We start from the raw sequence: 243,054 nt of genomic DNA on the forward strand, positions 1-243,054 counted from the left end.
GGTGAGGTCACCATGGGCTCCTAGCACCCCAAAATATAAACAGTAACCTGATTATAATAATATCCCCATCCACTCATACACGCACGCACGCACGCACGCACGCACGCACGTGCACGCACGTGCACGCACGCGCGCGCACACACACACACACACACACACACACACACACACACACACACACACACACACACACACACACACACACACACACACACAGCAATAACTGCTGTTGCATGGCTACTACAGGAGAGAGTAGTAAAGAAGAGGCAATAATATAACACCATATCAAGTTGCATCAAAGTCATCATTATTAGGTGGTATTGTTTTTCGTTTCATTCCCAGTGAGACTGCTGGTTACTAACTGCTGGTATACTGGTATAGAGCTTGAAAGTCCCGCCCCTTAGTTCCGCGTTTCACGGGACCTAAGCTGACCATCTAACAACATGGTGGCGAGTAAATATCTTCTGATCACAGTCATGATATGCGCTGGGCTACAAATATGCTATTTAAGAGGCTAGATAAAGATTATTCATGCAGACGTATCAATGTTTAGTTCCGAGGACGTCGGCATGAAAAATGTGAAGAAACACAGCTTTCTAAAAAGTTTGGGGATTCATACGAAAAATTAAGCAAAAATATCAGAAACAACATATATGGAGCTCGTGGCACAACTCGAAGGGGATCGAAATGCCATTTTAATACCGCCATTGGATTACATGCTACGATTTTCGGCTAAAAACGCCGTTGAGGTCCCATGAAATCGGGGGAAGTGACGTCACTTTCGAGCTCTATACTAACAGGTTCCTAACTGATATAGGCCTAGCTTGTTTAAAAAAAAACGACATTCTGGAAATTAGTCGCAAGCTTATGTGCTCAGTGTAAGTGTTAACTGTCTCGTTGTATTAAACCCAAAGAAACTGTACACCTGACTCCGTACTTCTTTGGGTAACGTATATATATATAGTTTTGTTAAACACATGGCTTTCTTAACCCTTAGCGCAGAGCCTGTGTTATAACCTGTCACCAAAATTGTAATGGCTATGTCTTAATCTGTTACTAATGGCTCTCAGTAACGTCATAGCAAGGTTGTTATAATGTAGTTAAGTATTTTCAGCAAATAATAAATAGGCCTGCTGGCGACCCCATCTGCAGTAAGAGGGTCTATTACACTCACAGTTTATCTCAAATCACTGTCAAATGTTCCATGTCTGTTTATCAACCATACTTTCCTGGTGAACCAGAAGCTATGTGTTGACGCCCAGTGGGCTGTTACTTACAGGCTACTGGTTCACCAGGAAACAACCATACCCCTTCAGAGTAGTAACTGATCATAATTATATAATCAGCCACGGCACACTCACAGGTTAATTTAATTCCTTGTTGTCAGCAAGATGCAGGCAATCACTCAGCAAAATGGCCATTGCATTCAAGGACAGTACTTATGATTGGGCTGCATGGGCGAGCAATGCCAGTGACCTTCCCTAATGAGTGGAATCTAGCAGGTGTGCGCAGGCAGGGCCGAATTAATACACATGCTAGATCTGGCTGCAGCCTAGGGGCCCCCACCTGTCATGGGAGTGAAAAAGTGAAAATTTGCTGAATTGTGTTAGAATGCAATACTGAAAAATTGAAAATACAGTAGGTAGGTGTGGTAGCCTTTACTAGTGTGTAATTATGACCCTGTCTATGTCAGTTTGTCTCGACATTTGCCTTCCAGGGGGTCCCGCAGCAAACCTGTAGCCTAAGGGCCCCATGCAGACCATCTTAATCTGGCCCTGGGTACAGGTACATATATATACAGTAGGTGGATTGTGAGAGTCCTTCTACCAAGGCTGTTGTTGCCACACGCTGTGAGTACTGATTGCACTGTCTGTGGCCTCTCAAGAGAATGAAGGAGCTTTTGCAGGAGAACAACAAACTCCGTTGTCAATCAGCGGTTTAACTCTGTCGTCTGGCAATGCTCACATATTGTTATATTTCCTCTCCTTTGGAATGTCTTTGGATCTGTGTTTTAAAAATTACTGAATGTTTGCATCAACTCCTTATAAAATGTGAATTATCTCTAAAATTCTCTGGTTAATCTGTTAACAAATTGACGACCAATTGGGAAAGTACTGGAGCACAAGTACATTGGCTCCTCCAGGTTGATCTCACTGTGTGCCATCTATTACATTCCAGCCAAGCTTTTTGTCAGTAGAATTACGTACGCTAGCCTACAAGCTTCATCTGTTGACCGATGTGTAAGAGTCGGTGGAGAACAGAGCTGGATTGGTAATCTGGCATACAGGGCCAGTGGGCCGTCAGTCATCAGGAGCAGAAGCTTTTGTTTGTTTTCAGTTTCCCCTCAGAGACCGGTCCACAGTTTAGATGGGACGACCCATCGGTGTGTGCATCCACAGCCCATCATAATTGTTGTATGGGGGTGGGGGGTGGGGAGCTGGTCTATGCCAAAAATGCCCGTGCTTGGCCCTACTGTGGCTTAATGGTATAGGGCACTGATCTACTATGCGGGTTTGAGTCCGGCTCGGATTCTTTGCCGTCCCTTCCCCATCTCTCTCTCCCAACTTGCTTCCTTTCATTACTACACTGTCCTATTGAAATAAAGGCAAAAGCCCCCCTCAAAAAAAAAATAAAAAAAATGCCCGGGCTTGTTCGTGGTCGGTGTCCAGCCCTGGTGGAGAAAAAAATGTAAGTGCAGTGCAGCAGTGTCTGTCTGGAGCTCTGTGGCGACAAATTCCCCTGATGGATGGGCTCTCGTGACCCAGGCAGACGCAGTGTGGCAACACTCGCCTTTATGGATGAACCCTGCCACGACCGCGTACCGTATAAGAGCCAACACAACATCTGAGCATTCAAGCGTGAAGAGAGAAATCCCTGCTTGTCAACGGAGGAGTGAGCTGGGCTGGCCATGCTGAGAAGGGTGTCACGGTGTCTTTTCTTCCTGTTGTCAGGACAGGCACAAATCAGTATTCAACAAGGGAGGTTTCAAATGTAATGAGTAACTGCTTCAATAATGTGTTTATATCAATTATATTTGCAGGATCTTTTTTTTGTTCAATCAAAAAAAAAAAAAAAAAATCCATGCAAGAGCGGCTACAGTACACTTGTCCTAAATGTAATGTAATGCCTCTCTGAAAACCCACCTTCTCAAAACAGCATGACACTTGACATTCCCTTCCTGCTCTCTTCATCTACTGTGTGTGTGTGTGTGTGTGTGTGTGTGTGTGTGTGTGTGTGTGTGTGTGTGTGTGTGTGTGTGTGTGTGTGTGTGTGTGTGTGTGTGTGTGTGTGTGTGTGTGCATACGTGAACGAGAGAGAACTTCATGTAAAGCACCTTTGAAAAGCGCTATAAATGTATAATTATTCTCTCTCTCTCTCTCTCTCTCTCTCTCTCTCTCTCTCTCTCTCTCTCTCTTTCGCTCTCTCTCTCTCTCTCGAAATTGAATGAGTTGCAATGTGAAATATCTCTGAAAACACTGTGGTACCCTGAGGACTCAGAGAGGTCTCGATCTCCATTGCACATACAATTTTGTAGGCTAGCGCCTTTGTTGTCAGGTAATACCTAATACCTAATACTTTTGAATGAGCAGAGACGCACTGCATGGCCATCAGGAAATGGGGAACTGGACCTCTTTTAAATGACATGACCAGCCATGCGTGACACTGAAATTCCTGCTGAGATGTGTAAGTGTAGGCCTAATGCAATAATAAAGCAATGTTGAAATGTTGTCGCATAGGAGCTGGTCCAACCCAGGGTGTCCCAAAACACAAGTGAAGTGCATGTAATTTTTAAATTGACACATTATTTTATTGTTTTAACACCATTGGTTGTCAAAACTAGTATCCGCTCTGGTTCATCCATTGCTGTCTACCTACCGGTGTGAATCACACATAATTCTCTTGGTTCTTTTGTGCATTCACAATCAGTGGCTGCATTCACCTTCAGTGAGGTCTCATACTTCAGACAGATTGAGAGTAGCCTATTGAAAATTATACCTGTAGACCTATGAAATTGAATGAACACATATCCTACATTGCACAATTTAAAGTGCATAACATATTTTGGGGACACCTTGTAAGCCACCAACGAGCAAATATTATGTAGGCCTAGCCATGCCTTCTGCTAGGCTTAGGCTACTGAATGGCAGATTGTTTTTTTTCTTCCAGTTTTTTTTTTAAATTGTATTTATTTGTTTATTGCAATAAAAGACAAAGACATAACAATAGGTCAAACAAGGTTAGGTGAATACAGCACTGTATGAATGGCAGATTGTTTTGAAGGACCACTGTTTATGTGCCTACGTCATGATGACGTCCGCGTCGACGAAGGCGGAAGAGGATCTCCGTATCCTGAACTCAACACACATCGCACGTCAACAGTAGCCAAAGAGATGCGCAGAAGACGTCGCGTTTGGAAACATATTAAGTGAAATTGCAAGTTTTGATGTGAAGAGTTGGGCCTATCGACACCGAATAATCGTAGCGAAATGGAGGTAAATGCGCCGTTCTCTTTTAAGTCGGCTTTAAGTTATAAACCTAGCAAAGAAGCTAGCCAGCTAACTTGGTATAGCCAAGCCTACAGTCCGTAGTGGCTTATGCTATCTCTCTTGCAAGAAATATTGACAACCTTACATGTTTTGCACATGGTCAGAACAGTGTTCATTAATGTGTCCTCACTCGTTTCGTGGTATTTGTGATTCTTTTAATCAAGGAAGACATCGTCGGGTAGTTCCTAGTTGTCATAGTCCAGGCTAACTGGTTTTGAAGGGAGTGCTCTGCATATTTTTGTTGTTGTTGTGCTTTGTTCTGGAATTCCACCTCTTTGAAGTATTGTATGCAAAACAGCTGAGTTGCTCAACTACACAAGTACTTTCATTCTTTTTCAGCAAGAACCGAGTCCCGAGTCGGTGACTTCCCCCTCTGGTCAAGGACCTGGGAAGTCAAAGGTGAGTAAAATAAAATCAGCCCAGTCTGCGCACTATCTACCCTATATTTAGGGTCATGTCATCATAGCAACCAAAACAATACTAACAGGAGGTAGTGAGGCACGCTAAGCCATTACCAATGAAATAAGCAAAGACTCTGTGGAGTTGACCGGTCATAATCAGACTCTGAAATTCATATCAATAAAAAACCCTCTGCTTTATGTTGTCATTTCCTGGTCGAGTGCAAGCCAGTACTCTGTGCATTGTAGGCTACTAGTATGGTGTGACAAGTCCCTCCTGTGATGGCATTGGCCAGCATCTATCACATGCTAATAACATAACTAATGACAAATATTGGTCACTCATGATACTGCCCAACTTAATAGTGAGGGAGTAGTTCCTTGGATTGGAGAGTTCATTCATGCCTATAAGAAAAAATGTGGGTGGGGTAATGAAAAACAGTAGGCCTACTCTGAAGTGTACCAGAACAACGTGTAAGCTTACCACACCTAGCTTCAGGGCACTGTCATGCAAGCCTCAACCAAACAATAAATCACTGTAGAGAAGACGACTAAATGCCACTGCCCTTACCACTCCCTATACCTCCATCCATGGCTGAAGTGCCCTTGAGCAAGGCACCTAACCCCACATTGCTCCATTGTAACCAATAGCCTCTATGTAGGTCGCTTTTGACAAAAAAGTGAATGTAATGTAATGCTGCAATTGCATTTAACTGTTGTAGGTTCTGTAAATGTGTTGATGGTCATTGATGAAGACCCTTGCAATTCAGTCTTAACCAATTTTCTTGTTAGATCGACACACTACCAAAAGAAGATCTAATCAAGTATGCAAAGAAACAGATGGTTGTTATGCAGAAGATGAAATCTAAATGCTCAGGTAAAAAAAAACCTTCTCTTTACTGGATTGATACTTGGTGATTGCCCTGCAAAGCAATGGTTGGGTAGTTAATGCTGTCCCACATATTCCTTGTTAAAGATTTGGAAAAAGAAGTTGGCGCACTGAAAGCCCAGCAGAAGAACAATCCGGATGATTCCATTATTCAGGTAAGTCAGTAATCCTCCTTGTGCCCTGCATTTCCTCAGCATCTACATTTGATTGGTGGCTGGTGCTTGTGAAAGGAAGAGAAAGTATTGGGTGGATTCCAATCTGCAGACTTCCGTCCTCCCGTGCTCACTTGCCTGCTTGTGACCTCATGAAGATGTCACTCACGACAGAAAATTAATTTCAATATCTTGCAAAATCACAATTCTTATGTAATTTTCTCATTTGCAATTGGGAAAAGTTGTTGTGGCTAGGCTGACAGCTGGGAAACTTAATTGTTTTTTCCACAAGCACTGGGGGACGGGAGTGTGCATATTGGAATGCACCCATTGTGTGAAGCCTCACACATAGCGCTATCTTACGATTTGCCAGCTATTTCTCCACACCTTTGCTTTTAAAAGGACCTTCTGCTATTACTTGCAGAGCTTTATGACATCCAAAGTAATTGTAGAGTGCTAAGCACATCATAAAGAATTGATACAGCCGGTAAATAAACGCAGATGACGGTGTACAGAAGGATGGTCTGCACACTGCCGATGAGCTCCAAAAATAAACTTTATTATTTAAAATGCAACGTTTCGATCACACTGGATCTTCATCAGGCATATATGCCTGATGAAGATCCAGTGTGATCGAAACGTTGCATTTTAAATAATAAAGTTTATTTTTGGAGCTCATCGGCAGTGTGCAGACCTACCTTTTTCAACTATCTGATTTTTTTTGTCTGGCACCTGCGACAAGTATTTTTGGATGTGCGCACCCTACCCAAAACTACTGGTGTACAGAAGGAAACACACTCCCTTTGTATGACGTTGGAAAGCTGAATGGCCCTGAACACAAATAACCTTTGTTTATCTTAAGCTTATCTTTTCTTTTTCAAGTGTTTTTTCTTCTTAAATAAACTTTTAGACCTTTATTGAATAGGAAAGTGGAGAGTAGGCAGGAAGCTAGTGGGAGAGAGACATGAGGTTCTTCTTTCCGATATGCAGACTCCTGTCCACTACCTGTGTTTGTGGCCTCACGTTTTGCTGATCCCCCGACCTCTGTGGGGAAAACAATAATGTTTCCCAGCTGTCAGCTTAGCCACAACAACTTTTGCGGCACTGTTCTTCATTCACCATCCTGATTGCAAATGAGAAATTGACAATAGAATTGCGCTGTTGTGAGATATTTGAAATACACTTTTGCTGTCAGTGACATCATCACAAGGCCACAAGCAGGCAAGGGAGCAAGGAGGGACCAGGGTTGCCAGATGAAGCTGATGATTTCCAGCCCAAAAAACGCTCAAAACCCGCCTAGAAGCACAAAATCCCGCCCAATTCTATTGATTTCTATGGCAAAAATTGGGCGGGTTTTTCTGCTAAATGCCATTTTTACCCGCACACGGCCATCCTAAGCAGCCCAATTGGGCGGGAAACAGCCCAATCTGGCAACACTGGGAGGGACGGTAGCTAGGATATTAGAAGAACCCATGGAGTGGGGTTGGGAAAGGACAGAGGCCGCACTCAAATAAGATCTGCTTTACTTGTCAAGGGTCTTGCGCAGGGGATTAGAGAGATTAAGCATTTCCTGGCCCTGCCGTGGCTAAGCGGTAGGGCACTCGTCTACCACACGGCTGACCCGGGTTCGATTCCCGGCCCAGGTCCTTTGCTGGCCCTTCCCCATCTCTCTCTCCCCACTTGCTTCCTGTCACCACCTTCACCTTCAAGAGAGAGAGAGAGAGATTAGGCGTTTCCACCTGATAATTTCTTCCTTGCACAATGATGTGGTGAGTTGTCATGTCCAAATGGATTTGTACCCTTTATCAACAGTGATGCAACATTGTTTGTGCTCTGCTTATACAGGAATTGACCAAGAGGATGGACATGGTCCTGCTAGAGAAAGCCGAGTCACAGCAGAATCTGGTTCTTCTGCGCAAAGAAAATGAAAATGCCAAGCAGCAAGCACAGGTAGGTAGACTTGCTATACACTTGGTTATTTTTATAATTCGTGCAATACTTTAATACCGAGCGCAGTCACATGTGAGGGATATTCTGGTGTCAAACGAAATGGTGGCAGTATTCGGTTTGCGCAGAAGTCATGTACAACTCCGAATGAACCTGTGTTTCGGGCATATTCCGGTTGCAGAACCCTGTTTCACACATGTAAACAAAATATTTCAGAACTGGTTCTAAACCAAATACTTACAATATTCCACTTGAAACTGGTATGCTCTATGCATGTAACAGTAGTCACTGTTTCAAAGGGGTTTGGAAATAGAATGTGATGGGGTGGGGTTGTAGCATTCTATTTGCAACCCAAGTGTTGCTTCTAGTTTCAGTCAATGCAACCAAGCAAGCTGCTTTTAGATTTAAAAAAAAGTTAAACTGAATAATACATTAATAATGAGAAAATGAAAAAGAAAAGTCATGTTGCTTGTTTTTATAGGAGCATCTTTGCAAAATGACTTCACTTCAGGAGAAGCTAGATGAAATGCAGAATGAGCACTTGAGGACAATCGAGGGGTTGCACAAATCCTTTGAAAAAGCAGAAGATAAACACAGGGAAGAGCTTGAACATTTAAAGGGGCTAATGGGAAAGAAAGCCGAAGATTCCCAGGCAGTTGAGAAGCAAGAAGGGGAAATTCGTGAGTTGAAAACAACTCTAGATGAAATTCAAAAACGCTATGAGACAGCGCTGTCTGAGTTGCAGAGAGAGCAGACAGAGCACCAGGAAGTGGTAAAGGAGAGGCTTGCCGAGACCGAAGCGCTCAAAGAGGAACACCAAAAGGACGTCTCCGAATTACACCGCGAACTGGAACGAGTTCGGGAGGAATTGGCAAACGTCCTTCAGCTCCACGAAGAAGAGGTCAGAGACCTGATGATGCAGATGGAGGAGAATGCAGCAGACTTTGAGGTGGAAAGAGACAGACTCTTGTTTCTTCAGGATGAGCTTTCCGAGCAGCTCGCGATGAAGGAAAGCTATCTACAGGATGTGCAAGAGGAGGAGGAGGATCCCAATAGGTCAGGAGCGCATAAAGACCCGTTAGTTTGCAAGATGTTGAACTTCTCAGGTGCGGGGGACGAGGAGGATGAGATGAGTCAGTTGAAGGCAAAGGTGGAGGACCTGCAGGCCCAAAACACCATGTTTCAGGATGAGCTGACATTCCTACGTAATGTGAAAACCGAGCTGGAGTCTGACCTGCAACACAAAGAACATGAATTCCAAGTGGAGAAAGAGGAACTTGAATTCAAGATCGATGAACTTCGTATGACCAAAGATGACACTGCGCATTCTTCAGAACCAAAAACACAGAACTCTCAACCCTCTGATGAAGACACGAGTCAGCATGACCGAGTGGTGAAAGACTTGAAAGACCTTCACGAAACAGAGTTGCATGAACTAGAAAAAAGACTGCGTTCAGAATTCGAGGCCAACAATGAAGTGCAAGCCCAGGAAGTTGAATCGCTGAAAAACTTGTGTGAACAGTTGTCTGCCGAGAAGACTTGTGCTGTTGAAGAATGCACGCACACCCAAGGGGTTCTTCAGACTTTCGAGGCAGAGTTAGGAGAAAAAACAGGTGACTTTATAAAGCAATACAATGCCATGAAGGAGCAAAATGCACATGCTGTTAAGGATCTGGAGGAAAGGTTGAGAGTGGCGTGCAGCGAGAGAGACAACTTGATGGGCCGCATTGAGAGCCTTGAGCAAGAGGTCGTGTCATTGCAGGACCTTAAAGTCTCAGCAGCTGCACAAAAGGAGGAAATTCTGTCACAGCTTCAAAATAGAGAGGCTACGGTGACGGAGCTAAATGAGATGCTGGATGTGGAGAGTTCAGCCAAGAAAGATCTCCAGAAGAGTTTGGAGAACACGCATGCAGAATTGGCGAAACTTAGAGTAGATTTGGATTTAGAGAAGTCAGAGAAATGTTCAGTCTCTGACAGTTTGGCAAGTGTATCCAAGGATAAAACAGAAATGCAGTGCAAGCTTGATGAACTTGAAAGTGCCTTAGCTGAGAAGAAAAGCATTGAGACTCTTGTCAACGAATTTAAGGGCAAACTTTCCCTGGTCACCTCTGAGAAGGACGAACTCTGCAGCCGCCTTAATGCTGTGGAGGCAGAGCACACAGCCCTTCAGGAAAAGGAAAGGGAAGCCCAGGAGCTAATTTCTGGTTTGAAATCAGAATCAATCAACACGTCTAATGAAGAAACTGAGAAGCTTAAGCAGTGCCTTCGGGACATGTCAGACGAGCAGCATATGCTAAAATCAGACAAGAACGCCATGGAGACAAAGCTCTCTGAAGCTTATGGTCATATCATCAACTTGTGTGAGCGAAATAACTGGGATGTGTGCGCAGATGGCAAGGATATTCCTGCTCTTTTAGATGCCCTCGTAGCATTGGTAGCACAGGAAAAGCTCGACTTGACTGGCAGAACAGCAGAATTAGCGGAAGAGTTGGAAAGGCTTGAACAGCACAGCACACAGACTCAGGTTGAACTCCAGGCTCATGTCGAGGACCTCAGTCGTGAAAAGAGCTTGTTAAAGGGCAACCTTGATGAGGTCGTGTCCGACGTGGAGGCCTTGCAGAAGGATCTTACGGAAATGAAGACCGTGAATGAGAAAATGAGAGCGGAAAACCAAGAGCTACTCGCTCAAATTGCTGAGGCGTCAGAGAAGTTGTCAGCCGTGGAACATGATGGAAAGTCAGGGGAAAATGAGCCAAGCCTGGTCGAAATAAAACATGATGGAAAGTCAGGGGAAAATGAGACGAGCCTGGTCGAAATTGATAATGAGAGAAAGGAGCTCAAGCAGCAGCTGGCAGAGAAGGAATCCCTTCTGGAGCAGCTCAGGCAGGACATCGCTTCACTACAGGTCAGTGATTCAATGTTAATTTGGTAACACTTATGCCGGTGTCATAAGCATGTCATTACAGTGTTTTAATAGTGTCATAATAGTGTTATGCACGTGTCATTAACATTATGTCCATGTCATAAACACTGTTTATGTGTGAGATTTTTAGTTATTTATTTCCAGAATTCATGCTGCCCATTCACTAATGTTACCTTTTTCATGAATACTGACCACCACCATCAAATTCTAAGTATTCATTATGACTGGAAAAATTGCACTTTTCATACATGAAAAGGGGGATCTTCTCCATGGTCCGCCATTTTGAATTTCCAAAAATAGCCATTTTTAGCAGCAAAAATGACTGTACTTGGATCTTACTAGAAAATATTTGTTTATTACTTAGTAAACTTTCATGTAAAGATCAAATTTGGCAATAGGCAGCCCAGTTTCAATGAGCAGCATAGTTGCAGTACCTTTTGACCATTTCCTGCACAGTGCACCTTTAAGTCCAACAGTCATAAAATATTTGACATGGACATAATGTTAATGACACGTGCATAGCACTATTATGACACTGTAATGACATGCTTATGACACCGGTGTCAAGTAAAGTGTTACCGTTCATTTGTATGCGTAATTCCCTGTTTATTTATAGCCCCTCTTGGTTTCTTGTGTTTTTCTCTTAGCTATGTGTATTTGTGTTGTTAAACTTTTTAGCAAACCAAAAGACATTCCTAGCAACTGTATGTTATGCTGTTGATTTGGCTATAATAAACTTGAATTTGAACTTGTGGCTCTGACAACATGTAAGATGCAAGAAAGCAGAGAATGGTCACACATCACATCAGTGGCACATGTGCTGGACAAAACAAAATAACTGAAGTAAATAATAAATGTCCGCAACACTGTTAATGTAATGCTCCTAGTTGTTTTATGGCACTGTGTTGTTCCTGCCCTTAGCCACATTTAAGAAGCACATACGTGTGTATTGTTACATCTGACTACTTAGATTGATGAATACAGTTATGATCGTTTGTTTTCTGAACTGCTCATTTTACAATCTCATTTGTTTACTTTTTAGGAGTCCACTCACAATGATGCTTCTATCAGTGAAAAAAACACGAACCAGCATATTGAGAGAATTGGTTGGTATTTTTTTTCAGTGTTTCACTAACACAATAGCATTCTGTTTTCAGTGAATGTATTTTGTACATTATGTTGATATTTTAAATATTTTTCATTGAAAATGTTGTTTCTAGAAAATCTGGAAAAGCAGAGCAAAGAAAAGGATGAAAGAATGAACAAAATTAAAGCTGTGGCAGTAAAGGCCAAAAAAGAGCTGGACCTCAGCAGGAAGGAGGTGAGGCCCCTATTTTATCATTTCACATTAGATATCAAATATGTTTTACCAAACAGGTTTTACCTGACGGACCATAACACGTTTTTCTTGTTTATTATGAACAGGCTGCTGCATTGAAACAAGAAGTGGAAGCTTTAAAACTAGAACGAGACAGAGTATCAACGTCAATGAAAGACATTATTCATGGGGCTGAGGATTATAAGGTATTCATTTGTTTTGCCATGGGGGACATGATTTGTAGATTCAAGATTCAAGATTAGTTTTTTACGTCTTATTATAGGTTTTCAAGCCTATAAAGAGTAAAAATTTGTGTCCTCAAAAAGATTAAAAAATACAAAAAAAGGGGCGGGGGGGATGGAAAAAAGTGCAAAGAAAGTGCCTTGTTGACTTCAGCATGAATTCAGTAATCTAACTGCTTGGTGGAAGAAAATACTTTGGAGTCTGGTAGTATGAGATTTCAGGCTTCTGTACCGTTTCCCAGATGGTAATATAGAAATCAGTTCATAGTTGGTGTGACTAGGATCAGCCAAGATTTTTTTGCCTTCCTGATGCTCCTTCCTTCGAATAGATCCAGTATGGAGGGTAAGTCACAGCCGCATATGTTCTGAGCTGTACGCACAACCCTCTGAAGAGCTCTCCCGCTGGATTGAGAGCAGTTCCCATACCATGCAATAATGGTCCCTGTCAGAATGCTCTCAATGGTGCCTCTGTAAAAAGACCTCAGGATCTTGGGTCTCATCCCAAACTTTCTCAATCAAAATCAAAAAGTATACGGTATTGTATATGATTGTAGCGAAAGGGAGTAGGGTTGCCCAGCCGGGACTCGAACCCCAACCTTCTGGGGCAGTAATCTGGGACTCTGACCGCTACACCAAAGAGCCAGGCTCATTGTCGTGACAGTCAGAACACACACACAACCCTAGTGATGGTCACTCCCTCACAATGATATAGTATATTTTGTGAAACAGTCCTCAATGGAGGATAGAATAATGGACAGGAAAACAAACAGGGGACAAACAAGAGTACTCACTAGGTCAGTTTTAAAATAGCCAAAATCCACTGTCACATCACCACCACTTTAAGAAGTCTGTAATAGTGTGTTTGTGTGTGTGTGTGTGTGTGTGTGTGTGTGTGTGTGTGTGTGTGTGTGTGTGTGTGTGTGTGTGTGTGTGTGTGTGTGTGTGTGTGTGTGTGTGTGTGTGTGTGTGTGTGTGTGTGTGTGTTTATTCCTCACCTAGTTTCAGGACATTTTTGGAGTGTGCAAACATTCAAAACAACAACAACAAAAAAACACCCATTTTTCAGCAACACCACATCGTGCCCAACCTAAGCCTTGTTCATATGGAATATCCCCATATAATTAAAGGAGTCTTGTACATGTGCAATGCCTTCATTTACAGAACCTCATGATGGATTATGACAGACAGACAGAAATGCTGGACAAGGAACGGGAAAAGCTTGACAACGCAGAGAAACAAATTGGAGATTTGACCAAGCGCTTACAAACTGCTATCCAGCAGGTATTTTGATTCATGCTGATGCATAACCCACAACACCCCATAAGAATGAAAACATTAAATATGCTCTTACCTTTCTTTTGCAGAAATGACACCATAATTTACACTAGGGGTGGGCGATATGGCAAAAAAAGTTGTATCACGATTTTTAGAAATGAAATCTTGATTTCAGTTTTTTATCACGATCTTCCATCGGAAAAATAAAAAAAATAAAATCAACTTTGATATGCTTGCAATTTGTATTTTGCAGTTAATAGGCCTATAATGTTAACACACTGATGGCACTTGTATATAGTGCACAATTTGAATACAATAATGTAAAGAATAAAAGTGAAGACAACACCACAAGTAAGTTACATCACTCTGATACTGATAGTAAAAATCCTCATTGCAAGACGATCTATACGATTTCCCAACTTTGGCAGATTCGAGACGATCTTGTACTCAATATCAATTTCAATACTCAATTTCGCCCACCCCTAATTTACAATATCATTGACAAATAGCTTTTTTACATTATCTTGTGGACTGTTCTTGCAGACAATAGATAAACACAAATAGTACTTTATATCAAGTATTTATAGATAACATTTCGAATCACAGCAATCATGAACACCGTGCATGGTTTTATGTCATTGTACATAACATGTAGATATATTTAACATGTATATACAAACTTCTGATAATGAACATCTAAAATGTCCTCCATGTAGTTTATTGTACAGTTAAGTAATGTTAACTTCTTTGTGTTTTTGTCTTATTTGGCAACTACAGCATGAGCAGGTTGCCTCAGAGAAAGAGGACCTGATTGCTCGTCTGGAAACCCTTCAGATGAACGTTAGACAGCTGGAGGCCCAAGCTTTGGAAATGCACAAAGTCAAATGTGCTCTGGAAAATGACCTGGAGGGAGAAAGGGTCTTGAAAGAGCAGAAGACAAAGGTACGGTACTGCAATAACAGCTTGGCTGAAGGGAAATAATTTGGATGGATTTTCGTTACAAGAAAAAATATCAAGCATTAACTTCTGTACTCATTGAAGTTATCATACAAAATGTTGGCAAGACAGAACTAAACAAACAAGGTGGAAAATGTACTCGGATTTAGAAGAGCTTTTATCAATCAATGAATTGGTGAGATTCATACATTGATGTCTTGTAAACTTTTATGCTTTTGTAAATACTTTGAGGAAAACACTGATTTAATTTTGGAAGAACTCATTGTAGTATTTACTTACCTTGTAATGTCATTAGCTTCAGAGGGAGACAATTTCATGATGAATCAAAAGGCAAATGTCCTCCCATCAAGAACAGTTGTCATTTGCAATTTTGTCTTACATTTTCCTCCAGGAGCACATATCTGCTGCTAAAGAGGTGGAGGAGCTTCAGGCTCAGCTACAGAAACAACATCAGCAGCTTCAGCAAGCTGGCCAGGAGCTGGAGCAGCTCCGCAAGGCAAGTGGCTGTCTATTTAACAGGGTCTCCCACAGCACTGTAGAGTTAAAGGTGCACTCTGTAGGATGGTGGCCAGAGTAGGTATTGCCACTATGCTGTGCATTGAAACTGCTGCCTACTGCCAAATTTGATCTTTTCATGAATATTTACTTAATAATGAACCAATGTTTACTAGTATGAGCAACTTACACTTAATTTTGCAGGTTCACTGTGTAACAGTTTAGTAGTTTATTTCCAGAATTCATGCTGCCCTTTCACAAATTTACAAATCTTTTCATATGTGAAAAGACGGATCGTTTGTCTCCATTCGGTCAGTTTGAATGTCCAGAAATAGACATTTCAGCTCAAAGTAAACTGTGCTTTGGTCATACTAGTAATTATTCCCCATAAATAATGGAGAGAAACGAGCGAATCACGAAAGCCTTTCTGTGTTGCGTCACATCGAAAGAAGGCGTTGCCCACATTTTTCTAAAAACATGTTGAGTAATTTTCTGCTTGTTTTCAAAACAAGCAACGTCTGGTGGCCCGAAACCTAGCTTAGCTTAGCTATGAGCTGGTTGCTACTCTCAGATACACACAGAGCACAAAGCCTCATACATACAGCATGCCCACTCTGGTTGCTCCGTGCCTGCAGCTCGCCTAGGGATCGCTGTCGAAAGAGCACAGCCCTGAATGGAGCCTGCACGCCTCCGTTGGCGCCCCTATACTGCCCTACAATTTAAGAACGCAGTAACTCTGAAAACTGCAAACTGAGAAAAAAGGCTTCAAAGTTTCCTATATGGCGTGACAACTGTGTTGTCGGTAAAGTGGTGGTGACACTTCCTGGTAATGCTTTTTTAGGATAGAAATTAAATGCACACAAAAAAACTCCCGACAAAACAACATTTATGTGTCTTTTTGCCACAAAAACAGAGTTACTGCGTTCTTGGCTGGTATTACTGCCACAAAATGGAGTTACTGCAGGAGTTACTGCGTTCTTGGCTAGTATTACTGTCTACTCCCAAACCAATTCCCATTGGAAAGTGCAGCAGTAACTCAACAACACCGCCGTAACTTTTGCGTCATTTTTGCACTTTCAAAATGATTTTTCTCTAAAACGGGACGGTGTTGGACCACCATTTTTTGACACAAGACAAATTAGGTAGTGTAGAGCCCATTTCCGAAATTTTTTCGACCATTTTGAGTTACTGCGTTCTTGTTTTGCACGGCAGTATAGTGCAGTACCACCCGGGGAAGTGGTGACTCTGTTTCCCATTACAATCTCTCCAAGCACAGGAGGACTGAGCCAATCAGAGACGCATTTCCACCAGAGCAGGAGGAGTGAGCCAATCAGAGACGCTTTTCCACGAGAGACCCGGAACACCCTCTCGTTTCTCCACAAGCCACCATGCTAGCTTGCAAAAACGGCTTGAAACAAAGCACAGGATGTTTTTTAAAACGGGACCAACGCGTAACACATTCAATAACAATGGGGAACATGGCAATATTACTGAAATGACGTTGAGAGGACATCTTTAAAGGCCAACTTCCGATAAAAAACAGTTACTTGCTCCTTTTGAAAATCGGACGGTCACCCCAAGTTAAACTCACATGCAAGGCTTCATAGTTGTGTGTCACCTCGTCTGGCTGTGTTTCCTGGTGTTTTCCAATTGACATAAACAACGCAGAGCCACGAGCGAATCACAAAAGCCTGTCTGTGTTTAGTCACATCAAAAGAAGGCATTGCCCACATGGGTTTATGTGGACCCATTTTTCTAAAAACATGTCGTAATTTTTTCTGCTTGTTTTCTTGTTTTCCCAGGATGCCCAGCAGAGCAGTCTGATGGACATGGAGATGGCTGACTATGAGCGGCTGGTGAAGGAGCTGAACAGCAGACTGGTTGAGAAAGACGGCCATATTGAAGAGCAGGACGCACAGCTGCAACGCCAGAAAAAGAAAGAGGAGAACCTGACCGAAGAGATTGGTACGACTTCCTTGAAACTCATTTTCACTCTTCTCATAAACTTCTTGAAACCCCCCCTTCTCTTTGTAAAATACCAATTGACCTAATAACGTATTATATTATATTATATATTATTTTATATAATATAATGATGTATAAAATAATAACTAAGATCTATCCAACATATGCACTCGTGACTTGTCTACCTGCAATTACTATGGGAACCTCTTTTTGTACCCTATTGTACTTCATTGTATGTTCACTGCATGTGATGAGTTTCGGAAATGGGTAAGAAAAAGAAAGGCAAAATAATCTGTGTTGCGCAATGAGGTCGGTGGACTTGAGTGATAATTTTTAAATGGCATTTCTGTGAATGTCTCTGCTAGAATCACTGAAATCCCAATTGGATCAAGGCGAAGAGAAGTCGTCCAAGATGAAACAGCTGCTGGTGAAAACAAAGAAGGATCTGGCTGATGCCAAGAAAACGGTATGTCAATCTGCTGAGCTCTCTCCTCTGAACATCCTTATGCTTTCCAATAACGCAGTTGATCTGTGTCATGTCCCAGTGGCCATGTTGTTTAGCATGTATGTACGTGTATGTTCTGCTGCTGCAGGAAGCTTCTCAGATGCTATCCCACGCGGCTTTGAAAGGAGAGCTGGAGGCACATCAACAACAACTAGAAGACTATAAGGTACACACACACACACACACACACACACACACACACACACACACACACACACACACACACACACACACACACACACACACACACACACACACACACACACACACACACACACAATTAATATTTATTTCCTCATTACGTTGAGCTATATTAATACAGTTATTACTGTAAGGTTGACACACACACACACACACACACACACACACACACACATACACACACACACACACACACACACACACACACACACACACACACACACACACACACACACACACACACACACTAAATAAATGTTTTATTTCCTCATTACGTTGAGTTATATGCAAAGCTGCAATTATTTCATGGGAAGTATAACTACTGTTTACTTTACATGCTTGCATTTAGGTGAAACGCTGGAGGTAAATCCTAATTTGTGGAAGAGTTTCAGAAACGGGATATTTTTCTAATATACACACAGCTACTTGTAGATGATATTTTAGTGGTACAGGCTAGAGACACTTGTAGCACCTATGTTTTGATCTCCAAACATATATATTCATCTTTCAAATGTGTTACAGATAGATTACACCATTGAGAGTAAATAGGTCTAATATGCAATCAATGGATTACCCAGACAAATTGCAGTGAGGCGGTCGGACTATATTCAGAAGATTATCTGGCGGGGCATACGGCAGTTATTGCACTAAATGGTTTGCCGATGTACACCTGTGCATTCTGGCCATTTGACACATTTGATGTCATGAATAGGAAATTGAGTTGATGATTGGAGGTGCAAATCGCAAAGCAGAAAAGAAGGTGCTGGCAACCCGTAAAACACTTGCAAGAGGAGAGAAGTGCCGCACACTCCCGAGTTGCATAAATACGTTTTTTTAAGTGTGCGGCACACTCTTCTTGCATGAATAGGAAATGTAACATTTGGTATTAAATGGGAAAACGGCACAAGGAAATATATAGTACATCCTGTGTGTGCTCATTTGAATGATGAAACAGAACTCAAACATGTTTGCCATCAAGGCCTTCATTGCCTACCATGTAACCACTCAAGTAGTACAATAAAAAGATTAAACGGATGCACCTTGGCCACACCTTGAATATCGTGTTCTTTATTGCATAAACATGCCAAAACACCTTCATTCATTCATTCATTCATTCATTCATTCATTCATTCATTCATTCATTCATTCATTCATTCATTCATTCATTCATTCATTCATTCATTCATTCATTCATACATTCATTCATTCATTCATTCATTGTGTGCCTGATCCTTGTGTGTAGATCCAGTGTAGCGAGGTGACTGCGGAGCGCCACCGTCTGCAGGAGCAGCTGAAGGGGTCTGCAGAGCAGCACCAGAGGACTGTGACCTCCCTACAGCACCGACTCGCCTCCCTGCAGGAGGAGCACAGCACGGCCAAGGTAGCATTGCTTCCAACTCTCTACTGGAAAAAACATATGTGGCTGCTTAGTAGCATCTCTGCTGGAAATTGTTAACACCTGCTTTATGGTATGGACCTTAGTCCACTGAGCCAAAGTCCCTTAATTATTTTATTGTTTTATTATGTTATTTGATTTGATAGTGAAGCTTACCTTGACATGTCCTTGTCATAACTGGTTCTATTGTTGGTGTTCACAGAGTTGGATATAAAACCAAGGCTGAGTGTTGACATCGGCTCTTTATCAAGACATTTAGTTCCTAGAGCTATCCCCTATCTTTCATTTTGTTGTTTGTTTTTACCAAAGAAATTAGATTGGATAAGAACAATCACTCCATGGAAAATGCATTGGCCACGGTGTAGTACAGAGGAGTAGCCTGTGGACACGATGTGCACGGGCAGTGGGTGCTACGCCATGATAGATAAAAAAATGTGACTCCCATGTTGACTCTTGATGTTCGGAATTCGAATTGCATTGTGGGGGCGAGCGGCTGCGGCGAGTTCCGGCTCCTGTCGAAAGAGGATGTCCGGTTGCTAATGCAGAGTTTGTGGCCAAATTAACCAGAGCTGTCGGTCAGCGTTAATTTTGGGGGATAACTAATGACACCTTGCACTTAACCACGCCGCCAGTATTGTCAGAAGAAGAAAGTGACACCAAGGGGCAGCCGTGCCGTACTACTCTCTTATGTCTTCAGTGAACTGTCCTCTCTCTGCCTTGTTGTGCTCCTCCTAATATAGCATCCAATTGGCGAAATCAAATTGTGCAGGAAATTAACCCTGAGACGGCATTTTGAAATTGGAAATATATGTTTCCGTTGATTTTTTTACCCTCCTAGCTTAGAGTGGGACATTGAAAGACATGTGTAAATGGAAGATGGGAAATCATCAATCTTTCCAGCAAGTAGCAGCACTTTCAGCTCATTCGACATCACTCTCATTCACTGGGAAGTGGTGCGCTAAAGGAATGGTGTGCTCTTCCGCTCTCAATCCTCTTCTTATGGATTTTTATTTCCCAGGAAAAAAAAACCCCTTGGTGCCCAGAAGAGCAACCGTCCAGCCCATTTCGTGTGTGACACAGGTCCTCTCTCCCCCTCTGAGTGCTCTGGCCAGGGCTGGATTAATGCACAGGCTAGATATGGCTGCAGCCCAGGGGCCCCCACCTGCCAGGAGGCCCTCGACTGGCCAATAGTCAAAAAAAGCAGAATGATGACAAGATGCAATAAAAAATGAATCTGTAATGCGGAGTCACTTGTCTTGTCTAGTCACTCATCTTGTCACTCCTCTTCACAGCTGGCAGACATTTTATCCTTAATTCCTAGCTTGTTAATTATGTGTGAAATTTGCTTTCCAGTGGGGACCACAGCAACCTGTTAGCCTAGGGGCCCCTTGCCATCATAATTCTAGCCCTGGCTCTGTCCCACTCCTCCCCTCCTCCACAGGCTTCAGCTCTGCCACTGTACTGGAGGAGCCCCTCCCCTCCCCATGTCTTCCCAAATAGCTGTATAGATTTTCCATTTCAGCGGTCTGCAAGTCGGCACCACCGCTAAATAGCTTAAGCAAAACTTAATTATACAGTGACACTCCTGAGTGATTTTACCCACTGGCCTAATGCCTGCTGATGAATAGCATGCCTCAGCCCAGTGGGAGACGAACAAAAAAGACAAGACAAGTGGTGTATCATGACTCTGCATGGCTGCTGCTCAATGTGTTTCTTTCTATTAATTGTCGAGGGACGGGGAAGGAAAATGTATAACCGTCTAGATATGGTGGTATATGAAATTTTTAGACATGTGTGTGATGGTCACATGCACCTTCCCAGTTATTATGCCATTATGTTTTCTCCTGTGTCGATTAACAGGGAAAATGTAAAACCATCTAGATATGGTATACAGGTATGACATTTTTCGACGTGTGCACATGCACTTTCCAAGTTGCCATTATGTTTTCTGCTGGAGTGGTGGCAGTGGTGAAATGTCACAAATGTCTCATTTGGCGGTGCTGTGTGTGTTGTGTGCTTTGTGTGACGTGACCCCCAGGCTGAGCTGGCGGCTACCGCGTCAGAGTTTGAGAGCTACAAAGTGCGGGTCCATAACGTTCTCAAGCAGCAGAAAAACAAGAGCTCCAGCCAGAATGACAGTGATGTCACCAAGCAGGAAAGGTCAGTCCTGTTAACTATTTGCTGTGTGTGCGTGTGTGCGTGTGTGTGTGTGTGTGCGTGCGCGCACACGTTTGAGTGTGTGCCCTTTGTACGCATGCACGTCTGGTTTCGTGGCCATATTAATTTATTTGTATGTGTTTTAACCTGAGCGTAAAAGAAAGTTGCTCGTTTTAGAATCTGAATCGCTGAATGACTTTTTATTGTGTATATGCCACTGCCTTGGCTGTGGTTTGGGTTTCATCATGATCATATGAATTTATTTGTATCTGTTTTCACCTGAATGTTAAAGTTTAGAATACTGAATAGAATATAGAAATAGAAAATACAATACAGGAAATAGAATATTTAGAATTGAAATCACTGAATAGAATTTAAATCACTGAATTTGCTTTTTGTTGTGTCTGCCCCTGCCATGGGTTTGGCTTTGTGTTTTGTGTTTGGTGTAGGGAGCACATGGAGGGCATGCTGGAGCAGCTCAAGTCTCGTCTGCAGGACACTCAGCAGCACCTGCAGAGCAGCAGCGCGGAGCTGACGCAGCTGCAGGGCGAACATGACACACTGCTGGAGCGCCACAACAAGATCCTGCAGGAGACCATCGTCAAAGAGGCCGAACTCAGAGAGAGGTATTGTGATCTACAGTAATGTAAGGTTTGATATTTTTCCCGAAAAGGACATGAATCAAATCCCGGGAAAAGACGAGCCATCTTGGGAAGTATGTGACTCAAAGTTGCAGAAATGCAGTATTGGAATTCGTCCTTCAGATTGCATATTATAGCAAATCTGGGTGGTAATCCCTAGCCTGGGCGAATAGCCGTGGCAAAAGCCATGAGGAATGAAGTTCCAAACTCAAATTAAAACCCATATTGTGCTTTATTAGCATGCCTGTTACGTTATAGCGTCACAAAAGCATACAAATAACAAAACGAAAGTGTGAATATAGTTACCTTAACCAATCAGTAACGGAGCTTGCGGGTGAGTTCTACGTCACCACTCTCAACTGTTTGCTGATTGGCGAAACACTGAGAGAACCGAGCTCGAGGCTTTTGCCAGATGATGTGCAGAGCCAAAATCTTTGGGTGGAGTACATGGATCGTTGCCAGGCTAGGTAATCCCCTCCTATTATATGGAATATGTGTTGTACTTCAGCTTCCACAGTACAAAGGCAAAGTGCAGTAGCTGATGTATTTAGTCTAAATTGAGTTCAGACTGAACATGGTCTTTAGTACACCTGCTTTATCTTGTAACAAAGCCTTATGTTCCAAATGTGTCCCATTTCAGAGATGTGTCTAATTTGCAGTGACTACAATATCCAATATCCAATCAAGGCTTTTAAAGGTGCACTGTGTAATATTTTTCACCGTTTATTTCCAGAATTCATGCTGGCCATTCACAAATGTTACCATTTGCTGGTACACTGGACACTGCTAATGTAAATGTATCTTTTTTTAATTTGCAACCTGTAGCCTAAGGGTCCGGGTCACTTTTGGCTTAAAGGGGCCCCTCGTAATTAGCTGTGCAGAACTGGCTCACCTGTGTTTTTTGTTTTTTTTTTTTTTTTATTATTACATTTCTGAAAATAGAGGCCCACAAGGGTGCAAGGAAATGCTTGCTATGCCAGATGGCCAGTCCAGCCCTGATTGTATGCAGGGCTTGACACTGGCACCATCCAACCGGCCAAATGCTGGTAAAACTTGTCTGTGGCTAGTAATACTTTCAGTGTCACTAGCCAATTTGGCTGGCTCTGACAGTATGTATCATAGTACCCTATACCATGCTGTTTGCCCCTTGTGTATCAATTGTTTTTTATCGAAGAACAACACAAAACTCGATAACTCAGTTTATATTTGCTTAATATAGGCTACTTCCATGTTGAAAGCTATACACCCATCTTGCTTTAACACCTAATCTTCTAAGGATAGATGTACAACATCACAATAAAAAAACAATATCAAATTTATGGCTAGTAGAAAGGCTGAATGGCTAGTGACTTGGGAAAATCACTAGCCACATTGGCCGGTGGGTGACAAAGTTAATGTCAAGCCCTGATTGTATGCCCCATACTGCCCAGTTGTGACATGTTGTGGCCTACTGTATTGTATGCCCCGTAGGCCACTGCTCAGTCATGACACGTTGTGATCTATTCTACTGTATTGCCTCCCATTGCAGGCTGCTGTCGCTGCAGTCTGAGAACATGGCCCTGAAGGCGGAGCACGGCCAGACGGTCGCTCAGCTGAGCTCCCAGGCCGAGGTGGTGCGCAGCAGCTTCCGGGAGCAGCTCCGGCACGTGCAGGACGAGCACCGCGGCACCGTGGACACCCTGCAGCTGCAGATCCACCGGCTGGAGAACCAGCTCTTCCAGCTGCAGAAGGAGCCCAGCGCCAGTAAGGACCACCCCTTTGTAGAAAGTAGACGTACAGTAGAAGTACTCTTACAGATGTAATTACAGCACACTAGTAGTATGATATTACAAAGTTGTAACCATGTAATATCAAACAAAGGTCATGTATATTACCACGGTTCTATGAGTTCCGGATGACTGCCAGAGCTTGGCGGTCACTCAGAGTGTACACGAGAAGATTGCCAAGAGGTCACTTCCTGGGTTCACTGGTGTCTTAACCCCTGACACGGGGTCACAGGGTGACGTCACCCAGGTCAAGAGTGACTTTGTTGATACTAATTCTCGACTTGCATGATTCGTGTGATAAACATCCATGTGCTGAAAGCACCGCCTCTGGTGGTCAGAAGGAACGGAATGGAACCACTAGTGATGTAATAACATCTGCAGGAGAACTTCTACTTCATATCACTCTGCTCAGCACAGCACCAATATACAAGCATTGCTATTCCATTGGTCACGATGAATGAGATTGCTTGTCACACATTCTAATTTAAAAACAACACTGGCCTTTTGTCACTGGCCTTTGTGACACAAAATCTGTTTTGCGCAGTGCGTTTTAAGTTCATTATTATTTAAAAATACTGTTACCATTGGAAGGTTTGTTCAAAAACATTTGAGTTGCTCTCTAACTGTTGTTGGCTTATATTGACTATTTATGGAAACCAGTTAGCATTTCAAATTCATTTGCATAGTAATATGCAACAATTTGGAATATTTTGTTTGGCCACCAAGAATGAGCATACTTTCACTTCTGAAAAAACAGTCATTTTTCTGGAGTAAGTAGCAGTAGTAGTAACATATACAGCACACCAATGAAATGTAGAAAATACATGTGTGAAATGCAAATCAGCTCACACATCATTAGCTTGATATGCTTCACTGGGCAACATGTATGTCAGTTTTTCTGTTCCTGAAAAGCAAAAAAACAGCTACTGCTTCTTTAGGCATCTGAATTCCTTAGAGGAAGGAGAATCTGTCTGAAGGTGTTCTGTGTCACTGCCTGTGTCACCATTCAACAGTCAGAAACGCATCATACCATTGGATACAGTATATGTCACAGCTGCTGCCATGTTGAATTGATAATTCGACAGCCAGGAAACCCTGTGTGCAAAAGGAGTTCAGTGCTTCGATAATAATATGAGTGTTATCTAATATCTGCTCATTGCAACAGGATGTTGAACTGTGAGCTCAGTGTGTGTGCTTGCGTGTATGTGCTGGCGTGCGTGCGTGTGTATGTGTGTGTGTGTGGTTGTGGTTGTGGTTGTGAATGAGCGTGTGTGTGTGTGTGTGTGTGTGTGTGTGTGTGGTTGTGGTTGTGAATGAGCGTCCGTGTGTATGTACACATGTGCGTGCGTGCGTGCCTGTGTATGCTTGTGAGTCAGTATTTGGGGATCCCCTATGAAGCATGTCCACTGCTGTCTTGAGAGGAGACGAGACGAGATGGCTTCCTCCCTCCCTCCCTCCCTCTCCTCCTTCATGTGTGTATCTGTCTGTGGAGAGGCACAGCTGTGCAGGCGTGTGTCGAAGCATCGCGCCCAGCTGCCATGCTGGTTAATGACGCTAGCTGGCTTGGCTGGCTGTGTGCAGTCTCAGCCCTGTATGTCCTCCACAGCGATGCCATGTGCTCATGTCACTACTGATAGAAGCACAGCCAGCCCAGTGTCAAGTCATTATGAGCTGAGACCCGTCGAGTTGAACTACCAAGCCATTCCAGTGCACTACAGAAGCACCCCTAGGGGTTTAGGGTTTAGGTTTTTGGGTTTGGGCTTTGATAACTCTGCCCTACAAAGGCGAAGTGCAGTAACTATAGTAAGCAAGCCTGTTGTCATTTCATTATCAGCTCAATTACATCTAGTTGAACCACCCAGCGCACTACAGAAGCACCACTTGGGGTTAGGTTTAAGGTCTGGGGTTTGGGTTTGGGATAAGATAACTCTGCCCTACACAGGCAAAGTGCAGTAACTAGGCCAACATTGAAACTGAGGAAAATGCCTTCAAAGTGTTGGTACTAGGTTCGATATTGTAGTTTTTTTTCAAATTTGACACATTTTTTTTTTTTTTTTTTACAAATTTGACATCAGATGTCTAAAATGGGCCATAAAGCTTAGTCACAAGATAAAGGAGACCATTTTCAGACAATTTTCAGTCGGAGCTCAATTTTGACCAAATACGGTATGTAGTTGCTGCACCTTGCCTTTGTAGGAAAGAACTAACAATCAATTGATAGCTTCCTTATCTTCATAAAGCAGTCCATCTGGACAGAGCACCCTGTCCTGTCCCCTCTCCCAGTCCCAAAAGAGTGATATGGTAGTAGTCCAAGGTTGGGGCACGTGGCCGTGGGTGTTATGTTTATGCACAGACAGACACAGTGAATCCCAGTCTGATTTCATGCACATCCGATTATTTTTTTTCCGGGTGCAGGGTCAAAATGTAAACTTCATGTAAGGCAAGGAAGACCTGCACACTGATGAACTCCATTTTAATCCTTTTTTTAATTTTGTGACGTCGCGAAAATAAAAAAAGGTTTGAAAGGGAGCTTATCGGTGTGCGGGTCTTCCTTGCCTTACATGCACAGACAACACATCCTTAACAAGAAAGACACACGCTTGTCACTTAGCCATCTCCCATCATTCAACTCAAGAGCCTGTCTGTCCTATTGATTGTCAGTCCTTGACAAATGATTTGTCGTCTTAATGTCTTCATGCTTGTTTGTTTTTCTCAATGTCAGCTGCTAAACAAAACAAGCAATATTTTGGGTTGGAAGGTAAATGGCTGATTTTGAGTCTGGCAAATGGGTACCATAGAAGTGGGAGTTTATTGAGTGGCCCAGGAGGAGGATGCGATGCGAATGCTGGTGCTTTGAGCTGTGAATGACGACGGTCTATTGACTGGCCAGCCCATGTGTGACGGCAATTTTGGCAAGTCGCAGCAGATGTTACAATTCTTCTTTTTTCTACCCACGTTTCTAGCACTGAACACATCAGTCACATGTCCACCCACCTCCTCCAATCTTGGTACAGATTTTTCCAGAGCTGATCTGTCACAACACAACACTGGGCGGACTCCCTTGTTATTTTGCTCCTTTTGTAGCTATAAAGCAACTGACATCTTCGTATTTACTGTTCAAAAATACAATGAATTAAAAATCACCACATTTTAGGGTGAAGAACATTGGTCAGTATTATCAAGAAATTGTCTGACGGGCTCAAAAGCAAGTGCACAACAAAAAGCAAGAGGTCTGAAATTTTTGACTTCTCAGTTGCACGTGACTGCCCCCTTCTGGTAGTTGAAGACGAATCTCCAATCTACACCTCAGCCCAGTACAGAGCCGGTCTTGCATTGCATTGTGTGGTAGCAACACTGTGTAACAACAGCTCTGCTTGTGGCTCAATGACGTTTTAATAGTAGCACACGTCAGCGTGGTGTAACCACAGCCAATGCCAATATTGTACGTTTTTTTTTATTTGCTTTTTTTTTGTCACAAGAGAAAACATCTACAAACATTCATTCATACCTAACACAATTTCCATGGTTAACAGGCAATGGAGAAGCTAGACTGTAGTAACAAAAACAAGGGACTGGATCTGGTACCTGACTTGTACTGTGTATGATGTGTATGCTGGGAAGGGTGGCTAGAGGGATGGGATGTATGGATTTATGTATGTATTTATGTTTTTGAGCAATGGAATGAACTTCAATTTATGTTTTTATATGGTGAGAGCAAAGTCAAATGTCAAGAAAGAATATTACCACACACTTGTTTGACTTTTTAGCTTGTTTATTCAGAGCGAACAACGCGTCATCAGGTTCGCTCAGTATTGAACACTCTCCATCTAGAATCTGTGCATGGATCTTTGAACTGTTGAATTCTATTCTATTCTAGTCTAAGTTCCTCTATGTCTTGTCTTCCAGGCTCGGCGCAGCTCCAGCAGGGGAAGAAGCAGATGTCGGAGCGCAAGTCTACTGACCTGCCCCTGTTTGAGCTGCTGTCCATGGCGCGGGAGGAAGGGGAGGGCATGGAAACCACAGAGACGGAGTCCGTGTCCTCCACGGGAACGCCGCTGCCCTCCCTGGAGCATCTCCTCACCAATCCGGACCCCAAACACGGTAAAAGCCATGTGCACCTCCCCCTCCCCATCCCTTCACCTCTCCAGACCCTAATCTCATGGTGCATTCTTTTGAAACTCGGTTGTCTGAAACCCTGACCTCCGCCTCGGGAAAGTGCAAAAGAACGGGTATTCAACTCGGGGTTCCGGAACACAAACTCGGCGCACTTTAGTGTACTCAGAGATTGTTAAACATTAGTGTTTTTCAGACATTTGTACTGTCTCCAGCTGTTGCAATAGAACACATTTACAACGGATGTCGGGAGAACAAACTTGGTTCCACCAACAACCGAGGTTCAAAAGAATGAGCCATAAACACGGGTGCCCTTCACCCCTCCCAGTCCCCCCCTCCTCATCCCCCTCCTCATCCCCCCTCCTCGTCCCCTCTGCCCTCCTCCTCGCCCACTTGCATTGACCCCGATGACACCCGTCACAGTTCTGACAGTGATGACATATTTCAGCTGATTTTCTGACAGCATGACAGTAAGCAAGGCTGCATGCATCTCATTCATGGCTTATTTTGATTTACCACAGTGTAATCTTCTTCCATTGTAATTTTTGAATCGACTTGTCTGTGTGTTAAAGGGTTAAATTAATTAATACCAAATATAAAATTGTAATGATTACAAAGAGCTTAACAGAGACGACTAGATTGAACAAATGATATACATACAATGTACAGACAATGAAAAGGTTGGGAGATGTTTGAAATTGCTGTTTTCACAACTGACCGTATCTGCATAATTACAAGGTTCACAGACCCCTGATGTGTTTGGGATAGGGCTGTTCTGAATGGCTATATTGATAATAATCTGTAATAACATGTAATGATGATTATAAGGGGTGCACCAGAGTTAATGCATACAGTATGCCCTGACAGCAGGGGCACATTTCTCGAAACCCATAGTTGCTAACTACAAGTTACTTTGTTGTTTGCAATGCAATTTCCCATTGGCAACTACCCAAGTTGCTAACTGGCTAACAGCTATGCTTTCGAGAAACCCACCCCAGAGTTGTAAAAACTAGTAAAGTTGTAAAGTAGAAGTACTCTCTCAAAGTAGAAGCACTCTCTCAAAGTTGAAATGTCGTCATACCACTAGTGTCGTAATTACATCTGTAAGACAACGTCTACTTTATACAACTGTACCTGACAGTTCTAATATTGTTCCTGGTACACAACTTAAAAACAGTAATATAGTCCCTTCAGACTTTCACAATGTTACGATTTGCAACTTTTTTGCAACTTTAGAGAATTCTCGCGAATTCTGCACAATATTGCAACTTCCACCAATCACTGCGATTTCCCCGCAACTTTAGGCACACTTTTGGCCAACGTTTAGTTGCGTGGCTTAATGCAGCTGAAAAATAGACTATATTACTATTAATGCAGCTGAAAAATAGACTATATTACTAATACGTTTCAATGTTGTTGGTGTTGTGTGTGCGTGCGTGCGTGCGTGTGCGTGCGTGCGTGCGTGCGTGTTACAGAGCCGTTTGTGTGGCAGGTGGAGCCCACCAAAGAGGAGTTGAGCCAGAAGCTTAGCACGGCCACCCGCAGCATGGAGCACATGAACGGCCTGCTGCACGAGACCGAGGCCACCAACGCCATGCTCATGGAGCAGATCACGGTAACTTACTGTACACACACACATACACACACACACACACACACACACACACACACACACACACCAACGGCATGCTCATGGAGCAGATCACGGTAACTTACTGTACACACACACATACACACACACACATCAACGCCATGCTCATGGAGCAGATCACGGTAACTTACTGTATACATACACACACACATACACACACACACACACACACCAACGCCATGCTCATGGAGCAGATCACGGTAACTTACTGTATACACACACACACACACACACACACACCAACGCCATGCTCATGGAGCAGATCACGGTAACTTACTGTATACACACACACACACACACACACACACACACACACACACACACACACACACACACCAACGCCATGCTCATGGAGCAGATTACAGTAACTTACTACACACACACACACACACACACACACACACACACACACACACACACACACACACACACACACACATAGTCTCGGTCTGTGCCCCACTGAGGTATTTAAAATAATAGTAATGTTCAGAGATTCAATACATTATTATATTCCTTTTATTTACTCATGGGAATATCGTTTAGTTTCTTTTGGAATGCATTAATTATTCAATTACTAATTTTGCTCTGCTGTACTTTTCCTGCCAACATGCCACGGTCCCCCTAGCAACTTCTCGCAGCCCCCTAGGGGTCTCCGCTCCACACGCGCACACACACACACACACACACACACACACACACACACACACACACACACACACACACACACACACACACACACACACACACACACCCAGACCAAACATTACTATCCAGTCCATCCATACTGCTGTCACCTCCCCATAATGCACCCAGCATGACCCCTGCTGCCTCCCTCCCCTGACCACTCTCAATGAGGCAGCGCTGAGTGATGGCCTATCAGACAGCAGGTCCAACCCCCCTCTCACATCTACCTCCCTCTCTCTCTCTTCCTCTCTCTTCCTCCATCCTCTCACATCTCCCTTCCTCCCCCTCTCACATCTACCTCCCCTCTCTCTTCCTCCTCTCCCTCTCTTCCTCCCCCTCTCTCTTGCTCCCTCCTCTTCCTCCTCTCTTCCAACCCCCTTTCTCTTCCTCTCCCTCTCACATCTCCCCCCCCCCCCCCCCTCTCTCTCTTCCTCCCCCATCCACCTCTCTTCCTCCCCGTCTCTCTTCTGGTTCTACTCCTCCCCTCTCACATCTCTCCTCTCCACCCCTCCTCCCTCCCTCTCTTCCTCCCATCCTTCTCTTCCTCCCCCCTCTCTCCCTCTCTTCCTCCCCTTCCTCCTCTCTTCCTCCTCACACCTCCTCCTCTCTTCCTCCCATCTCCCACCCCCTCCTCCTCTCTCCCTCTCTTCCTCCCCTTCCTCCTCTCTCCCTCTCTTCCTCCTCCTCCTCCTCTCTTCCTCCCGTCTCCCACCCCCTTCTCCTCTCTCCCTCTCTTCCTACTTCTCTTTTCCTCCTCCCCCAGCTGCTGAAGAGTGAGGTGCGTCGGCTGGAGAGGAACCAGGAGCGTGAGAAGTCCCTGGCCAACCTTGAGTACATGAAGAACGTGCTGCTGCAGTTCATCTTCCTGCGCTCGGGCAGCGAGAGGCAGGCCCTGCTCCCCGTCATCCACACCATGCTGCAGCTCAGCCCCGAGGAGAAGAGCAAGCTGGCCGCCATCGCTCACGGTAAACACACCTCATATGTTACACTGGCTCTCAATGGGGGGCGTTAGGGGGCTTATGCAGGCTTATGATGAGGTCATAGGGGCGAGAGTCAGGCAGGCCCTGCTCCCCGTCATCCACACCATGCTGCAGCTCAGCCCCGAGGAGAAGAGCAAGCTGGCCGCCATCGCTCACGGTAAACACGCCGCATATGTTACACTGGCTCTCAATGGGGGGCGTTAGGGGGCTTATGCAGGCTTATGATGAGGTCATAGGGGCGAGAGGCAGGCAGGCCCTGCTCCCCGTCATCCACACCATGCTGCAGCTCAGCCCCGAGGAGAAGAGCAAGCTGGCCGCCATCGCTCACGGTAAACACCTGACCCAGTGGTTCTCAACCATAAGCCTGCCAACGCCCCCCTTAGTATTGAAAAATGAAATAGACTAATGCCCCCCAATGGGAGCCAAGCCCCACCCCCACTCAGCTGCATCCTTCTCAATGCCCCCCTAGGGCTCCCCAACACCCCCTGGGGGGCTGTACCGCAGCCATTGCTCACGGTAACCATCTGACCAGACCAAACACGCCTCATATATTACAGTGGCTCTCAACAGGGGGCGTTAGAGAGCCCTAGGAAGGCACTGAGAAGGATATAGCTCAGATGGGGCGGTGCCTAGTTACTATTACGTTGCATTAGTCCATTTTATTTTTTAATATTATTAGGGGGGGTCATTGGCACTGCAGGCTTATGATGAGGTCCAGGGGGCGTTTATTCAAAAAAGGTTGCGAACCACTGATTTATTACAACCATAGAGAGTCTTTGGTGTGACCACGCCTCTGCTCAACTGTTAGTCACATTAGCTGCTGACGTCACGATACAATTGAACAAAAGCCTCCTCTTAGAAGCACAGCAGGCGGCGCCACTGTTACTGAACCTGATTTCTGCCCTGTTTACTAACAAAGGTTGTCATTGAATTTAATTTATCTTTATTAATGTCCCATTGATCAAATGTTCACTCTAAATAAGACTTCCATAAGCACAATGTAGAGGTTAATAGGTTATTTTGGTAAATAGGTTTCATAGCAATATCATCCTAATAGATATCTTAGGTCTTCAGAATCTCCTCTAATGGTTGTGCCTAGAGTCAGGTCTAGACAGGGTGAAATGGCAATGGAAATTAGTCTGCAAAATGCTGGAACCCACATCCTGTCCAAATTAGAACTGCCCCAACAGTATCTTGTTTTAAAAGGAAATTAAAAACAGCTTTATTCTCATCTGTCTTTGGTAATTAGTTAATTATCTTCTATTTATAACACAACATGGATTCTTATTCTTCTCTTTGGGTCATTTCACGTGAAATCAGACACTTTGGGACCCGACCGACCCGGATTTCAATCATACTTGGTGTGCCTTTTTAGTAGCAAGGTAGCACCTCAGAACTGCATTGGTTTGAATCTGACACTAATATTAAGGGAGAAACAGACTAGGAAAGGTTCACATGTGAGGGTAGGACACTATACATTCAGCCTTGAATATATCAGTCAGTGTTAGTCACAAAAAGATGCCTGTGGTGTTATTTGAAAGCTCTTTTCTGGCTCTACATATACACAATCAGCTTGGAATACAACAACTCTCAGAATATGAATTATGATAAATTGAAAAATTAAAAATTGAATATCTAAAAAAAACTATATTTTAAAATGGCCAGTTCCTTGTCCAAACGTAGCCGGCAATGTCATTAGCAACACCTCAAATGCTGGTGTTCGGTTTTTTATTCATTTCAGAGAGATTTTTACTCACAAATATGGCATCATACAGACCACTTACTAATAATATGGTAATACCATAGTAGCATCACATGACAAAACAAAAACAAAACAAAAATGGTCAGTTTCCATGGTCCCAGGTTTCAAAAACTAAGGCAGATGTCCATTTATACACACCAAATTATGATATGTGAATGTTTGAACATTCCTTCTCTGTGTACCTGTGTCATCTTCCCTTTACCGTACTTTAAAGAGATAATCAATGGCTACACTCTCATTTTGTACTCTACCAGTGCATTTGAAGCAGCAGCTGTGTCTTTTGTAGATAATGTATAAGTATAAGTACGTCCCGTTGCAGTTACAGGTTCCACTACCAGAAGCACATCCTGATGATCCATGACAAGTCTATCTGGTCTGAAGGGAAAAGTGAAGGATGGAGATGGTCCATGAGGATGCAGGAAGTTCAGTTTCACCTCTCCAGTGCTCGGCATACATGCATCAACACATGCTAGCCACCAGTTGCCACTCTTTCAACGCTGCCTTCTCTGAATGCTGAAAATGGCCTATTACTATTCCAGGTACTCAAAAACTACACAGCTTCTGCCCATTGTCAATGGACATTAGGCCATTTTCCGCATTCAGAGAAGGAGTTGAAAGAGTGAGCTCAGTAAAGGAATGGGGTACATTTTCAAGCATCAAAGGGTATGTTGTAGCTGTATATGATGGCAACTGGTGGCTAGCATGTGTTGAGGAATGTATGCTGAGCACTGGAGAGGTGAAACTGAACTTCCTGCATCCTCATGGACCATCTCCATCCTTCACTTTTCCCTTCAGACCAGATAGACTTGTCATGGATCATCAGGATGTGCTTCTGGTAGTGGAACCTGTAACTGCAGCGGGACGTACTTATACATTATCTACAAAAGACACAGCTGCTGCTTCAAATGCACTGGTAGAGTACAAAATGAGAGTGTAGCCATTGATTATCTCTTTAAAGTACGGTAAAGGGAAGATGACACAGGTACACAGAGAAGGGATGTTCAAACATTCACATATCATCATTTGGTGTGTATAAATGGACATCTGCCTTAGTTTCTGAAACCTGGGACCATGGAAACTGACCATTTTTGTTGTGTTTTTGTTTTGTCATGTAATGCTACTATGGTATTACCATATTATTAGTAAGTGGTCTGTATGATGCCATATTTGTGAGTCAAATTCTCTTTGAAATGAATAAAGAACCGAACACCAGCATTTGAGGTGTTGCTAATGACATTGCCGGCTACGTTTGGACAAGGAACTGGCCATTTTAAAATATAGTTTTTTCAGATATTCAATTTTTAATTTTTCAATTTATCATAATTCATATTCTGAGAGTTGTTGTATTACAAGCTGATTGTGTAATATGTAGAGCCAGAAAAGAGCTTTCAAACAATACCACAGGCATCTTTTTGTGACTAACACTGACTGATATATTCAAGGCTGAATGTATAGTGTCCTACCCTAAAATGTGAACCTTTCCTAGTCTGTTTCTCCCTTAATATTAGTGTCAGATTCAAACCAATGCAGTTCTGGGGTGCTACCTTGCTACTAAAATGGCACACCAAGTATGATTGAAATCCGGATCGGTCGGGTCCCAAAGCGTCTGATTTCACGTGAAATGACCCCTTTTCTTCTTCTTTACTCTTTAGCACATTGAATGACAATTGTGTATGGGAATGTGCTATACAAGTCATTTTGATTGATTGATTGATTGATTGATTGATAGGATAGTCAGAAAAGAGAACAGACTCAAAATGTTTGCAAAAAAATACTGATATCTTTATATGGAATCATATAGTCATATGATTATACTATATGCCACTTCTGAAGGGAGCTTCCTGCAATAATAGCCAAAATAACCAGATTCTGTTTTCTCTTCAGGTGAGGAGGAAGGGGATCGCTCCAGAGGCTCAGGGTGGTCGTCCTACCTGCACAGCTGGTCTGGCATCCGATAAGAAGAAAGGCAGCTGACAGCTTCATGGCTATCAGATGGGTTCCTACAGGACTGTGCATTAGTTACTTAATCATCATCTTTTATGTGTATTTAAAATATACCAAACATGCCTTTTTTGGGGGGTGGGGGGAGGGGGAGGGTGGATCACTTTGTATATTTAAAATAATAATAATTATTGACATCATTGTAGTTCTGTCCGTTTGTAAAGTACTTGAAAATTGTATAGGCCTTCCTTGCAGCAAGTCTGTGAGGTCTGTTGTTACTCATGGCTTATGGCTCACATTTTCCAAGGTCAGTTCCTTTGTTAATGATATCGTTCAACGTCTCCTGGTGCATTACACGACTTGCCATTTAACAAATTGCAGCTGTGACCTAAAACTGTTTTATGAACACTATACCATTACAACCTTTGGTTGTTGTCAACATCTCTTAACTTCAACTGGAAGTGATGTGAAATCATGTATTGGGGTACGTTTCTTGAAAGCATAGTTGTTAGCCAGTTAGCAACTTGGATAGTTGCCAATGGGAAATTGCATTGCAAACAACAAAGTAGCTAACATAGTTAGCAACTATGTTTATTACAAATATAGCTACAGCCATTGTAGACAGTGCAGGATATCAGATGTGATAGAGATACGCAGCGTAGAGATACACAGCTTTGCACATTATTTTTAGGCCAGTGGTTCATGTCACCACAGTGAGTCATGTAATGTCATTATTGTGAAGTGAAGTAGACGGTGAACAGAAGGCTCATCAAATGATATGATGCAGTGAAAGCTAGACACTGTCAAGAGAGGACCAAATTGATTTGTGTGTGTGTGTGTGTGCGTGTGCGTGTGTGTGTGCGCGTGCGTGTCTGTTTCACATCGTCGGGGAAGCTTATAGAAATTATTGACAAATGAATGAAATCTCTTCACTGAATGTATTGCTATATGTTTTAAATTATTTACAGACGTTCATCTAAATAATGAGCTTTTTTTCACCTTTTAAGACGTTGAGAGAGATTAAACTGTCATGTGCAATTTCATCACTGAAAAATCTTGCTTTAACTGACAAATACATTGCTGTTCCAAAATAAAACTGTAATCTGTCCAACTGCCATCAGTCTAACTGTTGAGTCCTTGTAGGTTTAGCTGATGCGTGTGCAATACTTTTGTAAGATTAGGAATACTTCAGTTGCATTGTTTTAAAAAAAAAGTATAGTAGCCATGAACATGTGTGCAATAACGTACACAAGATTTCGAGAGATCCTTTTCATTTTTCAATGCTGCCTTCCAGTCATAAGCATTAAATAATATAAGAGAAAGCCTTCGTTGTTAATACTCAGTACAGAGATATAGCCCACATACACATAAGTATAGGCTAAATTAAAATGGTGTACCATCATACAAACCACAACACTACTATGCTACTGTTTAAAAGACACTTTTACTAGTCCAGGTATGCAAACACAGGCGGACGCATGATGACACAGACTTCAAAGACTGAATAGACTGTATAAGCCAGCAGGCTACTGTGGAGCTGACCAGGGTTGCCAGATGAGACTGATGATTTCCAGCCCAAAAAAAAGCTCAAAACCCGCCTGAAAGCACCAAATCCCACCCAATTTGAACTAATTTCTGTTGATTTCTATGGCCATAAATCGGCAGGAAAACCTGCAGATGGTCATCCTAAGCAGCCCAATTTGGCGGGAAACCGCCCAATCTGGGAACACTGTAGCTGCGGGTCAGTGGTGGAGATGTATTGATGTCCAGGTGGCAACTGACTTGCAGAGGTAGTCAGTGCAGCGTCCAATGAATGAATGGCCTACAAGATGAACGGAATACTGGATGGTACAGGAAAGTGTCAATGCCAAAAATGAATAAATAATACCAAAATGAAGCAAGCAGACTGGTTTTATGCTAGTGGGGCAACAGGGCCACATTGGTAGCCTGGGAACTCCCATACTGCCTTTAGTTCTACACAATCGTTTTGATCTGAAAGACAGTCTGGCGAGGATGACTCATAACGGCCAAGATCATGGTCCCTGTGTCATAATGGCCAATACATATACATTGCTGGTGTTTCCAGACGCGCGGTGCCACATGTGTCACTTCAGCGCGTAATGCTTGCAACTTTTTTGTGTGTAATTTATGAACGTGCGTGCCTTGGCGCATTGATACACTGGAGTTATGCGGTCAGAAAAGTGACCTAATAGTGGGACTACTTCAGGTGTGCATATATAGACAGTTAATCAATACCCAATTTAGCGCGTCACAATGGGAGATTCCAGACTGCCGTGGTATAAGTAAGGGATAATTGACGACACGGTGTGCGTATAACAGGAAAAATAATGCACACCTAGGTGGTGATGCGGCCACGACGCGAAGCGGAGTGGCCGTTACACCTCGGTGTGCATTATTTTTCCTGTTATACGCACACCGTGAAGTCAATTATCCCGCTTATACCACGGTTGCCACACTGTCTGAAATTTATTTGAGGCATTATTTCGATGCTATAATGGCTAAAACAAAGGTTTTCTGTAGAACTAATTCCTTCCGCCACAAGAAGCTTCTTTTCATAACTTTCTGGCGAACTGCCGTTGCTAATTCTAAATTGAAGGTTGCTACGGCCAAGACACCGTTGATAGTTCTATCGCATTCGGTTGTCAAGTCAAGAGCCAGTCGTTAATTCTATCGCATTTGGTTGTCAAGTCAGTCGCCTCAATGTTCTACCCATTCGATATATGGGCGCGTCTGACTTGCCCACTAGACCATGCTACAGTTGGCATGATTCCTACACATGTACATATCTCAATAGATTAAAAAAATACCCCGCGCATCTTGGCGACATTCTAACTGCCTCACCTCGCCATTAACTTCATCAAAACAGGCACCTCGTCAATGTGCTCTCCTCCCATAGGAAACTCCCCTTGATTTATTTTCCTGCGTTCCCATAGTTAAGCCTATTGATCCGAAAATATCCCATACTTTTCACAAGTTACGCTACTCTCTCAACTGATAAACGCTACAACCGCAGGAAACATCTCCTCTCGTGGGGAAGAAACGCCCACGTGAAACGGGCGTCCCTTTGCGCAAGGAATCTCTCTCTCTCTCTCTCTCTCTCTCTCTCTCTCTCTCTCTCTCTCTCTCTCTCTCTCTCTCTCTCTCTCTCTCTCTCTCTCTCACAAAGTTGACAGTGATGGTCAGTTGGGAGAAATAACAATGTTTCAAATTTGATTAGGCCTACTAAGATTTGCTCCAGATTCACTATACATTGCTGGTGTCTCCAGACGCGCGGTGCCACATGTGTCACTTCAGCGCGTAATGCTTGCAACTTTTTTGTGTGTAATTTATGAACGTGCGTGCCTTGGCGCATTGATACACTGGAGTTATGCGGTCAGAAAAGTGACCTAATAGTGGAACTACTTCAGGTGTGCATATATAGACAGTTAATCAATACCCAATTTTGTGCGTCACAATGGGAGATTCCAGACTGCCGTGGTATAAGTATGGAATAGCGGACGACGAGGTGTCCCGATATCAAGGGAAATAATGGACGAGGCGGAGCGTTCTAAACAGCCCGACGGCGCAGCCGAAGGGCTGTTCGCTTCGCCAAGTCCATTTTCCCTTGATATCGGGACACCTCGAAGGCCGCTATTCCGCTCATCACCCGGTTACCAGCATTTAAGTATTAATTTATTATTATGTTGATCTAAGGCTTCTTGAAAAAGTAGATTCACCACTGCGCTTGGTAGGCCTACGTTGCCATGGGCACCACTTCCTAATCTAGTGAGACGCGCCTCTATCGGAGGCATGTAAGGACGCGCGCAGAATGTTGGTGACTTGACAACCAAATGCGATAGAATTGACGACTGGGTTTTTGACTTGACAACCAGATGCGATAGAATTAGTAACGGGGTCTTGACTAGACAACCAGATGCGATAGAACTAACGACGCGGTCTTGACTAGACAACCAGATGCGATAGAACTAGTAACGGCACTTCGCCAGAAAGTTAGAGAAGAAGCAACTTGGACGCCCGCACGCCCGCATGACATCATAGGTGTCCTGCTACCGGGGAATAAAGGACACCTGCTCAGCCAATCAGAAGACGTTGCGTCTGCTCACTGGGTGATAATAGCCAAGTATTCTGCCCCCTACGGAATTAACAATAGGCAACTCCCCAGACCTAATCTCACTTGTGATTAGGTCTGGTGTTAACCAGGCAACCATATTGGTGCTCATAGATGAATAGCGATGCAGTCTTCATCCTACTACTCCCTCTACCCGTAGCCTACGGCGAATGACCCCTGCCATAACTCCAGACTAAAAAAGTAGCAGCTTCAGAAATAGCTTATTTCTGACCCACCACACTGAAACCCATTAAAATCCATGTTACAGTAAAACGTATTGTAACTTGGGTTACTAACATTGTAATTAGTATATTTTAGCTTTTCCGATGTAAATGCTTTACATTACTTAGTTACGGCAAAAATCAATACATTACAGTAATATATTTTGTAATGCGTTACTCCGAACACAGTTGGTAAGAAGGCAGTGCCACAGCCAACTACAGGATTCGGATGTAGCCGTGGTATTTTCTGCCCTTGAGGTGTGGTTATTTGGTTTGGTTATATTGGGGGAGTAATTAACCTCTGCTTTCCCTCATCCTCCTCCATGACTGAGGTATCCTGAATATGGTACCGTCCCGCCGCACTGCTCCCTTGGGGACCCATTGGGGGCTACCCCCTTGCACGGGTGAGGCATATGCAATTTTGTTGTGTGCAGTATGCACTTGTCTGCTGTGTCACAATTACAATGGGGGTTGGAGTTTCCCAGGTGGGCTTTCACAGCTTTCACAAGAGTGGATTTGCTCCAGCAGAGAAGATTGTCAACAGCAATGGAGAGCTCTACCATCAGGGCTGTTTTGTTTGGGCCCAGTGCTTCCAGCAGTTCCCATCGAAGTTTTTCTATGAGGTAGGCCTCTTTTAACAACAATTGAGGAGCTTTGTTGCAAAATGCAAAACGTTAATTACAAGAAGTAATGGGACTCTTGCCTTATGTACACATAGGCCTACTGTAAGCATTATGTCTAAGTGTAGGATCACAATAACAGTCATATGGCCATGGTTAACTGGGTGGAGAGGAGATGTAGAATTACTGAGGTACCCTGAGCGTGTTACCATCCCGCTGTACTGCTCCCTTTCGGGTGCCATTGGGGGCTGCCCCCTTGCACGGCCGGGTGAGGCATGAATGCAATTCTGCTTTGTGCAGTGTGCACTTGTGTGCTGTGGAGTGCTGTGTCACATGGACAATGGGAGTTGGAGTTTCCCAGTTGGGCTTTCACTCAAGTTTCATACATCATTGCTTCACCTTAGCCTGACATTATTATGTAGTTATGGACAATTAATTGTGCAAATCTAATGAAGTGCATTTGCAGGAGGCTAATCCATTATGTATATTGTTTGTGTATACCTGTATGTATTCTTGGTGTAATGTCTATGCGGCTGACAAGGCCCTCTTGCTCTGCTTGGCAGCTGGTCCCCCACAATGCGTGCACTCCAATATGCACGCTACCGTCCTCCACTTGTGCTTGTGGCCTCGCCCCGCCCCCGCCTCTGTGGAGAAAAGCTGTCAGCCTAGCCACAAGGACTTTTGGGCGACTGTTTTTCATTTACCATCCCAATTGCAAATGAGAAAATGACATTAGAATTGTGCTTTTGCAAGATATTGAATTAATTTTCTGTCGTCAGTGTCAGTGGCAGGCAAGTGAGCAAGAGAGGACGGAAGTCCGCAGACTGGAATTCACCCATTGAGTCCTATATAAATAAAAACAAGAATAGAAAGTTAGCCAGCAGCCAACCGTAGCAGAGCCATGGGAGCGCCGTTTCCTGTCTTGTCTCTAATATCAAAGGAATAGCCCAAGGAGCAGTTGAATGCACTTCCGCTCATCAGTGGAAATAAAGTTAGTGTCTTTGAAGTATGCAAGAGTGTGTGTTTTTTTTTTCTGTAACTCAAGGGATCAAATCTCGCCTTCGTTCAGCCCAAAGCAGTGTATTTATGCGAGGGTGGTGAATACAAATAGCATATCAACAACTTGCAATAAGAATACTAATGTGGCATTATGGTATTACAGAGGAATGTAAATTTTCAGGTGAATTACTTCTGTGTCTCATTTGATCAATATATTTATAAACTAGCCTCTGTTTTTCTCTCCTCATCCCAACCCCAATGCAGTTTGAAGGCCGTGAATAGGCCTACTGTGAACATCATTTCCAAATCCTGTTTGCACAGGGCTGCCAGTGTCAGTGTGGTGGGTATCATAGTGTAGGGACACTGGGAAACTGGGGGAACTTGTATATAACTTTGGGACATACGATTGTAAATGGAGATGTCCCCAAATATTTAAGTCACTTTTTCAGGAGAGTGTGGGACATTCATAGTTATATTGCATATTTTATATCCTTGATGAGCAGAAGTTGTATGTTTCCTTGCTTTTGTGTATTCTTCCTCTTATCATTTTGTTGTTGTTATTGTTAAAAATCACAACAATGACAACAATAACAACAGCAATAATAATCTTTCTAATTAAGCAATTTTCTAGTCTTCATATTGTATTTGGACATGACAGGGTGGGAAATGTTTTGGGCTGGGACTGTATTTTCAGCGTGTTAGAAACCCTTCACTGAGCACTGATCTGGCTTATCGTGAGACACACTACAGTCAGGTAAACTAATGTACTGGGCAGCAATACCATCTCAGGGATATCCACAATGAAGAAAACTAGGCTACCGTAGTCTGAAGGTTATTGGTACCCATGCCTGTAAGATTTCCCACCATTATTTTAATACATGCTGGTAAAGAGCATGAGGTATGTTTCATCATGCATTTTTAAAATGGTTTTAAAATTGTTTTTTATTGGATGTTCAAGCTTTCAATGAGGGAGCGCCATCTGTTGGTAAATATATGGTAGCTCTTGTATGTTTTTTTCATGCGTGTAATCAGAGATTCATGTAATCAGAGATTTGGAACTTGTACTGACAAAAAAGGTTGTTAACTAGCTATGTTAATCATTCTTGATTATTGTTTTCTTTTTTTAATTGGACAGTTGTTTGGTGATGTGTGCTACCTCTGGAATCATGTGATTGAAGGAGATGGTAAGTTCTGCTATTGTTTGTCAGAAGTCAGGAGTATATCTTCTGCAACATACTTTATGTTCATTTTTTAAATACCAGTAGTCACACATCCATACTACGCGTTTGCAACTAATATATGGGTTGCAGTTATTCTGAAAATGAAATAAAATATGTGCCTATTTCTTCCAGATTTATCAAAAGTGTATACATTAGGATGAACTAGACATTGACATACTTCCATTAAATATAAGTACTTAGAATTACTGACTGACAATGTGAAATTTAGATTCACAGAATAGCAAAATTCACAGAATAGCAGTGAAGGGAAAAGGCATAAACTGCATATTTTATTTTGTTACTTTATCTGTCTAGCCAAGAGCTACATCTACAACTTGTTGATGGGCCTTTTTATACAAGATGACCGGCTGTGGTCCCATTTCAGAAGACATTTTAAAATCAAGTTGATTTTAGCAATTTATTAGAAATTAGGGAATGTCAGTGTGTTACATGTACAGTGCATCAATGATTTACATTAGGGTGGATGAAAAAATAAAACTTTGAAAAATAAAACCAAATACAAACCCTTGAAAAATAAAACTTTGCAAAAAATCCCATTGTACCACCTTTTAACATTGATCACATTTGCTTTTTACAAGGAAGTAGGCATGATATTAGTACAAAGGAACAACACTGCAAAAGCAGAGTGTGATTTTCAAAAGTTGGGGCATAGATAGACTGTGTAGTTACTGGAAAACACTAAACACCTAAAAAGAAGGACCCGCCACAAACTTCATCCGACCTGTGACCTTGAAGTTGACTGTAGATGAAGGATCAGTCAGTAAGGGGTCAGAGCGGGATTTTCAAAAGTTGGGGCGTTTGATGCACCCCAATTTACATATGTATACCGTATATTATATATGTACACATGACCAAGCCGTATTTTGAGTTTGGGAACACTGATGATGGGCTAGACCCGAAACGGTTGCATCCCACTTTTTGTTTTGGCTTCTCTTTATTTTCTGCTTTTAATACGGTTTCACTGAACAGCATCAAGCTCCTGTGTGCGATTTCTTTTTCTTCACACATGACCAAGCCTCTCACAGTCCTGGCAGAGGAATCTCCTCATAGGTGATTTCAACATACGGCGGCTTCATTGGCAGGTGCCAGTACTGAAAATTGTAATACAAATAGAAGCTTTTCTCCAAGATCAATCTCTCATAGGCCTCAATGATGCTCATGATGGTATCCACAACCGAATGATGAGGCTGAAACGTACGATAAAAGTTCCTGATGTCCGAAGCCAGGGCTTTCATTGAGGCTTGACCAAAGATGGTATCGTCGTCTCCCAAGAAGGTAGGCTCTGCACTATACAAGTATATCTTGGTGTAGTTGGTCTGGCTTTTGCTGCTGAATGTGGCACCTAAATCCGACAGCTTTCTAAATACGCGATGAACAAACTGCGAACAATCATAGGATTCAAACCATTCAGTCCCATTCGCACTTGGGTCAGAACGCACTGTCCAGGTTTCGTAGTAAATCCCAGTTTCATTGTCTTCTTGGACCCATCGAGCCATGTCATTAAACTGCCCACCTGATGGTATGAAAGAAATAAAAAGGTGTTACATGACAGCAGAATAGAAACTTCGATGCCACTGAAGACCTTTGAAGACCTTCTTCTTTGTATGACCAGCGCATGTAAAGAAATTGACAATAAAACCGACTTGACTTGACCTGAAGCTTGTGGGTGGAACCAACAATTGGTGTTCAACCTCCTTGACTGCACGATATAGGCCAGTGCAGCATTGTCATAATGGTGCAATGCCCGCTCCAAAGACTTAGGAACTAGGCTACTGGAAACAGGTTCCATTCATTAATTTAGCACTTTTATGGTATATTTTTACATGTATATTAAATTGGATTAACTAACACCCCCTTGGCAGAACGTTTCACAATAATAGTATTTAATAATAATAATAATAGTTTAATAATTCTAGGACACTGAGGCGACCAATTTCATGTATTACAGCGAATTATTACACGACACGGAAATATGTTTTAAAATGTCTTCATGGTCATGGTTAATTAGTACGCAGTATGCATTCATGCCATTTTTAAAATGTTCACACCTGTGATTTCTGCCACTTTCTCCAACGTTCCGTTCTGTTTCCAGTGGAGGTCATCGATGCCTTCAAAGAAGCATGCAGCACCTTGATTACACCAGGAGGGGGCGTTCATGTCTGGCCTCAGGTGGGGGAAAGTGCAGTTTCCCAGCTGAAACAGCTCATACCACTCCATGGTGAAGTTGGAGCCAGTCTGCAAACTCTGGAATCCTATTGCATCATGCATGATGTGCTGTGGAGCAATGCGGGGATTAAGATTATCCAACAATGCAAAAATTGTTAATTTTGAGAAAGCAAACCAGCTACTCACAATATTTGTCATTCAAACTTATTTAAAGAAGCAGTCAACCTTATCCAACAATGCAAAAATTGTTCATTTTAAGAACGCAAACCAGCTACTCACAATATTTGTCATTCAAACTGGTTTAAAAGAACAGTCCACCTTATTTCATGAAATTGCTTATCAGCCAAAGATGTCTATAACTGGAAAGTTTTATACCTTTTCATGTATAAAAGTGTAACATTCCTAATCAAAATGAATAGGCCTACTTAGTCATTGATGGTGGTGGTTGAAAGGATAACTTTAGAAAAAAAAAATCGCAAACCAATAAAGTCTTTCTTGAGGTGCTGGCGGGTAACGGTGGTTGAAAGGATAACAATTGTGAATGGACAGCATATGTTCAGAAAACAAACCACTCAAAATGACGTTTTATCCAATAATTTGTCAACATTTTATCAATTACATGTGAATATGGACATGGCCAAAGGAACATGCGTTTAAATTAAGTCTACTTCTCCTTTTACAACCATGTGTGCCTACCACTTCATCACACCAATGGTTTATGTATTAACTGCAGTCACCAGATCATGTGCACAGCACATTTTAATAGAATGGCCCAAAAATGATAATAAAAGAAAGGCAATTTCCCTTGACTATGTGTTAGTCCAGGGGTGGGGAACCTTCTTCATTCGGGGGGGGGGGCACTTCAAATTCATCCTAGGGCCATAAAAGTCCTAAGAGGGCCGTACTATTAACACAAACCAGGATTTCCACCTGCACTTTAGGCCTATATTGAAGGCAGACACCTTTAAAACAGACCCCACGTTCTCTAGGTCCCCTGAATATAACCTTATTGTATTGCAAATTTTCTAAGATTCCTTTACAAAATATGCCATACTTCATGTGAAGCTGCGTAACATTAAAATTACATCAGGGTCCGGATAAAACGGCCTCATGGGCCGCAAACGGCCCTCGAGAGACATAGGTTCCCCACCCCTGTGTTACCATTACTTACAAATTTCCCCAACAGGTCGCCATACTTGAACTCCCACACAGGGGCCTGGAGTCGGAACACTGAGATGACATCAGAATCTCTCATGTAAGGTATCCGCCCATCACGGTCACCGGTGGGGCAAAAGGGATAGAGTGCCTCACAAAAGGGATCCACTTCTGGACGCCGATCAAACCGCCTTAGGGGGAAAAAATGTCCAATCATAGAGATACATTTGTTTTAGATGGTACCGATGTGTGGTATGAGTACAAACAAAAGTGTCCCCCACTTAAAATCAAGCATGGTAGTGGGACTGGGGTTTGTGGCGGCATGAATGGACAACATTGGGAAGTTCAACATTGGACATTCCACAAAATTTCACCCCTGGGGATCAATAAAGTTATTCTACTCTAAGCATGCATGTCAACATACTCTGAAGCAGATAATGATCCCTTAAAGGTGAGGTCTAGTGGTCCTTTTGACATATTTTGAGTTAGCAATACATTGAGGTGATTAAATAAGATGTACACTGACTACTTTTCATTGTCAAAGACAAATGTCTTTGATGTTGGCCTGTAAAAAGATACAAACTCATACACTGTAGTTCAGGACCATTTTGTAACTCACTGGAAGCCATGCAAGGACCCGTACTGGATTGATATAGTCTCTGTACTTCAATTAATTGTTTTAGTTAGAATTAAAAGGTGTAGCATTTTTTAGTTAGTTGCACCTGCAAGTGACTTTTGAGGAAGTCTTAGAACACTGCATTATTTATTCTATTCGTGCACACTTCAAAAGGTAGGTAGAAGAACATGGGCTGCTGAAGTTGACTCACTTCCCGTTTTTAGTCTTGTTTTATTTTACTTGTTTTACTAGGGTGAAAATTTAAACTTTTGGCATCTAGAGCTGCAATCTGAATGCGTCCTAACGTAAAAGCACATTTTAAAGCGCACTGATGGAACCAGAGACTTGTTATGCATCACACAACCATCACGCCAACTAGTCACAAGTTATCTATTTGGTAGCGAATGTCAGTTCAAGCGCAAAAAATCCCTACCTGTACGGGACGGGCCATGTTCTTTTCCCATTTGACTCAGTCAGTTGGACATATGCCACAAAAGTGAGAATACAACAATAAACTATTGCGTGTTTCATATCAAATAAGAATTTGGACTGACTGAGACAAGTTCTCTACCCTTCCTTATCGAGCCACCAAAACCAGAACGTCACGGCAGTCACGAGAAAATCGTAAACAAGCATGTGAACGAGCAGTCCTGATGAACGGTCGGTGCCTATCTGTATTGATAACTGAATATCCACGGTCTATTTTAGTATCCACCTTCCTAAAACATGAACTAAAATACTGGTATGATTCCGCTGTGTGCGTTAAGTCCCAATCCAGTTTGAGTTCTTGCGACAAACTAAGAACACGGTAGTAGTGGCAGCTTTTATTTTGACGACAGATTTCGCACCTTAGGTTGTCGGAAGTACTTGCCATCAGTTTGGCTAGCTTCACGCCGCTATATTTCTGTTGTTACTGTCTGTCGGCGTGCTACTGCTAGCAACATATGGGCACAGGAGAAAGTGAAGTCATTTTTGTTTCATGAAAATGGATGGTCAACGTTGGTTACCACTGGAGGCGAATCCTGATGTAGGGACCTCTTTGTTATTTACTCATCAAATTTTAATTTTCACAGTTGAGTTCGTGCCCTAAAACATCCTTGTAAAGGGTGGTCCCAAGTGTAGTTAGACATTGATTCGATTTTTGATATGATGGGTAACTATCTGCAGCGTTGTGACAGTTCAGTTTGATCATTGACGCTAATCAGCTTGTTTTATCACTTTCAGGTGATGAACCAGGTAAAATAACCCATCTGGTGTTGGTAAGACGCACGTACAGAATTGACAAATGGGCAATGCTTTGGTTTACTGAACGTTATCTCGATATCATTGCTCGGTCTTTCTCCTTCATCACAATGCAAATCACGCTATCATTGCTAACAGCCATTAGCCCCTTCCAGTAACGAAAGTTAACATATTGTTTTGTTGGTCACACTTATGTGGCAGTGTGGCATGAATTTCATCAGAAATTTACGCTGGACCATAATGTTTAGTCATGGAATTGATAGTGCCATAGCTGTTAGTTAGCTGTGGAACATGATTCCTCAGGGAGCTGTCAGGTTCCTTGATGCACAGTCATCCATCCCATGTGATTTTGTTTCCAATTAGAAGTATAACGAATACTATCTGTCAGACATGATTTCTACCTAATATGTAGTTATAGCTACGAGTTAAGGTGATGGGATGAGTGCTGCTAGGACCGAATTACTATTTTTTTTGCTTCGTTTTCAAGTTTCTTCGGCAGTTGGGTTTGCTACCAACATGGCAGTTTGGGGATGTCTATGGGTTGGACCCAGAACTTCTCTGCATGGTCCCGAAACCAGTCTGCGCTGTGCTGCTTCTGTTTCCTGTCACAGAAAAGGTAATGTTGCCTACTGATGGCCGTGGAAAAAATATGGCATACAAACTGTAGCCTACACCTGCCTTTTCAAGAAAACGGTACTGTTTAATGTTATGCAGACATATCACTGACCTAGCTTCAATTGAGGACAAAATGATTACCCCCCCCCCCCCTTTAGAAAATTACACAACTCTTGTTTTCTCCATTTAACAACTAAGCTAAATGTCTATGAACAACACGTTTTTGTTACTCTGGAAAATACACTATGAAAGCAATCACTATGAAGGCAATAAATCACTATGAAGGCACTATTAAATTGATATGGGTAGATATAAACTTTATTTATCTCCTAGGGGAAATGTATGTTCCAGGTTGCTCTGTAGGCCTATTAGACCTAGATCAAATTATAATTAATTCACACTACACAGAGAAGTCCAATGTCTTTGGGACAAATTATTTTACCATCCGTCAGTTCTGCATTTCAATGCCCTCAGCCTCCAGCGTCAGATTCTGTATCTGCAGCCACAAGACTATTATGCAAAAAAAGTGCATCCATACCCCACTTTGTACTCTAATCTTGAGGTTCATCTAAACTATATAAGACTGCAGGTGGTTTCCTGTGTGGAGAGATTGACTAGGTGGATTGTATACAGAGCAGTGATAGTGATTTTTTTGTTTTGTTAACAAAAATGATCAACCTTTTGTTTTGTTATTTTCATGTTTTTTACCTTCTTTTTTTTACAAAAAAGTATTCAGTCTTGTGTTATGAAGTCCTGAGATCAACACACATGTATGCCTTTTATTTTTGTCTGTACAGTACGAGTCTTTCAGACTGGACGAGGAGAAGAAAATTCTATCTGAGGGCCAGCAAGTCTCCCCAGATGTTTACTTCATGCGACAGACTATTGGTAATGCTTGTGGGACAATTGGATTGATCCATGCTGTGGCAAACAACCAGGAACGTCTAGAATTTGGTAAGTGTGAAAAAAAGTGAAAGCCCAACTGGGAAACTCCAACTCCCATTGTCATTGTGACACAGCACTCCACAGCACACAAGTGAACACTGCACACTACTTTATTGTGTTTATGCCTCACCCGTGCAAGGGGGCAGCCCCCAATGGCGCACCAAGGGAGCAGTGCGGCAGGAAGGTACCATGCTCAGGGTACCTCAGTCATGGAGCAGGATGGGGGATAGCACTGGTAAATTACTACCCCCCACGAACCTGGCGGGTCGGTAGTCGAACCGGCAACCTTTGGGATACAAGTCTGACGCTCTAACCGCTTACCCATGACTGCCCTGTGGGTGTGTGGGTACGGCTGGGATGGCCATTATGGCAAACATGTTATAATTTTTATACCCCTATCGAATGATTTCTTTTTCTTTCCTCATAGAATTTAGTTGTTAGCAATCAGTCTTCTTGAAGGTTGAAATAAGTTCCTCAAATGAGAAGCTTACAAGTGACTAACAACAGGGAACACAATCAACATCAAAAAAAACATGTGGGAGGAACTATAGTCTAGTCATGAACCCAGAGATGTTGGGTACTCTAAAGCAGTGTTTCTCAACCAGGGTGCCGTGGCAACGTGACTGATGGTATATGAAATTGACCTAAATAAATAAATAAATAATGTAATATAATACATATTTCTCAAAATTAATAATGTAATGCTTAGTCAGTGGAATCATTCATCTAGGCCCTACCATTTCTGCACAATAAAGTAAATTTAGGTCACCCCAGTATGGATTTCACATAGCCTGTCTGAGATAAAGCTGCAACTTTGAACGTCTCCAAATGTGTTAGTTTTCTAAGCACATGGTATCGCATGTAATGCCATGTTAGTGCTTGTTGGTTTTATTTGGGGTGCCTTGAGATTTTGTATGAATTGAAAGGGTGCCTCGCCTAAAAAAAGGTTGAGAAACGCTGCTCTAAAGTTTTATTGCAAATGTAACTCATTTTCAACTTTTATGAGTGGGATGTGTTTTCGCCACAGTCTCAAGAATCAGTAATACATGTATTGTTAATGGTCAAACCTCCAAAATCAGCAAGGGATGAAATACTTATTATCAACACTGTACTTGCTCACTGCATGATGATTTATGGCCATGTTGGTGAAATACAAGCAGGCTTGTACAAGTACAGTTATGCTGAACAGTTGTGAAAAATTGTGCGTAAAATTCTACAGCTTAAGATGAGCCTCCTAACATTTGATTTGACCTTCATAGCATTGATTGCATAGTTAACAGTCCTACAACTTTCAACTACTAGTACTAGCACTGTTAACATAGTTTCAATGCTTTTGTATATTGCAGGGCTCCATGAAAAGGGAACGCTATTGCTGTAAACAGTCTTGCAGGCGAAATTGATGCTATTAAAGGCGACAAATGCCTGACAAAAATGTTTGATTTGAAATGTCTGTACAGCCTACATAGTTTATTCACAAATTGTCTGTGTGTGACATGTTTTCCCTAGAATCAGACTCACCTCTGAAGAAATTCTTACTTCAGTCATCCAAGTTGAACCCAAATGAAAAAGCAGTTTTCTTGGAGAAAGATGAGGTATTGGTGATTCAAAATGCTTAATACCACATGTTTATTAAAACCTCATATTTATTAATACCACATTTATTTATTTAAAATTCAAGCAGTAACATTTTTTGTGTCCTTTTTGTATTTACAGAGCATTCGTGTAACTCACGAGTCAAGTGCCCAGGAAGGACAGACAGAGGTAAGATCAGCATGTACCTGAATGCAACTCTTACACATTCAAGTGATTCTTCAACCTCCCTATATGGATAGGGTTCAAATGAATATAGGAATGTGTGAAACAAATTCCCTACACACACACACACACACACACACACACACACACACACACACACACACACACACACACACACACACACACACACACGCAGAGAGAAATGCAATGTGTTGTCAACAAGCCATTTATTAGGTTAATCCATCTTAATCTAAAAACAGATGAAATAAACAAGCAGAAACACAATGACTCAAAATCGATCAAAGTTGGTGCAACATTTCTCTATCATGCTAAATAAAAGCCATGGTCCTGTAGTGACGCCCACACACAGCTCAGACTTGACCATCTGATGGGCGTCCAAAGTGAATGTCCGCACTGAAAGTGAAACCATGTGATTTGGACCCACAGAAAGAATTGCAGTGGAAGAATTAACCAGAATCCCTCATTAACTAGTCTGTCAGCCGAGTGAGTCAACACAATAAAACTCAATCTTAAAAGAAGAGTAGGTTATGTATTTTCTATTAGCTCACTGCCAGAGTTATGCTGCCCATTCATATATGTGATCTTCTCCCTGAGGATGTTCCACCACCATCAATTTCCAAGTACCAGTATTCATAATGACTTTCACTTTTCATACATACAAACGTGGATCTTCTCTGTGTGTATTTCCAGTAATAGACATACTGTACTTTAGTCAACCCAGTAAATATTAGTTTATTACTTAGTTAATATTTATGAAGATCAAATAGGGAACGGGCAGCATAGTTGCAATGCCTGCTCTGGCCACAATTTTACATGCGCTACCTTTTAATTATTACCTCCGCCAAGCAGGTTATGTTTTCGGTCGAGTTGGTTTGTCTGTTTGTTTGTCTGTCTGTCTGTCTGTCTGTCAGTAGGATAACTCAAAAACTAATCAACGGATTTGGACGAAACTTTGTGGAGTTGTTGGTACTGAAGGAACAAGTGATTAAATTCTGTTGGTGATCCGGATCACAAACCGGAACCAGGACATTTGAAAAGATTATTCACTATTGCTGGCCTTTAAATATAGGCACCCCTAGTGACCGCAAATTGAATTGCGGGCAGGGCAAATGTTCTTGATATTCCATTTTCTAACTCCACAAAAAGAAGGCAGAAAGACTTATAGTAATAATAAAAAAAATAGGATGTAACATTGTGCATTTGACTATCAAACAGCTTCCTTGGTGGAGGTCTGCACTCTGAGTGCATTCTAGTTTTGTTATCAAATACACTTTATATATGATGATCATGATCAATAACTAGAGCAGTTCTTTTTGCATTTTTTGCCTTTTTCTTGTTTGATCTGTGATATTTTTCAGGCTCCAAGTGCAGATGAGAAAGTGGACTTACATTTTATAGCCTTCGTAAATGTTGGAGGACATCTATATGAACTGGGTGAGTGTGTGTGTATGTACACATCCATATTCAAATGTGAAAATATAGTAAATTACATCATAGTTGTATTAATCATGTGAAAACATTATTTTGCATCTTTTTTTGGTAGATGGACGTAAGCCTTTCCCAATAGTCCATGGTAAAACCACAGAAGACAGCTTTCTGGAGGTAAGGACACTTCATTTAAACAAGATTGAATGTATTATTTACAGTGGTGTGATTTTGTGGCAAGTTAAAAGGACTGGGAAGTTCATTTTTTTATATGCGAAAGTTCTAAGATCCCTGCACAGCTTCTAGGTGCTGGTAAACGTAGTATTAACGGAGCTGGTAAACAGAGTATTCAATACTTAAAAAGGAACACAGGAACAAGTTCGCTCTGAATAAAAGAGCCAAAAGTCCAACAAGTGAATGGTAAACTGTTTTTGTTTTGTGCGTTGTTTACTGGTTGTTTTTTATATGTTTTCTGCTTTGTTTACTAGGATGCCACAGAAGTCTGTAAACAGTTCATGGCCCGGGATCCCCAGGAGCTTCGTTTCACAGTTGTGGCTCTCTCCAAAGCATAAGCTGTACAGCTGAATGTCTAAAACTCAGGAGAGAAGGCATAACAAGGCTGCCTTTCATTCCAATGTGTGCATTCTGAAAAGAGATGTAACTGTGTGAATAATAATCACATGAATGAGTTTGTTAATGATAAATCAATCATAAAAAGATGCTGTGGGACAGACAGACGTATTGCTACTGTGGCTAATGGCAGTCTTGACACTTGAGAAGTGGATCTGCCTACGTTTTCATTACTTGTTCGGGTAATGTGAATGTCATTTGATGGTGAACTGCTGTGTTCTGAAACCTGTTCCTCTCCAGTTAGCACTCGGTTATGGTGCAAGATCATAAAATCGTACTTTTTTCTGAACATGTAACCGTGACTGAACTAATCTTTTTTTTTTTTACTTAGCATGACATTAATGCTTTAGGAATGAAACAACTGTATGATACAAAATTGTCATCTTTATTACCACTCTCTTCCCATTTGCGCAACTTTGTAATGGCACACAGTGATTAAGTACTGCCTCTCAACAGAAATAAACAGTTCAGAACAAAAAGCCATGGTGTGTCACTCATTTCACGCTTGAGGTTAATGCTATGTCACAAATAATGCCGTAGCTCAAAACTTTATTGGAATAACTTTCATAATGCACTTCGTAACATTTCCTTTCCTTTCTCCATACTTGGCATAGCAGAGTAGTAACAATATGTTATGGAGGCAGCAATGGTGAGGGAGGTGGTCTTAAAGTGATACTGTCCCATTTTTGGAAATAAGCTTATTTTACACCTCCCCTTGAGTTAAATAATAGGGTTTTACCGTCCTCCTGTACTTTCAACCATTCTCGGGGTATGGCAGTGCAAATTTTACCTCCATGCTAGCAGTTAACATTGAGTCCTATGAGACCAGCTCGCGGCTAACTGGTCTCATAGGACTCAATGTTAACTGTTAGCTTGGAGGTAAAATTTGCACTGTCATAACTAGAAAACTGTTGAAAGTACAGGAGAAAGGTAAAACCCTATTATTTAACTGAAGGGAAGATGTAAAATAAGCTTATTTCCAAAAATGGGACGGTATCACTTTAAGGGCTGCATGTTCGAATCCCACCTATACCTCTCCCTACGCCGCCATCCATGTCTGAAGTGCCCTTGAACAAGGCACCTTACCCCACATTGCTCCAGAGACCGCAACCAATACCCTGTAAATAACTAAGTCGCTCTGGATAAAAGCGTCGGCTAAGTGTTATGTAATATGTAACTGTTGGGCATTATGGAAAATGAGGACTTTGGAACAGTGTGGTTATACATCCTATCATAAACCATTCCATAATTCCACCATGAATGATATATTGGTAAAATACAGTGCGATCATCTGGTGCATTTGCTTGCCATCTACCTGTCAGTGTGACAATGTAAACAAACGTTGCTGTGGGATTTTTTTTAGTGCTCTGGTAACAGTGTGCAGGGAAATCAAAAAATTACAGCTCACTATTAGTTTAGTTGATATAGGTTATTTACTCAAAGATAGAACCACCAATTCATATATCCTGGGCAATTTTAGGTTACAAAAAATTAGTGAGACATGCAGGAAATAATATGAAACTAGTATTGGCAATGAAAATGCTTGTCAACAAAATATATAGTCAACGTTGTCGACTTAACATTGCAGCCCTAGTGTTATGTCCCAGATTAGGCAGAGTAAATAAAGGTAACTGATGGATATGGATGATGAACCTTTACATTTAAATGTACAATTTACATTTAAGATTAACAAGTGTGATTATTGTTCATGAAGTAAGATTGGATTGTTAATGATCAATGAACAATTTGCATGCAGGACATTTTCTTAACATTTTCATCATTATATACATTTTACACACTGGACCATTAAAATGCCTTTCATGACGCAAAGGTTGACTTTCCCATTGAACTTAAAACCTTAATTTCTGTTCTGCACAGTTCAGTAGGATAAGAAGTACAAACGGTGAATAAAATGTGGACCACGTTTACCACGCTGCAAAGTTTATGGTAAAATGGAAACCTCCTGTCCTGCAGTTGCCTGATTGCCATAGACCTCACCGAATGCGCTGCTTCACCGCTAGGGCGGCGCCCGGGTAGTCCTGCAGTGCGCTACTGTAGATCCATTGCTCTCCTCTAGGGGGCAGCAGTGCAACTCACAATAACTACCAATTTGGATTGCAAAGTAATCACGGCATGCATGAAGCTGTGATGAAGCTAATTTATTATTTTTCCCTTAATAGGTCCATCATTTGAATCAGACAAACAGTATATGTTTGGCCTAACACTAGCAGGGCAGTCGGGCAGTCATGGGTGAGCGGTTAGGGCGTCAGACTTGCATCCCAGAGGTTGCCGGTTCGACTCCCGACCCGCCAGGTTGGTGGGGGGAGTAATCAACCAGTGCTCTCTCCCATCCTCCTCCATGACTGAGGTACCCTGAGCATGGTACCGTCCCACCGCACTGCTCCCCATGGGGCGCCACTGAGGGCTGCCCCCTTGCACGGGTGAGGCATAAATTCAATTTCGTTGTGTGCAGTGTGCAGTGTTCACTTGTGTGCTGTGGAGTGCTGTGTCACAATGACAATGGGAGTTGGAGTTTCCCAATGGGCTTTCACTTTCACTATTTAAAAGCATTGTATATAAAAAAAAAGATAACACACAAAAATCCAACCTTAATCTAAGATTTCACACACCCATACAAACCCCGCATTTGCTACTCTAACATTCGTGCAATTTGCCGTTTTGTTACATTGCCTAAATGGACATGTGCGTCTTTGAGTCCAGGCCTCTGAGGTATGAAACTGGGGCTCTGAAAGCTGCATCCATATTTAATGTACTGATGGAGGCCACCAACACACATACAGTAGTACACACACACACCGAAAACTTCGTATTAACCAAGCCACATTCTCTTCTGCTAATTTTGAACACAAGTTGTCCTGTAAATGTACATGTATGTTTTCATAATTTAGTTTGATTCATATCTTCACCTATAAGTTAAGTCAATAAACATTACTATAGTTTGCAGTTTATATAATACATTTTATTCAACTATGTTACACATTAGGTACTAATATACACTTCCGTATATGATGAATGCCATTTACAGAAATCAAACATTAGAATGGATGGAGATAAAGATTAAAACAGCGAATGCCCTTTTCCACTGGCGGTTTTCTGGTAGGCCTACAGCTCAACACAACGCGACTCGGATGCCACTTTTTGCTTTTCGAATAGGCACGACACAGCTCAATCGTAAAGCAAGAAGTGGCGGCCGAGTCGTGCTGTGTCAAGCTGTAGGCCTACCAGAAAACCGTCAGTGGAAAAGAGGCATAACTGGTAAAATGGCCAAGGAGTGGGCTGAAGACAAGTTCAGCAACCCACCTCAGGCATTGGACAATATTGTAGACGTGAAGATCTGCTGCAAGATTTGAGGAATCTCTTTAGTGTCCATGGCAATAAAAGATCGTCCTGATGGAAGTTGTTTTTGAAGCCTGGGGGGGGTTGAAAGAGGAGGTTTAGCTGTTTTCAGCTGTTATGGAAGGTGTACTATTATTGTCAGAAAGAAACCAAGTGAACAATGTGACATTTTATTGACATGCCATAACAACAATGGGCTATATGCTCATGGAGACCCAGGTTCATACCCGTATCAAAACCAGAATCAGTGGCAGTGGTCCTTATTGCTGAATATGAAGGTGGATTGGATTGTGATTTGAAGACTATCCGGTGCCAGAATGAATTGCGTTTCTCTTCATATGTTGCATGGCCATAATGTTCCTAAAAACTCAGAAGGTTGACATAGGGGCACTTATTGTGTGTGTGTGTGCTTCAAATGTGCACTGTGTAGTATTCTTTGTAGTTAATTTCTAGAATGCATGCTGCCCATTCAAAATGTTGCCTTTTAAACGAATACTTATACATCACCATCAAATTCTAAGTATTCATTATGACTGGGGAAATTACACTTTTCATGCATGAAAATGGGGTTCTTGTCCGCCATTTTGAATGTCCAGAAATAGACATTTCTAGCAGAAAATGTACTGTACTTTGGTCATACTAGTAAATATGAGTTTATTTCTTAGTAAATATTCATCAAAAGATCACATTTGGCAATAGGCAGCACAGTTTCAATGAGCATAGTTGCAATACCTACTCTGGCCACCATCCAACACAGTGCACCTTTAAGTGTACCTACACTGAACGTTTTAGCACCCTCTAATATCTACAGTAAGTGGCGGAAAATGGCAAGTTGATTTATTTTCCACACTCTGTGTAGCATTTCTTATAGCAGGTTTTTTTCCCCTGATTGAGGTTGTACGATTAAAAGCTGCTAGACTCACCTTTCAGCCTGGTCTCCAAGGGAGCCGATGAAGATGGCAAAGGTGTTGATCTGCGGGTTACTTGTGAGTACGCTGGCGAAGCGTGCTGGCCTGATACCGTAGCGCTCCAGGTTGGCATCACTGAGGACCACCAGGAAATGCTCATCGGCCTCCTCCCTCGCCAGCTCGTTAATCGAATACTCTGTACCCTCCAGAGTGTAGTCTCCGCTCATACAAAACTGTGCATGAGCATGCATCATCTGGAAAATTGACAAATCACAGATGTCAACATAAGATAAGAGGAGATAAAAGTTTATTATTTGTCACACATTAAACTGAAAGTTGTCTTTAGGCGTGGCACCAGTCATTCTCATAGACATTAAACAAGACATGACACAATGGGACATAACAAGGCAAGACAATACAGTATATATGCTGAGGCTGGATAGCTGGAAATGTTCAGCCACAGCATGTTGGCAACAGTTATGAAAAAAACGTTAAAGCCCATCATATTATTTGCCACACACCTTTTAACAAGGCCGACAGGCGGACAACAGATGCGTCCCTCTATGCCAGTTCCAACTATGCCATTTTTCCCCCATAACGCCCCCCTGGCCTCCTCCTAGCCTGTCAACGCCCCCCGAGGATGTACTTTTTGTTTATTGGTCATCATGGACACTCCAAATAATGTGGCAGGCAGCAAGGCAGCAAAATGGCGAGTCTTGGCTTTATTTTTTTGCTGTTTAGGGTATAATAAGCTTATCATCATTCTTGGATTTGGAAAAGAACCATAGGCTATGATTTGAAATTTCACATAGCCTAGATGAAGTAGGCTACATTACAAATTACCAGACATTTATTAGGCCTAACAACCTTTAGTATCACGCCATTTCAGCATTATGTGCATGTGGGAAAGAATCTAAACATCGACAAATAATAAATAAATAAAACCGTTTGGGTGAATCATGCGCTTATGGGTTGACCCTTTAGGTGAATTATGGACTTTTTTTCAATACCAGCTTCACCGTCAAGGCACAAAGCAGTGAACTTCCGTGCCAGAGTTTATCAAATGCACACGACTGCAAAGCAATTACGAAAGACGCGTTCTCTCCTGTACTCTCTCTGAGCGCAACGAAAAGCACCATTGCCCTTCCAAATGGCAGTTGGTTTGATTTTTTAAACTCACTGCAGCATTATTTTTAAAAACACGCATTTTGTGCATTAATAACGTGAAACTCAATTACCCAGAATGCTGCACGTGAGCTCTCTACCGATTCTGCAAAACAAACATGGCGGCAACTCGCTTTACCAGAAATATTTACTACCTTAATAATGTGTTAATCCGACGCTAGATTTCTTAACTGATGAAAATCGAAGGCAGAAATCAACATTGTAGTGTCTAAATATGAGGTCGATTGGTCTATTTGTGGCGTACATCACGATCGGCTGAGTTGTTGGCCTCACGTTTGTCAGTTAGCCTGTGGCTAGGCTACTTTTCGCCAACGTTAGCATCCGGTTTAGTATAGAAAGGCTATGCTTGCACCAGAAATGTTCTAAGCTATGAGATAGCCGTCTCTCATTGGCTCCCATTATAGCCCCGTTGGCGCACGCAGCCAAGTAAAAGATGAATGGGAGCCTATTGGGCTAAATGGCTCAGCAGGGATTTGTGACGATTCTGTTCTCTGGTTTGTAAAGATGTGTGCACATTCTGTACCTTATCATGGAAGTTGTATTAGAAGTGAAGTTAAAGGTTCCTGACATGGCTTTGTTCTCCCAAAGACGTGTTAGTTTTGTCCTACAACACGCTAGCATTCGGCTAATACCTGCTGGCTGAGGAATCTCTGTGACTATTCACGACCAGAGCTGACGAGTGACGTACTCTGACTGATCCTCCTAGCAGAGACATCTACGGTCACACACCTCAACCCCCACCACCGTCCAACATGTTAATTGAAGGTGCCCAAATTCTTAAGGATGAGCGCAGTCATTTCCTTTACCCCATGTACACATGCCGCTTTTCCACCACCTTAAATGCAATAAATAACAGGTGTCCGCAACAATCCTAACATAACTTTAAACACATCGACATCTGAAGTCAGACTTAAAACTACAAAACAAATGGCGTATGCCGTAAAGTCGATTGTCACGTGCTATGTCATTGCTATAGTTGAAATAAGGGTCATTTTCACGAATCTAACACTTGACAAGATGCAAACGTGTCGGCAAATGCTTTCACTTACTCATATCTATCGAACGCGACTTCATTGTTTCCAGGGGAAAAATCACACGGGCAGATAGTTCTAAGAGAAGCGTACAGCCCCATTGGCACCCATTCATTATTTACTTGGCTGCGATAACATAGCTGCAGTGCCACTCCTGGCCACACCAGCTAGTTGTCGTTCTTGTACAAGATTCCATTTTCTTTGCTTGCACGCATTCGCTCCGTAGTCTGCCGCCTTGTGGCCACAGGAAGGAACAATTTAAAGAAAGCGTTTCAGACGGACAACAATTGAATGAAAGCGTTTCAGACGGACGGAAATGTAATGAAAGCGTTTCAGACGGACGGACGGACGGACAGACAGACCCTCTTATAGAGATGCTGGACGCATCTAAAAAAATGAATTGTGGTTTAACGCAATGGTATGACATACAAAGACCAGCAATTAAGGTGAAGCTATGTAGAAGGTCCCATCTAGATACCATTTCAAGCTATTCAATAGATGTCTACAACTTCAACTGAAAAAAAAGTGAAAAGATGAGGGTGACCCCAAACATTTGATCAATATTGTACCTTAAAGTAGTAAAATCAGAGAAACTGATATTTTTTGAAGTGGTCTCTTATTTATTTCTAGAGCTGTAGATGGTAAACAGTAGGCTACAAAATAGAGGTTCAACTAAACAGTAGATTACGTACCTTCAAAACCTTCAGCCTCTCTTTGTTGTTTTTTGGAATCTTGTCACTTCGGACCAATTCAATGTCAAATCCGTCTCCAGAATGGCCTAGAATGTCATACTGGAACAAACAGATGATAAGTTCTTACAGTAGGAGAAGAATACATTGAATGACTGAGTCAGACTCCCGATCTGCTTTTTTTCTCCATTGAACAAAACATCAAACAAGTCCGACAGGCAGACAAAGATGCTTTCGTCTATGCACTCTGCCGCCCTGTGGACACAGGAGGGAATTACAATTAGAGAACGCGTTTCATACCGACGGATGGAGGGCATACCCTCTTATAGAGAAGCTAGGACGCATCTAGAAATACATACAGCATGCAGCATATTAATAACTGAATGCAGAAAGCAGATTTTCTGTAGAATGTATAACTGTATTATAAAGTGAGTTGTCCTTACTTTAAACTTATGTTCATAATCTTCCAATGCCTCCATCATCATGCAAACAGCCTCCATTGAGCGCTCAAGTCGTCCGTCGACTCCGTTGAAACGGTACATGCTCCCCGAAACATCCACCAAGAGGCGCAACCTTTTGGGTTTCTGCTGTGGGGTCCCAAGCTGTAGCATGAAAACAAGTCGACATCAATGCTGATAGCACCGCACTAACATACCACCCAAAACAAAGCACCACATTATCTTTTGACATTTTATTTTCCTTGAGTTCTGTTATCACCAATAGTGATTATGATCAGGCCAATGATAGGCCCATGATCAGATATCACAATAGGTTTATAAAATAAAAGTGTAAAGTGGAAGGCAGTAGAGTAGAGTTGAGAAGAAGAGAAACTTAATTAAAGGGACACTGTGCAGGAAATGGTCAAAAAGGGTACTGCAACTATGCTGCTCATTGAAACTGGGCTGCCAATTGCCAAATTTGATCTTTACATTAAAGTTTTCTAAGTAATAAACACATATTTTCTAGTATGGTCCAAGTAGAGTCATTTTTGCAGCTAAAAATGGCTATTTTTGGAAATTCAAAATGGCGGACCATGGAGAAGATCCCCCTTTTCATGTATGAAAAATGCAATTTTTCCAGTCATAATGAATACTTAGAATTTGATGGTGGTGGTAAGTATTCATGAAAAAGGTAACATTAGTGAATGGGCAGCATGAATTCTGGAAATAAACAACAAAAAATCTCACACAGTGTCCCTTTAATCTGAGGGAAATTCAGAGTATGGTAACCTAGCAGAAAAGAAGCGGTATGGTTTCATTGTTGGATGAAGAAAGTGCCAAATGTTAGTGAAAAGGACTGGAAGGGTGCAGTGGCACACAACACTTAAACTTCATACTATAAAGTTGGTGAGTTTCATGTCTTTCTAAACCAGTTAAATGTGTTTTAGGAATGACTGTTTCAGTGCACCTATGCAGCCATTGTCACACACAGACAAACACACAAGTACAGGCACAAGTACACACACACACACACACACACACACACACACACACACACACACACACACACACACACACACACACACACACACACACACACACAGAGAGAGAGAGTTTGATTCGTTTATTTGGGAGGACCAATAATTATTGAGAAAACAATACAGCGCCCCAAACAATGTTAAAGAAGTAATAATGTGTCTTTTACACACACACACACACACACACACCTCCGGTTCCAGCTCTCCTCTTCGTTTATAAATGGATTTTTCTCCAGTTAGGCCATCGATGATCTTTGAGTCATCAAGCTCGCCCAACACCTGATTCTTCAGCCACTGCCGCTCCTTTCCTTTCGCCTGAAACCCAAATGTCATGACACATCTTACTTTGATCTTGCTTGCACAGTTCCATAGTTTTATCCACAACCTCATAGTTTGTCTCCTCCATGTACGTAGCATGTGATATACATATGCCCAATATCAACATGTCTCAATACATTACCTGAATGCTGATCAAAATGATTTGTGCTGCAAAGGTGAGCTTTACCTCATATTAATGGTATACCTTATTTGGGGTGCCAACATTTATGCACATGCCTATTATTGTTTTAATCCACACACAATTGTTTCTGTTACACCTATTAAAATTATTTCACAACTGAAATGTTTCTCTTTCCTGCGGTTTAACATATTGTATGTTGAAATGAAGTTGCTGCGTCAAAAACTCTACAAAAGATAAACCAATGTAATCTTTTTCCAAAACGGTATGTGATATATCCCCACATTTCCACATTTCCCCAATAAATGCATTATAAGAGCAAGCAAGGGGAACTTGCACACCTGAATGCCAATGCAATAGTGCTAATAAATGGATTACCTGAAGGCTGTCCAGAATGATTCGTAGAGACTGAACTTGCCGCTGTACTCCTCCAGCAAAGCGCTTGTAAGTGGCAGCATCATACTCGCTCATCTCAATCTCCTTAAGTCTGACAAAAATAAAAACAAAATCACAGACAGTTGACATTCAGTGTCATGACCATAACTGAATCATTTATGTCATTTATGACATTCACATAATGTTTATGACATCCATGCCTGTGACACTGGCATCAATTTAAGTGTCACCAAGCATCTAATTTCATTTCTGAGTTGAGATATGAATCTTGTAAATGTGATACAAATTGCTGTATTTCATGAGCACCAGGGGTTTTTTTTACATCCATTTAATGCAAATTTGAAAAGTAATGTACATTTGGAGATCCCTAAATGTGATTCAAAGCGTCATTCCTCCAAGTCTTATTTAGCTAAATAATAATGAAAAACAATTAGGCTAGGACTAGAATAGCCATACAAACCACACATATTACAACTTAAACATATACCAGTACGTACTGTATATATGATGTATATGTGGAATAAGAAATGACATTACTAGTACCTCTCTTTAAAAGCCTTCTCGCCCATCTCACGTGCCGCCTTCTTGACGTCATCAGGAACAGCATCCTTCTCCGCCTCAGAGATCTGGTAGACTTTGTGTCCTGCGTCTAAACGGTAGGGGCCCCCTTTACCCCCCAGGCCTGCTGTGTCTCTGCCTCCTAGGGGGCCACATCAAAAGCACTTTGAGCTAAAAGGTAACACTTTTTAAAGTGAAAGTGAAAGCCCATTGGGAAACTTCAACTCCCATTGTCATAGTGACACAGCACTCCACAGCACACAAGTGAACACTGCACACACCGAAATTGCATTTATGCCTCACCCGTGCAAGGGGGCAGCCCTCAATTGTGCCCCTAGGGAGCAGTACCATGCTCAGGGTACCTCAGTCATGGAGGAGGATGGGGGAGAGCACTGGTTAATTACTCCCCCCACCAACCTGGTGGGTTGGGAGTCGAACCGGCAACCTTTGGGCTACAAGTCTGACGCCCTAACCGCTTACCCATGACTGCCGAGACGAATTAAGAAAATTACAATTGGCATAATCAGGGCCGCTGACAGCTTTGGCCAGGCTCGGGACAAAGTCATACTGTATGAAAGGGCCCCCCACCCAATACATACAATGTAATAGGGACCCAATGCTGAGCCCTCTTTATCCATCGGTGCGGGACAACTGACCCCTTTGTGCCTCCTGTTTGGCTTCCCTCAGCAAAATGAATATACATGTAGCATATTTAAGGTGTCCTTCCCAGATTAGTGTATAGTGTATAATGTTATACTGCATATGAAAAACTTCTTCACTCATTCTCTAAATCAAACAATAGACAATAGACATCATGTGAAAAGTAACAAGATTTCATACAAAAAGTCTCAGGGGGAAAAAAAAATATTGTGCTCATTATAAATAATAATAATAACAATAATGAAATCTGGCCACAAAGCAACCCACCTGTGCCTCCTGCCCACTGGTTTCCTCCGACATGCGGTGCGTTCTTGGGGTCAATCTTGCCATGTTTGGGAGCGTTCACATCCAGGCCACTGTCCCTCTGAACAGTAATCTAAAGGACAATAAACACATGTAACCACGTGTGGGTCATTTGGATTGTTTGGAGATGAAAACACAGATAGAATCCAGGATGCGTCAAGACCCCTCGCTGGTTTCCTTCTAAAAACATCTCAAATCTCACCTGGACATGGGGTCACGGTCTAATGGTTAAAGGGGCTCTAGGTAGGATTAAAAGTCTAATTAATCACTGTCCCAAGTCAGCCGCTACTTGTTTGAGTCATTAGTAGGTGAACCATGACTCTAGTGACCACTTCCACGGTTCGCTGTCAGAAAACCCCAAATGCAACTTTTGACAGCGTGGTCCGAACGAGTGTCGTGGGAAACACTTCCCATACGAAACGAAAAATCGCTTTACATACCGTATTCATGTTTGTATCAACAGCTGGCATTCCACAATGAAAACATTCTCACAGTGCATTTATTTACACAGCATTTTTTCATGACTGTAGATTTTGAGACAGGCTTTAGTTTAGTTTAGTTTATTAGGATCCCCATTAGCTGGGCACAGACCCAGCTATTCTTCCTGCGGTTCCTGGGGGCATGCCACAGGCACCGCACAAACAACGTCATCCTACATTGTGCCCCTTTAAGGAGTTGGTTTTGGGATCAGAGGGTTGCTGGTACCAATCCCACCCTGAACGATTGGGGAAAAAAAACTGTATCCCTATACCTTCATCTGAAGTGCCCTTGAGCAAGGCGTGTAACTGCTCCAGGGACTGTAACCAATACCCTGTAATAACTGTACGTTGGTTTGGATGAAAGTGTCAACTTGTAATTTAACATAAATGTAGACTGAGGCCTACGTAACCCCCCGGCCCTATGTTGGTGGATCCCCTGAAGATACTACACTTGGAAACTAAGATTATACAGAGAGAAAAATACTGAACGATGCAAAGGCGTTCTGAAAGACTGACTTGTATTGGACGACCATCCTCTTCTCCAATCATCCTCCTCCACTCCAGCAGAGAGCGCTGCAGGTTCTCTAGTCCAGTCTCCCATAAGCGTACGTAGCCCCCCACGTCCACAGTCACGACCCCTCCTGTGCTCAAGGGTGCCATCAAGACATCGGTGTCGGACAACTTTGACACCCAGGCAGTGTAAGGGGACACGGTTGGGGATCTGAAATGATTAAATCATGTAATTAATCAGTAAAAGAAGTAAAACACAGGTATAAGATCACCTAATAAACACGGTAACATTGGGTCATAGTGAAGGTCCACGACAATGAAAACTAGTAAATCATTTTTTGACAGCAATAGCAACTAAGATGTCCCTTTTTCTCAATTCGGCATTGAACGCAACATCGAAAAAATCCTCAGTACAGTTTTGTAGCCATTTGTGGTCAAAGGCCTGGAGGTCAAAGTCATTTGTTCCTGAATTCTTAGTCCAAAGTCAGCTGTCACTGAGCGAACAGAAGGAAATCACAGAAGAAGCCTTTACCCTCAAAACAAATGTTTTTTTTTCTGTTTTGAATGTGGGAGTAGAGATCCAGTATGCTCCCTATCCTAACTGCCACAGATTCTCGCCATCAAAATGTAATGTAGTCAAAGTAATCATCTGGACATGATACCTGGGAACGGGGACATATTTGACCTTTTTGGAGTTGAAGTCGGCAACCTCCAAGTAGGCAGCGGTCATGGGCGGTGTGACATCTGTGGAGAAGACAGAATCGCAATGTCAATAAATGACTCAGTAAGTATGTCTTTGCAAAAAGTAACTGTAAAACTGTTAAAAACGAAAAAGCTATTTGTAAAGTGACGCATGCCATTACTAAGGGATTTAAATCTGGCCTACAAAGGCAGTAAGTACACAAACACTGAAACAGGCCTTCAAAGTATTGGTATTACGGTAGGGACACATAGACGCGAATTTGGTCAAGCGAAGCGAACTTGGCCATTCATTCCTATGAGGGAGGCGAAGGTAAGCGAACAGGAGCGAAGCGAAGCGAAATTATTCAACCAAGTTTAATATTATGCAAATAAGGAGCGAATTTCAACAAAACAAATGTTTCATTCGATTTGATTCGCTGCGAGGACGATTGAGCTGTCAGAATGGAACCATGGATTTCGCCTCTCTTTGCCTCGCTCGTTTTGCCTCGCTCGTTTTGCCTGCTATATGTCCCTAGCGTTAGGTTGGATATTGCAAATTTGACAAAGCAATACCTGTAAATCGGGACACATTTGGACCATAAGGCTTTGTCACCAGATAAAGGAGGGAGGTAAAGACTATTTTCAGTCTTAATTCAATTTTGACAAAATATGTAGTTATTTCACTTTTCCTTTGTAAAACTGTCAAAACTGTCAGATAAAGATCTTACCAGGGTAGATTTCAGCAGTAGGCACTTGTGATTTCGGCAGGGCTCTCACCACCTGGTTTGCGGTTGGCAAAGTGACACAGTTGATCCTCTTAGGGTCCCCTGTGCGGCGGCCCCCTCCAAAGAACATGTCCACATCTCTGCCCGCAGTGAGCTCCGTGGGTCTTCCAAATGTGTACACCTCATTAGGAGACTGGCAAATACAAACATTGCATTAGCCAATGGAGTAGTAGAGTAAAGTTAAGTATGTTTTATTAATGCAGAGGGAAATTGAGGTGTCTGTCAGCTTACTACATCAATACACAAATATAGCTGCAAGCAGCAATGCGGGGCCAAGCAGTAAACTTGCCCAAGTCGCCACGGCAACAGAAGGAAATGCAGCACCCCCTTTGGCCCAAATCTCGCCAATGTTGGTGCGCATTCCTTGTAGGGGAGTGTGATCACGTGAACCAAGCTTAGTTTGAATCAGTTAAAGGGCTGCCGAGATAGAAGCTCACTTCCTGTTACCTGTTGGTGGCGCTAAAGAGTTTGAGCTGGGGATCTGGATTTTTTTTGGAAGGTCATGGGATCGACTAGTATGTGTGCAAAAAATAGCTAATAGAATCTGACCAACGGTTGCTGAGATATGACCTCACTTCCTGTTTTGCCACTTTTACGACAATTTTGATTGGCTGTCACCTCCAAACGATAAGAGGTATCAAAAATTCTTTGGATACCCTAATGCCTATCAGTCTGAAGATGATGTGTACCTTTTTGCAGGTCATTCTGACAAAAATTGTGTGACAAGTAGCATTTTATTGAATTTTACAAAATTCAAAATGGCGGAATTTCCCTTCTGCGTTGACATAACGTCATATAGTGTGTTGGATTCGGCTTGGCCCAAGGATTCTAGTGATAATAATGAGACTTATATTTTACATCGTGCATATGGTTGAAAAGCTACAGGCAAAAATGTAGCTACACTTTTGACCTGTTGCTGGCGCTACAGAGTTTGAGCTGGGGGTCTGATTTTTTTTCCAGTAGGTCATGGGATGGACATCTATGTGTGTACAAAATCCTAGCCGAAACCGACAAAGGGTTGCTGAGATATGACCTCACTTCCTGTTTTGCCACTTTTACAACAATTTTGATTGGCTGTCACGGCTAAACGATAAAAGATATCCAATATTCCTTGAGACCCCATATAAAGCTCAGTACAGAGATACAATATACCGAATTTCGGGCGAAATGGTCAAAAATTGCGGGAAAAATAACATTTTTATTGAATTTTACAAAATTCAAAATGGCGGGAAAACTATCCAGGCAGAAAATGACGTCATAGGGTGCGTTGGATTCGTCTTGGCACAAGGATTCCAGGGATACCAGGTTTATGAAAATTGGCCCAGCGGTTCAAAAGTTACAAGCAGAAATGTACCTGCGACTTTCACCTGCTGGTGGCGCTAGAGTATTGGGGCTGGGGACCTATAACTCGCTGTGGGTAATGTTGATGCTAACTCAAATATGTGTGCCAATTTACAGCATTTTTCTATGTATGGTTCTATGGGCTACCATAGACTTACAGTGAATTTTACAAAATTCAAAATGGCGGCATTTCCCTTCTGCGTTGACATAACTTCATATAGTGCGTTGAATTCGGCTTGGCCCAAGGATTCTAGTAATAATAATATATTTTACATCGTGCATATGGTTTAAAAGCTACAGGCAAAAATGTAGCTAAAATTTTGACCTGCTGGTGGCGCTACAGAGTTTGAGCTGGGGGTCTGAATTTTTTTTCAGTAGGTCATAGGATGGACTACTATGTGTGTACAAAATCCCAACCTAATTCAACAAACGGTTGCTGAGATATGACCTCACTTCCTGTTTCACCACTTTTACGACAATTTTGATTGGCTGTCACGGCAAAACGATAAAAGATATCTAATATTCCTTGAGACCCCATGTGTAGCTCAGTCCAGAGATACTATATACCAAGTTTCGGGCGAATTGGTAAAAAATTGCGGGAAAAATAGCATTTTTATTGAATTTTACAAAATTCAAAATGGCGGGAAAACTATCCTGGCGGAAAATGACGTCATATGGTGCGTTGGATTCGTCTTGGCCCAAGGATTCCAGGGATACCAAGTTTATGAAAATTGGCCCAGCGGTTCAAAAGTTACAAGCAGAAATGTACCTGCAACTTTGACCTGCTGGTGGCGCTAGAGCGTTGGGATTGGGGACCTATACATCGCTGTGGGTAATGCTGAGACGGTCCCTGATATGTGTGCCAATTTACAGCATTTTCCTACCTACGGTTCTATGGGCTGCCATAGACTTGCTAAGGAGAAGAAAGGTGCCTATATAATAAATATAGCTGCAAGCAGCAATGCGGGGCCAAGCAGTAAACTTGCCAGACTCGCCACGGCAACAGAAGGAACTGCAGCGCCCCCTTTGGTCCAAATCGCGCCGATGTTGGTGTGCATTCCTTGGAGGGGAGTGTGATCACGTAAACCAAGTTTACTTTGAATCCGTTGAAGAGCTGCCGAGATATGAGCTCACTTCCTGTTACCTGTTGGTGGCGCTAGAGAGTTTAAGCTTGGGGTCTGGAATTCTTTGTGGGAGGTCATGGGATGGACTACAATGTGTGCAAAAAATCCTAACAGAAATTGACGAACGGTTGCTGAGATATGACCTCACTTCCTGTTTTGCCACCTTTATGACAATTTTGATTGGCTGTCACCGGCAAACGACAAGAGGTGTCCAAAATTCTTTGAATAACCTAAAGCATATCAGTCCCAAGATGAAGTGTACCCTTTTGTAGGGCATTCTGACCAAAATTGTGGGACAAGTAGCATTTTTATTGAATTTCACAAAATCCAAAATGGCGGACTTTTTTCTTCCAATTGACATGAAGTCATATAGTGCGTTGGATTTGGCTTGGCCCAAGGATTCTAGTGATAGTATTATTTTCAAAATTAGGCATACGGTGTGAAAGCTACAGGCAATAATGTAGCTAAAAATTTGACCTGTTGGTGGCGCTACAGAAATTGAGCTGGGGGTCTGATTTTTTTCCTTGTAGGTCGTGGGATGGACATCTATGTGTGCACAAAATTCTAGTCGAAACCGACCAACGGTTGCGGACATATGACCTCACTTCCTGTTTTGCCATTTTTACGACAATTTTGATTGGCTGTCACGGCTAAACGATAAAAGATATCCAATATTCCTTGAGACCCCATGTGTAACTCAGTCCAGAGATACTATTTACCGAATTTCGGGCAAAATGGTCAAAAATTGCGGAAAAAATAGCATTTTTATTTAATTTCATAAAATACAAATTGGCGGGAAAACTATCCGGCCGAAAATGACGTCATAGGGTGTGTTGGATTCGTCTTGGCCCAAGGATTCCAGAGCTACCAAGTTTATGAAAATTTGCCCAGCGGTTCAAAAGTTACAAGCAGAAATGTACCTGTAACTTTGACCTGTTGGTGGCGCTAGAGTATTGGGGCTCGTGACCTATAACTCGCTGTGGGTGATGTTGATGCTGCCTCAAATATGTGTGCCAATTTACAGAATTTTCCTATGTACGGTTCTATGGGCTGCCATAGACTTACAGTGAATTGTACAAAATTCAAAATAGCAAATTTCCCTTCTGCGTTGACATAGCGTCATATAGTGCGTTGGAATCGGCTTAGCCCAAGGATTCTAGTGATAATAGTATATTTTACATCGTGCATATGGTATAAAAGCTACAGGCAAAAATGTAGCTAAAAATTTGACCTGCTGGTGGCGCTACAGAGTTTGAGCTGGGGATCTGATTTTTTTTTCATTAGGTCATGGGATGGACATCTATGTGTGTACAAAATCCTAGCCGAAACCGTCAAACGGTTGCTGAGATATGACCTCACTTCCTGTTTTGCCACTTTTACGACAATTTTGATTGACTGTCACGGCTAAACGATAAAAGATATCCAATATTCCTTGAGACCCCACGTGTAGCTCAGTCCAGAGATACTATATACCGAGTTTCGGGCGAATTGGTCAAAAATTGCGGAAAAAATAGCTTTTTTATTGAATTTTACAAAATTCAAAATGGCGGGAAAACTATCCAGGCGGAAAATGACGTCATAGGGTGCGTTGGATTCGTCTTGGCCCAAGGATTCCAGGGATACCAGGTTTATTAAAATTGGCCCAGCGGTTCAAAAGTTACAAGCAGAAATGTACCTGCAACTTTGACCTGCTGGTGGCGCTAGAGTGTTGGGGCTGGGGACCTATAAATCGCTGTGGGTGATGCTGAGTCTGCCCCGAATGAGTGTGCCAATTTACAGCATTTTCCTACCTACGGTTCTATGGGCTGCCATAGACTTGCTAAGGAGAGGAAAGAGGTGACATAATAATAATCGTAAGAATATAGCTGCAAGCAGCAATGCGGGGCCAAGCAGTAAACTTGGCAAAGTCGCCACGGCAACAGAAGGAACTGCAGCGCCCCCTTTGGCCCAAATCTCGCCAATGTTGGTGTGCATTCCTTGGAGGGGAGTGTGCTCACATGAACCAAGTTTATTTTGAATCCCTTAAAGGGCTGACAAATATAAGCTCACTTCCTGTTACCTGTTGGTGGCGCTAGAGAGTTTGAGCTGGGAATCTGGATTTTTTTGTGGGAGGTCATGGGATTGACTAGTATGTGTGCAAAAAATAGCTTAAAGAATCTGACAAACGGTTGCTGAGATATGACCTCACTTCCAGTTTGGCCACTTTTAAGACAATTTTGATCGGCTGTCACGGCCAAACGATAAGAGGTATCAAAAATTCTTTGGATACCCTAATGCCTATCAGTCTGAAGATGATGTGTACCTTTTTGCTGGTCATTTTGACAAAAATTGTGTGACAAGTAGCATTTTATTGAATTTTACAAAATTCAAAATGGCGGAATTTCCCTTCTGCGTTTACATAACGTTATATAGTGCGTTGGATTCGGCTTGGCCCAAGGATTCTAGTGATGATAATATATTTTACATTGTGCACATGGTTTAAAAGCTACAGGCAAAAATGTAGCTAAAATGTTGACCTGTTGGTGGCGCTACAGAGTTTGAGCTGGGGGTCTGAATTTTTTTCAGTAGGTCATAAGATGGACATCTATGTGTGTAAAAAATCCTAGCTGAAACCGACAAAGGGTTGCTGAGATATGACCTCACTTCCTGTTTTGCCACTTTTACAACAATTTTGATTGGCTGTCACGGCTAAACGATAAAAGATATCTAATATTTCTTGAGACCCCATACAAACCTCAGTACAGAGATACAATATACCGAATTTCGGGCGAAATGGTCAAAAATTGCGGGAAAAATAGCATTTTTATTGAATTATAGAAAATTCTAAATGGCGGGAAAAGTATCCAGGCAGAAAATGACGTCATAGGGCGCGTTGGATTCGTCTTGGCCCAAGGATTCCAGGGATACCAGGTTTATGAAAATTGATCCAGCGGTTCAAAAGTTACAAGCAGAAATGTACCTGGGACTTTCACCTGCTGGTGGCGCTAGAGTATTGGGGCTGGGGACCTATAACTCGCTGTGGCTAATGTTGATGCTGCCTCAAATATGTGTGCCAATTTACAGCATTTTTCTATGTATGGTTCTATGGGCTATCATAGACTTACAGTGAATTTTACAAAATTCAAAATGGCGGAATTTCCCTTCTGCGTTGACATAACTTCATATAGTGCGTTGAATTCGGCTTGGCCCAAGGATTCTAGTGATAATAATATATTTTACATCGTGCATATGGTTTAAAAGCTACAGGCAAAAATGTAGCTAAAATTTTGACCTGCTGGTGGCGCTACAGAGTTTGAGCTGGGGTTCTGATTTTTTTTTGTGGTAGGTCATGGGATGGACTACTATGTGTGTACAAAATCCCAACCTAATTCAACAAACAGTTGCTGAGATATGACCTCACTTCCTGTTTCACCACTTTTACGACAATTTTGATTGGCTGTCACGGCAAAACTATAAAAGATATCTAATATTCATTGAGACCCCATGTAAAGCTCAGTCTGGAGATACTATATACCAAGTTTCGGGTGAATTGGTCAAAAATTGCGGGAAAAATAGCATTTTTATTGAATTTCACAAAATCCAAAATGGCGGGAAAACTATCCTGGCGGAAAATGACGTCATAGAGTGCGTTGGATTCGTCTTGGCCCAAGGATTCCAGGGATACCAAATTTATGAAAATTGGCCCAGCGGTTCAAAAGTTACAAGCAGAAATGTACCTGCAACTTTGACCTGTTGGTGGCGCTAGAGCGTTGGGGCTGGGGACCTATAAATTGCTGTGGGTAATGCTGAGTCAGGCCCGAATGTGTGTGCCGATTTACAGCATTTTCCTACGTACGGTTCTATGGGCTGCCATAGACTTGCAGAGGGATAAGAATGGTGACTAAATAATAATAATAATGAAGAAAACCTACTAACTCTATAGGGGCCTTCGCCAGCTTCGCTGCTTGGCCCCTAAATACCAGCTAACACTATAGGGGCCTTCGCCAGCTTCGCTGCTTGGCCCCTAATAATAAGCAGAAAACCTACTAACTCTATAGGGGCCTTCGCCAGCTTCGCTGCTTGGCCCCTAAATACAAAAATACACAGAGACCTAATACACATTAGGTCTTCATGTATTTTTGTTGTATTTATGTGTCTTTCAGCTTACATAAATACACAAATACATTCAGATGATTTTATCCTGGGCCCGGTTGTAATGTTAGGCTACATACTGCATGTTGGTGAGTACTGCCCTTTCCTACTCATAACCATCCTGTGCAATAACTAATGTGGTGTGATACTAGCAAAGACCATCATTATCATACCATGTCAGCTTAACCCTATTCAGACTGGGCTTTTTTTGGCATTCCTGGGCCTGGGGGGGGGGGGGGCCCTTTTGGCCCCCCCCCCCCCTCATAACTCATGAACAGAATACAGTATGACTACGAAACTTGGGGGAGATGATCTACATATGGACATCTATGAATGCCATAATTTTTGTGTAATTATCTGGTATTATGACGTCATTATGACATCATTATCTTATTATGCCCAAAATCTCGCCATAATAGATTTTCCAACAAATTTAGGTAATGCACTTAAATTTTTATGATTTTATGCTTCAAACCACTTAAATTCTCACAAAGTTGTCTGATGCTAATGGAAATAACAAAAAAATATGAAAATATATGGCGTCATAGATATGGTAAAGTGATTTTTGGTCAGACATACCTGTCAGAAAACCGCAAAAATGATAAACCTTATCTTTCGGTACCTAACTGTAGCCAACTAAATGTTAGAAAAAGTCACAAAGTTTCGTAGTCATAGCTTAAGTCGTTAAGGAATTATACGACATCAAAGTTGGTGCGGGCACTTTTAGCCCCCCCCAGTCTGGATAGGGTTAAATTAAAAACAAAAGTTAAATCCAAAATTTCCCCACATTCTCACCATAAGATCAGGGAAGCCCACGATGACTCTGCCGTAGGAGCTGGCGTCGCAGATGAGCCGGTTAGGTGAGTCTATCTTCTGGCCCAAGGCAGCGCTGAGGTTTACAGTAGATAACTGGCTACTGGACACCTGCTGGGGAACAGGGGGTTCTGATCCTGGTGTTAAGGGAAGAAAAAAAGAGGCTGACATCAGTCATCAGTCAAAGCAAGAGTGTTTGTGAAATTGTTTCTACTAATCTCAAAAAGCAAGCATTTATTACATTACATTGCATTTGGCAGACGCTTTATAACCAAAGCGACTTACAAACGAGGACATAATCATAGCCAACATCACTAGCAGATACAAAGTGCACAGGAAATATACAGAACAACAAGTGCAGATGCAAAGAAGAGGGTTTTTTTTTTGAGTACACACACACACACACACACACACACACACACACACACACACACACACACACACACACACACACACACACACACCATGTCAAGAGTCTGGCCTGGGGCTAGGGCAGCTCAAACATCAGTCTAGTAGATAGTCACGCAAAGAAAAAAAAAGGGGTCATTTCACCTGAAATCAGACCTTGCCACTGAAAAAGCACACTAAGTTGTATCAAAATCTGTGTCAGCCGGGGCCAAAAGTGTCTGATTTCAGGTGAAACTATCCCTAAATAGAGCACGGCACAATCCTGCAATACAATTTAAATAGTTGAATATGTGTCCTAGGCAGTAACTTAAATCACGTGTCCAGGGCATCACAGACAGACAGACAAACAGCCAGCCAGCCAGACAGACAGACAGACTCCCCTCCTCTGTCTGTCACAAGCTCTACGTTCATCTTCAATGGGGAGGAGGAAAAGAGGCGCAGTGAGGAGAAAAAGAGGCACAGTGAGGAGGAAAAGAGGTGCAGTGAGGAGGAAAAGAGGTGCAGTGAACGAATAAAAGTCCTGTGCTCACCTGTGCTCAGTCCGAAGCCCTTCTGATGCGGTTCCTCAGTTATGGCGTGTAGTTGGCAAACTGCAGAGTCATCTGCACCCATGTGCAAAGGCTTCGTTAACAAGAACTTCCTAATGGCAGTAAAAAAAATGTCAGTTGGCAAGATACAAAACAGAGTCTAGAGCAATGTGCAGTGAAAACAACAATATGGGACTTAAATGCATGCAAAGTCAATTTGGAGCAGGCGTCACTCTTTCTTAATTATTTAAACTCTGAGGGTGCTGGCCCAAATGTTCAATTGAGTATTTCAAGAAGGAGGCCGCACCTTGCATATGCACTGTACAATAAAAACACTGCAATGTGCGGCTTCCTTCTTTTGAAATTAAAAAAAATTAAATGCATGCAATCAAATTATGCTAATAGAGTTAAATATGTGTGTACAGTGGAGTATGTAGCATTGTACTTATCTAAAACAGTAATAGCAATAGATAGGAAACCTCCGTTACAGGGATTAAGAAAAATGGAAAAATTTAATTAAATGAAAGAAATGAAAGCGCCATTTCGGGCTGCCCCTTGCACGGGTGAGGCGTACATGCAATTTCGTTGTGTGCAGTGAACATTTGTGTGCTGTCACTGTGGAGTGCTGTGTCAGAATGACAATGGGAGTTGGCGTTTCCCAGATGGGCTTTCAAAACCCACTTGTTGGTGTTGCTCTCATTAAGAAGCCAGCGGTCCTCTGCCACCAGGAAAACAGATTTCACGTTGATCGGAAGTGAAATTGAGTGAACCGTTCCCTCCAATACATCCAAGACATCCAGCTGATTCCTGCAGAAGAATTATAGACATTTTGCTTCAAACAACTTCACAGTAATTTCAAAGAATCTCTGCTAACAAGGTTATGCTTAGTTTGTAAGGGTTGGTTTGGTTGTCAGTATAGTAATGACATTGCACTTAACATTTTCAGATTGGTTGTCAGAAGTAACATTGCACTAAACATTTTCAGATTGGAAGTAAATTCTCTATGAAGGTTGGAAATTGGCCAAAGTCTTAATTATTCTGAAATACCGTTAGAACATCTTCAGTGCTTCCTATGGTCTTGAGTGTTTCCTAACTAGAATAAATATATTCACCCCTTCTGTATCCAAAACCTTACCCCACCTTCCTCCCAGCTGTTAAACAAATAGTTCAGCATTTTACACTTCAAGCTCTCCAAACCATTTGTGATAAAATACGATTAAGAGTGAAATTATGTTTATTTGCTATCATTGTATTAGAGGACGCTTCAAAGCCACTTTTGCCAACCAATGTTAATTCTTGTTGGTGCATTGGCATTACAACACACTAGGTGAAAAACCTCAGTAAAACTTTCCCAGTCACTTTCCCAAACTTTCATTGGTCAATACTCAACATCTGTGATGTATAGTCAGTGAAATATCTATGCTACTTTTGAAGCCATATAGTAGTTATAGCACTGTAGGTTTAACTCTCTCTGAGTGTCAATGAAAACTTACCCATCCTCTTTGTAGAAAAGAACCCAATTATTCTGAGAAAAATTGCTGCACATTTTGAAGACAGGCTGTGGAATGTGTTAACAAAAACAGCTGTTAGTATATATTTTTATGCTTACAGAAAATAAGAGATGATTCCAGTACGGAGGGGAATTTACCTTACTACTCTCCTTGTTACTCCACCATTTAGAGGGCGTGTGACTCTGAACAGGCTCTTCTGGATCCTGACTCAGCACGAATCTCCTTGCTGCTCCAGTCACCATGTCCACATGCATTACTGTGTTGCTCTACACATGTGAAGGAATGACGTGATTTAGATACTTTGATGACATTTTACATGACGGCAGCGTCATAGATATGACATGACAGTGTCATAACACAGTCATAGATGTGTCATAAAAGTTACGTCAATGTCATTCACATTTTATGACTCGTGCCATTATATGAGATTCGGTTATGCTAAAGACAACCCCCAACAATGTCAACTTTTCATGATCATAAAACATTTATGACATTGACGTAACATTTATGACTCGTCTATGACTTTCTCATGACATTGTTTTGACACCATTGTGATACTGTCAAGTCATGCCTATGACGCCGGAGTCAAGTATCTAAAGTGTAACCCAGACGTGGGCAAACTCAGGCCCGGGGGCCACATGCGGCCCGCTCGGCCATTTCATGCGGCCCTCAGAGCCTTTCCCAGAAAAAAATGCAGACTCGCATGGTCACTCATTCTTCAATGCGCTACCTAAAACAAGGGTCTTGGAAACCGGAATGGCATAACTGACAATGGTGTAATTATGCTGCCATACACCAATTCTTATTATTGGCACGGGCAAGTTGCCTACGACATCCGGCCCTTTGGTCAACTTTCTAAACCCAATGTGGCCCTTGAGCCAAAATAATTGCCCACCCCTGTGTAACCGATACTTTCGGGTAGCATGCAATAAAAAAAGGGTCAACATCAGCTCTTGTTTTGTGCTGAAATTGTTAATCTGTTGGAGAAATAGTTACCCACATATACACAAGAGAAACTCACCTGTTCTTCATGTAGAATGACCTGGCCCTCGAGGGGTTCACCAAGTGGTGCTAAACTGACCAAAGGCTGCCAGACACCACCAGCGACACGTGGGAAGGTTCCACCGAGCTCCACACAATGTACCACATTTGCTCTTTCTTTCATTGCATAGATGGACACTGGATTACAGGTGGCCACATAGATGGAATCTGAAAAAGTCAATATTTAAGTATATTAAGTATTTTTTTTTAAATACCTATTAATTGCTTGACTGACTTCTTGACTGACCAAAATTCCCTCAACTGTCGGAGGAAGTATAGTCATTACTTACACGAACCTGTAAAACGTTCTTAAATGTGTACTAGTGTTCAAGTATTCACACAGCTGAAACATACCCTTAGCAGTGGCAACATCACAGACAATGTTGACCTCATTCATGGGAATCTGCCAATGTGCATTTTCTTCAGTGAAGCTCAGTGCTCTGGACTCGTGTCTCTCGATGGCAAACGGCTGGACACGCATAAACACTGGGCCCTATGGTGCAAACCAAATAGTTAATTCAGTAAGATTCAGTCTGAGTTATGATGACTTACTTTTTTATATTACCTTTTAGAGCGAAAAATATATATGTACCTTGATGTCAATTTTATGAGATTCAGTGGGGCACAGTAGTTTGCGACGTGCATTGCCAGTTTGGTTTATTGTCCAGTATCCAGACATCTTGCATTCAGGTAGGGGCAACCTAGCGAAAATATTTCAACCACAGTTATTACAAAAAATAATTTACAGCTAAATATTTGTGATTTGTACTAGGCTGTTTTTCAAAATCACTACATTACTTGGTACTTTCTGATGACTAACATTTTAACTTCACCGACTGAACTCTCTCTCTGCTGTTGTTCAATATGTCTTAACAATTCATCCAGTCTTCAGTACCTGACTATAAAGGCTTTAGTCAGTACATTAGGTCGAAACTGCTTCCGAGTTGGATTACTGTTTCATCTAGTGGATCATTATGTTCGTTTGGAAATTTCAAATGAGGGGGGGCAAATGTATGGAGTTGCCGAAGATGGCTAGCATGATTATCATTGACTTTCAAATCTTTGTTTGAGACTTGGTCTGACCTCGTGCATAACAATTAATGTTTCCCAAACAGCATGGTTGACCCGCCTCCTTCGGTTTGCTACTGGTCAATCCTAGAAAAAGCTGTGTCAAACTTTAAACCAAACATTCTCTTAGTACCAATAGAATGCTCTGCTTTAACCACGTCACTGCCTTGAACACGCCTCTAACCAGGGCCGTTGGAGCTGCTCAAAGTTGATTGGTAGGTGGAGTTCCCGATTTTTCCGGAGCTCAGAAACGATATGCATATCGCTTGTGGCCTGACTAGAATCAACGCCGAATGTGTTGCGTTACTAGGAGGGCGTAGCCTGGCTACATCAAACCAGGAGAGTCATCAAAGCCGGCCAACGCTCAATTGGGGTATGTGATGTTCAGCGATGTTTGAATAGCCATAGTAATTTGTGTGCACACAGTTGCAAAATTCAATGCATTGGTGGTAATAACGTACCTGTGTGTACCTTAAATGAACTTTGCTGGTTGATGTCTCCTACTTCTCTGATAACTCAATTTGTCACTAAAATTTCAATTTCGTAAAAAGTGTAAAGGGGATTGTGAAACACCTTGGCTAGGGAAGTGTATTTCCGAACGGTGTGCTCCATTATAGACAAGAAAAATCCTCTTCTCCCATCCTCCCTTGATTCCAGCATGTCCAAAGTCCCTCTCAACGGTTGCTGCATGTGTAACGGAGGCCAACTAGCAGAGTTGCCGTGGATCATCAGTAAACCTCCCGCCCGAAGCCTCATACAGTACGGTAGCGTTGCCTCGCATACCCGAACCGATGTGTTGACAAGGAGGTGGCGAGTTTGCGGCCCCGAGGGGGACGGACGGACTGTGCGGGAACACCTCGGTTACACTGGTGCCATGTCCCGGATGGGAGTGAGATTCAGGGGGGTGAGTGTAAAGGGCGGGTTATGCTCTGTTTTGAGCCTCAACGCAGCTAGTCAACGCAGTAAGTTTTGCTCCATTCTAGGTCTGCGCTATCCGTATCCGTCGCAAGGGTAGGGGCAGCGAGATGATTGTTCAAACTGCCTTCAATTCAAGGAGTAAACTAGACGTGTCTGTTGTTTTGTAGCTACACAGAAAATGAAAATGAAACATTTAATATTTATGTCACGTGCATTTTGATCGCACTAGCAGCCACCAGGGTAGTTTGGAACAAAGAAGTGGCTCATTGGTCGAGAATAGGTCGCACGAAGCTGAATGTTTCCTCAGAAACACTGTACAACTGTCCCGATGTAACTTCAGTGTTGCAACTTGCAAGCATACGTGTTATCTTTGGTTCGTGTAAATAAATGAAACTACAAAGCACGGGCAACTTATTTAATGAAGAGCTCACAGTCCGTAGCCCGACGAAGATTAGAACAAGGAAGTAGCTTTTCGTTCTCGAGGACAGAGCAGGCTGGTCGAGAGGACCAATCACAGCGGCTCCTGCTGCCGTTAACTGCGTCGCTGTCTGCGAGCAGTCACATTTTCAGGGGTGCACACCAAGTCACTGCGGAGGGGGAAAAAATAACTGCGTGGCTGTCTGCATCATGATGCAGTGAGGTTAAGGAGCATAAATCACCCTTAACAGAAGCCAACTAGCAGTGTGGCGTGGAACGTCAGTAAACCTCCCTCCCGAAGCCTCATACAGTACAGTAGCGTTGGGCTATCGGACTGGTCCTTTGCTCAGCGGTATCCTGCTTTTACCACATGGACACTTCCAAATAGTAAAAAAAAATATATCAGTATAGTACCTTCAAGCCCTGCAGTTAAGGATGCATGTGTGACAAAAAAAGAAAAGTTTTAAGATCTCTCTCTATATTTGTTAAGTAATGGTCTCTAAGGAACTCGACAAATTGTCATATTTGCCATATAGACAAGGGGTTAAATTAAATAATGCACAGTCTGTCAGTATTTAGGAAATACAGTATACTACTGTAGAATATACATACACGTAAGTTACTTCAGTGCAGTTTTTTGCAGACCAAGGTGATCTGAATGGTAAATTAACTGTATTTTTCAACTCATCACCAAATCACTGGAATAAGATAGTCAGAGACGAACAATACTTTTCATACTTTCTGACACTTTTATTACAGTCTTTAGTGATTCTACATGTTATTTGATCCACAATGTATTCCCAAGGCACATTTACATCAAAGGATTAAATTTACCTGAACATAAAAAATAAAATAGAAGTGAGGCAGAAATATAAACAGCATTAAAAGTAGGATGCTTTGAAAAGACAGTACTATACGAGTAGTATATTTTGTGAATTACTACTCACTGTGAAGCATGTACAGGCATGGCATGTTCTGCTCTAAGGATGTATTTTACATTATAAATTTAAAATATAGTACATTTTGCTCTAGAATAACTCCTACCCCAACTGAATTCCTCGATGCTCTTTGGCTGAAATCTAAGAGAGAAGTGACATAGTTTTGGCCCATCTTGTCCATCTGAATATTCTGTCAAGGCTATCTTCACTCAAAGACCTCAATCATAATCATAGGCGTGCACAGATAGGGATGAGGTGGTGCTAAAGCACTTGCCCCTTTGCCCTACTGAACAAAAAAAGCCCTTTGAATGGATGCAACAATAATGCCCCAATACAACTTAAAAAGGCAGCCGGAAGTTCCATGCCCCACCCCAATATGTCTGTGCACGCCACTGATCATAATACTGAATTCAGGAAGGACTGAGGTGTGTGTATAATTAGTATAAAGTTTCGGGTTATCTTACTCCTTAGCCAGATGCACACTGCTGGGCTTCGCTCCAATAGGGATGCCATGTTTGTGCAAGACTGTAATCAGGACCTCACGAGTATCCTTGTTGTAGGAGTCGAAGTCGAAAACGTTCTGTACCACACTGGCAAGCCCTTCATCCGGAAATTTCTGTAAAGGTACAAACAGTAATACAAGATAATATTAAACTATAACACTATACTATTTGGAACATAATTTGTTTCTAAATGTTGGCCTAGATCCAAAATAGGAAAAAATCTAATTCAAAGCTTAATCAGTCTCACATTGCCTGTTTAGAAAAATGTTGATTGAAGCTACACAGGTTACAACAAGAAGACCCTCAAATGCATAGTGAGTACAGCTAAGAAGATCATTTGAGCTGCACTCCCCTCCAGGACACAAACCAACCTCCCCACAAACTGTTCAGACTCCTGCCCTCTCAGTGGTAACAGTTGCTGACAATCAGCAGGAGATTGTTGTCTTGCACCATTTGGCCAGCAGGTCTACAGTATGGTACTTAGTCACTCTTATTGATAATACCTAACAGTGTTGTATCGTTCGTCCGCACACTCCACCAGGTGGTTTGAGCTGTGACTTGTGTTTCTCAATGGGGACTCTACAGCCCCCCAGGAGGGGGGTGGGGGTATTGAGCACAAGCACACTTAAATTTAATACTATGTGTATGAAACCGATCAAAGCTGCCACTGTGTTTACCTGAAGATGCTTAACAATGTTGACCACTTCTCTCGTTGAGTAAGGGTACGTGATGGTGCCCTTATCTGCCATGGCTCGCAGCTCTCCAAAGGCAGCTACAAGCTTATTCAGAATCACTTCTGGGACATTGGGCCCATATTGCTTTAGCATCGCCAGCTCGGCTTCCGCCTCAGGATTGTCAACAGCGTGACAACTGAAGATATCACCTGAGCAGAAAAAAATTCTTCAATGTAAAGACAGTAAACCATCATACGGTATTTTACAAAGCAAAACGATTCTTCTGAATTCAGACTGTGAATTACTTACCAAGTGCAAGGAAAGGAAGACCCGCACACCGATGAGCCCAAAACGTGGCCCGAAACGTCACGAAAATTTAAAAAGGATTAAAAGGGAGCTCATTGGTGTGCGGGTCTTCCTTGTCTTACATGAAGTTTGACCCTGCACCCAGAAAAAAAAGAGACTGGCTGTGCTTGAGATCAGACTGGGATTTACTTACCAAGTGCACCAAAGAAATCATTCCCCAAAAATGGGAAACCAGGGCGGTTGGCCAGAACAACCATCCTGAAGTCAGGATGCATTACAATCACATTCGGGTTTTCAGATGCTTCTAAAACAAAAACAAAAAACAAAAAAAAATAAGCATTAGCAAACATTACTCATGTTATTCTGTACAGCTTGAAAACATTTTATATAAAGCCATTAACCCATTTTAGCCCAAGCCCTTTTTGGGAAAAGGTTCCCTCTCCCTATTAAAACCTAAATATCTCAGCCTCCGAAGCACATAAAATCATGAAATAAGTTGCATTTAAAAGCTAGAACCTTCATTTTGCACTAGCATGTGTTCATTCAGCTCTAACATACCCATATCTTAGATCAGTGTTTCCCAACCTTTTTTTTAAGGGACCCATATTTTTACTATTGTAAGCTTTGGTGACCCAACCACGCGATCGCCTGCACGAGACAGCGTCACAAGATGCCCTCTGTTTCCTGCCAAAACTCATTTTAGTTATTTTATTCCTCAATTCGTCTTTGGTCAAATATAGGCTAAATGTTAAATGTAGCACTTACAATTTGTTGCTTCTATGCATTTATTAGTTGAATGCTTTGTCATTTATTCAACATGGGCTTCTATATATATTTAAAATGAAACCCCTTAAAATCAAGAGGGCTCCGCGGCCCCCTGTGGATCTTTGGCGACCCATAAGTTGGGTCCCGACCCATAGGTTGGGAACCACTGTCTTAGATGAAATGGCTCAAATCACAAGAACCTTAATGCAGTGTATATGTCGCTCCAGGACACAATGGCTTAAAGCATAAGTAAATGAGAATTTCAGCGCCTTTGAAAAATATCCCATGTATGCCTACATATGTCCTATGTATGTGGCTACACCGCCATTGCGTTTACTGTATGTATGCTGTATAAGCGCATCAGAGAATTCCAACTTGTTGATTTGAACTTGTTGGGAGTAGTACCTGACACAATCCTTCTTCCATCTGCCAGAATCATGGCACCGTCCTCCACCAGTGTCTTCAGGATACATGTGACATTGGTGGGCGCTTTATCTGCCTCATCAATGACCAGTATACGCCCCATTTTCACAGCTTTAACCTTTACACACACACACACACACACACACACACACACACACACACACACACACACACACACACACACACACACACACACACACACACACACACACACACACACACACACACACACACACACACACAATAGATTCAATAATCTACTATCAATTACATTTTAAACAAATATTCTGGCTTTCTAATAATCTGTTCAAATATTCAAAACAATGACAGAGAAAAAAATGAATTTTTAACTCAAAAAAGGAGGCATGCCTCACATTTTCTTTCAAAGTGAGTCCAGTCTAACTAGGACCTTAATGGCAAGACAAAATAGCTACACGGCAATGCCAATTTCTAGTCAAAATGTTTGCACCTCTCTTAGCAAGTTTGTCCAAAAATTGTGACTAAAATGGTCCAATTCATGATGCTGCCTAGCACATACAGCCACCACTTGGGAATCTATACTGAAACACAAACACAAGTTTGGTGTGTAATATATTCCACTTCAGATACTGACCAAGGGTGAATCCTCATACACAATGACCCCGTCTCGCACTGAGGGCTGCAGAGTTAATGACTGCACTGTTGTGTCTCTGTGTGAAAAAAGAAGGCAGTAACACATATTTTTAACTGACAATTTCAATTAGGTGTCTTTGGAGGGTAACTCAATATGGTGACCTAATTCATCGTGGTTTTCTACAATCTTTTCCATCACCCTGGAGGTAGTTTGATCTGAATAAGCCTTTTCAGAAATACAGATGCAGAATCCCATGGGTGATTTTTGCACTAGTTACAATCAGGCCATGGGAACCTGTGGGACTTTAAAATAACTTTTAACAGTTTGAACCTGCTTTTTAGGGTCAACAGGGAACCAAATTGAAGTCTGAACAGTTGTGGTTCTAGATTATAATTAGTCTTTATTTATGTGTCATTATTTTGTTTCTAGTGTTTCATGAAATCTTGATTAGCCATACTAAGCAGAATGGTGGATGTTGTTTACAGTGCTACTTATGTTCCACTGAAGAAAAGATACAAAATGTAATCGTCAAATGGATACATTTGTTAGTTTATATGTAAGGAAGATAATTTAAAAAAAGGTAAAGAAATGTGGTCAGCAAAAATATCCAATAATACAAATAAGTCTTGATGGATTATTCCTACCTATGAAGTTGGAGGTATTCTCGTGGTCGGTTCATCAACTGTAGAAAGTGGTCAACGACCTTATTTTTCCCCACACCCTAACACAGGGAAACAATTGCTTTTACTGCTTTAAAAAAGTCTAATGAATGTTATGGTAAAGATAATGAATTAAACAATGTCATGCATTTGTACTCTTTTAATCTCATTTCTACAAACAGACCCCCTTTTGGACCTTCGGAGAGGAAATTCATACGTCTTTGATCACATACCTGATTTCCCACTAAGAGCAGATGTTCACCTAGCAAGAAGTCCTTCAGCATGTCCTCCATCACCATCATGTGCTGCAATGGCAGAAAAAAGGGAGGGAAAACATCCTGTGTTCATATACAGGCTGGACCAAAACAAACCATCATAGCACACAGCTGAAATACAGTATATTGCAGTTTTGCTTGGGCTTCTTGCTGTTTGGCAGTGTCTGAATGCTCCAAGTACGGTTCCACAATGGGTTCTTACTGTAATTTATTAAATTAATATCACAGGTGTGTTCTCAACACTGGACAACCATACACATTTTTTGAGAATTAAAACATTTTTCCTTGTAATGACAGTTCACACACTGTTGTATAATGCAGGGATTCTTAACCTTTTTGACGTCGAGGCCCATTTTTTCCAGTACACAGTGTCCCGGGGCCCATATTAGCCATGTACAGTATATCACGAAAGTGAATACACCCCTCACAGTTTTTGCAGATTTTGAGTATATCTTTTCATAGGAAAGCATTACAGAAATTTCACTTTGACACAATGATTAGTGACCTTTTAACAACTTATTTAACCACTTAAATTTCTTGTTCACTCAGAACAAAATACAGCCCTTTATGTTTGAACATGTACTCACAAAAGTGAATACACCCTAGATGAAAATCGGGTAGAGAAGGGGCTATGCTGGCTCGAATCGTCTCGAAATGAAACTAAATGAAAAGGGATGAAAAGGGAGGTCATCAGTGTGCGTTTCAACTTTTCTTTGCATTGAACTTTTACATTTTGAGTCTGCATCTGGCTTAAATAGATTGGTGTGAGATTTGAATGCAATCCTATGGAGAATATCATGATCTGCTTCAGTAGTCACAGTGCATGTTGACATGCATGTTTCTTTTAGGTGTATTTCAGATTGCCAATGTTGACAGCATTCATGCTTCCCCAAACCATGTCAGTCCCACTACCATGCTTGGCTATTGAGAGGATACAGTTTTTTTGTAAAACTCACTTGTTTACCACCACACATGCTTGACACCATCTAAAGCAAATTTGTTTATCTTGGTCTCAAGAGAGATGAACAGACCAAGGATATGGATCACTGGAACCATGTCGTGTGATCTGAAGAGACCAAGATAAACAAATATACTTTAGATGGTGTCAAGCATGTGTGGTGGTAAACAAGTGAGTTTTACAAAAAAAAAGTGTATCCTATCAAAAGCCAAGCATGGTAGTGGGACTGACATGGTTTGGGGATGCATGGATGCTGTCAACATTGGTAATCTGAAATACACCTAAAAGAAACATGCATGTCAACCTGCACTGTGACTACTGAAGCAGATCATGATATTCTCCATAGGATTGCATTCAAATCTCACACCAATCTATTTAAGCCAGATGCAGACTCAAAATGTAAAAGTTCAATGCAAAGAAAGGTTGAAACGCACACTGATGACCTCCCTTTTCATCCCTTTTCATTTAGTTTAATTTCGAGACGATTCGAGCAAACACAGCCCCTTCTCCACCGGATTTTCATCTGGGGTGTACTCACTTTTGTGAGTACATGTTCAAACATTAATGGCTGTATTTTTTTTTTTTCTGAGTGAACAAGAAATTTAAGCGGTTAAATATGTTGTTAAAAGGTCACTAATCATTGTGTCAAAGTGACATTTCCGTAATGCTTTCCTATGAAAAGATATACTCACAAATCTGCAAAACTGTGAGGGGTGTATTCACTTTCGTGATATACTGTATATATTATTATATTACATTATATTAGGCTATATTATATTACATTACATTACATTATAATTACATTTTATTATGACAATAGGCCTATAATATAGGCTTATAATATTCATATAAATTATAAATAAATAGGTTATAACTGAAGTATTTTTTCCACAAGAAATAGCCCTATATTAATTAATATCACTCATCAAATCCACGCACCGTTAAGCAAGTCAGAGTCATTCACACATTTGAATACCTCTGACAGCTCAAAGTTTGCCTGACAGCTCTTGACTTATGCTTTCTGATGAATCTGCTGATCGTAAAGTCAAGACGCTTTTAAGTGGAAACGCAAAGCGGGAACAACAGAAATTCTGGACGGAAAACTTTCCAGTATCACGCAAAATTCGTTAAAGGACTGTCATGTTGGGGACACTTGGACAAGTAGGCTATAAGGGATAAAGATTCAGTAACTAGAATTATTTTGGGTAGAAAAATCGTTGACCACCTATTTTTATAGGCCTACTAAAACGCAAGGATATTACGTGGCCAAATCAGCTGGGAACCGTAACCGGTTGGTAATTTCTCTTTTTTCAAATAGCCCACAGCAAAGAGTGTTACCATCACAGGGTGTATTACTGTCTTGTTCTTAATGAATCATTAATTCATTGCGTTATGACAGAGTTGCGTTACTTGTCATTGCGTTATGACAGAGTTGCGTCTGAGGGAAAGACGCACGTAGTCTATTTGAGATAAGCGGTCCCACGGCCCAAGCGGCCCAATGGTGCGAAGCTGAAAGTTGACTGCAGCCCTGGAGGTTGTGAGCGTGGCCCTATGGTTAAGAATCCCTGGTATAATGCACTATTATCTATGCCTCAAGTTATTGTCCCCTAAAAGCTAGTCATCAAGACCAAATCCCTCGTTTTTATCCCAAAAAATCTTTTCAGCAATATGCGACTGACAACTGACACTATTTCTGCGTCCTTGTAATAGAATCCGACTTCATTATACTATACCTCACCTATGAGCTTTCATGATCCTAACTATGATTTCTGTAAAGAGAATTTGAACGAAAGCATAGATGCATGCATTTGCATGACTTTTATCATGATAGTCCAAGTGATTAAGGAGATAGTAATTTCCCCAGCCATTCTGCGTATGCACCATTGTTGCCAGATTTATAATAATGATCATTTTTGCACCGTAATTTTGACCCCTGTACAGCGTACGATCAATCATTTTTTGCTTTTGGTATGATACTTCGACATCTTTTTCCATCTGGCAGCACTGGTATGCACCTACATGTGGTAAGAGTTACAGCAGGAGTAACAGTAATTTATTTGTCACATACAACCCTAGCCTTAGGCTAGCTTGCAGTGAAATGACAGTAACTCCATATGTGCAGAAAAAAATATTAATTAATTACACATCTTAAAATAAAAGTAGACAATTTTCTTAATTGTCCATCCATAGCTGTGTAGACTCAACGACAAGGTGGAGTTCTCTGTGGAAACGTAAACGTGGCGTACATAGCTGTAGTGAAAAGTCCACTCTGGTGTGAGATGAGTATGTGCAGAAGGCAGATAAAAGGGCTGTGTGTGAATGTATGTCAGTGTTGCATGCTTGCCAGCTTTATCCAGCACAGACGAGGACGAGACGAAAATCAGGTTGTACAAAATTGGGACATGGCAGTGCTTTTTATATCCTCCATACAGAATCTGGATCATCTCTACGGATGTTGTCTACGTTTTTAACTACATAGCCGATTAATACGTCTGAGGAAGAGAGGAAGAACAGAGCTCTCGGTCTCTGCCATGTGAAAAGACGTAATACAGTGCTGGTCATAAGTGTAAAGACCCCAGTAGAATGTTAAAGGTGCTGTGTAATAGGTTGAAAGCAAGCTGGTCCACTTCAAATGAGACTGGGCCAAGGATGACTGGAGCACACGGGATACGTTTTGCTGTTATTTATTGTGATGCAAGCATAACTAAATTGCTGTGTAACACTTAAGTAGTTTATTTCCATGCAGCCCATTCACAAACGTTACCGTTTTCATGAATACTAACCACATACATCAAATTCTAAGTATTTATTATGACACATACATGAAAAAGGGGATCTTCTCCATGTCCGCAATTTTTAATTTCAGATTATTTTACAGAGCATTTTAGCTGCAAAACGTACTGTGCGACTCCTTGTCTATCACTTGGTTATTGTTTGAAAGAAGCCATTTATTGTAAAAAAAAAAAATGTATTTTGTATTTTGTCCTTTGAATGAGTTATAACAGAAATAGTAATCAAGTATGGAATTTAAGTAACTTTTTCACTATGCGAATAAATATGATGTTGAAACGAATGTCGATTTTCTATATTGAACATCAAGTGACATCCTACCTATATTTTGTTAAATGACAAGCTAAATGTATGGTAGAAAGAAAGAAAGAAAGAAAGAAAGAAAGAAAGAAAGAAATAAAGAAAGAAAGAAAGAAAGAAAGAAAGAAAGAAAGATGAGTAAAGAAGAAGAGGATGACAAATATTGAAAAAGAGGGTGATCTGAAAAGGAGCTCCAACATGACAAGGGGGACCTAGCAATATTGAAAATAGACATTTGTCCAAGAAAGGACAGTGGCAGTCCCTGTTAACCAATGCTCCTTCACCTGTTGCAAAGTTGTGTTTTTCCAAGCGAAGGTCGAGCAATTTGGAAGACCTACTGACAGACCTACTAACTATAAAATGCTTTGCTACTTGCGTGTTCCTCTTTGCTAATGTACAATACCTGTGTGTTCTCATAGAACAGGACATCAGGGACTTTGGTTTTCTCATCTGGTTGGTAGAGAGGAATGGAAACTTGCCCTATGGTAAGGATGCCGTTTTCAATAGCACCTGCAGAAGAGGATAAAAGACAGTGTTAGCAAATTTGGCACTTCCAGATACCAGCTTTTCAGTCATGTGTTTTGTTCCCTACAGACAATGCTTAACACTGAAATTTAGTTGGACTTCAGATATGACTGGAAAATGAACAAAAGCTTATTCACCCCCTTAATTAAGCTTAACATAATTGGTCACACAGTACAATGGTCACACACACAAACACACAGTACAAAGGTAAAAGTAAGAATGTGTGTTACATTAATATTGTTGCTGTTAATAATAAGATATTAATTAACCACTTTAAGATTAGATCGAGAAAAAACTCTATACACACAAAAGGGGATAGCAATCCCTATAAGCTTATCACATGCATGCTAGATAGGATAACTCACATTTGTAATTCTGATCGCTTGCTGATGGTGCAGACTTCTTCATGGAGCAGTCAGCAAGGTTTTTTTCCAAGGCAGTGCGAGCCAAACTGGGCAAAAACCTGAGGAACAAGTGCCATGGAGAAAGACAACATTAGCAACCTCATATTCTTGTTAAAAATGTTGTCTGTAAAACAATGTAATACAATGCAAAGCATGCCAAAGCATTCAAAAGCGTAAGTGTGATTACGGAGTAGAATTTGATGCATTTACTGTAGAGTGGTGGTGGGTAATTATTTTGGCCCAAGGGCCACATTGGGTTTAGAATAATGATCGTAGGGGGGCGCTGTGGCGCGGTACGTTAAGCTCCCCACATTTGGGAATACATTGCCCATGGGGATCTCGGTTCGAGTCCGGCCGGGGTCATTTCCCGACCCTGCCCCATCTCTCTCTCTCAGTCATTTCCTGTCTACTCTCACACTCTTCTATGCTAATAAAGGCCAAAAAGTCCCAAATAAATACTTTAAAAAAAAAAGAATATTGACCGTAGGGCCAGATTTCGCTAAAGCCACAAATTTAATAATATTGATGTGTTGTCTTCACTATCAGAAGGGTAATCCTGAAATTAGTGTAAGAAAATGTATACTGTGATTTATTGTGCTACCTGTACAAGCAAGCCTTGTTCACAGCGTGGGCAATACTCTCGTCTGGATAATGCGAGATCCGTCGACATATCCTCAGAAGTTGTCTAGTTGAGAGCGAGGACGCCAAAGACTGAGCCTGGTTAATAATTTAAAACATTGCAGATGAACTATCACAAAATCATACAAATGAAATAAAACACACAATAATTTGCAGCTTCCATTTAATAACAAAAAAGGTAGAGTATAGTAGTGTATACTGTACTGTATGTATCAGCTTATTCTGTGCTTTTAATTTCATGAAAAGGCACTTGTGATGTTGTTCAATAAAGTAGACTAAACCTTTATATTTCGCCATTTGGCCAATCAGGGCCCCATAGAAAGTGTTCCCAACATTTCTAGAAAAATTAAGTGTCCACATGACTAAGATCCAACAAGTATTTCAACAACAGTCAAACACATCAAAGATATGCAGGGTTAAAAATAACTTACTGTGACATCATTTGTTTGCCTAAGACGGTGGCTGAGCTGAAGCAACTGGTCCACAGCTGCGTTGGTGATAGAGGGAACCTGTAAAATAAATAAAATATATATAATATTTTATTAGTTAATTTACAGAATGATCATGTCTTTATTAGTGGGCTAGTAGTAGTTCAGATACACTGCGCTCTTCCGTGTGGTGCGTCTCCAGTTGAATAACTTAGAAGGTGAGAAAGTGGATTGCACTCAGGTTCTTCTTTTCTTCTTTTTATTTTTTTATCTTTTACATAGCAGCAGAAGTGTAGACAAACGTTTGGACTGTTGCACTCAGGTTCAGTCAACAGTCGAAACGTTTGTCTACACTTCTGCTGCTATGTAAAAAATAAAAATATAAAAAGAAGAAAAGAAGAACCTGAGTGTAATCCACTTTCTCACCTTCTACTTTATTAGTGGGCTAACCAACAAACTCAGGTAGGGATCAAATACTTCACATAGTCACATAACTCATAATCCCCTCCTAATGCACCTCTTACACACATAGAGTCTACAGTATACTGCCCACACACATACTAACGTACATACTCTCTCATGCACATTTCATAGGCCCCAGACAAACAACCTACAGCATTTTTTCCACTTTCAGCACTACTGCATGTACATTAACAGGTTGACCTTGTATTTGTGTTTGTACTGTACTTTGTCATTGTCTTTTCTGTTTTCATGAAACCTTGATGTTGTCATAAAGTATTCGATTCAATTCATCTGCATGTTAAGGCCAGTACAGTACTGTATGTGTGTTTGAGCATGTTATTGAAAGTACAGTACGTCTCTGCAATAAAGATGTTAAGGCTGGTACAGTATTGCCTCTTTTCCACTGGCGGTTTTCTGGTAGGCCTACAGCTCGACACAGCGCGACTTGGCCGCCACTTTTTGATTTTCGAAGAGGCAAGACACAGCTCAATCATAAAGCAAAAAGTGGTGGCCGAGTGGTGCCGTGTTGAGCTGTAGGCCTACCAGAAAACCGGCAGTGGAAAAGAGGCATAAGTCTCATCTCTGCATGCACGGTTGTCCATTCCTCACCATGTCTTGTATGATCTGGGCCTCCTCTGCTCTGGGCAGATGGCTGACACTGTGGAAGAGGAACATGCTGAGCAGCTCGGGCCCCAGCCACTGCTTAGTACTGCTGCCCGCCACCGGGGGCTCCGCCAGCGCCACCACACGGAACGACGGGTGCACAGGAAACACAGACCTGTTATACAGTAGAGACAAACAGGCCTTATTTTCACAGGAAACACAGACCTGTTATACAGTAGAGACAAACAGGCCTTATTTTCACAAGAAACACAGACCTAGTACAGAGACAAACCTGTAGCCTTATTTTCAAAGGACACACAGACCTATTATTGAGACAAACCTGCCAGGAGGGCTGTGATTGGCCAAAAGTGAAAAAATGCAGAACTGTGACAAGATGCAATAAAGCTAAATAAAATCTAATTTGCAACGGGCAGAATTTCTAGCTTAAAATGACCTGAAAGTAACATCAAAAGCATGAGCAGTAGTGTATTCACGCAAGAAGAAACTATAAATTGACTAGCCTAGAAATCTAGACGCCCCTAGAGGCCGCAAAGCTGTATGGGTTTAGCTCGCTAGGCTATAAATGGACACTATTGTAAGCTAAAAAGATTGAACATATTGGTCCTTCAAGACCGATCCCTCATGCTATGTTTTCACTGTGGTTTTAACACAATACATTCATTGGTGGTTCAGAGTCTTGCTTTAAAACATTTTAAACCAGTCAATTCATTTTGCAATAAATGAATAGCAAACCTCTGCTGCAGCTCCTCATCTGATAGCTGCACTTCCTCCTTCAGCGCCTGGTACCGGTCCCACCGCAGCAGCCGTGTGCCATCATAAAGCGACAACTCTCGATCGTGCAGCAACCTAAACATTGGAGGATGACACAGGTAGAGAAAAAAAATAGCTGTTAAAGGGACACTGTGTGAGATTTTTTGTTGTTTATTTCCAGAATTCATGCTGCCCATTCACTAATGTTACCTTTTTCATGAATACTTACCACCACCATCAAATTCTAAGTATTCATTATGACTGGGAAAATTGCACTTGTCATACATGAAAAGGGGGATCTTCTCCATGGTCCGCCATTTTGAATTTCCAAAAATAGCCATTTTTAGCTGCAAAAATGACTGTACTTGGACCATACTAGAACATATTTGTTTATTACTTAGAAAACTTTCAGGAAAAGATCAAATATGGCAATTGGAAGCCCAGTTTCAATGAGCAGCATAGTTGCAGTACCCCTTTTAACCATTTCCTGCACAGTGTCCCTTTAAAAGAGGCTCATCACTTGGCACTTGGCAACTACAAATGATGTTTATTTCGTTTGTGCATCATTTGAGCATGTTTGTTGCAGGCAAAATGAATGGGCACACAGCCTTGAAACCATAATTTGAGATGAGTCAAACTGGGTCAACCTGCACTGAATCTGTGCTTTAATTATTCCATAAAAACACAAAACAGCCCCAGATGTGTGCAAGCAAAATTGTGCACCACTGTCTCTCATGTTTTTTTTTAACAATGACATCATCAGCACCTCATTAACGCCCAAAAATAATAAATCAAACTACAAATGAGCTCAGAGCTCTTTCCTATCCGTCTGCCATGATATAATTTGACGACTCCAGACCTGTGCTTCCACAACTTATAACTTTATTAAATTTATGAAATGTCCACTCAGTGGGGTGTTGAAAGTTTTACTATGTGGGACAAAGTATGAAATTAGTTCACAATGACCACATTTTTGTATGAAATTAGTCCACAATGACCACATTTTTGTATGAAATTTGTCCACAATGACCATTTAAAAAGTTTGAGCACAGGAGTGATTCCTTACCTGGCGAGCACTGCCAGAGTGCCCAGGTTTATTCTGTGGATCCCATCCAATACGACTAGCTTGCCCTCCTGAGCCGCGCTGACGAGGGGAGAGGCCCTCCAAGCAGTATCTCCATTAGGTAGGGTGTAGCGCTGCTGAAGGAGATCTCGAGCAGTCATGTCCTACAAGTTGTGACACACACACAGACACGTAAGCACACACACACACACACACACACACACACACACACACACACACACACACACACACACACACACACACACACACACACACACACACACACACACACACACACACACACACACACACACATACGTACGCACACATAAGGCACACCTAAATGTTTGCCTAAACGAGCCAGAAGCAACTATCCTTATTTTGGTAATTCGTTTTGTTTTCAATGGAAGTGTTTTACAAAATCAATATAGCAATTGAGGTCTTGTGACTAACTGTACCTGATACAACATCAAGGTCTCGATGGTATAATCCAGCATCTCAGCAAACTCTCGGACAATCACAGACTTGCCACATCCCTTTGCAGCAAGGAAGAGGTGAAAAAATGAAGACAGATATATATTAGTTTTGGTACTAGAAAATGGCAATTTGGAAGAATGATCAACAAAAATGGGTGTACAAAATCAAACAAAAGTTACACAATATGTACAGTACAGTACCTTGGCGCCAATCAGACAAATGTCTTTGACTAAGTGGGACTGCAGCATCTCTGCCAGAAGGTTGGAGTGGGTTGGAGTCTTGATGAAGCCGGTGCTCTTATGGGGCGGACGGGGCAGGTGAGCACCAGATGGAACCTGTGTGAAGGGGACATTTTGGAGGCATGTGAAATACAGAGAAAGGGACATACAGTTGTGCTCATATGTTTACATACCCAAGCAGAATAAACGCTTTCTTCGCAATATCTCACAAAATATGAAGGATTACACAAAACCTTTTTTTTCACTCATTGCTAGTGACTAGCTTAAGATATTTATTAGCAATATTCTGTGTTTACTCTTTCAAAAGCATGATCACAACCCAAACTACCCAAATGACCCTGTTCAAAAGTTTACATACCCTAGTTGCTAATGCTGAATATGGCCCTGTTTAACATCAGGGACCGCTCAAAATTGTTTGTGGTAGTTTTGGATAAGGCTCTTAATGTTCTCAGATTACAGACCAGCACATTCTTCCTGGCAGAATGGTTGTTTCCTATAATATTTTTGGGTGTCTTGCTGGAACCTCACATTTGAGGTTTCCCCTGAATGGCTCAATGATGTTGAGATCAGGAGAGTGAGACGGTCGCTCAAAAACTTCATTTTATTCTTTCTGAAGCTAATGACGGGTTGATTTGGCTTTCTGTGTTGAAATATTGTCATGTTGGCATGTCCAAACAATGGACCATGTGCAGTTTCAAGGCTGATGTGTCTCAAGTTTCCTCCAGTATTTTTCACAGGGCAATGTATTCATCATTCTGCGAGTATGGATCAAAAGTATAATGCATTTGTAACTCAAATGTCCCCATGAAATCAGTGGTCCATGACCATGTTTCACAGAAGGGTATGGTGTAACTTTCATCATAGGCTCCATTGACTGTTCTCCAAATGGTACTGTTAATAGTGGCCTAAAAAAGTTCCATATTGATCTCATTTTTCCAAATGACTTTGTCACAGGCATTTTGATGCTTTTCACTGTGCTATTTGGTGTATCATATGCAAAATAACATGTTTGCATTTTTGTGGTAATGGCTTTCTCCTGGCAACCCCCAACAGCCCATCTTTCCTCAAGTGCCAACATTTTTTCATGTTGTCCTATATTTCACCTGAAGTTATTTTTTGGTTGTCCTATGCCTCCTGAACAATTTCCCTTGCAATGATCATTGCAATGCAATGATTCCCTTGCCCATTGGCTTGATTCCAACCAAACTCCTCATATTGCATTTCTGAATTGAAATTCCAACGGTGCCAACATGACAATATTTCGACACAGAAAGCCAAATCAACCCGTCATTAGCTTCAGAAAGAATAAAATGAAGGTTTTTGAGCGACCATCTCACTCTCCTGATCTCAACATCATTGAGCCACTCAGGGGAAACCTCAAATGTGAGGTTCCAGCAAGACACCCAAAGATATTATAGGAAACAACCATTCTGCCAGGAAGAATGTGCTGTTTTGTCATCTGAGAACATTGAGAGCCTTATCCACAACTACCACAAACAATTTAGAGCGGTCCCTGATGTTAAACAGGGCCATATTCAGCATCAGAAACTAGGGTATGTAAACTTTTGAACAGGGTCATTTGGGTAGTTTGGGTTGTGATCATGCTTTTGAAAGAGTAAACACAGAATATTGCTAATAAATATCTTAAGCCAGTCACTAGCCATGAGTGAAAAAAAAGGTTTTGTGTAATCCTTCATATTTTGTGAGAAATCGCAGAGAAAGCGTTTATTCTGCTGGGGTATGTAAACATATGAGCACCACTGTATACTGTACACGACAGCACAAATATCTGTCAACTCCAAGATGCCCACTTCCATTTATCCAGATAACGCTATCCAAAGAAATGTAAGCTGTAAGCCGTTAAGTTCTGCCAGGAAGATGAGACGGTACTCAGCTCAAATTATTCTCTTGCAGTAACCAACCAATCACTGCTCTTGTTCTTAGGCACACCCTACCCCTTGCATTCTCATTCATTTACCTAGAGCCAATAGGATGCCTGCCCGCTCATTTATAAACCCTCTGTCTATCTCTGCTCTTCCGCTGACTAGAGTACGCTGGTGTCGACGCACCCACCACCTCCCCCTCAGCCTCCATCGCTGGCCGGTCCTTGTCACATGAGGAGGATCTGTAAGGTGTCCCTGCTTTTGACGCAGTTCGGCATCTTCTCTTGCTTCTCAGCCTTGCTACCACGAGGATTCTGAGAGCGTCCGCTCCAATCATCACTGTCCTAGGTCAATGGTCCTCTCATTACTCTGCTGTGGATGCCACCACCTTAAGCCACCGTCACCACTTGGTCCCCGTCCTGTGAAGGGGGGTAGGCTCTCGCCCCCCTGCCTTATCCATCGGCAGGATATGCGCCCTCTTCATCTGAATTATTCTAAGCAGGCGGGGGCCTACGCCAAAGAGAATCACTACTGTATACTTCAGTGTTTCAATAAATATCTTGAACTTCTTTTGGTCTATCGAGTCTTTCATGGTAGAAGTTACAGTGAACATAGGTAATAAGTACATACATTAAGTATTACTATTATTATTATTTTTTTTTTCTTGTTCTGCTCTCGGAGGAAGGCGGACGTGTTTCTTCAGAGCTCCTGAGCTCTCTTTTCCCCTCCCTTCCCCTCTCCCCTCTCCCCTCCTCCTCTCCACTATCTCTTCCCCGGCTGTTGCACTCTGTCTTGTCTGACTTTAACTTCTGCTGAGACTCCACGCTGTCCTGTTCTCCTGAAAAGAAATTAACAATGGATTTGGTCAACTGGTCTTTCAACGCAATTGACACCATCTTTTCGAAGATCAAAGTGGGTTCGGGGGAGCCCAACTGTCCTGATGGGACGACGGCGGCTGGCTATGTGATGGACTCGTGGGGGAAGTGGAACGTCATGTGTCTGGCTCCGTTAAACATTGAGGACGTAGAAGATGTCTACACTTTCGGCTACTTGGTGGCAAGTTCCTTGGGAATTGGATTATCCTTGGGACTGCTGTACCGCATTTGCTCAAAGATATGGGCAGCCATTAGGGGCCCCAGGCTGTCCGGCTCAATTGATCGGTTGGGCAGTGAGATTCGAGCACAGAATGTGGTCGTGAATCGCGCTTTGGAGGGTTTTGTGGCAGGTCAGCGCCAGATGGACAAATTGACTGAAGTGATTGTGGCCGAACATCGCCACCTTGAAGCGATTGATCGCCGCATTGATGGACTTGTCGCGCACGATCGCCAGATGGAATCGATCGGCTTGGGAGATAGGTTGCTCGAAATTCTGCTGTACGTGAAACGTGTGGCCAGTCACATGAGAATTACCGCAGAATCGTAAAAAGGAATGTCTGCAATAACCCAAACATAAATCTTATTTTGCTTTGGCGCCCCAGCTGCAGCTGCAGCGACCTGACCAAGGTCAGGACTCTTATCTCTCCTTGGAGGACAAGCAATGTCTGGACTCTCTGCCTCCCTCAACTACCACAGGCACCTGGAGACGTTTTTCACTTGCTATGGGACAGTGCAAGGCCGTCCCTGGGACGGTTTGAGCTATGGCTCAGAGTGGGGTGATAAGCTATCCAGTGCCCACCCCTCCCCTCACTCTTCAACGCCTCCTCCGCGCTTTCTGACCCCCCTCCCCCCCCTCCCCCCGGTTTTGTACAATGTCTGCGTCTCCACTGCTTATAGCCATAATGAGGTTTTTTGTTCTATGCCTTGATGTTGTGTTTGCAATGTGGAGCTATGGAATCTTTTTCTCCTCATCCTTACCCAATGTTGTCTAACACTTGTCTAAAACCAAGATTTGTGAAGGTGGATGCGCGCAGTGCGCAGTTCGTCCCAGGTGTACTAAACTTTGTATTAGTTTATGCTGCTACTAAGTATTGTACCCGAAACACAATTTCGTTGCCTTTTTGACAATGACAATAAACTCTTGATTGATTGATTGATTAAGGATTAAGGATTAAGGATTAAGGATTGTGCAGAAGAGCTGAAGGATGTCTTCACAGACATCTTTAACATCTCTCTGGAGCAAGCAGTCATCCCATCACTTTTCAAAGCTGCTACCATCATACCCGTGCCGAAGAAATCATCACCATCATGCTTCAATGACTACCGTCCTGTAGCACTGACGCCCATAATCATGAAGTGCTTCGAACGGCTAGTCCTGTCACACATCAAAGCCACCCTACCCCCCACCCTGGACCCCTACCAGTTCGCATACCGAGCCAAGCGATCCACGGAGGATGCAATCTGCTCTGCCCTCCATCCAGCCCTCACCCACTTGGACAATAAAGACTCATATGTGAGAATGCTGTTCATTGACTTCAGCTCAGCATTCAATACCATAATACCACAACAACTCATCAGAAAACTGGACAAACTAGGTTTCAGCACCTCCCTCTGCAACTGGCTGCTGGACTTCCTGATGCAGAGACCACAAGCAGTACGGGTAGGGAATAACACCTCAAGCACCCTGACCCTGAGCACGGGGGCTCCGCAAGGTTGTGTTCTCAGCCCCCTGCTGTTCACGCTGCTGACACATGACTGCACAACGACCCACAGCACTAACCATCTAGTGAAGTTTGCGGATGATACAACACTGGTGGGCCTCATCACTAAGGGCGATGAGACCCACTACAGAGAAGAAGTAGACCTGCTGGCCAGATGGTGCAAAGACAACAACCTCCTGCTGAATGTCAACAAGACCAAGGAGATTGTTGTCAACTTTCAGAGGGTCCAAAAACAACTGCCACCACTGACCATCGACGGTGATGCTGTGGAGAGAGTGAGCAGCACCAAGTTCCTTGGAGTGCACATCAGCGACGACCTCTCTTGGACCACCAACACTACATCACTGGCGAAGAAGGCCCATCAGCGTCTCTACTTCTTGCGCAAACTAAAGAAGGCAAGTGCTACACCCTCCATCATGACAACATTCTACAGAGGAACCATAGAGAGCGTCGTGTCCAGCTGCATCACAGTGTGGGGAGGAAGCTGCACGGAGAAAAACAGGAAGACACTCCAGCGTGTTGTGAACACAGCGAAGAAGATCATTGGAGTACCACTCCCCTCCCTGCAGGACATTTACACCGCACGCCTCACCCGAAAAGCACTGATGATCATCAAAGACACAAGCCACCCTGCACACAAACTGTTCAGCCTCCTGCCCTCTGGAAAGAGGTACAGGCGCCTCCGTTCCCGTACCACCAGGCTTACAAGCAGCACGATGCATCAAGCAATCAAGATACTGAACACTCAACCCACTCTCCCTTCACTGTCAGCCTCTAGCCAGCCAGGCCACTGACAACGCTCCCCCCCCTCATCCCCACCACCATATCTGCGACTGAACACTCCACCTGCACTACTACATCTGTGACTGAACTTTCAACCTGCACTAACTCAAAACATACACATGCACACACACACACACACACACACACACACACACACCACACCACACACACACACACACACACACACACACACACACACACACACACACACACACACACACACACACACACACACACACAAGCACACTGCACTTTCTGCACTAAACCCAAACATACACACACTGACACACAACTCATACTCACACACATACACACACACACACACACACACACACATACACAGGTACACACACACAGACGCACACCGCACTTTCTACCTGCACTAAACACACACACACACACACACACACACACACACACACACACACACACACACACACACACGCACACACGCACACAAAACACATACAAACACACACACACACATACTGCTGCTGGTGTATTTAAATAAAAACCTTTTTTAATTATTTATTTCTTCAAATGCTACTATTACTATGTCAGAACGCTATAAAGGACTTTTAGGAAAAAGAACAACAAAATACCTCCTCTTAATGTATGTTCTCTACAAGTCTTCTGTTGTCCAGTCTTGCACTTTAAATGTCTGTATGAGCAATGTCTACGTCCATACTGTCTATGTCCATGTATGAGTACTGTCTATGTCTATACTGTCTATGTCCTTACCTAGATTAGTCTATGTCTGCATGGGAGAGCAAGAAACGCAATTTCAAATTCTTTGTATGACCAGTGCATGTAAAGAAATTGACAATAAACTTGACTTGACTTGACTTGACTAAGTATTTGATCCCTTGCAGACTTCTCATCATTTTTGAATCGTGTGAAAATGTTAAAGATCTGAGAAGATAGTATAATGGCATAGACTACAGTACTGATTACAATAGATAACGTCACAATATTCAAACCTGGAAAGTGACATCACTCCCCGCAGATGAGATGGTAACAGTCTTGTCTGTGCCTGTTGACTCCAAATTGACCACCTCAGAAACTTGGCTCTTGGGAGTGTTGAGTTCAAAACGCTGAAAACAAAAAACATACCAGAAATATAGTATGACAGTATAATATAGTATCTATCTAATAATTCAAGGAACCTCCGTCTGTAAGTCTGTGGAACGCATAACTCCCACAGCACGGCACCAAATTATCTCAAATTTGGAAGGTGACTTTGCAGTGGTATGGCAGGTTGCCCTTCAATCACAAGGCTCTATTTATGTGTATCTGGGAGATAGCATGGTAGCGACACAGCTGCTCTTCCTAGACTTTAACATGCAGTTTGAACCACTTTTAAAACCAACCATTGATCCAACAGCTTTTCCAATGGTGTGGTTCCAGACTATACTTTTCATGTTATAGTCTTACAAGTAGGCTTGCCAGTCTTTGTACAATGCGTGTCTGTGTGTGCGTGTGTGTGTGTGTGTGTGTGTGTGTGTGTGTGTGTGTGTGTGTGTGTGTGTGTGTGTGTGTGTGTGTGTGTGTATGTGTGTGTGTATGAGCATGTTCTACATGCATTTTGGTGTGTAGACCTTACATGGAGCAGACCCTCTACCGCTGAGCACCCTTCCTTGGCAAGCATGATGTGATAAGGGTACAACCTCTGGATCAGTTGCGGTGGGGACATTTTGGGGAAAAGATTCTGGAAATAAAAGATGAAGATGAAGCAACAGGAACCATTGAGATGGACACATAAGAGATGCAGTTTGACCTCCAGGATGTGGCTTGCTGCTTTTGCTTGAAAACAATGAGGCTTCTAAGACATGTGAGGTTCAGAAAGTTTCAACTGAATTTACTGTCTGGGATACATTTTTGGGTTGTTGCATAGCTACAGAGACTCAACGATGAATTAAAATATCAGCAGTAAAAATGAAGGGTCAAGTAAAAAAAAATCAAGTTAAATATCCTGCAAGCTTGGCTTTTTTACACATTAATGCCATTTAGTGTTAGCCTGGTTCACACCTGACAGTGTGTGTGTAGCTTCAGTGCCCCCTGGCGGAGCAGAGCTACACACACTACCGTCTGGTACACAACCATAGAGCACGCTCCGTCTCCAGCCAGAAAATAGACGGAGCATTTATTGCTTCAATATCGGCCTCATAAACAACAAATTCCTCCAAAAGCCTTCCTGGTAATCTCTAAAGAGTCAATATAGTCTATAATCTGTCCTGTGACTCCTCAATGCGAGCTGCCGTTGATATTGAAGCAATAAATGCTTCGACTATTTTCTGGCTGGAGACGGAGCGTGCTCTAAGGCTGTGTACCAGAGGGTAGTGTGTGTAGCTCTGCTCCGCCAGGGGGCGCCGAAGCTAAACACACACCGTCTGGAGTGAACCAGGCTAATTAGTGTCACAGTGGTCCAAGTTCCACAAATCTTCACAATAAAAACAAAAAAGCGGCATAAAGCAAAACAAACAATAAACCTTGGAAAATACATAATGCTTCAAAATAGTGTGAGTAGTGAGACAAGGAGCATAGTTGAATTCAGAGGGAGTGTTTCAAGCTATAGAATTGTCAGCTCTCACCAAGATTTTGACAGCTGAACTCAAGTTGTCCACAGGGAAGTCTGGAATCGCAAGAGATGCAGATTCTTGGGAGCAGAGTGTGGTAGCAAAAGACAACAGTTGTGACACCCTGAAAGAAGAGGAGCAGCAGGATATGTAAGCTGACTTCATTATACACCACTGCTTCTTGAGAATGGGTCTTCATTTTGATAGAAAAAGAAAGTTAAAATGCAAAATATAGAAATATAATATCACAGACAAAGGTCTTGGCTGTGCAGCAACCTATCGGAACAAAAACACTTTTTTTTTTTCATAAAACATTTTTTTTACCAACCAAAAAAAAAATTGAGCCGATGTTTTGACCTACCAAAAATAAATCTGAGCTGACGTATTGTTCAGTCTGTTGTAATCATGGAATATTAACATTTGACAATTGACAATTCAGAGGTATGTCTTACCTCTGTGCTTCAACATTTGGTCCTATATTGTATAACATTTCCAGCTGGTCCTGGGAAAAAAACATTCAAAAGTTTAACAGAGTTTGAGTGTATGGATTTGACATTGTCAAGCCATAAATACCTGTAAATGTTCATATAAACGCAACAGTTGGTGAGTTATTCCAAAACAAATTATTTTGGTGTCCCCATTTTTGTGGTAGCAAGCAGAAGGGGGCAGTGTCCAGTCACCAAACGGAGTATTCTGCATAATCCAGATATAGGCTACGATGGTGTTTTAAATTCCAAATTAATAATTCCAAATTAAATAGTTCGGTCGAATTTACTCGGATATTTCATTTAATTTCGAATTGTGAAGTGTTTACATAGACGTTTTCAAAGGGGAGTTAACCTTTATTCAGAATTAAAGTAAATTAATTCAGAATGAAACGTCTCATGTAAACGTAGCAATACTAGATGAGCTAGTTTATGCAACACTAGCATCCAACATAATACGGACTAAAGTAAAGTCAGACTTAGCACATCAACAGGCAAACCTTGAATGGCAGGTAGTAGATATCGCGAGCCTGGAAGCGGGATCGTAGTGGAGGATCCAGTGGGTTGCCAGAGTATCTTGGAACGGGCAGGCCCAGGGCGATGACACGGAAGTCCTCACTTACACGCACAATCTTCCAAGAGTCAAGTTCCTCTTTGGTGTGCTCCTGTGAATATGAACAAATATGAATGTTATTGTTAATTTGACTTACAGTCCTCTTGCATTCCTTGGCCAAAGAGAAAATCGTCAGAAAAGGTCATGCAAGCTGCACTAAGTTTGGCTCTCGCACACATTTCCATCAAAGCAGGCCGTAACAAGCAAGCGTTTAACCTCATGTATCAAAGTGCTTTTGAGCAGATTGCCTATGGTGTGGTTTTACCGGGAAATAAAGGCTGAACTCGTCTCACATTAACCCTTTCATTTTAAATCCAAAAGGTCCTCAAAAGAACATTTGCCTTGCTGTTCCAAGACTTTTGGAGGGGACTGTACGTGTATACCTTGAGGAGTTTGGGAGGTCCGCACACTGCTGCTGCTCCCAGTTCATTAAACACAACGTTTCAACCAGTCTGGTCTTCGTCAGTAAACCTGACGAAGACCAGACTGGTCGAAACGTTGTGTTTAATAAACTGGGAGCAGCAGCAGTGTGCGGACCTTCTTTCTTTTCTTGTTTCATCGTGTTTACGTCCGGCACCTGTTTTATCTGGATGTGCGCGCTCTCCAAAACGCTACCTTGAGTAGTTTGTCGTAGCGTTGTGCTGACATGAGAAAGCGCCCGTCCTCCAGTTGCATTTCTCTGTTCTCCAGCAAGTTATTCAGGACAGGCAGCACGTTCCTTTCAGCTTTCTCCAGGCCTTCCAGAACAAGGGTACGTCCCTCTATAGCCGCTCGCACTGCACACTGCAGGAAACATGTCAAAAAACATGACATCACAAAAGATTAAGCAATAGTATTGAAATGGTCTTTTTTTTAATATACAATGGGGCTTTTGGTGCGGAGGTGCTAGGAGAGCACTACACCTCCCAAATACAGTATGGCTTGCATTCCACGGGGACCCAGGGGTCCCACAAACAGTACACCGCATTTCACATTATTACGCAAATGACATTTTTTGCCGTTTTCCTAAATAATCAATAGAAATGACAGTCGTCATAATTTTCAAGTAATCGGCCATTAGAGTACAATTCAAAAGTTTTTGAATGAACCTTCCAATGATAACGGTATTTTTTGAAATAACAAAAAACTTAAAATGCCCAAAATGCTCTGTTCCAAATTATTACGCAAAACAGTTTTGTAGTGTTGTAATACAAATTTCTTTCTTTTTTTCCCATTTACATCAAAACAGTTGGCATTTGGTACCTTCTAAATTACATTTCGATGTTCAAAACTTGGTCATAAGCTGTAACTGGAATGCTGCGTTTAACATTGAAGTCAATGGCAGGGCATTGCATGGGAGTTATGGAAGCCTAGATATCCTTGATGCTTTGCTCTCAGCTGTTTTTGTTTGTTTGGTCTGGTGACCCACACTTCACTCTTCAATATACCCGTAAATTTCCATGTCACGTGTAGGTGCTTTGGAGGTGATGACATTCTAACTCACCAGACATAGCATCCCATTCATTTTCAATGGGGTTTTATGTCTGGTGCGTTAGAATGTCATCACCTCAAAAGCACCTAAACGTGGCATGGAAATCTATGGGTATATTGAAGAGTGAAGTGTGGGTCACCAGACCAAACAAACAAAAACAGCTGAGAGCAAAGCATCAAGGATATCTGGGCTTCCATAACTCCCATGCAATGCCCTACCATTGACTTCAATGTTAATCGCAGCATTCCAGTTACTAAGACAAAGAGCTTATCACCAAGTATTGAACATTGAAATGTAATTTAGAAGGTACCAAATTCCAACTGTTTTGAGGTAAATGGGAAAAAAAGAAAGAAATTTGGATTACAACACTACAAAACTATTTTGCGTAATAATGTGGAACAGAGCATTTAAAGTTTTTTATTATTTTAAAAAATACCGTTATCATTGGAAGGTTCATTCAAAAACTTTTAAATTGTACTCTAATGGCTGATGACTTGAAAATTATGACGACTGTCATTTGTATTGATTATTTGGGGAAACAGCGAAAAATGTCATTTGCATAATAATGTGGAATGCGGTGTATACTCACTGTAGGGCCGACCAACATACAGTTCACTGTGGCCAACCCCCCCCCCCCACACACACACACACACACACACAGACAGACAGACAGACAGACAGACACAGACACACACACTCACTCACTCACTCACACACACACACGTTATTTTCTGTGATTTGAAAGGCATGGAGGCTCTTACCTGATCAACATAGAAGGCCGTTCCAGCTTTGATCTCCCTTCGCTGTTTAAGATCCGTTTCAGTGGTATCTCGACTGAGGGCAACATATTCTACTTCACGTTTTGTCAACTCCTGTACAGAAAAAAAACAGAAGCTTCAAAACACTGTCAATGAACAAAAACACAACACATTTCAATAATGTCTGATAGATCTTACTGAAGCTTCAATTGGCCTTAAATAACTACGAATTAAGTGGATACTACGTATTAAGTGGACTACTGAACTTAATTATGTCACCTTAAGTAGCTGGTTAAAACTCATTGTCTTTGTGTTTCACATAAATCCCATGTGCCTTGTTGGACTAGTTGTACTAGTAAGTCCTGTTTTCCTTCCCTTTGCTATTAACAACCCCCTTTGTTTCACTTTATTGTTAAAAAAAACTCAATGGACAAAATGATCAATGGACATCTATCTACTCAGCTTTGCAGACAGAACTAAGATTAGTGTTTTCCTATTTGGAGGGGGCTACTGTACCAGATACTGCATAGCAATGGAGCGTCTGAGGGGGCCTGGAGGTCCAATGAGGAACACATCTTGGCCCAAAAGGTCCTTCTGCATGATCCATCGGAGATGACGAGCGACAGTCTGGGGCAAGGCATCATTCACTGCAGGAGACCTTACTTTATGAGGACTAGGAACTTTTTTTCCAGACTGACTTACAGTCCCACAGTGTGCACTGTATTTTGGCCCAACATGAATATTTTTCACAACATATGAGATGCTTACCATGATTTATGGGGACAAGCTCTGGTCTCTCTGGCTTTTTGAGCTGGTATGAAATGTCTCCAATTTTCACTGTCCCACCTATAAAATGAAAGAAAATCCCATCAAAATAGTCTAATGTACAGTATGTCTAAGCTTATTGTCTAAAGCAGTAGTTCTTAACCTATTTTTCGTGAAGCACCCCCTAACCTGTGCCCAAGACAAGCCGTGCACCCCCAACCCAAATTTCTACATGTATTTACGGACTAAAAAATGATTTAAGTGATAAATTACATTCATTCTTGCTTTAGAAATTAATCAATATTTTAATGACTTTACATGTGGACCAAAACATGTTTTGTCACCATTTGGCCTAATTATAATGTTTGGATGCAGAATTTTGGTACAACCTCAAAACAAACAAAATACCGTGCACCCCCTGAAATCTCTGGCGCACCCCCAGGGGGTGTCTGCACCCCAGGCTAAGAATCACTGGTCTAAAGTATCTCATGGTCTAATGTATACAATATCAAATGTACAAAGCGTGGCCAAAAAAAAAGTCCCCACCAAAAACGGTCACACAAATGCAGTTGGACCGCCTTTAGCCTTGATTACACTGCACATTTGGTATCATTGTATTATTTCAAACAACTTCTGTCTGGATTCATTTGATTCCAGTGTTGCATATGAGTGTTGACCAAGACCTTGTACTGATGAGGGTAGAGCCTGAACAATGTGTAAATCCTGGATTCTTTGGTAGTCAATCCATGTGGGAAAAGGACGTTTCAGGCTCCCTGAGCAAAATTTGAGCCTGATGAGTCTTGATACTGTCATCTTGGAATCTTGGCCATCAGAAAAGAAAAAAGTAACAGTAATGGAAGTATCTGTTTATTCACTATATTCAAATAGTCAGCTGTGCTCCTTCTTTGAACACATACTGTGTAGCTGAAGCTAGATTGACACCAATCATTCTGGTGAATAATTATGTCAATGATTTGACCCTTCTCAAACAGACTTAACACCTTTTACATGAATATTTGCAGTGTATTTTGACATGGTTGCTTAGTAAATAAGAAGCAAGTCATGACACCAGAGTGGTTCAGGGAGCACAGGACAGCATTTTTACGGCAGGATTGGCCAACACAGAGTCTGCAGGAGGTTATTGAAACAATGAAACAGCAAAAGAGTAGATTTTAGTGATAGATGTTGTGTTTTGCAGGAAAATGCATACATTTATTCCTTTTACAATAGTTTCAAAATCACTTGGAAAAATATATGCAAGGCGTTAGAGATCAAACAGTAATCTATTTATGCATCAGTAAGCTGATGCTGCTCCACAGAGAGAGACAATAAGACAGACTTAATAATTTCACCCCCCTGCCAGCCAGGACAAAAGACAAGATGACAGATGACATATACAATGCGGTGGTTAAGTGCAGCTATTCAGAGTCAAAGTGCAGTGTGCTATTCAGGTACAATTTCAGTGCGATCCTCATTTAACACAGTGAGGGTACATGATCTATTCTACGGCCTCTATTTGTCTGGAATGAGGGCAGCCTGAACCTCTTGCCTGAAGGCATTTGCCATTTAAAAGTTTTGAGATAAAAAAAACTATGTGTATGCACCCAACACACTTGCTGAAATATCTCTCACTTGTATTGTTATGTGGGTTCTAGAATTATTACACTGTATGACTGTTGATTAATTTGGTGGGTGGGTGTTGGGTAATTGTCCTGTTGTAGAAGAAAATTGTGTATCATCAACAGCAACCCATTGGGTATGCTGCATGCGTCCTTCTTCATTCAAACTCTCTAGTAACTTGCCCAAATCTTTCACTGGCACTAACCACCACACATTCTCACTGCCACCTTTAGCCTACTTCATTCTCAACCTCTCAAGCTTGTTGTTCAACAACTCTAGTCTATACTGTTTCCTGCTGACACGATTAAAGGACAATTTTGGAGCATTCTCAGTCCATTTTCTGGGTTACCTGTTGATGTGTTTACGAATTTGCTTTCAACACTTCGACCCTTGGCCAAACCTGCCCATTCACCCTTCGAGGAAAGTGGTACCAAAATAGTCCTTATTCTTCGTGCAGCGATGGCTGCAGCAGTGCCTTTACAAACAATCTGCGAAGGCATCTTAAATTGGTATACAGCCAGTCAGCGAGCCGAATTATATATAAAATACTGGACTACTTTTCTCATGTTGTTACACACTTCATCGCGACCTGTTATTACAAAACGTAATGACTAACTACGCCGGCCCGTCGCGTGTACATAGTCCGTGTGGAAAAATGTGTTCCTATTCAAAGGTTCCATGAAATATCGTCTATTTTTTCATCATTGGCGGGTGGTTACAATAACTACCTTCACTCCTGATATAAAAATAACTATTTCGGTTTTTTTAAGTAATCTGATGACTTTTCTCAAGGTATGCTGTAGACTTTGCTGTGATACGCTATTGTTTGCCCTGAAAAATGAATATTGAATTCTGAACTCTTTTTTTTGCGCCTCTAGATTATTATTGGCTAATTGTGGGAGCTATGAGGCCAAATCCTAATAGCAGAATGCTTGTCAGTACAGGTCAAAAGCCCTGGTGGAAAAACTAAACACCTGTAGAAGTTGCACTTGGCAAAAAAAAGACTAGGCCTATGTTAAAAATGTCTCTGTAGGCCTATGTGCATTTTGGGAATAGAACTTGTGTGTTCATTTTAATTATTGTTCAAAATGTTACTGTTCAACAGGTGTGTAGTGTACTCATTATTGCAGAGCACTGTATATTAACAAAAACATTAGCTAACCTGCCTCACATATGAACCGACTGCTATCCCATTCCTTACCCATAGGGTTTAACGAACAGTCCACCTTTTGCAGCTACAAGTATTACAGCTTCAACTCATCTGGGAAGGCTACTACAAGGTTAAGGAGTGTGTTTAGGAATTTCACCATTCTTCAAAAAGCACATTGGTGAAGTCACACTGATGTTGAGGCCTGAGGGCCTCACAGTCTCCGCTTTAATTCATCCCAAAGGTGTTCCATTGTTGCCTATCTCTTGCCCGACCAGTTCCACGCAGCTTCATGAGCTCCAGACTAGGCCTACTAGGTCTGGGAGAGCACGTGTTGGTTCTATGTGTGTTGGAGCTCCACCAGGGGGCTCCAGAGCTACACACACTCTCTCACACACACATAGGTCTGGTGAGAACCAGGCTGATTCTATTGGGTTCAGGTTAGGACTCTGCGCAGGCCAGTCGAATTCAGCCATACCATATTCTGTCATCCATGTCTTTATGGACCTTGTTTTATGCACTAGTGCACATGTTGGAAGAGGAAGGGACGCGCTCCAAACTGCTCCCACAATGTTTTGAAAATGCACTTTCCCTAAATGTTTTGGTATCCTTTTCATTATCTATTATCACTATCTATTAGCTGCTTATTACTAAATTGATCAACCACTCATAATGTATTCATTTGTGGTTGGAAGTGTTGGGACTTTGTGTGTGTGCCCATTTCTCTTCTACCATAAAGACACATTGTTCCCCCCGACAGGAAGAGAGACAAAGAATAGGCCCACACCAGCAATTTGAGCTGTTGAAGTCATGCCCAAGCCAAGAAAGAACTGTATTTATATAATGTCATCTTATCAGGTAGCCTCTTACTGCAGAAGGGGTCGCCGGCGGGCCTTTTCACTGTTTGCTTAAAATATTCAACAACATTCTATCATAACAACATTGCTATGACAGTACAGAGAGCCTTAAGAACAGATTAAGACATAGCCATTACAATGTTGGGGACAGTAAGGTTGTAACATACGCTCTGCGCTAAGGGGATAATGTCCTTTGTGTTGTCTTTAATCTTTCTCAAAATTTGCTGCCTTTTATTACCCCTGTCCCAACTGATTTGAGACATGTTAATTTTTCATTTTTATGAATTTCCCTCAAAATAATATTTCTTGACTGATGTGTTTTCTTTGTAGCTACTATTCTCCATCTACTGCTGTGGTTCCCAAACTGGGGGTCCAGAGGGAACCCATTGGAGGTCGCGAACAGAGGGGACTTCAAATAAAAACTTTTCATAAAAATGGGAAATCAACAGGTAATTAGCTGACAATTCCATTAATTGGTTAGTAACAGTATTGACTTACTGTATATGGTGAATAGATGCATTTGCTTTTCCTATGAATTTCTCGCAATATTAGCGGACAAACTGTTAATAGAACATCCAGCAATATTATTAGACAAAAAATAACTATGAATGTAGGGGTTGGGGGAGGGGGGTGTCGCAAAAACATTCTCAAATCCAAAAGGGCATCCCCGCAGAAAAAAAGTTTGGGAACCACTGATCTACTGCAAGAATCAGATTATTATTATTATTATTTATTTATTTATTTTAAAAAGGATTTTTATGTTATTCACAATTTAGGCTACCTACTGTTCCGACTTCAATGGGACTTGTGTGAACTGAAATCTCTTCATGAATATCATATGCATCTAATTTAATTTAATTTTTTATTTCATTTATCCTTTATTTAACCAGGAAGTCCCATTGAGTTAGATCAACTCTTCTTCCAGGGAGACCTGGCCAAGAAGGCGGTTTAAAATGTTACACAATAAAACCACTAATGTCACACTTTGTAAGGATGAAGGCTATGAAACACCGCTCTCTCACCCAGGCCTACAGAGGACTAGTGGAGAGCATCCTCACCACAGGGGCATCATGGTCTAGTATGGCAACACCACACTGGGTGACAGGAAGTCTCTGCAAAGAATAATCAAGATTGCCGGGGTATTTGAATCTTTGAGGTCAGCGTAAAGAATAATCAAGACTGCAGAGAACATTAGGTACAACACTTACTTCTGGACTCCATGCTTGTGCAGTGCATCCAGAACAGAGCAGAGAAAATCATTAAGGGGCATTTGAATCATTTGAGGCCAGTCATGGGTAAGCGTAAGACTTTTAGATTTGTAGCCCAAAGGTTGCCGGTTCGACTCTCGACACGCCAGGTTGACACCCGCGCTCTCCCCCATTCTCCTCCATGACTGAGGTACCCTGAGCATGGTACTGTTCCGCCACACTGCTCCCTTGGGGAGCCATTGGGGTCTGACCCCTTGCACAGGCATGAATGCAATTTCATTGTGTGCAGTGTGCATACTTTTGTGCTGTGGAGTGCTGTATCACAATGACAGTGGGAGTTGGAGTTTCCCTGATGGGCTTTTGGCCTTCACTGAAAGACCCACTCCATCCAGTTAACTCTCTGCTCACACATAAGTAGGCCAAGTGCACATAGGATAGCCTACAACCAAGGCACAGTTGAGCAGACAGTATTTCTGCAAAAAAAATAATAATAATAAAAAATAGCTTCTTCCCCACTACTTACAGTCGAACTGATGGCAAAACTATTTGACAAACTTCTAGTTGGATCACTTTTAAAATGTCTTTTATCTTCTTTTTTTCTATTTCCTGACTCAAAGGGCCTGTACAAGAGTTCCTGTGTAGGCTACCTGAACTACTAGTTCATGCACAAATGACAAATTAATAAAGAACTTTGAATATTATGTTTCACGCATTTGCATTTTAGAGGTATTCCAGTTCTGTTTTGAGCTAGTCTGAAGTCTTAAAGGTATATGGCTATAGATGACAAGTTCCGTGGACGGATGTGCTTGTTGTCAGAACAATGTTCAGCATCACATAAATCTCTAAGCGGTCATAACAGCCATGATTAACCAGTGGCGGTGACGTCATTGTCTATTTCTTGCTTCACTGGTGGAAACTTTTTCTCGTGGCGAGAGGGCAGTCCTTGGAAGATGTCAGGGAAAGGGGGCTCCTAGATTTGCGCGTAGGCTACACTCAACATTTACTCCAAACAGAAGATTCTGCACATCTCCCATATACAGGATTTGTGACACAACTTCTGTCGATTGCTACAGAGGAAAATGTAATGATGGATGATGATTACGATTTCGGTCGTCTTGCGTGGGAAGAGATGGTAAATCAGCATTCGCATTTGTTTTGAAGACTATGGAGGAATGCGTGACCACAGCCTTGTGTTATTACGCTATTTTTAACAGCTGCAATCTCTGTTGTACCTACTCCACTGTCTCCTCGCATCTTCTCGTGTCTGCACAATCGTGGGAGGATTTTCACAGCAGAAGTGAAAGAGTTACCTACAGCTAATTCGGAAACAGCATCGTCTCAACCAGCCAAATAACGGAATAAATTGGGAGACGCGTCTTTTTGGAAGGCAGTTGTGCTTTACTATGATTAGCCTGTTATTGATGCAGCCTATGCTATTCTTTTTCTTAGGTTATGGTATTGTAATGTAGCATGTGTTCTCTGCTGGTGTTGAATAAGGTTAACACAGATTGACAAGCAACCGGGCGGCCAGGTAGGCTACCCAGGCTGGAACCATTTGGATAGGAAGAACATCGCGAATTCCTGTTTGCGGCGGCGCGTCGAGCTAGCTTGTCGTACCACATCCCCTTGTGTTGTTGGACCGCTACTACAGGTAGATTTTCAGTGCACATGTATGTATGTGTGCCCCCCGCCCATGGGGAGGTGCCCCAGTGCGCGCAATGGGCCTGTTCGTGTTGGCGCAAAATGCGTAATATGCGCAGCGCGCGGTATCTCAAATGGGGTCAACACGTAGGTTTAAAATACATAGGTTAAAAACATTCAACATGCAGAGAGGAATTACAGGAAGGCCAAACGGCTAAGTGTACAACATTGAAAGTTATCATTGGAGCGCTGCACAGTGTGTAAGGACCTGTTGTCTTGGCTGTTTTATCTGAGCATGTTAGATAATGCAACAGCTCACATAATTTTACATAGGCCACCCTATTACATTCATATTCATACCCTGTTGTTACACATTGTGTGACTGAAATCTCAAATGTTGACCTAAATCTACGGATAATAGTTGTTTTCAGAAGTTGTCTGATGATGTTTGAATGACAAAATACTGACCTACGTCTGTGTATAAGTGTATAATACATACAGCTGTTCTCTGATAGTCTTAGATGTGTGTTGAGAGACCCTTGGGGAGCACACAGCATCAGGATGCCCCACACACCAGGCAGGACCAGGATGAAATTGTAGAAAGGTTTAAAGCAGTCATAGGTTACAAAAGATTTGGGTAACTGGAAACCAATGATCTGGAAATGGAAAGAGTCTCTCAGCACTGCAAGCCTAGCAAGACATGACAGTCCCTCTTAACTGCCCGATCGAACAAACTTAAGCCATAATGCATAATACTTGTATTTTAACTAATGTTTTACAACAATTTATTGTCTTTTCATTTAAAGTATTACGTCATTCACTACTAACAACCTCCATCCTAAAAGTGCAATATTCTTGCATTCTTTATATTCACCTACTTCGGCAAAGGTGTCGCCAATGCAGGTTGTCATGTCACTCCGCCATTTTAAAACTACGGCATTTGTAGAAGGACGTGTGATCAGCTTCGCGGTTTTCCGTTTCCACTGACTGTTGCAAACTGAAATGCAAAATTACACTACAGCAATTGAACCACACTTACCTCATTAAGAGGTTAAGATAGAATGTTAGCGGATGCCATGTCTCGATTGAGTCTTTTCCTATGAGTATCTCGGCTTCTGTAGTACGAGAAAGGTGGAGGACTAAAGGATGATGGGTGTTTCTCAAAGTGAAGTGTTCTAGCCTTGCTAATGGCTAGTAACACCCATTTTTCGCGGATTTCACCAAAGAATATCCAATTATGAATTACAATTAGAGTTAGTTATTGGATTCTCCTTGGTGAAATCAGTGGAAAAGGTTAATCTAATGTTAATCCTATAGGGTGGTTTTTAGAACGTATTTGGACATGCCCATAGATGACCATTATAAAGCCAGTTTGAGACAAAATCCAAACTAGCCAAATAAAGGAGACATCAGCAAACATCAAAAAAATTGGTGAGGACCACTGTACTTTATTGAAGACAATTCAGAAAAGGGGTTAAATGTTCAAAATAGTGCACTTGTCCTTAAAATATACTAGTGTTTGTGGTCATGACGGGGCAAAATGTTTACATTGACAATACTTATGCAAGGCACTGTAAACCATTTGATCTCCCCAATCGCCTCTGGCATGTTGAGGTGTGTTTTGTGTACATGTACCCTAGGAATAGGAACATCATCCTTCCAATTTCTGTAAAGGCTGCTGGAGGAAAAGTTAAAGAATAAAATATCAACAGCTAGATGTTGTTGGTTATATCCAGACCTTTGCATCCTAACATGCAATGTTACAAATTGTGACATCTTGGTAGCCTAGTTAACCCGCCAATGACCAAAATTATTTTTGCCTGTGAGTGGGTCTAGCCTCTGAGAATACCTCAGGCCCTGAAACTGGCTTGCCACTCACAATGCAGCAGATTTGTTTTGATTTTTGTTAAATCTCTGGATGCAAAGCGGACTGGGTTTTGAGGGAGTGACAACAAAGCGTTGGCCAATAGTCACCTACACAGATTGAAAAACAACGATTTGTTCCCATCAACAATCTTCCGATGTCTCATTGATCGGGGCCAGACTAACATCTTGGTACATTTTTGAAGAAAAACTATTGTTACTTCTGCCTGTTACTTCTTCTAACTATTACTCTTCTTCCATTAGGAACCGGAGAAAGGTGTTGCCCCGTCAGTCATGGCGTGCTCGGGTGCGGTTGACGAGTCCTCTGACAGCGATGGAGAGCAAGAGGGGCCTCAGAAGTTGATCAGGAAGGTGTCCACATCTGGGCAGCTCAGAAGCAAGGTAACGTGTCAAAACTGCTGCCATTGTTGATGATGATGATGATGATGATGGTGATGATGATGATGATGATGATTTCTTTCAGATGTTACAATCGAGAATGAAATACAAAAGTCAAGTAATAGCAAACAAGGGAAAAGAAACCAACTTTAAACCCACTTAGTTGTTACCCAGTGTCAGTGGCGTGCACAGACACTTGGGAGGTAGGTGCTGAAGGAGGGGTGTTGGGGGCATTTGGAACTTCCAGCTGTCCACATCGGGGCATTATTGTCACATGCTTTTGATCCATGAAGCATTTGTAGATTATCATGTCAACATGTGGACCACAGTACATTGTGACAAAAGAAAGTTTCCAAAAAGAACGTTCAAAAAGGGCATTTTTGCGTTAACACCACCTCGTCCCTATCTTTCCACGCCTATGCCCCTTATGCTCATGAAATGACCTATTGCACAGAATAGCAACGACAAAGTTGTAAAGCCTCGTAATATTACATTACATTACATTTGGCAGGCGCTTTTAGTCAAAGCGACGTACAGTCAAGGACATAATCAGAGATTACATCACTTGCAGGTAAAAAGTGTGCTGGAAATATATATGATACTAGATGCCAAGTTGGGTTAGTGTTTTTTTTTTAGTTAAGTACATTAGCATTGCGTTAGAGTGCACTACACACACTTACAGAGCCTGTCTTACTGGGCGAACACAGCGGCCGATCAAGCAACAAAGAATCACTGGACTGTGCAGCAAGAGCGATACGAGCGATAGAAGGGACAGAGTATGTCCGTTAAAAGCAGAATGCAAGCATTCCAACATTCCCATTGGCTCTGGTGGCTGTCGCCGAACAGCATCATAGCTAATTTGCATAATATTCACTCAAGTCCAACTACAAACTGTCGCTTAAGGTCGTACGAGTCTTTACCTCCTTCTTGAATAGCGTGTAGCCTAATGTCGTAATAACGTAGTGCTATTATTCAGTATTATTATATGGTGTGACGTCATTGGTCAAATGCTCCATTCATTTCAACGGGGCTCCCCAACGTTCGCACGTCTGTTATTTTTCGATAACGGACGGGTTGGTCTATAACAGACCGCTGTCAATGGCAACAAGACTTTTCACTGCTAAAGCGACTTTTCAACAAGACTCTAATCAGCTGCTGTGATACACAACACCTGTTGTCCTGGCTACCTAGCTGTTGCCTAGCGGTGTTCCACAACGGCACTGTTTTGTTTTGCGCAGCAACAATCTTAACATTAAATAGGCCTAAAGAAATGTCCCCGCCATGTGTGAATCATTTAAGTATATCCATATAATAAGCGGGTTAACTTTCGGCGAGTCGGTCGCTTGTGGAATAGCAGCACTTCAGAGAGAACAAGACCCCTCCGCTCCGCGTCGGGGTCTAAAGATTCTCTCTGTCGTGCTGCTATTCCACGGTAGCGACCTTCTCGCCGAACGTTAACCCTTACGTAAAGTCTTTTCAACAGCTACAGCGTTCCACTGGGCGGAACAGCCAGCATTACCGCAGAGATACACCAGCGGCGATCTAAGCGAGTCGAGCGACGGAAGTAATTGACTTTGTATTGAGTCGAGAGACAAAAGCGATTCTGGAGACTAGAGCGATTTGCGCGACGAGCGCGACAATTTGAAGTTGAAATCTTTTCAACTTTCTATGACGCGGTTCGGCGACAAGCCGCGACAGCCAATGACTGTATAGAGGTCAGTGACCACAGCCAATGGGAATGCTTGAATGCTTTGCCTTCTGCCTGTACGGACATACTCTAGTCTCCTCAATCTCTCGTATCGCTTGCTGCTACACTCTGTCGCTTGAATCGCGTCGCCGCTGGTGTATCTCTGCGGTTATGAGGCCACACAGTGAAATGTGACTTTCAAAGATCCCGTCCAATGCCCCAGTGAGATGTTGGTATCCCTATCTCCACTTGTTGGAAACTGTCATGTAAAATAGTGTTCCTCAACAGGGGTGCTACAGCTCCCCAGGGGGCGTTTTGGAGCCCTAGGGGGGCATTGAGAATGTCACCGCTGAGTGGGGGCAGGGCTTAGTTCCCATTGGGGTGCATTACACTATTTCATTTTTCAATAGTAAGGGGGGCTTTGGCAGGCTTATGATGCTGTCAAGGGGTGCGTTAGGAGGCTTATGATGTGGTCAAGGGGGCAAAGAAAGGTTGAGAACCATTGATGTAAAAGAAAAGCCATCTACATTGTACACACTAGTCTTTCACATAGCACAAGTCCACGTCAGTTCCACCAGAGTCCACAAACAGAAATACCATATATCAAATACCATGGAATGGCGTGGTTTTCAATAACAATGGATGTTCCAGTGATTTCTGCAAGTCTTCATCTGACCCTCTAGGATTGCTTTTTTTGTTGTTAAGATGTTTTTTTGGTCTTTCACAACTTTATTTGACAGGACAGTGTGAGAGGTGGAAGCAAATTGGGAGAGAGATGGGGAGGGGTCGGCAAAGGACCCGGGCTGGGAATCAAATCCGGTTAAGCCGCATGGCAGGCGAGTGCCCTACCGGTTGGCCACGGCAGGGCCTAGGATTGTTATTAACTTCATTGAGGACTCTGTGCTATGTCTTTGGAGTAATTGCAAGGCGATCACCACTTGAGACAGAAGCAACACTACTGAACTGTCTTCATTTATAGACGCTTTCTTGTACCATATACATTTATGAAGTGGTATTAGTTAAAGCAGACACGGTTTGTTCCTTCTTGTGATTTCCGCGAAAATCTGACCGTCTTCTATGACCAATTTTGACATAGGCCTAAATGTAAGAAATGTCAATGAGTGTTCTCACTTTTTTTCCTCCCACTGTATATTTGTCTGCCCCACTGTTATTTGCATAATACACTTTTCATAGAGAATGAATTTAAGATTATGTTTGTGCGTGGACAGTGGACACACTCAGTTAGTTATTCAGCTGTACACCATGATGCTGGAGAGGAGCTTGCCTCTTGGTTTGTAATTCTGTCCTCAGACAGCCTACTTTCTCTGCTATAAATAGATAGCTCACCCCATATGCCAGTAGATAGATTTTTTTCTAGGTTTCCATGTTCATGCTATATTTATAGATGGAAGGAGGATAAATGAGTGAGTATTGCTTGTGGTTCTAATTTAAATGTTGTAGGAAGGATTGTAGAGATAGAAAGCAGAGGATTCTCATTTTTTAGAGGAGTTTGACATTCCAAGCAGAACTGCAACTGCTCAGTGATCTGTAGGACTGCAACAACCAAATAGATTTAAAAAAAGATTGTTAGCAATCATTTATGAGATCATTATGAGATCATGTATGAGACCATTTATCAGCAAGGAGTTATGAGAGATACATTTTAAAGGGGTTTTACCATTGTGTGATATTGGGTGTTTTGTGCTGTCGCTGTTGCTCAATGGGTTGTCGCTACGCATTAAATACGCAAAAACTAAAAAAGACTATTTTTTACCAGAAGTCTACCTTGCAGGTATACCCCATTTAATCAAATATTCTGCTTATGCTTATAGTATGAAGTTTTTGTTACATGCTGAAGTTAGTGTTGTTACTGTGCGTCTTCAATTTGACCCACCTACAGGCTACTTAACGTGTAATGTATTTCAAAAAGGGACACATTATTAGGTACACCTTGATAATATCTATCGGGTTGGACACCCTTTTGCCTTCCGAATTGCTTTAAGTGCCTGCAACAAAACTCAAGTAGGCTGTGTGATGATGCTCAATGATGCAATGCTCAGTTGGTAGTGTACTATAGGACCTAAAGTATGGCAAAATATATCCCCACACCTGGCCCTGCTGTGGCCAAACGGTAGGGCACTCGTCTACCATGCGGCTGACCCGGGTTCCTTTGCCGGCCCTTTCCCGTCTCTCTCTCCCCACTCGCTTCCTGTCACCACCTTCACTGTCCTATCATAAATAAAGTTAAAAATATAGTTAAATAACTACTTACTAATGTGTAACATTGGCTTTCATTACTATATACTTAATTAAGTGTTAAGTAATAATTATAAATCCTTATTTAAGTATTAGATAATAGCTAGTTTACTATTAACTGTGGCCCCTTATTTGGAAGTGTTACCATGTTTTCATGTTGGTGACACCAAATTCTGAGCCTACCATCCGAGCATCACAGCAGAATTCCGACCAGACAAAGTTTTTTTTACTATCTTCCTTTGACAAATTCTGATGAGCCTGCGTGAATTGTTGCCTCAGTTGTCCTGTTCTTAGCTGTGGTCTTCTGCTGCTGTAGCCCATCTGCCGTGAGGTTTGATGTGCCATGCGTTCAGAGATGCTCCTCCGCATACCATGATTGTAACAAGTGATTATTTGAGTTATTGTTGGCTTTCTATCAGCTCAAATGAGTCTAACCATTCTTCTCTGACCTCTAGCAGAGGACCTCAAACAGTCACGCCAAAGCTAAGAGGAATCCGTCTCCATGGAGGGTGGGAGATGGTCTGAGCTTACTCTGCCATTTAACTTCATTGGAGTTCCGAATTTAAAATTCAAGTTGTGCTTTATTAGCATGACTGTTATGATATGGTGTTGCAAAAGCATACAAATAACAAGACAAAAGTGTGAATAGTGTTACCTTAACCAATCAGTAACGGACTTTGTGGGTGAGTTCTTTCTGATTGGGTAAACAGTGAGCGAACCTAGCTAGGAGGCATTTTATGTGCAGAGCCAAAATTGTTGCGTAGGAGTACGTAGGATGGCGTCGCCAGGCTATATTCTGTACACCCTAGAGATGCTTGTGGGTGAATATCCCAGTCAGCCAGTTTCTGAAATACTCAGATCAACTGTCTGGCACCAACAGCCATGTCACGTTCAAAGTCACTTAAATCATATTTTTCCCTACCCTGGGAGTACCCATGCTGCCTTGCGCGTTCTTTTCGAACTGCTGGACAATTTTTTCCCCCCATTCTGGTGCTTTGCGCTGCAGCAGATAATCTTGACAATGTCTACATGCTTAAAAGACTGAGGTCTTTTGGGGTGCTAGAAATCTTACTGAGGACCTTCTGGAACTCAGTTGTTGCACCTGTTGTTATGTATGGTGTGGTGTGTTGGTGCAGCTGCATCACAGCAGCAGAGGCAAATAAACTGAACAGACTGGTTAAGAGAGCTGGCTCTGTTCTGGGGTGCGTTTCTCGAAAGTGTAGTTGTTGGCCAGCTAGCAACTTGGGTAGTTGTCAATGTGAAATTGCATTGGAAACAACAAAGTAGCTAACGAAGTTAACAACTATGGTTTCAAGGAACGCACCCCTGGGCTGTAGCCTTGACCCTGTGGAGGTGGAGGGGGATACGAGGATGATGACAAAACTGCCATTTATCCTGGGCGATGTCCACCATCCCCTGCATGAAACAGTGACAGCCCTGCTGAGCCCACTGTGCAGCAGCAGACTTCTACGTCCTGCACTGAAAGGCTGAGAGGTACCACAGGTCGAATTGGAACTCTATGCATCATCCCTCACTAGGGATGCAACCGATTAATCAATGCATTAATCGATTAAAAAACATTAATCACAATTAATCGACAATTCAACTGACAAGAGACCCAGGTGAAATGGGCATGTGAAGGGTGTGTGGGAAGAGGGGTGTTTATAGTGGGAATATTTAATTCACCTTTGGATTAAAGAATTGAAATAGAATGAATTTAAATGTGGTATTTTATCTCAATTCTTAATTACATTTTTTAGATTTAGTAGGTTTTTTTCCGAGAAACATTGAGATTTCGGGGGGAAAACGCCGCTTATCAATTAATCGTAAGTCGATCGATAGGACTATCAACTAATGATTAATGAATTAATCGATAATTTGCATCCCTATCCCTCACTCAGCTTGCAGGTGCATCACAGTGGGACAGACATCACTGGAAAGGAGAGGCTGGAGCACACTGCAGTTTAGTTTTCAAGACTTTATTCTGTGCAACACACCTGACTAACGTTTCGGTGTTGCTACACCTTCAGAGTCAAATGATAACAGGAGAGAGACACACATTTCTAGATCAAGGAGAGTAGAGACAGGAGGGCTTACTGACGTCATAACAGCGTAGTACGAAATGATGGCGAGGGGAGTACGGAAATGTTATTCTTCTTCTACGGTCTGTATTGGAAGCATCAGGGAAGCATGCAATGCTACTTCCGTGTGGGTCGGAGTGTGGAACAGGTCATAGGACAGCGTGAATGTTTGTCAGCTGTCCTTAATTACCCCCAGCAATTACTGCTGACCAACAGCTGCAGTTAATTTGGCCACAAACTGAACACTGACAACAGGATATCCTCTTTCGGCACATTTTCGCGGGGTTTCCGGATTTTGCGGAGTACGGAAATTGTATCCATCGCACCCACTGACCAATGACCATGCGCAAGGGAGTTAATTTTCCATCCACTCGTGTCCTCAGGCAACGCCACCGTACTACACCGTGGCCAATGCATTTCCCCCCCGAGAGATTGTTCTTCTGTGTCGAGTTTCTTTGTTCTAGACTAAGCAATCGCAGGTCCCATCTGGTTTGGCTAATTAGTCTCATTCTAATTAGGTTCCAGCCTCTCCTTTCCAGGTGCCACAGGTCCTTTCTTCCCTCTGCGGTTAGAATCAAAGAAACTCGACACAGAAGAACAATCTCTCGGGGGGAAAATGCATACTCATGAACGGCCATCCGGGTACTTTGGTTATAAATGTGAGTTACGCCCCTTTATGGGTGAAAACAAACCGAATGTCTCATCAACTTACATGCTACATCGGCTTGTCTAAATGAACACAGTCCATGCTTCAGCCACGGCTGTTTGGCTCTGTTACTTGAACAGCCGGCAACACAACACGTTTTCAGCATGTTGCGCGTGAACAACGCTAGTCTACATGTCTGTATCTTTCGTTAATTAAACCTCAACATCACCAATTGACTTGCATGGGTTGTTTTCCCCCATAAATGGGCGTAACGCACATGGAAAATGTCACGCCGTTCATGGGTATAGTGCGGGGGCGTGGCCTGAGGACACGAGTGGATGGAAAATTAACTGCCTTGCGCATGGTCATTGGTCAGTGAGTGCGATGGATACAATTTCCGTACTCCACAAAATCCGGAAACTCTTGGGGTAATTAAGGACAGCCAGGGGCTGTTCACTCACGGAACTTGCTACTAGCCACAACTGGCTAACCCTAACCACGGGACAGTGCAAAATGAATGGGTGTCAATGGAGTTTTTTACCATTATAATTTTTGTGATTTTTTATAATTTTTTGTCCTGAAATATTAATATGAAGTTCGAAGCTAGAAATAATAAGACCCCATTTGAGTAGCGTTTCGATTATTTTGCGCCACTAGATTATTATATACTGGGTCACAAAGCTCAATTTTTATGGGGCCAAACCCATAAACATTAGCACGATGCTAGCGAGTACAGGTTGAAATCTTCTAACCTGCTGTAAAACTACACACCTGAACGATTTGTCAATACAGCCTATTGTTAAACAACAGTCATAGTGCTTACCAGGAATGTTTTGTTGATAATATTTGTGACTAGAAATGGCAGTAGCAATGTATTTAGCATGGGTTCCCCTTTCCATTCCATACATTTTCCCACATGAAGGACTGGCCTACGCTCGTTACTGCAGTATGCATGCAAAGCTAACTGGCTACAATGGGAACCAATGAGACTGAGCCTTCTCGCCTGTGTTCTAATTTCTCTGGGACAGCTGACAAACATTCACGCTGTCCTATGACCTGTTCCACACTCCGACCCTCGCGGAAGTGGCATTACATGCTTCCCTGATGCTTCCAATACTGACCGTAGAAGAAGAATAACATTTCCATACTCCCCTCGCCATCATTTCATACTACGCTGTTATGACGTCAGTAAGCCCTCCTGTCTCTACTCTCCTTGGTTAGAATATACAACTAGTCCCTGCAGTAGCCATGGCAGGGATGATGATGATAATTATGTTATGCTGCGTTGATTCTTTTTTAATTTTAGTTTATTAATGTATCCCTTCTTCTTCTTCTTCTTCTTCTTCTGAATACCTCTATTTTTAACATTTAGTTTTTATTTTATAACATTTCTACCCCCCCTACATACTTTATAACTTTCTGGTCCTGTGTTTGTATGTACAGATGTCGTCTATTTTGTACACATTGTATGTGCTGCGACACTTTCATTTCCCCACTCTGGGATAATAAAGGACATACTTACTTAAATGCACTGAGATGCTGCCATGCAACTGGCCGATCAGAGATGAGCATATTTGCCATTTGCAATTTTTTTTCTTCATATACTTTGACACATGAATGTGCATGTATTGTATGTAGGTGTAACGGAGGCTAACTAGCAGAGTTAGCGTGAAACGTTAGTATACCTCTCTCCCAAAAGCCTCATACAGTGTTGATGCCGCTGGGCTGGAGAACTGGTCCTTTAGTCCAGCAGTATCGTACTGTGACACCCATTGCCAAACCGATGTAGTCGACGAGGTGGCAGGTTCGCGCCCCGAGGGGGACGAACTGTGCAGGAACACCTCCGTCACATAGGCATAGAAACACACATACACACACCTGGTATCATTTCCATTATAGAAATCCGTGCTTATTACCTTGAAATGTAATTTTTTGGTTTCTTTGTGTGCTTTTTGTATTCTCTAGACAAGCGTGAAAGAAGGTTTACTGTTGAAGCAGACAAGCTCCTTCCAACGCTGGAAGAAACGCTACTTCAAATTAAGAGGACGGACACTGTATTATGCCAAGGATGCAAAGGTAGGAATTTATTTTATTTTGGTCTTGTTCAGACTTAGACTTAGACTTCTTTATTGTCCATTAAAGTTACATGAAATGGAATATTTGCTTTGGTGATGGCACAAGACACACAAGACAAACTCACATCACAGTCAACACAGTAAAAAATAAATATATATGCGTAGATAATAAAATAAGATAAAACCTGTGGAATAAATTAATCTCATTACTCTATCCATGTCACTCAGTTAAAATTAAAAACTATTTAAAATTCACCATATTACTGCTAAGAAGAGCACACAGAGCTTTCTACGCTGAGTTACAATGTTTGGCTGGGGTTTTGAGGTGATTCTATACAGCTGAATAGTAGTGTGCAGGCTGTGGAATGTTGTTGAAATAATTAGGTGCTTAATAAATATCATAGAATGAAAAAATCTGAAAAATCATTGAAGGAGACAGTAAAAAGAGGAGTTTTCAAAGTTTGTTTGGCATCTAGACAGTATTTTTGTGTTGTGTGTTCACTCGAAACTGAAGAGATGTGGATCAAATACACTCTAATAGCAGAGCAATTAGACACTACTAATAGCAGAGCAGATCAGGCCAAATTTAGTTCACTTTGGTATGTACGCATAGAACTGAGTACAAATGTTAATTATAATGCAGTCTTTCCAAAAAGGGCATCGGCCAAGCACAAATCCAAGATGGCCACCTTCTCCACACAGTAGGATTTCAAAAATGAATCTTTTTGAGACTTGGTGTTTATTTGTGTGGACATTGTCTATAGTAGTATTTGGGTCCATCACAGTGTTAAGCATTGTGGCTGCTAAAGCTAAAAGATGACTGAAAATGAGTTTTTTTTTCTTCTCTCCTCCAAGTGTTTTTTTTAATCCTTTGAATTATCAAAGCTCTAACAATACCCGGCATTCCTGAGGAAACCCACAGGGAAGCATGAATTGAATTTCAGAACGTTCGTTGTATTTGTGTGACTGTCCCAGACGGGGGGAGTTCTGGCTCGTTGGCAGAACCGGCTGTCGCGGAACCGCGTGTGCTGGAGAATGCTCTCCCTCTGCTGGGCGGGGGCCCGCCACACTCCCCCTCCTCTGGGGGCCAGTGGATCCGAGGAAGGTTTGGTGACGCTAAGGGTTAGCATTAGCAAGCAGCGGCTTTGATATATATTTTAACACTTCAGGTTTTCTTTTGCCTTAAGACATGTAAAAGTTTTATCTTTTACCTGACATGTTTCAACGGTATTACTTCCGTCTTCATCAGAGGACCCTCAGGACCCTCTGATGAAGACGGAAGTAATTCCGTCGAAACATGTCAGGTAAAAGATAAAACTTTGACATGTCTTAAGACAAAAGAAAACCTAAAGTGTTAAGTTAAACAGTTAAGACATAATGAACGTAATACGTATGCCTTGATAGATAGTTCCCATGGACCATTCCCCAACCCCACTCCACTCCATATAGTATAGCATAGCATATATTATACGGTTTGGTGACGCTTCGGGTTAGCATTAGCAAGCAGCGGCCTTAATACATATTTTAACACTTAAGGTTTTCTTTTGCCTTACGACATGTAAAAGTTTTATCTTTTACCTGACATGTTTCGACGGTATTACGTCCGTCTTCATCATGATGAAGACGGACGTAATACCACTGAAACATGTCAGGTAAAAGATAAAACTTTTACAAAGGCAAAAGAAAACCTAAAGTGTTAAGTTAAAAAGTTAGACATAATGAACGTAATACATATGCCTTGATAGATAGTTCCCATGGACCATTCCCCAACCCCACTCCACTCCATATAGGCTACTGTAATGCCCCGTGTACATCGGGAGCGACCAACGCGAATGAAGCGACGGAAGTCATTCATTCTCTATGGAGGGTGCGCGACCAGTGCTACCGGAGCGAATTCGCCAGGGGCGAAGCTTCTTGAGCGACCAGGGCGAATTTTGACGATTAAACTCAAGCTAATCTTAAGCGAATTCGCTATGACGCTGTTCGGCGAAAACCAATCGGAACGTTCATATCGAGGAATGTCCCAGGCTGTCAAGACAGAGCCGTTATGTGATTAGCTGAATCAAACATGTCAGTGCAGCGTCCAGAGCGAATAAAACGAATTCATGGCGAAACTTCTTCAACTACCCCAGCTACCCGGTCGCGTTGGTAGCGCTTGATGTACACGGGGCATATCTCTTAAGATAAGAGTGGGATCACACACATGCGTGGCCAGCGTGCATCAAATTATACGAAAGGATGGGCATGTCTGTCTGATGGAAGTGGAGTGACAGTGGAAAATGTGGAGCCATAGAGAGAGACAGAGCCCTGTGCGATCTGTCAAAAGTTGAACTTTTTTGTCAACTTCTTGACGGAAACATGGCATCCAGCGCTAGCCTGGCTCTGGACAGATCTGTGGAATTCGGCATAGCTCTGCCTGGGGGTGGCACCACAAGCTCTACACACAGGCCTGGTGACGCTGCAACGGTGATGGGCAATCGCCTGGCAGCCTTTTCACAGATGTGAAGTAATCTTTGTCTTGAAGTGGTTGTCGTTTCAGAGCAATGGCAGCTCCCATTGCAAGGAGTTACAGTACATATCAACTGTATTGTAAACTGTACCACATATAGATTTGGAAAAATAAATAAGAATGTTGTCATTCATGCCTGTATTTTGGGACAGGACAACGATGATGGTGACAGGAAAGCATTGGGAGAGAGAAATGGGAGAGGATTGGGAAATGCCCGGCGTAATTCTACAGTACGATAGTCTTTTAAACCACAGCCCATATTGTTGAATTTATTCTTTATTGACTTTATTGGTGGCAAGGACAGACATGTGGTAGAGGTCACCAATAGGGCTTTGTATCGCAGCCATGTTCCTGTATCGATTCGATTCGATTCTTAGGGCTTTGAATCGATTAATCACGATTCAATTCGATTCGATTCGATTCATTCCGAATCGATTCAATCCGTTCCCTTCTTGGTGCCAGGATTTCCCCCAAAAGATGCTGTTGCCTATTTTTATATAAAAATGTCAAAGGGCGGTGGCTTGACAGTGTTAACAGATTGCTAATTTGTAATAAGTAGGCCTAGGCCTAATTGACTAATACCTACTGGGTATTTTCCATAGACCTAAATTAAACAAAAAGAACAAAAAGAAAAAGAACCAAAAAAATCGATTTTGTGCCCTGTGAATCGATTATGTGAATTTCAATTCGATTCGATCGATTATCGATTAACTCGATTATTTTACCCAGCCCTAGTCACCAAGCTACCAAATTTGTGAGTGGAACTTACTTACTCGTTTGTTCAATGCTGCGCAAAGGGGCATCAATTCATTGCGGCAGCAAATGACAAAGTGCCTGAATAGTGAACAGGAGAGCTATTCAATGCAGCTGACTCACCCATGTGTGTGACCGAGGTGTGACTCCCATGAATCATTTCGATATTTATTCACTAAGTTCATCGGCTTCTCTCTCTGGAATCATTTAGATACGTATTTACTAAGTTCATCGGCTTCTCTCTCTGGAATCATTAAGATATTTACTAAGTTCATCGGTTTCTCTCTGGAATCATTTAGATATTTACTAAGCTCATCGGCTTCTCTCTCTGCCTCACTATGCCATCCTGTTAAATGGATTGATAATATAAGATATGATAAGATAAGATAAGATAAGATAAGATAAGATAAGATAAGATAAGATAAGATAAGATAAAAGTTCATTGTCACACATGAAACAGAAAATTGTCTTTGGCGTGGCTCCAGTTCTTCTCACAGACAAGACTTGACAAAACAAGGCAGTACATGTATGCTTAGGCTGGATATCTGGTCATTGTTCATCTTTTAGTCAGTAGGGCTACAGCTGAGGGGGTGAAGGATTTCTTATACCAGTTTTTGTGTGCTAGATTGTTGGGTGTAAGCTGCAGCTGAGAACTGATTGTACAGGTGTTGTGCATTCTGTGCACAAGTTGTACAGTACATGATGTTTAATCTTTCATTGTCTGATTTAATTGAAATAATTGTGGGGCAGCCGTGGCCTAGTGGTTTGGGAGGTGGTCTGAAGATCAGAGGGTTGTATGTTCCAATCCCACCCTTATCTCCGTACACATCCATCCAGTGTTGAAGTGCCCTTGAGCAAGGCACCTAACCCCACATTGCTCCAGGCTGTAATCAATATCCTGTAATTAACTGTAAGTTGCTTTGGATAAAACCGTCAGCTAGGTTTAATGTGATGTAATAATTAAAACGAATAGTTGTAAGCAACTTGACCGCTTTTTTTTCTCATCTCAGTCTTTATCAAAAGAGTTTTGGCCTTTGGTCTTGAGGGAACCTAGAGTTTACTGGGACAATAGAAGTGGAAGCAGTGTATACCTTAAGGCAGTGGTTCCCAACCTATGGGTCGGGACCCACCTTATGGGTCGGCAAAGATCCACAGGGGGTCGCGGAGCCCTCTTGATTTTAAGGGGTTGCATTTTAAATATATATAGCCCATGTTGAATAAAAGACAAAGCATTTAACTAATAAATGCATAGAAGAAACAAATTGTAAGTGCTACATTAAACATTTATTCTATATTTGACCAAAGACGAATTGAGGAATAAAATAACTAAAATTAGTTTTCGCAGGAAACAGAGGGCATCTTGTGTCTCCGTCTCGTGCGGGCGCTCGCGTGGTTGGGTCACCAAAGCTTACAATAGTAAAAACATGGGTCCCTTAAGAAAAAGGTTGGGAACCACTGCCTTAAGGTATATCTACACCTTCAGGAGAGGAGACACACTTTCAAAGACAGTGAGGGATATATTTTGGACAAGGAGATGGCTTCAGGGGATCTGAATCATCCAACTTTGAACAGAGGAAGGGGTGGCGTCATCAACTGTCTGCTACATACCGTTCAAACCAGAGTTCTTTACCCGAGGTTTTTTTCCAGCTCTTCATCATCAGAGCAGTTTCAGCCTATGGAAATTTGTGACCACATAAACTCTCACGCTAATTCACACCTTGATGTCATATCAGAAGGAGTGTATTGTAGAGTCACATCTAGTCTACAGTTTCTCGAAAGCATCGTTGTTAATTAACCTCATTGCAACTTAGTAGGTTGCTAATTGAAAGTCGCCAATGGGAAATCGCATTGCAAACAACAAAGTAGCTAACGTACCTACTTGATAGCAACTACGGTTTCGGAAATGCACCCCAGATGCCTTATTACTTGTTGCCACCATCAGCAGTTGAGATGATTCCCACGTTGATCTGACACACCCCAGTTCTCCACTTTGACTGTGTCTTCAAAAAGGTTTTGAGGTCCAGGTTGTGGTCTGTGTTACCTTCAATTATAATGTTAATGTTATTGTGTTCAATTAAATTTTGCTACTTTGAATGTTGTTTATACCATTTCCAACAAAATAATCAAAAGACATAAGTCATATTCTCAGTAAGTGTTTAAATAGGAAAACCCATCTGAGGCTACATTCCCATGACAACGGTCTGAAGCAAAAACGCTATGTCTGGGGTTTTTTTTACCACAATTTATCTACGTTCTCTTGAGCGTTTTTGGGTGGAAATCTGCTTGCCCATGGAAACAGGGAAAACGTACAAAACTTGCAGTTTGCCGTCGTCTCTGTGTGCAAGATTGACACATCTGTCGAAATGTTCCATGTTTTCCTATCGTGACCGTTGTCATGGGAATGCAGCCTGATTGTAGATTCCTGCTATTGTATTTGTTGCCTTTTCATTTTCAGCATGGCATTATTTCATTGAAAAAAAGAAAAAACGTCATTAACATGCATTTACTTACTGTTAAAGGGACACTGTGCAGGAAATGGTCAAAAAGGGTAATGCAACTATGCTGCTCATTGACACTGGGCTGCCTTTTGCCAAATTTTATCTTTACATGAAAGTTTACTGAGTAATAAACAAATATTTTCTAGTATGGTCCAAGTACAGTCATTTTTGCGGCTAAAAATGGCTATTTCTGGAAATTCAAAATGGCGGACCATGGAGAAGATCCCCCTTTTCATGTATGAAAAGTGCAATTTTTCCAGTCATAATGAATTTGATGCTGGTGGTAAGTATTCATGAAAAAGGTAACATTAGTGAATGGGTAGCATGAATTCTGGAAATAAACAACTAAAAATCTCACACAGTGTCCCTTTAAGCTTTTAGGCAGGAAATATAGAAACATATTCTGTGATATACGTGAAAGCAAAATCAAACTTACCTTTTTTGTCCACAGTCTCTCATTTTTGATGAAGTGGACCTTTCAGATGCCAGTGTTGCAGAGTCAAGTACCAAGAATGTCAACAATAGTTTCACGGTAGGAAATGTTTATTTATTACATTGACTGGTCACGTTGTCATGGTGATGGTGCAGAGAACTAAGAAGCTGGTTATATATATTTTTTATTTTTGTGCGTGTGTGGGTATGGGCAATATTAGATGGGCCCCGGGCCACTCTGCACGGAAAAAAATGGGCCTCAACGTCAAAAAGGTTAAGAATCCCTGATCTACATTAGTGTTTCTCAATGGGGGTTCTACAGCCCTCCAGGGGGCGTTGGAGAGCCCTAGCGGGGTGTTGAGAAGGATACAGCTGAGAATGGGCGGTGCTTAGTTGCCATTGGGAGACATTAGTCCATTTTACTTTTTAATATTAAAGGGCCGCTGGCAGGATTGTGATGAGGTCAAGGGGGCATTGGGAGGCAAAATATGTCAAATGTTACAAAAAGTGAATTTCTTTCCTCTGTCTCTTTATGAGGAGAAAGGGTGTCGGCAAGCACATAGAGATGGAAAAAGTTGTTTTACTTGTTCAGTGATATAGAAGTGGTCAAAGCCATAATGTTCACATAATCGTATAATAATCACATCAAGAGGAAAGGGGTTATTCAGTGTAATTAATTAATATTGACAAAACAATATTAGAATTGTAAAACTGCTGTTTATGCAATGATTAGAATAGACGGAGTAATCTTTCAAAGAATTCATGTTTCTATCAGGAGTATCGGATACATACTGTATACTAGTCTGTGGGTGGGTGGACAAGGGTTTTCATTGCAAGTAGTTCTCCAAGCCAAGCCATTCATACTGTAGTGATATTTATATACTGCTCAGGGCTGGCAGCTAGACGTGTACCATACAGATGATTGTATTGACAGAAAGGAAAGGGATTTTTAAAAAAACATGCAAAAAATAAAGTCCTAAAAGTAGAAGATTGCCTAGCAGGAGGAGTGTTGCACTGCGGAGTGTTGTCTGAAGAAGCTTGCAGCTTTCTCTGAGGCACTCTCCCTGTCAGACCAGATGTCTGTCAAACGGACTCAGAATAGGAAAGGAGAATCGGAGAGGGATCACTTCAGGAAGGGAGGGAGGTGATGGGAGGGAGAAGCAGGGGCGGAGCTAAGGGGGGCGAGCAAGGCATTTTCCCCTGGGCCCAGGGCCCTCCTGTATTGGATGTGGGGGCCCTATTGTGACCTTGACAGGACGTATTGGAGGCCCTATCAGTGTCTTTCCCTGGGGCCCTGTATGTAATTGTTCCGCCACTGGGAGAAGGTTAAGACAATGATCCACACTCCTCACATTCCACAACTCAATTAATTGTTGTGGATGTCTGGTCTTTGTTTCTACAGGTAATCACGCCGTTTCGAAGGCTCATTCTGTGTGCAGAAAACAGAAAAGAAATGGAGGACTGGATCACCTCTCTGAAATCAGTTCAATCCAAAGACCATTATGAGGTAAGAATAATTAAGCATTAGAGGGAAATCATCTGTGATCGACAGGCAATTACCGTATAGAATTGCATAGAATTGTGTCTTCTGAAAAATATGTTGTCTTTTGTCTTCGAGGCTTCCTCTTTGATGATAATAAGAACAAGTGAGCCATAAACGTGCTGTTAAAGCAGTCTACACTAATATTTACTTTATCACTTCCATCCCTGGCTTACTACTGGGAGATGTGTTTTTAAACAAGAACAAACAAAATGTTGCTTCAATCTTAAGTATGGATTATGTAAGCCTTATGTAAGTCATGAAAGTATGAAATGCAAATATGGTTATGTTATTTTATGTTACGTTATGTTACGTTATGTTACGTCATGTTATGTTATGTTATGTTATGTTATGTTATGTTGTGTTTTTAGATTTCTAGACAAAGATTAAAGTTTAAAGATCATTGTGGGCAGCCATGGCATAGTTGTTAAAGAGATGGGCTTTAGAATCCCACCCTTACTCTCCCACCATCAGTCCATGGCTGAAGTGCCCTTGAGCAAAGCACCTAACCCAACACTGCTCCAGGGACTCTAACCAATACCCTGTACTTAAAATAACTGTAAGTCTCTTTGGAGAAAACCGTCAGCTAAGTGTAATGTACATACTTTAATAGAATAAAATCCTGATTCCATCGATTGGTTGCATCTGCTCTTGCATCCCAGTTCCAAAAGGTTTTATTTTGTGAAGCCTTTTTAATCTACAACTAACACAAAACTGATTTTGTATCTCCAGACCCCAAATCAAATAACATTCCTGGTGCTGATCATATTGTTTGCTGATATTCCTTTTCAAAACCTCTCCAGTTGAAAAAATGTTGTTGACAGTTAATGTTTTTTATTTTATTTGAGACAATATGTTATCTAATGACTGTCTCCTGAGTATAGTTACTGAATAAGAAACTTCCCATGTGATAGTGGTACCAATTTCTTAACAACTTCTCTTTTTTTGTTTGCTAGACCGCCCAGTTTAATGTGGAGCATTTCTCAGGAATGCACAACTGGTATGCTTGCTCGCATGCCCGCCCCACCTTCTGCAATGTTTGTAGGGATAGTCTTTCTGGAGTCACATCGCATGGCCTATCATGTGAAGGTAGGTTTCTAATGATAATCAAAAATATACCGTCTTCAGTTCATAACAAAAGTTTACACTGATCAGGGGTCCATTTCTCAACAACGACATAGGTTAATGTCAACAAAACAACGTGCTCAGAAAATCTCCAAGCAAGAAACGACTGTGCAGTTTAACTATGGCACTAAGTTGTGAACATCGGAAGTTGTGTACATTTGAACGATGCTCTCAAGAAACGGTTTGGTTGCTCCTTCATAGTATAGTTATAGAATCAACTACAAGGAATCGATTTTAAGAAATGGACCTCAGGACACTTATATGCCATAACATCACCAGTTCTGTAAATTTGAAACCAAATGATAAAGGCTATGGATATATATACGTATATGTACAGTATACAGTTGAAGTCAGAAATATTAGCCCCCCTCATGAAATTAGACATCTCTCTTGATTCCTCAGTGAAAATGACAATCAAACTAATCATAATTTTTTTTTTAATTTTTAAAAGATTTTTATGGGCTTTATTTCGGACAGGACAGTGAAGGTGCGACAGGAAATGAGTGTGGAGAGAGATGGGGTAGGGTTGGGAAATGACCCTGTCCGGACTCGAACTGGGGTCCCCATGTAGCCTAGAAATCTAGACGCCCCTAGCGACCGCAAATTGAATTTGCTCCCGGGGGCAGTCTAGCGGACCCCCGTCGTTTTGCGAGGCTGAAAGTTATCCGATGACAGGGCCAATCAAATCGCGAGGGGGGCCGGGCTACCTAGTAAACAGGAAACTTTCTAAGAAGAAGCATGGTGTCCGTCCGTGCTACATACAGCACGAAAGTGTTTACTTAATTTAAAAAGCCTGGATGATAATACATTTCGTGGCTGACATGGATTGATGTAATAATACACCATGAACTTATGGGGCACAAATAGATCTCAACACATTACCATTTGATCATTTGATGTTTTAAACTAGCTCGGTAAGCTAAGTTGAGCATTTTACAGAACCAGATAGTCACACGTTATTATCAGACCACTACTGTAGGTGTAGAATGAAATTGCTGCCCCAATTTCTAACAAGACACATGCCATTAAAAACGAGACATTTGGGAGCTTTGGAAGTCTTTGAGTAGCTTACTAAATAGATGGGAATGACACCGAGTCTACCAAGCTAGTGGCTAGCTAACCTGTCGTCAACAACACAGACCTAGGTATCCAGGTTAGGGTTAGGTTAGGGTTAGTCTTAGAAAAAAAAAACTAGGGTTAGAAACAAAAAACTAACATCAAAAAGATAACTAGCTCCGTTATATGGCGGTGGGATCGATAGTCTGGCTAGTGGGAGCGAGCTGACCGGGGAGCGTCCTGCGTTGGGAGCGACAATCCGGGAAAGTTATGGGTAGCTGGCTAGCTAACGCCGAACATGCCATGTTGACAACAATCATAAATATAACCATTTAACAAGCCCCAAATTGCTCGACATTTTGCTGATTGATCAAGGAGGGTCATGTGGTTGAAAACGAGGCATTTTTGAACTGTATAAGTGAAAACACGATTTATTAGGAAACTTGTTTGTGGCTGTGGTCATCACACGAATTCACTGCTACGACGGCTGGAAGTTGCCGCTTAACAAGGAGGCCCTCGCTAGTGGCTAGCTAACCTGTCGTCAATAGCAGAGCTAGGTATCCAGCCTTGTATTATATGCCTGCCCCAAATTCTAATAAGATCCATGTCATTAAAAACGAGACATTTGGGAGCTTTGAAAGTCTGTAAGTCGCTTACTAAATAGATGGGAATGACACCTGGTCTACCGACCTAGCGGCTAGCCATGTATTAGTTATGGGTATACAGCTAGCTAGCTAACACCGAACATGCCATGTTGACAACAATCATAAATATAACCATTTAACAAGCCCCAAATTGCTCGACATTTCGCTGATTGATCAAGGAGGGCCATGTGGTTGAAAACGATGCATTTTTGAACTGTATAAGTGAAAACACGATTTATTAGGAAACTTGTTTGTGGCTGTGGTCATCACACGAATTCACTGCTACGACGGCTCGAAGTTGTCGCTTCAACTACAAAGGGGTGTGTCGCGTGTACGAGACAGCTGTGACGTTACACAGAAGTGTGTGGGGATTGGTTGTTTGCCATCCAATTGCGTGACGTTGAGTGCTGAAGCAACCGTTTATCCCGCCCACACTGCTGCCCAGCTCTCCTAGACCCTGGTACAGCTTTTTGCTGTACGGGTCTGGCTGCGCTAGGCTAGTCCCCATGGGCATGCAAGCCCAAGTGTGGGGGGCTTAGCGCGCTGCGCCACAGCGCCCCCCAAACTAATTATAATTCTGACTTCAACTGTATATGCAATATTACCCAGATGCACAAGCTGCACGCATAAAGCCTTATCCTCATTTCCCCTTCTCCTTTTTTACAGTGTGTAAATTCAAAGCCCACAAAAGATGCGCTGTCAGGGCCACAAATAACTGCAAATGGACAACACTGGCCTCTATTGGGAAAGACATCATGGAGGATGAGGACGGGGTGAGTAATCATGTGGGCAATGTGCCATCCATCAATAACAAAATCATTGTCCAAGTAACCCAATAAATACATTACATTACTGTACATTTAGCAGGTGCATTTATCCAAAGCCATTCTGTAAGATGGCATAAATAAGCTAAGATACTGTATATATGTATTATGTAGAGGATTGTAGAGGAAATGGAGTACTGTAAACGTACATTTGACGTACAATTTTGAACTGCTTGGCATTCTATCCTGAGCCTTGCATACATTTTCCAGTGTAGGAGCACTTTGTTATATTAGAACCTTGATCAGAGAATGAGGAAATTATATGTGACTTGAAATATAAGCTGCTGTGTGGTAAGATTTTTTATTTCAAGAAAGTCTGTATAAAAAGGAGACAATCTGCACACTTCAGGTCTTTTTTTGTGCAAAGAAGCTTTACTTGACTTGCAAGCTTACGGTCCTTAGACCTTCATCAGGAAGTGTCTCTGCCTGATGAAGGTCTAAGGACCGAAAGCTTGCAAGTCAAGTAAAGCTTAAGTTGCACAAAAGAAGACCTGAAGAGTGCGGATTGTCTCATTTTTATACAGAAATTTCTACTGAATCCTGCAACTTCTAAACAGATGAACGGTGGCCTATCACAACTTTAGATATCAAGAAAGTCTAAAATGTCTCTAAAATATCCTCTAGGTTGCGATGCCCCATCAGTGGTTGGAGGGGAATTTGCCTGTGAGTGCCAAGTGTGCGGTGTGCGACAAAACGTGTGGAAGTGTCCTTCGACTGCAGGACTGGAGATGCTCCTGGTGCAAGGCCATGGTAAGAGTAAACCAAAGACATTCTTAATTCTAACCAATAGTGTAGAGTAGAGTATCATTTATTGATCCTGAGGGAAATTAAGGTGTCAAGTAGCATACATACATAAATACAGAAGAAGACACAAAGACATCACACACAACATTGCACATATAGCCACCATCCACCAATAGAAGGCCTCAGAGTAAACCTCTCCGACCACTGATGTATGAGATGATTCTACCAGCCTCATATAGTGACAAGTTTTCAGGACAACCTTATTGGTTACTTTTTTTATATTTTAAACCAGAGTCGTGGAAGTAAGATTTAGGCCGGCCGTACATTGGCTCTGACAGCACTGCGACGCACTTTGCATCCGACATAATTCGGACCCCCAAACCAAATTTCACACGAACATAGCATTGATAGTCAATGGACGGCGCCGACAAAATAGAACTTGTCTCTAATTGCTATCGCGACATCGGCGAATGTCCGCGGACATCGGCGCCAGTGTGCGTTGTTCTATTGAAAACAATGAAATCGAACTTTTGCCCAGCAGTGCTCAGCACTTTGTCGGAGCCGGTGTGCGGAAGCCCTTAGGCTAATCCCATTGACCTCAGTGTTCCATTTTTACACAATAATGGCGGCTCATGGAGCCTTTCACATACAGTAGATCGCCATCATAGAAATAATACAATTGTATTAGTTCTATGGATCGCCATTCACAATGGTTCTAAAATAGTTCCAGGAAGTGGGCGCAGAACACAGAAAGTGCAGTAAAGGTAAATGTAACTCATTTTAATTCATTTTTGCTTCATCTTTGCTCGCTATGAAGCGGTTCTGTGCTCTGCTGCCTAGAATGATTTGAATCTACATTACGTGACTCATGTCACCAACCGACTTCCTGTACTCCAGTTGTCACAACTCTGAATTTCATGGCTCTGTTTTAAACAATACTTGTTTGTGCTACTGACTGACCTGTTGTTTTGTGTAAGAGTGATGGACTGTGTTGATGGTTGCTGTTTGAACAGGTGCACACGGCCTGTATGGATTTTTACCCACGGAAATGTCCCCTTGGACAGTGCAAGGTCTCCGTTATCCCACCAACTGCCCTCAATAGCATTGATTCAGATGGTAAGTTGGCTTTTTGAATTGTAAGAATTCAATGTGAGCGTAAGTTTATATTTTATTGAAATGACAGCATGATGGGGGCACAGTGGCTCAATGAGCTAAGACGTTGTACGATTACACCGAAGCATTAAAGGGTTGAAGTTTGTAGTTGGATCGAAGGTTGTTGTTGCAACAACAGTCCAATTTATCTCCTTGTGGTAGTAGACACAGCATTGCCCCTCATGAGGCTAGCAGTGGTCATCTTAGTGGTAGTTGTTAGTTAGGGTTGCCAACTGTCTGGGGAAAAAATAAGGGACACCTCATTCACATGGGGGTGTGGGGGTACTCCCCCAGAAAGTTTTGTATTTCTTAGATGCAATTTCCTGCATTTTAACCAAAAAATTGTGGCCTGTTTCACCACAATACGGAACCGTACTTTTGTTTCTAGATATGGGATGATTCCGTATTTGAAGGGACAGTCGGCAACCCTACTGTCACCCTACAGCCCTACAACAAGCCAACCTTCAAGAAATGTGGATAGCTGTTCTGGTCTCATCACGAAATAAAAGTAATTTTGCATTCCACTTCTTTTTTTTAAACAGGTTTCTGGAATGCTACATGTCCCCCATCTTGCACCAGTCCTCTCCTGGTTTTTGTCAACTCCAAAAGTGGTGACAATCAGGGGGTGAAATTTCTGCGCCGTTTCAAACAGCTGCTGAATCCAGCACAAGTGTTTGATCTCGTCAATGGAGGACCCCATTTAGGGTGAGATGAAGAGTTAGTTGTTTTTGACAGAGGCTGAAAATGGTGGGACTCATTCAGGGCCTTCAGCTGACCTAATGCTATACAGGGGTACAGTAAGGCACCCAGAGATAATGTGAGTGAGCGAGCAAAACTTATTTATTTTAAAAAGCTTGTATATTATTGCAAATAGTGTATGTGCGCTATTTTGTGTGCATTCTGTAGATTAATCCATAATATGCTAACCTTGAGCTAAATTTCAAGATAGAAATGTGTTGCTCGTTCTGGGGCACAACAAATCAATACCCAGGCATGTGCCCCTGTTAAATAGGTCTGGCAACGCACCTGGAATCATCCTATTTTGTCAAACTGTACTACTGCCCATGGACCAAAATGACATTACTACTTGGATGCATTTCTTGACAGCGTAGTTGCTAACTATGTTAGCTATTTTGTTGGTTGCAATGTAATTTCCCATTGGCAACTACCCAAGTTGCTTACTGCTAACAACTACGCTTTCGAGAAATGCACCCCTGGCTAGTTCTGTATTAGTTGCTTCATATAAAGAATGGGCAGCATATTGTGAGGGAAACATTTCACTTATATTTGATCACTTAAAGGGGTATGCCACTATTTTGGGGCTTAATACACTTAAAATCATTGGCTGGGGTTTATAAAGGTGGTAAAGTGTCTTATTTTTCATGTGAAGTGTTGTCTTGCTTTAAGACAAGTTAAAAGAGGGAGTATGTCGCTAAGCTAGTGAAAGTCAATGGATCCATGTAGCATGCTACAATGCTACACGGATACATTGACTTTCACTAGCTTAGCGACATGCTCCCTCTTTTCACTTGTCTTAAAACAAGACAACGGCTTACATGAAAAATAAGACACTTTACCACCTTTATAAACCCCAGCCAATGATTTTAACTGTATTAAGCCCCAAAATAGTGGCATACCCCTTTAAGTGCAGAACCACAGCTGTGCAGTGAATTTGACTCAGAATATTTATCACCAAGATTTCACCAAAAAAAAGCCTGGAGATTTCACAAACCTAATGTCCGTGGGTTTTTGTTTTTGTTTTGTTTTTTTAACCATTTCTAGGTCTCAATATGAACAAATGTTTGTTTTGTTCCTAAACAGACGGGTCTGTATACTTCAGCTATGTTTTTCCAAGAGTAATTCATGTTTTTTATTGATTGCAGGCTCCGTTTGTTCCAGAAGTTTGACAGCTTCCGGATTCTTGTTTGTGGTGGAGATGGTAGTGTGGGTTGGGTCCTAACGGAAATTGACAAACTCAATCTGCAAAAACAGGTGAGAATAGTTCTTACTATACAAAGTACAGTGCTGTTGTGTTGGGAAATATAGTTTAATCAATGCATTTTGTTTTATTATTACAGCAAATTCACACTAACATTCTGTGTGTTTTTTGCTGCCATCTTAGCAGAGAGGTTGTGAATGCATGAAAACAGATTAGTCCACTTTATACACACCAACAGCACTGTGACTGGCGGTGACTTGGAAGTAGAACTCGAGCGGACATATACTGTCTCCACACTGAATAGCAATGGTGGGGATGGTGTCTGCGCCAATGTCTTTTTCTGAGCGTTTCGCTCAGTGCGTGATTCCAAAAACAGTATGGCAAAAAGGAAGAAAGGAGTCGCACACAAGAGCTGAATGCAAAATCAAAACTGTATTGAACAAAACCGAATGAAGTAAATAAAACCTACAGACAAGGCACAAACGTTTCGGGTCTAGCGCATCATCAGTGTTCGCAGTTTGAAATATGTCATCAGTTCCACAGGGCTCTTAAATGTGCCGTCAATAGTTCTCTCCACCCCTAACACCCAGTTAAGTGACAAGCGCATAGTCATAATAATGATAAAGTGCATTGAAATCATAAAGTGACATACATTGCAATGATAAACTATATTCATCAAATATATAGGCCCGTCATGTAGAGAATTGGTGCCAATTTGCCTCCACACTGGCAATAAAGTACAAAACTAGGAGTGCTGTACCGTCTTCTTTATTTTGAAAAAATCTGACTTGAAAATTCCACTGTCTCCTCAAGTGTCAGCTTGGTGTGTTGCCCCTGGGCACTGGAAATGACCTCGCCCGTGTGCTTGGCTGGGGCCCCTCTTGTGACGACGACACACAGCTACCTCAGATCCTCGAGAAGCTAGAGAGGGCAAGTACAAAGATGTTGGACAGGTATGGTGTTCAGCTGCATTTGCTTATCTTCAAGTAAAAACATGAAATTAATCTTCAAGGTGCACTGTGTAATATTTTATGTAGTTGATTTCCAGAATGAGCAGCATAGTGGCAATACCTACTCTGGCCACAATCTTACCGGTGCATTTATTTTTTATTTTTAAAGAGGCCCTTATTTCTAGTGAAAAATGCAGTGTTCTATTCACCCATTCATCTGAATTGTCCAGCTTTTAGTTAAACGCTGGGTCTGTGGCTGACTGTATTTGACATTCTTTTCTCAACCCTATGCAGATGGAGCATCATGACCCATGAGGTTAAATTACCACCTAAGGTTGCACCCTCTGCTGGCGATGATGAGGACGACAGTCAGGTACACACACACACACACACACACGCACACACACTCAGAGAGAGAGAGCGAGAGAGAGAGAGAGAGAAATCCTTTCCCTGATTTTTAGCCTGGATGTGTGGATCAGCTTGTCATGTTTTCAGATTAATATTTTTTTGCAGTGGACCGGACTTTGTGCTTTATCTTATTTGTTTTAGTTGCCGATATCTGCTTATGAGGATTCGATTGCTGCTCATCTTACAAAGATTTTGAATTGCAACCAGCATTCAGTGGTCATATCTTCTGCAAAGTGAGTTATCGGCCATGTCAGCTTTTATGTTTATTACAAGTAAATGTATTTATTACCATTTGTATGCTTTTGTCCTATCAGGGTTCTATGCGAGACGGTAAAGGAGTTTGTTGCTAAAGTGGAAAAGTCTTATGATAAAGGTAGTGATACCACCAAAGACGAAGACAGCATGGCCCTCAAAGTGAGTACATTTATTACCATTATTACTTTATTTAGTACTTTAATTGCTTATCTACTTTTCTTACTGGGCTAGATCATAGAAGTGTTTTCCTTGAGTAAATCTAACATTCACAGCGAGTGCAGTATCGTCATGAAATGGCGTTTCAAAGAGGAGTTTTCCAAGATGATTCGTTGCTTGTAGCCTCTTACTGCAAATGGGCACGTTAACGGGCCTATTCACTCTTTGCCGAAAACACCCCACTTCATCATCCCAACTTTGCTATGACAATTAAGACTTTGTCATTGTCACTTTGATGACAAAAAGGTTATTACAGAGGCTCTGCGCTAAGGGGTTAATGACTGGGCAAGGATTTAATGCAAATCTGTCCATCGTTTCAAAAGTTAGTCAGCCACCTTGAAAAGATTGATCTCCATATTTTCATCAGTTAATTTAGCTATTAAATTGTTCACACAAAATTTAGTGCGGGGATATAATTGCAGCTGAGGCCCTGTTAACACATACCCAGGTATTTTTTTGGGGGAAAAAACAGATACCCTCCTTTCGTTTGTGCCTTTCATTTTGAGATTTATCCCCTGAAAACAATTATTTCAAAAAACTCTTTCTGAAACCTTCCCTCAACACCACCTCCCCCAAGCTTAAGGTATTTATGATGGTTCTCAGCAGCATATTATTTATGTGTTAATGAAGATATTTTTGGAAAATGGAGGGAAGAAAATGTCTATTTATCAAAATAGCTGGCTATGTGTAAACTGGGTGTGAGAGTCCCCATCTGTCTGCAATGGCTGGGCAATGCTGCAATTCACAATGACTGAGACATATTTTTTCTATAGAGAAACATCACTCTTTTGGACCATCCTGTATACTCTCCAACTATCAATCCACTTGATAACATTTGAGAATGTAAATTCCTCTCAATGAGGTGCACAGCTGAAGTAGGCTTCAGTCCTCTACAGTCCTCTACACAGTGTTTCCCAACCTTTTTTGTCTTGCGTACCCCCTAAGCCTTTTTGTCATGCCATGAGTACTCCCTAACTCATACTCTATATCTCTTCCTCTATCCCAATGTGTCCATATTCCTGTTATAGACACAGTGGGTGTGTGTTATAATTAGTGTTATAATAACGGCTTTTCCACATAACCCCTGTGGTGTGGTCGCGTACCCCTAGTGGTACACGTCGTGCACCTGGTTGGTAAACACTGCTCAACAGGATCAAGGGCACCCTCGACAGCCATCAGAAGAAGCAGGGAATTCTGACCTATGACCTCTGACCTGACTATCTCTGCTGTTTTTAAATCCAATCAATAACGTCTACACAAATCGGATGCCAACTACTAGCAGAGTGTGGCGTGGAACGTTAATAAGCCTCCCTCCCGAAGCCTCATGCAGTATCGGTAGCGCTGAGCTATCAGACGTGTCCTTTAGGTACACGGTACTGTCAGAGATTCTTTAAGTGTACAGAGATATGCCAATGTAATAGGTTGCTATGGGCACCTAACATGACCAGGTTCCGGTCTGCCTAAAGGGGCGTGTCATAATACTCCTAGCATTGAATAGAACAGTCCTTAGGTCTGCCTAGGTCTGCCTAAAGGGGGATTTCCCCTACCTCCCCCTTGCAATAATAGAACCCGGAAACAATGGGCCAATGGAACCTCTCTCTCTCTACTCTCTCTGGTACCGTGCTGTGCCTCCCATGCCTGAACTGGAGAGTTGACTAGGAGGTGGCGGGTTCGAGCCCTGAGTGGTGCACTGCGCAGGAACACCTCAGTCAGGGTACACCCACTCACCTTCCAAATGTTCCTTTTCTTTTTTCTCCCTGTGCAAACCTTTCCCCTATCCCATTAAATCTAAATTCATCCCAATTATCAGTGTGCCGCTCTGAATGAGAAGCTAGACGCCTTGTTGCAGACATTGAACATGGAAGCACAGGCCATATCATCAGCACCCCTGACGGCAGAGGAGAAACAAGAATGCGACAAGCTTGAATCGGTGGAGGAGCTGAGGGAGTCAGAGTCCGAGAATGAAAAACAGGACGTCAATGTAACTGAGAAGAGCTGTTCTTCAGCACTTTCAAGAAAGCAACTCGTGCTGAGGGCCAACAGCCTGAAGAAGGCCTTGAGACAGATTATTGAGCTGGCAGAAAAAGGTGAGTTACCCATGTCTGATTTCATATAGCGGTAACACTTTATAATATCTGTTTATGAAGCATTAATAACACTTAGTAAATAATGAACACATGATGAACAAAACATAATCAAATCTTTGTAAATGACTGGGAAATATTATGTTAATATTTTATATTCAACATTTACAAATTGTTTGTAAATGAATAAAAATACTCAGTTAAAAGTTTGTAAAATCTTGAAAATATTATTTGTAGATATGTTATAAAGCATGAATAAAAAGTAGTATAATAAAAACATTTGTTTTGTTCATCATTAGTTAATTATTTACTAAGTCAAGACTTATTATAAGACCATTATTATAAAGTGTTACCCATATAGCACATTTCATGCCTCATTTATCGTAGAAAACGCTTCAGGCTAAGAGCCTGGCTTTTTCTCTGGGGAATGAGGGTTTTGTGAATTTTAAAATGACTAGATTTGCCTTCTGCGAATAGGAAGGTGAAATAAAGCAGCACTGTGGGTGTGCTTTACATACAGCAGTGGTTCCCAACCTTTTTCTCAAGGGACCCATGTTGTCACTATTGTAAGCTTTGGTGACCCAGCGGAGTCACAAGATGCCCTCTGTTTCCTGCGAAAACTAATTTTAGTTATTTTATTCCTCAATTCGTCTTTGGTCAAATATAAAATAAATGTTTAATGTAGCACTTACAATTTGCTGCTACTATGCATTTATTAGTTAAATGCTTTGTCATTTATTCAACATGGGCTATATATATTTCAAATGAAACCCCTTAAAATCAAGAGGGCTCCGGGACCCCCTGTGGATCTTTGGCGACCCATAAGTTGGGTCCCGACCCATAGGTTGGGAACCACTGACATACAGTATACTCATGTATCATCATATAACATGATCATTTCACAATGTTTATCATGAATATTATCCACAGCATTGATTTTTGTTAGTTGAATATGTTACAATTTTGAATGTGCCGCATTTTCTTTTGACAGTTGTCGATGAACAAAACATACAAACAGAGGAAGAAGGGCAGTCTACACTGCAGCCCGAATCCAAAAAGGACGAAGAAGAAAAAGAGGGTAAAAAGGAGGATGACAACAAGGAAATGCCACCATCCCCTTGTAAGTCTGTTTCCATCATTCCAAATTATAATGACTAAATAACAGCATGTATATACCTGTATACTGAGAGAACGGACAAGATCATGGTCCCTATCTCTCCAATCAGAGTACAGGGAGGCGTGGAAAGGCGATGACTGCAACTTTGTTTGAATAGATACAACTGACATGATTGGCTAAGGCTAAGTATGCCAAATTATACACATTTGTAACTCCCAATAAACAGCCATCGTCAATCGTAAACCACACACCTTCTACGGGATTTAGAGAAGGGAGGTCTCCAGACCTTATCTCACTTGTGATTAGGTCTGGTGATTACCAGGCAAGGTGAAAACTCTTTGAGCTCCAAAAAGAATAATATTCAGGGCTCTAATAAAATAAAAAAGCGTATAACTATAGAACAGACATTCATTCCATCAGAGCTTCATTCCATGGAAGCTCAATGCTGGTGTGTCAGGCTCTTTTATGTACGGTACAGTTACAGTTACAGTGACAATTGCAATTATTTTCATTTGTCTTTCGATAATAATATGTTATGCTTATTTTATGATAGTTTACCATATAAATGCTCTGACTGATGGATTACAACTCTGTCAGACAAATATATTTAACTTTGTTTCTACAGCGGATGTGGATCCCTACTCCCCAACCGAGAGGCAACCAAGTAACATCAACCATCCCTTTGGATTCTTCTCAATCCCCACCTTTACCACCAGCAAGGAAAACCTTCCCGTTCTCAACACTCGAATTATATACCCAGGTGGGAGCACCTTTACACTCAACTTATATACCCAGGTGGAACCACCTTTCGGGTAGGGGTGGATATCGCCAACCACCTCCCGATCCGATACACATCCCGATATAGGGGTCACGATACGATACGTATCCCGATACATGTATATCCTGATTATATACCCAGGTGGGACCACTTTTCAGGTTTGTCTGCCATAGCTGTAACACAGCAGAAATAACTGTTGCCAGTTGTGTAGCAAAGGTGTCCAACAACACATACACTCAAGGGTGCCAATAACAGACAAGCATAAAGTCCAGGGGTGCGTATCTCAACAGTGTCGTTGCTATCTAAGTTGGCAACTTACTTGGTTGTAATGCAATTTCCCATTGGCAACTTACTAAGTTGCTAACTGGTTAGCAATGGCACTGTCGAGAAATGGGGCCCAGTTCATTTACTGGTCAATCCTTGTTACTTCTGGCGTGCATTTTCCAGATGTTGTTCACCTTGCCCGAGATTATTAGCTTGAGATATACCGTACAAGTCATCCGAAAGACAACTAAAGGTTACATATGAGTAACTCCGGTTCTCTGACGGAGACGCAGGAGACATCTCACCAGATTGTCAATCTTGCCCCCGCAATGAGGAACTTCAGGAGAATGAGGGTTAGAGCTTGTCAGATGTCCCTCGACCAATCAGGTGAGAGATCCCCCCAGTTTCCCTCGGCCAATACGGTGAGAACCTCCCCAAATTTCCCTCAACAAATCAGGTGAGTGATCTCCAAAATTTCCCTCGGCCAATCAGTTGAGATTGAGAACTTTCCAATTTCCATAAACCAATCAGGAGAGAGTTCCTCATATTTCCCTAAACCAAGCAGGTGACAGATTATCCAATTTCCTCAACCAATCAGGAAATAAATTTCCAAAACTTCCATGGACAATCAGGTTAGGGAGCGGGTCACCGTATTATAGGGGAGGTGGGCCCTCATGTTATACAGTATACAGTAGCTTTAGCAACTAGTTTAAGTAACTAGCTTTAGTTATTAACTGTATAGAGAGAGGTTGGGACGGGCTTACAAAACTGATATATATTGCTATCCGTGTATTTCTAGACTTCATGCTGCCCACTCACATTACCTTTTTCATTAATACTTACCACCACCATCAAATTGCACTTTTCATACATGAAGAGGTGGGTCTTCTCCATATCCGCCATTTTGAATTTCCAGAAGTAGACATTTTAGTAGCAAAACTTACTGTACTGTTATTTGGTCATACTGGTAAATATTACTTTATCATTCAGTTGATATTCACGAAAAGGTCAAATTTGGCAATACACAGCCCAGTTTCAATGAGTAGTATGGTTCCAATACCCACTCTGACCACCATCCTACACAGTGCACCTTTAATGTTAAAGTGGTGGTTCGCTATTTTAGACATTAAGCCCTGTTTGTGTGACTTCTGGGGTGAAGTAGAGATGTTCTCCTCACAATTTTGACATTTGGTGCTGAACGGAGCATTTGGGTATCCAAGACTGCAGCCCCCCCACCTTTACATTGACTCCAATGAAGCGCTCAAGCAATCGATCATAAAATGGCATTAAACTTTCGTTTGCAGAGACATGAAACTCACCGAGTGGTCAGAGGTGGGCAGCGATACGTTGGCTCGAAAATCACAGCGAAATACGCTTCCAGAGAAGATATATTATCATTATTGTCCGTCTTCATTGATTGTATTGGTTTGACTAGTATTACTCTGCGCGACCGGAAATGGGGGTGCGTTTGCTTACGTTACTATCTATGGTTTGTATGCAAGCTGTAGTTTTTGTAGCCAGTCCCGCTCAAAGATAGCTGTTCTAACTCGCTCCTTGATGTCTACACAAACAACACACTATCGCTACCTACTGGCTGGATGTCTACTGCTATTCAACGGCAATTTTCGGGTCAATTTATCGCTGTCTACCACTGACCACACAGTGAGTTCCATGTCTTCTCGAACGAAAGTTTAATGCCATTTTCTAATCGATTGCTTGAGTGCTCTATTGGAGTCAATGTAAAGGTGGGGGGGCTGCAGTCTTGGATACCCAAATGCTCCGTTCAGCACCAAATGTCAAAATTGTGATGAGAACATCTCTACTTCACCCCAGAAGTCACACAAACAGGGCTTAATGTCTAAAATAGCGAACCACCACTTTAAAGTTTGGCTCACCAGCCTAGTTGTCTGTGTTTTTACTTAATTTTTATCTGGAGTTCTACAGTATAATGTTTGTATGTTACAATTTATGTCAATACAGTATTCCCCTTATCTATATGTGGAAATATAGGTTTGCGGGCAGGCCTTGCTGCATCTGTGGCTGGGAGCTCCATCATTAGTAAAATGTTGCTGGCCAACATTGACCCCTCAGGAGCAACTCCCTTTGAACCAGATATGGAATCTCTGTAAGAGCCTTTTTCTTTCAATTTACTATGTTACAATTTACTATGTTTTATTCTGAATTGCTTGCTCAGTGCTGGTGACTTTAAAACATGATCATATTGTATGTGTGGTGTCTGTCCCATTACTTAGAATTTTGAAAATGATAACACTTACTGCTACATGTGCTCTCACATTTCAATTTATACGTAATAATGTACATAATTTAATGTGAAGAGAACTTTATGGGTATATGTTTTACGGTTGAATTAAATGCAGTTTTCCAGTGTTAGTGAATTGTACATTTTATGTTTATCAATACTGATCAGCCGAGTTCAAAAACATTGCATTTTCTGCTGTGATCCTTGTCATTTTAGAGAGGGCTTCACGGAGAAAGGTGTCATGAATAACTATTTCGGGATTGGACTGGATGCCAAAATATCTTGGGAGTTTAATAACAAACGTGAAGAACATCCTGAAAGATGCCGGTGAATGTCTTGCTTAATCAATAGATAACTTCAATATTTATTTGCATACTCTCTCTCTCTCTGTCTCTAAAATGAAAATACATTATGTATTAATAAATGTGTGTTTGTAAGTTTAATATACAGTAGCAGTATAGGCCAAATGTGTGTACACACCTTTTCATCCAATCCATGAAAACATGAAATATCTGCATGCTGTTCTGTCTGTGGTGGATACCTTCACTGCTCACTTCGAGAATAAAATGTTAGCAAAAGCATTAGTACGACATCACAGACGTTGTAATGTTCATCAAGGTGCAGGTAATTGTGGCTCATCCAGCAATTTATTTTGGTAGTCTTTTTTAATCATCTTTGTCCTTTATGTTTAATAGTGTGAATTTGGTGGTTAAAATGTTTGGTGGGGTTTTGAGACAGAAACCACCATACTAATATTAACATGAATGAGTCAAGCTCGAGAAAAAGGCATATAATTGTAGCCAGGTCGCGCCCTCCTAGTTCGGCGTTGCAACTAGTCAGGTCAAGAGCAATGCAAGTACTTTCTGAGTTCCCGCAAATACAGAAACTTCTTTCACTTTGCCTGGATAAGAAAATACTTGGTTGTGGCCTCTACTGCTCGGGGGTGATGCTTTTGGGCTATAAGAGGAATAATGGCTAGGGTGTTAATTTCTAGGCCTATTCAGGCAAGAAGCCAGTGTGAGCTTATAAAGGTGAGGGTGGTGCCCAGTCCCAAGCTCATAAGTAAAAGGGTGAGTACGTAGGGGTTCATTAGTATGGGAAGGATTTTAACCAACATGTTTGGGGTATGGGCCCAAAAGCTTATTTAGCTGACCTTACTAGAAAATGGTGTAGAGGAAGCACCCGAAGTTTTGATTTTCGGAGGAAGGGTTCAATTCCCTTATTTCTAAGGAGCTGAGGGGAGTTTAACCCCCGTGGTTCACCCTATCAAAGTGTCCCTCGGAGCGATTTGAACGTCGATGATAATCGGGCTAATATAATTGTCACCTTGTCGTCTTTTGCTCTGTACGTTTGGTAGGAGCCGGACTAAAAACAGGATGTGGTATGGGGTGCTGGGCACCAAGGAGCTTTTACAGAGGACATACAAAAACCTGGAACAGAAGGTGCAGCTGGAGGTATGTGAGGTTGTGATTAACACCTTGTGGCAGTCCAAAAATGTACTGTATGGGGAAAAAAAATAATTACTGGCTTGGCTTGTTCTCTTCCATGTTTAGTGTGATGGGCAGTACATTCCCCTCCCCAGCCTTCAGGGAATCGCTGTGTTGAATATCCCCAGTTACGCTGGTGGGACCAACTTTTGGGGTGGAACGAAAGAGGATGATGTGAGTATTTTATATATAATAATATATAATTTTATATATAATATAATATTATATATATATATATATATATATATATATATTTATTTATTTATTTATTTATTTATTTTTATTTTTTTTATTTCTTTGTAGGGCTCTGAATTAACTTTTTTCACAAAAAAGGCTAGTAGATGTTAATCTTACTAGCCAAACACGCACTCACGAATGGGTCAAAGTGGCTAGTAGTCCTAAGTTGGTCTTTTCTACCTACCAAACTGAAATTTCACCAGCATTTGGCCGGTTGACTGGTGTTAATTTAGAGCCCTGTACGTATATCTTGAAACTTGAATTATTTAATTTTTGCGATGCAAAATTGTGATGCATTTTTTGTTATCATGGACTTATCATCTGTCAATGACCCCAGTAATTTAAGATTATTGTTTTTCTTGACTGATATCTTTACATAATCTAAGCATTTTGTAACGATATTAGGCTTCACCTGTTAACCTGCCTTTGCTGAGGATAATTAATGGCACATCTACGAACCCCTATTGCAATGAGCACAGAACATATTTCATTTTAAGAGAGCATCAAAGAACATGCATTCCACCAATCTCTCTCCCTCTCTCTCTCTCTCTCTCTCTCTCTCTCTCTCTCTCTCTCTCTCTCTATCTCTCTCTCTCTGTCTGCCTCTACTTCTCTCTCTCTCTTTCTCTCTCACTCACTCACTGTGTCACACACACACACACACACACACACACACACACACACACACACACACACACACACACACACACACACACACACACACACACACACACACACACACACACACACACACACATGCACACTCACATACGCAGCCATGATGACACAGACATGATGGCACAAGCTAGATATCACTACCAAACAAAACAATATTACACTACATAACATCATACACGACACAACAGCAAATATAGATAACTTAATAAACAAAGAAACAAGGTTTGTTGTCTTACAAAGAGAAATTGTAGACATGTTAGTGTACTCCAGAGCAACATCCAGGTTGACCAGTAGATTTATGTACTTTTATTAAAGGGGTATGCCACTATTTTGGGGCTTAATACAGTTAAAATCGTTGGCTGGGGTTTATAAAGGTGGTAAAGTGTCTTATTTTTCATGTGAGCCGTTGTCTTGCTTTAAGACAAGTTAAAAGAGGGAGCATGTCGCTAAGCTAGTGAAAGTCAATGCATCCGTGTAGCATGCTAAATAGTGGCATACCCCTTTAATATAAAACACTAAAATACGAGCTTCAATAGGGGATGTGCATCTGTCTATCTGAGAGAGAAAGAACATCAAGGGGCTCTAAACAACTCCATTACAGTACATGTGCTTTTGTGTTGCAGATATTTTGTGCTCCATCATTTGACGACAAGATCTTGGAAGTGGTGGCTGTGTTTGGTAGCATGCAAATGGCCGTGTCCCGAGTCATCAAACTTCAGCATCATCGTATTGCTCAGGTGTGTCATACCGTTCATTAAACACAGACAGGCTTCTCTATCCTGACAAGCCAGACTAAATGTGAGACTTATGTGAATATTTCGTCTAGATCAATGAGACATCGGAAGATTGTTGATGGGAACAACCCGTTGTTTTTCAAACTGTGTCTGTGTCTATTGACCAACGCATTGTTGTCACTCCCCCGAAACCCTGTCCACGTTGCATCCAAAAATAATTTTGGCCGCTGGCGGATGGGGCTAGTTTACTAGGCTAAGGCGTCTCCCCCCCCCCCCCCCCCCCCCCCCCCCCCCCCCCCAATATCATGTACTCGGAAAGACATACTGCGTGTTTACACCAGAAACGACCAAAGCTCAGGGTGTCCACTTGTGCTTGAATTCCTTGAAAATGCTTGAATTTCAATTAAGTGTATTCAAGGTTGTGAAAATGCTTGACTTTTTGTTGAAATGCTTGAAATGTGTGTCAAGTCTAAGTCAGTAAGCCAAATAATAGAAATAAATTGTTCAGGTACATCAAACATCTGAGGGAGTGAAATGTCAGTTGGGATTTGCCATTCAACACTCTAAAATGGATTAGAATGCAGGAAATTGCATCTTAAAAACACAACATTTTCTGGGGGAGGAGCCCCACACCCCCTTCCCGCGACCTACTAAAGGTGCTGGAAAACTGAACATTTGGTGCTTGAAGGTGCTTGAAATGTTCTTGAATTTGTTCATGAAATAGGTGTGGGAACGCTGAAAGCTACCGAGTAGCTGAGATCGGTGAAGAAGTTTCGCCAGGAATTTGCTGTATTCACTTTGGACGACTTTGACATGTTTGATTTAGCTAATCTGGGCTGAGTTTCCCAAAAACTCTTAAGTAGTACTTAAGCCTAAGTAGTACTTAAGTATGAGGGGCCGTCTAGGCAATATCATATCACAAAAAGTTAATGCATAAAATAGTCGTATTGGCCTACATGCAATGTTTTGTTCTGGTACATGCAAATAAAATGCTTGCATGTGTGAGGTAAAATAATGTCGTTATAAACTTTTAGTGATGATGTGAAACCTTTTTCTGGTATATTGCCTAGGTGGCCCCTCATACTTAAGTACTACTTAGGCTTAAGTACTACTTAAGAGTTTTTGGGAAACTCAGCCCAGATAACAACTCTGGCTTGTCAGCTCTGTGATATAGTATGAATTATGAACATTCCAAATGGTTTTTGGTGAACCGTGTCATAGCTCATTACCATAACATTAGCTTGACTTTAATTGACTTGAGAAATAATGACTTATGTCGCTCCGGTAGCATAAGCCGCTTTGGGTGTACAGGCAGCATAACGCTGTCTTTACGAGTGTATCTATTTTTGGAAATGCATCTATTTATATTGAGTTTTAAGTGGAGATGTAAGATACCTTGTCACAATTGTGTTTTTTTTTTGTGTAGCCCCATTATGCACGCTGTACCACCAGTGGCACGCTGTAATAGTCCCTGACAAGTTTACTACTATAGAAACCTGAGGTTTCTTCCTGACTACAGGGGGTCTTTTTTCTCAGACCTCAATGAGCTTTTTTTCCCCCTCACAAACTATGAATCAAGCGAAAGGGAGTTTTTCCTCACCCCTGATGCCACCAGGGGCCGCACCTGAGCGCCCAATCTCTGTGTGACTATCTATGACTTATGATAGGCCCAGCCACTATGGACCGTACACATCTAAGAATCCTGGTCCTAACCTACGTTGACCTTATGACTCTACATTCTCTGTCTATCTCTTCTTCCTCTGCCTTCCTGCTTTTTCTGCCTCTCCTCTATACCTCTCCTTTTAAATCTATCTCTCCTCTCCTTTTAAATCTATCTCTAACAATGTTTTTTCCCATTTGTTAAGCACTTTGAGTTACATGCCTTGTATGACACAGTGCTATACAAATACAATTATTATTATTATTATTATTATTACACTATTATGACATAACACAGGGCCTTAAGTATTGCACTTTGACTTGATTACAGCAAATTTATATAATGCTGTGTCTTAACAGGGTAAATAGGATCAAAATGCATACATGGATGAAAAAATATCTGTATGCGTGTGAAATGTAGCCAGGCCACGCCCTGCTAGTGACGCAACACCTTTGACGTTGCTTCTAGTCAGGCCAAGAGCAATGTAAATATTGTTTCTCATCTCCCAAACAATAGGGAACTTCACCCACTTTGTCAGGAACCAATCAACCAGTAGCAAACCAAGGGAGGCGGGTCAACCATGCCATTTGGGAAATGTTAATTGTTATGCTCAAAGTCTCAAAGAGATTTGAAAGTCGATGATAATCAGGCTATGTAAAATGAAGCTAAATGTAACGTTCCATAGATGTAAACGTGGTTGTACTTGTTGGTTAACTATGGACTTCCTACTGCCACCGCTTGTTTTTTTCAGTGTCGGTCAGTGAAGATTACGATCCTGGGTGACGAGGGGATGCCAATACAGGTGGATGGTGAAGCCTGGATACAGCCTCCTGGGATCATCAAGATTCAACACAAAAATAGAGCTCAGATGCTGACAAGAGACAGGGTAAGCCTTTTTCACTATGTTTACATACCGTTTTTAATTCAGAATTAATAATTCACAATTTAATAGTTACGTCGAGTTCCCTTTCATCTTTCATTTAATTCTGAATTGTGAAGTGTTTGCATGACGTTTTCAAAGCGGAATTGAATTAAGCTTTATTCAGAATTGAAGTGAGTTAATTGGAATTAAATGTCCCATGTAAACGTAGCCATTGTGTACACTGTAGAAATTGGGATAAAATGTTAATGGTACTGACAAGAAAATGAACAATTTTTGGTGTGTCTGTTTGGTGTGTGTGTGTGTGTGTGTGTGTGTGTGTGTGTGTGTGTGTGTGTGTGTGTGTGTGTGTGTGTGTGTGTGTGTGTGTGTGTGTGTGTGTGTGTGTGTGTGTGTGTGTGTGTGTGTGTGTGTATACCAACCATTACAGGAACGCATCCTCCAGCTTGGATATCAATGCAAATTAATAGTCCTAATTTTTGGTAGCTTAGGCCACATACACAAGAATGTTGTCAGAGGACTGCAGATTGCGGGACTGCAGAAAGGGAGCGCAAAAACACTAGCAAAATTTTGCTCTGTTTCAGCTATAATAGGTAGCATGCAAATATGGAGACGAAGATGTTTTGTTTATCCTTGAATGATGTTTCATCTTTTGTAACAACAATGCTGGCATAAGTAAGTGTGTAAGTCTTTTAAAATCTGCCAGCCTGTCAATAGCCTATTCCAAAATATTTGGATCTTGTACCTTAATGCTTGTCTCTTGGGTCCAAATAAAAGTAATCAAATGTGTGTGTGTGTGTGTGTGTGTGTGTGTGTGTGTGTGTGTGTGTGTGTGTGTGTGTGTGTGTGTGTGTGTGTGTGTGTGTGTGTGTGTGTGTGTGTGTGTGTGTGTGTGTGTGTGTGTGTTTTGATATGCATGGTTGTGTATATGTGGACAGGCATTTGAGAACACCTTGAAATCATGGGAGGATAAGCTGAAATTTGACAAGCCTCCAATGCGCTCAATGTACTCGCAATACTCGGTAGATTTGGCCAGCGAGGAGGAGACGACTCTAATTCAGACGTGTGCTCATGCTGCCGAGGAGCTCATAACCAGGTGATGTTCAAATCCTCAGAGCTTACATGACATTCACTGGTACCTGTAGCATTGGTAGCCCATAATGACACTGCAAATTAAACTGTTTGGAGGATTTTGCGATGTTGTGAACCCCACGGCACTAGTTTCATTCATTTTCTGATTTCTTTATTTGCTTTTTCATGTGTTTGAGACTCAGTATCCTAGGTGCACATAGGTGCTGTGCTGTTTTTGTAAGTTTTGTTGCCCTTTATTTGCATTTAAGTATAGGCCTGTTTTAGTTTCATTGTTTGAGTTGCATGCTGTACCCTTAATGGGCTGTAACGAGGTACCTTCATTTGGCTGTGTTGGCCTGATTTCCAATTAGTGGAGTTTGATTGATTAAGCCATATGATTGGCTGATTGGGTGCTTGCCCGGTGTATTTAAATCCCTGTGCAGGGATCTCGGGAGGCTCATTTTGATTTTGAAGCACATGAGTGCTGTCACCCCAGTGGGTACAAGCTGTGGGGTTTTCTTGGTGGTACTTTTTTGAAGTCCACTGTGTGACTGTACCATTTTCTTTGTTTTTGTTAAGTTAGCTTACTTTTTGTATCTTTTGTTGTGTTGGTTTCTTACCTTTTTGTAAATAATTATCTTCACTTTCGGGACTTTGGTTTAATAAAAACCCATCATTTTTTCACCCTTAATTTTTTGTCACTGCATTGCTGAATTTCTCCTGGCCATGAGGCTACACTACAACATTTGGTGGCAGCGGTGGGATGGCTACCGTGAGGTCATCGGAAGCGTACCCATTGTGTGTGAGCCGTAATTCCATGTGAGGGACCCCCAGGATTGGTGACCCCGGTGCGAGGGACCCCAGTGATGGGTGAAGCATTGATGATGGGGCACACTGGATGGGAGAAGCATGATGGGCAGTTGCGTGAGGGACCCCATGAGTGTGTGAAGCTTATCGGTGTGCTTCCTGAAGGGGAAGGCTGTGTGATGGAGTGACCATCACTAGGGTTGTGTGTGTGTTCTGACTATTGCACCAATGAGCCTGGCTCTTTGGTGTAGCGGTCAGAGCCCCAGTTTACTACCCCAGAAAGTCTGGGTTCGAGTCCCAGTGGGGCAACTCTACTCCCCTTCGCTAAAGATTTACACACTTTCACACTTCACTTACATTCTTACCGGGCACACACAGGCGGCGACAAGACTAAGCGTCGCTGGACTCTGTAGTAAGAGCGATGAAACATGAATACAATGCAAGCACACTGAGTGCTTTTCATTGTCATTATGCAAGTATACTGAGATTTGAGCTTCCCTACAAGGCGCACAGAGTCCTTCATAGATGAACTCAGTCCTGTAAGTATGCGTTCAGTATAGTGACAGCTTTTGGGGAGGGAGCTGTTCTTCATTCTGTTGGTTCTGGTTGGTAATGACTTGTAGCGCTAGACAGAGGGCAACAGTAAGAGCAGATGGAAGCCAGGGTCTGAGTGGTCTCAGAAGAAATTAGAATAGAGGAGAAGCTTCACTCCCGTTAGTTCCAATTGTAGCCAGTAAGCGTTGCAGTTCCTCTTGGATGCCCACTAGGGGGCAAATGTGGGCAAGTGAAACCCCCATTGATATCCATTCACTTGCCTGCAAGCGCCAACTAGCTGCAGTTCATCTTGAGTGCCCACTAGGGGGCAAACGTGGGCAAGTGAAAAGCCCATTCACATCCATTCACTTGCCTGCAAGCACCAACTAGGATACAGTATCACCGGAGAGTGAATCCCCCTGGTGGTCTTTAATGGTACTCCTGGCTCTGCTTAGACAGCGGGAGTTGTAAATGGAGATTATGGGAGACAGGGGGCATCCTATGATTGTGCTGTGTTGTTTACCCTCTGCAGTCTCTTCGGCGTGAGTGCCACACTGACACTGTCCATTTCCCAATGTCAAGTGTTCTAGCCTTGGTAGTGCGTGAAACACCCAGTGATTGGATACTCCGCAGAGTTCAACAAATAGTATCCAATCACTGGGTGTTTCACACACTCAGGCTAGAACACTTTTAATTGTGAAATAATGATTGTGTAGGTCAGCAGGCTCGCTATGGTGGAATGGTCAAAGGTCACTAGCAAGCTTGTGTATAGATCAGGGGTGTCAAACTCATTTTGGTCTGGGGGCCGCATACAACCCATGTGAACCTCAAGCGGGCCGCATTAGTAACATCATCGCAAAAAAAACGTAAAGCAGAGGATTAGTGTTCAGTACTATCACGTTTTAAGTGTGTTGAATATGTAGAAAGCAATGCAATACTGATAATCCTATGCATAATGTCCTTGACTTCATTCATTCATTGGCAACCATCAATGAATTAAATATGGGACTGTTCATTTTGGCAGGGGGTCTGGGGGTTTTGTATTAATTTTGTATTTCTTAGATGTAATTTCCTGCATTTTCATGCATTCTAACATCCCGTTTCCAGTTTCAGCTTAATAGGAACCAATACAAATCCAATTATATTTATTATTTAATTACAACCAATACCAATACAATACGAATAAAAAGTATTAACATTTTATCTCTATATATGAGGTCTATAATATATGAGCTTCATCAAATGCCTGTTACAGTACAAATTCACCATTTATAATAGAAGTGTGATGTGCAGTCATGGGTGAGCGGTTAGGGCGTCAGACTTGCATCCCAGAGGTTGCCGGTTCGACTCCCGACCCGCCAGGTTGGTGGGGGGAGTAATCAACCAGTGCTCTCCCCCATACTCCTCCATGACTGAGGTACCCTGAGCATGGTACCGTCCCACCGCACTGCTCCCCATGGGGCGCCACTGAGGGCTGCCCCCTTGCACGGGTGAGGCATAAATGCAATTTTGTTGTGTGCAGTGTTCACTTGTGTGCTGTCGAGTGCTGTGTCACAATGACAATGGGAGTTGGAGTTTCCCAATGGGCTTTCACTTTCACTTTTCACTTTACTACATATATGCAGTATAACAGAGGGACCATTGGGTTAATGTCATGCAGGTCTCGATTTTGCCCCGAGGGGCGTAATTGCGCATTTCGGTTATTTCATTGAAAAAAAAAAACGTAAAAAAAACAAAAAAACAATTTATTTTTTAACATCCGGGCCGGATGCGGTCCGCGGGCCGTATGTTTGACACCCCTGGTCTAGATGTTCTTTTTTAGCACTCTCAGGAAGTGCAATTGCTGCGGGGACTTTTTTTTTTTAACCAGAGCTGAGGTGTTGATTGACCTGGACAGATCAGCTGAGATGTGGACTCGTAGGAATTTAAATAAGTTCACTCTCTCCACACAAGTTCAGGCAGTGTTGCCAGATGTCTGTGATCAAATCCCGCCCAAAAGGTGCTAAAAAACTGCCCAATTTTAACAAATTGCATTGATATCTATGGGCATAAAACTGCACAAAAATCGCCAAATGGCAGATTTTTCCCGTTTTTACCTGCAGACAGCCATCCCAAACTGCCCAATCTGGCAACACTGAGTCCAGGTTGAGTTCCTTCGTTTAGAAGAGATGATGTTAAAGGATTGTCACAGTACTACAGATACTATCATACTTTCTCAAAATGCATCCTTTGGCAGTGATTTTGCTGTAGAGTGACTGTATTTCATCCCAAACATGCAAAAATGAGGCAGACTTGCTCCAACTCCGGAGAAATCCTTCAAATAGTAAACATGCCAGGAATCCTACACAATGTTGAAGTGAGGTGCTGCCGGGTGTTAGCTTAGTAGATGGATTCCAGCTGTTGCAATGAAACATGCTAGCAAGTTCCTCCGCCAGACACAGGGAACGACTGGTGAACATTTAACCCAGAGACAGAGATTGAAAATGAGCTCATTTCCAAAAATTTGAAATGCAATTTAGATGCACTCACTAACCCTTTCTTCCTTGTATTTTCATATTAGGATATGTGAAGCAGCTAAAACCAATGGCCTCTTGGAACAAGAACTTGCTCACGCGGTCAACGCCTCATCACATGCCATCAACAAAACCAACCCCAAATTTCCTGAGGTAAACCATGATAGTTTCTAACACTTAATTGTCTCGAAGTCCTGACCTTGTGAACTCAATATCTGAATAGAATGCCTTAAGTCTGGTGTTAGTAGGCTACATAATTAGTTTTAGCTTGCACCTCTACATGGGTTTCTCCGTTTACAGACACTCACACTGTGTGTGCACTGCGCAGCCATGAGCTGGCTAGGTGCTTAAGATTGAGAGTCCCATTGGAGTAGTATAGTGTTAGCCAGGCCACGCCCCCTAGTGACGCAACACCGTCATTGTTGCTTCTTGTCAGGCCACCAGCAAGATAGATATACCTTCTGATCTCCTGGGAAATCGGGAACACCACCCACTTTGTCTTGAACCAATCAACTTTGAGCAGCTCCAAACGGCCCTGGGTAGAGGTGTGTTCAAGGCAGTGACGTGGTTTAAGCAGGTTCGGCACAGCCTTTTCTGGCCTCAACCAGTCGCAAACCGAGGGAGGCTGGACGGTTACATACCGCCATTCAGACATACCGCCATTCCGACATACCGCCATTCCGACATTGACTTTTTATTTCTAGAACCATTTTTTCAGCTTGCAGGAACTGTTTTCAGACCCTACCTGTAAGGGAATTTGGACCCTGACAAAATTAGACCCTAAATTAGAGTCACCCTCTCCACTCCACTCGTGTAGCAACATTGTTGCAAATGTCAATTGAGTTGGAACGTTGGTCACGTGTCTCTTAAGTACTTGCAATGTTAAAATGGCTCGGAATGACAATCAAATACTGTCGGCATGGCGGTATGTCGGCATGGCGGTATGTCGGAATGGCGGTTGCCCCCCAGGCTGGACAACCATGATGTCTGGGAAACGTCAACGGTTATGCAAGGGTTTAGACTAAGTCTCGAACAAAGATTTGAAGGTCGATGATAATCAGGCAAGTATAGAGTGTTTTCAGCTGGCTTCCGTGGTTTCTGTACTCCTACTGATTCATTTGGGAGAACAAATACCAAATACCAAGTCTACCACTGGGCTACACAGTCTTATGCACTGTGAAAAGCTTCAGTGGGACTTTCAATGTTAAACACCTAGCCGCTAACACCTTGCCACTAGTTAAACACCTAGCCACTAAGCACTCTGGCAATTCCTGGCTGTGCGCACAACTTTTTTAAGTTTTCTGCCACATTAGCAGCTTTACAATTTAAGAGCAATTTATTAGCAATATGTTTTTTTTTCCTTGGATAGAAGTCCTTTTTCTACCTGGTAGCTTCACCTTTAAATTTGATTGGCTTTAATGGTGAATGTGTTAACAAACAAAATCACAAGATTATGTCAAGCATGGGCTAAGAAAGATGTTTGGTGACTAGTAAGTCATGTGCTGAAAAGTTGATTTTTGTAATCTGTATTTTCACAGAGTTTGACACGGAATACAGCCATTGAAGTAGCAAGCACTGTTAAGGCATTGTACAATGAGACAAAGGCGTTGCTTGTGGGAAGGGTGTCTTTGGTAAGTCTGCTAGCTTTATTGCCTTTCAAAGCTGTAATATTTGCAATCAGGTCATTTACTGTACGTAATGCACTTTCCCAACAGCAACTAGACACAGTTCATGAGGAACTCATATCAAGTGCTCTTCAGAATGTGGAGACAGAACTAGGCAAATTAGCCGAAATCTCCTGGCTGTATTACATCTTCCAACCCAGCGATGAAGGGGTAAGTGTGCAGTTTCTGAACTAGAGTTGACATAGAGTTGCCAATCTTCCTTGAAGATACCTTGTGATGTGTGTTAAAGATTAAGCCCCTTATTTCATTTCCTTATACATTTTTGGGTATAAGTTAGCAAAGCAATGCTTTTGCTGTCAGGTTAGTGTGTTCACTACCAATCGAATCTCACGCACATCCAGTGACTGGTTTCGGGTGCAGGTTCAAAAAAAGTTAATCCATAGATAATGAAGAATACCGCACACTGATGAACTCCCATTTAAGCCATTTTATTGCGTGACGTTTCGGGCCAACCTGGCCCTTCCGCAGAGCGTCTGAGGAAGGGCCAGGTTGGCCCGAAACGTCCCGCAATAAAATGGCTTAAATGGGAGTTCATCGGTGTGCGGTTTTCTTCATTACCTATAGTGTGTTCACTACTTCACTGAATTGTTTTGTTTGCATCCAATCATTGTGCTCTGTGGGTATTTGAGACACAGGATTGACATCTTTGAGTAATTTTACAAACTAAAAGTCAGAGAATGCGCACACATCAGTAGCACAGGTGCTGGTCCAAAAATAAGACAACTGAAAGGGGAAAAATCCTTTAAACACACTCAGCTGTGATGGGGAACACAGTTCACAGTTCTGAATGTAAGTCTTTCAGAAACAAAGCGGTCTTCATAGAACAGTGTCCACAGCAGTTAAGAAATTCTGAACATTCTCTCAAACCATTTCCAGAGAATCCCGGTTAATTAGTAAAATCAAAGTAGCAGAAGTATGTTAGGATGAGGTTGAATTAATTTTCTCTTCGTTTTGAAAATCTTGTTAATACTCCTTTCCACTAGTTTGCAGACATATATCTCCATCCATGCTCAGAGGTACTGCCATTTGCTAAGTAATTTCCATTTAAAACTGAATGGAACGGGTAGTAATGAACCTACTTGAATGAAATAACTACTCAATTGGAATAAATATGCTTATGTAAACTCGATCCGAATCAATGTCTGATCCGATGAAAATTCACAACGAATTAGAGGTGGTGTTGTCCATTCCATTTACTACATTTCAATTCCATTTTGACCAGGGTTCCACAATGTACGTAGCCTAGTAAACTAGCCCCACCCGCCAGTGGCCAAAATGGGTCTAGCCTCGGACAATGCCCCAGGCCCTGAAACTGGCTGATCAATCACAACACAGCAGGTTTGTTTCGATTTGTTTTGAATCTTTGGATGCAAAGCGGGCATGGTTATGAGGGAGTGACGACAAAAGCGTTGGCCAATAGGCACAGACACCGTTTGAAAAACAACGGGTTGTTCCCATCAACAATTTCCCGATGTCTCATTGATCGGGGCCAGACTAAATATTCACTTTTAATCTCACATTTAGGCTGGCTTGCCAGGCTACGATGTATGGTCTTGTGTAAACTTAGTAATAGTTTGACGCTTAAAATGTGTCTTGCACCATCATTAATTTGCTGCAATTATGGCTGCTGCTTGTAAGTGGTCTATTGATGAAACATAATTTATTGGACCTCTTAAAACAATTAAAAATCATCAACAGGCTGGATGGGGGAAACCAGAGGGATGATGACCTGTTGTATAATGTATTTCACAAACTTAATGAAGCTGGGGTTAATTGCTCTATCGACCAAATAATAATGATAAAAAACACACAAGAAAACCCAAGAAAAAACATTTTGTGAGGCCGGCACTTACCAGCACAGACAACAAACACTGGTGTGGATGTTGGACGTGATGAATTTGAGGATTAGACCGAAAAATAAATCTTCTGGTAAGTTAGTTGTTTTTAGTTGTTTCATTGCTAACAAGTCTTTATCTTTTTGGTTAGTTGTAATAGAAGGTGAGAAAGTGGATCGCACTCGGGTTCTTCTTTTCTTCTTTTTATTTTGTATTTTTTACATAGCAGCAGAAGTGTAGACAAACGTTTCGGCTGTTACCTTCGTCAGTGTCTCGTCTTACTAAGCTACTTCCTGAGTTTTATGTAGGCGTCTCCTTTGATCACCTGTTGTTGATTGGGAATGACGCAGTGCGCGCTCCAAAGCATCAGGCCTGGAAGCCGTTCATTAATTGGAGTGCCCACTGCGCCACCTCCTGGATCAGTACAAATAAGTCTACAAAAACATTTGAAATGCATTTATAACAATTCAAGGGATGAAATGAGGTAGCAACATGAGAACTTAAGTCCATAAATGTACATGTGTACATATGGTTAAGTCAACAAGGCCAAATCTCATAATACATAAAAGACAGAAGTAAACACCGGAAAAAAACATGAAAAAACTAGAGGGGCATTAGAGGAAAGGTGACAAATCAAAGTCTTCGTTCATGCCCCCTGGCAACATGGATTGGACACAATGCATCCAAAATGCCTCTCTCTTGAGAAGCATCTTGTCTACATTCCTCCCTCTCCGAGGTGTTTGAATTTGCTCAATTCCTATGCATGTCAAGTCTCCAAGGTTAGTTGTAATACAAATGTAAAATTTACAGACATCACTTACGGTAACTATTATATCACTACCTTTTCTCAATCTCAAACTGAAGTCTACGCTATGAGACCTGACACTCATGACGTTATCTACGATGTTGTGTTTATTTGAGTGTTGTGAAAACATACCCACAAAGAGCTTTATAAATTCATCTCTGTAAAATGGATAGAAGGCGAGCTCTTGCTCTTCTAGAGTTCGATCTTGAATCAAGAAATAGACCAAGAAAGTAATAGAACATCTGGAAAGCCACCCGTGACATGAAGCTGATTTTCCGTCGTGTCTTGAACTTTTTTCTACTCAATCCATACATGCAGAAAATCTGTACTTCCCCTTAAATTGATATTCATCACAGAATACACTCATATTTTGTTAAAAAAAAAACAGTAAAACAAATCCGGGTTTCACTTCAATATCCGCGTTTTGTGTGAACTTGGCCTTATGCATGTGTTTGGCTATACTGAATATATGGATTGAATATGAATGAAAAATTACGGTTTATTTGAAGCCTGCTTCAGGTCAGAGGTAGATGCAATGTTAGGCCCCCCTGTCCCACATCCTATAACAACAACAACAACAACAATAATAATAATGGCCAACGTTGTCAACATTTTTTTGAAGGGTCAAGGTCATCTGGATATGGCAGACTCCTTCAATGCTGGTCTACTGAACAACGATGCCTGATGAAGACCCTGTTGGGTTGAAACGTTGTCTGACCTGAACACATTTTCAAAGCAGAGCTATAGACTTATACTCTTTCCACTACTGAACAACAGGCCACAGCATAATAAATGAAGACTGTCGGTAGAGGCTGCTGCCCAAATTCTTTGAGGAAAGCTCAACAACAAATACATGTTTTTAGGCCAGCTTTTTGAGCATTCAGGTCTTTACTTGCTCATCAACCCTAATCAACTTATGGAGCTCCACATTACGTATATTATCATTCTTGCACGAGGCTGTAGTCTACAGTAACTCTACATTGGAGAGCTGCAACACATTGGAGAGTGCAACACACAAAAGTATTGCCCCAATATGTATTGTCTCACAAGTTACCTCAGTAACATTTACACATGTAGTAATAATGCAGTCTTGTACTCTACACACAATGTATCTCAAAAGTGAGTGCACCCCTCAACAGCAACCCCCCTCAACATTTCCCACGAATCAATCAATTTTTTTTCTTATTTTTCGGGATTAAACCTAATGCCCAGGAGTTAAGGCAGAACTAGCAAATAACATCATTGACCATACATTGACCATGCATTTTCACATACTCACTTTTGTTGCCAGGGGCTTAGACCTTCATTTTGAGATATTTTGAATGATCAATAACAATAGTACTGTTATATACGCTGCACAATCACTACCTTTCATTGTGTTATAGTGGCATTTCTTTAGCGTTGTCCCATGAAATTATATACTTCAAAATCTTCAGAAACGTCAGGGATGTACTCACTTTTGTGAGTAGTGGTTTTTATGTTTATGTTATTTGTTTCTAAATAAATGATTTTTTTGCCTATTGCTGTGCCGTTACTGTCTTTGCTAGACTTAAATGATTTAATTACAAAAAACCTTCCCTCATTGTCCTTCACTAGCATGGTTATACAAATACACAGCGCTTAGCCTATTAGTGAAGCCTATCTCTTGTGTGGTGGGCGCTCTCCTCTTTTTTCTGAGGTTGGTTTCAGGAACAGGCTCATCACGACAAATCTTTGGATACATCCCTTTTTTCAAAAAAAAATGTAGGGGCATTTTTGCCTTTATTTCGATAGGACAGTATGAGAGGCGACAGAAAGTGAGTGGGAGAGCGAGATGGGGGGGATCAAACCTAGGTTGCGGGCGTAGTAACCCTGTGCCCTACCGTTAGGTCAATACATCCCATCTTTAACTATGCTGTTTGTGTCTGGCTCTGTCTACGGTGCGGAGGGACAGGATATTTTCGGGCAAACTAAACATTTTGCTGTTATAACAATCAGAGTAGTTCCATGAATGTAGAATGAGATTAAAACAAGCAGGGTTCACCTTAGAGCAACACATATGCACACTGAATTGTTTATGTAACCTTTGTGTCATCCAGCATCACTCACTGGAGGATGACAAGAGGAACAGCCGAAGTAACATGTTCCGCATAGTACCTAAGTTCAAGAAGGAAAGAGCACCCAGGAAACCCAGTCCACAGTCAGGTAATTCTCCAGTTAAATTATTTAAGTAGAGTTATTACATTACATTACATTACATTACATTGCATTTGGCAGACGCTTTATAACCAAAGCGACTTTCAAAAGAAGACATAATCATAGCCAACATCGCTAGCAGATACAAAGTGCACAGGAAATATACAGAACAACAAGTGCAGATGCAAAGAAGGGTTATTTTAATTTTATTTTATTTTATTTTATAGAAGCAGATCAGGCAGTGAAGAAGCATGTGAGAGGACCACTCATTTTTTTATCACTATTAGGCCTCGTTTATTTACATACGTATTTTGATGCTGTGATGAACATATTTTTGTCCGCTAGCCTTTCGTTGACATGTAAATGGAGTTCTACGCAACTACCTCAGACGGATACCTAGTGTAGAGTGTCCCTGGAGCAATTGGGGGGTTAAGTGCCTTGCTCAAGGGCTTTTCAGCCATGGATTGAGGTGTAGGGAAAGGTAAGGGTGGTAATCGAATCTGAAAAGTTGTAAACATTAGGACGTGTGTATGACACAACGATTGTTTCAAGGAAGAATTTTGCCGTAAGAATATTAGAAACTAGCCTAGTAAACTAGCGCCACCCGTTGGCAGTCAATTTTTTTACATTTTACTGGTCTAGCCTCGATCCATAGCCGTGAATTGCCAAATTGCCCTGAATCTGGCAAACCAATCACAACGCAGAGATTTATTTTAAATCAAAGCGGGCGGGGTTTTGAGGGAGTGGTGACGAAGCCCGCAACGCTGGGGAAGCACAACAACAAGAAAGATGGCGCAGATTGGTCAGAGTGTTGGCCTACAAGTATAGGCACAGGTACGGTTTGAAAGACAACGGGTTGTTCTCATCAACAAACTTCAGATGTGTCATTCATCGGGGCCAGACTAAATTAAACATCCAATCTCACATTTAGTCTGGTTTATCAGGCTAATTAGAAACAACACTTTTGAGAAATGGACCCAGAGCAATGGAACGCAAATACAGTACATGGCATGTATCTTCACGCTAGATCATGACATTTTTCGGGAATTCCTGTGAGTCACGTGATTCCCGCAGGATTCCTGGGGTATGGGATTAAACATTTTATCAATCCTGTGATTGGGATTGGACGTGAATTAAAATGAATGGGTACCATCAGGAGTGAGAATGTCAAAAATAGATGATTTTCATCTGTTTAAAACAACCAACATTAGGCCCTACACCCATCTATTGCAGTATTTTTTTGGTTAAACAAGGTCAAAAACCCTCTGCTATTTTTCTTTAAAAAACAAGACGGGTGACAGTGGGGCTGATTTGAAGTGGGAGCGGGCTGTATTGGGAGTCATATTTACGCTTCAACATGAAATCAAAATTAAACACGAGGGAAAAACTTGCAACATGAAACATGCACAAGTTGACCGATATTCAACAAGGACTTCACAGTGTTTAAATGCAAGTGGTACAAATTACGAACTAAATCAGACGGAACACATGATGGCGCAAGGGAGACGAGTGGTGGCATGTTCCATCAAGGCCCTGAAGCCTCTGCTGCCCTGGTCTCTAAACAGGGGCCAAATCCGGCCCGGGCTTGGCAAACATGCGGTCAGAACAAATGAAAACATACGTGTGTGATTTTCGATCACTAAAACTTCAGTGGGTAATCTCTCCAAAGCATTCACGGAGAGTTAAATCTTATGCTAACAGTCTCATTAACAAGAAGGGAAAACGGTCGGAAAAGCAAAAATCTGTTCTCTGTCCAGACATCTAACTTGTTTCTCATTGGGTTGAGGTGTTGATTTGGCCCGCAGCCTCACTTGCGCTACATAATTGGGCCCTTGAAGAAAAATAATTGGAGACCAGTGTTCTATTGCAACAGCCACTACCACACACACTAGTACCCTTAGCTTGTACATGCTTTTGTTTCCCTTAACTTTCCCCCTCTTTCTTGTGGATGTCCAATGTGTTAACCTGCATGCATACAAAGTTTCGTGATTAGTCCTCCAAAAAAACCTCTCCTTTTCTGACAGCGTTAACTTGAGTTTCCTCCCTGTAACACTACTACTACAGGTTTCTTACCCCCTTTTCTGTAACTCTTTTTATGTGTGCTGCTGATTGTGTTGCTTCTGTGACGTTGGTGTGTGAGGGGGCTGTGGACCTAAGGGGGCTTCTTGCTCTTGTGTAGTTCAGAGATGGGACACAGAGGATGTGGCCGCATGGCTGGAGCAGCTCAGCCTGGGCGAATACAAAGACACCTTCGTCCAGCATGATATCCGCGGCGCCGAGCTTCTTCACCTCGAGAGGAGAGACCTGAAGGTATATGCCATGCTGTCAGTCAGTAACGTCTTTGGTAACACTTTACTTAAAGCCCATTCTGTAGTGCATTATGAGCGTATTCATAATGAATTCACAATGCATTATGGCTACACTCATAATGCTTCATGATGTATTATATCAACGAGTACAAAGATGCCTTCGTACAGCATGATATCCGCGGCGCCGATCTTCTTCACCTCGAGAGGAGAGACCTGAAGGTATATACAGTATATGCCAGTCAGCTAAAGAAAAGAAAGCTCCCGCACACTGTTCACATTTGCATGGTTTACTGCAACGTTTCGGTCTACTGACCTTCTTCAAGCAATTCAACAGTACAAATGGTTACAAACATAGTTCGGTTTGCTGGGTTGGATATGCCAGTCAGTCAGTAACGTCTTAACGTCAAGAAAGCAGAGAATGCACGCACGTCAGTGGTAGCCTGGTTCTCACCAGATGGTGTGTGTGCAGCTCCGGCGCCCCCTGGTGGAGCAGAGCTATTACACTACCGCTCCACCAGGGGGCTTTGGAGCCACACAGACACACACGTCTGGTGAGGCTACGTCAGTGGCACCGGTGCTGGACAAAACAAAATAACTGAAGTAAATAATGAATGTCCGCAACACTGTTAATGCACCCAGTTGTTTAATGGTAAGACATTTTGGACGTTAGTCATTCTTTAAGTGCAACATTAAGTTACACTCGAAGAAGGTTTGAAACGTCATGCCATTAACCACCTGGGAGCATTAACAGTGTTGCGGACATGTATTATGTACTTCAGAAACGTCTCTTTGCCACAGATCAGTCAACACCTCCACCTCCACCTCCACCCCCCACCCCCCATCCCCTACGGGACCTCCTCGGTTCAGTTGTCTGTTGTCTTTGCTCTTGTGTGCTGCTTCGCTCTGGCTGGTGTCCTCTGTGCATATGTAAAAACCTCTCTCCTGGAACCTTACTTTTGTGCATGCACTGGTACTAACACAATGTAACACGGCACATTAAAAGCATTATCAGACGTGGTACTACTCCACAGACTTCAAAGTAAATGAAGGATGAGGTATAGTGAAAACATTTGGACACTTGTAAAGGGTCATTCCACAACAAAAACTCCATCCACGTTATACACTTTACTTTCTTTAAAGAGTTTGTTTGGACTTTTTATGCCTTAATTATATAAATGACAAAGTGACAGGAAAGAAGTTTTGAGAGAGGGGGATGGGGTAGTATTGAATTTGAATCTGGGTCACCAGATCGGGAGCATCAGTGTGTTGTTAGTGTGTCATTAGTGTGTTGTGCCACATCACCAGTTTTAAGCACCTCTTTGTATTAATACATGTGGAAGAAGTTCACTATTCAGTGTGTTTTAGGATGTGCAATCTGCGGGTGAAATCCAACACTTGTTTCAAATTACCAAAACAGCGCCAATGGTGATTTTTCTGTAAAGTTCCTTACATACTGTACGTTCATACACCACTACCACATCATGTGACCTGAAAGAACCTTTTCGTCACAATTCACTTAGCATGAATTCATGAATTCACTTGGCTCACATCTGACCCTCTGCTCATATAGTGCGAGGACATGAGTTGTGAGCTGAAAATACTGAAAATATTGCACATTGTAAGCCCGGTATTAGCAAAGCCTTAGGAAAGTCCTGAGGAAATTCTTAATGCGATCAATGGTTTGATTGCATCTGGGAAATCCTGCAGATATGCTGCAAGTAAGTGGTTCTAAGTAGTAGACAGGGCCGGCCCTTGGCATAGGCAGTATTGGCAAATGCTAAGGGCGCCACTCCAGTAGGGGGCGCCGCAACAGAGAATCAGGGATTTTTTAAAAATCTAACGAATCGAATCAAAGTGTGGATTACATGTTCTAACAATGAAATGAAAATTGGTACTTTGGAAAAATGATGTTACACTGGTATTACATGGTATTAAATATTGTTACACTGGTTATTACACTGTACCTTATGTGGTAGATCCACTGTAATAGTGAACCATTAAAATAAAGTGTAACCCTTTATTTTAATGGGGCTTTAATTACAGTGTACTTACTCATTAGGTACAGTGGAATAACTGGTGTAATAACATGTAAGTACAACTGAAGTACATGTCATTACATCATACTCACAATGGGTTTTTTGTGTACTTACATACCAAGGGTGCCTTGGGCCTCATTTTAGCCCTTTGTCTCCCTGGTAGAATTCATCACTTTGGCAAAGTATTATAAAACCACTTCATAGTACATTGAGCTCCAGAAAAATTGGGAACACTTTGTCAGGAAGCAAACAACCAGTAGCAAACCAAGGGAGGTGGGTCAGCCATGCAATTTGGGAAATGTTAATTGTTATGTTCTTGGTTAGACCAAGTCTCGGAAGAGATGTGGATGTCAATGATAATCAGGCTAAGTTGGCCTCAATAGTTGGAAATGGTTGGGATTAGAGATGTCCGATATTAGCTTTTTTGCCGATATCCGATATGCCGATATTGTCCAACTCTCAATTTTCGATTTCGATATCGTCCGATGCCGATATATGTGGGTTATTTTTCCCCATAACAAATTTTTGGTAACATTACAAATCTGCTGTTGTGGAACAAAATATGCTTAATTTTATTGTAATGCCCCACTAGATGCATTCTCGAATGCAACAAAGCTTTCTAAATATTAACATTGTCTGTGCAAAATAGAAAAATAATTAAGGAGAAAAGTGTACAGTAATTCAAGCATTATTATATCGGTTTTGATAGGTCAAAAATCCGATACCGATATTGACTGATATTACATTTTATGCTATTATTGGGCCGATAATATCTGTGGGCCGATATTATCGGACATCTCTAGTTGGGATCCTCTGATATGGGCGATGGGCTGTTCTTAAATGTGCCTCTCCTTTATCTTTTCAGGACCTGGGGATCATGAAGGTGGGCCACATGAAGAGGATTCTACAGGGAACTAAAGATCTGGCCAAGAGCGTTCTAGATCTCTGAGCAATGGGAGCTTCTTGGCTGAAGTGCCAAAATACCAACCTGAAATTCTGCTTGGGTTTACCCAGTTGAGTTCAGTGTGTTGTATTCATGGATTGGATATACCACATGTGCTGTTGTAGTCATTCGGGGTTTTAAAGGTATAAAAGGACAAGACTGAGTGTAGTAAGGTGGTGACTGTAAAGTTTGCATAGACTACTACTAGACATTTGAACCAAACTCTTGTCTGTGGCTGGTCTGGTCTGCTACGATGGCCAGAGAATCTCTTAGCAATATTTCGAACTGTACAGGTCAAAATTAACACTGAAGCTTCAGAGTTTCATACAGTCTCCTAAGTTTCATGTAGGTTTCTTTAAACACTGAATCATTCTTTCTTGAATTGGATATTTATTATTCTGCATGATTAGCATATTACTTGAAGTGACTATCATTTCATCACTTTGTTTTTATTCTATATTTATGTATGAGCGGATATACCTTATAAATTGTTTTGTGCAATATTTACTTGAATATACTTAACTGGTTGATGTTTACAGATTCAAAGGGGTAATGCCGAACACATGTTTCTATGAAATGATCCCTTATTTAAATGTGTCTTATTCAGCCAGTGTTCTTAAGCGTACAAAGTATATGTTTTAGGATGTTGTGCCTGGGAGTAGGGAAGTAGCTAGCCAAGGCTAATTTCATATTGTAGAGATTAAACTAGCTTGCTTGCCAAGTCTTAAGGAGTTTTATCAGGGTCAAGAATTCTAATATTTCGTAATGTAAAACTAAGTAATAACATATAGAGTGATATTTTACAATGTGGTATACATATTGATGGATGTGGATGTTAATACATTTACGTAAGAAGCAGTTTCACACAAGTTTATTATGCTCCGTTCTGGGTTAAGTTGTTATTATAATCATTTGAGGTCACATGCCACGTTCTGTGTAGTTATCAGTATTATACAACAGGGTATAAGTGGAATTTGCTTTCTGTATGGTGTGAAATTTGCACAGCAGTTTTAATGATCCCAACTCATGTAAAAATGCCTTGTACTTTGCCGATACAAGATTATTTGTTTACATTGAGTGAACTATGCTATAATGCTGTGCCATTGTTGATCTATTCCACTGACAATGCTGTTTTATGATGAAGGTGCAATCTTGTTCTATGATGAAGGTGCAATCTTGTATTTTTGATAGTTTTATTCACCTGTGAAGTATGCTACTTTCTATGCCTCGATCACACAAATGGTAATGATATTGTTCTTTCTATATTGATGTAACATGTAGATATGTTACCACTTATGAGATTTTTTTTGTCTTATTCATCAAACTTGCAACCAAATTCTTATTCCTTCCTCTTTGTGCTTCCAACGTTACAGTGTTTGAAAGTGATTTTTTTTTTTTAGATTGGCAAGACTGTATTGTATGCCTATCAGGCTTGTAATAATACTATGTAGTTACTTATGTATAAGAAAACCTAAAGTTCACAATCGCTTTCATTTGCCAAGCTTTACAGGAAGTATATCATGACCATGGCCAGTGATAGGTTTGTCTGGGCCCGGGGCAAAATCATCTGAAAGGGCCCCCCTCCAAATACATACAATGTAACTGGGCCCCCTCCAAGGCTGGATTAAAATCGCCTTGGGCTATAGGCTGCAGCTATATCTTGGCTGTGCATTAATCTAGCCCTGGACCCTTCTATCCCGAGCCTGATCTCGAAAAATGTTGTCTAATTTCTCACGCAAACCAACATCCAAAATTGCGTCCAAATTCCGACGCTTTCCCTGCTGTCTAGAGCACATAGAGCTGATTGGTCAAGCTGTGCCCTTACCAAAACCACCCCTAAACTTAACCTGTCAGTAATGCAAGGTTTCCGAGTTGTACAATTGTGCCCTACCCAAAAATATCTCTAAACCATCCCTATTTGTGCCCTGACCGACACTAACCCTAAACCTAACCTGTCACAGACAGCTGCATGGCAACTGTGCAAGTGTGCTTAAGGGAATGCGTAAACGCGACGCAATCTAAGGTTTTGGTTTGCGTGAGAGTATAGACGCAGTTACTTCGAGATCTTGTAGCTATCCCTGGGCTGAGCCATTTGCCCCGCCCCAGTCGCAGGCCTGATGATCATGACCATCATTCCTGTTTGCTTTCTTCCACCTAGCTTCCCTCTTACTATGCCCTTTTCTTTGCTAAGTTATGTCTTGAGAATGACATAATACTACTGAGAATGTCTGAATGCACTAAGAACTACAATAGTAAAGGAATAGCATCTTATTATGGTGAAATCAAGTTCCCTAAAAATACTATCACTTCAATGAAAGACTGCGCAATTTTATAGAATTTTACACAACTCAATTTTCAAGAGAAAAAAAATGTAACGGCTTTTGTCATACACCATGTTTCAAATTAAAATGCAAATGATTTTTTTCACTGATTTCCAGAAAACAGTCAGTATAAACGATAGCCATTGTAATTCTCCAATCATCAGAGTACAAATAATGAAGTAAATGATAGCGTAAGACCACAGTGCAAAAAATCATACAAAATAATACAAAAAATGATTGGAAAAAAACTTTCATTTTTCATTGCATTTTTTTGTCCAGTACAGCAAAGGAGCAGGTGCTTTAGCACCACCTCGACTGTGCACAGTGTGCACAGGTAGGCACTGCACACCTATGGCGCACCAGGAATATTGATTATGTAAATCAGTGAAAATGTAGTTTGCATAATAATTTGGAAAGCGCGCGCACACACACACACACACACACGTATACATATGTTTGGGCAATTCCATATACATTTTAATGACTTCTACTGCACCATCATTATTTTTCACATTCTATGTCTGATGAGAATCAACCCAATTACATGTCTTGTTTAAAGGGGTATGAAACAACAGACAATATTCATGAAAATAAACGTTTTACATTTTCCGTCATGCTGTATTTTCGTTGTTGTTGTTGTTGTTGTTGTTGTTGTCCAAGCTAGCTGATCACATCATTAGCAAATAAAATTGCAAATAAACTTTTATACAGTCACAGATACAGCTTGTGCAGGCAGGACACTCAAACACATGCAAAAATCACTAGTAGGCTATTAGACTACAGTATGCACACATGCACCTAAGACCTCTTAAAGGAGCCTGATCACTCTCCATTGGTGACCATTGTAGCCACCGTAAAAAAAAAAAAAAAAGTTCCACTTCCATCTAGGAGGTGGTCGTGACAAGTGAAAAATGAGATACTGGCTGAAATTGACAGTTTTATGCTGAAATTCACTGAGCTCCTAAGAGCAGCCCATTTTTTCACTTTTTTTTTTTTTTTTTTTTTTTTTAAAGTGCCTATAGGTGCTTTAATGTACACACCTTTGGCCGGGCCAAGTGATTAGGACACCTGATTCTGAATCTGACCAGGACGTGTTAGCTAATAGGCCTACTTGATAGTGTATGTACAGGGTGTCCCAAAAATGTATACTTTAGATCATTGTGAAGTAAGTGGTATTTAACATCCATTTCAATTCAAATTGAATTAGGGCCCAACATTGGAACTAAGTAGCATGCCAAACTCAATATTTATTTTACAAAATGGGCTAAAATTGTGCATGCATAATAAAAGTTAAATTTCAAACAATTTTCCCCATCATATGCTCGTTCAAATCTGCACATATTGTGTCGCATATGAGTGTGAGCTGTTTCATTGGCCTGGACCCACTCATATCCCTGTGACACACCAAATTTCATGTTCAAGTCTTGTTACGCTATACATTAAAGGTGTACGTGGGCCAACTGTAATATACATTTGAAATGATCTCGCGGGCCGAATAAAATGACTCGGTGGGCCAGAGATTTGGCCCCCGGGCCTGAGTTTGACATCCCTGTAATAAAACGTACAGACATTTGTGTTCTCCAATTTGGTTCAGGCTCTGCTGTCAAAGCAAGTCATTTATGGCTGCATTAACTTTCAGTGTCAGGTCTCATAGTAGACTAGTCATGCATTTCAGAATAATGGGAGAAAAACATGAATGTGATGGCTGTAAATTAACTTTGAAAATGACAAAAACTTAAATAAATACCTAGATTTGAAGTGTGTATAGACCTGCATACATTTTTGTCCTGGAGTGCTGGAGGAAAGGATGGGAGTCGTTACTGAGGCTTTATCTTCTTGTTTAGTGGGCCTTATGCAAATGTATTTTTCATGGATTTTTTTCCCCCTTTCTTTAAAAAAAAGAAAGATATTTTGATCCTGGGGGAGAAATCTGGTTTTAGCTAGGCCCTTTTCAGGGAGCTAGAACTTTACATGTAGCGTATATAGACTAAACAAGATGCCCAAATGGATGTGTTATCCTTATGTGTGCAAATTTTTTTCTGGCTCTACTATGCAATTATCATGTAGGCTAATAGAGAGATCATTATCCTGATTATGAACATGTGCTGCAGAACCATAGACATACAGCTAGTTGCTACACATGCAGAAACGTCCCTGAAACTGTTCTGAGAGTGCGCGATGACGCAGCGCCAACCCACGCGACTAAAATCTGTAGGCTACTCGATGAACTATCTGACAACTCGATTGGTTTTGCCTGTCGATGACTGTAGTTGTTTTGGTAAAATGGTCAGACTCCGTCTACAGTGATCTGTCAGATGAGGTAAGGACGCTATCTTGAGCTTCGTAGTATGATTTTAGACATGCATCTTTATTTATTTCACTGAAGTCTACGCAAAGACCAGGTACGTTTTTGAATCTATTGGCTAACATGGTTATAACACTGCTGATTGGTAATGTAATGGTAACAACATGGAATAGCACTAGGCTGCTACTGGTGCACCAAAATCTAGCACGGCCCCAGCGATTTTAACAGGATGCTTGATATGATACGACTCTCTCTTCACCCAGTCCAGAGATTAACTATTGGAAAATCCGGTCGCTACATGCTAAGGGCGGCATTTTGTTTGTATACATCACCAACCACTGGCAGAAAATCGGTGGGGCGATATCAGGCATGTTGGCCCGCGTCGTACTAGACGCCTATTTTGTTTATTACTCATTCAGTCGTCGAGATGCGGCAGACCAAAAAAGCTGTTGGAGCATAGGGCAGCCTACTTGGGGCATATCATATAAATTGTAACTACCCTTGCTTCAAAAGTGATTGGATTTGTGAGGTGATCGGGCCTCCAATATCGGTGAAATATGGTGGACATTGTAGTCTGGGAAGTGTCTGAAATTATGCAGCAAGCCATCGGAACATTGGGCAATTTACGCACGTCTTCTGTCCTTGCCGCATGCGATTTAATAATGTGATTTAATGTTCTCTCAGTCGAATGGTCACTGTATAACCCAACGCATTGTCTTTGGAACTGCATTTTTTCGACTTCATCTGTTGGGTGTGATGGATTTAACATGACTGACCACGATAGGCTTACCCATAGTTTGTCCACCATATGATCATTATCGCACTGTTGCGTCAAACTTGGGTGGATCAGCTGTGCGATCACATGCCCACACATTTTTTTTAGTTTGACAATGAATAAGCTGCTGTAACGATATGTCATTGTCATAATAATCAGTTTGCATCCTTCTCGGACAGCAGTTATTTACTGTAGGCCTAGGCCTAACTCATATTGTTTGTGGAACGAAGGCAAACCTTTTTGTTATTCACGATTTTGTTCTCTATGTCCTGGATTATCATGCTGTTTTAGGGACTAAATACAGATCCGTCAAAATCTTGACAATTTGTACCTAATTATTATTCACAATTGAGTTAAATGGGGAATGGGGACAGACTGACACACAAACACAGACACAGACACAGACACACACACACACACTCACACACACACACACACACACACACACACACACACACACACACACACACACACACACACACACACACACACACACGTGATTTATTTTATCACATGTGCCAACTAAGTGGCACAGAGCAGCCAAAAACTCAGAAGTGGAAAACGTGTCCAAAAAAAGTGTCCAGAAGTGTCAGAAGTCACTGTGCGTCCAGAGAAGAAATCCAAGGTCAAGTATCCACACTGTGCGTCCAGAGAAGAAATCCAAGGTCAAGTATCCATTGAAAAAAAGATGGGGATCACAAGTTGCACTGTGTGGCCTTGTTCCACCTCTCCATACTCGCATGCACGCACGCGCGCACGCACTCACGCACACACACACACTCGAGCATACAAAAAGCGATTGTCCTGTATGGCTGTATTGGAGAATGACTTCGCAACTCACTACCTGGAGCAGTGCCATAGGCGAAGTTCTCCGAAGACGTGATTTTATCAAAAACCCTTCCATGTGATTGGAGAAACACTTGAATGCTACTTTAATGAATGCTACAACTACTTACAGATTCAAAAATACTGTGGCCTACACATTTCAGAATCAATGTCGGTGCGAATGGCCATTGTTGCTGAAACAACTTGAATTTCACATATTTTCCCCCTTCTCCACTACATTTAAATGTTGACTACATCACATCTATGAAAATCCTGCCATCCTGATAGGTTCTTCTGCATTCTGGTTTGAGAGCAGGGCGAATCCGACGGTCTTTGAGAACCTTGTATGAGCTCATGTAGTTGAGCGGAAATACATGAGGGTCTGTCGAGAGCCAGGCAGGCTTCAGCAAAGCTGTTGAAGACCTTTTTCATTGGGAGTAGTCCCATGACAAATTTTGACAAAAAGGTTCTTAAAATTGCTGTTTTAACCTAAAATGAGAATGGAAGGTATAGGTCTTCAAAGAGTCAATGTATTTATTTACCCCTTATCCATTCATGTATTTAATGCCTTTATGTAAGAAAACTTAACAAAATTCATTGGAACTCCAAAAAACTGGATTCACGTTACTGTCCCAGCTATTTACAAATGGAACCCCCTACTTTCCTGTGTCTGTCTCATACTGCCAGAGGCGATTCCTCTTTGAGTACAAGGGAGGCGCCGCCTCCTGTCCAAAATCACGGAGAAATAGTATGTAAACTAATGCTTTACACGACTTAATATCATTGCTATTTCAGACCCAGCTCCATAGATGCATGTGCTCAACTTAGAGATTAAACCAATCTGTAATAAGATCCCGAAGCTCGCACGAGTTTTTTTTTTTCCGCTCATGACAACGCAAGCGAGTCGAGTCTCAATGGACTTCAATGGCATGTGGGATTGTGCGCTTTTTCAATGGCAAAATGCTAAACGGTCATTGGCTATTGCCGTGAAATTTTTTTAATTTTGAGACTGAGCCTCACTGGGAGTGAATGGAGAAGAGAGAGGAGGGGGGAGGGACCGGAGACTGGAGCTCCGACTTGTGATTGGGTGAACCCCGTGTCAGTAGGCTACAGTAGTTGATTTCATTTCGAAATGCGGATATGTTATTAATTTGACTGAGAAGTTTCGTCGTGATAACCAGTGGGGAAGCTATTCATTGCGTTGTACTCCAGTTTTGTGTACATATTCTTGTAAACCTAGTGTTGCGAATAAAGTCTTAATAGTGGCACGTCCTTATCCTTTTTAATCTCCCAATTCAAAAGTTGAGGTTGCCTACTTTTCGTTATTGCTAGCTTGCAAGAAAGCTAGAGAGCTATGCAAAATGAAATGCCAAGCATTGTGGATTAAATTCTGGCGAATTCCAGTCGTCCTTATGAGGAGAAAATGAATGTCAAGGAGCAGAGCAGAGCACTGCCTAATATTGACTTGGTGAAAAAGGTAGGGAAGAACAAACTTTTCTTTTGAGCTTTCGTGGTGTCTGATCAACTGGTTAACTGCCAAGTCCCGTGAGTGGCGAGTCCTTTCCTACTGTGCTGTTAAGCCGTGCACCCAGTAATGAACAAAGACAACGAAGGCAAACTCAATCACATCATTATGTGGCGGAGGTAGGCCTAATGAATAATAATAATAATAAAAACATTTCCCTATGAATAGGCTACAAGGGGGATAATGATTAATGATTAACAAATTTGTTTCAACAAGAGTCCTTCAGTGTGTGAGGGCAGGCCATATGTGACAGGACCAATATAAGGTGTGTGTCAAAATTGACCCCCCCCCCCCTTTTTTTTTTTTTGCGTTCTGGACATATTGTAATTGAACAGCCTCCCCTGTTTGACAGACTACCAGCCGCCACTGCATACTGCCCTATCCAATTATATACCGGTAGGCAAAAGAAAAAAGAAACAATGGAGAGATAAGCTTGATGCACCCCTTGTCTTCGGACTGTGAACTTTCCTGTGATTGTGTTTTATGGTGAAATAACAGCATAGGTTTTAGAAAGAACAATCAGAGAGCAATCACAACCTTTTCTGAGATATTTCATGAAAATAATACACAGTTTTTTTGTGGCTTTTATGATTTTGTCTGAATAGGTTTCTGGCACCAGAGTCCTTGATTCATCATGGATGCCTGTGCTAGAATCAAAGGGATACCTTTAAAAAGTCGCGCCACTTTCAGAAAAGAGGTATGTTGTTTTTTATTCATCAAGTTCTATTTGAAAAAAATGTTTTTATGTAATAACTTTGTATTGTACAGTACTTGGTTGTGGGATGCACGCATAGGGCCATTGTATTTTGTGGATATCAGTGTTAATTTCGTCAACCATGACTATGACTAAAATATTTCGTCAATACCCTTTTTTGATTTTCGTCATTTAGACTAAGACTAAGACTAAATTGGGTAGGCAATGACTAAAATATGACTAAGACTAAAATTGATTTTCGTCATTGTGACTAAGACTAAGACTAAATTTTAAAAAGCTGACGAAATTAACACTGGTGTTAAATAAAATAGAGAAAAAGAGCACCAGTGTGTGAAGAAGGTTTATTCTGCACAGTGTGATATATGTGAAAAAGAGAAGTAGTGTGCGGAGAAGGTTTATTCTCTACAGTCAATGGTATATGTTAAAAAAGAGAATCAGTGTGTCGAGAAGTTCTATTATGTACAGTGTTGACTAAAATGACTAAAATGACTAAAAATCGACTAAGACTAAAATTGATTTTCGTCATTTAGACTAAGACTAAGACTAAATTGGGAAGGCAATGACTAAAATATGACTAAGACTAAAATTGGTTTTCGTCATTGTGACTAAGACTACGACTAAATAAAAAAAAGCTGACAAAATTAACACTGGTGGATATTATGGTAGCCTCTTACTGCAACTGGGCCCGTCGATGAACCTGTTCCCTCTTCCCTGAAAACACTCAACTACATCATAACAACGCTGCTATGACAATGCAGAGAGTCTTAAGTAAACAAAGTAACTTGGTCATTACCATATTGGTGAAAAATAAGGTTATAACAGAGGTTCTGCACTACAGGCTTAATTAGTGTGTGGGAGGTGTCCTTTGTGGGCCAATGACATGATCATTGAATAATTGTTGACCTGTAAGTAAAGGGTGTATACACCCATTAAGATGCACCTGACTGATTGGGTGTTTCTACTTGAAAATGGAAAAATAAGCTTGTTGAAAGGTGTGGGACCATCAGTTGTGCCGTGTTGACATCAGGTGGATAGACAGCCGACACTGCTGTTGGACAGCTGCTGAATTTATATTTTTGTGTTTAGCATGTGCTCACATGTGAAGTAATACTTTTCTTAGAAAGTAGTTGTTTCATGTTTTACTTATTGTAGATCTGTCAATAACAATCTTTGCAGTTGTCAGAGACTATTGTAAGTATTAAGCTGACACTCCAGTGTTCTTTTCAGCTATTTGGACATTCTGTGATGTGTTTTTGTGGTCATCTTTAAAGGATGACCACACCTAGGGAGAGTTAGCCTGGCTCTCGCGAGACCCCTAGTGCTTTGTGCATCTTCGTTACACTTCGTGAGCTCGCACAGCTGCGCGAGAGTCAGGTTAAGCGAGAGTAGCAACATGGCTGAACTTTTTTCATTTGTAGGCACTCTGTCTGACTATTAAGAGAGACACATTGACATCAAGGCATTTAAGGCTCTCTTCCACTGCCGGTGTTCTGGTAGGCCTATAGCTCTACAAAGTGGAAAAGAGCCTTTAGTTCATACAGAAGTCCAAAGGTTTCACTTACTTTTTCTAGTCACTTCATGTACATTTTTACATTGTCAATCTTCCTGGCATTATTCTGTGATTTATAAATATTTTTATTTTATGTTGGGGAAAAGGTAATCCTACATCACCTAAACAGGAAAAGTTTAATCTGATTTAATTTCAGAGTGTTAGAAAAATATATTTTAGCCTTTCTAGATAACTGAGACTCTAATCTTGTGTTTTTATGTATTTATTTATCAGACTGTCCGTGAAAGTGCAGCAGTGTGTGTTAAAAAGCTTCTGAAGAACAAGAAGGAGCTTTGCAGTGTACTTCTGGAGTTTCAGCATACCAGAAGCACACAGCCCTTGGCAGAGGTCTGTACCTACATTATAATGCAATAGCATAGTGATCAGGGGAGCATTTCTCCAAAGCGTAGTTGCTAACTACGGTAGCTACTTTGTTGATTGCAATGCAATTTCCCATTGGCAACTACCCAAGTTGCTAACTGCTAACAACTATGCCTTCGAGAAATGCACCCCAACATTGTTCAACATTTTAAAACTTTCAGCATTTTATAGTTGTTGAATTACAGGACTGATTTACGTAAATTAATGTGGAATAATCCAATATTGTTTGAGCATGGTGGTACTGTATTGAAACGATCTATTCAAAAGGCATTTTTACTCTAAATATTCTTCAATGATTCTCCAGGTCCACTTTGTATGTTTACCAAGTCACAACGAAGAGGAGGATATTACAAGGGTAAGCCACAAGCATATATCATTTATTACACAACATGAAATTATTAACCAAAATTTTAGGACATTGCTATTTTTTTGCAAAGTTTGTGGGCAAGTAAAATTACAGCTCGATTCGAACAGGATAAATATTACCGTTGGACCACTGGTAATTCACAATTACCTTCCGCACCTCTGAGTTATTTCAGACGGGATTAGAAAATGTCTGTGATTTACCCAATTTACAGACATTGCAACCGGATATGTCATAATTTCACACCATCCTGTTTTGTCTCGTAGAGTTGTGAGAGTTTTTCCTGGAATGTTTTCCCCCTAATACAAACATCTTGCACTGTACCCCAAGCTCACTGCGAAACAGAGTTGTCTTCATACTTAATATATATATCTTTACATGTCTATTCTTCTTCTCTTTTTGACTCAGATTCTGCCATGTAGCCCCACTGATGTTGCAGACTTGCTGAGGTCCCTGCATGTGCATAGCCTAAAAAATGAAGAGGTCTTGCTTCTTAAAGAGTCCAAGAAGCTCCTGGAACAGAAGGAAGGTCTTTCACAGGTGAAACATGTCAACTATCATGATCAGTCTTAAAAGAAAAGTGTGATGTTTTCAGCTTTTTTTCTTAAAACAATGCTGTGTTTCCTGTAATACAAAACTGGGCCAAAATGACGCTCTGGATTCAAGCACTTAATGGTCAAAGTGTGTTTATGTTTTCTTCATGTTACCTCATCTCTTACAGACGAGCTCGATCAAAGCGGTGTGTATATTCAGGCACAGTCCTGCTGCCCAGATCAACGTGCCCACGCTCCTGGGACTGCTCAGCAGGTACACTGCAGGCATCAAGTATGCCTTGGAGCTCCAGTCCCTGAAGAGAGGGACGGCACCATCAGGTCAAGCAGAGGATGACGACACTAACCATTCGGTTTCGTCCATTGAAGAGGACTTTGTGACTGCGTTTGAGCACCTAGAAGAGGAGGAGAATGCAGACAGTCCACGTGGGTGATGTAGCTGTGTTTGGAGATAATCGTGTTAATATTAATTAGTATTAGTATTATTACTAATAATAATGTATACACTGATTCTTGGGAATGTGGCTTAAACAGGTTTTAATTTTGAAAGAAAAAAAATCGTTGAAATCCAAAATATGTGATAGTATGTTATCACAGACGAAGGTCTTGGCTGTGCAACAATGTTTCAAAACATACTCCCCATATTTGAATTGTTCATAAAATTGGCTCCTACTTTGTTTCAGTCAACACCATCAGACATCTAAATGTAAAAGTACTGTTTTCCCCCAGTTATGTGGATAACCTTATACATGTCTGGTTTTATAGGGGGTGGGAAAGAGTACAGTAATGAAATATAATAAAATTACAATTAAACCTTTAAAACAAATATGTGTAACAAAACCTGTTGATCATTTGTTAATGAAAATGTAATTGATTTTCAACAAAATAAGCACTTTCATGAGTGGGGCATTTTATGCCAAACTGTCAAGAATCAGTGATTAGCTCTTCACATTTTAACCTCACAATTAGTTTGTTTTTCAATTCTGTTTTCTTTTCTCACACTCTCAGGTTCTCCCTCCTATGGTCTGCAAACCCAGCGAATGTATGCTTCCGAGAGAGTTTCAAGGAATTGCAAAGATGCCTCACGTCCTCATGCGAAGGTCGACGCTTTTATGAAGAACAGCACAAGGACACAGAAGCATTCCCTTGAGACATCCATTCCGGAACAGTCGGGTGCCACAGCAACCATTTCAGGACATAGGACTAGCTTGTGTATGCCTGACATCCCCCCCCTCCAAGACCAAAACACCTTGCACTCCATGACTGAGTCAGATGACTCAGACTGCTCCAGTCCCAGCCCCATCATTTTCTTAGATGAAGTGGATTATCAAAAGAGTATGAAGGCGAAGCTTCAGATTCCCAAGGTTCCTGTCCTCAAGGATGGTGTGGAGGACTCTGACTCTGAGGTCAGTGAATTTTTTGACAGTTTTGATCAGTTTGAAGACTTGGACCTATTACTTCAACCCATCGTCAAGGTGTCAAACGCTCAACACATTCCTGGTCAACCGCAGATGAAGTCTCACTCAGCTATGAACCCTCACAAATTTTACCATCCTGTTCTGCCAGACAACATTAGGAAGCCAACCCCCCTGAAGCCAGGCTTCCACTCGGATGCCCCTGACTCCCCGCAGCCAGTCAGGCGATCCCATGTTGAGAATGGAGCACTGTTTAGTCCCGTCTGCTCATCTGCATTTATGCCTCTGGGTGAAGTAGTTACGCAAGAGTATTTCTGGAAATCAGATGGAGACATTCCAGAACTGTGTAAACCACATGATCTGTGTTCGTTGTATAAGACTTATTCGGATTTTGCAAGCAACCTGTCAAAGGAAATTCTCGGATCTGTGTACGGCAGTTCATCATCTGTCATCGATTTGAACGTCAACAACAATTTGAGCTGCGTTTGTCATAAAGAATTTACGAGCACCTCTGGACATTTGATGAAGTTGTCTGACATACAAGACACGCTAACAGTTGCCAACAAGTCAAGACCGAAATATCAGTCGCTCAAAGACGGAATTCAGAAATTCGCCTCAGATCTGGTAGAGATGAGCGTCGGCAGTGCCTTCAGAGATATCCAGAAAGGGGTGTCCTCCTGTACGACGACTCTTTGCCGATTAGCGGCAAGGCTAACTTCGTCAGTGTTCCAGATGGCCTTTCATGAGATAGGCATGCGTCACGCCTACGTGTTAAAACAGCGTGCCGTAAACGGACTGGCGGGCTTTCTCGTGGGAGAAGCCGTGTCGGGGGCACTTAAAGAATTCTTATGTTTGAAAAGTCAAGTTTTTAACAACACTGTAAAAAAGTTTGCCACCGACTTAGCCGAAGAATTAGTATTTGAGGGCATGATGGAAGTCTGTCAGTTTTCGCATCCCTCTACGCCGCTTACTTCAAAAATGTATTCCTTTGAACAAGAGGAGGAGGTTTTCTCCTCGTATGCCACAGACCTCTCAGAATCTGTCCTGCAGGAGGCATTTATAGAACTGTCACAAGCTGACATAGCATTTGCAACCCAAGCAGCCATTAGTGTCTCTGCGTGCCATGTTGCTTCTGAGAACAAGCAATCCCAAACAATATTTTCTACAACCGACAATTATCCTGAATTTCAAGGCCTTCAGCAGCCATGTGATCCAGAGCAGGATGACTGCACCATCCAGAAAGCCTTGTTATGCGTGTCTGGAATGGCTAGTTGTCTCTCAGTGCCTGTGGCTGGAAAAGTCATCTCTAATTTGCCGGATACGGAGTCAGATAGCACTAGCACTAGCGTTGAGGGAGAGTCAGTTTCTTTGGCAGGACTACCACCAGATAACACTGTGACTACAAGAACAACAGGCACCAATAGCTCGGCTACAACCGAAACAGTGGTAGGCAAAATGGCAAGGGAAGCAACCCCTAATGTAAACAGTAAAGTGAGAAACTGTGCGTCCTTCCTGAATAAATCTGTGGGTTGTCAGAGTTCTGAGAATAACATCTTTACACAGCCAGTCGCAAATACTGTGGGGAAAGAAACCTGCAATCGCACTGCCCAACATCAGGTGCCAATTCATTTTGTGATCTCAGACACTGATCCTGTTATGACCATGGATACTATACAAAGACATGCCACGTCTGCTGGAGATGGCAAAGTAATGGTGGAGGAAATGCTTCATGATCCCGATAAAAAGACAGCTGGTCCAAATGCATCAAGTCACAAGTCGCAAGAACCTCCAGAAGTCTATAAAGAAAGAAATATACGGCCAAAATGTTCCAAAAAATTCAACGGCAAGTTCACTGATAGGATTTCCCCTTTAGCGCCTCCGTCAACTGCAAGTCGCCTTCCTTTAAGTGAAGTTAATTCAGATTGTCAAAAAACAGGCCTAACACGTGCTAGATCTTTGTCTGATGAGGCTTCTGAGAATGAGGTGATGGAAGATGTCCCACAAGGGCGTCCTTCAAATGCAGTAGATGTTGACGAATCAGAACATGGTAACACCCCTGAGGACAATTTGATAGATAATGGAGCTCTCCACTATGCTGGGCGGTTAGCATGCCATATTGTTTCTCTAGCAACTGAAATGGATTCCATGGGTTCGAAGGATGCCTTGAGGAACTGGCACTGTGAAACGAAAGATGTTTCGCACAGTGCAAACTTTTCAGAGCCGACGTTAAACGTTTTATGGACGTATGCTGGGGAGATTGCAGGAGAAGTCGTAAACGACGCAAAGAAATTGATGTCAAGTCATTCGCCCCACAAAGATGACCAAAAAAGCAGACTAAGTTTACCAACGACTCACGATTGCAACACTGGAAGGTTGAGTAGTATTTGTGGTCAGTGGGCAAGAGATTGCCTTCCATCAAGTGTCAGCGCTCATAGCAGCTGCTCCAGTGAGACGTCGCCTAGCAGTGAGAGTGTGTCGGATGAGTATGCGGGGCACCTCATTAAAGTTTTGAAGAGACGCGGCGGCAGTAGAGAGCTCATCTTGGATCAGTATGCCAGTCAGCTGGCTAACAGATCGATAAAGGCTGGACTCACTCATGCAGCCCACAAATTAAAGCAGAACTCTCCCCTGAGGCTTTATCCCTTAAGACACCCACACTGCAGTAGTGGCAACAGACAATCTACTTTGTGCAGACTGCCATCATCTCAAGTATCTCCGAGTAAAGTTCCTGTTAGTAAAGTGTGCTCAGTCAGTAGTACATCATCACAATCTATTCATAATGGGCAAAACGATGGTGAAGAGTATATGGATCTTGTCAACTTGGCAGAATCGTTGGCATGCAGTATTACGTGTGATGTTACAAGAAAGCTCCGAGTGTCCTCTGTGTGCTTGCCAAAATCACTGACTGACTCCTGCCTGTACCAAAAGACTAAGCTTGAGAACATGGCAGATCAATTCACAAAAACGGCTTTTTCGTGTGCTGTGTTGCCCGACACCGAAAGACTCCGACAGTATCACAGCACTGGCAGCTTGAATGAAGGTTGCTACAACAATGACATATTGCAAGTCATTGATCATTATGCCAAAAGAATTGTGAACGACACATTGGAAGTCACTTTAGGGACGGTTGCCCAGCAGTCTGGAAAGCAAAGAACTGTTGAACATATTGTGTGTAGTGCAGAAACACTGATGGATGCCGAGGACAAGGCCACCTCGAGATCATGTTACGTTGGCAAGGATAGTGACTGCTTGTGTTATGATGCAAAGACTGCCGAATGCCACTGCCACCGTGTGCAGAGCAGACATGTGCCGTGCCCCGATACATTCATTGGACTTGAAATTCCCAAGATCCATATTCATTTGGATAGGAGAGCAGTGTTTGCAGAAGACATGGTATCAACGGCCATGGTGAAGGCCTCGAAAGAACTGAGCAGCACCAGTCTGAATGCAGACAGTGGAATCGGTCATGACGGAGCAAGTTTCGCGGAGAGCCTCACCACTGAGATCATGACGTCAGCGCTGTCTAATGTCAGCCAAACCATCAATTTGAGGTAAGCCCACTGAATGACTCGCACTGTAAATGTGTTCAGTGGGGCACGCTGATTTATTATTGGCATCCAGCAAGACTATGTTGTGAAGTAGTACATTTTTATACAGTCCCAAAGACATTTTCACATACAATACGTACAATATTCATACAATATACAACATACAAATACAACATAAAATATTCTTCTTTTTTTTAGTTTAGTTCAGTTCAGTTCAGGTTCAGTCTATGTTGTGAAGTACATTTTTTACAGTCCCAAAGACATTTTCACATACAATGAATATATTCATTATTATTATTTTTAGTTCAGTTCAGTACTGTTCAGTAGCTTTTATTTGTCCCAGTATGGGCAATTATTGTGCAGTAGTAGTACACCTCTCGCACACACATTTACACTTCACACATAAAAACACAAGAAGCACATAAAAGATTTTTAAAAAGATAAAAGTAAGGTGGATGAATAAATAAATATGTAACTTGTTTGTTTCATAGCATATCGGGAAAGGAAGGGGTCAATGAAACGGAATCGACGTTGAGTCAGCAGCTGAGTTTGAGCGTTGGAGATGACAGCCTTGGCAGCTGGTCCAACTTGAGTTTCGAGGATGAGCAAGCGGACGAGAGCAGCAGCTTCTTTCATCTGAGTGACAGGTAAAAACCACAAAGTACACACTTTTGCAACATTTGCTTCAAATGACGTGCAAATGTCTCGTGAGTAATAAGTAATAGTTCTGTTCCATGTATTTGTGCAATATCAAATCCTATTTGCCGTTGTCATCACTGACAGAAAGAATTAACATTTGTTTCAAATGACGTGCAAATGTGTAGTGAGTAAGGAGTAATAGTCCTGAGTCATGTATAAGTGCAATAACACATTCTATTTGCCGTAGAAAAGAGAGATATCCTCCGCATTCCTGCGCTAACACAGTCTGGTGCGTCACCGGAAAGGACTAGTAATTGTAGGGAAAGAAAGGAGTCACCGAAGCGTCCTCAGATGGAACTTTACTTGTTTTATTGGGCAAGTGCCAAGGCTAACGTTTCAACGTTCTCACGTCTTCTTCAAAGTCAATATGGCAATATTGCAATATTTAAATCGAGTAGGTAGCAGGCTTCACTCAGGTTTCTTGATAACTTTTAAGGGTGCTGTCCCAAATGAATACTTAAAATCAAAGAAAAGGGGGGCGCACCTTGCATCAATTTTTTCTTCTTTATTTTTGTGCACAGACGTTGCACACTGAGGAAGGCACACGCCGAAACGTGTCTGTGCACAAAAATAAAGAAGAAAATATTGCAATATTTGCCATATTGACTTTGAAGAAGACGTGAGAACGTTGAACCATTAGCCTTGGCACTTGTCCAATAAAACAAGTAAAGTTCCATCTGAGGACGCTCCGGTCTCTCCTTCCTTTCCCTACATTCTATTTGTCGTTGTCATCATTGGCAGGAAGAAATTAATGACAGAAATCCACAGTTAGTGCCGTCATTGGCCGTCTTTAAAGTATACGTTATGGGGGATGGTGAAGTGCAGTGTTTCCCAACCTTTTTTGCCTTGTGTACCCCCTAAGCCTTTTTGTGATACTGCAAGTACCCCCGACATTCAAGCTCTTTATCTCTTCCTCTGTTCTGTTCCGTACATTTGTGATTATTATGTTTTTACACGTACCCCCCGAGGTGTGCTCAAGTACCCCTAGTGGTACATGTACCCATGCAAATCACTGCTCTAGTCTCTCTCTCTCTCTCTCTCTCTCTTTCTCTCTCTCTCTCTCTCTCTCTCTCGCTCTCTCTCTCTCTCTCTCTCTCTCTCTCTCTCTCTCTCTCTCTCTCTCTCTCTCTCTCTCTCTCTCATTTGGATGTCCTATCCAAATCCTCAGCATCATATCATAGTTCAAGAAATCCTATACCACCAGACACGGGAGAATGTCGCTTAAACAGGCTTTAATTTTGAAAGAAAAGAAAAGTTAAAATCCAAAATATAGAAGTACATAATAACAGACAAAGGTCTTGGTTGTGCAGCAATCTTTTGGATCAACCTCCCGATATTTTCCTTTTTTCATAAAATAGGCTGTCACTTTGTATTTGTCAACACACAATTAAAAGTAAAAAATCTTCTATTCATTCAACAGAATGGAAGACATATTGTAAGCATGTTTATTTATTTGAAACATATAACAGACAGCACTGATCACATGTGTGATTTGTTCTCTCTCCCTCCTGCCCCTCCCCTAAGCAGCAATGGGAACAGCAGCAGCTGGAGTAGCCTGGGGCTGGAGGGCGAGGTGTATGAAGAGCATCTTTCCTTCTCCCCTTCAGACAGGTTGGCATCTGCACAACACCTAGTGGTCAGACTTAAGGGCCTCCGCACTGCACCCAGGGTTGCCAGATGAGACGGATGATTTCCAGCCCCCCAAAAATGCCCTAAATCCTGCCCAATTTGAACTAATTTCTATTGATTTCTATGGCCATAAATTGGCTAAAAAACCCGCCCAAGAGCTTTTCTTACCCACCGACGGCTATCCTAAGCAGCCCAATTGGACGGGAAACTGTCCAATCTGATTCAGAGGAGTAGATGTGTGCACATCCCACCCGATGGGCCAGGTGCAGGACAATGAGAGTAAATCCAAGTGAAAAAGAAGTCCGCGACACTGCTTGTCTTACTGTGTATTTAATAGAGCAACGTTTCGACCTTCAGGTCTTCATCAGGCAAAATGCCTTTTTCCTTTTTGCCTGATGAAGACCTGAAGGTCGAAACGTTGCTCTATTAAATACACAGTAAGACAAGCAGTGTCGCGGACTTCTTTTTCACTTAAACTGCCCAATCTGGCAACACTGTCTGGCACACTGTTGGTGCACCGCCGCTCACCAGCGCCGATGTCCCAGGATATCGGCTGCCGATCATGGGAGTGCTCCATTTTGTCGAAGCCACCCGTTGTTTATCCATGCTCTGCTGAAATCAAATCAAATCGACCATTCATTGCCATAGCACCTCTGCGCCAGTGTGCAGGGGTAACCGAAATCTAAAATATTTCTTCCCCCATATTCTTAAACACCAAGCATGTTGTGCAGTATCACCACTTTTTCATTTAAGATTTACTGGAAAACTATTTTTTTTTACTAACCATATAAGTGAATACTGTTACTAACCAGTATATGGAATGGTTATACTCTATCAAATGAAAGCATATACTGTAGATTCCATGCAAACAGTCAATTCTCTCTTACTCCTATATTAGATTTACCCCCACTTTGTGGACTGTAAGCTTTGTTGTGGCAATAGCCATGTAGCGACCAATAGCCAATAGCCGCATCCCTTACTGTTTTGGCTCTATTTCTCAACTGTTTTGTTTTACTACATTTGTGTTTGTTGTTCACATTTACATTTCTATACATTCTGATCTTTGCTTGTTTTGTTTTTGTATTCAATGCAGTGACGGCACAGAAGATAAGGAATTGGAGAACAAGGAAGAATTAAGTGGTAAGGAAAGCTCTGACTGAGAAAGCTGCTGCATCTGCACTACCCCCTCCCCTCCCTCGCATGGCTGCTCTGGGACGGAAAAATGGCCCAGGCCTTTTTGGCATTGACTGACCCCTTGTCAATTTTCTTCTTGGAGCAGGCGTCACTCTTAATTATTTAAGTCTCTGAGGGTGCTGGCCCAAATTTCAAATTCAATGTTTCAAGAAGGAGGCCGCACCTTGCATAGTAGTGTTTTTTTCTTGAAGAAGGCACACGCCGAAACGCGTCTGTGCAATAAAAAAACACTACTATGCAAGGTGCGGCCTCCTTCTTGAAACATAGACTGACCCCTAACACATCCACCACAGGCCGCTCTTTTCTTACCAAAGTAACTTACAATCAAGATCTAACATTCACAATTATTATGGATGGTACCCCCTCACAGGGTACAAGCTAGATACCTATATCCACACACAGTACTCTCAACGCACATACCAGTAGATTCAGATATTTCTTTCTCATACCCCTGCAATCTCTAACTCAGACACTCAGTAGATTTAGACATTTCATTCACAACTTTTTACAATTTCCCCATGCTTGGTCCTCTACTTCTGTCTCTACCCCTTCCCACTAATGCTCCCTGATGTGTTGCAGGAGGCGTGTCGTGCGTAGCAGCAGGAGGGGAGAGGGCTCTGCTGGTGATCAACACGGAGCTGCGTGAGCCGGGCCTGGACCCCCAGCTGAGGAGCCTGCTGCAGTGGGTGGCCGCTTCCATCGCAGAGCTGCCCGTCCTACAGCTCAGCCAGCCCCATAGCAAAGAGCTGCAGCAGGTAGGGCGGCTCGATGATGAGAAAAAAATCAATATCACGATTATTTCAGTCAATATTGATATCACAGTTTTTATCACAATATTTCTTTTAAAGTGACACTGTGCAGGAAAAGGTCAAAAAAGGTACTGCAACTATGCTGCTTATTGAAATTGGGCTGCCTATTGCCAAATTTGATCTTTACATGAAAGTTTACCAAGTATTAAACAAACATTTTCTAGTATGGTCCAAGTACAGTCATTTTTGCAGCTAAAAATGGCTATTTTTGGAAATCCAAAATGGCGGACCATGGAGAAGATCCCTCTTTTCATGTATGAAAAGTGCAATTTTTCAAGTCATAATGAAAACTTAGAATTTGATGCTGGTGGTAAGTATTCATGAAAAAGGTAACATTAGCGAATGGGCAGCATGAATTCTAGAAATAAACAACTAAAAATGTCACACAGTGTCCTTTAAATGAATAAAATTGTGCTGAGCAATTCACAACCTTCCCTTCCTGAATGGAAGGCCATAGAGACACACACAGTGGTGTTCTGCACGAGTGTTGGGTAGCAAGTCTGCTCTGTGCTCGCAATGGCTCAAGTGGAGGGGAATGTATTGTGCTTGGCGTAACCTAAGCCGTTTGGCAATATAGGCAAATATGAAAAATATTGTTTCAAATCGATATTATGAAATTTAATATTGTTTGACAGCAATATTGATATCATGATATAAATGTGATATATTGCACAGCCCTAGCAGCAGGTCACTTGTCGTTTTTCCAATGACATGTTTTATATCACATGTTGAACATCAGGGGTGTCCAACATAAGGCCCGGGGGCCAGATGCCACCCGCCAGAGGGTTCCATCCGGCCCCAAACTTGTGGAGGGAAAAAAGCTAAAGAGTGCCCAAATAGGAAAATCTCTAGCCCATTACAAAGATGCTGCATGTGCCTGAGATTTCATGCTTTCAGTACTTGAGAAAGAATCTGCCTTTTTTGCTCGACATTTAAAGTCGGTTGCTGATATAGCCTACAGGCTTACTTGACTAGCAATGATTGACTAGCAACATGATTCTGTTATGGAGCAGGAATATGTGATATTTTGCAATTATATTACTGGTCCGGCCCACTTGAGGTCAAATTGACTATATGTTCATCTGATCTCCTCACATCCGTTTGGAGAGAACAGAACATGGGACAGGGAAAAAAAGTTTTCTTTTTCCAGTTCTTTCAGTTTTTCCAAAGCGTCAAAGGAAAAGAAAGCATCAAGCAAATATCACCTTACCCTGTAATTAAACCCGGGTTAGGGTGTGCAAGAATCAGGTTCATAATGCAAGTAATGTAATCAATATGTGCATTTAGCGTGAGAGAGAGAGAGAGAGAGAGTGAGTGTGAGAGAGAGAGAGAGTGAGTGTGTGTGTGTGTGTGTGTGTGTGTGTGTGTGTGTGTGTGTGTGTGTGTGTGTGTGTGTGTGTGTGTGTGTGTGTATACAGTATATATACTGGAGAGAGAGAGAGAGAAATAAAATAGTCAGTACTGACTGGTGACTGAAAGTTTATAAATGCAAAGCATCTCATTTCCATGGTGTGTTTTCCATTTCTGTTCTTCAGCTTCCAGAGGTCATGCAGAAGGTTCAGGAGCGGCAGTGGCGCATAGGAGAGCTGCTGCAGGCCCTCCTGAAATACTACGAGGAGCTCCACGCCAAGCACCCGGCAGCCAGCCACAGTACGCCGCCCGGATCCATGTCTCTGTTTCAGTGGCTTATTGAACGTGCCTAGTAGCTTTCACTTTCTTAAACGTTGTCATGTTTTGTTTTGCTCAGCATGCGTAGTGCTGTACGCTTTACAAGTGGAGGAGACTCGCTCACACTATAATCGCCTCATGGTTCTCAACAGTTCTTAACTGGGTGCTGAATCCCACATAAATCCTCAATGAATGAATGAAGGAAGCGAAGGATAGCACTACTCTTTCGCCCGTGGGCGAATAAACGAAGAAAAAAATCTGAAGAGTGCTGTCCTTCGCTTCCTTCATTCATTGCTGTCTGATGGCTTTAAAAGGCTGCTGAGATTGGTCAGTGTTGCTACATCCCAGTACTCTGCTGTGATGGGCAGCTTGGTGGTAACTGCAGGTGTTTTGTAGGCACACTATGGGTGCATCCCAATATGTGACCTTGCCTCCTCCACTTGCCTCCTCCACTTGCTTCTCGTCATGATGACATCACTGACAACAGCATTATATTTCAATATCTTGCAAAAGCTCAATTGTAAAGTCTTTTTCTCATTTGCAATTGGGATGGTGAATGAAAAACAGTCCCTCAAAAGTTGTTGTGGCGAGGCTGACAGCTGGGAAACTTTATCGTTTTCTCCACGGAGGAGGGGCCAGGAGGCGGGACGAGGAGACAAGCACAAGTGGAGGAGGCAAGGACACATATTGGGATGCACCCTATGGTGTGCGTGTGTTCAACATTACAACATAGTGCCACCAGGGTGCGCCATAGGAGCTGCTGACATGACTGCACAGCTTGTAAATACAGTAGTATGATTTTCACCATGGAGAGTATTTTCGCAGAAGTTTTGTTTGTTTTGTTTTGTTTTAAATCATTCGATGTAATGTTAGCATACCTTTCTGTCGTGTACCAATCCACCGCCTCTGAACACTGTGCTGTTGTGCACTGTTGTGGTTTTTGTCAAGGAAACCTCACAGCCCGAAGCGAGATGAAGTCACACCAATACCTTTCCTTTGTTTTGATGTTTCCATTCACTAAGGGATTATCCAAGCAAATTACTCTCAGTTTTCTTTTTTTTCCCCAGAATACTAGCTTGAAGTTGAAATGTCTGAAAGGCGCTGTTTGGCAAAGCAGAGTCTATGTTACAATGGCATTTTAATTATTGTAGTGAATATGCAATCTTCACTTGGCTATCGATGAAAATGTATTTTGCGTGTTGTGTTGTTGCAGTGCTGCTTAGGACGTTTGCCACCAGATCCTCAATGGCACTTGAGCGTATCCCTGCAATGAACCCTCTCAAATCTCAACATGTGTTTTGCCATGCATAGTTACTTTGTCACCTCAACTGTACAGTGAGTGTACTTACAGTGTAAAGATGTGATATTTAAAGCTTAACATTACCACAGACATCTAAATATGTCACTGTCTTACACTTCATGTTAACCAAGGCACTCTGTTGCCTTCCTTCAATGAAAGCAACACATGTACACACAGTAGGTGTCCAAAAACTCGTCCATTTTCTTTTTTAGATTACAAACGGCATCAGTTTCAAGTATTCCTAATGGGTTCAAATTCTGTATTGATGGTCCAGCCTCAAAGGGAGCATACACGCCCTCAGAATAGGCTGATCTAGCCTTCCATATATGCTGTCGCAGTTACAGCAACTAACATTTCGTGCCATATTTGATCTCTGCAAATGTACATGGATTAAATGTACAAACTATACCCCTATTTTTTTCAAGAAACATTGAGATTTCAGGGGGAAAACGCAGCTTATCAATTAATCGTAAGTCGATCGATAAGCCAATCAACTAACGATTAATGAATTAATCGATGATTTGCATCCCTGATATGAAGGTTGTGTTTTTGGCCAGGTATTACAGTTGTTGCTTTTAAGAGATGCTGCTTTGCTTTGTGCCCTTAGTAGTGGAATGTTTCTGTGAAGTATCTTCAACTTGGTTTCATCTTGACTTGCATGGCTTTCTTTTGTGCGTTGTCTTCATTAGTGGCTGTGCACACAGGGGCCCTGACAATGACTCTGTGTTAGTCTCTGCTGCTTTCAGAGAGCTTGGTTCATAGGTATGTTGCTTTTTGAGTTGTATGATGCTAAATTTGTGAGCCTTACAAAATGAAACGCATGTAAAGGTCATTATTTTCATATAATAGTAAGCTGTAAATGAGCCTTTTTTTGTTGTTGAAAGCTACAGTTGGCACATTCTTTTTAGTCATATTTCTTTGAACTGTCATGGAATTCTGAAAGTAGTACATGAAATAGTCTATTAGGAAAGAAAATAAAAACCCTGATTGCTTTAGCTCTTTCCAAAGCCAATTGTCAAGTTTACAAAATGGCAGCCGTCTCTACACGTTAACCAATCAGAGCATAGTTGCCTGTTATTTTATCCCAAAGGATAACTATATCTCAGCTTGTTTCATGAATCTCTGTCTTGATTTCAGGGAAGAGTTAAGATAGATGGTAGTATAAATATTAAAGTTGAGCTAATTTGCACTACTTTGTCGACAGAGGCATGGAAGATGTAGTGTTGAGGGAGGGAAATCGTTTTAAATTTTACATGGGAAAAAGACATCACAGTTTGTACACTTGCAGACTACTGATTTAGCTGTTTTCAGCTTTTAGCTATTTTGAAATTTCAAGTACAACTTCCAAATCCAGAAAGTATATATGACAACAAAAGCCCTACTGACAACAGCTGTAAAGGGGCCTGAACTTAAGTATTTTTGAAGTTTATGTATAGCACCACAGATGAAAGATGAATATAAAATGCCAACTACAGACGCGCTTTAAAAGAAAAAAACTGCCATCACTCCATTGTGATGTACATGCAAACAGATCTTGGTGTTTAGCAAAACGTGTATTTGATTGATTTATTTGTTTTGTGCATCCTCCATACCTTAACTCATTCAGTGAAATTCATATATAGTATCTATGACATTCAGCATTATGTTATACTAAGTGTTTTTTTTGTGGTGTAATTGTATCCTAATAAGCTAAGACGAATACTTAAATTGCTGACTTCTGTTTTCCTTGTGTATTTGTACAATTTTGACAAAGTCAATCTAAATCGTGAAGTGCTACCTGTTTGTAGTTACTATTCATTTTTTCCATGATTGTTATTCTCCATGGCCAACAAATGTGTTTGGTCAATGCACTACATTTGCCATTGTTACACCTAAGTGGAATAAAGTTGAATTTATCGCCAATGTTTTTTTTTTGTAAAGTATTTTTGGGCATTTTAGCCTCTATTCAGATAGGACAGTGACAGAGGGACAGGAAATGAGTGGGGAGAGAGAGAGAGTCGATGAAGGATTAGCAAATGCAATATATTCAAGGGACCTAGAGAAGGTGGGGTCTTTTTTAACGCTACCTTCAAATTTCAAGCCGAAATTGCAGGGGGAAATCCTGGTTTGTGTTCATAGTACGGCCCTCGGAGGACTTTTACAGCCCTTTAGGAATTTGAAGTGGCCCCTTGAATGAAAAAGGTTCCCCACCCCTGATCTAAGGAGACCAAATGTCTGCCAACAGACTAGTTCAACTTTCAACTTTGTCATTCTCTGCAAATGGGCCACTAAAGAGATCTTAACATTTTCAAAGTTTCTCAGAGGGACAGGGATGTCTTGAAATTCCCAAGATATTAGACACATGATGATCACAGAATTATCAAGGCCAACAGGATCACATGAAATGGATTCACCAAGTAACTGCCTAAAAATCCACCCCACACACGCACACACAGAAACACACAAACCCACACACATACTCTCTCTCTCACACACACACACACACACACATTCCGGAGGGATTATTCACATTTTGTTTTGATATCTTTGCGATGAAGAGTCATAGTTGTTTTTCCACGTAGCAACATAGACTATAAGACATTAATAACTGAGTGTCTGACTTCACTTGTTTGTCATCATAGGCAACACTTCTCCATTCACAACTACAGAGCGCGAAACTGCTCGTTATGATGACATCACACGTGTAATGGTAATCCCCCTAAAAGCAATTTGCAATGAGGCAATCGGCCAATCACCTTGATCTAATAACCCACTGTTATTGTTTTGCATGGCCGTGGAATCCCCTATTCCCATGGGTTTGGTCTGAATGAATCGGTCTGTCTACATGACCTCACTTCCTACAGCAGGGAGGGAAAAAAATGCCTGTGTTGCTGACTGATCCCAGCGAAGTCTCCGTGTTGTCATCTGTGACGTACTGTAGGCTACAGCGTGTGGTCTGGTCTGCAGGGTGTAATAAGGGGATCTCCACTCCTCATCTCCAGATGCCATTAGTAATGCTAGTGAGGCTAGGCTGGTAACACTTCATTTATTTTCACCGTGTATTCTTTGCATATTTCAACATGTAAAATCATGTCCTCCTTGCACTGTACTGTACGTACAGCACCCTAAACTCTAATCCTAGCCCTAAAGTAGCCTACAGCAAGTACATACTGTTACATGTTACATAGTTTGTTACACTGTGTTGTTTCACTTTGTCTAACTATTGTAGCCTAATATATATATATATATATAAATTAAAGTAGTGGAAAAATAAAGTGTAACCGTACACTTTATTTTTCTATTACTTTTTTTCATATATGCAGTGAGTATGGTAAAACCACAGACATCCTCAAAAGGCAATTCAGATTGTACGCTTACACATGGCAGACAATGTAGCAGTTCATTCGACATACAGTAACTTCAAATCACAGTAGTTTTGTATTACGTCAAACAGCTGTCTCAGAGTACTGTAGAAGACACACTATATTGCATTCATGTCACTGACTGCAGCACCACCACCACTAGGGCTGGACTGGGGGAGAAAAAGGGCCCAGGCACTTTTGGCTTAAAGGGGCCCCCCTCATAATTAGGGGCGCAGAACTGACTCACCGGTGGGCCCCGCAGCCTTGTGGGCCCCTATTTTCAGAAATGTTGAAGACATTTTTCATTTCATTTTTTGCATTTCTCAAAATGGGGGCCCACAAGGGTGTGGGGCCCACCGGGAAATGCCCGCTATGCCAGATGGACCAGTCCAGCAGTGACCGCCACCACCACCCACCTTTCTGCAGTTCAACACTGGTTTCCATGCGACCACATGAGGCATTGTTTTACCTCACGACCCAGTATCAAGTGTCGGTATCCAGGATGTCTCAGACAACATGACGACACTCATGGCAGAAGTTTGTGTTGTGTTTCTGGGCTGGGCTGCACTCGCACTCACTGAGCTGAGCTGAGCACTAGTGCCAGTGCCAGCCCAAGCCTTTATGGGGCCCTAAGCAAAATTTCATCCGCCCCCCCCCCCCCTCCCCCCATGCATCAGATGCTTCATAAGCTTCATTTACTTGCTCGAGTCAGGGTTAGGAACTAAGGACATTTGTAGAAATAAATATATGACCAGGGAAAATGGTGGAGAGTTTGTTTCTTCCTGGAACTCTGCTGCTCACGTGGGGGTGGGGGGGGGCTGGTGATGTTGGGGCCCTAAGCCATCGCTTAATTTGCTTATGCCTTGGGCCGGCCCTGGCTAGTGTGGAAACGAACAGAAATGTTATGTGGTGTGGGCGGCTCCGAGCGGCTCTCCCACAGTCAGATCACCCTGGCTGGTCCTGACAAGGCTTTCATTTGTCATGGAAAGGCTCCAAGCATTACATTACAGTCCCAGTCTGTAGTAAAGATCTGCTGTGGGGACCCCTGGCAGTCTGGGGTGGGGTGGGGACGGTGCTGCTGACTCACGCACTTCAAAACATGAGGTGTTTATCATGAAAGAGGACTTCACTTCACATGAGGAGAAAGGAAAGGAAAGACTGATGTTCATTCACCTTGCATCATTCTTCGTGTGGGATCACCAGTACTTCCTTCTTCGGAAATGAGCTGATTTAACTACGTACTGTATACCAGGGAGGGCATGTGCAACTATTTTTGCAAGAACAAAAAGCGGCATTGTGAGACTCATTCATTCAATGTGTGGTTTCTCACTCTAGCCCCACTCTCTGAAGAGTGCACATAGAAACCATTGTAGGATGCCTCAGTGTCAACAAGACAGTGTAATATATTTTATCGAAATGTAAGCAATAGATGCCTTGATTGTTTACTTCTTACTTTGTCAGTTATTTGCCTGTTGGTATCTTTGATGGCCATGGCTGGATCGGCCGGCCACAAGGCATACAGGGCATTTGATCATTTTGGCCTGGTCCTCCCCTCAATGTAGTGGTCGTCCTCATGACACTACAGCAGGCCTCTTTGAGTCAGATGTAAATATTAATTTTGGCTATTGTGGTCAAAATTGCTCGTAATACAGTAGATGACTAAAAATGTTGTCACAGGCTTCATTGTCTCTCTCAGTGCCTGGCGGACCGGTCTTGGCTGAAAATACCTGGCCTGATTTTTTGTCCCACTTCAGCCCTGGTGATGACTACTGATTACATACTGAATTTCATACTTCATGTTTTCACAGGACACAGCTTCAGCTCATGTTCTATCTAAACCTCCCATTTGTGATTTGTTGAATGGGGTTTTCAAGGGGAATGAGGCGCCGGCAAGTCAATATGTAAAGTGGCATACAATATCTACATTTTGGCAAGGAAGAGAGTCACCGGAGCATCTTCAGATGTGGAAAAATTACTGTTTTATTGGGCAAGTGCCAAGGCGTCATGTCTTCTTCAGAGTCAACTTTTGAACTATTGACTCTGAAGAAGACATGATGTCTTGGCGCTTGCCCAATAAAACAGTAATTTTTCCACATCTGAAGATGCTCCGGTGACTCTCTTCCTTGCCTGCAATTACCAGTCCTTTCCCGTGACGCACCAGATTGTGAAGTACAGGAGCGCGGAGGATATCTCCCTTTTCTCCGCAATATCTAACTTTTGTTCTAAGTAAATTTGTTTATTTGTGTATTTATGTAAGCTACTGGATACCTGAATTTCCCCCTGGGGATTACTAAAGTCACTCTACTCTACTCTACTCTAAATTGCACAACATATCTGGCTTAATGTGTTAGTGAACACTTTTTAGTACATAAGGAGTCTCCAATAACCAATTACCAGTACTTTGCCATGCACAGTGAGTGTACAGTATCTGTTGACTGCATCTTACATGATGCTCTTCAAGTTTAGATTATTTTATTGTAGTTTTTTTTCTTGCATGTGTGTTTAAAGTATCGGGTTCATAGCAGTACAAACTCTGCCAGCACACATTAACTATATCATGTTCAGTCTTACATATACAACAGTGTTTTTCAAGTTCATATAGAGGCTACTGAAGGTATGATATTTTGTCCCTGCTTTTCACCCTGCTTGTCACATGATGATACAAACGCAAACGACGCAGAATAATGAACATGTAGGCCTACCTTAGTGTTTTCTGCACAGAAAATGGTTTCCCCCACAAACCATTAGTGTCCAACCTAATAACCACTTTTGTATTCACATAGTTCATAGTTATATGTGCTGTAATGGAATATGTGAAATGAACCGGGATATTCCGCTGAGATGTTTTCTTTTCAAATTGCCTTGTACGTATCACAGAAGTGAGTACACCCCTCACATTACTGTGCATTTGTAAGTAGGCTAAATGTTTTCATTGGACAACACTAAAGAATTTCCACTTTCACACATAACAGGGGTTCCCAAACTTTATGACCCCCCAATACACCAGTACATTCCAGCCAAAGTCCCCAATATATGGGTCGTGACTCGTGACACTGTCTTTTTTCTGTGCACCACCTTTCGCAACCATAGTCTATGTCTGTGAGTCAGTGCCCCACAAGGATATATATATACTGTATATTATTTTCTTTTTACATTATTATTTTTTTTTTTACAAAAACAAAAATAGTAGGCAAGTACTGTTCAGAAATGCGTACAAAAACAAGTGTACCATTACAGTCAAGCATGGTAGTGGGACTGACATGGTTTGGGGCTGCATGAATCCTGTCAACATTGGGAAGCTTACATTCATCAAAAGAAAGATACATGTCAACATGTACTGTGATTACTATAGCAGACCATGACCCTCTCTTATATTTTTCACATAGTGTGTGTACTCACTTTTGTTACAATATATACAATACAATACAATACAATACAATACAATACAATACAATACAACCTGTATTTATATATATGTTGTTGCCAGAGGATGAGACATAAATGGCTGTATTTTGAATTATCCTTAGTGAGAGTGAACAACAAATTGAAATGGTTACATAAGCCTTACACGAACTGCTCTCCATGCTGTCAAAGGGAAATTTCTTCATCGTCGTCCAATGAAAACATATACTTACTTCCAAATCTGCAGAAATGTGAGGGGTGTACCCAGTGGTGAAAGTAGTTTTCCTTTCTTACCGGTGCTATCCCCCCAGAAACAAATAATAAACAAACAAAAGGAACATGTGCACTACAGATCTATATCGCTGCATGACCATTTTGGGTGTCTCTTCATAGGAGGACACTTGTCTCAAATGGCACGGTGTGTTGTACATGTTTTCTATTTAAATAGCAGACCTTACTTTTTTTCAAATGTGTGTTTTGGGCAGCATTAAACCTATTCTCTTCCCGGTACTGCCCACCATCTGTAAATGTTATACCGAAGGTATGCACCTGTGCACACCTGCCTACTTTCACCCCTGAGTGTACCCATGTGTGCTCCCTTTTGTGATACACTGTAAAATTCATCCTTGTAATAAAACCAGACTCTCCCTGGGAACTATTCAATGTCAAAGCAGAAGGTGATGGTCATAAATAATCCAGGCCACTACACACACCGTGCACATCCTTTTGGCTTCGGAGGTCGCCACAGAAAACCCAGAATATAATCTGCACCATAAGAATCTTGAAAAATTTTGTGTTTCAAATCTTGAAGTACACGTATATTGGTCAGGGTTTTTTTTTTCAAGATATGTTTTTGGGCTGTTTATGCATTTATTTATTTAGGAAAGGGCAGTGCAAGAGTGTGATGAGTGTGCAAGAGGAAATGAGTGGCAGAGAGAGGGGGTGAGGATCGGCAAAGGACCTCTGGCCGGAATCGAACCCGGTTCGCCAGTGAAATAGTGCGGCATCCCACCCTGATGCTTTTTCACTGTAAGAGTCAATAGCTGACTGCAACATCTTACACATACAGAGGATAGGAGTGTTTTCAGTATTTTGTAATTGAATGTACTGTATGACACGATAATGGATTACATGAACTTAATGTAAAATGTAAGGTTGAACCTCAGGTGGGTTTAAATTTAATTGGAGTGAGTAGTAGGGGGCATCCTGCTTTTGAAAACCATGCTATGTTTTTGCAGTATTGTAAAATCTTAACAAATTTGATCAATTTCAAAGGTTGGCACAATAGGCTTGAAATGTTGAATGACAATGAATGGGTGTTTTTAGTGAATTCAGTGAGTGGTTTTAGAATACCATTAGCCATGTTTGTACACACATGTATCCATCCTTTATCCATGTTTTGGGTGTTTCATGTCCTGGGGAATTGGAAAGGCAACTACAATTCTTCCAAATGACTTACCTTACTAATTTTGATCAAAACAGCCGCACAAACACAGTTTGCACTGATCTTGCTTAAAAAAAGAAAGAAAAGAAAACATTCACTGCAATTCAAAATTTCTCTAGTCTATATTGTGCCACCCTTAAATATCAAATTTCCTAGACATTTGCAAGGAAGTCATGGTAGTGCAAAGGAACAATACCCAACAGAAGATCAGGATTTTGCAATGTTTTTAACTTCACAGTGTCATAGTATTTCATTTTGTTTTCACTGGGGGGATATCATGTACAGTATTTTGACAGCAAAGTGGCTTCAGATTGGTGACAATGCATTCTAATTTAAAGATACCCCCTGTGCACTTTTGCAATCGGGTGGAGGTCAGTCGATTTAGTGATCCCCAAACACTTGTCTACTTACTTTCTTAGGCCTTTCAATTCCCATAGGAACATAGTACCACTTGTACCACTTTATTATTTGAAATCGGCAGGCCTACATGGAAGCCATGGGAGCCAAAAGAAGTAGGAGGAGGCGAGAGAAGTCGTTACCTCAGTGTGACTTGGCAGTCTGCGAGCACTGCTGGCAGGGGCAGATTAACACACAGGCTAGATATGTCTGCAGCCTAGGGGGCCCCCACCTGCCAGGGGGGGCCCTGATTGCCCATAAGTGAAAAATTGCAGAATTGTGACATGCAGTATTGAAAAATTCATCCATGGTGTTGCGTACAGTTGGTAGACATGTTATCCTAAATTTTGTAGCTTGTAATTATAACACTGTCTACATACATTTTTTTCACGAAATTTGCTTTCCGGGGAGGGGCCCCCCACAGCAACCTGTATCCTCGGGGCTCCGTGCCATCCTAATCCGTCCCTGAGTGCTGGAACATGCGCATGCCCAGGGTAAATGTGCTGTATGATGCTCATGTAGGCAGCTCCCAGAGGAGCTAAGAATAAGCACCAGAGGGGCCTGCTCAGCAAGGCACTAGCCTGAGAGAGAGGCTGTCTGCGGTTTTTGGTCCCTTTGCATTCAACAAGTTCAATGGTTTTGGCTGCCTGACACAAAACACTCAGGGAATCGGGCTTGTTCAGCTACCTCCTGGCTTGGGCAAGAAGAGAACAGCTCACATGGCAAAACAAAGGGTATAAATACCACCCAAACCTTCCTGCCCCTAACCTCTCTGCACTATGTGGAAAATAGTTGAGGGCACCATGAAGCCACGTCAAAACAAGAGTTCTCACGGTATTCTAATGGCTCCTGACTTAATACAAAGTCAAGTTGTGAAAGGTCAGTCGAGTTCGCAAGGTCACTGAGGGGACAGTCATTTAGGTAATAACCCACTTCCACATTAACAAGTCTGTGCAAGAGAGTGCAGAAGATTTTGTTTTTTTTTCTTTCCCTACTACATTTTAGATGTTTCAGTCTTTGCATTCAAACATTGAAGATGAGGATAGTTGAGTTCGCAAGGTCACTGAGGGGACAGTAATTTAGGTAATAAGCACTATTAGCACTACTAATAGCACCACTTCCACATTAATAAGTCTGTGCAAGACAGTGCAGAAGACCTACTTACCTACTTACCAACTTTATATGAAAATATTGCAGATTGTTTTTAAGACAATTTGTCAACATAACGATTTTTTTCTCTCTTTCCCTACTAAATTTTAGATGTTTAAGTTCTTGTCCATGTCTGCTCTGAAGAAACTTAAGATAGCCTTTGCATTCAAACATTGGGGATAAGGATACTGGAAAATAAAGTTCTGCCACCATGGGTTGTGTGGGGATAAATAGAGTATGGTTTAGTTTAGAAACTGTTTATCAACCCAGACATGGATGGGTGCATTGTAGGCCAAAGGAGACCCTACATTTAAAATGACATTTTAGTCAGGGGTCGAGATTTATTTCTTCTTTCCTTCCTCCCTTTCTTTCTTTCTTTTGTTCTTTCTTTCTTTTGCACAATGACATGCCATTTGCCATTAGAGAGGAATGTTCTTTAATAAAAACTGAAACACCAAAACAGATAATTAGGCCTAATGCTACATTAATATGGCACACATACAGTTACAATTGGTTTGTTACATTGTAACATTATTATTACGTTACATTACATTACATGACATTATATTATTACATTATTTTCATAACAGAGTAGGATATAGCTAGCCTGGCGAGAAGCCAGACTTTAATACTTCTTTCCATTCGTATTGAATTCCATTCTCCGAAACGTCTGACTAGTCAGGCTAGGATATAGCATAAGAAAAAATTAGTGGTGGTAGGCCTAGTCCCATGAAAACATTAAATGCTCCCAAAGTGACCCCTATCCAAACTTGATTGTTTATTTGTTTTTGGTGTCCTTAAACGAACAAATAATCATGACCACTGAAAAAAAACAATTAACCCACCATGTCATGGAATCCGAGTTATATAAAGTAGAAGTAGCCTACTCTTACAGATGTAATTACATTTACAACACTAGAGAGTATAATATATAATGATCCGAGGGAAATTAAGGTGTCCAGTAGCATATACATTATAAACATATAAATATATATGATAGGCCTATTACATGGTTTCAATTGTGTAATGCCATGCTACTAGTGTTGTAATTACATCTGTGAGAATACTTCCACTTATACAAGTCTGCATGAAATATGCCTATACACACAGGGCTCTTTCTAAGAAGTCTTGACTAACATCGAAACTTCAACTAAGTAGGTTCTGTAAAAGAACTCCACACTCATTTCTGACTGTATCTTGAGAGATCACCCGCTATGATCTGATTGGCTGCTTCTCTTCAAGGGAGACAAACTACAATGCCCACCCACTGTTTATATGAGTTCTCGGTCATTACTGACTTCCTCCCACCGAGAAGGATTTGAAACATAGCCTACGCTCATGGCAGCTAATGAATACCGTAGTTACCTGCGTAATCATCTTGAAATGGAGACCGATCAGCCGCGATTTCATGCTGCTCAAACTACTGCGCCGACTTACAGATCGCTGATTTTTGGAACGCTTGCTGTTATTGGATTGTTGCAGGTTGCTTCAAGTGTTGCCATTCTACTGCACTTAACTGGGTATCTACGCGAGGTAAGAAGCAGAATTTCTCACGTTCGTAGGCCTGAACGTTTGCGAAGATTCTTGCTGGAATGCAAATGATTAATCGATAGGACACCTGAGGAGTTTCACTTTCTGTAAAGATACCAAGTTGCAGAAGCCCACCCAATGTATGTGGTTGCCTAAATAGTATCACCAAGCTATGATCCACTCTGTAGTTCGTCACTTAGCTTGTACTGAAAAGTGTAAGATGAAGGACATTGAGCGGTGGAACACATGTCACGGTGCAGTTTACGCGGTCGCGAGAGTGCTGTGAAAGTCTCACGGCACGAAGAGGGCTGTCTGTTCCAGGGCTGTCTGTGTTTTTAGCGTCGTTCGTGATCATTCGCATAACTAACCACTTATCCATGCATCAAGCAGCGCTATGGGTGTTTTGGAACGAGTGCGTAATATCAGTGCGTAAAACTTTGTTCTGATGATGTCAATAAAAAAAAATTGGCGACAGTAGCCCACAAGCTTTTCACATTTCAGCTGCAGTGTCGAACTAGTTTTGCGGCCGCGAGCTTGGGCATTTGTGAGTTACTTTTGTGTCTCCTAGCAGAATGTTAAATGTTATTATGTTACCGGCTATGAAAAGACACGAAATATAGCATACGCTTTTGCACGACCACAGTTTTGCCACTTCTTATGCAGGCCTGTGCCTGTGCATGTTTGAAGGATCAAGTTACCACGGGTTATTTTCTTTGGTGGGGAGCATTTTAATGAGTCTCCACAGTCAACAGACATCATGTTTAAGCCCTTTAAGTTATCGGTTGTCGCCACAAGTGCTAATTTGAACCTGGGGTTTGCAGTTTTTAGGGGGTTTTGGTCTGGTGTGAAAGGACTATTCTTGTAACCAGCGCAGATTTGACAATTGATGTATGCAGGCCTGTAGTGAAATATAATGCAAGTTACTCACAAGTTTTTCACATGTTGGTGTTGAGGGAGTTGTCACTTCCATAAATTATTTTAAGGCTATAGGCTACTGTTTGCCTGTAGTTTACATGCCAGTTGCAGATTGCAGGAGAGAGAGAGAGAGCGGGATAGATAGATAGATAGATAGATAGATAGATAGATAGATAGATAGATAGATAGATAGATAGATAGATAGATAGATTAACTTTATTTAACCTCAAGTGGAAATTCGTATTCCATGTTGCTCTGTATGGATAAAAAAGAGAAATAAAATAAAATAGATATATACATTTATTATAAAGTCATCACTACGCAGAAAAGTCAATGAGTTTGTCTTAGTCCTTAATTGACAAGTTATGGAGCTAGATAGATCTTTGGACACATTATTTCCCCAGTCTGTCGGTTCTGCGTTTCAGTGCCCTCATCCTGCAGCTGAACTTCTCTAAATCAGTGTTTCCCAACCAGGGGTACGTGTACCACTAGGGGTACGCGAGCACACCTCAGGGGGTACTTGGAAAAATGTAATAATAACAAATATATGGAATGTAGTCACATTGGGATAGAGGAACAGATATAGAGCATGAGTGAGAGGGGTACTCATCATGTGACAAAATTGCTTAGGGGGTACGCAGGACAAAAAAGGTTGGGAAACACTGCTCTAAATGAATCACAAAGACTAGCCTACCTCAATATCATTGGTAGTGCAAGGACAAAAACTGATCTCATTAATTGTGTAAATGGACTCTTGATGAATGCTGCTGTTTTTTAAGACCAGGGCATTATTTCAGAAAGCAGGTTCTTATAGGGCAACTGCAGTATTTTCAACATTAATGTTTAGGGTGGTTTTGAAAACACATTTGGACATGCCCATAGATGGTCATTATAAAGCCGGTTGAGACAAAATCCAAATCATCCAAATAGCAAAGACAGCAGCAAAGCTGAAATTAATGGTGAGGGGGACTCTAAAACAATGCAGACAACTCAGAAAAGGGGCTGGATGTTGAAAATAGTGTACTTATCCTTTAAAGTGTTCGCGCTAGCCAAGTGGTAAATCTCCCAAGCCCTGACGTTTTTTCGTGGGAGTGACAAACCATACCACACTATTACTAGGAGGTTTAGTGCTTAGGCTAGTAAGTAAACCATTTAGCACTGACTAATTTGTCGCAATAGGTAGGACAATTTTACATGGTAGAAATGGACATCCTATCTGGAAACAGGGGTATGGAAATTCCATTTTAAAGAACAGATCACTTTTCCTGTATTGTTAAAGATACCACCCTTGTTATAAATTAGCTGTTACCAGAATGGTTATGACCAAGTCGTAATATATTACTAAAGGCCCGGTGCACTGTTGAAGTGGTGTAGAAGTAGGTGCAGAATGTGTAGTTAGTAGGTCTGAGTGTATGTGTTTTTGTGTCGTGTGTGTGTGTGTGTGTGTGTGTGTGTGTGTGTGTGTGTGTGTGTGTGTGTGTGTGTGTGTGTGTGTGTGTGTGTGTGTGTTTGTTTGTGTGTGTGTGTGTGTGTGTGTGTGTGTGTGTGTGTGTGTGTGTGTGTGTGTGTGTGTGTGTGTGTGTGTGTGTGTGTTTGTCTGTGTCTGTGTCTGTGTGTGTGTGTGTGTGTGTGTGTGTGTGTGTGTGTGTGTGTGTGTGTGTGTGTGTGTGTGTGTGTGAGAGAGAGAGAGAGAGCGTGGGTGTGTGTATGTTAACTGATGTAAGGCATTTTGCTATACTGAGATTTGTTCTATATGTCTACTGCAATGTGCAATAATGTGTATTAGGTCTTTGTGTATGTCTTGTATCATACAGTATGTCTTGTAACTATGTATCTATGTAAGCTGTCAGACACCTTAATTTCCACCGGGATTAATACAAGTACTCTACTCTACTCTACTCTACTAGCATGTTGCCAGATTGGGCGGGTGCCCGCCCAATTGGGCTACTTGGGATGAGCGTCTGCGGGTAAAAATCGGAAAAATTGGCCATTTGGCGGGTTTTTCAGGAATTTTGGGCCCATAGAAGTCAATGTATTTTGTTGAATTTGGGCGGAATTTAGCACATTTTGGCGTTTTTTTAGAAGCTTTTGGGCGGGATTTGGTCAGACACATCTGGCAACACTGTCTACTAGAAGTACTATGGTAGTTACGCTTTTTCAGTGACCACCACAGTAACTAGTGGTGTGACAGTGCGTGGTAAGGTGCTACGTATATACCACCCTAAAACCAAATTTCATATACGTAATCATGTACATTTAACATGCATTTGCCAAAACCTGGGTAAATGTTGTATGTCGATAGAACCAAATACAGTAATAGCAACAATGGAATAAATGTATCCACAAATCATGGGCATTAGTGGCTAAAATCTGCTGTCCTTTGCCTACATCGGTTGACGATCTTAGACAAAACAAAGTGTTTTTTATTGCGTGTTAGCTTATTATTGCGTGTTAGCCTTACTGTTCATTTGTGTCTTTTTGTTCTGTTTTCCAGGTAGATATTACCTCGAGCCAACAGAAACCTTTAGAGGTGAGTTAAGCAAGATCTAGTTCATTTCACTCTAACACTACATGAGGTTGGAGAGGACCACACAGTTGTTTTGAACCTTCTCCTTGTCATCAGTGATGTGCTCTCATTGGCAATAATCTAGCTGACGTGAATTGAGTTCGCAGTCCACATGTTTGTGTTGGAACTGTATATTTGAACCTAACAGTTTGTGAGGCAGATCATTTGCTGCTTCAAGCAGAACGCAGCGGTGTTTTTTTTGTCTTTGGAAGTCATGTTAGATATTTCAGTCTACGTTAGTTGCAAAGCGTTCATCCCCACCTTTGTAAGACCAAGCAGTGGTTGGTGAAATAGATGCAAACGTGACCACTGCCAGTGAAATAATGCACGTATACCGTAAATGGATTTCTCATGCTTACAAACATTCTACTGCGCGCACAGACAAGAATTACAAAATGCTAAGTGGTTGGGTGTTAAACATGTCCCATTGATGCCATACACAGTGTAGGACAAGAACCAGTAGTCTTGTCGGCTAGCTGTTTTATGCACTTGCGTGGATTCTTTACTCAGTTTAGGAGAACATATTGTCATGTCGCTCGGAAATCTTTGGTATGCTCCCAAAATAGCACTATATTGCGTAGCCACCGGTGACAAGACAGGTTTTCAGGATTGGACGCAGCCTCTGATTGTTTGGAAACTGCTGTCACTCAAATGGTATACTGTATCACACTGACATGTGATATGGCATGATACAGTATAGCTTAATTTAAAGACCATATTAAGCAATTCTGATGTACACATGATTAAATATGTTCTCCCAGTGGGACTTCCAATGTTGAATACCTTGCCATAGCATTTTGGAACTCTTGTCTATGCGCGTGACGGAATGTTTGTAACCATGAGAAATTCATGTATGCTGTGACTGGGCAGCTACCCTCATCCACAAACCTGTCTGATTACGCTAACTAAGGGAGCCCTGGAATTTTGTAAACAAGACTACAGGCTTTGGCTGGAGCTAGAGAACTTGTCTTTTTTCCGCAACTGCCCGTTTCATGTACTACGTTTGGAATCCCATTCAGTTCAAGGTAATATGGCTAAAAGCAAGTTGCAGACTCTGACTTCCACTTAAAGACCACAGAAGGTAGACCATAGCCTACAGGGCAGGACTTAACTTTCTCAGTCAATGTTCTCTGGATCTTCGATGGGTATGTCGATGACAAATGTTTTTTGATCAGTTCTGCCTACAGTATTTGACACTTCATAGTCGTCACAGTTATGCTTGATAATTGTTGCACAATTTTCAAGATAATACAATACACATATACGATACAGGTTTTACTAATAAGGCCTAATACCAAGAGCTCCGGTATGTCTCCGCTGCAGATATCCCTTGGCTTAGCCAGCTCAAAAATCCTGTGTGGTGCCTTTAAAGGTGTATTCTTACCACTTTCACTATGCAGTTGTGTTACTCACACTACCCTTGACTTGACAACGCTGCACTTTTTGTTTATCCCTTCCTGGCCGTTCTATTGGGGGAATGGTTTGCTTAAATTGTTTAAAAAGAATAATCTAAACATAATCCAGTTATCATCACAAAAGTTATGCAACATCATCAGACACTTTATAACACAGCAATAATTATTATGAAAATATTTGGAATGTTTTAAGAGTATTTAAAAAAAATTTAAACAAAATATGTCCCCATTATGTTACATGTAGACAACACCAGCAAATTTCGGATTGGAAACTATTCACGTGTATGCACACCATCTCTGTGTCCAACAACCAAAGCTTCCCTATCTACACATTGACGTGAAAATGCCTGAAACGGGGGGACAATAAAACATTGCAGACAACTCAGAGAAGGAGCTTAACCCCTTAGTGCAGAGTCTATGTTATAACCAAAATTGCAATGGCTATGTCTTAATCTGTTAAGGCTCTTAGTAATGTCATAGCACTGTTGTTATGATGTAGTTGAAGTTGAGTATGTTCATCAAATAGTGAATAGGTTGCCTGGTTAACACCAGACCTAATCACAAGTGAGATTGTGTAGAACTAAAGGCAGTATGGGAGTTCCCAGGCTAGTGAATAGGTAGGCCTGCGACCCCATCTGCACTAAGAGGATACTGTTCGAAATAGTGCACTTATGCTTGAAGTATTCATTATGAGTCGGAAATGTACACTTTTTATGCAATAGGTGGATTGTCTTCATGTTTGCCATATTGAATTACAAGTCGTAGTCACCTTTGGTTGCAATACTTAATTTACTTTTGTCACACCGCTAAATACATGTTAGTTTTTTACCTCATAAAATGAAACTGACTGTAATTATATACTGGGCATTTATGAAATCAGACCTGGAGCCTGAGGCTTTGTTTAGATTAGTGTTTTTAAACAGAGACTCTACAGCCCCCCCAGGGGGCATGAGGAAGCCCTAGGGGGGTATTGATGACGGTACATGCACACTGCATGTGCGGGGCATAGTTGAAACGTGTCCGGATGTGTCCGTGCTCAGTCCGCAACGGTTAGAACACACTAAAACAGATTAGTCCTTCCACACAAAAGCGTGGTGTCAGCTCAGAGCATGGATGGGCCCACAAGCGGGAGCCGGGACAGGTCCGCCAGAGATTCTTTAAGTATATAGAGATATGCCAACATAATAGGTTGCTATGGGCACCTAACATGACCAGGTTCCGGTCTGCCTAAAGGGGCGTGTTATAATACTCATAGCATTGAATAGAACAGTCCTTAGGTCTGCCTAAAGGGGGATTCCCCCCCCCCTCCCCCTTGCAATTGTAGAACCCGGAAACAATGGGCCAATGGAACCTCTCTCTCTCTCTACTCTCTCTGGGTCCGCGTTGCTACTTGGAAGTAGAACTCGAGTCTTATTTATAACAGTAGATGATAATCTGCAGTTTATAATAATCAATCAGTTTATTAAAGGGACACTGCGTGAGATTTTTAGTTGTTTATGTCCAGAATTCATGCTACCCATTTACTAATGTTACCTTTTTCATGAATACTTACCACCACCATCAAATTCTAAGTATTCATTATGACTGGAAAAATTGCACTTTTCATACATGAAAAGGGGGATCTTCTCCATGGTCCGAATTTCCAAAAATAGCCATTTTTATCTGCAATAATGACTGTACTTGGACCATACTATAAAATATTTGTTTAATACTTAGTAAACTTTCATGCAAAGATCAAATTTGGCAATAGGCAGCCCGATTTCAATAAGCAGCATAGTTGCAGTACCTTTTTTGACCATTTCCTGCACAGTGTCCCTTTAAAGTGATTATTATAAACTGTTTATTCAATTTACTTGTATATGAGCATTTGAATAAACTGCTTACTCCAAAAACCTGATTATAAACTGTTTACTGATGTGCATATAAACATGCACAATTTTCCTGTGCGGGGGTGCCCGTGCTATGCATGGGCTCCCATTGAAAATGAATGGCCTAAGTGAAGTCCCATTGAAGTTAATAGCACAGACAGATAGTCTGTATCTGGGTGGTTGACATGACGCCTTGTTTTTTCATAACATTGGTTAAAAACCTACAAAACTGTTATTTTTCCTTTAAAAAACAAATGTCAATGAAAGAAGATGTGGTACATTATGTTTCATATGAGTCTTAGATGAGAAGAAACATTTTTGTTAAGATTTATGTAAAGGTTTATATGTCAAATATCCTGCGGTGTGACTGTAACATTAATGAAACCTGGAATATAATATATACTATATATATAAACTAACCAACAACATTTTGAATAATGTATGAAGCATTTGGCATGATTGCATAAATATTAACTTCATATGAAGATATGTGAAAGTGAAAAAACTCAAGACAGTAATATTAACTGCAAGTTCAATTTCGTAACTCAAATTGCGTCCTGTGGGGTGACATGTATGTCAATGTTTGTGATTGGGCAGCTGCAAGGCCAACTACAAGGGTCTTAAAGACTGGCTCCTAACCAGTCAGTACCTCAGTTACTGGAGAGTGCTGTGGAAGTTTAAGGTGACTATTAACCTCTTACGGTAGGGACACATAGGAGGCGAAGCGAAGAGAGGCGAAATTCAACCGTCATCAGTTCGTCACAGCGAATCAAATGGAATGGAACAGTTATGTTGTTGATTTGATTGGGCAGCGCTCCTCATTTGCATAACATTAAACTTTCTTTAATAATTTCGCTTCGCTTCGCTCCTGATCGCTTGCTTTCGCTTGCCTTCGCTTGCCTTCGCCTGCCTTCGCCTCTCTCATAGGAATGAATGGCGAAGTTGGCTTCGCTTAGCCAAATTCGCGTCTATGTGTCCCTACCGTTAATATGTCTTCATATTGCAATGTTTCTGTCACGCAATGCTTACGTTCATTTTATGGTGTCCTGTGGTGTGACTGCTCTTATAGGAAAAAAAGTTTTTTTTTATAAATGAAAACACATAAGATTAAACACAATATCATTATCAAGTTAGCATGAGCTCAAATGCCAGGCATGTATACAAAAGGATTAAAATGGCCATAATGCACTGAATTCCCTGTGGTGTGACTTCATTTTCCTGCGGTGTGACATGCCTATGCAATGTGTTGATGCAGGACACATTTTCCCAAAAATGGCAAAAATAAGGTGAAATTCCTCGGACCACGAAGTGCTTTATTTTTTTCTATTTTTTCCCATTTTTTTCTATCATGTTTTTCAGGAATTGGAAAAGGCAAGGCAAGGCAAGTTTATTTATATAGCGCATTTCATACACAGGTGCAACTCAATGTGCTTCACAAAGTTAACAAATGTAAATGAAAGGAAACAGGGAAGAAAGAAGGAAATAAATTAGAGTCAAAAAAACATCTAAAACATTAAGATAAAACATAAGGTAAAAATAATAATAAAATAAAAAAATTAAATAAACATAAAAATAAAAATAATAATATATATATTTTTTTTAAACTTTTTTTTGTTTTGCATTACGCACGCCAACCACCCATCTACTCTATCTGCTCTTGTCATTTGGCCCAGGGGCCCATGGAATCATAATTTGTCTCTGGCTCACCCATATCTCTAGTAGGGCCGGATTAATACAGGCTAGATATGGCTGCAGCCTTGGGGCCCCCCACCTGCCAGGGGGCCCTTGACTGGCCAAAAGTGGGGGGGAAATGCAGAATCGTGAAAAAAAATTCATCTGTACGGTTGAGTACAGTTAGATATCTTATCCTTAATCCCTAGCTTGTAATTATGATTGACACTATGTAAATGTAAATTTGTTGTGAAATGTGCCTTCCTGGGGGGGGGGGTTGCAGGCACTCTTATTCCTGCCCTGTCTCTAGTGATGTTCATTTCCATATCTCAAGTGATGGTCATTCCCATATTTCCAGTGATGGTCACTCCTCAGTGCACCCATATCTCTAGTGATGGTCATTCCCATATCTCTGATGGTCATTCCATCACATTTAACCTGGTTCTCACACAGATGGCTACTTCACATTGCCCTCAGAGTGCTGATCTGATAGTAGCCTACCCCAAAAGGGTTTGAGTCCTGACAGGGAAACTCAATTCCCCTTCACTACACTTATGCAATGCTAAATCTATTTTGGTAACACTTTACTTGACGCTGGTGTCATAAGCATGATATTACAGTGTCATAATAGTGTCATGACACAGTCATAGATAAGTCAGAAACATTATGTCCATGTCATAAACATATCATGACTATTGGCCTTAACTGACATTCAGTTATGGCATGGTTAAGGCTAACAGTCATAAAATGTTTATGACATGGACATAATGTTTATTAAATGTGCATAACTGTGCCATGACACTGTTCTGACACTGTAATGACATGCTTATGACACCAGCGTCAAGTAAAATGTGAACTTACCCCCCTAATTTCAGACGTTCTGAAAAAGGGATGTTTATGGGGCACTTACTAAATCAGCCATGGAGGTTGACCATGCAGTCTGTTTGATGTTGCTTTGCCAAATGATTGGCAAGTCATGTACAGTACTGATATTTGGATAGTAGTCGATGTTGTATGCAGAAGGGCTCAAATTGGATTGTGTTTTGATGAGGATTATGATCTGCTCTCTCTTGTGCTTTCGAAGTTCTTTTTCTGTTTTTGTGTGTGCGTGCGTGCGTGCGTGTGTGCGTGCGTGCGTGCGTGCGTGCGTGCGTGCGTGTGTGTGTGTGTGTGTGTGTGTGTGTGTGTGTGTGTGTGTGTGTGTGTGTGTGTGTGTGTGTGCTTGGTATCTGGCAGGCAAAGTAGGTAAAGTTTATTTTTTTAACAGGGTTTTAGTTGACATGGTCTACTTTTTGGTGAAAAATGTAAATTAGACAGTTATGGTATTTTCTTTTCTTTTTCCCATGCCTTTATTTATTCAGGACAGAACAGTGAGAGTGTGTTACAGGAAATGAGTGGTAGAGAGAGAGGGGAAGATCGGTAAAGGACCTCGGGTCTGAATTGAACCCGGATTGCCGGGTGTAATGGTGAGTGACTTAGTTAATTGAGCCACCTCACCCCCAGTAATGGATTTTTTTTTTAACATTCTTTCATTCAAGAAATAAACATGATTTACCCCTAGGCAGATCATGCACACAAGTACAGTATGTTACAGTACAATATCAGTTCAAAACAATTGTACACTTTGTGCAGAATTGTTTGGTAATTATGTCTTTTGACCATGTCGTCCATTTTATGCATATTGTCCAACACCAATCTGTATGAACATGAAAACCTATTAGACTTCAGGTCATGCACATTTGTATAATGAGAGAGGGTGTAATGTAAGGACCCCAACACCCAATATTGTACAATTATTAAGCACTTTTGTTTTCCTCTGGAAACATGTGCCACAAAACAGGGATCTAACACACTCTGAAAAATCTATAAACATTTTTTAACTCTTCCAGAGGGATGTGGCTGTTTTGAAATTGCCGAGATACTAGTCATGTGATCAGAGAAGTATCAAAGGCACCATTACAAGCCATCGGTGTCACAAGAAATGTGTTCAAAAAGTACTGTAACTGCCAAAGATTGAGAATAATTAAAGGTGAAACTACCAGTAAACCATTACCCTGCAGCACTATTATATTTCAGATCTCAAACATATAGAGTTGTCAGAAGAACACAGTATACTGCACTCAGAGACATGGCCAAGGCAGGAAAAGCTGAAATTAGACAACCACTCAACAAGAAACTTAGCCAAGTCAAGACTGGGTCAAGAAATCTCTGAAGGCAGGTTTTCCAATGGTTTAATGAACTACTGAAAGTGACAGAGTTCCACTCACATGCCAACAACGCCCTGCATAAAGATCATTGTCTTCTTGAAAGATGCTAACGTTTTCCTCTACAAATATATTAAATATATAGAAATATTTCTTTTAGAGTCTGGCAGTTGGTTTGGTAGATTAGTTCTAGCCCATTTCCAACATCCTACTTCCACATTTTTGGCATCTGGGTGAAACTCTGGATCATCCATTCAGTCTATCAAGAGACACTTTGACCAGTTCATAATGCTGTTGAAAACTCTGTCTTCAGGTATTTCCTGACCCAGTCTTTGACTTCATTATCTTGTTGATTGGTTGTGTAACTTCAGCTTTTCCTACCTTGGCCATGTCTCTGAGTGCTGAATACAGTGTTCTGGACACTCGATATAGGTTTCAGTTCTAGAATATGACAGACCTGCAGGGTTATCATTTTCTGGTTGTCTCACCTTTCATTTTTCTCAATCTTTTGCAGTTAATTTCCTGTGACCATGATGGCTTTGTAATGGTGTGTTTGATACTTCTGTGCTAACATGACCAACATTTTGGCAATTTCAAGATAGCTATGTCCCTCAGGAAAATTATTTATAGACTTTGCTTGTTAGAGCTATTTTGTGGCCACTTTCCCAGAGGAAAAAAAGTGCCTAATAATTATGCACACCCAATATCGAATGTTGTGCTCCTTAGGTCATACCTTGTCTTTGTATACAAATGTGCATGGCCTGTATTGCATAAATTCGATACGTTTACATACAGGTTGGTGTTGGAAGATGTGCATAAAATGGACGATACTCATGAACGGCCATCCGGGTACTTTGCTCGTAAATGTGCGTTACGCCCCTTTATGGGGGAAATCAAACCGAATGTCTCATTAACTTACATGCTATAGGCTAGCCTAAATGAACACAGTCCATGCTTCAGCCACGGCTGTTTGGCTATATTATGTGAACAGCCGGCAACACAACACGTTTTCGGCATGTTGAGCGTGGACAACACTTGTCTACAGGTCCTTGTCTTTCATTTATCCTTTCTCAACATCATCAATTAACTTGCATTGGATGTTTTCCCCATAAAGGGGCGTAACGCACATGGAAAACGTTGTGCCGTTCATGAGTATATGGTCAAAAAACTACATGGGGCTACACGTTGCTGCGGTATTGGCCTTCATCTGGGCCGCAACGCGTAGGGCCATGTGTTTTTAAACAAAATTGCCATGTTATATTAAAGGCATTTTTTCCCCCCAAAATCTCAGAGTGCCTCTGCTCTTTCCTCCTTTTTTGGACTTACACTTCACCCGGTACAGATGAGCACCTGAGTAATATTGTTTGCACAGTCTCCAGAGTGCTCTAAGCCCTTTTGTGTCTAAGCATCTGCCTAATTCATAATTCTGCGGACAGTGTTTAACAATCAATCAACAGAGGGTGCCCTGGCTGAATTGGCAAAATCAACGCACCATAAATGTCATTGCACCAAGCAAGTGGTTGTATTTCCAGTGACTGCCATGGAAGACGGCGATGCAGGCAAGGCCAGGCGTGTTGTCCAGGTGTATGTTAGTCATGTCACATTTATGAAGTCATGTTATGTATGAGTATGTTTGGTGGGTGGGTGTGTCTGAGTGAACGTAAACAAATATGAACTTCTGTCTGTCTGTCTGTCTGTCTGTCTGTCTGTCTGTCTGTCTGTCTGTCTGTCTGTCCACCACTCTCTGTGGTGGAACTGCCATACCACAACGTGATGCAGTATTTTAGTAGCCTCTCAATGGACGTCCAGTACAGTAGGGCAGCAGTTCTGCAGGCTGCGGTCTGGACTTGACTTGTCAGGACAGTCCTGTGTTGACATTTGTGGCACTGCGTCTGGGGGATGGGATGGGGCGGTGCGGTGTGGTGTGGTGCGGTGGGTTGATATTGGAGACCTTGTGTTTCAGCGTGACTTCTCTCCTCTTACTCACATGTTGGTAACATTTCTACTGGACTGTCTTTAGTTTAGCCTCATTTGAAATTCCTGCTTTCTGCGCTGGACTGGCCATCTGGCATAACAGGCATTTCCTGATGGGTGTCCCTTTGGGGTCCCTATTCTCAGATTTTTTTTAACATTTTTTTTTAACATTTCTGAAAATAGGGGCCCAAAAGGGTGCAGGGCCCACCGGTGAGTCAGTTCTGCGCTGCTAATAATGAGGGGCCCCTTTAAGGCAAAAGTGCCCGGGCCCTCTTTCTCCCCCAGTCCAGCCCTGCCTGTGCTGATGTGAATGGTCAGGATGGGCCGCGCCCGCAGGAGTATTGAGCAGGCAAGAGTCTTGTAAAAAAAAAAGTACTGCACTAATGCACCTTTCCATTCTTTTTTTTAAAAAGTTTTTTTGGGGGTGGGGTTTGGCCTTTATTATTACAGGACAGTGTGAGAGTAGACAGGAATTAATTGGGAGAGAGAGATGGGGCAGGGCCGGGAAATGACCCTGGCCGGACTTGAACCGGGGTCCTTGTGGGCAATGGAAGTCCAAATATGGGGGGGGGGTTTAGCGCGCTGCTCCCCCTGCACCTCTCCATTCTAAGTCAAATTTTCCATTTCATGCAAGTTTAATGGACAATAAAGAAGTCCAAGTCTAAGATGTACTTACTATATGTATAGGGAGTATTTTACTGTGTTCTTGTGTCTTATCCTGTTGTTGGTGTCTGTCTGTCTCTCTGTCTGTCTGTCTGTCTGTCTTCATGTTGGTGTTGGGCGGCATAATCATCACCACATTTGGTCCTCTGACATCTCACTGACATGCACTTGACATCTCTGTACAATGTTTGTTTATCAGTGGGTATGACTGAGAAGCTATAGCCATCACTAACGTCATTGGATTAATGCTACAGTCATCTATGGGTTTGGTGTAGGCACAGTTCAGCAGTTAAGGCAGGGAGTCAGGCTTGTTGCTCAAGGGCTGTCGGTTTGATTCCATTCGACTCTGGTCGTGGGAATGGAAACGGGCAGCGCTCTTTCCTACATCCTCCTCCATAACCGAGGCACCCTGAGCATGGTACCTTTTGCACATGGGTGAGGCAGCAATGCAATTCCCAGGGTTCCCACGGGTTATGGAATTTCTGGAATATCATGGAATTTCATAACAGTTTTTTCAGTCATGGAAAGTCATGGGATTTTACCATTTTGTATGCACAGACTCATGGAATATCATGAACATTTCTTAACAGTTGTGTAGAGGCAAAAACTTTTTTGTTTAGTGTATAACATTATTTCTTATTGGTTATTCTACAACGCTTCGCCAGAGACGCTGTAATGTGCAACATTCTAGAATGCAATGAGCCCACCTAAGTGTGGCGGTGGCTCAGCGTTGGCTCTAGGGGTGAAGATAGCTTAAACACTTACACTTTAAAAAACTATTTTCTCTGGAAAGTCATAGGAACGCATGGAATTGTATATCTGAAGTAGAGTGGCAAGGGAACCCGAATTTCGAACATGTGCTTGCTTGGTGTGTGCTCTCACAATACTGGGACTTTTAACTTTTGTTCATTTTCACTTTAGGATGATGGAGCTGTTTCATGATAAAATATTCCTCATTAATAATTAAAAAAAAAAAAATCCTGCATTCACTACGTTTACATAATGTTTTTAATTCCGAATGAATAATTCCAAATTAAATAGTTCTGTCAAGTTTACTTTGATCTTTCCTTTAATTCCGAATTAAGAGGTGTTTACGTGGCGTTTTCAAAGTGGAATTAAGCTTTTTATTCAGAATTAAAGTCTGTTCATTTCGAATTAAATGTCTCATGTTAACGTAGCAATTCTCTTCTTAACAGGAGAGAAGCAGAACTGAACCATATGTCGCTGATGCCTTGACAAGTCCAAAGAAAAGGGCCAGATGCTACAAAAAGCGAGAGATTGTCCCTGAGGCTCATCTTCCCATTCGGGTACCAATTGACTTCTCCAATAGTGAGTATCATTTGATGCAATTAATAACAGGCGTGTTTAATGGGCCATTTATTTACACTGTGTGAAGTACATTTTGAAGTGGTGTGTTACTACAGAAGTGATGTACTACTCCTTGGGAATAATGAAATGAACCCGCGTATACATCTGAAGACCATACTGCCCTACAAAGGCAAAGTGCAGTATCTACATACAGTATTTTGTCAAAAATGAGTTCAGACTCAATAGAGTTTAGTTTGAAAATGGTCTTCATAACACCTCCTTCATCTTGTTACTAAGCCTTATGGTCCAAATGTGTCCCATTTTAAATATTGCTTTGTCAAATGCGCAGTAACAATATGCAACCTAATACCAAGGCTTTGAAGGCATTTCCCTCAGTATTAATGTTGTCGTAGTAACTGCATTTGCCTTTGTAGGGCAGCATAGGTCTACTGCCCTACAAATGCAAAGTGCAGTAACTACGCTAACATTGAAAAAAAAAAAAAACAGGGAAACATGCCTTCAAAGCCGTGGCATTAGGTTGGATATTGTAGTTAGTACAAATTTGACATAGCATCTCTAAACTAGGACACATTTGCACCATAAGGCTTTGTCACAAGATGAAAGAGGTGTGTTGAACACCATTTTCAGTCTAAACTCAATTTTGACCAAATATGTAGTAAATGTGTTACTGCACGTTTCCTTTGTAGGGTAGCATAGCAATACAGAAGTAGCAGTTAGAACTCTGAGCTCTTTCATGTGATGCGTCTCCAGTTGAATAATCTACAAGCTGAAAAAGGTGGATCGCACTCAGGTTCTTCTTTTCTTATTATTTAGTTTTTGTTTTTACATAGCTGTTAAAACAAAAAATAAATAAGGAGAAAAGAAGAACCTGAGTGCGATCCACCTTTTTCAGCTAGCATGGTATAGCAATAGCCTAAAGGGGAAAAAAGCATCTGAATCTCACAGGTTTTTTTCTTGTAATATCTTGCATTAGCAGAAGATCAGAAGACTGTGATGATTCACTGGAACGACCAGCATGGGACGCTGCGGAAGATCAAATACAGCGACGGGCGCATTCTGGTGGAAAAAGGAGGATTGTATTACGTTTACGCCAAAACCTGCTTCCGGCACTACGTGCAAGGTACCGGGTCACACCCCGACCAGCCGGACGTGAGCAACGCCCAGTTGATCCAGTACGTCTATCACGAGAGGCACACGCAGTCCACCATAAAGCCGTATCTGATCATGAAGAGCGGCAGCACCATGAGGTGGGATGACCAACACTACAACATGTACTGTGTGCAGCAGGGGAGGGGGGTGCACCTAAGCCAGGGCGACGGCGTCTTTGTCAACGTCTCGAACTCCTGGCTACTGGACCCGGAACCAGAAGGGAGTTATTTTGGCGCTTTGAAATTTGGTGCCGCAAACGAACTCTGTTAAAATATCGTTTTGAAAAAAAAAGCCTTTTTAAAAAAAAAAAAAGCCTTATGAACATTTCAATGTATTTCTGAAACCACTATTATATACTGTATTTGCTGAATTGATATATTGTAATTATTACTATCAAGGGATGGCAGTTATTGGCAGTTGTTGATTTGAAACCAGCTGTTAATTTTTTTTAATAAGAAACCTTTAAAAATGCTCTGATACCATATCATAAATTTTAGCACTGTTTTTTTTACTGGCTGTCATTTTGTTTTAGTTGTGTGTAAATGCATTGCAACATGTATATGTCCCCTTAAGTCAAAGAAGAGTCCTTAGACAATGTGAACATGGCCATGGTTTAAATGTCTGAAATGTCAGTTTCAGGGGTTTTAGGTGCTGGTTACACGTATGTGGGTATTTTTAAATGTGGATATTTTTTTTTTATCTGTTTACGTGTAAACAAGCCATATGGATGAAAATTAAAACTCCATTGTGACAGGTGCATTGTGCTCCATAAATGGGGGAAATGCACATTCTTAAACTGTTTATTTATGTGTTAACGATAGGCCAATTTGTTTTCAAAAACATCCATATACGTGTAAACGGCTTCTTAGCAGGGGATCATTTATCTATGGATAGGCTGTTTGCAAGAGCTTGCAAAAAAAATGTAGCCATGCAATCTACTGTCACGTTTCCAAAGGGATGGAGATGTTAACATTATAGTGGTGGACTGGAGGAGCACATGACTGAAACTGCCCAGCATAGGTTGTTGGTTAAATCTTTACATTGGTGACACAATGACCACTCAAGGATGAATACAATGGGTAATTTTATGTCAAGGGGAAAACGATAGCATTCTGGGAAATTTAGATGAATATTGAGGGTTTGAGCTTCAATTTGTGGAAAATTATTTGGATTTTTTGTTTTTGTTTTTTGTTTGTTCTTCCCAATTATTACCAAATATGTGGTGCTTTCAATGGTATGTGATTTACAAAAATTGTACACCATCTTAAAGGGAGAAATTCTATCAAGTCCAAGTTCCTCACTTTGCTAGAGTTACACATTTATGTTTTTATTATTTTCCAGAATATTTTACTATTTTCCAGCATTATATGACTTTGAAAAATATGTATGTTTCCAAGGAGAAACATGTCTTTTTCAATGTAATAATTTGAAATATTGTCTTAATTCATGTTAAAGGGGAATGCTATTGCGTTTATGTATGACCAACGCCAGTGTATCTCAGGCAGCGGCTATATGAAGAGGTACAACATGTTTTGGACCACTGAAGTCTATTCATTTACTTCAGTAGCTGCCAAAAATGAAAAATTAGAACATATGGAAATAACCATCCAATGACTTATTTGACATGGATACTCCATCCCCAACATCATTTTCACTTTAATGACTTATCTACATGTGGCCTTTCGCCTACAGAGCCTTATTGTGGCACATGACGTGTTAGATATTTAATAAGGATGTATTTTCAAGGGAGGGCAGAACATAAGTCTAGTGTCAAATATTGCACAGAATTGTAAAATTCCTATAAAAGACCTATGTGGAGAAAGATAGCTGGACTGTCTACGAGTCAGTGATATGACTGACATCACTGACATCACATGGAGTAGTATGTGAGACCAAATTGACTTTGGTACACTGTTAATTTAAAAAATGTAATACTTTGTCTCTTGCGCCTCGATGAGCATGCAAGGGAAAATGCACTAAAAGTATTTATTTATTTTATATGAACAATTCTGAAATGGATCATTGCTAAATGCTCTGTTTTATGTAAAATTATGTACATTTGTTTTTCTATTGTGTATTGTTTATCTTTTTTCTCTTTTGCCACGATTTAAAGTGCTTTTTTAAAAATGCTTTTTTCAGTGGACAACCTTGTATTTATCTTCACATGACAATTTTGTGTGCAAATTCTCAGTCAAAAGCAGAATATATTAGTTTTTTAAAGCTTCTTTGTCAAAAACTGTTGGTAATGTTTATTTATATTATGTTGGTTAATAAAGTACTTTTAAATATGTATTTTCACTTGAGTAAATGCAGCTGACTTTTGTGAGCTTGAAAATAACTGAAACTCATCCAGCATTGATATAAAGTTTAGAGCCTGTTTTGGCTTTTCATTGGTAGATTAGCACAGCACAACTGTGAGGCTAAACATGTTTGCTCTCCCGAAACAGTCAAGTGGTTATGGTGTGTGTACTCTTATCCAAACTACACTAACAGAGGCCTTTTAGTATGCCTCAAGGATGGCCTTCATTTCATTCAGGATTAAACATTTCTCTACTCTTCTACCTATCTGACCAAAGTACGTGAACACAAACCTGGGCCCCTGCTATCAAACGTAGGCCTACTATATCATATCGTCCTGAATTTTTGGAGATTGAAAGATTGATTTAAAGACATGAAGACATACAGATTTAAAGCCACTTATTACATTTGTCTCCCTTGCTTGGTGCCAAAAGGTACTTTGTAAAAAGTCAAGCTCGGCTTGCCAGGAGAGCAGGAGGGTTTGGAGCGCAGTAGAGATGTCAACAATTAATGAATTGACTGAAAAATATATTTTTCTAATTATTTGCAATTAATCGTCAACTGGACCGGCTAGAGACTCAAGTGAATTGGGCATGACTAACCTTTGAATTAAAGGATATAAATACAAATGAATTTAAATTGAGCATTTTCTCTTTTTTTAATTTTATCTTTTAGATTAAATCTGTTTTTGTGTGTGTGTGTGTGTGTGGAAACATTGAGATTTTGGGGGAGGAATGCCGCTAATCAACCAAAGGTCAATCAACTAACAATGAATGAATTCATGAATTCATGAATTCATCTCTTGCATCCCTAGTGCACAGCAATCTGTAGCACCTGTCATTCATAATGTTTTCTTGCAGTCTCTCGCTTCGACCTGTATCTGCCTAGAGGAGGACCGCCGGCAGGGCCAGATTAACGCACAGGCTTGATATGGCTGCAGCCTAGGGGCCCCCACCTGCCAGGGGGCCCCTGATTAGCCAAAAGTGAAAAATTGCAAAATTGTGACAAGATTCAATATTGAAAAATGTTTCTGTTGTATTCAGTACAATTGGTAGATAAAATACCCTTAATTCCGAGGTCGTAATTACGTCTGTCTATGTACATTTGTCACGAAATTTGCCATCTTGGGGGCCCCACAGCTACCTGTAGCCTAGGGGCCCCAGGCCATCTTAATCCGGCCCTGACCGCTGGGACACAGTGAGTGATGATTTATTTCTGTTGAGCTGATTGTTTTGCTGTAGTGTGTTTGCACTGTGTTGTGGCAGCTCCAAGAACACGATGGATTCTATGACCAGCAGCAGGAGCTTTCTTGTGGAGAGGAAATGCAGCTGTCTCCGCTGACGAATCAGCTGACGAGCCTTTTATTTAAGGCATTGATGCTGAACTTCCAATTCAGGTCATGGCAGGTGATGGATCCCAGAAAGGTGTATGTCTATGAGTAAGTACTGTACGTATGCATGTATACAAAGTACTGCATGTGTATGCAGGGCTCTATTTTTTTTCCTAACCAGCTAAAATAGCTAGTTGATGTTAATCTAGCCTAACACACACTCACTAATGTGTCAAAGTGGCTAGTAAGTTGGTCTTTTCTAACTGTTAAACTGAAATTTAAACAACATTTGGCCAGTTGGCTGGTGTTAATTTAGAGCCCTGTGTGTATGTGTATGGTATGGTAACTTGTGGATGGCAGTAACATGTTCATGGAGTTTCCCTGAGTGCGTTGATGAGCGTGATGGTTTGTGGAGAGAAGCTTTTGCCCAAACATAGGGAGATGGGCGGCATGTTGCCTCAACTTAGGATGTGGCCAGTCCACCTCTGTGTCCTCTGTTTTGTCTTTTTTTTGTTGTGGTGCATTCCTATATTGTTGCTAATGGTTTTGGCCCTGGTTGGCTTTGGTGTCTTCAGCATTTGTTTGGGATGTTTACTGCTTCATGATGATGCATGTTTTGTATTCGATAGATCCATGATCCATATGGGCTTAAATTGGACATTTAGGCTGAATCCCATTTCACCCCCTACGCCAGGGGTCCCCAACCTTTCTGGGTCTGAGGGCTACCAATGGCTACCCAAGGGCTACCGAGGGCTACCCGAGGGCTTCTGAAGGCTATCCGAGGGCTACTTTTGTTCAAAATCCTCTACTGATGTCGGCATCATTCTCAAATCACACTATTATAGAAGAATGATAATTTACTTATAGGTTATAAAGAATAAATAATCTCATATTTATTTAAATCAAGAAAAGCATTAACTGTGACTAAAATCTGATAGTCGTCACTGTTTATTAATATCCTTGGTGGGCACCTCAGAAGCTCCTGGAGGGCTACCTGGCGCCCACGGGCATAACGTTGGTGACACCTGCCCTACGCCTTTCGCCTTCCCCTCCGTTTTGCGCGTTTGCGTGAAGGGCTACGACTGTCCCAATTCAGGTTCAGACAGAGGGGAAGGGCTAAGGGGAAGGGCTTTCTACCCATTGAAACTGAGATTATTCAAAGGCACACTTCCCTTAATGCATTGCGAATCCCTTTAAAAAATGGCGGCATCAACAAAAAGCATTAACGTCAACCTAATGCATGGAATTGGTGACAGCTGTGAGTGTCATTCAGTGATTGTTGAAGGTGTGTCCCAATTCTTAGATTAGATTAGATTAGATTAGATTAGATTAGATTAGATTAGATTATACTTTATTATCATGCAAGCATGAAAATTGCCTTTGGTCTCACAGGGTAAAAAACAGGATATAAACTCAGATAGACACAAATAGACAGAAAACACACATACAAATGCTGCATCCACAACCCCCTCCAACCACCCCTCCCAGCACACACATCATATGCAAGTCAGTCAGGATAACACGGGTTACAAAGAAACACAGGGTATAGCATGAGACCAGAGCTGTTTTGAATATAATGGAGGGGAATAATTGAAGTAAAAAAAAAAATAACATTGTTGTACAACTTAAGTGTCGTCACAGCCTCTGTTTTTGGGATAGCTGCTCTGGTGACACCACAATTGTTTAACACGAGGGCCAGGGCTGGACTGGCCATCTGGCATAGTGGACATTTCCCGGTGGGCCAGTTCTGCGCTGCTAACTCTGAGGGGTCCCTTTATGCCAAAAGTGCCTGGGTCCTATTTCTCCCCCAGTCCAGCCCTGACAAGGGTACAAATGTTGAAAGCTGGGTTGTGAAAGTGGGTTGGTTGTCTGCTGTGTGTAGTGTAGGTTGTCTGCTGCAAGCCCCCAAGGTCTCTGGAGTGATTATGCTTTATATAAAAAGAATAGACTGAAAGTTCAGATTTTATGGAGAGGAGACCACAGTTTGGTCAGGCCTTTGTTCATGTAGAATCAAAACTAAGTCACAAAGTTCATTTAGCACCATGTTGTCAGGAAGTCTTCTTTGAGGGTTAATTCATTTACTGTTGTTTATTATGCTTGTAAGCACAATAACTGTCTGTATGAAATGCACAGTCATGAATATCCATTGCCTTACCTTGTTACATCCATTGCGAATATACTCTATGTGTACTTTGGAACAGTCGAGATGTTCATGATCATTACAAATTCATGACAGTTTGGCCAACACAACATGAACGTATAGAATGACATGAACACAGCTACTGGGGACACAAAATCTGTGGCAATTTCAGAGATGTTTGCCAAAATTCTGTGGTGGAGGTCACGGAAGTAGGCCTACTTTCCATGATGGGCACAAGTGTTCTCTTTTTTTCTAATTTCAAATAGACATGTCTTTGCTGACAGGTTAGGGTTAGGGATTGTTTTGGTGTGGGCACAACTTCTATTTGTAGCATTCTTTTGTTCAGTACAAGAATGTGGTTTCGACTGAGCGGGGAAAAGTATTTCTAAAAAAACACGAAACAAACAAAAAAACACTTTTTTACTCACAGGTGAAAGTTAAGGATTGATCTGGTCTGGGCACAGCTTAAAATGCTATAGCGACCTATCATTAAGTGAAATAACTTGGTATCAACCATCTGGAAAAGGCATTTCACCTCCTTGAGGTTTGTCACTTCCCTGATGATAGACTTACTGTAACATAGTGCTGTGGGAACATATAACTCACTTCCGTGACTAGGTAAAATATTTGAAACTGCCACAGACTTTGTGTACCAAGGGGCCATGCTGTGAATTCTGTGAGATCAGGTTGGCCTACAATATACTTTGCGTTAAAGGAATTACATAATGCTTAAAAAAAAGTTGGGACAGGGCCAGTAAAATGCTGCAAAACTGGATGATGCTAAAAATAACAAAAGGAAGCTCATTTCAAAATTGAGGCCAGGGCTGGACTGGCCATCTGGCCTAGAGGGCATTTCTCAATGGGCCCTGCATCCTCGTGGGCCCCTATTTTCAGAAATGTATTAAAAAAAAAAAAAAAAAGATTTGTGGCCAAATTAATTACAGCTATTGGTTTACTTTGGTTGTGGGGCTAATTAATGACCATGACCATGACCATACTCCACAGACACCCCGCAGACGGCCATCCTAAGCAGCCCAATTGGGCGGAAAACCGCCCATTCTGGCAACACTGCTAAAGGCTGCGTATATGGCAAATGATGGACATCCATAAGGCCCAATGAACAGCCATGGGCAAGCCACAAAATTGAATAGGTGATCCCCAGAACAGAGCCATGGAATTCAGAGTTATGATAACTGGGGTGCAGGAAGTGGGTTGGTGATATGATTCACGTAGATTCAAATAATTATATTGCCAGGCCAAGCGCTCCTAGTGACGCAACATCTTCACTTTGCTTCTAGTCAGGCCAAGAGCAATGTTAATATCGATTTTGATCTCAAGAAAAAACGGGAACTCCACCCATTTTGTCAGACACCAGTCAACCAGTAGCAAACCTAAGGAGGCGGGTCAACCATGCCATTTGGGAAACATTAATTGTTATGGTCTTGGTCAGACCAAGTCTCGAAGAGATTTGAAAGTTGAAGATAATCAGGCTAATAAATCTAGGCAGCGGCTTTCTTTTCCTTAGACCAGGGTTTCCCAAACTGGGGTGCGTGCACCCCTGGGGGTACGCGGTCTGGCATAAGGGGGTGCGTGAGCTGAATAGAGCAATGGTGGATATGTGAGTTTTTATCCAGCATTGATGAACATTAAGTCATTTTTTATTGTATTTAGACTTGTATGATGGAAGGGTCCATCTAAAGTCTAGTTTAACTCCTAGACTACTGGAAAAGAGGATTCCCCAAACTGAATATGCATAATGTGCAGTGAATGCGCAGTGAATCCATGCTTGCGTGGCCATATTCGCTCAGGGTGTGCACGAACCACATTGAAATGTACAAGGGGGTGCGCAGGGAAAAAAGTTTGGGAACCGCTGCCTTAGACTAACACAGAACCGCTACATAGCAAAGATGATGTAAAAAATTAATTCAAATGAATTACATTTACCTGTACAGCACTTTCTGTGTTCGATGCTCACTTCCTGGAACTATTGTGGAACTGTGCCAATGGTGATCTGAGTGTCGAAGGCCACCATATATCGCCATAATATGAGCCATGCTTTGGGATGGCCCAAATAGCAAGTTTCTTCACATGAGAAACATCTCATTGGCAGATACCTATACTGTAAACACCTACCATTATTTTGCCTTGAGATCCCATGCTAGGACTTTTAACTATCCTACCCCAGTGGTGTAGTCTACGTAGAACACAGGTATACAACCTGAAAATGTCAGGGATTTCAGTATACCCACCTAAAATGAATTGATTCAGTATTTAGCATAGCACAGTATACCCACCACAAAAATGTCCAAATATACAGTATACCCACCTCAAAAAAGTAGACTACACCACTGTCCTACTCTGACTCTCCTCAGTTCCGCACAGCTTTGCAAGGCCCACTCACACACTCTATCCTAAGTTGCCACCAAAACATTTTTATAAAATATGTGGTAGAGTCTCCAATACAGTTGTTGACAGACTTCTCAATGCGAGCTATCATTGAAACAGCACCCAAGAGACATGATTAGTATTGTATTGTTGTTGCTATAATAATAATAATAATAATAATAATAATAATAATAATAATAATAATAATAATAATAATGATGATGATGATGATGATGATGATGATTATGATTATTATTATTATCGTGTCTTTGTTGGTCATTTCTATTGTACAGTATTGTAGGTAACAATGTGTTTTTATGATTCTGTTTTTATGTTTCTGTTTATGTTTTGTAAAAAAAAAAATGTGTGTGTGGAAAAGCAAGACAATGAAAGAGACTGCTTATGTGTTTGTTAGTGTAAAAACCTCACTGTCAGCGCTGTCAGCCAACAGTTGAGGCGTGCCTCCGCGGCCTGTCTTGTGGAGTCGATTTTCCCCAGGAAGTTGAGTGACTCAATTGTGGTCGAGTGTGGAAATCTCTGCATGCTACAGCCCTGCAGCTGGCATACTTTCCTAGTTCATTTCGAGGTCCCTCTTTGTCCTGAAGTATCCCTGTGTGTGTTTCTGATGGGTTTAAATTTCGTTTGCCACTTAAATACAACTTGCCAACTACAGTACATACAGTCAGACGAATTGACTGACACGAACCCAAATGATCCTAAGCAACACTCATTTGACTTTACTTCATCTAAAAAAAGACTATGTTTTACCAGAAAGACATCAAGCTCTTGACTGTTGGAAAAAAAGTCCTACCTAGTAATGTGTTCTGACACTAGTTAATGGGCTCCAGATCTCTTGGGTGTATCAAGTCTTTATATTTTTCTCCAAATTCTTTGGTGATATGGGTAATGCTGTGACCTAATTTTCAAGGGGAACCACCCACGGGAAATCCCCTCGACTGTTGTTGAGGTAATCAGGGTCTTGCTAGCATACCCATTTCATAGCTTTCCTGAGAGGGCTGGGGCCCTTTTCATTATACAGTCTCAAACTTTAGTCTGCTGCATGCATGAGAATTTATGGTGTAGGAATCTGTGTGACTGAGCTCAGACAACTTGTATAGTCTACCTGCTGTGTACCTCTTTTGAAATGTAAAGCAGATTCGTCACACCATAGTTTTGCTGTAATTATGCAGTCGAGGAAGTAAAACATAGCCTAAATTATATGCAGGCACTCAAGAGAATAAATTGTTTTTGTTTACAATCTGTGAGTAGATGATCCTATTTCAACAAAACATTATGTAAAAAATGAGGATCCAAAATGCTGCATACTTTATTGGTACATGTCCTGTGCCTGCTTGATAGTTGTTAAAACTTTGCTTTTTACAAGCAGCTTATTAAATGTGACACATTATACATGTTTATTATATGGTGTGACGTCATCGGTCGAATGCTCCATTCATTTCAACGGGGCTCCCCAACGTTCGCACGTCTGTTATTTTTCGATAACGGACGGGTTGGTCTATAACAGACCGCTGTCAATGGCAACAAGACTTTTCACTGCTAAAGCGACTTTTCAACAAGACTCTAATCAGCTGCTGTGATAGACAACACCTGTTGTCCTGGCTACCTAGCTGTTGCCTAGCGGTGTTCCACAACGGCACTGTTTTGTTTTGCGCAGCAAAGATTCTCTCTGTCGTGCTGCTATTCCACGGTAGCGACCTTCTCGCCGAACGTTAACCCTTACATAATATAAGCCTCTGTAAAGCTTAGTTCATACTTCATGTCCGCCAGACAGAAAGACATATACACGTCAAAGGTGATTTTCTATCACAATTGTGTACAGTCCGTGTTGAAGGTCTTAAGGCAATTCACCTCCAAGACTACAGAGGGTGTTGCAGGGTTTTTTAGATGCGTCCCAGCATCTCTATAAGAGGGTCTGTCCGGCCGCGTTTGGGGGAAAAAAGATTGGAACTGGCTTAGAGGGACGCATCTTTTGTCCGCCTGTCGGCCTTGTTTTCCTCGTGCAGATACGCCTCAGAGATCTTACATTAGCTTACGTAACGTAAGATGAGCTAAGATAAGATTATAATGTCTGCTCACCAGGGATGAAATTAGTTTTTATGTTTTACCGCTATGTAGCGCTGTTTTTGGCGTTGTCACGTAGCATTACTTAACGTAGGCTAGTTGACTTAACGTAAGGCCGACAGATATGTCATCTATCGAAGTAGGCTATAAATATTTTCAGTGACATCATATTTGGATGCTACAATGTTGATTTCTGCCTTCGATTTTAATATCAAAGTAATACAGTGTCAAAGAGCATTCCAAGATAGTTGATCTGGTGGCTGCCATTATTATTTTTTGATTCACCGGTGAAGACGAGCTGACCCACGGTATTCTGGGTAGTAAGCAGCGAAAGACCTGCGCAGGGGTGAATTTCTCAAAACCAAAGTTGCTTACTACATTAGCTACTTCGTTGCTTTCAATGCATTTTCCCATTGGCAACTACCGAAGTTGCTAACAGGCTAACAACTTCTCTTTTGAGAAACTCACCCCAGCTCAGCTCAGCCGGCCAAAAAAACAGGGCTGATTTTCGAGTTGTGCTGTGCTTTAGCGCGCCATACCTGACCAATCGAAACGGGGGGAAAGGCGGCCGAGTCGTGCTGTGTTGAGCTGGACCGGGTAGAAAACAGGCAGTGGAAAAGAGCCTTAAGTCTCCACTTTCCAGCACCAGGTGAAAAGTAATATTTGCATTCAGGATGTTTGGGGTCAGAAAAGGTATTAATCATATCTGTAATGCAGTGGGTTGAATGAAAAATGTTTTCAAAGAAAGAGTTCTCCCATTTTTTAATAGTAATTGACACCATTAAAAATGTGAGAACAGGCAAAAAGCCCCGTGATGAAAGTCACAGGTGGTGGATCACTGATGCTATGGGGAGCTACAAATACACTAGACATTTGGTCCATATTAATGAAAAAAATAATGCATTCACATGTTAAAAATGATACCTCTTTCTTTGTTGCAGGGAAGCATCTACTCTCTACCAAATGACCCTGTTACACTAGGCTACAGTTGGTGTGTCCTCTCCGTGCTCTGTGTAAAAAACGACTGAGGAGCCATTTTTAACTTTACATCAGATTACATTACATTACACTTAGCTGATGCTTTTTTAATCCAAAGTGACTTACAGTTATTTAGATTTAGATTGTTACAGTCCCGGTGTAGCAATGTGGGGTTAGGTGCCTTGCTCAAGGGCACCTCAGCCATGGATAGGGAGGGAGGTGTAGGGAGGACAGGTAAGGGTGGGATTCAAAACAGCACAATTGTAACCTCTCAAACCACTATGCTGATAGATGGATAGATAGATACATAGATAGCCTTTATGGTCCCAAAAGGGAAATTCGTTTTTCGCCACCATCATGGCTTGTTACAGCCAACATGAAGACATAAAGTGTCATGGCTGGCCACATCAGGCTCCTATCAGAGTATTGTGGGAAAAACAAAGGGTCTGTGGGAGGGGCTGCTGGTCTATGCTTTGGCCCTAGTCCAGCTCTGATGGTGGGGCTGCTGTGGTGTTCTGGCTTTTCTCTCCTTCCCCATGGTGATTTGATAATTAGCACAAGACCAGCACATCTTCCACCCTTTCCTCCCTACACTTCAAGTTGGATAAAATACACTCTCTACTTAGTGTTGTCAATGTTGCGAGATTTACTGTGCACTAGGCCAGTAACGATATCGAACCGAACCGATGTACCGTACCGAAAAGACCTGTACCGAATCAAACAGTGCTGTACTGAAAGGTTGAGTAAAAGGCTACTCTGTTCATGTTTTTACATTATGCTACCACTCCATGCAGAGGCTCGTGCAGAACCCTGAATGAAAATGCAAGAAGAAAACAGGTGTAGAGGCTTGTTCTTTGTGAAACCTTGAGAAAAAGTGCTATTTCTTACACTGACTGACCCAAAGTAGCAGGTTGAATGTATTCTTTTTTTTGTTTGTATTTTGGCAATATTTTGATGAAATAAACAACGTGCTGAGGAAGAAAATGGTTTTCCATTTTGTTCCCATATACTGTACTGAAAATATACCAACCGTGACCCTAAAACCGAGGTACGTACCGAACCGTGATTTGTGTGTACAGTTACACCCCTACTGTGCACTGTAAAGAGAGTAGACACACTGTATACATAAGTATTACAGTAGATAGATATTCTGCGCTAGAGCCAGAACTACGACCCCCGGCAGCAGGGTCGGTTTAAGATGGGTCCCTAGGCTACAGGTTTCTGTGGGCACCCCAGAAGGCAAATTTCGTGACAAATTTAGATACACAGTGTCATAATTACGAGATAGGAATTAAGGATAACGGGTTTAGCAACTGCTCTATATGACATATGAATTTTTGTACAATTTTCACTTTTGTCCAATCAGGGGCCTCCTGGCAGGTGGGGGGCCCTAGGATTTAGCCATATTTAGTCTGTGTTAATCCAGCTCTGCCCAGTAGGAGAAAAATTAAAATCAGCACAAGATCACCATCTGCAGGAGGTTTAATTAATGCAAATACCTTGATTAGTTGGTTTCCATCACTAAAATGTTAGTGTCAAGCACAAGTCCAGTTAGACCTTTAAAAAAAATAAAAAAAAATGTTTTGCTTGGTTAAACATTAATGCTGTAGACAAGCCCTACAAAGCCAAATGAGAGGAACCATTCAAATTCTTGCTCTTATGACCAAATCTCTTGCATCTTGAAAATAAAGCAGATAGTATTTTGTTAGACCGCCTTTAGCTTTGATTTCAGCACATGTATGGTATTGCTTTGTTTCAATAAACTTCTGCAATGTCTGGATTTACTCCTATAATAGCGTTGCAATATATTTTCACCAAGATCTTCTATTGATGATGGTAGAGTTTGAACGCTGTGCAAAGCCTTCTCCAGCACATCCCAAAGATTTTAAATGAGGTTGAGGTCTGGATTCTGTGGTGGCCAATGTATCTTTAAGTTATGTCTTGTGCTACCTGAACCACTCTGGGACAATGACTTCCTACTAATGTTTGATTTATTAAACAATCATGTCAAAAGACACAACAAATAGTCATGTAAAAGATGTTAAAGTGTGTTTGAGAAGGGTCAAATCATTGCCATCAGTAATCTCTGAAATGTTTGGTGTTAGGTGTAGCTTCAGCTCCAGTATGTGTTCAAAGAATGAGCACAGCCTACTACCTGGATACAGTAAATAAACAGATAATTCCATCAATGTTTTTTCCCTTTCCTGATAGCAAGGGCATATTCCAAGATTGCAATCCAAGACTCTTAGGGGCTCTAGTTTTGAAAGCGTGGTTCAGGGAGCATGAGACATCCCTTTTTACACATGGATGAGCTACCACAGAGTCCAGACCTCATGCTCTGTGAGAAACTTTGGGATGTGCTGGAGAAAGCTTTACACAGTGTTCAAACTCAACCATTATCAATACAAGACCTTGGTGAAAATGTGTGCAACACTGGAAGGAAATACATCCAGACGTTGCAGAATTTTATTGATACAATGCAACGATAATCAAAGCTAAAGGCGGTGCAACAAATAATAGTGTGTGTGTGTGGCTTTTTTTGGTGGCAACTTTTTTGGGGTTTTTTTTTGGCCACGCTGTTGTAGTTTGCGATTTCTAGGAATCAACTTCTTCTGTTGTTTTTTTTTTCTGTTTGCCAGTGCAAAAAAAACATACAGTATGTATAGCTGGGACATGGCTATGAGGGGCTGTTGAAGAGAGCATGAACATGATTGTGTGTTGTGTTTACTGTGGCAAAGAGAGTAAGGGTAAGTAAGGTGGATTGACTTGGACATCACAATCTGGCAAGCGGGGATAATGTTCCCTTTGCACAAACAAGAGTAAGAAGGAGACTAATCTCCTCTGTGGAACCGTTTCTGTAATAATAACAGTCTTCGGAGGCCGCAGAACCACATCAATACCCCTCCCTTATTCACAAACACTTTTATGCACAGATGGCATTTAGATCGCAGCATTGTGTTACTCTGCCTGGAGCCTCTCCAAACACTGAATAGTCAGTATGCTGAGAAGAGAAGGGGCCCGGAGCCACACATACTGTACAGTGCAGATAGAAATACGTTAAGGGGGAGAAATTAAACACTGTACAAGGATAATACATAGTAATAAAATAATAAAATAATATAACCAAAAGAATACAAAAACAACAATATCGAAATGTTTAAAGCCTAACATGGCTGGCTGTTAGTCCAGTGATTCTCAAACTGTGGGCTGGGGCCCACTGGTGGGCCCTGAGGGTATTCCAAATGGGCCTTGAAATTATTTTCTGAAAATCAATATAATATGTGTGTTGCTGTGGGCTGTTTATTTGAGTTGCATTATTAATTGGGTCAGAGGCCGGACAGTTGTGTAGATTCAAAGTGGGCGTTGGAATGGGTAGGGAAGGGTTGTGAACCGCTTCCACAATGTGCCTCAAAATATTTAAGGTTAGGTAATGATTGAGTATTATTATTATTGTTATTATTATTATTATTATTATTATTATTATTATTATTATTATTATTATTATTATTATTATTATGCCCTTTTCCACCTCATCTCTGGGCTGCATGGCAGTAAAGTATGCGTTCATGACAGGCACGTGCTGGCATGACTATTATAATTGTGCCAGTGAATTATTCATTCATGTTTTTGTCCTGTGTGCTGCTCCATGTAGGGTTCTTTGCCTGTGTTCATCCTGCTGAGGCATCTCTTGGCGCTGTCTGCAGGGCCGGATTAAGATGGCCTGGGGCCCCTAAGATACAGGCTACTGTGGGCCCCCTGGAAGTCAAATTTGCATAGACACTGTTATAATTTGCAGTTAGGAAGTAAGGATGGCATATCTACCAACCGTGATCAGCACGACAGATGGCTTTTTAAATATTACCAAAGATTTTCTTAGTTCAGAAGAACGTCTCTGATATTAGGCTACTTCTTATAACAATTCTGCAATTTTCCACTTTTGGCCAATCAGGGCCCTACTGGTGGATGGGGGGCCCTAGGCTGCAGCCATATTTAGCCAGTGCATTAATTCAGCCCTGACTGTCTGAACTGAGCATTTAGTGAGCATGAGGGCGTGGCGTCTTCTTTGCTGGGGTGCTGATGTCAGATGACCTCGCATTTGACCTTTCATGGTTGCGGACGGTGAGTCAACATGTGCTCATGTAAACCTCCAGGTACATCAGGGTACATCAGGGATGGGCAACTGGAGGCCGGGGGCCACACGCGGCCCAGCCCGCCTCCTCACTCAGTGTGGCCCGTAGATAAAACATAACTTTAAGTAATGACCAGATATTTTAAAACCCCCTAGTGAATCAATTTGTTTTAGTTACACTGTTGGCTGATTGAGAACACCCCTATTCCTTCCAAACAAGGAAAGCAGTCAGTGACCATCCAACGGCACCTCGCACTCTGCGAGTTGTCAGATCCATGGTCATGTGGCCCTCCTGATCATGGCAGTTGCCCATCCCTAGGATACATACATGTAGGTATCCATCTGTCATAAATGTTTATACTGCTGTTTAGGATAAACCTGAACTCTTAAAGTCAAGTAGAACACCACACTTTAGTTTGCGTCCATTCATTTTCTGACCAATATGGATGTTTTTTTTTGTTCTTCCTGTATGTACCGTGCGTAATAAAGTCAATCTGATTATTTGGCAAGGGCCTGTAGAACAGCTGACGTTAGTGAATATAGACATTTTACTGGCAACATGAAAAATGACATATGCCACATTAATGTTTTGCCCATCTGTGTCACAAGTTGTCCTTCTCTGTGTCTTTACTTGCTTTAATAGGCATAAAGCTATGCTTTGTTTTACCTTAATATCTTTGATAAGACCAAGCCACAGATTACATACTGTATGCCTAGTATAGTAGACAATTCAATGTGACCATGACGCAACCTACCACTGAATTTGAGTGTTTGTTATAGAGCAGTAGTGCACAGTCAAAATAAGAAAATCCAGAAAAGCAACACGATTTTGAAATTCCAGTGGAGTGCAGCACCATCCTGCCTTATGTGAAGACAAGGTGAGTAACACTGCCTCTTATGAGGGCCACACTCTACCTTTTCACTGCTTCATTTCCTTGGCAACTCTCCGGGTATTTTCACGAAAACAATGTAGAATATTTTACTTCAGACTACACCACTCCTACTCCCATTTCTCTTTTCTTCTCTTCCTCATAGGCGGTGTGTGTGATGATCTCAACTCTGAAACTCGTCTTGAACTCCGGGAAGTCCCCTGAACTTTGCTTGACACTCTGGAATAACATTAGAGATTCCTCATTGACTAAACATGATGAGAAAAATTCTTGTCTTTACACGTTAAAAGAAGAAACCCAACGCACCATCAGTGTTGGGGCTCTGTTGTTAACTTACTAGAAAGCAAAGTTGAGATACACAAATACAGAACTCATCTGCAAGTCCGGCTTCATATTGATGAAAGCATAAAGAGCATAAACTTGTTTATTCTAAAAATATATCAGTCTGCTCAATTGGTGTGAATTACCCCTTGGACCTCAGCTATAACCTCAGTTCCACAACTATGTCAGAGGTTTGGATATAAGCCCTGAAGTCTTGTTTGGCTAATCTCTTTCTTTACAAAACTGAAGTTGTTTTGAATCTACATGTCACCAGAGGTATACTCAATTGGGCCTGCTGTAGTTTTGAGAAAGCACAACATATTTTTTAATCTAAGAAGAGCACCTTTAGGAGAAGCAATGAAGCATTGCAGATTACAAACTTCAAAACTTTACAAAATTACTTAACTTGCTGGCTAACAAATTATTATTGCATATATTTTGACTACAATGTTTTCTGACTACATGGCAACATGAGGTTGTTCCAGTCATAATGAATACTTTTATGAAAAAGGTTCATTTGCGAATGGCCAGCATGAATTCTGGAAATAAACTACTTAACATATTTCACAGTGCACCTTTAAAGCTGCACTAACCAGTTCTCGCCTGCCAAGATTCCTGCAATCTACACTCTCATATTTTATTTTTCTCCACTTAAGTTTTTCATCCCAGACAGCCAGCTGTCAATAGTACACATGTGATCATGTCTGCTGTGGTAAGTTAAGTCAGATTTTTTTTTATGGCTCATAGGCAAACCTACTTGTCATTACTTGTATGTAGGGAGGCTACCCAGATGCAAGTATGGTTTCCTGCCCACAGCGTTGTGGAAGTGGTCAAGGGGGTGTTTGCTCACTTATTAATGACTCATTTGAGCATCGTCTGACTCGTGGAGGTGATTAATTCACTTAATTAGATGATTAATTCACTTAAAAATAGCCATTAAATCATCATAGGCGTAGTCTTGGGTTTGTTTCCTAAACCACAAAGAGAAGTTGACCTCTGACTATTTTAGGTAGTGCAATTGCTTTTGCATGCCATGTAATTAATGAAATCTTTTAATTATATGTTTTAAGTGTTGGCCTCCACAAAATAATCAGTTAATTGAGTATCAACACACAACACACTTTCTGAAGTTATCACTCCAACTAAGACATCAGATGGAAGGCCGCATGAAGGGATGGCTGCACACACTGTATGGAAGTGTATGGTCACTGTATGGTCTCTTGGTAATAAATATTGGGTTTATTTATAGTACTTCATATTTAATAATAACTTATTCATTAACTAACTTTCTTTTACATCATTTATTTATTTATTTAATGATTTAGAATCCTAATACGCAGCTAGAAAAGCTCGTAGTGTGCATACTTCAAAGGCTAATCATCATCACCACAAAAGAATCAGCTTGAACCATTGGGCCATGCCAATATTCTGTGAAAATGGACTCAATGCACTCCTGAGAACGTACTGTAACCTCCTTGGCAGAGGAAATAATCATTGTGGTCAGTGACTGATAATAATTTATGACTTGCCAAAAGTGGGTTCCCATCGTTGTTGACAGAGTGCATATTCAATTTCCAGCCGGGTAATGGCACTTTCTAGCCACAGGGTGGGGTTGCTGTACCACTTATCGAATGGAGATTGAAGGAACATTTTTCATTCTGCTTTTTGATGTATATACACATCTTTCAGAGCTACTGACCAGCAAAATGGCAATGTATTGGGTAGGGGTGGTACAGTTCACAAAATTCACGGTTCGGTTCATATCACGGTGTCAAGGTCACGGTTTTCGGTTCTCTATGGTTCTTTTTAGTTCATGATAAATGGTGCACTGGGAATATTAAACACTATTTATATAACTACAGTTATAAAGTGATGATGCGCAAGTTGAATTTGACCTTTTGCATGTGTCTGAGAACTGCCTCTTGTGCTAACCTGCGCTTGCACTTAAACTGTCGTCAGCTGATGTGCGTTGTCTGAGCGTTCCAAATACCCTCTTTCAATTGGCTAATAGAATCAGACTTATCACTAAATATCCTACATATGGTTTGTATAGGCTTATAATGTGAAAATGGTGTGATTTTAATTGTGTCATCCTCTAATTGGTCTTATACGCTAATGTATTAATCAGAGAGACTGGATAAGATACTCCTAGAATCTCTGTTTTACATATTTTTCTGGGCAGTACATGAATTGCGGTTTGCGACGGATTGCACGGTTCGGTTCGGTATGTGTGTGAATTGTACGGTTTCGGTTTTCGGTGCGGTTTGTGCCATCCCTAGTATTGGGTAGTCATACTGACTTCATGTGTTTCACATGAGTCATTTCACGTGAAACCAGTGTGAAAATCATGTGAAAACACTTTTGGGCCTGACCAGCATGGATTTTAATGGAACTCGGTGTGCCTTTCTAGTACAACCACAGAACTGCATCTTAACAAATCTGGCACCTATTTTAAGGGAGAAACGGACTAAGAAAGCCTTAATTAAGAGGGAAGTAGGGGCTCACTTTATCTGCAGAAGTGCATGAGGAAACAACGCAAAATAGAACAAGGAAAACTGAAAACTAACTCAAATGTTTTTCACTGGTGTAGACACTTTTTAGCTTTCCATAATGTCAGATGGTCCCTTAGGTGCTGCCTTAGGTGCCACCTTCTTGGGGGCTGCACATTTTCGAAAAGCCATCCATTCTGATTTGAGCCCTGTTCAGCTCAACACAGCGCAACACAGCATGGCACAGCACAGCCTGGTTTTGGTGGAAAACTGGTAATTGTGACTCGTCACATGGGACATGTCATAGGGATAGTGACATGGGATAATGGATAATATCACTGATATGCTGATGACACCCAGATGTACCTGTTGTTCCAGCCAGATGACTCCACTGGAGTCCAGGAACACCACCGACAGCTGAACCTGTCCAAGACAGAGCTCCAAGTGATCCCAGCTAAAGAGTCAATCTGTCACGACATCAACTTCAAGATGGGCTCTGCCACTGTGGTAGGACGTCATGATCGATGGCCATCTGTCATTCTTCAACCACATTGCATCAGTTGCCCGGGCCTGCCGATTTGTGCTGCACAACATACAGAAAATCAGACCCTGACCCAACACTCAGCGCAACTACTGGTTCACTGGCTACCAGATGCCCAGCTCAAACATAAGGCCTTGACCCTTGGCTACAACACCACCTCAGGGAGGGCCCCAGTGTATCTGAAGGACATCCTAAAGCTGCGCTCCTCAAACACAAACCGTCTAGTCGTACCCCCTGCTCACTCTTAAAGGGACACTGTGTGAGATATTTAGTTGTTTATTTCCAGAATTCATGCTGCCCATTCACTAATGTTACCTTTTTCATGAATACTTACCACCAGCATCAAATTCTAGGTATTCATTATGACTGGAAAAATTGCACTTTTCATTCATGAAAAAGGGGGTCTTCTCCATGGTCCGCTATTTTGAATTTCCAAAAATAGCCATTTTTAGCTGCAAAAATGACTGTACTTGGACCATACTAGAAAATATTTGTTTATTACTTAGTAAACTTTCATGTAAAGACCAAATTTGGCAATAGGCAGCCCAGTTTCAATGAGCAGCATAGTTGCAGTACCTTTTTTGACCATTTCCTGCACAGTGTCCCTTTAAGTGATTTGAAGTTTGACTTGAAATGTGAAAGGTGACATGAGTTGTAGTTACAGTAAGTAGTAGGGTAGTGTTAGAGATTACTCCACCTGCCATCAGTACCCCACCCCAAATTAGCATTAGCATTTTGACTGGAATGTCAGATGGGGTACTCGTGTCAGGTGGGGTACTCTTCTCTAATGCTACTCGTACAACTCATTTTAAACATTAAAGGATGGTGTACAGATTTGGTATTGCAACTATGCTGCTCACTGAAACTGTGCTGCCTATTGCCAAATTTGATCATTTTCATGAATATTTACTGAATAATAAGCTAACTTACTAATATTTACCAGTATGACCAAAGTACAGTATTTTGCAGATGGGATTGCTTTTTGAACGTAGCCAGTGTGGGGACATAGCGCATGCTGACAGATAGTCTTTTGCAGAGGGTGCGGGACTGTAACACAGAACGCAGAAGCAACACTCTCTCACCAACAGTACGAAGTCTGGCGCGGGAGTAATTTGTATGTATGTCAAAAGAAGAAATTTGTATTCAATACGGGACCTCTCCGACTCAAGAACCAAGGACCACACGTTCTGAAGGTTTAGAGGATAAATAATTAATATTCGAATGATTGTTTTATTCCATGCTGTTTGTGTAATTGAGCCAGAAAAGACATCAAAACCATCTCTGTATGACTGACAATTGCGGATGAATGTATAGTGTCCTACTCTCTTCAATAAAGGTGCACAGTGTAATATTTTTAGTAGTGAATTTCCAGAATCCATGCTGCCCATTCACAAATGTTACCTTTTTCACAAATACTCACCACCACCATCAAATTCTTACAAGAAAAGGGGGATCCTCTCCATGGTTCGCCATTTTGAATTTCCAGAAATAGACATTTTTAGCTGCAAAACTTGCTGTGCTTTGGTCACACTAGTAAATATTGGTTTATTATTCAGAAAACATTCATGAAAATATCAAATTTGGCAATAGGCAGCACAGTTTCAATGTGAGGCATAGTTGCAATACCTATAGGCCTACTCTGGCCACCCTGCGCCACCATCTTGAACCTTTAAGACTTCCATTGGCAGTTCTTCTATTGGAGCCAGATTCATGCAAATGCAGTTCTGGCACACTCAGTTTGATAAAAATCTGTGTCAGTTGGGCCCAAATATCTATAATATATATAAAAGATAAGTGTGCTTATAAAAATGTTAGACTAAAGCGTTTGAATGCTTCATTTCAACAAGATAAACTGATGCAATAATTGTCTTCAGGGTCCCCAAACCTTTGCATGGCACTGTATGGTCTCAGTAGTCTTCCAAACAAATTGTTGACTGTTATTATAATGGTAATTGGACACAATTATAAACTTAAAGGGACACTGTGCAGGAAATGGTCAAAAAAGGTACTGCAACTATGCTGCTCATTGAAACTGGGCTGCCTATTGCCAAATTTGGTCTTTACATGAAAGTTCACTTAGTAATAAACAAATACTTTCTAATATGGTCCAAGTAGAGTCGTTTTTGCAGCTAAAAATGGCTATTTTTGGAAATTCAAAATGGCGGACCATGGAGAAGATCCCCCTTTTCATGTATGAAAAGTGCAATTTTTCCAGTCATAATGAATAGGCCCTACTTAGAATTTGATGGTGGTGGTAAGTATTCATGAAAAAGGTAACATTAGTGAATGGGTAGCATGAATTCTGGAAATAAACAACTCAAAATCTCACACAGTGTCCCTTTAAAATGATAGTGTTTATAAGTGTGCATTTTATAAGACGAACATTCAATCCAAAGCAGCACATGGTTTAGCAATATGGTCACATGCATTTGCTAAATCCACTAACGTAAAAACCTGGAAACACATCAATTACAACAATTCCAAGACTTTAAAAACCTCTTTCAGTAATGTATAAGATACTATACTGTTTAGATTTTGTATATAAACCGGCTATGGAGAAATTAATCCATGCTTTTATTTCCTGTAGAGTTGACTATTGCAATATTGCTATTTATAGACCTTCTCCAAAACTCACTCAGGCAGGTGCACCAGAGATGGTTGATACGGGTGCACCTAATCCAAAATGCTGCTGCTGGAATTCTAATCAAATCAAAGGAAAGAGATCATATCACCCCAGTACTTGGTCACTACACTGGCTCTCAGTGACATTTAGGGCCTCTGCACACCGGCAACGACAAAGTGCGGCGCACTTTTGCTTCCGACAGAATTCGGACCCCCAAACCCAATTTCACACGAACATTGCATTGATAGTCAATGGGCGGCGCCGACAAAATAGAACTCGTCTCTAATTGCTATCCGACATCGGCGAATGTCCGCGGACATCGGCGCCAGTGTGCGTGGTTCTATTGAAAACAATGGGATCGAATTTTAGCTGAGCAGTGCTCAGCACTTTGTCGGAGCCGGTGTGCGGAAGCCCTTAGAATTGAGTTGAAGGGCCTCCGATCATCGGCTCCGTCAAAGTGCGGAGCACTGCTCCGCCAAAGTTCGATTCCATTGTTGTCAATACAACCCCGCACACCGGCGCCGATGTCCACGGACATTCGCGGATGTCGGCAAGCGATTAGAGGCGAGTTCTATTTTGTCGGAGCCGCCCATTGACTATCCATGATATGTTCGTGTGAAATTGGGTTTGGGGGTCA

The 243,054-nt window shown here is 41.6% G+C and overlaps 7 protein-coding genes across 12 annotated transcripts; 5 read left to right on the plus strand and 2 right to left on the minus strand.

Annotated features, from left to right (window-relative positions):
• The first annotated feature begins 4,347 nt into the window (after positions 1-4,347).
• On the plus strand, positions 4,348-36,022 carry LOC134460684 (GRIP and coiled-coil domain-containing protein 2). Of its 2 annotated transcripts, none has more exons than XR_010037153.1 (23): positions 4,348-4,493; positions 4,887-4,946; positions 5,738-5,822; positions 5,922-5,989; positions 7,832-7,936; positions 8,415-10,838; positions 11,899-11,962; positions 12,077-12,177; positions 12,282-12,380; positions 13,578-13,697; positions 14,469-14,633; positions 15,040-15,144; positions 16,946-17,108; positions 17,474-17,574; positions 17,702-17,779; positions 19,058-19,195; positions 21,249-21,370; positions 21,817-21,993; positions 23,537-23,751; positions 27,681-27,875; positions 29,363-29,502; positions 30,986-31,531; positions 34,849-36,022. XR_010037153.1 is itself a non-coding variant. In XM_063213057.1 (23 exons), the coding sequence occupies exons 1-23, from the start codon at positions 4,488-4,490 to the stop codon at positions 34,920-34,922; spliced, it is 5,007 nt and encodes a 1,668-aa protein (XP_063069127.1). In that variant the 5' UTR covers positions 4,348-4,487; the 3' UTR covers positions 34,923-36,022. The 2 variants fall into 2 exon arrangements, 1 of the variants encoding a protein (XP_063069127.1); XM_063213057.1 differs by having other exon boundaries at positions 30,986-31,187.
• Positions 36,023-42,498: 6,476 nt separating this feature from the next.
• On the minus strand, positions 42,499-46,862 carry cln5 (CLN5 intracellular trafficking protein). The gene is made up of 4 exons (XM_063213058.1): positions 46,486-46,862; positions 45,453-45,627; positions 44,164-44,389; positions 42,499-43,628 (listed from the first exon to the last, which is right to left on the minus strand). The coding sequence occupies exons 1-4, from the start codon at positions 46,581-46,583 to the stop codon at positions 43,135-43,137; spliced, it is 993 nt and encodes a 330-aa protein (XP_063069128.1). The 5' UTR covers positions 46,584-46,862; the 3' UTR covers positions 42,499-43,134.
• A 69-nt stretch (positions 46,863-46,931) lies between these two features.
• uchl3 (ubiquitin carboxyl-terminal esterase L3 (ubiquitin thiolesterase)) lies at positions 46,932-53,168 on the plus strand. Of its 2 annotated transcripts, none has more exons than XM_063213059.1 (9): positions 46,932-47,079; positions 47,277-47,288; positions 47,782-47,910; positions 48,707-48,863; positions 50,361-50,446; positions 50,568-50,615; positions 51,989-52,064; positions 52,174-52,232; positions 52,544-53,168. In XM_063213059.1, the coding sequence occupies exons 1-9, from the start codon at positions 47,032-47,034 to the stop codon at positions 52,625-52,627; spliced, it is 699 nt and encodes a 232-aa protein (XP_063069129.1). In that variant the 5' UTR covers positions 46,932-47,031; the 3' UTR covers positions 52,628-53,168. The 2 variants fall into 2 exon arrangements, with proteins under 2 accessions (XP_063069129.1, XP_063069130.1); XM_063213060.1 differs by having other exon boundaries at positions 46,985-47,079; positions 47,277-47,311.
• A 2,078-nt stretch (positions 53,169-55,246) lies between these two features.
• Positions 55,247-108,441, minus strand: vwa8 (von Willebrand factor A domain containing 8). Its single transcript, XM_063213061.1, has 45 exons — positions 108,175-108,441; positions 106,209-106,286; positions 105,957-106,087; positions 105,444-105,554; positions 103,827-103,994; positions 103,099-103,263; positions 102,566-102,615; positions 102,129-102,237; positions 101,141-101,245; positions 100,518-100,631; positions 94,237-94,371; positions 94,018-94,095; positions 93,563-93,723; positions 92,479-92,592; positions 91,732-91,900; positions 90,664-90,741; positions 90,195-90,310; positions 89,555-89,652; positions 89,068-89,174; positions 84,575-84,646; positions 84,327-84,403; positions 83,683-83,758; positions 83,052-83,187; positions 82,075-82,185; positions 81,579-81,784; positions 80,863-81,014; positions 77,650-77,758; positions 77,412-77,550; positions 77,038-77,225; positions 76,154-76,282; positions 75,999-76,063; positions 75,187-75,312; positions 74,509-74,618; positions 73,553-73,707; positions 66,105-66,294; positions 65,358-65,439; positions 64,702-64,906; positions 63,671-63,779; positions 62,729-62,885; positions 62,168-62,276; positions 61,522-61,647; positions 60,299-60,457; positions 59,859-59,957; positions 56,966-57,204; positions 55,247-56,116 (listed from the first exon to the last, which is right to left on the minus strand). The coding sequence occupies exons 1-45, from the start codon at positions 108,323-108,325 to the stop codon at positions 56,008-56,010; spliced, it is 5,673 nt and encodes a 1,890-aa protein (XP_063069131.1). The 5' UTR covers positions 108,326-108,441; the 3' UTR covers positions 55,247-56,007.
• A 3,534-nt stretch (positions 108,442-111,975) lies between these two features.
• Positions 111,976-172,552, plus strand: dgkh (diacylglycerol kinase, eta). 3 transcript variants are annotated; one of them, XM_063213062.1, is made up of 31 exons: positions 111,976-112,169; positions 114,806-114,943; positions 123,576-123,686; positions 129,897-129,977; positions 131,280-131,384; positions 132,374-132,506; positions 134,909-135,015; positions 135,691-135,816; positions 136,824-136,926; positions 137,505-137,667; positions 138,846-138,954; positions 139,715-139,854; positions 140,146-140,224; positions 140,401-140,492; positions 140,574-140,673; positions 142,541-142,817; positions 143,806-143,934; positions 144,557-144,691; positions 146,984-147,098; positions 147,450-147,560; positions 148,591-148,687; positions 148,787-148,894; positions 150,259-150,372; positions 152,781-152,915; positions 153,848-154,005; positions 157,882-157,987; positions 159,373-159,465; positions 159,550-159,669; positions 164,238-164,343; positions 166,514-166,644; positions 169,545-172,552. In XM_063213062.1, exons 1-31 carry the CDS (start codon positions 112,122-112,124, stop codon positions 169,626-169,628), a joined length of 3,654 nt encoding a protein of 1,217 aa, XP_063069132.1. In that variant the 5' UTR covers positions 111,976-112,121; the 3' UTR covers positions 169,629-172,552. The 3 variants fall into 3 exon arrangements, with proteins under 3 accessions (XP_063069132.1, XP_063069133.1, XP_063069134.1); XM_063213063.1 differs by lacking the exon at positions 166,514-166,644; XM_063213064.1 differs by lacking the exons at positions 164,238-164,343; positions 166,514-166,644.
• Positions 172,553-174,179: 1,627 nt separating this feature from the next.
• Positions 174,180-193,605, plus strand: akap11 (A kinase (PRKA) anchor protein 11). Its single transcript, XM_063213065.1, has 12 exons — positions 174,180-174,263; positions 177,979-178,070; positions 179,872-179,985; positions 180,323-180,373; positions 180,791-180,922; positions 181,104-181,359; positions 181,942-185,899; positions 186,388-186,543; positions 188,123-188,206; positions 189,318-189,364; positions 189,998-190,173; positions 191,763-193,605. Exons 2-12 carry the CDS (start codon positions 178,008-178,010, stop codon positions 191,928-191,930), a joined length of 5,205 nt encoding a protein of 1,734 aa, XP_063069135.1. The 5' UTR covers positions 174,180-174,263; positions 177,979-178,007; the 3' UTR covers positions 191,931-193,605.
• Positions 193,606-204,224: 10,619 nt separating this feature from the next.
• tnfsf11 (TNF superfamily member 11) lies at positions 204,225-222,501 on the plus strand. Of its 2 annotated transcripts, none has more exons than XM_063213067.1 (4): positions 204,225-204,460; positions 207,867-207,902; positions 218,930-219,062; positions 220,036-222,501. In XM_063213067.1, the coding sequence occupies exons 1-4, from the start codon at positions 204,266-204,268 to the stop codon at positions 220,479-220,481; spliced, it is 810 nt and encodes a 269-aa protein (XP_063069137.1). In that variant the 5' UTR covers positions 204,225-204,265; the 3' UTR covers positions 220,482-222,501. The 2 variants fall into 2 exon arrangements, with proteins under 2 accessions (XP_063069137.1, XP_063069138.1); XM_063213068.1 differs by having other exon boundaries at positions 220,039-222,501.
• The last annotated feature ends 20,553 nt before the right edge of the window (positions 222,502-243,054 follow it).

The sequence above is a fragment of the Engraulis encrasicolus genome, chromosome 13 (genome assembly GCF_034702125.1).
Source record: "Engraulis encrasicolus isolate BLACKSEA-1 chromosome 13, IST_EnEncr_1.0, whole genome shotgun sequence".
In the NCBI taxonomy this organism is placed as follows: Eukaryota; Metazoa; Chordata; class Actinopteri; order Clupeiformes; family Engraulidae; genus Engraulis; species Engraulis encrasicolus.

Excerpts from the sequence above, each read along its gene's own strand:
- LOC134460684 (XM_063213057.1), top strand. Across the intron at positions 12,381-13,577 it reads ATGGGGCTGAGGATTATAAG|AACCTCATGATGGATTATGA; the intron begins GTATTCATTTGT and ends CTTCATTTACAG. Across the intron at positions 13,698-14,468 it reads TACAAACTGCTATCCAGCAG|CATGAGCAGGTTGCCTCAGA; the intron begins GTATTTTGATTC and ends TGGCAACTACAG.
- cln5 (XM_063213058.1), bottom strand. The coding sequence starts at position 46,583 with ATGAAACACGCAATAGTTTATTGTTGTATTCTCACTTTTGTGGCATAT. Across the intron at positions 44,390-45,452 it reads GCGACCTGTTGGGGAAATTT|CACATCATGCATGATGCAAT; the intron begins GTAAGTAATGGT and ends ATTGCTCCACAG. Across the intron at positions 43,629-44,163 it reads GAAAGTGGCAGAAATCACAG|GTGGGCAGTTTAATGACATG; the intron begins GTGTGAACATTT and ends TCATACCATCAG.
- uchl3 (XM_063213059.1), top strand. The coding sequence starts at position 47,032 with ATGAAAATGGATGGTCAACGTTGGTTACCACTGGAGGCGAATCCTGAT. Across the intron at positions 48,864-50,360 it reads CCAGGAACGTCTAGAATTTG|AATCAGACTCACCTCTGAAG; the intron begins GTAAGTGTGAAA and ends TGTTTTCCCTAG. Across the intron at positions 52,233-52,543 it reads CAGAAGACAGCTTTCTGGAG|GATGCCACAGAAGTCTGTAA; the intron begins GTAAGGACACTT and ends TTTGTTTACTAG.
- vwa8 (XM_063213061.1), bottom strand. The coding sequence starts at position 108,325 with ATGCCTTCGCAGATTGTTTGTAAAGGCACTGCTGCAGCCATCGCTGCA. Across the intron at positions 105,555-105,956 it reads CCATTGCTATGCAGTATCTG|GAGTTGACAAAACGTGAAGT; the intron begins GTACAGTAGCCC and ends TTTTCTGTACAG. Across the intron at positions 77,551-77,649 it reads CTCATAAAATTGACATCAAG|GGCCCAGTGTTTATGCGTGT; the intron begins GTACATATATAT and ends TTTGCACCATAG.
- dgkh (XM_063213062.1), top strand. The coding sequence starts at position 112,122 with ATGATGGATGATGATTACGATTTCGGTCGTCTTGCGTGGGAAGAGATG. Across the intron at positions 135,817-136,823 it reads GCTCCTGGTGCAAGGCCATG|GTGCACACGGCCTGTATGGA; the intron begins GTAAGAGTAAAC and ends CTGTTTGAACAG. Across the intron at positions 150,373-152,780 it reads AGCATCATCGTATTGCTCAG|TGTCGGTCAGTGAAGATTAC; the intron begins GTGTGTCATACC and ends TGTTTTTTTCAG.
- akap11 (XM_063213065.1), top strand. The coding sequence starts at position 178,008 with ATGGATGCCTGTGCTAGAATCAAAGGGATACCTTTAAAAAGTCGCGCC. Across the intron at positions 180,923-181,103 it reads AGAAGGAAGGTCTTTCACAG|ACGAGCTCGATCAAAGCGGT; the intron begins GTGAAACATGTC and ends CATCTCTTACAG. Across the intron at positions 185,900-186,387 it reads AGCCAAACCATCAATTTGAG|CATATCGGGAAAGGAAGGGG; the intron begins GTAAGCCCACTG and ends TTTGTTTCATAG.
- tnfsf11 (XM_063213067.1), top strand. The coding sequence starts at position 204,266 with ATGGCAGCTAATGAATACCGTAGTTACCTGCGTAATCATCTTGAAATG. Across the intron at positions 204,461-207,866 it reads TAACTGGGTATCTACGCGAG|GTAGATATTACCTCGAGCCA; the intron begins GTAAGAAGCAGA and ends TCTGTTTTCCAG. Across the intron at positions 207,903-218,929 it reads GCCAACAGAAACCTTTAGAG|GAGAGAAGCAGAACTGAACC; the intron begins GTGAGTTAAGCA and ends TCTTCTTAACAG.